Genomic DNA, 288,358 nt, shown 5'->3' with positions numbered 1-288,358 from the left:
CTAGGGACAGGACATTTCTGCCCTGGCACCAGAGGGCCTTAACCTAAGATATACAGGTGATTGTGTAAAACACACATAATTTTGTCTTCCAATGCATTGTTGTTCATTTCTCACTATAGACTTCTTAAACCAGCTATGTCAGTCTTCCTAATGGCAGGAGTAGCCACGTCCCTAGTTCACAATGCAATATTTGGACTTACCTATAATGCCCATCAAAAACAATATAATCAATTTAGGAATAATCATGAACAGGTCAGTCAATATCCTTATGATTTTCAATCATATAGTATGTTATATTATGCAATCGTTTTCATTGTGTCCACTCCCAAAATGGTGCCTGTTTCCAGGAGGGCACGCCATGGCCTTAGTGTAAGAAGACTGTGTGGCAGATCAGCTGCTTCCCAGAGGATGTACAGAAAAGTGGATCGAGTTGTGATTGGGGCGGCGGGAGGTGTGGGACCCAGCAGGGCAGGATGGGAGCAAAAGCATTGCTGCAGTTGGTCATAAGGGTGATTGTATTGCCAAGCACCCTAATTTTATTCACATGACTGCAGCCATACCTTTGGGCAAGGGTGTAAGTCCCTTTGTTCAGTAATTTCAAATGGTTGCTGAAGAAGCAATCATAAGACAAGGACTACTTGTACAATCTTCCTCCTAACTGATTCTATTGTCCATAAAATTGTACAAGCTCTAAGCACTGAGTGATGACAGGTCTACTGTCTGTACAATTCGGTACTCCAATGGCATTTCATAATAGTAGTCAGTACTTCTCAATCAGATGTCCTTCAGATGATTTTTAGATATTATTCCATGAAGCACAGCCATATTAGGAATTCTGAACACTATAGTACAACTACTTTGTAAGACCCTAAATTGGGGGAAGCTGATATAAAAGTAGGTAGTGACAGATGTGTGCTGCCTTGTGCTAGAAATCTAGAACTGTACCCAGAGTGAAAACAACTTGAGATAAATCTAGAGGTAATCTCATTATATTATTTATTTATTCAAGTGATGGGGAGCTATTTCAGTCCTTAAGGATGTATTTCATTGTAGCAGAATTGTGCTAATATGAAGGCACCATAACACTTCAGGGAAACACTAAGCAGCATTGAAGGATCTCAAATTCAATCTCTGGCGTCTCAAGAATCAAGAGGGAGTGATGGTGACTTTGGCCAGAAACTCTGCAGTGTCTCTGCCATTCTGAGCATACATTAGTAACTAAGCTAGATTAAACAAAAGTATTCTTTGCAGAGCTTTGCATGCATAGGAATGGAAACAGCGGAAACAGCACGATACTAGACACTTACTTTAGTATGCTTGAGAATGAGGATTTTGCTTATGGAAACTTAACATACTGAAGCAGACTAAAGGAATAATAAAAAAAGAAATGTTTTGGACATATGGAATCCATTTGTGCGGAATATTTAAAAATGTCTCTTTCTTAACCCCTGGATTTCTTCTATTTGCTATGTACTTTTCCTTTTTCATCATCTAACTTAAATATTTATTAAAATTGCAAACAGCAACTTATCTACCCTGAAACTTAGATAACTGTTAATAACAGAAAAGAAGCCTAACTTACAAGTTTGTTTAGTGACCATTCAAAGTTACAATGGCACTGAAAAAAGTGACACATTACTGATTTTCACACTCATGACCATTGCATCATCCCCAGGGTCATGTGATCAAAATTTGAATGCTTGGCCACTGGTTCATATTTATGACGGTTGCAGTGTCCTGGGATCATGTGATCACCTTTTGCGATCCTCTGACGAGCAAATCAATGGAGAAACCTGATTCACTTAACAACTTTGTTACTAACCTAACAACTGCAATGATTTACTTAACAACTGTGAAGGACGTAAAATGGGGCAAAACTCACTTAACAAATGTCTCAGTTAACTACAGAAATTTGGGGGTCAATTGTGGTCATAAGTTGAGGACTATCTGTACTATGTTTCTGTCGGTTACTTAACATATAAAATATGTTAACATTCAATAACAGTATTTTGGAAATGGAGAAGAAATTTGTCACATATAAATATGGAGTACTGCTAATCTGTCTTATTTCAGTAATAATAACAATAGTAGCTTGAACAGTCATAATTCCTTGCAGGCTAGCTCAAAAATTTTTCTTACTCCTTGTTACATTTACTCCTGCATATTTCAAAGAGCCTGGTGGTAAAACTTCTATTTTGTAATGTGAACATCTTACATTGCTGTAAGTGTAAACCTTATCACTTTTATGATTGCAAATAGTACTAATTAATTATTGGCCAAACCATCAGGATGAACTTACAGGTATCTGGGCATTTCACAACTGGATAACATCAAGAACTGATAAGTTAAAAAATATTATTAGTAAAGTGAAAGAAAATTGCTAAAGACAAAATTGAATAGTGGCAACCTCATCAAAGCCATGACCATGCCTTTGATATGATCCATTGCTGGAATTATTAATTGGACAGAAGCTGAATTTTAGTTTGGACCAGAAAACAAGAAAATTGATGACTATTCACTGTGCATTACTTCCCCGAAGTGATATTCATAGATTATACCTGTCCCACAAAAATGTACACAGAAGTTTACTTCAGGTCAAGCAAACTGTAAAAGAAAACTATGCATTGAATAATTATGTAAAAGACAGCCAAGAACAAGCATTGATGCAAGGTAAAAATTGGAACATCTGAAAAATATCATGTGCCAGTACTTAAAATTGTGGGAATATATATTTGAAAACCCCTTCATGGATTACTGCCTTGTCGTGGCGAAGGGGCTTGCGTAATTCAATGAAGCTATGAGCTATGCCGTGCAGGGCCACCCAAGATGGAAAGGTCATAGCAGAGAGTTCTGAAAAATGTGATCCACTGGAGAAGGAAATGGCAAACCACTCCAGTATCTTTGCCATGAAAACCCTATGGACAGTACCAAAAGGCAAGACGATATGACGCTGGAAGATGAGCCCCTCAGGTCGGAAGGCGTCCAATATGCTACTGGGGAAGAGCAGAGGGCTAGTACTAGTAGCGCCAGAAAGAATGAAGCGACTGGGCCAAAGCCGAAAGGACGCTCAGCTGTGGATATGTCTGGTGGTGAAAGGAAAGTCCGATGCTGTAAAGATTTTTTCTCCATAGGAACCTGGAATGTAAGATCCATGAATCAAGGAAAGCTGGACGTGGTCAAACAAGAGATGACAAGACTAAACATCGACATCTTAGGTATCAGCGAACTAAAATGGACAGGAATGGGTGAATTTAATTCAGATGACCATCAGGTATACTACTGCGGGCAAGAATCCCTCAGAGGAAATGGAGTAGCCTTCATAGTCAATAAAAAAGTAGGAAAAGCAATACTGGGATACAATCCTCAAAATGACAGAATGATCTCAGTTCGAATCCAAGGCAAACCATTCAATATCACAGTAGTCCAAGTCTATGCCCCAACCACTGGTGCTGAAGAGAATGAAATTGACCGGTTCTATGAAGCCCTACAGCACCTTATAGAACTAACACCCCAAAATGATGTCCTTATCATCATGGGGGATTGGAATGCTAAAGTAGGAAGCCAAAAGATAACTGGAATAACAGGCAAGTTTGGCCTTGGAGTACAAAATGAAGCAGGGCACAGGCTGATAGAATTTTGTCAAGAGAATACGATGGTCATAGCAAACACTCTTTTCCAACAACCCAAGAGACGGCTTTACACATGGACATCACCAGACGGTCAACACAGAAATCAGATTGACTATATGCTCTGCAGCCAAAGATGGAGAAGCTCTATACAGTCAGTAAAAACAAGACCAGGAGCTGACTGTGGCTCAGACCATGAGCTTCTTGTTGCAAAGTTTAGGCTTAAATTAAAGAAAGTAGGGAAAAGCGCTAGGCCAGTCAGGTATGAATTAAATCATATCCCTGTTGAATATACAGTAGAGGTGACAAATAGATTTAAGGAATTAGATCTGATTGACAGAGTGCCTGAAGAACTATGGACAGAGGTTCACAACATTGTACAAGAGGTAGCAAGTAAAACTATCCCAAACAAAAAGAAATGCAAGAAACCAAAATGGCTGTCTGAGGAAGCTTTGCAAATAGCTGAGGAAAGGAGGGAAGTGAAAGGCAAGGGAGAAAAAGAAAGATACGCCCAATTGAATGCAGAATTCCAGAGAATAGCTAGAAGAGATAAGAATGCCTTCTTAAATGAACAGTGCAAAGAAATAGAAGAAAACAATAGAATAGGGAGGACCAGAGATCTTTTCAAGAAAATTGGAGAGATGAAAGGAACGTTTCATGCAAAAATGGGCATGATAAAAAATGGCAGGGACCTAACAGAGGCAAAAGAGATAAAGAAGAGGTGGCAAAATTACACAGAAGAACTATACAAGAATGAGCTTAACGTCCCTGATAATCACAATGAGGTGGTCACTGACCTCGAGCCAGACATCCTAGAATGTGAAGTGAAGTGGGCCTTAGAAAAGCTGAGCAACAACAAAGCTAGTGGAGGTGACAGTATTCCAGCTGAGCTATTCAAAATCTTAACAGACGATGCAGTAAAAGTGCTACACTCAATTTGCCAGCAAATTTGGAAAACTCAACAGTGGCCACAGGATTGGAAAAGATCAGTTTACATTCCAATTCCAAAGAAAGGCAGTGCCAAAGAATGTTCAAACTATCGCACCATTGCACTCATTTTTCATGCTAGTAAAGTTATGCTTAAAATTCTACAAGCTAGACTCCAGCAGTATGTGGATCGAGAACTACCAGAAGTACAGGCAGGATTTCGAAGAGGCAGAGGAACTAGAGATCAAATTGCTAACATACGCTGGATCATGGAGAAAGCTAGAGAGTTCCAGAAAAACATCTACTTCTGCTTCATTGACTATGCTAAAGCCTTTGATTGTGTGGATCATAACAAACTGTGGCAAGTCCTTAAAGAGATGGGCATACCAGACCATCTTATTTGTCTCTTGAGAAACCTATATGCGGGCCAAGAAGCAACAGTGAGAACTGGACACGGAACCACTGATTGGTTCAAAATTGAGACAGGAGTCCGGCAAGGCTGTATACTGTCGCCTTGCCTATTTAACTTATATGCCGAGCACATCATGAGAAAGGCAGGGCTAGATGGGGTTTTAATATATCTTAACTAATATATCTTAACTATTGTTTTAACCTTGGGCATTTATTTAATTCGCTTTTAACTTTTGTATACTGTTTTTGTATTTATTGCCCTGTACACCGCCCTGAGTCCTTCGGGAGAAGGGCGGTATAAAAATGTAATAAAATAAAATAAAATAAAAGTTGGAATTAAGATTGCCGGAAGAAACATCAACAACCTAAGATATGCAGATGATACCACTCTAATGGCAGAAAGTGAAGAGGAACTAAAGAGCCTCTTGTTGCGAGTGAAGAAGGAGAGTGCAAAACTTGGGTTGAAACTAAACATTAAGAAAACCAAGATCATGGCATCCGGCCCTCTCAATTCCTGGCAAATAGATGGGGAAGAAATGGAGGTAGTGACAGATTTTATTTTCCTGGGCTCCAAGATCACTGCAGATGGGGACTGTAGCCAAGAAATTAAAAGATGCTTGCTCCTTGGGAGGAAAGCCATGGCAAATCTAGACAGCACACTAAAAAGCAGAGACATCACCCTGTCAACAAAAGTACGTATAGTCAAGGCTATGGTCTTCCCAGTTGCAATGTATGGCTGTGAAAGTTGGACCATAAGAAAGGCTGAGCGCCAAAGAATTGAGGCCTTTGAACTATGGTGCTGGAGAAGACTCCTGCGAGTCCCTTGGACTGCAAGGCGATCAAACCGGTCAGTCCTAGAGGAGATCAACCCTGACTGCTCTTTAGAAGGCCAGATCCTGAAACTAAAACTCAAATATTTTGGCCACCTAATGAGAAGGAAGGACTCACTGGAGAAGAGCCTAATGCTGGGAAAGATTGAGGGCAATAGAAGAAGGGGACGACAGAGAATGAGGTGGCTGGATGGAGTCACTGAAGCAGTAGGCGTGAGCTTAAATGGACTCCAGAAGATGGTAGAGGACAGGAAGGCCTGGAGGAACATTGTCCATAGGGTCGCGATGGGTCGGACACGACTTCGCAACTAACAACAACAAATATTTGAAAAAGTAGTAGAAAAGGAGGTTAAAATATTGTGGGATTTCCAAATACAAACTGATAAAATCTTGGTTCATAACACATCAGATTGAACTTTGGTTGAAAAGAAGAAAATGTGGATAATTGTTGTGGCAATACCAGGAGATAGTAGAATAGAAGACAAAGAATTGGAGAAGATAACAAAGTACCAAGATCTGAAAACTAAAGTTAAAAGATTATGGCACAAATCAGCCATGATGGCCCCAATGGTTATTGGCACACTGGGTACCTGGAAAATCTTGGATGGCACTTAGAAAATCTGCACATTGACAAAAATCTGCACATATATTTCACTGATTCATTATACGGTCCTAGGTTCCCAGAAAGAACTTGATGTGTATGAAGGCCAACACCAGATAAATAACTGGTAGCTGTGATTTCATATTGTGAGGTACGTAATAATAATATTAGATTGAAACAAGTTTATTACTAAGGGAAAACGTCTTTGATCAAATTGTTAATACACTGAGTTTGATTGCATTAACAAATAACATGGTTGATTTATATTTTAGTATTTTATATAAATCTAACTATGGCGGTTAAGTCATGGCTTACAACTATTATGTGAACATATCACATATAATAAATCATGTTTAAGCAAACTATGGTTTAGGATGATGGGTAAAGCAAGTCAGTGTGATAATGTTTGGCCTTGCCAGTCCAGGGGACAAGAAGGAAACAAAACACACACGCTATATATTGTGATTTCTGTATTGTGATATACATAACAATGGTCCCTTTAACTCAATGGGATTTATTTACAGCTAAGACTGGGACTATAAAGTATATGTCATGTTATTACGCTGTCCATGGGGTCACGATGGGTTGGACACGACTTCGCAACTAATAACAACGTTATTGTAACTCTTGGTGTATATTGCAACTCTATATATCTGTTCAGAAACAAGTCTCTAATGGGATTTGCTCCCAGTTAAGTCCCAAATTATATTCATAGCAAGGCAATACATGGGTACATAGAAGTACTATTGTAAAACAACAGACCATGATGTACAATCTTCAGCATAATTTTATCCCCTTAATTTATGAGATCAAAGGTTCTGTTGAAGAGACTCTTTAAAGCAAAGAACAAAAAATTACCATTTTGCCTGATGGCTTAACTGAAGTCAGTTGAAGAAATATAAATGTAGGAGGTGGGGTGGACATGTGATTCATGTCTCAAATTGTGCTGCAAATATACAGTATATGGTGAAGTAGAAGCCATATGAAGTGACCAGAACCAAGATTTTTATGTGGGTTTTGAGGTTTGGAGAATTGAAAAAAGGAGACACTACATCTCTCCGAAATAGTTACTTTTAGGTTTTGTGTAATAAAGCTATACTTTTATTATGGCAAGCTTTTTGATAATTCTACAATGTGTTCATAACATTTCCCACCGAATAACTGAAGAGAGATAATTAACAAATGTTTTTTCTTAATTTGAGAATAAAAGGTAGCAATTACAGCTACCTGAGACCTAGGAGGTAATATCATCACAGTAAGAACTATGCCAAATGGCATTTATACTGCCCCAATCAATAGACACACAAGGACACACAGTTTTCTTGCTCAAAAATTAGAATTCAAAAGGGCCTAAATACAAAACATTATTTTTCTGAAATCAAGCATGCTTCACATGCTCATTGGCATCTAATGGCCTGAAATTCTGTGTAAAGTGACACTATATATTATAGTTCTGTATGAGTTTGCCAGGAGATTCAATAGCAAACACAAAGCATATTGATTTCCATTCCTTTGAAATGGAATTGACTACACTATTTTAGGCAATGGACTCCTAATGCTTCCAAGACACTTTACAGCTATTCCATCTGGCTCCTGAACAGACTGTCTACTAAAAAAAGCTAAGGAAGAACCTGAGGCAATATAGAGATCTTGTAGATTCTTGTAACATTCTGCGAAATTGAGTGTGCAGCAGTTTTTACATTGCATTAACATTAGATGCAGATTAAGCCAGTTTTATCTGAACGTCTAACGTAAGAAACATATGAAATTGGGAAACAAACATGATTCATTGGAGTTATAAAATATTTCTTAAAAAATCTATATATTCCTAAATTAGAAGTTGCCCAATAAAATATTTTTCCTGTTTATTTTGTGGAACTAGCAATACAACCTGACTAATCTGAAAATTCCCACTAGGCAAAATATGGTTTGGTTAAGATTCTTCTCAAATGTATTTCAATTTGGGGAAAAATGAAAAACTGATAACATATATTTCTGAACTGAGATTTCCAACACTATACTTGTAGAACAATAACTGTATATTGAAAAAAGGCTCTCAATTAACTAGAATAAAAATAAAGGATTTAAATTATTAAAATGATTAAATTATTAACTATAATAAATCCAATTGTTCTTAATATAATTTAGCTTCATTCACCTTCATATGGATTCTCTTTTGACCTCAAATGATAATAGTAATACTAACATTATTGCACCTGTAAAGTTTTGGAAAAAACCCAGGTGCAATAGTTACAAATAAATATCATTGAATTGGCCTTTGTTAAATATGCATGTCTAGATGTGTCCTTCCTCCATCACAATCATGTATATCAGACATGTCAAACTCAAGATGTCATGTGACGTTGCGCGACGTATCGGGACTGTTTTGCCATTGCCAGCAATGGGGTGGGCGCAGCTTCCACGTGACATGTCTGGCCCGCGGGCTGGCAGTTTGACACCCTTGATGTATATGATAACAATACAGACAGGGATATAAAATATTCCTTCTGTCCTTTAGAAGCCCCCCAAAAGACTAGTATGTAACCCAAATATCATTACTATTATGCAAAAGCAGGGGTGTTCTAGTGAAAGAAATGAGATAATGGATTCCATTTGAATGAAACTATTTTCAAAGTCTAAGTACTTCTGCCTAATGTTGATCTACTGCACTGCATAATAAATGTAATTCTTGGTGACTGTTATTTAATACAGGAGAAAATAATCAGAGTATTGGAGAACAAGCTGTTACAATACCTTGCTGATTTTTCCCCCCACATAGGAACCTATAGTTGGAGGACTGCCAACAAAGGAATGCAGGAAACTAAACTGTGTCACAAAATCTGATTCTTGTTTCATACATTTTATGTTCAGAAAATTTTGTGTAAGTGAACGGTGGCAGGACAATTGGTTTTTAATGATCAGAAACTTGAGGCAAAAATCACAAGATATCATAATGTTACATTTTTAAAAGGTAACAGTTACCTTAGTTAGGGAGTGTTCAAAATTAAACTGGAACTTTGAGAGTTACCCAGATCTATTTGTTTTTTTCCAGTAATTCCTCTTTTCTCAACTATCTGAAACCCTGATAGAAAAACCTTGACATCAGTGAATGGATGTTAGTTGAATTATTTTACTTTAACTACATTCCAAGAGAACAGGATGGGTAACTATTCATTTAGAATTAAGTAGCACAGCTTTTCTATGGGTGGATCATAACAATAAGATCACAGACTCTTAGGGTGTTCTAGATATTTCAAAATGCAATTGCCTCAATTCCAGGCTGCAGCTGTATGTTGGTTCCTTGAAGAAAATCCCTTTGGATTTAATGAAAATTACTTTTTACTAGGCATGCATAGCATTAGATTTTTGTTTATATTTGTGTGGTCATTTCATTGTATTCTCTGAGGGCCAAATGAAGTATGAAGTATGCTTGTAGCAGCTATAGCCATGTCAAATAGAAACAAAGATCAATATTCTACAAAGCAAAGTAAAACAAAAACCCAACAAAATTTTGTCACATTGAATTGTCTCCCAAATAATCCAGTCTCAAAGAGAACTACAGTAGTACTTTGGGCTGATCAGTATATCATAGTAACTCCTGTTGTTTCATTTCGGTTTAGTAGTGAAAAGGGTTTGACACATTTTATAGCTTGGTGTTATATATGAACCAAATTATTATGGCTAAAAATCACGGTCTAGTTCAGGGGTAGGCAACCTCGGCTCTTTTATGACTCATGGACTTCAACTCTCAGAATTCCTGAGCCAGCCAAGCTGGCTCAGGAATTCTGGGAGTTGAGGTCCATGAGTCATAAAAGAGCCGAGGTTGCCTACCCCTGGTCTAGTTCAATAGGCCAATCTATAGTCTATTATCAATATTTGTATTAATTTATAGAAACATAGTGAATTCAAGTTTTAAAGTTGTCTCTCTCCTCCTAGTTTCAAAGGAGAGGCTGGACAAAATATAAGAGAATCTCCTGAAGACTGCACCTTTTAGGTCTTGCACTCCAATATCAGAAAAAGGTGGATACATTTAAGAAACACTGCTTCTTGATTACCACTTGATTTTGAGAACTGAAGTTATTTGAACAAATCTAAACCAAAGGATATTTAGAAGCTAAAGGTTTCTAACAAAAAAATACATATCTGAAATAAGCTGACAGATAAGAATTTGATAATTTTAACAGACTGATAACAGAACTCTTTAAAGCTACTATTCAACCCAATTAATGTGCTTAAATAAAATTGTTCAGGAGGCTTAAATGCACAATATTACGTTACATTATAATTTTGAGAGCACTTCTCCCTAAACTGCAACTGTGGAAAGTTAAGGCTAACATTGAGAACCATGTAAATATTTTAGAAACAAATCAATAATTAAAAAGAAATAATCCAACACTGCATTATCATCATGCTGCTTTCACACAATTTTTTTAAAGAACAGTTCACTGAATAAAACTAATTGTCATGGTTTGCACATAATGCTATACCATAATGAGTGGATTCACCTATCATTATAAGTTAAAAATAAACAAACTACAACACTGAATGTTTAGGGGGAGAAGAAACTCAGTATGGAAAGTTGATCATTTCCCATGAAAAGAAACAAGAAGTTCCAGACAAGGTTTAACTTGTGATTACTGGTATTTTAAAGAATTCCACTGAAAGTAGCACAATTGAGAAATGCAGTTATATATCTTCCTATTCCAAAACTAAGAAAATATCCTGCATATGTATTCCCATTTGCCTCCTTATAAATTCTAAATGCATATAACATCCAGAGGAAAAAAAATCCAGTGACAAAGATTATTTAATATATTAACAGCAACATATCAGATCAGTACTTCCAAACAATTGTGGAAGTATTTTAAATTATTTCTTAAGTTACACAAATGTTTAACTTAAAGTGTCATTTGAAATACTTGAGCAATAGTTACCAAACTATTACAATAAAATTCAAGGGAAGTTTTGTTTTTTTTACTCATGTGCTCCATTGTCTTCTAACCTGTTCTTCATGGTTATCTCGCTGTCATTTCAGATCTTCAGATCAGGGATGCCTTTCTTTCATCTGAATGGACTGATGTAGTTCTCAGATAGCATCAAGATGGGATTTTAAACCATCATTTCTAGAATATAAATGTATTTATCTTAGTAGCATTATGTTTACTGATGGAAGTACAGATAAGGACATTAACCATTGAATTGGAATGGCAGCAGTCGTGTTTCAATGCATGCACCCAATTTGGTCTACAGCAGCCATAAATATTACCACAAAGATAAAACTCTTCAAGAGTGTTTTTATACCAACTGCAATATATGCTTGTGAAACATGAAAGTATACAACTAAGATGATTAAATGGTTAAATGTTTTCCAACAATGCCACTTGAGATCAATTCTCTGTGTCTCATATCATGACCATATCACTAATGAAGAGGTACTACAAAGGTTAAATTTAGAAATATGTATGAACATCGTGTGCGGCTTGTTGGCAATATCTTACACATGCCTAAAATCCAGCATCCAAAAATTATACTATGTTGGGATACCTCCTGCAGGAAAGAGAAAACAAGGCTGGCCTTGGAAAACTTGGTGCCAAATACATAAGATCTTAAAATTATTGTCCCTTGGGACGATGCCAAAGATACCGTGAATAATCAAAACTTCTGGAAAACACTTGTGTTCTCTGATTTGTAGAACAATTCAGAATCACCTAATTCACACACATAATCCTATTCTAATAATGAGTAAGGCCATATATCATACTAAAACAAAACAATACAGTTTAAAGTTGTGCTAATATGATTCCTACTTCATACATTCCATATTCATATTACTTTATTGAGGGAAATTAAAAACAAGGCAGAATCTTTCCCCATTATCTGACTGCCCCTCCTTGAAGAACTTTTTTAATTCAATGTTTTAAAAATACATTTCAGCAAATAAAGACAACGGAAACAGAAGAGCAGCAGAAATGTTTGAGAAAGTACCTCAATACCTCACTGCTGAAAAGTATTTAATAAAGTATTTCTGAATGTGATTAAAAAAGGAATGTCGCAAACCCCCATTTCCTTTCAAAGACACCAACTGTGGTTTGAGCAAAGTGACTTGCCCCATCTCCCAGAACTCTAAGCCTGACCACTGTGTTACGATCTCCTCGCAAAGAACAACTGTTTGGAGCCTTTGTGACTAATCCCAAGTCCTCTCCTTGTCCACAGAGGAATTACAAATAGCCAGTCTATTCACTGGCTCTTCATTCCACTCCAGTCGTTGGTTCCACTTTTTCGCAGAGCCATTTTCAGTTGGCTATTTCTTTCTCTGGAAATGAAGATCATCTGAAAAATTCAGAGCAGTTGGCCAGGTATAGATGTAAACAAAACAAACAAAATGAAAAAAGTGATGCAATGGCACTCTGTTAACAAACTTCATAGATTCAATGAACAGGAGTCAAGCTTAACTTAAGAAAGTCTTTAACATTTTTTATGATCAACATAAAATTACATGTTTTAGTCAACATGCAGAAAGTCAAAGTTATCTTGATTCTGCATAATTAGCTAGGTATTTTTCTAGAATTTTACCAATTATATTTTAAAATGCTGGAATAAAAATATAAAGGCTTACTCTCCTTAAAAAAGTTTTAAAATAAAAAGATATATATTTGGCCCCAGACCACCAATCTCCATGCTTGTATACTGTTACGTTGGTACTGAAACTTCAAGCAGGAAGACTGGACAACTTCAATGTATGGTGTGAATTTTTTTCTCCAACTATATGCAGATGTACATCTGGACAGGATCAATCCAGCAGAATATCGTTTTTCTAAATTTACAACCAATTTAAATAGCCATAGCTACGCAGTAGGGAAATAACTAGATGCTATTCTTCAAGTGAGTTGAATTGGATATACTATTCAGTAAATTCTTTTTAAAAAAATTTTTATATAGCAGTAGATTAACAGACTAGTATAAACAAACTTGTAGGGCTCTAATTAGATTGATTTACTAAAATCTGGTGAATGTATCAGGTTCCAGAACACATTCAGAAAGCATTCTAACAATACAGAAATAGGTTGATTCTAAAAGCTTCTCTCAGCTACTATTAAAATGAGAAGTAAAGTGATAGAAGGCATGAAAGTTATAGGTTTGAGAAAATGAAGTTAAGTAAAACACCTTTTCTCATTGTGTCAAGGCCTCAATTAACATTTTCACACAGTGGGTTTTTAACCCTCTAAAGAACAGGAATCATGAGCCCAAAATACGTTCATATACATGTATTTTCTTCTACAACAAATAACTTCACCAAACAGTAATGATTCCTGGCAATGTGGGCCCATGTTTAGAATCAAACAAATCAACAGCCAGAAAAATCTTCCAAACCAGACACATGCATGCAATCATTACTCACTGAACCTCTAGTCATATCCCACTGATATAATTCAGTATCCTTTTATTAGATAAATGGTCCAGGTTTCTATCCAAAGATGTATTACATGGAAAGATCGTATGCTGACATATTAAGAGAGAAAATACAGCAATGCTGCATTGTTGCTTGTGTACTTAATATTCTGGTAAAAATAATAAATAGTGTTTTTAATCAAAACAGAATCTAAAATGATTTTAAATTTTGTTGTTGTTTTACCAACATTTATCATAGTATCTAGTGTGCAAGTTACAGAACTAGTTATTTTTGAGTCACTATGAGGTTTGAAATCAAGTCCTGTCAGAGGTGCCAACCCTTCATTCAATCATAAAAATGTCATTTACTAGGGAAAAAAATGAAAAATGCTAAAGGCACAAAATCGCATAGCTGCTCTAATAGAAATTTGTAAACAGAGAATTGGCTGAATTTAAGAAATTCAAACCAAAGAGAATTTTTAAAAGGCATATGAAGTGGGCATTAGCATTAGCCCACTTCCTTAAAGACCCCGACATTTTGATGTCTATAGCATATGCACTAAAATACCATATTTCAAAAAAGCAATAAGGCAAATAGTATAATTATTATTTCAGAAGACATTATGATGGTAGTGTAGGCATTTTGGGTATAATTTAGTTACAATGTACAGTATAGTCTCTGCTATGTATGCATAATTATTTTCTCCTTATGCAATTATTAAGTTCTGGAATTCAGAACAATTACAAAAAGAGCTTTGCAAAACACCCTGAGAGGTGCCAATAGTCATTAGAGCAGCATTTGCCTCTGTTGTTGATTTCATCTGCAATTCAAAAAATAGCCACCATGTAAAGTTTATTAAGCAACATTAAACGCTGTCATATTTGTGAAGAGCTTCTTCTAACTTTTGGGTCACTTTTTGAAAAAAAAGGATTTGCTGTTGTAAGAAATGCTGCATTTGTGATTTGAAGTCCCTGACTCGAATTCTATGGAAATGGTGAATCTCCGCCAAAGTGGCAAATGAAATAATGTTACAACGATCCTGAATCCCATCAGCCTTCTGGATTTCCATTTTTCCTTCTTCTACATGCCGCTTACTTTCCTTCACTTTGGTAAGGGCTCCTGCACATTGGACAAAAAATAACAAAAACAAAACATTTATTGAAAAATGAAATATGAAAAATAGATTAAAAGATATTACTAATTTCTACAGAAATTATGAATGGTTCTAATGCTATATGAAATAGATATATACTGCTCAAAAAATAAAGGAAACACTTAAACAACACAATGTACTATAGTAGGATGTCTTATTTTGTGTTCCGTTTATTTTTTTGAGCAGTATACACACACACACACACACATATATCAGTCTTGTTATCTTACATATTATAACCTATGTCTGATTTGATTAAAACTAGAAAAATTCAGCAATTCAAACATCTGTTTTGCCTTGAATTTACGATATGCTTGAACTGGAATAGCTTTCCTCTTTCAAAATAGTAGGTAAATATTATAGTTGTCAATCTAAGATATTCTCTCTCCACATACTGTAATGTTTTATCTGTATTTAAGAATAAGGAACAAAAATTAAGTAAAAGCGAACAAAATATCATCCAAGCTTGTTTATTAACCAAATAAGAATTCTTTTTTCACTGAGAACATTTGCTATGGCTAGAGATATTTTGGACCACTCCCTGGAATTCTCGTTTGCTTAAACAGACTTCAAGCCAACAACCTTTGTATTCATGGACTCATTTGAAATAAATAATATCAAATTTGAATAACCACAGGGGTTTCCAACCTTGGCAACTTTAAGATTTGTGGACTTCAACTCCCAGAATTCCCTACCCAGCTGATTTAAAATCACATTGTAGTTGCACAATAACCTGAAACATATATCCATGCTTTGGATATGTTCTCACAGTTCAATTTATTTTGTAAATCTTTCAGATAAGCCATTAAAAATGTTAAGTGCCACACACGTTTTAGTATATCTAAGTGTGCAGCTAAATTTGTACATTTCCAAATTCGGAAAAAAACATGCAGATCAAACATCTGTCCCAGCTTCCCTCAAATCTTTTTTTTTAAAAAAAAACAGTGGCCATAAACATCCCAAGGTAAATCAATGGTGCCCCAGAAGTCTCCATCCCTCTCTCTGGAGTCTGTGTCAGAAATTAAGGCATGCTGGGACTGCAGGAAAGGCAACTCTGAAAGGTAATTCTGGAATTAATGTCTCCTCAAACCAGCCTTATGTTAAAACTATTTTAACATTAATTAGCCATCGTAGGATTTTAATTACTAGCTCCAAGCAGGGCCATCTTACCTTCTGGATTAAAAAAAGATGCAGCTGCCACAAAACTAAGCTAAAGGCTTCCTGAATCCTACAAGTAGAATATATGAGGATTGTAGCAAGTCAGCTTGCTGGAGCAGTTGCTTTAAACCTTTTAAAACTTTCCAAAAGAATTTGCTGAATAAGCTCTTTCAGATTGCTGCGGAATCTCTTTCACAGAGTCAGTTCATAAGAGTACTGTGAGATACAGTGGTTGCCAAAGTTTCTAAATAGCAACAGATTTCCAAGGCTCTTAGAACTCAATTGGAAAATCGTTGTCTTGCACTAGACTGGGTGATACTATAAAACTAAATATTGAGTGAGCTGGTTGACTTTGGAAGTGCCCTAAGTTTGTAAAATATTCACTACAAGTGCTGATAAAGAAATGATTAGACATTATTTTCACATTCTCTATATAGATAGTCCTTGATTTACCACTGTTCATTTAAGGATTATTCAAAGCTATGATGGCCTTGAAAAAGTGACTCACAATTACAACCATCACATTACCACCATAGTCACGTGATCACAGTTTGGGTGTTTGGCAACTAGCTAGTTGCAGCCTCTTGTGATCATGTGATTGCAATTTGTGACCTCCCAGCTGGCATCTGGCAAGCAAAATCAATTGGAGAAGCGGATTCACTTAATGATTGTGCAATGACCACATAGCTTAAGGACAACAGAAGTTAGTTTAATGATGGTGGTAAACATGGTTGTAAAATTGGATCCAGTCACGTGACTTGTTTAAGCTGCATCACTTAGTGACTGAAATATCTGTACATTGTTTTTAAAAGGTATAGATCAGGGGTCCTCAACCTTGGCAACTTTAAGACTTGTGGACTTCAACTCACAGAATTCCTCAGCCAACTTTGCTTTGCTGGCTGAGGAATTTTGGGAGTTGAAGTCCACAAGTCTTAAAGTTGCCACGTTTGAGGACCCCTGGTATAAATCATATCTTCAAAAATGGCTATCATAAAGAATCCTATCTCTAAAGGAGTATTGGGAGAAGATTCCACAATGCAAGCACCACAACTCCCTAGACAACAGAGCTCCCTAGACAACAGAAACTGTAACAGGCCCACTGCTGGAACTAGGTGGACTTAAGACTGTTGTCCAATTTACCACAGAAAATCTACTTTCAAAATATGAATCTACAGCAGACATGTCAAACTCACGACATCACGTGACGTCGTGAGACGTATCAGGACTGTTTTGCCATTGCTGGCAATGGGGTGGGTACAGCTTCCGGATGATGCATCCGGCCCGTGGGCCGGCAGTTTGACACCCTGACATCTACAGGAACCATGCAGAGACCAACTATTCTAAGTTGAAAATCACAGAAGAGTGCAACTGACTAAAAAAAAACTTTACCTGTCCTTTCTTAATGACATTCAATGAATTATGCATTTATTTAAATTTATATGCCATTCATCTCCCCAATAAGGTGACTCTCTACAGATCATAAAAAGATAAATAAAAATAATTAAGATATTAAGACTATGCAAATTTAAATTTTAAAAGAGACAGATGCCATGGAAATTAGGTCTTCTTACTCTGTCAACCACCTCCAGCAGTGAGTGCCCCTCCTCAGGGCATCAAACCAACTGGCAAAACTAAATTGTAATATCCTTCGAGAAGGCCAAAAGGGTGGGAGTAGTTCTCATCTACAGTGGTAGAGTAATCTCCAGGGCTTTTCTCCTTGATTCCACCCACTGAAATTTCTTAGCAGATGGGATCCATAGCTGGCCTCTTCCGCTGGCCTAGTCCCATTGGGGTGAGATGGTTCCTCAGATAACCTGGACCCATACTTTCCCCTTCCTTGTTGCAAATAATGTTCCATCTTGACTAATTCAGTAAATGTTATTCTTTACAGCATTTCTCTTCCCAGGAAAGTAAAGCTAACGTCTTGATTTATCAGTGTGTAGCTGATAAAGGTTTTCAGACTCAGATAAGGTTAGCACTGCTTTGCTATGGGATCTTAATAAAATTCTTAGTGTTATGACAAATTTAAAATATAATCATTTTTTGAACTACTTTCTTTTCTTAGGAAGAATGCTTACATTAAACTTCTAGTATGGTTTGAGATGGTGTGCAACAGTTTCAACTATTATAGCTTGGAAAGTCCAACTTTTTGTTCTACAGTACAAATTCTCCACAATCCCTTCAAAAATGTACTGCACCATTCAAGAACAGAAACCGATACAGATCAGTATCTAGTTCACATATTTGGTTTTGACAGTTACAGTAATACTGAGACAAATCACCAGGTCCAAATCACAAAGCTGTTAGATACTATAAGTGGATTCATGCAGTTATTGTTCTTTTTCTGCATTCAGACGCCAAAATTATTGAATATTAATGTCCTGAAAAAACACTTTCCCTAAATTTCAGTTCAATGAAAAACAAGGAATAGTACATATGCGCAGAGGGCACCAAGATATGACTTCATTTTAATCTAAATGTCTTTGCTGGAAGCAATAGCTTAAAAATTCTGTACCATAGAATAGATGTGATGAAAGTGTGCAAAACTTATGTTTTACAATTAAAAACATGTGCTTCAGTGTTTTTTTAAATAACAAAATTTCTGTTATAATAATTTTTCATCTGTTCATTATTAAAGAAATAAAACCAAATCAGGAAGACTGCTAAGATGGTAAAAAGACTAAAAACCAAGTTGTACGAGAAACAGTTACAGAAAGGATGGTTAGCCTGCAGAAGAAATTATTGAGAGAGGATACCATAGCAGTTAACTCCAAAAGTCTGCCATTGGAGGAAGCAGTTAGGCTTTCTGTTGCTCTTGTAGGCAGAAATGGAGCCAGTGAAATGAAAAAAGCAGATTCAGGCTAGCTGTTAGCCATATTTTTCTTGGATGCTAACACTGATAACATTTTTTTACATTTCAGCTCTCTGACACACTGCTGTTATTCTGGAACCAATCTTCAGAATACTATTTTCCAGCATTCTTGCTTCAGTTTCAATCCAAATAATTTCATTCCTTTACCATGTGTATGCATAAGTAAACATATGCTTGATCAAAACAAAGATACCTTTTCAAAAGTAGATACTCATCAAGGAATCACGACTCTCATTCATCTTTGGATTTCCAAATGGCCAGATCCCTTTTTTGCACTCTCTAATTCTGTCCCACCCATTCATTCATGTTGCCTAGCAAAACATTTTTCTCCCCTTGGATTGCACTTATTTGGAATGTTTTGCAAAAACATCTCCACTTTTTCCAGGTGACAGTTGCCTGTTATGCTCCAATAAGCATAACATAAGCTGGTGATAATGGAACCATGCATATAGGAAGGAAGGGGTCAAAATCTGCAAAATAGTTGGTGCAGAACTGTGATCCAAGTGCATCTCTCTGGGTACATATTTGCAACTTCAATTCAGCCAAAGAAGAGACAGCGTTAGATTTTATTTGGTAAATATATGGCCTCACATCTATGACTCTGATAAAAGTCTAGAATGCCATATTCACCATCTTCACCCCACCTCACTATGTGGGTATTGCTGAATGGGGCACTCTTCATCTGACACCTCCAAAAATGTTAAGACAAAACTAGTGTTTCTCAACTGTGGCAACTTGAAGATGTGTGGACTTCAGCTTCCAGAATGTTGGCTATGGAGCACCTTCAAGTTGCCAAGGTTGAGAAACGTTGGGTCAAAGAGCTAAAGAATGCCCTTTTTGTTAGATGAATTTAGTTGCAATAATCAGAATGAGATTTCCTGAATTTTTTTTCATACAGTAAACTTCAACATGTGCATAAGATTTTTTTTGCAAGATATTCAAGACAAGGTACAATTCATGGTGATTTGTGCCTTTAATCAGCACAAACAATAGATACATCCGCTACACAATTTAGAATTACATACCGTATATACTTGAGTATAAGCCGAATTTTTCAGCCCACTTTTTGGGCTGAAAAACTCCACTTCGGCTTATACTCCAGTCAACAAAAAAATTTTTACCGAGGACTTGCGCGCGGCCGAAGCTTCGGTGCTTCCCTCCAGAGGAAGAAGGCGCTGGATGCGGCCGGCTCTGCGGAGAAGGGGGAGCGGTGGCGGGGGCGACGGAAAAGCCGCAAAAACGGTAGGAGAGATGCTGACTGGCGGCGGCCTCGGAGGAGGCGGAGGGGGAGGAGGGAGGGAAGGGTGACCGGGCGGGGGAGGGGGGGTGAGCCAGAAGGAAAAGGGAAAGTCATCCCGCAGAGCGGTTGCGAAAAGAGGGAGGAGATAAGCCAGCCCGGTACCTGGATCCGCTTCCTGTGTCTCCTCCGCTCTGCCATGATGTCCCCGTTTTGGTCTCCTAGTGACGTGGGGCTGAGCCGGAAAAGGGGGAGGGGGAGACCGAGGGAGGGAGGAAAGAAGAGAGAGAGAGAGACGAGCCAGCATCAGCCAGCGGGCTCACGCGGGGCAGCAAGCCATTAGGAGCCCTTGGGGAGGCAGGGCGGGAGCGCAGTCTGGCCGCTGGGCTTCCTTTCCCTCTTGTCCGCATCGCTGCAAGGAATTGCATTGTTTGGGGACGGCGACGCTCGCCCATTCACACGCTGTCCAAACGCTGGTCATTTGCTGCGGGGCTCCCGCTTGGAAGGGAAGGGAAGGGAAGATTTGTGAGGGGAAGATGCCCTATTGGGGTGGACATAAGGATCCTCCTCCTGAAAAATGTTACCCCAAGTATTCAAGCCAGTCTGTCCCAATAACCTGGGAAGCCTTTCCAAATCCCAGGCTGGTTGTAGTCAGGGTGACCTTCGCGCATCTGGAAGGCACCGAGAGAGCGTTTTTTGTTGAATTGGAGCCATGGGCTAGTCGTGGTTAAGGCACTTGTAGGCGAAGCAAATCACAAAAGCCCCCAAATCCTTCTAAATGCAGCCCACGGGCGAGCTTCCCAAGTTGTTTTAATTTAGTTTGCACGTGGCAATAGAAATAAGCTTTTTTCCTCCTCAGCGGATCGGTGCGGTGAAGAGGCTGGGCTTCCTTCGGGGGGCCTTTCATTCCTGTACAAGGGGGAAGGGGAACTCTCTGCTTTTGTGTGTGCGTGTGTGTGTGTGTGTGTGGCCCATCTGCAAAGCTGCCGAGGAAGGAGAAGCGGGATACTGGTTGGGTGGGGGAGCGGCAAAGGCGGGGGGGGGAGAGAGAAATGGCTCCGCCTTTGGTTCCCCCTCCTAAAGCACAGGGGCGCTAGAGAAAGTTTGGAGTTGGGTAAGGAAGCGCAAAATTCAGGAAGAAAAGCGGGGCGGCGGGCAAACGGGAGACCTGTACAAGGGGGAAGGGGAACTCTCTGCTTTTGTGTGTGCGTGTGTGTGTGTGTGTGTGGCCCATCTCCAAAGCTGCCAAGGAAGGAGAAGCGGGATACTGGTTGGGTGGGGGAGCGGCAAAAGCGGGGGGGGGGGGAGAGAGAAATGGCTCCGTCTTTGGTTCCCCCTCCTAAAGCACAGGGGCGCTAGAGAAAGTTTGGAGTTTGGTAAGGAAGCGCAAAATTCAGGAAGAAAAGCGGGGCGGCGGGCAAACGGGAGACCTGTACAAGGGGGAAGGGGAACTCTCTGCTTTTTGTGTGTGTGTGTGTGTGTGTGTGTGTGTGTGTGTGTGTGTGTGTGGCCCATCTGCAAAGCTGCCGAGGAAGGAGAAGCGGGATACTGGTTGGGTGGAGGAGGCAGTGGCGGCGGCGGAGGCGGCCGCAGCACCGGCAGCCTTCCGCTTTTGCCGCTTTTGTGTGTGTGTGTGTGTGTGTGGCCCATCTGCAAAGCTGCCGAGGAAGGAGAAGTGGAGGAGGCAGTGGCGGCGGCGGAGGCGGCCGCAGCAGCGGCAGCCTTCCGCTTTTGCCGCTTTTGTGTGTGCGTGTGTGTGTGTGTCCCATCTGCAAAGCTGCCGAGGAAGGAGACACACAAAGACACACAAAAGCGGCAAAAGCGGAAGGCTGCCGGTGCTGCGGCCGCCTCCGCCGCCGCCACTGCCTCCTCCACCCAACCAGTATCCCGCTTCTCCTTCCTCGGCAGCTTTGCAGATGGGACACACACACACACACGCACGCACGCACGCACAAAAGCAGAGAGTTCCCCTTCCCCCTTGTACAGGTCTCCCGTTCGCCCGCCGCCCCGCTTTTCTTCCTGAATTTTGCCCTTCCTTACCCAACTCCAAACTTTCTCTAGCGCCCCTGTGCTTTAGGAGGGGGAACCAAAGGCGGAGCCGTTTCTCTCTCCCCCCCCCCCGCTTTTGCCGCTCCCCCACCCAACCAGTATCCCGCTTCTCCTTCCTCGGCAGCTTTGCAGATGGGCCACACACACACACACACACACACACACGCACACACAAAAGCGGCAAAAGCGGGGGGGGGAGAAAGAAACGCCTTGTTCTCTCGTCTCAGCGGAGACTTGTTTCGGGGGATCCAGCCTCTGTCACCCCCTTCTCTCAGCTGGGCAGCTGACAGAAAGGGGCGGCAGAAGCTGCATCCCCCGAAAGAAGTCTTCGCCGAGAAAATGGGCGCTGAGATTTTCTCGGCGAAGACTCACCTTCTCCCGTTCATCACATTCTTCGGTAAAGAGATTCACTCGATCCATGGTTTCAAGGTTGGGGTAGAGAAATCCCGGTTTGTTTCAAGAAACCGGGGTGGTTTATGAGCCTATAGATTTTAGACTTTGCATCTTGTTTTGCTTCCTCGGTTCCCACAAAGCCCGAAACTCTTTTTTTCCCCCCTCTGGTTTCTGCCCAACTGTCAACTCGTGGTAAAACAAACAAACAAACAGAAAGCACTTGCCTCTGGTTCCTGAGGAAAGAAAAAGTTGAGGCGAGAAGTGGAGAACATTCCCTTCTTCATTGAAAGCTGAAAGCAAACGCGCTGCAAAATTCGTTCATCCTCATCCTCATCTTCATCCTCTCACTCTCTCACTCTCTCTCTCTCTCTCTCTCTCTCTCTCTCTCTCTCTCTGTGTGTGTGTGTGTGTGTGGTGTGTTATCTCGAACCAGATGGGATGGCAAAGTCAAATGCAAATGGGGATCTTGCAGATCTTGCCCTGCCTTTCCCCCCACGGTTACCTTCTGTTCTTGATGAGCTCACGAGTGCTGAAGGACAAAATAGGGCAGGGCAGAGCCGGCAGTTAAAAATAGGATGCAGATAAAAGGAAAGGTAAGGAGGGGTTCAGGTTGAGAGGAGAGGCTGCGTAGCCTTAGTGTAACTCCTGTTTGGGCTCACTGGGTTGCCTCCGATGGGCTCTGACAGTGGAACAGAATGGAATAGAAAATATGGAATGGAATGGAACAGAACGTAGAACAGAACAGAACAGAACAGAATAGAATAGAATAGAATAGAAATATAGAAAGTGAATAGAATAGAATAGAATAGAATAGAATAGAATAGAATAGAATAGAATAGAATAGAATAGAAATATAGAAAGTGAATGGAATAGAATAGAATAGAATAGAATAGAATAGAATAGAATAGAATAGAATAGAATAGAATAGAATAGAATAGAATAGAATAGAATAGAAATATAGAAAGTGAATGGAATAGAATAGAATAGAAATATAGAAAGTGAATAGAATAGAATAGAATAGAATAGAATAGAATAGAATAGAAATATAGAAAGTGAATGGAATAGAATAGAATAGAATAGAATAGAAATATAGAAAGTGAATAGAATAGAATAGAATAGAATAGAATAGAATAGAATAGAATAGAATAGAATAGAATAGAATAGAATAGAATAGAATAGAGCTGGAAGGGACCTTGGAGGTCTTCTAGTCCAGCCCCTTGCTCAACCAGGAGGACCTATACCAGTGGTGGTGAACCTATGGCACGCCTGCCAGAGGTGGCACTCAGAGCCCTCTCTGTTGGCACGTGCGCCACCACCGCTGCCAGCAGCAGGTCCTTGTCGGTTGGTGGACTGGAAGAAAAGGGAGGGGGAAGCATTTTACATGCGTGCATGCATGCACGGGGCCACGAGCAGGCACATGCTGCAAAGGGGGCGGGGCTAGTGCCTGCGTGATACTCACTAGCCCAGCCCCGTTCTCACGTGGTGCGGTGCCTTGTATCTGCACCCTGCGGCGCGGCGGTTGGCGTTTTTGTGCCTTGCGGTACGGTGGCCCATTTTTTGCTCCCCCTTTTTTTTCGTGCCAGAGGCGGCACTCAGAGGCGCCTCCCTGTCCCCTCCCCCGAGGGCACCAGAATGCCGATGCTGCCTTGGCACTTTGTGATAAACAAGTGGGTTTTGGCTTGCGGTTTGGGCACTCGGTCTCTAAAAGTTTCGCCACCACTGACCGATACCATCTCAGACAGGTGAATGTCCAGTCTCTTCTTAAAAACCTCCAGTGATGGAGCACTCTTGATTTCTGGTGGCAAGCTGTTCCACTGGGCAGCTGAGAGAAAGGGGCGGCAGAAGCTGCATCCCCCGAAAGAAGTCTTCGCCGAGAAAATGGGCGCTGAGACGCCTCATTCTCTCGCTCAGCGGAGACTTCTTTCGCGAGATCCAGCCTCTGCCGTGCTGCACCGAGAGAACAGCAAGCCGCCCCATTCGGCAGAGCACTCCACCGCCCCATTCTCTCGGCGGCTTGCCACCCCGTTCTCTCATCTCAGCAGAGACGTCTTTCGGGGGATCCAGCCTCCAGCTGCTGCATTTCCCAGCCTCGGCTTATACTCGAGTCAATAACTTTTACCAGTTTTGGGGGGTAAAATTGGGGGTCTCGGCTTATACTCGAGTCGGCTTATACTCAAGTATATACGGTATATAGCTGAAGATGCTTATAAAGTAACTTTGGAGGATGTTTTTAAGAATTATAAATTGAATGTGAAATAATTTGCTGAACAGGGAGCACAATGACTTATCAGGAAATTTATGCTGAAAAATTTAGGCTTAATAAATTAACCAGAAGGGAATAGCTGCTAATGACATCTTCTTTTCCCAAATCCTTTGAATCTGTCAAAGAACTTGGAACACATAAAATTATGTCCTATATTTATGAGAATCATATTTATAAGCTTTTCACCTATTACAAAACTTAATGCAAAATGAAAAATCCACTGTTTAAAACTGATAAAAAAGAAGAGTAGGTTTGTCATGTTACACTAAGAACTTATTGCTGAGTGCATTTTGTAGATAAATATTCACATCTGAAATGTAGCTTAGGGGAAAATATTGTGCCAGTCAGTAATATAGACATATAATACCTCATTTCTGAACAGGTTTCAATTAGTCTGAATATTATTTCACATTTTTATTAGTATAAACAATATGCTAAAATCAGATTTTAACCAAATTGAGAATTGTTATGTACAAGTATAAGCCACCAAAATAAAATAAATCAGGGGAAGCATTATAAATTCATCTTAATTGCTCCTACTGCTTTTCCATTTTATATATATAAAAAATCAAGACATGAAAAATAAATTCTAGACTTAGATATTTACCATACTGTTTTTCTTTTTTGGTAGGCATACAAAATACCTTTAACTGACATTAAAAACTTTTTTTAAAAAAATCTTAGCTTACTTCTATTGTGATCACAGTCAAGGATATTGTGAATCAACTATTGGCAGCATGAAACTGTCAGGTAGTTTGTGCAATTTCCTTTAATGCTTCTGGAATGCAGTCTGGTCCTGGCTGGCTTTTTAAGCTGACTAAGAGAATGCTCCAATTTATACTTTCCTCTAATCATGTCCCACCCACCTCTGCAAATGTACAAGACTCATTCTCATCTGCCTTGGTAAACTTTGAGAATAAAAGCCCCACAAATGGCTCTTCTTCTGTCTCTGTACAGGTGGTCTTCGACTTACATTTTACTTAGTGACTGTTCAAAGTTACAACGGCACTAGGAAAAAAATGACTTATGACTGTTTTTCACACTTATGACCGTTGCAACATCCACACGCTCATGTGATCAAAATTCAGATGCTTGGCACCTGGCTCAGATTTATGATAATTGCAGTGTCCTGGAGTCACCTTTTGTGACCTTCTGACAAGGAAAGGCAATGGGGAGGCCAGATTCACTTAACAACCATGTTACTAATTTAACGACTGTAGTGATTCACTTAGTAACTGTGGCAAGAAAGGTCATACAATGGGGCAAAATTCACTTAACAATTGTCTTGCTTAGCAACACAAAATTTTGGGCTCAATTGTGGCAGTAAGTCAAGGACTACCTGTACTCTATTCCCCGGTGGACATAGGATGCTTGGATAGTGCAGAGGTTAGAATCCAATATTGCAAGTTAACTGCCCATAGCCAAGAGTTTGAGTCTTACCAACTCAAGGCTGACTCAGCCTTCCATCCATCCATCCGAGGTCAGTAAAATGAGGATCCAGATTGTTGGGGGCAATATGCTGACTCTGTAAACTGCTTAGAGAGGGCTGTAAAGCACTGTGAAGTGGTATATAAGTCTAAGTGCTATTGTTGTTGCTATCAACTGAACTGAACACAAAGCTTTGCAAAATGCTTTGTTCTTGTCTCTCTTTGTTCCTGTGGAAAGCTAGAATTTTTGATTGATTCTCTGCATCAAATAAGGCAGATACATAAGATTTCATTTAAAGACGAGGTCTACTGGCATAGAATAATTTATTACTTTATCTAGAGTTAGGTAGAACACTCTTCCAGTATAAGATTTCATTTACTTTATCATTATACTTGGATTCTTTCTTCATTGTTCTGTTTATATTTTCTTCAATAAATCCTTATTTTTTTATTGAGGTGGATTTTGTTGGAACTCAAGGGAATGTGTCTTGTTCTATGGCTAAGCTGTTTGTTTACCTGCAGCCAAATTAATCTAAAAGGAGTTATTTCTTCTCTCAGACAGCCGACTATTCTGCTTCAGAATTTCCTAACAATCAAAGTTTCAAATTTCATGATATTGTATCTGAAGAAGGTTTAATGTGAAACGTCTGAATTCTGGCAATGAAAAGTCTGAGTGGTTTTGGATTGCCACTGAATGAACCTAAAGCAAAGTGGGAGGTAAACCACAGCTCCCAGTTCTCTCCTCATATTTCTTGGCACTGGTTACATCAACAACACAAATTCAATACAGATAGTAAACACCAGTTAGATCTCCAACAGATATCTATTACTTTATATCATATAAAGGTGGTCAAAATCTGAGGGAAACCTAGTAAAAATTCTCCTAAAATTACCTGGGTCACCCAGAATGGCTGACTTTTGAAGGAGCAAATGTGCTACTGCATCCTCCCAACTGTACTCACTTGTATTCAGAAAAGAGTTGTTAAGCAAATCGGCATGTTTATAAATGAGAGTTAAGATTTGAATTAGGATCTCTAGCTTGATCTTTCCTAACAAGCCAACATTAATCTGGACTTCGTTTTTCTCTTAAGATTCTGACATTTGGGGAAGTAAAAAATAAAAAAATGTGGATATAAATAGTCAATGGATGGTAGTCAACATTTGTTCAGCTGTTCCCATTGGCAAAAAACCCCAAACTCTACATGAAAAAAAACTGGGAAGTATATAAAAGTACACTTGTTTGCCAGAATCTTCAGCAAAAACAGTATGTCAAGTTTGGGGATGGCAACTATTCCATCCTATCTTTATTGTTCTAAAATGGAAGTTCTCAAGTTTTCTCAAGACCTAATTATTTATAAGTTATACAGAATAACTTAATTAATTCTATGACCTTGCACAGATAGCTTATTTAATATCAGCTTCATTTCCAAGTTTTTTGATAAACAATGGTGCTAGATAACCCTGAGTAGTGGATAGCTTTGGTACCCTTTAACATCCGAGTCAAAGTGCTGATCTATCTTTCTGCCTTTCTAAGCACAGCAGATTCCTGCTTTGCAACTCATTAAGCTTTGAATTAAAGCAGACAGACAAAGGGGAGGAAAAAGTATAGCCAATAGTATAGATGGAGATGAGGCAAGACGTATTGCTTAGAACAAGAATATCATCTCATCATGAAAGCTTCAGGCGTCCAAACTTTCATATTTGGACAGGAATGGAAAACATATCTACCATCTTATGTATATGATTCTTCCATTGTTATTGCTTCAGAACAATTACTTTGTTCAATCACAATTTTCCCTTTACTTCTTTCCAGCATTCAAAGATTTTCCAGAAAGACTGCAAGGGAGGGAAGGCAGAAAAGAAAGGGAGAGAGAAAGAGAGAGGGAGGGAGAGAAGGAAGAAATACAAAATTTAGCTGTTGCTAGAAATAGCTAAGCAATAATAGTTTTATTTACATATATATGTCTTTTGAATCACAATCTCATGTTAAAATTAAAATCTAAAAACAACAATAATAAAGTATTGTTCTAATCAACAAAAAATAACATTAACTTAAAATTAGAGAACTTACATTACATCATCAATAAAAGTTGTTACAGTGTAGAACAGAGAGAAAGTGTGTTAACTGAACTCTTAAGAATTTTCAAGGCTAATGTGCTACTAAACAACTATATATTCTTTTTGATAGCCCACTTCCCTCATATGAGATGGCAAACAAGACACCCTTCATAAAAAGTTCTGATTTTGAGGACTGGCGCGGTGGCTCAGCGGGTTAGAACGCTGAGCTTGTTGAACAGAAGGTCGGCAGTTTGGCGGTTCGAATCCCGAGTGCCGCGTAACAGAGTGAGCGCCTGTTACTCGTCCCAGCTTCTGCCAACCTAGCAGTTCAAAAGCACGTAAAAATGCAAGTAGAAAAATAAGGACCACTACGGTGGGAAGGTAACAGCATTCCGTGCACTTGGCAACTAGTCATGCCGGCCACATGACCACGGAGACGTCCTCAGACAAGCACTGGCTCTTCAGCTTTGAAACGGAGATGAGCACTGGCCCCTACAGTTGGAAACGACTAGCACGCATGTGTGGGGGAACCTTTACCTTTATATGGAAAACAAGCAGTTATTCAAGAACCACTGATAGTCAAGTAGTAACATAGCAGTCCCCAACTTTTTTAGCTTGGCGGACCAGCGGTGGCAGGGGGCAGATGGGATGATTCTGGGCTCCAATGCGAGTGTGTGCAGCTCCAATTGCGCAAGTGGCAGGTGCACATACCTGCCACTTGCACAAATGGAACCTTGCACACGCACCGCTCACCCGAGTGGAGCTGCACGTGCAAGCATGTTTGCCCGCCACTTACACGAACCAGTTCGAAACGGGCCGCAGCCCTGCAGTTGGGGACCCGTGGTAGTAACATCACTTTTAACTGAATTGGAAAGAACAGCAAATACAACAAAACAAAACAAAACCTCATTAGTAATCTACGTGCAGACCTTTGTGAAAGGGAATCTTACATTAGAATAAAGTGGTGAAAGCATGAGTAACTGAGGCTGGGGAATCTCTGAATAGATACAAATTGCCTTAGCTGGTAAAAGATACTCCATCTGAAAGCTGATGAACAGCACTGGTGATGACTGATTGGATTTGTCACATCCAAGATAAAGTAGAGATAAATAACTTTATCTTTATAATACTTTGTAAACATGTCTGACCTTTGTTTATAAGATAAGCTCTTAAACTTGCTGGATAGCCCAATGAGATACAAATAGGCACACTGAAAATATGCTGACCTTACTGGCTATGAATAGGCTCAATTATGAATTGTTACTTCAATTAGATTTTCCTGTCATTTGTGCTCTTCAATATTACTACTTACTTCATTCCTTACAACTCATCAAAATTAGGGATTGACTGAGCTCTGCTTAGACAGCAGTACTAGCATTAATAAAAGTAAATACTCTGCCCTAACTTTACATTATCCTTTTTAAATTGCTTTTATTAAACTTGTGTAATGCTTGTATCATGCTTGGACATATCATTATGTTGAAATAAATAATTATGAAAAGTTGAAGGAAAAAAAGAGAATGACCAGTGACAAGTGATGGATTCAATTATGATAGCAGTGAATATATCATGAAAGGGTTAAAAGGCCAGACTGAAGGCAAATTATTCTGGAAACTATCTAGGTAGTTAATACTGACTTGACAGTATTCATTCACTCATTCAGTGATCCATCTTTTCCTGGGTAGCACAACTGTCCTCTGTCCTTGCCATACAATCCCACTAAAGGATGTTCTTGCTTTATGGTTACAAATACTAAGGAGCACATTGAAATTTGAATTAAAAGAATTACAACTGCATTTTTACAAGATTTACAAACTGCACTATCTTTTCTCCCAGAAAGCGTAGCTTAATATACCAATACAGGCAGTTTTTTAGCCCTTAATTTTACTAAAGGCAAGTCAGCAGTCTTTACGTCTAAATAGTAATATGAATTCTGATGTCCTGTCTTCAGGCCTAGCACTTTATTGATTATAACATCACTGCAGAAATTATAAATACTGCAGATTTTACAATATAATTAACAAAATACAAAATCTGGAATATCTCAGACCCTTAAGAGTCTCAGTGCAGGTAGTCTTCATTTAGTGACTGCCTCTGATATTGACAAATTCCAGTTATGACAGTGATGAAAAAGTAACTTTGTCACTGATACCCACATTTACAACCTTTGCAAAGGAAAGCTGAAATAAAATTGTAAAATTGAGATGTTTTATGTTGTGACGGTATCATATAACAACCAAATTGCTGGTGCCAATTGTGGCCACTAGATGAGGAGTACATGTACCGACAAACTCTTTTGGAAGCACATGCTATGTGCCGATTTGAGCAAAACACTGAAACGTTCTTCAGCATTTAGATCTTATCAGCTTAGTTTGCCATTAAGAGGCAAAACTCTGTACCCAATCATGATTATCCATGGACGAAACAAGATGATGCAGTCATGCAAATGCCACAACGTATGTAGTTGTAGCAGACGTCCTGATGCAACTATATAAGGGCAGCATTTGTATATTTACATCACTGTACACTTATCACTTTGGTATCATATTTCATTGCAGAAACTCCTGTCCCCAGTGCATACTAGTCCACCACCAACTCACCACATATGGCTTGTTCTCGTTTTTGCTAATCTGCTTGAGACTGCAAAGTAGGAACAGAATGTGGATTGCAGACTGTCTCTTTAGCTCTACAAGATACAATTTGTGAAGGTCTAAGCCAGGGCTTTTCAACCAGTGGTATAGATACCACCTGTGGTACATTGGCACCTGGGCAGGTGGTACGCGACCATCCTAGAAAAGTGGTAGTGGGGGAGGGGAATGAGCTGAACTGGTGGCAGCACTGCACAAGCCTCAGCGAGAGATGGCTGGAGCTACAGGGCTGTCAGGGCTCAGCAGAAGCACCAGCATCAGCGCCAGGCTCCAGCTGGAGCTCAGCGCTGATCCTGGCGCTTCTGCTGAGCCCAGAAGAAGTGCCAATCAGCTGGAATGTTGCAGCATCTCCAGGGTCTTGTGATTTACATTCAGATGCTTGGCAACCGATTCATATTTATGATGGTCACAGTGTCCCAGATCATGTGAAGTGACCAAAACCTGCTGCAACCATCCAGCAGAGGGGGGGGGAGAAATAAAAAACAAACATACCACCCCCACCCCACGCCCACTGCCAATCCTCAACAGAAATGCTCACAACAATGAAAACGAGGAAGATCGCCGCTGTGCAGGCAGGCAGGCGTTTTGCTCGGCTGTGACTAGGGGGGCACTTTTTTCAGTGCCATTGTAACTTCGAGTAGTCACTAAGCGAACTGTTGTAAGTCGAGGACTACCTATATTTCATCACTTTTTTCTTTTTTTTGGTCATCAAGTTTTTGTCACCTTGCTAGGCAACTGGTGGTACTCAGATGTTGCCATATCCTAAAAGTGGTACAGTGGGTGAAAAGGTTGAAAGCAAGTGACCTGTCTAGAGATGTCAGGGGTGGGGTTGTTTTTTGTGGGTTTTATCCTCACTCATTGAGGGTGAGTTGAGCAATCTTATATAAATATAAATTTTCTTAAAAATAAAATAATAAATATATTCTGCAAAGCATTTTATATAGACATAGTATTTATATGCTATGGTCAAAGAGCCTTGGTGGAGCAGTGGGCTAATGCCTCCTTAAGTAACACCAGCTGCCTGCAATTAGTGCAGGTTCGCATCCCACCAGGCTCAAGGCTGACTCAGCCTTCCATCCTTCCGAGGTAGGTAAAATGAGGACCCAGATTGTTGGGGGCAATTAAGCTGACTTTGTAATAATGCCGCTTGGGGTGTGTGTGTGAAAGCCCTAACAAGCAGGCATATACATAGAATGAAGGCTACTGCTAAGCTTGTAAGCCGCCCTGAGTCTTTGGAGAAGGGCGGGATATAAATGGAATTAAAATAAAATAAATAAAAATAAAGAGTGGTCAAAGACCCCCTTGACAACATTTCAGCAACAATTTCTAAATATTAACAGAACTAGTCCTGAGTAATATGACTGTCCCAACGTAGATTTACAAAGCAAGTTTTCTAATAGTTGGAAACATCCATTATTGTTTTTTCTTTCAAGGTAATACTCATACCTCATTTGATGTGACATGTTTATTTATTGAAGAAAATCTATAAGGCTGCCCAGCTGACTCTTAGTGATTCCAGGCTGCTTACAAAGATAAAAACCCCATATAAAAATAGCAATAAACCTCTACCCCACTGGTGACAGCACTCACTCAATCAATCCCCAGGCCCATTGGCAAAATCAGGGCTTCAGGGTTTGGGGGCTGTCTGACCTGGGTCATTTTCTTGCAGCGCACTGATGATGCTACCTAGTAATGAAGTGTCTGGAAGAACACAAGAAAACAAAGCAACCAAACTCAGAGAATACCAAGGACCCCTCATTGCAACTCTGAGCTACAAATATCCTCCTTTGTGGGTTAATGTTCCTCCATCAAAGGTACTGACATCCCATATACTCCAGTCCCAACTAGCAATTTAATCAATTATCAAGTGATTGGCAATGCCAGATTACACAATACTGAAATCTGTAGTTTGTACTTGTAATTTGAAGTTGGCTCACGTGAAAACACTGGGTTGACGATTAGCAAGCCCACATTTGAGACCAAAGTGCTGCTGCGTGACGGGGTCAGCTTCCGTCATTTGCTCCAGCTCCTTCCAACCTAGCAGTTTGAAAGAGTAGATGGATAGGTACCACTTTGGTGGGCACATTAATAAGGGCATAAAAGGAGCTCCAACTGGGCGTCCCCTGGGCAACAGTGATGTTACCAGCTAATCCTTTCAACCCGGAAATGCCTTGGTGCTTCTGACACAAATGCAAGTGACTTGTAATTTTAAAAAAAATCTTTTAAAAATTATTTTAGGTATACGCACCTATGTATGCACATACACACATTACTGAAAATGCAAATATATATCAAAAATGCAAATATATACTAAAAATGCAAATATATCCATATTTTGATGTTTTTCAAATATGAAGTGGTTGAATGAACAGCATCAAGTTATTTTGTGCTAGACTGCTGTAATGTAATAGTATTTAAACACTAATCACACTGGCACTGGTTGTCCAGGCCTTAACTTAAATGATTCTGAAGAATAGCACTGAAATGTAATAGAGATCACATTACTTGAATAAAACAAGTATCCTCCAGTTGGCTTATTCTGAAAATTCTTCAAGAAAGAAAAACCAAGGAAAGCAATTCAATTGCTTTTCCTGTTCTCTTGTCACGATGCCACAAAAAACATGAGAACATCCAAAACTAATATATAGGACAGTGGTCTTTTATCAGTTTTATATTACAGAAATCAAATAATTTGTCCTTGAAAAATCTATATTGATTCCAATTTTAAATTAGGACGATAATGATAGCACTCTCAACATTTATTCATTCATCCATCCATCCAATCACAGTAGTCTTGCTATAGTTATACATGAATAAGTTTCTAATGCTGAAATACTGTATTAATAATTACAATATATATTTTGCATTTAAACCTGAATCACTCAAGTGTTTAAACTATTATAAATGTTTCTTCACATTCCTCAGAGATTTTATTTCAACAGTCTGAGTATCTCCTTTCTCTTCCTTGTCAATGTTTTGTTACAACAAATATTTCCATCTGCATGACAAAAAAAAATCCCTTAAATCAAACCCAATACCAGCCACAGATGAAGGATTTTTCCCTTATCCTTTCCTACTTATTTAGAAGAATACATTAACAGATTAAAACTAAAAAGGAAATCATATACAAGTGTGACAAACATACCATTATAAATAAAAATCATCTTTACAAATTTATCTGAACAAGGTTCTCATAAAAGAATTCTTAATGACAAAACATTAGAATTCATGTAATTTTTCACTATCACAACTTCCTAGAAACTAAACACAGAAATTGATCCTTGGGAAGAAGAATACACAGGAACAGAAATACAGTGAGCCAAGAAATATGACTCAAATCCAAATTAAATCTCCCACACTGACCAATTTAGATCAATGGAACTTACTACTTACAATCATAACCGAATTATAATATACATAACTCTGGATTATATCCCAAAGATAGTTACCCAGCTAATAAAAAATAAATAATAGATGAGGAAATCAAGTCATATGTGAACTGAAATTGATTAAGATATTTGTGGCTTATTTTTCCTTCATAAAAACATATGAAGATGCTCCTCAATTGCTGCAAAGAGTATCAGGCCTTCATGGTAAATCAAACAAAATATTTTAAAATAACAATAAGGTATTTGAGCTTCAAGCTGTACATTAATTCAATTAATAGACATCTGCAGCAGTATTTTGTTTAAAAAAATATAACATTTTTAAAATACCCTTACAAATTTTTCTTCTGAATTTTAGTCTTTTCTCGGAAAAGAAGCCAAAGTATATATACTATTGTAGAAAAACATTTTTTATCGCTAAGGGAGGAACCTTCTCTCCAAACCTAGAGCTCTCCCCTTCTATGCTGCCTCTTCTGAATCTAAGCCAGCAAACAGTAAATCTACTCTTAGTCTCTTGCTATCATTCACATGTGATTTAATCTGGGAATGTTATTGTTTTGCCGTGGTAGCAGACTCTTAACGATAGGCACACAGGCAGAGTACATAAAAGGACAGTACTGTTTATTTTCCAAATATGATTTCTGATGCACTTTTGTATTTCCCCAAAGCCAATCTGATCACTCTGTTGTTGTAAACTGAGCATCCATGCTTGATGCTCAGAGCCCGTGACTGCCTCAGATTACACACACACACACACACAAATTGGCATTTGCCCAGAATGGCTCAACAGCCTTGTTCTCAGTCTTGTACTTGAACAGAATAAAAACAGGAAGAATCTGTGATTTGTGTCAGATACAGGGTAGCAGCAGCCATACTACGAGAATGAAGCCAGAGAAAGTGTGATTGAGTTTTCGTGCATGAGTTGCAACTATTATTTAAATTTAAAACAAAGAAATCATTTTTAAATTGGTTGTGAAAGCTAAATAATTTTAGGAAGATAACTATCTTACATATAGGCCTGGGGTTAATGTTTGTGTGTATGGTGCTGGCATGTCTGTATTACTGTGGTTGTTTTTAGTTAGGCCTCTGTTTTTGTTTATGTTTTTAACTGTTTTTAATAGGTATCATGTTTTGTAAACTGCCCAAAATTTACTGAAGAGTGGGGGGTACAATGAACTTAATGAAATAAGGAAAGTAAGTGAAATGCAGGTAGATGAAGGATGGATCTCACATGTCCATGTAAACACACAACTATTTCTCTTCTCTGTTCCCTAACTCCCTTCTTTTCAAGGGATTTCACATTCAAAATATATCTGCCAGCATTAACAAATATGCAGCTTCACATTTAAATGAAAATAACAAAGAAAAGGAGCCAATAATTATCTCTAGTCGAGTATATGCCTAGTTAGTTGTGTTGTGATTGTTGCTGGCCATTAATTTCTGAGTGATTCATTAGGAGTTTCCTGAATTAAAGGATCCAAAATTTTGGTCAAGAGCTCCCCACCTAGTATAAGAGGTCATCTCACTCCTAGCTAAAATCTGTAAGATAAAAGACAAAGGTTCTGCATGCCTTAAGCATCCGAACCAGAGAAATACATACTGGGGGAAGGACGGCGGGGGTCAGAGAATTCCCCCTCCCCAATACACACATGCATGCACACACAGACACAAAATATTGTACCAGAACATTCAAAATAACTAAGATGGTATAAATACTTCTAAATTTTTGCAAGTGAAAAATGAGTATGTAGTTGGCTCTAGTTATGATAACCCCATCCTCCATCCCATCACTGGAAATCTCATGGTTCTGAAAAAATCATCTGATTGTTAATAAAGTATATACTTTAATGGATTTAATGGAAGCTACTATGTTTAGTGGAGTTCAGGTCTACTTAAATATATGTAGGATTGCAATCTAAAATGTACATCATCTGAGACAAAGATGAAGAAACTTATTCTCAGTTTACAATTTTTTTCTTTCTTTCTGTGTGCCCATGTACATATAAACAGTGGAATCAAAAGATCAGAAAATCTAAAAAACACAGCCTGTGTCACAGCTATGCAAGAAGCAAATGGGCAGAAATCTAGGCAATAATACTGTACAGTTCAAAACACTTTTGTGTTTAACAGATTGATGTGAATCACTCATTTGGGATGTTTTTATCAATAAGTAAAAAAAAGAACAGGAAAGATTTGTGTCCATCAAATCTCTACATCAGTTTTTTTTAAAAAGGTATCTTTATACAATTAAAGCTTTACGTTACCTTTCTGGACATGGATTATGTCTGGGAAGTTGGCCAGATGTCCCTGATACAGAGCTAATAAATCCATCACTGGGTCCAGGTCCTGTCTGGGTTGGTCTGCAAAGAGTTCACCAATAGCATCATAAGCTTCCCCAGTGAAGGAAATGGCCTGATTGAGGCCAACTGAAAAAGCCTGTTGGTCCATTTCAAAGGCTTGGCTGAGGCCCCTGAAGGAGTGCCCCACTTTCTGGTACTCCTTCTTGAACCCAGCAACCTGCTTGCGGGCAAACTCACTGATAGTCTGGTTCAACTGAATGGTGCTCTCATCCATCTTTTTGGTGAAGCTTTTGAAGCCATCTACTTTACTTTCTACCTCCTGCAGGTCCAGAGCAGCAGGGCCACCAGCAGGGACGCTAATGGTCAGGAAGAAGTTAGCACCCACCATCTCATCCTTCTCAGCTTTGCGCTTGCCTTGCTTCCAGGCCTTCTCATCAGTGCTCGGACAAGTGAGGAAATGCTGGAAGGCATCACACTGGGCCAACACCGGATGGCTACACATATGGTCCATCCACCACGCTAAGCCTTTGCGGCGCTTGGAGATAAAGTCCTCCTCAAAACGTCCCGTGGCTTGTTTCTCTGGCAAGTGGGGTACTGAGATGACCGGGAACTTCTCGACAAGCCGGCCGTAAAGCCAATCAAAGTGCTTGTAGCGCCGATGCACCTGCTGTCCTGTGTGGCTCGGCACCAGCTTGTAGGCAATGTAGCTCTTCATGCCCTTGAATTTGGTCTGCTTGGTGGGGTCTTCGATAGAGCACTGGAAAGGGTAAGGGTTCTCCTGCCACTCGGGCCCGTAGGAGCCCAGCACCACGCAGAGCTTGTCCCCGTCCTTCACGAAACCCGAGGCTTCACCCAGCACAAAAGCTTCGCCTCCGGATTTCACGAAGGTGGAGAAGCGGTTCAAGTTGCGGCTCACGGTGGCCGAGCTCTTGGCGCCCCCGGCCGGGTGATGCAAGGGGCCCCCAGGCTGGCTGCTCCGGGAACTCAGCGACAGATCGGACCGGGTGGAAAGGGAATACCTGCTGGCAGAGCCGCCCGCCCCGCCGCCTCCCATCGCCGCATTCTCGTAGTCCGGGTAGGAACAGCCCAGGACGCCCGGCTCGTCCGCCACGGTAGAGCTGTCGTCCCAGTCGTCGTCCCAGTCGTCGTCGCTGCCTTGGCTGGCTTGGTAAGAAGAGCCGCCGTAAGAGCGCACCGTCTGGAAGGAAGAGAAGCCCGACGAGGCGGGCGGCGGAGGCAGCTGGAAGGGCTCGGCTGCCGGCGGAGGCAGCTGGTGAGGCTGGACGGGCGGGGGGTTGAAGGCGGTGGCCGGCGCCGCCAGGGGCTCAAAGCCGCCGGACGGCACGTTCGCGTAGCGGGCCGGAACGGGCGCGGGTAGCGGGAGCGCCGGCTCGGCCGCCGGAGCTCGGATGACCTGCACGTAAGAGGCCGGGAAGAGGCCGCGATCGCCGCGGCTGTTCACCCCCTCGAACCAGCCCTCGATCTCCTGGTCGCTGCACAGGCTCAGCACCTCGTGTTCCCGCAGCGAGATCTCGCCCGGGTTCTCCGACCTGAAGTCGTACAGCGCGCGGGCCCGCAGCAAAGCCATGGCCCCGCCGCCGCCGCCGCCCGCTCTGGTCGCCGCCCAGGCAGGGATGGAAGCCGAAGGGCCGCCTCACAGCGCCGCCAAACAGGCGCAGCTCGCGCCCCGGGCCGGCCGGCTGCGCTGCCCGCCCCTCCGGCGGGCCAACGGCCGGTCCGCCTTCCTCTCCCGGCGCGCCTCCTCCGCCTCACCCCGCGCGCCCCTTCCTCTCTGCTGCTCCTCAGGGAAGACGCCCGGAGGGGGGAGGCGGGAAAAGCAGCCCTCTCCTTCGGCAGCCGCACTCCCCAACCGAGCACCGGAGTCCCGCTTGGAAGCGCCCAGGGAAGGGGCCGGGCCGGGGGACTGTCCCACGTCGCCAGTTTCACTAATCCAGAGCCGAGAGAAAGGGCCGGGAAGCCGAGCCCAGAGCTGCCGCCCCCATCGATGGGGCCAGAGCGCCGGGCCGATGCTTTGGGTTGGCTTCGCAGTGCGCCGCCTGCCCTCTGGCGTTCGGCGTGGGAGGAACGCCGCCTCGGAGCGAGGGAGAAGCCGGGTGAAACGGCCTCAGGCGCTGTAAAAGGGGCTCTGATTCCGGGGACACGTAAGCTGAGGTTGAGTCAGGACCCTTCGACGGGAAGCCTTCGATAGCGCTTCAACTCCAGTCGGGCGCACTAGAGTTTTCTTGCCAATCATCTTGTATAAATCCGGGATGTTTTTTGATCAGTCTAGAGCAGGGGTCTTCAAACTTGGCCCTTTTATGACTTGTGGACTTCAACTCCCAGAATTCCTCAGCCAGGCTGAGGAATTCTGGGAGCTGAAGTCCACAAGTCATAAAAGGGCCAAGTTTGAAGACCCCTGCTCTAGAGCCCTGATATTATCTGGTGGTCTCCCATCCAAATGTTAAGCTGAGCTTTTTCAAATGCGGAAGATTTATCAGAGCACTATTGTTGGTGGCATCAAAGGCATCTCTCCCTGTTTGTTTTCTTGGCAACATAAGGCAGTTTTCTTTGCATTCTGGAATGTTTTGCACAATCTTGATTAAGGATCCCTCTTAAAATGCTAATTGGGCCCAATCCTGTTTAGCTTTTTAAGATCATCCAAGTCTGGATGGTTGCTGCTTATCTAGAGACAGATTATACACAAAAGACTAAACAATAGTCCTGGGAGCGAAAGCAAGTAGGGAAATCAGAGGAGAAACCAAATGGGATAAAGAAAGAAATTAAACCCATCATATACTTCAACATATAATGATTTAAATCAAGATTTATGATTTAAACTATAAAACATTTAAAAGTTAGCTGGGATAAAGAAAGAAATTAAACCCATCATATACTTCAACATATAATGATTTAAATCAAGATTTATGATTTAAACTATAAAACATTTAAAAGTTAGCTTAAATTGTACATTAATTTAAATTGACATATATTTTAATAATTTATGGATATACCCTCCCTTCTTCAATTTGATTTGGGTGAAATGCTTTTAATGGAATGGTTTTTTAACATTAATTCCCTTTTGCCTTTTGCCCAACGTATAAGTATACATGGAAATACTGATGATCAACTTTAAATATATTTTATATTTTAGAAGGTATAGATTAGATAAGTGGTGAATTGAATTAATTTCCTTCTGTCCTTAGACAGAAATGAATATGAGGCATTCACATTTAATTCTTCAGTTGAAAGTTGCTCTTTTAGGATTGGCCTAACATAATACACAAGTACTCATAATCAGCTACCTAGTTTTAGGTAACACTATCCTAGTTTCAGGTAAGATATGATGACAAATCACCATCACATTTTTTCTGGCCCTTGTATAAAGTTGGTGTAGGACCTGAAACCTGGTTGGGCAAATTTCTGAGAGGGCAACTTTCCTTCAACTGGGTCTCAGGATACACACCTTAAACCAGACATGTCAAACACAAGGCCCAGGGGCTGGATCCGGCCCGCAAAGTGGTTTCATGTGGCCCGCAAAGCCATCCTGGAAACAGTGAGGGAACGGCCCCCACTGCCTTGGCCCTGGCCCAGAGACCCTCCTTCTGCCAGAGACCCTCAGATCTGTCCCACTCCTGCCCAGGTCCCCATAGGCACCCTTGATGCGAGCGATGTAGAGCTGGCCACGCCCACCCAGTAGGCCATACGCACTCTAGCCATGCCCACCCAGTAGGCCACGGCCACCCTGGCCATACTCACCCGGCCCCTTGAGGGCAACCGCAATGCTGATGCGGCCCTCAATGAAATTGAGTTTGACACCCCTGCCTTAAACAGATGGACATAGTCTTATTATAGACAGCCAGACAGGCATTAAGTAGCTTTAATTGAGGGGCAATACCCCAGTGGTCTGGATTGGGTCAGAAAAATGAGTCACAACCAATTGGAATCTTCTCTTTCTCTTAGAATAGCCACTTCCTTGGCTCAATAAAACAAGGATATTGCAGCCGTGTTCCTCTCCAATCCACTCCTGAACCCAACCCCACCTAATGTGGGTAGTGGAGACCCATGACTTGCCTGCCCCAAGCTTCTGTCTCTACTCAGCCATGTAGAGGCTACTCATACTCATAGAGTGAAAGAATGTCCCCATCTCTCTCAAACCAGATCCACGAAAACCAAACTATTTAAATTACCACACCATGCAGGATCTATACCAAGGAAGATATAATGCTCATAAACATTCTCACTATCCATGAACACTGCATCTCCTCCTTATCCAACATTCCCACTATTGGCCAGCCCATCCTAAATTATATAAAGATAGCATTCCAAAATATTATGTAATGATTTTCTTCAACACCATAATTTAAGACCATTGATTTTTCTCCATTCAGCCTTTATGGGGGTTCATCTTCCATAGCTATGTATTACAATTAGAAGAATTACAGTGTTAATAATTTGTTGTCAGCATAATCTCTCTATCTATTAAGATTTTGCCTGGCTTTGTCATACTGTTTATCCCAAGAAGTAGATATTTCTCTATTTCACAGTTTTAGTCACATATCTGCCTTTTTCAGCCCAGGAAGATAAAGATCAATTATTACTTCCATTATTTCTTCGTCTATTTGCATCAGGTTGCATTACAATTGACATAATTTTAGTTTCTTTTAATGTTAAACATCAGACCAATCATCAAGATTCTTTAATCTTCCTTCATTATGGTTTTATTAACCTGAGATTAATATTTTTCCAGGATTTGTAATTCTTATTTCTGTTTATTTTAGTCCAGCATTTCTCAAGATATGTTCTGCATATAGACTAAACAGAAAGGGTAACCATACTGTATATAACTTTGGCATTCTTCCTATTTTTGAACCAATGAGTCACTCCATATGCTGTTCTGACTATTGCTTCCTACTTAATATAGATTCCTTAGGATGCAGATGAGGGGGCCACAATTTGATTTATTTCTCTCTCACCAACATCCTTAATATGTTCAATAATGCAAAAACAAATGTATTTCTGGAACTTACATTTTCCATTATCCACCAGATGTTTTGTGCCTCTGCTGCTTCTGAAATCAGCTTAAACTTGTGCTAGGTTCTCATTCCATTTGTTCTTGAAATCTGGATTGGAAAATCTTAACCAAGTTCTTACTAACATGAGATAAGCACAACTGTTCAATAGTTTGAGCAATGTTTAGTACTGTCTTTTTTGTATTGGAATATAGCCTTCTCTTTTCCAGTTATTTAGCCACTGATGTATTTTCTGTGCCTGCTTAAAAACTGTGAGTGGCATGTCAACAGCATCATGTAGTATGGTTTCCAACAGTTCTGCTATGGTACCAATGCCTGCAGCATTGTTATTAGCAAAATTTTAGGGCCCGTTAAATTTAATTTTCCAAGAAATGCCATGTTCCAGCTTGCTGATTCTATCTCTGCATGTAGAAATGATGCAAGGGTCCTTTTTGTATAGTTCTCCCATCCATGCCATCTTGTCTTTATATCTCCTTTATTGACTGGATCTTGGCCTTTGTTTGGCCTCAAGTATCCTCTGCCTCATTATCACACAATAAGAAATACATCCTTAATTTGAGCATGGATTATATATGCCCCTTCCTATCAATATGTATCTTTTACACACATTTCTAAGATTCACTAAATTAAGTCATTTTCTTGAATATAAGATTTTTACACAGATTTCAAAGACTTTACAGAATTTGAAAAAAGTAATGTTAAAGGAAAACTTGTTTTGACTCAAATATTGCTTTGAAAAATGCAAACAATATTGTTTCTAATTTAGCAATAAATGTACACATGTATGATTTGCAGTATTGAATTAATATCTTTTAACCTCTTATTTGACTGACTTATGGCCTGATAGTTGTAAAGATTTGATTAATTGATTGTCTAATTTTAGCACAATTTTTTCCTCAAGGTAATGGAAGTTTGTAGCTTGGCTGGAGAGTTTCTGGACCTTTGCAAAAATATTTGTTTCTACTCTGCTTTGCAGCAATTCTCTTTTCTTCAGAACTGTTGCCAGTTTTGTTGAATCCCTTGCTTTCACCACTTATAGTTCCTTTGGTAATTACTTTAAATGTTTTTGTCACTATGCTGCAAAAACTTTTCATTTATTTTTAAATTACTTTTTATCTAGTTCCTAGCCTATTTATTTTTAAATTACTTTTTATCTAGTTCCTACCTATCAGTGTGCCTTGTCACTTTAGCAACTCATGTAATGCCACTAGGCGGCGTCAAAAGGTTTCATAAAATCAGGAAATCAGGGTACAGCATAAAGTTAAATCCGTAGAGAATCTTGCTACGTAAGACAGTTGTTAAGTAGGTTTTGCCCCATTTTATGACCTTTCTTGTCATAGTTGTTAAATGAATCACTGTTAAGTTAGTAAATGTTGTTAAAAAGTTGTTAAGTTAGTAAATGGTTGTTAAATAAATCTGGCTTCCCCGTTGACTTTGCTTGCCAGGTTGCAAGAGGTAATCACATGACCCCAGGACACTGCAACCATCATAAATACATGCCAGTTGCCAAGCACCATATGCTGCAATGGTCATAAGTGTGAAAAACATTCATAAGCCACTTTTTTTGAATACTGTTATACCTTCAAACAGTCACTAAACGAATGTTTGTAAGTCAAGGACTACCTGTGACATTATACTGCATTGGAAGCAGAATCAACAACCAAGGGGAAATAAAATTTGTTGCTCAGGAAGTTAATAAATGGTATGTTTTCAAATCAAAACCAGCTTGGGGATCAGGGAAACATGGAAGACTTGATTATGTAGGATGAAGTTAAACTTTCTCATAAAGTTTATAAAGTTTCTCTTTTTTTTCTATGTATTGTATGTTGCCTGTTTAAGAGATTAGAGGCAGCTCTATTCCAATTAATAAAAACCATAAAAGCATATCAGAACACTGAGTATACGTTACATGATCATCTAATTTTAATTCTCCTTAATTGAATGGTTTGAATAAGATAACAAATAAGGAACAAACAGGAATTTAAGAAATCAGATACAACAATATTAGTATAGTTATATAAACATTTCTACAATACAGTTTTTGAACAATGTAATATAATGGACACTATTCAAGAACCAGTTCAAAGGCTGAGAGTTGGCACATTTTTTTTATTGAAAAGTTTTATAAAAAGTTACAATATTATCCCCTTCGCAACCCCCCCCCAGACACCCCCTCCCCCACTTCCCAAAGCTGATTACAGGGTTACAAATATATAATAATCATAATCTAACTAACATTAATCAACTATATAAAAAACCAAATACATAATACACTTTAACCCGCCTTTAACATAATTGCCAACACTCTAAAATACCCAACTTCTAGAAAAAATTTAAATTATAACAATAACAATCTAAAATTTACTCATAAGCTAAATGGAACTTTTTAGTCCCATATTTTTTCTGAATATAATCTATCCATCTTCTCCAAACCGAAATGTATCTCTCTTGTGAATGATCTTTCAAGTAAGCAGAAATCTTAGCCATTTCTGCAAGTTTGACACTTTAAGCGTCCATTCCTCTATAGTAGGCAGACAATCCTTCTTCCAATATTGCCCTACCAGTAACCTCGCAGCTGTTATCAAATTCAGCATCAAATTAATTTCTTTAGTGTCACAGTCTGTAATAACACCCAATAAAAATAATTGTGGAGTAAACTTTATCTTTCTCTTAAAAATCTTGAATGTTCCACCAAATTTTAATCCAAAAAGCTTTTATATTTCTACAAGTCCACCAAATATGAAAATAGGTAGCATCCAAACTACCACATCTCCAACATTTGGGCTGTAAATTAGAATACATACAAGACAGCTTTTTAGGATCCAAATGCCATCTATAAAACATTTTATAAAAATTTTCTCTTAAGTTTTGAGCTTGAGTAAATTTTACATTTCTAACCCAAATTACCTCCCACACATCCAATGGAATCGGTTCTTGAATATTTTGAGCCCACTTTACCATACAATCTTTTACCAATTCCGTTTCCGAGTCCAATTCTATTAAAGCATTATAAATTCTCTTTATATGCGCTCGAGTTTGATCTTTGATCTGTTTTACCAAATTTTCATCCATCAGCGTCAAACCAACCTTCTGGTCTAACTTCCACCTAACTTGCAATTGAGTATAATGAAACCAAGACTGTACAATATTTTCTTGTTTTAGCTCGGCTACTGACCTTAATTGCCAGTCACTCCCTTCCAATCTAAGTAATTGCTTATAAGAAATCATATCCAAATTCACACCCATAGATACCCCCTCTATTGCGTGTCCAAGAATCCCCCAAATTGGTATTTTATAATTTAACTTATAATAATACTTTTTCCAAACACGCAATAAAGCACTTCTTAAAATGTGAGATTTAAAGGCCTTATCAACTTTTTTTATCATAAATCAAATATGCATGCCACCCATATAATAAGTCCCATCCCTCAATATAAAGTATACTTTTATTGGTCAAATTAAGCCAATCACTAACCAGTGTTAAAACCACTGCATCATAATATAATTTCAAATTAGGCACTTTAAGTCCTCCTCTTTCCTGAGCGTCTTGTAAAATCTTAACTTTAACTCTCGGGTTTTTCCCCGCCCAGATAAATTTATTAATACCCTTCTGCCATTCATCCAAATTGGCATCTTTTTTCAAAATAGGTATCATTTGAAACAAAAAGAGAAACTTTGGTAAAACATTCATTTTAACAGCTGCAATTTTTCCCAACAAAGATAATTGTAATCTTTTCCAATCATTTAAATCCTTTTGTACTTTTAACCATAACATCTCATAATTATTCTTATATAATTTCACATTAGAAGCTGTAATATATACCCCCAAATATTTAACCTTTTTCACAATTTCATAACCTGTCAATTTTACTAACATATCCTTCTCATTCATAGTCATATTTTTAGATAAAATTTTAGTCTTATTATTATTCACCTTAAAACCCGAAACTTTCCCATATTGTATTATAATTTCCATCAAATCTACAACCGATTGAATCGGTTGAGATAGTGTAACAACCAAGTCATCTGCAAATGCTCTTAACCTATAATCATTCTGTTTTATTTTTAGTCCCTTTATTTTAGTTGATTCCCGAATTTTAATCAATAAAATCTCCAATGTTAAAATAAACAATAATGGTGACAGGGGACACCCTTGTCTTGTACCTTTTTCAATTTTAAATGCATCTGTTAATCCCCCATTAATTATAATTTGTGCCGAGAGTTGGCACATTTTTAAGCCAATGTTTGACATCTAGTATGCTACCATTTTTCCAAGAACACATGATGACCGTTTTGGGAATAGTCTAAGCACATTAAATAGAAAGTTCAGATAGACAAATTACAAATTTGTGGAATATAATTTACTAACATATCAACATCTTTAAATCAGAACTTCCTACCAAGTACCTAATTTACAATAGTAGGAATATTCAGCTGAAAAATAACTATCAAAAGTATGAATATTAATGCAAAAATCTATTGCATCTCCAGCATAAGAAGATGGGCAATCAATGTTTTAACAAACTGTTGAATTCCTTAGAACTGAACATTTTTGGTGAATTCATTCTAATATGGTAAGATGCATTTACCTTTTTTTGAATCTTCAGACCATTGCATTTGTAAAATAAGGAATTGCAATTCACTGTTCAGTTTTTGTTGCATGCAGTATTATCCATATATATATATTTAATAACATTTTGCAATTGTGAATAAAACTGAATTATCATTTAAATGAATTGTAGCAATTCCTGGCAAATTATTTGTATATCCTTTCAAAAGTTTTAAATGTATCACCAATCAGCTTTTTAGAGTTTATTATCCCATTTTTACCCCTCCTCCTTTGCTTTTTTTCTAAGGTTTCCATTTTTAAATAAGGGTTAGTATTTTGTGAAAGGAATCAGATTTTAATTGTATCTTATCTGATATCATCAAATATGCCTAACCAGCTGCAGTGTTATAAATACAATAGGGTTCTGACTACAAGTACTTTCCAAGATTTCAAAAGGGTCAAATAAAAGCTTGTCTAATTGGATCTATGACAGTATATAATAACTATATTTTCTTTTCCAATACAAAAAAAGACCAGAAATATATTCCGAATAATATAATTTAAAATCAATAAAATTAAAGCCTGCATTTTCATGTAGAAGTTGGTTACTTTGAAAGAAAGAAGTTTAGAATTTAATTATTTCACCATTAAGCAGGGTTGTACAATTTGCAATATTCAAAATGTAAAGAAAATTATCCTTGTAAGAGTAATTATCCCTAAATACACATTTAATAATATCTGAACAAATCCCATGTTTGCTCAATTTCAAGGAAAATCTGTTCTCGGTTGGCAAGATCTGAGAAGTTATTCCAAATTATTGTATGGCCAGAATATTTAACTGCTGATAGATCTGCACAAGTCTAAAAAGAGAGCTTTGATAACTGTTCAGAAGGCTCCAGATACAATCTTGCCAACTTTTAACAAGGGTGACATGCCAAAATGCAGTTTATTTCCCTCAGCATTTTCAGCTGTGAAAACAATACTTGCGGGCTGTTTTTGAAGAATGCTAGTAAGTAGAAATACTAATTATATTGTTCTCTGTTGATTCTGATATTTTGGGGAGATGTCTGAAAACTTTAGAAGCAGTCTCTTTCTTCTTCCCTTTCTGTTTCTTCATCCATGGCAAAGTGACCCCCGGGGCAGCTCCTTCTCCTCTTGTGGTTCTGAAGAAACCATAATTATATTTGAACTGAAGGCCATACCAGTTGAAAGAGAGAGAAAGAGACAGCCAAGTAAGCAAGCATATTAGGCTTTATTTATTTAGCATATGAAGGGACGCGATGGCTCAGTGGGTTAGGACACTGAGCTTGTCGATCAGAAGGTCAGCAGTTTGGCGGGTCGAATCCCAAGTGCCGCATAGCAGAGTGAGCGCCTGTTACTTGTCTCAGCTTCTGCCAACCTAGCAGTTCGAGAGCACGTAAAAATGCAAGTAGAAAAATAGGGACCACTACGGTGGGAAGGTAACAGCGTTCCGTGTGCCTTTGGCGTCTACTCATGCCGGCCACATGACCACGGAGATGTCCTCGGACAAGCACTGGCTCTTCGGCTTTGAAACGGAGATGAGCACTGGCCCCTAGAGTTGGAAACAACTAGCACGCATGAACCTTTACCTTTACCTTTATTTAGCATATGGCCATGGTACATTAGCATGATTGGCATGGGTATCGGATTTCAAATGAGGGGGTAGAGATGGACCCTGCCAGTTAAATCAGTATTGGAATGGCAACCCCCCATGCACCCGCAAGCAGCTTCAAAGGTTTCTGGGGTTTGCCAACTTTTATCATCAATTTATTCCCTCTTTCACAAAGATGCCAATCACCAATTTACTCAAAACAGGCAAAGAAGGGGAAGAACCCCGACCTTGTCAGCCATTGCAGTGTTCGAAAAACTAAAGAGACTCTTTTGCAGCAGGTGGCTGATCCCTCTTAACCCTGACCATGGATTTTTTAGTGGAATTACCTGAGAGCAAGGGAAACACTGTAATATGGACCGTGATTGATCTATTTTCCAAACAGGCACATTCAGGGCTTTTTTTCTCATAGAACGCTCAGAATGGCGTTCCGTCACCTTTTTTTTTTTTGCAAAAAAAAAAAGCTCCCTCTGAAAGCCTATTGCAGGGCTAGGCAATCTTGGCCCTTTTTTATGACTTCAACTCCCAGAAATCCTGAGCCAGCCATGCTGAGGGGAAAGGGAGAAGTTTCCAAGCTGCGCCATGCTGGCTCAGGAATTCTGGGAGTTGAAGTCCTTGAGTCATAAAAGAGCCAAGGTTGCCTACCCCTGCACTAGACGAGGACATTAAAATTATTTACAGGGTTACTTCTTTAGGAACTAAACTTTTAGAATCTAAAACAGCTAATTCAAAAAAGCCAACAGGAAAGAACCTCACATTTTTCATCTGCTTCTGTCTTTCTTTTGGAAGGTAAAATTAGATAACAAAATAATCTATTTCCTGTGTTAATATCTCTGCAATGAAATCAATAAAGGCAACAGCAAAGAAATGAGAAACATTTTTCTCAATGTAATATGTCTAATTTAGCTGATGCTAGAAAAAAAATTTTTTGTATATACTCTTGAAAACTATTTTGAATCTAACCATCTATTACAACTAAACCACTTTAAATTAAACAATTCTTAAGAATGAAATATTCTTAATTTGGACTTTACTTTTACTGTTTGGACTGTTGTGTGTTTTGAAAAATAGATTATTTAGAATCTAGTTATGTTGCACTTCAGTCTTTAAATAATTAACCTAGTATATAGGTAAAGGTAAAGGTTCCCCTGCACATGCGTGCTAGTCGTTTCCAACTTTAGCGGCCGGTGCTCATCTCCGTTTCAAAGCCGAAGAGCCAGCGCTTGTCTGAGGACGTCTCTGTGGTCATGTGGCCGGCATGACTAGATGCCAAAGGCGCACGGAACGCTATTACCTTCCCACCGTAGTGGTCCCTATTTTTCTACTTGCATTTTTACATGCTTTCGAACTGCTAGGTTGGCAGAAGCTGGGATGAATAACAGACACTCACTCTGTTACGCGGCACTCGGGATTCGACCCGCCAAACTGCCGACCTTCTGATCGACAAGCTCAGCGTCCTAACCCACTGAGCCACCGTCCCTTTTAACCTAGTATATACATAACAATATATGATGTTTTCCATGGTGAGCTTAACATCAATAACATTTATTAAAAAGGCTAAAATAATTTCTGGTGGTATTATCTGTACATTAAAATTTTGTTTAGTCACAATCTTTCACTTTTCACATTCTGAAAAAGCAGTGGTCATGTATCCTAGCAAAAGATGTTACATATGTGCATAAGCGTAGTCAGTAGCATATGCCTTTTTTAAAATTATCAAACATGCAAAGAAACAAAAATAAGTCCAAAATATCTGTATTACATCCAGAAATGCCAACTTTGCAACCAATATTTCTCATCCATAACTATGGCACCCTAAGGATACCTGCATAAATGCAAATGCTTCTCTGGGATCAGTAACGCAGCAGGGATTGCTTTTTCCTTCCAGTAACAGATTGCTGGGAAATACCAAACATGGCCTTAAGAATTTCAATGTTTGTTACAAATTTTTCTGGATGTGGTTGGAAAGAGGCCTAGAAATGCCAGCACAAATACATCACACTTGCTGAACATGCACAAGCAACTAATTAGAAACTTCAATTATATGTGATATATCCAGGGCTTTTCTTCCCATAGAATGCTTAGAATGGTGTTCCGGCACTTTTTTTTGCACCCAAAAAAAAAAAAAGCTGAAGGAAACTGTTCTGGAGAGCCAAATTCTCCTCAGGCAGCCAGGTTGCAGAGCAGCAGAATGCATCGCAGCGACAGGCCTTCAGATGGCTCAAATCGAAGGAAATGCGATCCGTACAGGCTAATTTAAAAGTGGGAGGTTAAGAAGGGCCTAGTGTGAACAGGTTGCTTAGCAACCTGCTTAAATAGTCTCTGTAACTTTCAGCTCCCAGTGCCTTGCATTTTTTAAGCTGGGAAGTTGAAAAAAGGCTAAAAAGAAGGCAATAGAGTGCTATCAAGGAAAATGTATAGATATAGCCAGCAGATGTTTAGGGAACCTTTATTTTTCATACACTGTTCAAATTTTGTTTTAATGCCATGGTAATACACAATCAAATGTAGTCAGTCTTTTTTTTTAATCCCAAAGCATCTGTTCATTAAATACAGTATAACAAAGTTTTGGACGATGGAATTATTTTTTATAACTAATGATAACAGCTCTTAAATCTGTTATTTAGTTTTGTTTTTGCACAAAAAAGTGTATAATTTGCATTCATTTAGAAATAAAATATGTTGTTAAAATGTATTGGTGTTGAAATAATTAGTGCACACATATACCTAAAACCAGTTTATTGCATTTGGCAATTGTATTAAAAAAAAATCTCATTGTCAACCAATATAATTCATTTAATTTGAAATCAAGTGAAAAATTGTTTTAAATTATTTTATTAAAACAAATTAATGGCAATTCTTTTATAAGAAGTTGCCTCAAACAAAATGAGTTTGACATGCCTGCTCTAGATAGTTGAATGCTCCAAAATAAATTCTAGACCAGGCCTGTACATGCAGCCTACCAAGCACCCTTGGATAGAGCACAGACTTAAAAAAAAGTAATAAAATCACCACCACTGCCCTGAAAGTCATGATGCCTAGTGCCTCCATGGCTTACCATGACCATGAACTCCAACACTGTAGATGCTCCTCTAGTCACCAAATCATTGATTAGCCCACCAGCATTCCTTTGCAGACCACAAAGATTTTTAATTTATCAGTGTGGGCCTTTCCCTTCTACAAGTTGCACAGACCTCTTCTAGATTTTCCTCTTGTCTTTCCGAGTTAACTCCTTGGTCTGTCATTGAGCAAGAATTGACTTGGTAGGGAAGCATATTATCATTTGATGTATATTTAACATATGTTCTACCTTTATTTACCAGTTATATAATATTTGTATGCAATCCACATGGCAAGGTTTGGGGCAACTTACAATATTTTTAAAATCATAAGATTAAAACATAAAAGCAGGGCTTTTTTATCATAGAACACTCAGAATGGCATTCCGGCACCCTTTTTTGCACACACACAAAAAAAGCTTTTGCACAAGCTATGCTACTCCCTCTATTGGCTTTCAAAAGCCAATAGGAATTGCTGCTGAGCATGCCAAAAGACCTGGCCGGCAAATGTTGCACCGGCAAGATGTCTGCAGCGAAGGCGAGTTGGCAGGAACTTTGCATCCCTCCCTGCTGCCCAATTACACCATCTCAACTAGGTAAGTAAGAGAGGACAAGGAGTGGGAGGTGAGTTCTGTGGAGTCCATGTGCACTCCTTCCTTGTGCTCACCCGTGTCAGCCAGGCTGGTGGCCTACCCAGTGGTGGACCTGTGCAACCGTCGCCTCGCCCTGCATGCCTAAGTGGCCACCCTGCATTGCCTGGCCCGCACTGCCTCCGCCGCCCACACCGCGCAGCCCCGCCATATAGAGCAGGCCCCGCTGCTGCCACAACACCACCAGCGCCGGCTCTGGCCCCAGGGGGCAGCCCGCCACCACCCCTCACACCCGTGACTGCAGCAGCACCGCCCCCCCCGCCTCCTGCGCCCGCCAAGATGAGAGTTCTGGCACCTTTTTTAAAGAAAAAAAGTACTGGGCACATTTCATCACTTGCTCGGGACTTCCCTCTGCTCAGACTACAGTGTTAATACAGAGTAGTTGTTTGACTGCCTAAGACTGCTAGTCTGTTCAGTTCACACTCATGCTCTATCTGGAAGGGCACCACAGGAGTGAACTAGCTCAGTGCTCAGAATGGCTAACAGCATTCTGCAGCGTCATCCAGGGCTTTTTTTTCCCCCTCCAGCAATGTCACCTCGCGTTCAGGGGTTGCATTCAGCCAGGCCCGACAGCGGCTAGGTTCGTACTTCCACGGGAAGCCCTGTTATTTTTCCAATCACAATGATTCTTATTTATGTACTTTCATGTAGCATGCTTTTGAACTGCTAGGTTAGCAAAAGCCAAGGTATCTGATGGGAGCTCATCCCATTACATGGTTCTAGAATTCAAATTGCTGGAGCACAGATCTTCTCCAGTGTCTTTAAGTCACTGAGCCACTGTGCCTCTTTTAGCATAGTTGGAAGAAAGTTACAAGTGTTGTGATTCAGGGTCAGCCTGTGGGTTCGGCAGTTGGGTTGGACGATTCAGAGGAGGAGGAGGGGGGTGTTGGAGAGCCTGCAGAGGACAGCCCTGAGGCTTCGCAGAGCCCTCAGCCAGGCCCCTCTCATCTGGTCACTATGCAGACCCAGCTGTGTGAGCCTGACAGCGTGGATGAAGATGACCCACAGCTGGCCCTGTTCAAGGACGCCCGATGCAGGAGGCAGTCAATCAGGAGTAAACAGAGGAAGGCAATGGGGCACCTTGGAAGGATGCAGAGAGAAGCCACGCCTTGAACTGTTTAAAAGGGGAATGTGTGGGAGGGCTGGTTTGCTGAAGGCAACCGTTTGAATAGCTCCTGTTTCATGGTTCGTGTTTTTGTTTTGCTCTGTTTGCTCTGTTTTGTGTCAATAAATTTGGCAGGCTTAGTTCCAGCCTCTTGCCTTTTTGTAAAGGGATTGTCCCTGCCTTTTCTGCAGGGCCGGTAGTAGGCTGGTACAGAACAACAAGGGACAACATTCTCCACTCTCTCTTCTCAGGTCTGGACTCTGGTTTAAACTCCAACAGAGTATATAGAAATCTCCTAAATCCCACTGAATGTTTTTTGTTTAAGACATAACCAATTCTGAGATGGTGGTGAAGTTACAAGCAATAAGTCACCACTTCTCAGAGTTTATTGACCATGTAGATCAGGGCCAAAGAGAACCTTGGTCTATGGGCCAAATCTGTGCTGCTGCTTTATTTTGTACAGTCTGAAAGCAAGAATGGCTGGGCAGATAGATGGCAAATCACCATGTCTGAACCTCAGTCAAGCTCAGGGTAAGAGGCAGGGGTGGTGGTGGTGGGACAAGCAGCTGTCACCTATCACCAACCTGCATACGTGCCAGGGGCACTCAGAGAAAAGGAAGAGGGCTTTTCATAGAAAATGTTTGCCGACCGCTGTGTAGATTGGGAGGGGGGGAAAAAGGAAATATAACATTAAGAAAAATTGAAAGAGAAAGAAGCTAAGAATGGGGCAAATAAAATTTTTGTTAATCGCTCAAGACTAAACAAGATAGGAAGAGCTGGTGCCTGCCAAGATGCTCTGGACCAAATTCAAATCATGTATGTGGGGGAAGAGAACTTACATTGCCAATTTCCTTATTTGGAATATAAACAAGCTTTAGCAGATGTCATAGAAAAATGCTTTCAGGGATTGTTTCAATTAAACAGTATACACTGGAATGATGTAGTCTATGAGATGCTTCAAGACAGAAATCTTAACAGTTTTCCAAATCTCTTGTTTAATTTCTTTTTGCAAGTCTGATCATGACACAGCATTACAAGCAAAGAGGAATGCAAATTTTTATTTGGCATATGAGGCAAATCTTAACCTATTTCCAGATTTGTCCTCAGGGTTATAAAAATGCGAAAGTTTCACCAAGCATGCCTCATAACTAGGTGTACTTTTCGCCTAGTCGCGCAGCGGCAGCCCTGCCTGAGCTACTCGATGTCCTCTCTGGGTTGGTGATTGAGTTCCCCAAACTCATAGTTTTGGGTGACTTCAATCTACCATCCCTAGGAGGTTCATCTGAGTTAGCTCGGGAGTTCATGGCTTCCATGACGGCCATGGACCTGACGCAAGTAATTTCTGAACCAACTCATGAGGGAGGCCACACCCTTGACCTGGTTTTCTTATCTGGATGGTGGTTTGATGATCTTGGTGGGGGCTCTCCATTTATTATGCCCCTGTCATGGACCGATCATTACCTCCTGCGGCTGGTCTTCCGTTTTGCCACCCCCCGCCGTGGGGGTACGGAGCCAACTAGATGGTACCGCCCCAGGCGCTTAATGGACCCTGACAGGTTCCAGGCAGTGCTGGGGTCCCCACCTGCCTCCGTTGCTCACAACTCGGTGGATGCCCTAGTGGAAGCCTGGGAAAGGGCGGCCACTGAGGCACTTGACCGAGTTGTACCCTTGCGGCCCCTGACCCGGTGCAGATCCCAACGAGCTCCATGGTTCTCTACAGAGCTCCGGGAGATGAAGCGTCGGAAACGGGGCCTAGAGAGCTGTTGGAGGTCCAGCCGATCCGAATCCGACCGGTTGCGGCTAAGAACCTTTATTAGGTCTTATCTCGCAGCGATGAGGGCGGCGAGGTGTAATTACTTCTCTGCCCTCATCGCGTCCGCAGATAATCGCCCGGCCGCCCTGTTTAGGGTGACCCGCTCCCTCCTTAATCAGGAGGTGAGGGAGGAACCCTTGCAGGGCCGTGCCGAGGAGTTTGGTCAACATCTGTTGGATAAAATCGCTCGGATTCGGACCGGTCTGGACTCCAACTGGGCAGAGTCCGACGATCAGGACACGGGCGGTCTTGTCGATGTTATCTGGGAGGAGTTTGATTCTGTGACCCCTGAGGAAGTGGACAGGATTATGGGGAGGTTGAGCTCCACCACATGTTTATTGGACCCGTGCCCTTCTTGGCTGGTTTATGCAGCTCGGGAGAGGACACGAAGCTGGTTCCAGGCAGTTATATCTGCTTCTTTGAGTGAGGGTAATTTCCCCGCCGTCTTGAAGGAGGCGGTGGTGAGACCTCTCCTCAAGAAGCCTGCCCTGGACCCAGCTGTGTTGAATAACTTTCGTCCGGTCTCCAACCTTCGCTTTCTTGCGAAGGTTGTTAAGAGTGTGGTGGCGCATCAGCTCCCCCTGGTTCTGGATGAAGCGGATTATCTAGACCCGTCCCAATTGGGTTTCAGGCCCGGGTACAGCACGGAGACGGCATTGGTCGCTCTGGTGAATGATCTCTGGAGGGCCCGGGACAGAGGACATTCCTCTGTCCTAGTCCTATTAGACCTCTCGGCGGCTTTCGATACCATCGACCATGGTATCCTGCTGCGGCGTCTCAGGGGATTGGGAGTGGGAGGCACAGTTCTTCAGTGGTTCTCCTCCTATCTCCTGGGACGCTTGCAGTCGGTGTTGGCAGGGGGGCAGAGGTCGACCGCGAGGTCTCTCGTTTGTGGAGTCCCTCAGGGGTCGGTCCTCTCGCCTCTCCTGTTCAACATCTACATGAAACCGCTGGGTGAGATCATTCATGGTTTTGGAGTTGGGTATCATCAGTACGCCGATGATACCCAACTTTTCATTTCGACCCCAAACCACCCCAGTGATGCCCTCGATGTGATGTCCCGTTGCCTGGAGGCGGTTCGGGTCTGGATGGGGAGGAACAGACTTCAGCTCAACCCTGACAAGACTGAGTGGCTGTGCATTCCGGCATCCCGGGACATTCAAAATATTCCACCTCTTTCTATGGAGGTTTTTTACCCCCCGTGGATAGGGCTCGCAACTTGGGAGTCCTCCTAGATTCACGGCTTACCTTGGAAGAGCATATAGTAGCCGTGACTAGGGGGGCTTTCGCCCAGGTTCGCCTGGTGCACCAGTTGCGGCCCTATCTGGACCGGGATGCCCTGTGTACGGTCACTCATGCGCTCGTGACCTCTCGCCTGGACTACTGCAATGCTCTTTACATGGGGCTCCCCTTGAAGACCACTCAGAGTCTCCAACTGGTACAGAATGCGGCCGCGAGAGTTGTCTTGGGAGTTTCCCGGTACTCCCATGTTACACCTTTGCTCCGCGAGCTGCATTGGTTACCAGTTGTCTTCCGGGTAAGATTCAAGGTTTTGGTTATGGTCTTTAAGTCCTTACATGGCATGGGTCCGGAGTACCTCGGGGACCACCTGCTGCCGGCGTCAACCTCCCTCCGCCCTGTGCGTTCCCACAGAGAGGGCCTCCTCAGGGTGCCTCCAGTCAGAGAATGTCGGCTGGTGGCCCCCAGGGGGAGGGCCTTCTCTGTGGGCGCTCCGGCTCTATGGAACCAACTGCCGGTTGAGCTCCGGATGGCACCGGACCTTTGCTCCTTCCGGCACGGTCTGAAGACCCATTTATTTGAACAAGCTGGCCTGGCCTGATGGGGGACGTTAGGGTTTTAATGGGTTTTTATAATTTTTGAATCAAATTGACCTTCTGAATCAATTTGGAGACTTATTTAATTTTCTGAACTGAGATAAGTGGTTGAGTAGGACTGAATTGACTGCTGATATGGAAATAATTTTTTGAAGTGATAATATATATAAAAAATACCTACTGTATTTGAATAGGATTGGAGCCGATTTCCTTATTCATAATAAACATGTTTTTTGCTGGATGGTTTGAACTGGTATTTCACTGTACATAAAGTCTGCATTTTTAACGAAGGTAATAATAGATGCAAAGTGAGCTTTCCCAAAAGAGAATATTAACATTTCAGATCAAGAAATAATCTTGTATTTGTAGAGTGGTTTTTGTGAATTCTTTAACAAATCTGCTTTTAATTTATTTAATGAAATATGGATTTTATTTATGCCCAAAGCAGTTGAAGAAATTTAACATGGGGTTTCAAAAGTATATTTCTGTGTCACATTATACCATACGGCAGCTGTGATGTTTCTGATCTAGAAGGACTCAGGGCAGTTACTCATGCTTTGGTTACTTCTTGTATGGACTATTGGAATGCAATTTACTTGGGGCTCTCCCTGAAAACTAAACGGAAGCTGCAGCTAGTTCAAAATGGGCAATTATGGGCAAACCATCATAACATTTGTGTTCTGCTGCTTCTGAATGCAAATGAGGGTACTGATTATTACTCTGAGGTCCCTGGTTTCCGAAGTACCATGCATCACTGTGGAGAAGGGGATCTTTATAAATTTGGTAAAGAAATGCATATCATGCAGTGACATGGTACTATAACATAATCTCACTTCTGTTCATAAACAGTATTAGTAGCTTTTTGCATGTCTCTTATATCTCTGTATCTTAACAAATTACTACTTATCACAGGTAGTAGTTATGCTTTCAAATATTCTTTTAAAATATTTTGAGATCAGTCCTATAATAGTTATTTTATGAGGTTGTAACAAATTATAGAAATAATCACAATGTATAGCAAACAGAATACAGAAATATCAGCAAAACTTTAGACATAATAAAAGCAGAAGAAAAACTTAACTATAAATAATACAATATGTTTCTTGTTTTGTCAATATCTTGTTACCACTCAGAATCTTAGAAGCTGGACATCCTTGTAAACAAATACATCATTTAATTACAAAAGCATTGCTGACTGTGTAGAAGTTTTGCCCTTGACAGAATTCAGAAATATAAGCCTAATATTTCTAAACATAAATTCTGCATCATTTTCCCAACAATATTATATCTGTTATAATAAATAATATTTATTAGTAGATTATATGTCTATGTGTGTCCAAGTAGGCATATATTATTTTTAAAAGCAGTTTTAGAAACAAGGCATTTAAAAATGCTATTAATATAAGGGAGGTGATGGTGATGAGCTATTTTCCACTTTGTCTTGGTTCAACCTACCAGTGTGATTTCTTTTCTTATGTGGAATCCTACAATCTAAATACATAGCTGTCATCCTAAGTGCACATCTAGAACATCATCTGTAAATGTGTAAGTAAAGTGGAGAAGGTATACAAAATGGTTCTTAAGCAAAATGAAATTCTACTTTCTTTTGGCCAAGCCCAACCAATGATACTCATCTGGTAAAAGATATACCTATTTGAACATCTTTCCATTGAAATATAAACCATGGAAGTACCTAATAGAAACTGTGGGAGGCCTTCAATGAAGAATCAGCCAGCCCCTTATCCATACTGATCATCCCTAAGAGAAGGAACTGTGGATTTCATGACTCAAGTTTTTTTTTCCTTTTCACTCTCCCAAGAGATAGATACTGATACTAGATCTGGTCTTTTAAAAATATTTTAAAACATAGATAAATCAACAGCAACTTTGTTCTTTCTTTCAGAGTCTCCAAATATGCCACTAATAAAAGCCTGTATTTAGCTTGGATCTTTTTCTGAATTCTTTGACTATACTTAGAATGGCAATCATACTGGTACTTATCATAACTATGCTTGAAAAAAGGCAGTCAGATTTAAACAGCTATTATCTACCAAAATCAGAATAGTCAAGTATTCAAAGAAACACATACCAAAAATATTTTGGGGAAACAATAATTCTTTGAAGTTGAATTGTTACATGCAATATATAATGTATTTGCATATATTTAGACTATTTAACATTATTTAGATTGGTAGCCCTGTCTCATCAGTAATATGAACTGCTTTGCAGTAAAACTTATACAGCAGATCATTTAATTAAAGCCTTTGTAACTTTTTCCTTCAATATAAAGCTTTGAGGCCTTAAATGTAGCCCTCCATTTTCATTCTCTGTTGTAGATCCTATATGTTATTTTATATCTGCCGTGTTTCCTTTTAAGCTCTATTCTGTCAAATTGTTAAGAATGTCTCCATGCAGTTGTAAGGAGAAAAATATTGTCTCTCACGTCATGCAAACAAGCTCATCAAATGGGTTTTTTTCAACAAACTGAATAAAAGTATGTGAAAGCTTGCTTTAAGTCCAAATATGCATGCTCAACATCAGAAGGAGGAATAAGATTGTCTCACCAGTAACAAAACGGTCAAGAATTTATTTACTGCCAAATGTCTTAGTTTCAATGACTAAAATGCCATCGTGACAGAAGAGAGCATTCAGATCTTTCATTTCAACGCCATCTGGCAATTTATATTGCCTAGTGAAGCTTCTTGCTATAAAGCCCTGTTCATCCATCCTGGGTCCATGCTGAGCTTTGATTAGGAGCCACCCTTCGAAGATTTGTATTATGACATCTTCAGGACGAAACTGCACTACATCTAGTAAGACTTGAAAATTGGGGGTTGCTTCATCTGTGCTTTTCTGCTCCGTTTCAGCCGCACTCTTGGATGCTTGTATGTTCCTTATCTGTGCGGGCCCTGCTGGACTTGGCAATGCAAACAAGGAGTGGTTTAATTTCCAGGCTTCCAAATCTTGATCAGGAAAGTGCTCCTGATAGCGTATTGGAGTTTCCACCCGATGACGTATAACGACTTTTTCCATTGATGAGATAGTGCTGATAATCTCTTTGAACACAACAGAATCCTGAGATAATACCTTCTTTCTAGCTGTTTCTCCTCTTGCCTACTAGTTGGTCAGCTGAAGCAGCTTCATATTTTTAGCTCTGTCAGAGCTTATCATTTGCTGGGTGTGACTAAAAACCCTGCCATACACTACATCTTTGGAAATGTTGACAATTGAGTGCTAATTATAGAAGCTGTAGCTGTTGCAGAGGTTTTTATTTTCAGTTGATATCATTCATGTTAAATTACTGTTGTTACAGAGATACATAATTATACTTATACTACCTTTTTTTCTAGACATTCCATGTAAATAGAGCCAATTTGGTCTAGTGGTTAAGGCAGCAGGTAGAAACCAGGAGACTGGGAGTTCTAGTTCCACCTTAGACATGAAAGCTGACTGGATGATTTTGGGCCACTGTCTCTCAGCCCAACCCATATCATAAGTTTATTGTTTTAGGGGAAATGGTAGGAAGAAGGAGTATTAGCTATTTGCTGTCTTGATTTATTTATAAAACTAATAAAGACAGGATGAAAAAAATCTTTTAAAAATTTCCTCCCCCCCAATTCCTTTTTGTGGGTAGTTTGGACTTAGGGATAATGACTGGCCAAAAATCAACCAGAAACTTTTACATTTTTGTATTGACTTGAGGTTGTTTCTGCTCAGACATAATATAAGATTTTTACTGCTTCTGGTATGTTGCATAATATAGTAAATTCAAAAAGAAAATTTTGTTGAGTGGTCATGATAAAATTATTGCTTAGTGTAGCTGAACTTGCTAGAGCCTCTGAAAGATGGCGAAGTAACTTGTAAAGAATAATATAATGAAGTTGAGCAGACTTAAAAAAACATTCATAAAATCATAGGGTTGAAAGCACCTTGGAGGTTTCTTGTTCAACTTCTTATTCAAAAAAGGAATCTCCAGTTCAACCGAGACAAGTAGCTGTCCAACCTTTGTTTAAAAATCTCCAATGATGAAACACTCAAGACTCTAGGACAGGGGTAGGCAACCTCGGCTCTGACTCATGGACTTCAACTCTCAGAATAATAATAATAATAATAATAATAATAATAATAATAATAATAATAATAATAATAATAATAATAATAATAATAATAATAACAACAACAACAACAACAACAACAACAATAATAATAATAATAATAATAATAATAATTAGTTGGAAGGGACCTTGGAGGTCATCTAGTCCAACCCCCTGCTCAGGCAGGAAACCCTATACCATTTCAGACAAATGGCTGGCCAGTCTCTTCTTAAAAACTTCCAGTGTTGGAGCATTCACCACTTCTGGAGGCAGGTTGTTCCACTGGTAAGTTGTTCTGTCAGGAAGTTTCTCCTTAGTTCTAGGTTGCTTCTCTCCTTGACTAGTTTCCATCCGTTGCTTCTTGTCCTGCTTTCAGGTGCTTTGGAGAATAGCTTGACTCCCTCTTCTTTGGGGCAGCCCCTGAGATATTGGAACACTGCTATCATGTCACCCCTCACCCTTCTCTTCATTAAACTACACATACCCAATTCCAGCAACCGTTCCCTAATTCTGGGAGTTGAAGTCCATGAGTCATAAAGAGCCGAGGTTGCCTACCCCTGCTCTAGGAGGTGGGCTGTTCCACTCTTTAGTAGTGTTCATGGTCAAAAAAAGCACTCATTTTGAATTTTGATCTCTCTCTGTAAAGCTTCACCCTATTAATTCTTAGACTACCCGAGGCACGGTGAATAAATCCATACTCCTCTCTGCGACAACTCCTCAAGTATTAGAAGATAACGATGATGTTTCCCTTTGTCTTCTTTGGCTTAACATACATAATGATCCTTTTAACCACTCTTCATAAAATTTAGCTTCCAAGGCTCTCATCATCTTTGCTGCTCTTCTCTGTTCCTCTCTTCCAATTCCTCAAGTATCCTTGTATTTTGTATTATTCATAAGAAACACTTCAGGCATTATGCAAATAAAAATGCAGTACTACTCTGCTACTTGTTTACGTAGCTTCATTTCTTGGTGGCTTGTATGAGAACCCAAAAGAAATGTGCTTAGGCTTTACAGAACCTATGAATGCTACTGTTAAAGCATTGGTACCATTCTCCCAGATAATTATGGAAGCCTATCAAAAGCTAGGTTAATGCATAGCAGAGACCTGCTGCTCTTGTGTGAGGTATGTAGCACTTCTAAGTCATTTCTGAAATCTCCACAACCATAACAAAGAATGTTTGGGATATTTATTTGAATTTACAATGTATACATTAGGATGTACTGCATATATCAGGCTTCGCAAGAAGCTCAGCTCTTAATCTCAATTTTCCAAACATAATCCTTTTTTCAGAAATTGGCTTATTCAGGAGAAGGCTCTCAGGCACAACTGGATAAGATTAGCTTCTTTACTGCCAACAAGAATGAAGCCATATACACCCCAAAATCTACCATACCTACAGCGGTATGTAGAAATTAAAACACACACACACGCACACACACACACACACAAGATCTTACAGTCTAGGCTTTTTTCTCCCTTTTTTCTGAATCAACAAATTCTTGCCATTTTCTTGAGAATCTTGAAAACCACCTGGTTTTTGTTGACATTAGAGAACAGTTGTCTGTAGCTCGGAACAGAATTGCCTTGTCAGCTTCATTCCTTATAACAGGGCTGCTGAGCTGGGCTCCATTCCATGTCTGTTATCCAGCTCTGTTTATACAACATTCTCTAATGTAGAATAGTTAATACTTCTACATTGTTTTAGAGAAAGGGGAGTTTAAGATGGCAATAATTTTTTGAAGGAATAATAAATGTTACCTATTCTAATTCCATTCATAAATTGTTGATGTCAACAATTTTTTTGTTTGAGTATTGTATTCAAGAATCTTGCTGTGTTCCGCAAGGGCTACTTCCTGGTAAGACAGTTGAAAATTTCTGCATCCTTGATGAAAATACTTGGTTTTGGTAACATGGTTATAAATATTCTATTCCTTATAGGTAAGTCACATTTATTCCTCCCTATCACTGGAAATACAATAGACCTTCCTTGTGCAACACACCAGGATTGCAACTGATTGCAGTCGAAGTGGTAAACCTTTTCTGAATATAGGACAGAAGAAATAGTCTCCTAAACATAAAAATATACAAATAATTAGCTTTTACTCTCTATATTACTAGCACTGGGTATGCCCCATAGGATTTTTCTTTTTGGAGTTTCATGGTTGTCAACATATTTTATTTTAGTTTGAAAATGAAAATAACGGCTCTAATGATATCATTTTTCAGAAACCCTGGAGAGCAGTTGACATAGCAGTAAAATTTAGCTTGCATAGAATGGGAAGTGAGGCACTAAATCCTGAAAAAAATGACCAGGTGTTAATTTGCTTTTGCTTTCTTTACAATACATAAGTCATTGTATATTTAATTGTAATTATTTGTGCAAAATACTGACAATACTAGATACCAGGTACAGACTAAACGAAATAAAATGTAACAGTGTCTGTACAGGACCTTTGGAAAGGCAGGCTTTGTAAATCATGCTAGCTAGCACCTCTTCTTCCAGTTTAAAGAACTGTACATTTGGAAGACTCCTACCACTCTTTAGAAAGCTGCCCTCAGCTGTCTCTTCTGTGTGTAAGCATTCAGCCCCTTCACTTCATTGATGATCCTGGCAGAAGAGTTGTTTGTGCATGCTCATGTATGCACAGACAGCTGTGAAGCAGCTGAGAAAGCATTCTAGAGAATCAAGCTATTTTAACCCTTGGAGGACAGAAGCTTTGCTTATGCTCACCAGCCACATGAATTAACCCATTTCATGTTAACCCAAATGTTAAGTGATTCCTGCCTCAGATGTAATTGAACTTTCTTGAATGAACTATCATTATCAATGTCTTCATTTCTCTGCATCACAATTTCAGCAGTCAATGACCTGGGCAAAAAGATCTAGTAGCATAACTCATAATGTTACATCCACTGGGGAAGATATTTTCAGCCACATTTTTATGGTGATGGAAACACATGCTCTAACCTTTCATTGGTAAAGTACAGAACGTATTTTTAAGTAGTTAGCCAGTTGTATAAGAATATCATGTTTCCCACTGATTGTCTTGAATTTCCAATACGAGGACCAATTTGTGTTGCTTGAAAACTGTGCATTCCACCTTTAAATCACTGAATGTATGTAAGTTCTTCTCCTACATGGGTTTAATGCATCCCTCAGGAATTCAATTTCATTCTGAAGAAAATGTACTCTACTGACATCTTGTGGTGTGAAAAGAAATAATAGAATATATCAAGTAAGCTCCGTTTGGACATGTTAATTCTAATTTTGTAGATTCTGTAACAGAGAAGCCTATTTCCCTGTAAAAAGATAGCAAAAAAGAGTTCCTTGGTTTTACCTAACAGAAAATACAACCAGATAAATTAATTCTACTTTATTGCAAACTACAAGTCTGCAAGTCTGAAAATACTCTTTCCCCCCACTCCCCATTCCCTTTACAGAAACCAGGGGGAGACCCTTCAGAACTTTTGTCCCGCCCACTATCCATCTGCAGCATCCATCTGTCTCCTATCTTACAGTTCCCTATGATCATCTCTTTGCCCGTCTCCAAGATCTTCCTCACATATCATTACAGAGCCTAAGTAACCCAAGGAGGTTTTCACTTTGCAGTTAGTATGGCCAGTGGGGGAGAAATGATTGCACACACATGTATTACTGGAGCAGTAATATCATCTTCACCATCAGGGGAATGTGTGTGTGTGTGTGTGTGTGTGTGTGTGTGTGTAAATTTTCAAGCAGACAAACTCTAAGCAATTTTTTAAAAAAGCAACCCAAATTAAAAATGGAAGACTGTAAAACTGGCAGGATTAGTTTAATTCCCTAAAGTTTAATTTGGGTGTTCTAATTACTCTTTTTGACAGCAGTGATCTTTTTTTTAAAAAAAAAATGGGGATCATTTTGTGACTGTTATGTTTATTTAGTTGTTAAATTTAGTCTTATTTAAGGTCTCTTTGGAGGAACATCTATTTTTAGGTATTGCTCACCTGAGTAGTGTCAATTACATATTGATTATTATAAGCTATTTTTGAAAAGCAGTGTATTTTGACAGCTGCCTAAAACCCATTAGCATAATATGAACCTGGCTATGAAGTGATACATGAAAGCATGATTTTCATTTTTCTCTATTACACAATCTTTAAAAAACCAGTTGTGAATCTCTCTGTCTTCACTTTTTGTCTATTATCCATTCCCAGTATGTATATTTTTTTCATTTCAGTCTCCACCATAGTTTTCTTTTTTCTGTAGTCAGTTTTATCTGTCACTGTGCAGCTGACTGTAGGGAGATTTTGGGATATCATCCCTTTTTTTGCTGTGTAAACTATTAAGGAATTGCATTGTCAGCATTTGGTAACAATGTGTGGCTATATTATTTTTTAAAGACAGACAGTCCTATCTTTAGAATTAGATCATCTAGTTCATTTGGGGAAATGAAGGAAAATGCGCCGCCAAAAGAGTTCGGACCTTCGGGGAGTAAAGTGAACTTTTAATTTTGCGAGGAGGTCGGCATAGGGCACGCTGGAGACTGGTTGTGGCTGGCACAGCCCGACAGCAACTCTGTAGACCGGTGTGCCGCAGATTGTCAAAAGTGCCGCCGCTTTTTTCCGGTCGTCGGTGATTCCGTTCACTAACAGGAATCCTTCGACCTGACCGATGTATTCTTCCCAATCTTCGGGGAAGTTAGGGTCGAATTCCTTCAGTGACCCGATTTGCGCCATTCGGAGAATTTTTTTCCTATTCTGCCGCGGCCGCTCGGTTGACTGTGACTCGCTCTGAATTTGCCGCTTTCACGACAATTCTTCCTATCTCTGGTCTTCTGTCAATCCCACCCTCGTCGCCAGTTGTTTGGTTCGAATTGACGAGGACTCAGAGTGGTAAACGCTGAACGAGTTTATTGAATACACAAAGTCAACTGTCAACTGTCAAATGTTGCAACCCTTTTATAGAGAAAGCGTTTGAACTGTAACCAATACAAACAGTCTCTTTTCCCGCTCCTTGGTTGTGGCGTCCAATGATTGCACCTTATTTTCCCGCTTTAAACCTTGCAAAGCTGCACTGTGTTTGCAATCTCTTCCATGGCTTATTGCTAACTATTTACATACATAACACCCCTTACCCCCCAGTTGGTGTCATTTCTTTACAAAATCCATTAGGTATTTTGGTGGCCTATGTATTCTGGACGGGTATCTGTTACTTTGGCTATTAGGGACCCTTCTTTCTGGTTGACTGCTTGGCTGCTGGTTACTATGCTGGTTACTACTGGACCTGGGCTCTGGGTTACTGGCTTCAGATGTACTGTCTTGTGTATTAGGTTGTGTTTGGGATTCAGTGGTCACTGGCCTACTACGCAGGGGTATTTCCCAATCAATTGGACTGAATTGTTGTTGTTGGGCATCAGGGAATGTGTCATCTTGCCCAACCTCTACATCGCTTTCAGGCCTAATGTTGTCTGTACTGTTTCCCCTTACTGAGCTTTGGTCCCCCTCAGCAGGCACACACCCACTAGATCTTTTCCTCAGCTGGTCTATGTGTCTTTTACAGATCCTATTCCCTTCCCCCTCAATGATGTATGATAGGGGACCTAAGATTTCAGTTACCACCCCTGGAATCCATTTGTCCCCATGGGCGTAGTTCCTGGCCCAAATCAAGTCCCCCACTTCAAATGTTCTGTTAGGAATGTCTAATTCAATGTTTGGTTGGAGTCTGTCAGGGTGTAATCTGTCCAACTTGGTCAATATTTTCCTGCCCCACCTCATTTCAGCTGGACTTTTCCCTGTAGCCGAACAAGGGGTTGTGTGCTGAGCCAACAAGAACTCAGCTAGTCTCTGATGCCAGTCTCCTCGAATGATTCTCTTAAGCGCGTCCTTCGTGGTCCTCACATTCCTTTCAGCCAATCCGTTGGAGGAGGGGTGGAAGGGTGCAGACGTCTTATGCTTAATCGAGTTGGCCTTGAGGAAATCCTGAAATTCAATAGATGTGAATTGTGGCCCGTTATCAGACACTATTAAATCCGGCAACCCATGAGTGGCAAAGAGGCCCCTTAATGCCTGTATTGTTCTGCCTGCCGTTACTGAACTGACCGGTACTACTTCTAGCCATCTAGAGTAGCTGTCGACCACTACAAGGAACGTTAACCCCTGGAAAGGTCCAGCGAAGTCAATGTGAATCCTGGACCAAGGATTCCTAGCTAGCTCCCATTTATGTGTGCGGATGTGTTGTTGTTCGGGCCTGGAACGTTGGCACAGATAGCAATTGGCAACGCATTCCTCAATGTCGTGGTCCAAACCTGGCCACCACAAGTGACTCCTAGCCAGGGCCTTCATCCTTACTATTCCAGGGTGTCCCTCATGCAATTCAAATAGAATAGCTGATTTGTGGATTTCTGGAATTACTACACGAGTTCCCCAGAGTAAGCAACCCATATGAACTGATAGTTCATCTTTCCTTCTGAAAAATGGACTGTATTTTACGTCCGGGTTGGCGTTGGGCCAACCGCTCATGACCCAAGCCATTACTCTCCTTAAGATGGGGTCCTTATTGGTTGCCTCAGCTATGTCTTTAGCAGTTAGGGGCAAATCAGGAATATCTTGTAGGGACATTACCTGTCCCACTGGGGCAGGGTCCTCCTCTGTTGTGCTAAGGGGCAATCTGCTAAGAGCGTCTGCGTGACCCATGTCCTTACCTGGTCGGTATTGGAGGGAAAATGAATATGCTGAGAGGAAAATGGACCATCTCAGCATCCTGGGAGACATAATTTGGGGAGTCTGTTTATCTGTGGTAAACAGTCCCAGCAGGGGTTTGTGGTCTGTCAGTATTGTAAAGTTCCTGCCATACAGGTAGTCATGGAACTTTTTAACTCCTGCCACTATGGCTAAAGCTTCCCTGTCTATTTGAGCATAGTTCCGCTCTGCCTTGGTTAGTGTGCGGGAGTAGTAAGCAATGGGTCTTTGCATTCCCTGGGTGTCTAAATGGCTGATTACTGCCCCAACGCCATAAGGCGAAGCATCGCACGCCAGGTAGATTGGTCTGTTTTCTATAAAGTGGGTTACAGTTGAACTACTGGAAAGGATGTCTTTTAAGGTCTGGAAACTCGCTTTGTGCTTGTCTTGCCAATGCCAAGGGGTCTTCTTATCTAAAAGCCTGTGCAGTGGTTCTGCAATGGCAGCCTTATGTGGCACAAAAGTGTGATAAAAATTTACCAAGCCTAGGAAGGCCTGTAGCTCAGCCTTGTTCCTTGGTTCAGGAGCCCCTTTTATTGCTTTAATTTTTTCAGGGGTAGGGTGGACTCCGCTTTTGTCAATCCTGAACCCCAAAAAATCAGTGGATTTAACCCCTATACTACATTTTTCCTTTTTTAATTTTAATCCAGCCTTTCTAAATCTACCCAGTACCTGTTCCAGCCGCTCTACTAACATTCCTTCATCTTTTCCAGCTATTAGGACATCATCAAAGTAAGGGCATACTCCAGGTATGCCCTTTAAGGTCCTCTCCATCACTTCTTGGAAGATGCCTGGAGCTGCTGCAATTCCAAATTGCAGTCTGTGGACTCGGAACGCCCCCTTGTGGGTAACAATTGTCTGTGCCTCTGCAGCCTCTTTGGAAACAGTCAACTGTAAGTACGCATGCGCCAAGTCGAGCTTGGCGAAGATGGCGGCGTCCTGGATCGTGGCGAGGACCTGCTTCACCGTCGGGACCGGGTAAGCATGCTTTTTCATTCCAATGTTGAGGGTGGCTTTGTAGTCGGCGCAGATTCTCACATCCCCATTGGGTTTGAGGGGTGTGACAATCGGCGTCTCCCACAAACCGCCCTCAACAGGTTCTAAAACTCCGAGGCCTACAAGCCGGTCGAGCTCGGCCTCGATTTTTCCTTTTAAGGCAAAAGGTACCCTCCGGGCCTTTAGCCTGATTGGATTTATTGAGGGGTCTAGGTTAAAATTAATGGGGGGCCCTTTGTACTTGCCTAGAGACCCATCGAATACGTCTGCAAATTCTTTGCAGACGGATTCGAGGGTCTTATTTCTAATTACTGAATTTATTCCCCCTATCCAAATTCCCAGGGCAGGAAACCAATTAAGCCCTATTAAGCTGGTCCTATTCCCCTCCGTAACTATCAAATCTAAGACCCCCTTAAACCCCTTAAAGTTTACTCTAAGGCTGGTCTTTCCTTTTACGATTATTGGACTTTTTTGGAAGTCCATTAATTGAATATTTGTTGGGCTAAGTGGAAGTCTTTTACCGCTTAGTCGTTCAATTTTCTCAAGGGTTTCAGTGGAAATTATCGACACTGAAGCCCCTGAGTCGATTTCCATTCTGCAAGGGACCCCTTGCAGAAGGACTGTGATTTTTAATTTTCCGTCCGGAAAATTGTGCCCCTTTCCCCGCCGTCTTCGAATGACGCGGGCCACCTCCCTTAGGGTTGGAAATTTCACCCGGGTTTTAGGGGTCTCCTTGCCACTAGCATTGGGGGTTACCTTACCCTCTGGCCACACATCCACTTCGTTCAGACGGGTGTCCCGAACGCGGTTTCTGCAGATGGCCTGGATGTGGCCGGTCTTGCCGCAAGCCCTGCACTTGGCGGTACGAAATCGGCAGGAAGCGCGGGGATGGTTGCCGCCGCAGCTGCCGCATCGGTTCTGGGTTTCGTTGTCGCGTGGTCTAGTTGCGGTGTCCCGCCACGGTCGTTGTGCCCCGGTCGGTGGTCTTTGCGGTGTTGCGGGTTGTTGCCGGCGGCCAGGTTCAGGCCCCTCGCTTCTGAGTTGTCTTGGTGCCATCTTTCCGAATCGCCTGGAGACTTCGGCGATCTCTTCCTCCCACTGCTGATCCACCTCCCCACAGTCCACATAGCCCTCTTGGTTAATTTCGGGTGCTGCCGCCATGCTACTGCGGGGGGGGTCGCGATAGCCGGTTGACTCATACGTTAGGAGTTCGTCGAGCACTTCCTGTAAATCGCCGGTAGGTTTGGCGATTATTCTATTTTGTAATTGTTCATCACGTAAGCCCAGCACGACTCTGTCCCGGATTCTAATTTCTAAATTATCGCATTTGCAACGTACTGCGGCTTCCCTGACGGCAGCGACGAATTTCTGTATGGACTCCCCCGGTCTCTGATTTCTCTTCTCGAAGATGCGCCGCCAAAAGAGTTCGGACCTTCGGGGAGTAAAGTGAACTTTTAATTTTGCGAGGAGGTCGGCATAGGGCACGCTGGAGACTGGTTGTGGCTGGCACAGCCCGACAGCAACTCTGTAGACCGGTGTGCCGCAGATTGTCAAAAGTGCCGCCGCTTTTTTCCGGTCGTCGGTGATTCCGTTCACTAACAGGAATCCTTCGACCTGACCGATGTATTCTTCCCAATCTTCGGGGAAGTTAGGGTCGAATTCCTTCAGTGACCCGATTTGCGCCATTCGGAGAATTTTTTTCCTATTCTGCCGCGGCCGCTCGGTTGACTGTGACTCGCTCTGAATTTGCCGCTTTCACGACAATTCTTCCTATCTCTGGTCTTCTGTCAATCCCACCCTCGTCGCCAGTTGTTTGGTTCGAATTGACGAGGACTCAGAGTGGTAAACGCTGAACGAGTTTATTGAATACACAAAGTCAACTGTCAACTGTCAAATGTTGCAACCCTTTTATAGAGAAAGCGTTTGAACTGTAACCAATACAAACAGTCTCTTTTCCCGCTCCTTGGTTGTGGCGTCCAATGATTGCACCTTATTTTCCCGCTTTAAACCTTGCAAAGCTGCACTGTGTTTGCAATCTCTTCCATGGCTTATTGCTAACTATTTACATACATAACACCAAATATACATTAATGGAAGCAGCATTGGAAAAAAGATGAGCATGGTTTTAAAATCAGAGGAACATCAATAACCTGCACTATATTTTCATTCTATGTAAGCAAAAGTTGGACTTTTGAAGCAGGAGGACAGGAAGAATATGGATTCTTATATTGTTAGAACATTATAAACTATCCTTTTGTATATTTTGATTATTGAAAAATAATGGCATGATTAAACTGGGTGAATACATACTAAAATGGCATTTTCTTTAGAGCCATATGTTCTTCACCAAGGCTGGTTTAGTCAGTAAGATATTCACTTTATGTAATGTATCATGATTTGTTTTTATATGAGGAAAAAACCACAGCTAATCTATATTTGCTGGAGCATAAAATTGAAATGATGATTTATAGTACACATTCCATTTTCTAACTTTTATCAAGAAGACCCAATATAAAATAAATGAGGTAAAATGCCGCACAGCGTAAGAAATAATTCTTATTCCAATAAATAGCTGTGGGAATTTATTTCTTACACTTAGAAAGGCTGTGGAAATAAGAGGCAAACCAAATAACCAACATCTCTGGGAGTCTCCTAACCTTGAATTTTATTCAGTATATTTTAGGAGTACGTTATCTATTATAGCAGAAACATTCTGCTAAGCATGATATTCTCCTCAACAGTGTACAATGCAGGAAAAGATACAGGTATCAACCTATGCCAACCATTTCCTCTAAGCTTTTTGTGTTTTTGTGCTATTCAGACAAAGCAAAAGGGCAAATCCCCTTCAAATACTATGCAAATAATAAACAGAAAACTGCTACCTTTTAATGCATGTGCTGCTCCTTCTTTTACATGCACAATAAAGAAGGCATTTTAGCAGCTTTGACATATTGTGTCTCCTGTAAGCCAGTTTCAAGCCTCTTGCTCTAGAAAACAAATCCATAGTTCAAGCTGTATATTTTTTGAGTACAGTAAACAGGTTAGAAATTATAGCTCTTTACTATGTGCATATCTCCAGATCCTTGAGGTTAAGTTGGTTAACTTAAGTATTATATATAGGATATGATTTCTGATCATCATCTTCTGAAGATGTTCATGTTTAGAAGTACAAAGGAGGTGTGGTAAAGTCTTGGATGCATTTTGCATTCATGAGGAGGCTTTCCCCCCCCCTCCCTGAAGTGCAAAAATGGCAACGGTAAAGACTACAAACATCCCTTACTCTTTCTTAAGACCAAGATGAAAATAAGTTTCTTCTAAGCAATGATTCTCCCATGGCACAACGGGTTATAACCGACTTTCTGTTTACTTGAACTGGGCCCTTGTTACATTTTGGTATCTGCTCACTGAACCCTGTTTTGTTTTTATATTTCCTGCTGTTATCCTGTTGGTAAAGGTCAAACAATCACTTCAGGAAATGGGAACAGGGAGGAGAATGGTTGGAAAATAAAATGTTTTCCAGCTTCCTCTTTTCCACTGTTTTCTGTATTTTGACACACCCATCCCACCCTTTCACCAAAGGATGGTGTACAAATTCAGCCAATTTAATTTTTGGAAGGGTTTTTTAAAATTGAGGCAGCATCCATGAAGTATATCTCCCAGGTATGCTACTCAATTTAAATACTCAGTACCGGAATGGACATGCTGCTTTGAATTTGTACCCACCATTGAGTCCTATCTATCTGGGTTAAAGATTCCCCAAGCAATTAAAACAAATTCATTCCAGTCATGACTCCTAATTTAGAACAAAGCACTCCCACTGAAAACCAGTGAAAATTGAAATGACCTGTGGGATAATCTGCTCCCAGTATTTTTATATATTGAAAGATCAGTGTTAGTTATTTACACGTATTTCTAACAGATTTCAATTCCTTTAAGTAAGAGTTGTATACCTGTCAAATTGCTTCTGTAGATACATTAAAGATTTAAGTACAATGCTATAGCAAGTTTCATTGATGAGACTATTACCGTAATTTGACATTTTTACATTTTCCTTCAAACTCTGACATTATAATGCAGCAAGATGTTGCAAATCTAGTAACTCATATATTACTGTGCGACTGTATTATTTTCTATTTTTATCCTTCAATCAAGTTCCCAAGTCTGCTTACCAAAGCAAAAGCATTATTAATGATATTTATGTAACATGTTTGCATAAAAGTACAGAAACTCAATGATAGCAAATAAAAACCATAAAACCTCAATAAAATATTAAAACATTTGAGCTGCAATTACATAATAGGCCAAATTAAAAAGCCAAGAGAAATGTGTATTTATATTGAGAGCATTCTATAAGATTGGTACAAAAGAAAATTCTTTCCTATATGCATGGCAAATGCCCCCTTTGATTAGACAGCTCCTGTAAAATCTACCAGGTTTTAACAATTGCTCAGATCCATTATTGGTAATCTGCCAGAGAATGAGGCCCTAAGTGAAGAAAACATTTTCACATCTGGGCTACGCAGTAGATAGGAGTTGATTGAAGTGTGGATATGGATGCCTAAACTGAGCAGGAGAGAAATGAAAGGTGGATGGAATTAAATTTAAAAAAATGGGTAGAATTCCCACAAAAATCCAAGAAATAATTGCTGGAAGGAGTGTTTTAGAGAAATGTATGGGAATGATAGTAGTGTGCTGAAGATTGGAACTAAAATGAATTCTGTAAATGTTAATTGTTCCACTACCTAGAAAAAAAGATGAAAAAATAAATTATAAAGTGAATGTTGAAAAATTGTAAAGCTACAGGTGCAGGTGGTAGAACCAAAAAATATGGCTGTGATTGTCTATTGAGTCACAGTGCACGAAAATGTCTACACTGTACGTGTATCTCTGCTTGAGGGCTGAAATAGTGTTGTTACTATTCCCCTACTACACAAAGGGGAAAGGTAGCATTGATGAATACCACACTAGAGGGAGATAAATTTGTTAAGTGTGCCTGAAAAGCTTTGGGGAACAATTATTATTGAAAGGACAAAAGAGGTGAGAAAAAAAACATGGGAAGTGTAGTAAAACTTTATATAACGCAAAGGTAGGAAGACCAGATTTTCTACTTCAGCAAGTCACAAAGAAATATATGAATATAAAGGTTTATTTATGTCAAATTTTATCTATCTACCTATCTAGCTATCTGTCGTGAGATTCCATACCACATAAAGCATATAGAAAAAAAGGAGGTCAAAGAACATGAGACAGACCCAGAAGAAAATGGAGAGACAACATCAAAGACACAATGCAACAACATCAATTAACAATGGTTGAGGGAAACAGAAGAGCAAGAGCCAGAACTTTGTATTTCCCTTGACACCGGAAGCAGTAAAAGAGGAAGTAAAGGCAAAGAAGATCTGTCTGTCTACCAAATTTTTAAATTGCCCATCACCTCATAGAAATCTTATATGGACTTGAGTTATGGAATGTTTTTTCCAAATCTAGAGTTGTTTGTGTGTAAGTGAACAGCAGTGGATGCCCTTTTGAGCACTTTGGCTAGGAAGAGAATATACAAATGTAATAAATATGTATCTAAATACTGTATGTTCAGAGATTATTTTTAAATTTCTGAAACAAAATGCAGAAAATTAGTAAATAGGTTTCTGTTATGAACTGCAAACAAAAATAATGTTACAATACAAAATTTGGAGGGGGATGTGGATTTCAGTATAATTCATGCAACATTAGGAGTATTTGAAGGACACAAAATTATAACATATGACGAATGTGTTATAATTTTAATAGTATGCAATTCACATCAAACATTTGGTTTGATTGTTGAACACAATAAGAGTGATAGGTGATGAGTGTAAAACAGATGTGAAAAGAAGGGGTATGCTTAGGAAATGATTCAATATTAAGCAGAGTACGACAAGGATGTTTAATGTCTCCTTGGTTGCTTCATGTATTTATGGATAAAGTGTATAAGAAATTTTTATGGAGATTTAAGAAGAATATTGTTTGGGAACATGAAAGTATAGGTTCATTCGTACACAATTCATGCAACCCTTTTGGCCAAGAATTGAAATCATTTGAGCCAATGTTATATTCTACAATTGTTGTTGTTGTTGTTAGTTGTGAAGTCGTATCCGACCCATCATGACCCCATGGACAACGTTCCTCCAGGCCTTCCTGTCCTCTACCATCTTCTGGAGTCCATTTAGGCTCATACCTACTGCATCCAGCCACCTCATTCTCTGTCTTCCCCTTCTTCTCTTGCCCTCAATCTTTCCCAGCATTGGGCTCTTCTCCAGTGAGTCTATCCTTCTCATTAGGTGGCCAAAGTATTGGAGTTTCAACTTCAGGATCTGGCCTTCTAAAGAGCAGTCAGGGTTGATCTCCTCTAGGACTGACTGGTTTGATCGCCTTGCAGTCCAGGGGACTCACAGGAGTCTTCTCCAGCACCATAGTTCAAAGGCCTCAATTCTTTGGCGCTCAGCCTTTCTTATGGTCCAACTTTCACAGCCATACATTGCAACTGGGAAGACCACAGCCTTGACTATACGCACTTTTGTTGACAGGGTGATGTCTCTGCTTTTCAGTGTGCTGTCTAGATTTGCCATGGTTTTCCTCCCCAGGAACAAGCGTCTTTTAATTTCTTGGCTGCAGTCCCCATCTGCAGTGATCTTGGAGCCCAGGAAAATAAAATCTGTCACTACAGATAGTTCTTCTGTGTAATTTTGCCACCTCTTCTTAATCTCTTCTGCCTCTGTTAGTTCCCTGCCAATTTGGTCCTTTATCATGCCCATTTTTGCATGAAAAGTTTCCTTCATCTATCCAATTTTCTTGAAAAGATCTCTAGTCCTCCCTATTCTATTGTTTTCTTCTATTTCTTTGCACTGTTCATTTAATAAGGCATTCTTATCTCTTCTAGCTATTCTCTGGAATTCTGCATTCAGTTCGGTGTATCTTTCTTTTTCTCCTTTGCCTTTCACTTCCCTCCTGTCCTCAGGTATTTGCAAAGCTTCCTCAGATAGCCATTTTGCTTTCTTGCATTTCTTTTTCTTTGGGATGGTTTTAGTTGCTACTTCTTGTACAATGTTACGAACCTCCGTCTGTAGTTCTTCAGGCACTCTGTCTATCAGATCTAATTCCTTAAATCTATTTGTCACCTCTACTGTATATTCGTCAGGGATATGATTTAGTTCATACCTGAGTGGCCTAGTGCTTTTTCCTACTTTCTTCAGTTTAAGCCTAAATTTTGCAACAAGAAGCTCATGGTCTGAGCCACAGTCAGCTCCTGGTCTTATTTTTACTGACTGTATAGAGCTTCTCCATCTTTGGCTGCAGAGCACATAGCCAATCTGATTTCTGTGTTGACCATCTGGTGATGTCCATGAGTAGAGCCGTCTCTTGGATTGTTGGAAAAGAGTGCTTGCTATGACCATCGTATTCTCTTGACAAAATTCTATCAGCCTGTGCCCTGCTTCATTTTGTACTCCAAGGCCAAACTTGCCTGTTATTCCAGTTATCTTTTGGCTTTCTACTTTAGCATTCCAAACACCCATGATGATAAGGACATCATTTTTTGGTGTTAGTTCTATAAGGTGCTGTAGGGCTTCATAGAACTGGTCAATTTCATTCTCTTCAGCACCAGTGGTTGGGGCATAGACTTGGACTACTGTGATATTGAATGGTTTGCCTTGGATTCGAGATCATTTTGGGGATTGTATCCCAGTATTGCTTTTCCTACTCTTTTATTGTCTATGAAGGCTACTCCATTTCTTTTGAGGGATTCTTGCCTGCAGCAGTATACCTGATGGGCATCTGAATTAAATCCACCCATTCCTGTCCACTTTAGTTCACTGATTCCTAAGATGTCGATGTTCAGTCTTGTCATCTCTTGTTTGACCACGTCCAGCTTGCCTTGATTCATGGATCTTACATTCCAGGTTCCTATGGAGAAAACTTTTTTACAGCATCGAACTTTCATTTCACCATCAGATACATCCACAGCTGAGCGTCCTTTCGGCTTTGGCCCAGTTGCTTCATTCTTTCTGGCGCTACTAGTACTAGCCCTCTGCTCTTCCCCAGTAGCATATTGGACACCGTCCGACCTGAGGGGCTCATCTTCCAGCGTTATATCTTTTTTCCTTTTGGTACTGTCCATGGGGTTTTCATGGCAAAGATACTGGAGTGAGTTGCCATTTCCTTCTCCAGTGGATCACGTTTTGTCAGAACTCCCTCCTATGACCTGTCCGTCTTGGGTGGCCCTGAACAGCATAGCTCATAGCTTCATTGAATTACGCAAGCCCCTTCGCCACGACAAGGCAGTAATCCATGAAGGGGATATTCTACAATATGAATTTCAAAATTAATTAATGACCAAGGTAGTTGGATTGGAGAGAGAAAATGGAACCAATAGGTTTTGTCATACATGGCAAAAGAAGAGCAAGTTAATGGATTTGTGTGCCTAAAAACAGAGAAATAGTTGAAAAGATGTACAAAAGTTGGTAGAAAGATAGGGTACAAAATATACTCTGTTGCAAGGAACATTTGTTGAATATGAAAAAACAGCTGTTAAATGAAAATAAGAATTGGGTCTTCTTGAAAAAACAAAAAAGTAGGTAGAAAACAATGGGAATGGGAGATTTAAGATATCTATGTAATAAATCAGGAAGAAATGGGGTCCTAAATGGAGGGGTACCATAAGTAAAGACAAGAATAATTACTGGGTATGCTAAAAGCTATTTGCATCAATGAGGCATTAACCATGAAATTAAAAGTCTTTGGGCTTACTGAAATTTAAGAATGTAGAACTTTTTATAAATTGTAGTTCAGTTATTTCACCATGAACTCTTTCAATTAACCATGGATAATTATGTCATTGCAAACCGAGTCTCAAAATATAGTAAGCTATTGTTCACAAATGGTAGGATATATCAAATTACAAAATGAGTCCATACAGGAATTTCTGCAATAGCAGATAACATTTGCTGTGAGTACACATCATTTTTAAAAAAAATAAATCATTATTTATTTAATCAATTTATTTGGACTTGCAATGATATGTTGTTGAGCCATAAACTGATCACACAGTGCTTAGTTCACAAGTAAGCTAGGTTAAATATGCCCATTTCAGGGTTTTGTTACTATATCTTGTACATTAATAATAGAATTGCTATGGATAAGAAATAGCTGTTTTAGATTGGATGTCTATCTGCAACAACCCAGAACCTGCATATTACATGTTGATCTACTAGTCAAAGCTTGAGTAAAGGAAATGCCATTGTCCAGGATATATATTTTCCATTATTTTTAGCATTATATTCTTTCCATGATGTTTGAGAAATTGTGGAGGAGGGGCATAGTGCTGGAGAATTGGAAAAGGGCAAATATGTTTCTATTATCAAAAATGTGGGAAGGGAGAGAGAACCTGGGTAACTACACTGTGGTAAACATCATACAAATACAAGACAAAGTTCTGGAACAGATTATTAAGAAGTTGGTTTGTAAGCATGTAGAAATGAACATATGGCTTGAATAAATCAGGTCAAACCAATCTGATCTTCTTTTTGATAGAATGTTCAACTTAATCTTGATGCACATTGATTTCAGCCAAACATTCTTCTACAAAATTCTATTATTTGCTGGACTACATTATCATTAGAAGGCAACAGAGCTAATTGAACAGACATACCAAATAAATATATATTTATGTTTATATTTATTTATATTTATATTATTTATATTTATTTATGTTCTAATCTAGGTTCTTTCTTCTACATCTGGACACTAAAGCAGTATAGCCTAATAATCCCAATCTGTATTCATGGGTCTTATTTCAGACCAAATTCATATATCCCTTCTATAGGAGTACAAGGAGAAAATTAGCTTGCATGCTTAAAGAGGATAACATCAAGAGCATACAGCATTGGTGCCAAGTTAATATCAATACTAGTGTTGATACCAACTTGGCATCAATGCTGTGCTCTCATGATGTTGTTCTCTTTAAGCATGCAAAATGATTTTCTCCTGTTTTGCTACAAAACTGAAGTTCCACAAGAAGCACTCTCTTCTCTTACCTTGTTTTTGACTTTGTATATAGGCAATTGCATAGGCAGCCTTACAAGCGAACTTGACCATGGCAATTGTTTTGGGAAAAATGTCTGACTTCGGATGGGTTTCAAATTATTTGTATGATTGCTTTTTATGGCTGGCAACCCACTATCAGTGTAGACAGTAAGGAAAATGATCTTGGCAGAAAGAAGAAGTATGTTACCAAAGCAAGAAGGAAGCAAAGGTGGCTGAAGCCCAAGAAGAATGTAAGTGAAACCCTAATTCATATAGGGTGAGAGAAGGAGGTAAAGCATAATCAGACTTGCAAGATTCTAACACATAGCTCATTTTAATAAAAGTAGTTCTAGTCTTCCATGGAGTTTATTCCTTGCTCTTGTCTACATTATGGGGCTGACAGTAGGATCTTTTGCTTAATTAGCAGCTATAAGTATTTTAAACACGGGTTGTTTTTTAAAAAATCCCACCCTGAAAACTTTACACGAGTATTTATATCAGGGGTCTTCAAACTTGGCCCTTTTATGACTTGTGGACTTCAATTCCCAGAATTCCTCAGCCAGCAAAGCTGGCTGAGGAATTCTGGGAGTTGAAGTCCACAAGTCATAAAAGGGCCAAGTTTGAAGACCCCTGATTTATATGAAGGAAGATATCACGATGGCCAAAAACATTTCATCTCATAAAGGCAGATCTTGCAAATACTGAGGGAAGGTCCTACCACTTTATTGTCCTCCTCCTTGTATGGATCAGGACGAGGGCATTGCTTATAGTTCACGGTTAGTGAACTATAGTTTGAAGGAGCCTCGATTAGTGCCTTTTCTGCCTACTCTCCGCTTTCTGACTAGAAGAGGGTCTCCCGGTCGTTTTCCAACCCCCTTGGAGTACGTAGCGCTGCACGGGAGCGCCCGGAAGGCCCTCGTCCGTGTGCTTCAAAGATGCTCATCCTGGAAACCGGAGTCAAGTGCAGATCGAAAGCGTCACTTTCCAAAAAGCTGAGCCCCGCCAGGCCACGGAGGAGCCCACACTTATGTACGGATCGCCTTGCAGGTCCGCCGACTGCCGAAGGACACCCTGACTTGGCGACAGACGCCTCTACCCTGACGCTGCTCCCGTCTCCTTAAGACAGACATGTCAAACACAAGGCCCGGGGGCCGGATCAGGCCCGCGAAGTGGTTTCATGTGGCCCGCAAAGCCATCCTGGAAACAGTGAGGGAACAGCCCCCACTACCTTGGCCCTGGCCCAGAGACCCTCCTTCCACCAAAGACCCTCAGATCTGTCCCACTCCTGCCCAGCCCCCCATAGGCACCCTTGATGCGAACATGTAGAGCTGGCCACGCCCACCCAATAGGCCATATGCACTCTAGCCACGCCCACCCAGTAGACCACGCCTACCCAGGCCATACCCACCCGGCCCCTTGAGGGCAACCGCAATGCTGATGCGGCCCTCAGTGAAATTGAGTTTGACACCCCTGCCTTAAGAGTCCATTCATTTCCTCCTCCCGCGCTGCACCTTGCAAAGTTTCGCCTGCTGGCGCGAGCCCCGGCTTACGCCTCCGTGCCTCGATTCCCCCCAACACACACACACACACACACACACACACACCGCCCGGCCTCCCGGGCTTTCGCCCGTAACGTAACGCGCGGGGAAAGAGAAAGTGCGCCTTGCCCCTTTAAGAGCCTTCGCTCACCCTCTCACGTGGGCGATCAGCTGACAGTGACGTTGGGGGGGAAAAAAGATCCCTGTTCCTGAAAGCTGGGGCGCTGCAGCGGGTGGCGAGCGTCTCTGTCCCTGCCGCTTAGCCGCCTCTTCCGTCTGGCTGCGGGAGAGCGCTTGGCGGCGGTGGCAGCGCCAGCAGCTCCGGCGGGCAGAGGCAGCGCGAGGCGACAACCCCGCTAACCCTTCGCGCGTCCAGCCAGCGAGGTAGAGCCTGACGCCCGAGGCTAGCCAGCAACCCAGCAGAGACCAGCTGCCTAGCTCGGAAGCGCTCGGGGATTTGCGATTCCTACCATCCTTGCAGGCGGTGAGACGGCAGGGCTCGCTAACCCGGGGGCCGTGGGCCGGTCTACAGACGTTGGCAGCCTGGGTGTGAAGCAGGCTGCTCTTGTCAACCTCCGGTGCCCAAATCTAGTTACCCCAGTTCATGGATTATCTGGTAAGTCCCCGGTGCAAAATGAATGCAAAATCTTCCTTCTGCTCCCAATTTAGGGCGAACCCGTTTTCAACCCTGCATGCTCCCAAATCCCATTGTTTACCCCTATCTATTTTCTGCTTGTTTGTGTGTCTGTCCGTCTGTCCGTTCAGAAATCCTCAGGTTCCCTAATATATACGGTAGGCTCGCTTGCTTGTTCTTTCAGACGAGATAGAACTTGGTTGTTGATTTTTAGAAGTCGGAAATCATCTTTTTTCCCTCTGTGATGCTGACAAGGGTAATGGAGAAGAAAGTTTCCCAGTTGTGCTTATGTAGTAAACTCCTGGCTAGAAATGGAATGCGCCAGGCTCTGAATCTGGAGACTTTCAGAACAATTAAAACCTTAAATGGACTATACAATCTCACTCATTGGGTGATTAGGCTTCTAAAGTCCTGATCCAGGTCACCTAGCTTGGTTCTAAATGCTTACATTGAGAGGATGCTTGAATGCATTACACTGAAATGAGTGTGAACAATTCTGTACTTAAATAATTGGGTGTTTAGCAGCGAACATTTAGCAGCATTTAATGAGTTGGCTTATTTGTTAAAAGAGAGAGATTGTATCACAGTTGTTTGCTTCAAGGTTAGAGGACTTTGGGGTTTGTGAAAGGCCTGGCAGCTACTAATCTCAATTGCCTTCATGGATGGAGCGAGATCTTGACGCTAATCTATTCCTTAATTAACATTTTAAACACATAAAACAAAGCACAATCTACCTGATTAGTGTTAAGAGAAGCACTGTGCTTCATATTAGCTTTTCCCCTTGCTTTTTAACTCACTCTCCTTTTTGCCTTTCAAAATGTACACTCTAATGATTGGGGGTTGTTTGTACAGTCATAAATTACATACCATGAAAAATCATAAAATCTTTTGATGCACAGTACAGGAAGAGATACAGACTAAAGATGCTTTCAGATGAGGCTTTCATTGTGCAATTAGCTTGTCTTCTTCATGGGTTTTAGAGGGCTGTAAATGTACCAATTCATTCATAATCTTCCTGAGATTTCCCCCCCTTTTTTCTTAATATAGAAAATGGTCAAGCTGGGTCTAAAATAATGCATTGATTTGTGGCATTCTCAAGAGCTGTGTGTGTGTGTGTGTGTGTGTGTGTGTATATATATATATATATATATATATATATATATATATATATATATATATGTATGTATGTATATGTATGTATATGTATATGTATGTATATAATGATAAAATATGAAATGTAGTTTATAAAAAAAAATCTTTTAATATGACATACACATGTGTAGCCTACATGTATTAAACTCAGTATGGTAATTAGTTAATTCATGGTTTCATTTCTTAGATTGTCTGAATCTTATGTAGAATGATTTAATGTGAATGAATGTGTCAAATTACATTTTCCTGCAGTTCTGTTGAGATGAAATATGCACTTATTAGCAGGAAGAAAGTGTTTCATTGATCTATCAGTAAAGATGCTTTTTAGAATAAATGTGGCATTAACACTGGGAACAGTATATTACCTAAAATATTTATTTCTAACTAAATTACTTTAAAAAGCAAGACTGCTTTTACAAAAAAGCACAACACTTTTAGAAAAGCACAGATTATGTTTTTATTTTGTTTCAAATGTTTATGGGGTAAATTGTATTTAGCCTGTGTATTGATGGGGGAAATGTTTGCTGTGTTAAGACTGTGTGACGCTTTTCTTTTTAATAGCTTAAAGGACAGCTAGTAATTAACTGGAATATCCTGAGAACAGGTATTACTATAACTACATGGGAGCCTGGAGGTTTCTAAAGTAATATTTTTGAAATTTGTATCTGGGTGAAGGTAGCCTTTTATGTACTTGGAGCAAATATTAAACCTTTTAACTGCTGCAGAACGTAATGGAAAGGTATTCTAGTATGCAGAATGTGTTTAATTGACTTTGAAATATGTTCTTGTACATGACAAATTTACAAAACACCCTTTGCTAAGTCTAGCTTGACCTGTTGTCCTTATTTTTGTTCTTTGTTGCATGCAACTTGAAGCAAATTGTATGCACTTTTGACATTAATGCAGGGTTGCTTGTTTCATGAAAAAGTATTTCAGTTGTAGCTGCTTTCATATTATCCTCTATTCCTGATTTTTATGCAATTAACTATTTATTACATTTGTAGCAATAAAGGAGAGATTGGAATATGAAGTCTGTTCTTTGAAGGGCCTGGATATTTACAAGCAAGCCAAGTTATAGAAGAACAGAGTTTAGAACTTCATTATGAATTTTTGTTGTGTTTCCCCTAGCAAATGGCTTTAGGCTAAGAAAAAGATGAATTTATATTCTGAACTCTTGTTGACGATATTGGCAGTGCTTTCTCTAAAAGGACCTCTCAGAATTTACTGAATACGTTCTACTTGTATCATTACATAACAGACAAGAGCTAAAGGGCAATAACATTAAGGCAGATGCTGGATATATTGTTAATATTCAGCCAAAAACAACACTTGGAAAATAATGTAATTGACATTCTTATTTTCAGTATTTGCACCATTTAGGAGTCAAGAAGTCTGTGTAATTTATATGATGCATTGATGATTGTAACAATCTCATGCCCATGCAGAGTTCCATATGTTTGTGCTTATAAGACCAAGGAACAACATAAAAGATTAGAAGCATATTTGTTTGTATAGCACCCTTCTAATACATACTCAAGGAAATTACTTTAAAAACAAAACAAAACAACATGCTAGAATTAATATTAAATTCCAGTAATATTAAAATCCTGGCAAAAGAACATGTTTATTTTTTACACATTGGGAGAGCCAAATGAGAGCCAGTGCAGATCTCATGAAGGTTCATTCCATAGTGAAAGAGCAATGGAATACAAGAACCTATCTGGTGAACCACGAAAAAAGGCCTTGGATAGTTCCTATGGGCCTCCTTTTGCAGATCTTAAGCAGTCAGACAAGTTCATAAAAGGACCTGGGTTACAACTCACACAAATGCTAAGGGCATTTTTTCTCTGTTCCAATTGCCCATCACTCCTTCCTGCTTCTTGGTATATATGTATAGATGTGGGTAACTATTTACATTTTTATTATAGTAACTGTAGGACAGATACCAATGACAATCACCCAAACCTGTGCTAAACTTCAGCCATAGCTTGCATTGTTGGATACAGCAAATGACAGCACAAAGTTGGGCAACCTGGAAATATATGCGAGGGTTCTGGTCAGGTAGAAGCAGTGACAGGCAGACACTGTGTTCTCTACCAGGGTAATTCTTTAAAATAGGATAAATATATATCTTCCTTGGTTCCCTATAGGGAGAGAAACAAAGAAGAATGTGGCTCAGGGATTCCAGAGGCATCTCCACTGCTGAAAAGGGGTGTTTTTATACTGTCCCCACAGAACTGCAGAGGGTAGTGCATCCAAGTTGCTAAGGTGAAAGGCCGATGAAATTTCAGAATTAGAATTTGAGACAGATAAGATGATGGCACATGCCATGGAGAAGAATCCATAAATTGTAAATGCTAAGTATCAACTGCTTAAACTACTTGAAGATCAATATCCCACATCGTCATCATCCTCATCATCCTCATCCTCATCTTCCTAGTGTTTTTCCTGCAGATACAGGGTCCGCTTTTGGGACTTACAAACATCATCTTGTATGGTCAAACACAACATAAGGGTCCAACTGGGCAATTTTCATGTCTGTATTTATTGTGTCTTGCCATATTTGCTTTGGCCTTCCATGCAGGCGGTAGCCATCTGTGTTAAAGTGGAAGGTGATGAAAGCAGTGATTGATGATGCTGATTGAATATCAATACCCAGATAACATTGTTTAAAATGATTCCTTGCATTTTCAAGTCCTTTGTAAAATTTTCTTCTCTTGTGGATCTGGCTCCACTGGTTCTTGGAAACCATTTAAATTCAACCTAACTAACAGAAACCTTAATACAGATAGTCCTTGATTTATGGCCACAATTGAGCCCAAAATTTCTGTTGCTAAGCAAGAGAGTTGTTAAGAGAGTTTTGTCCCATGTTACGACCTTTCTTGCCACAGTTGTGAAATGAATCATTGCAGTTTTTACTAATATGGTTGTTAAATGAATCTGCCTTCCCATTATATTTGTTTGTCAGAAGGTCACAAAGAGTGATTGCATAATCCAGGACACTGCAACCATCATAAATACATGCCAGTTGCCAAGTATTTGAAATTTGATTGCATGATTGCTGGGATGCTGCAACAGTTGTAAGAGTGAAAGCCATAAGTCATTTTTTTCAGGGCCTTTGTAACTCTGAATGGTCACTAAACGGTTGCAAGTCAGGGACTGCTATAGCAAACTCTAGTCCTAAGGATTTTCTTTGGAAAATCTCTGTTCACTTTAGCACAACAAGATTGCAGGCAAGTAGTGAAGGCTAGGCAGAATAGCTCAGTCTTCATTACCTTTGGAAAGTCTATTCATTGGTGGCTAAGTTAGTAGAACATGTATCTACCTTTGGAATACTTTGGGGCAAATCAAAATGAAGTTAGGTCTTGCCATACACTTCTGATTTTACAGGCTTTTTTCACAATCTTTTAAAACATGTTTACCATTTTTTCCCTTGTGTAGTGGAAATGTGTTCATTTTAAAGACTAATATCCATACAGATAACTTTCCTTGCACTTTGCAATCATTTCTCTTAATGGACTCGGTCAGTTCATTTCTTGTAGCATTTTAATTAATTTGTTTTGCATCAGAATTCCTTTTTTCTTCCATTAACGAAAATGCAGTTTTTCTTGTATTCCACCATTAGTGCTGTGACTCCCATCAGCATTTTCATGGGGATAGAGTTTAATACAAACCACATTTGTTCTTCCATTTTTCAGCTAAAAACTTCTAAAGGTACAAAATTAAAGATATCTTGGCTGTTTTCCAGTCAGCAATTATGCATCCACAAGCCAACATGTCTTACAAACTTGCATCCCTTCCATTATTTCTTCCGCAGTAGTGCTAAGATAGTCTTAGTAGGTGGCAGTACCTGATAATCTTGACTTGGCTTAATACTTGAATGGGAGACTTTGAGGGAATACCAAGTTTGTAGTATATAGACTGTGAATAAAAATCAGAAAAATCCTGGAAAAAGGCAGTGGCAAATCACTTCTATGTTGTAGCTTTGAAAACTATATGGATATATCCATAATGTCTTGAAAGATGAGCTCAATTCAACTCAAGACAGTATTGTGTAGATAATGATTTGATGTTAACTTACCTGTTTTATGGCTGATTTGGAAGCAAATACTACCAATAACTTTATAGATCCTGGTGCTGACTTTGATTGAGACTGCATTCATGCAACACACTAAATTATACTTGGCTTTAACCATAGTTAATTTAGGGTTAATTTGACAGTTGATCTTTAAATTATCAATATAAATATTTTCGCAAGAACCTCTGCTTCTCTGTTCCTCAAAATCATTCACTGGTTGATACTTTAGGTTTTTTATTTAGTTTAAGGCCAAAAAGGAGGATCATATTTATTGGTTTATTTTAACAATACAGGTAGTCATGAACTTATGACCACAATTGAGCCCAATCTTTATGTTGTTAAGTGAGAAATTTGTTAAGTGAGTTTTGCCCCATTTTACAATTTTTCTTGCCACATTTGTTAAGTGAATCACTGCAGTTGTTAAATTAGTAACCCTGTTGTTAAGTGAATTTGGTTTCCCCATTGATTTTGCTTGTCACAATGTTGCAAAAGGTGATCACATGACCCCGGGACACTGCAAATATCTTAAATGTGAGTCAGTTGTCAAGCATCTGAATGCAAATCATGTGACCATAGGGATGCTTCAACAGTCATAAATGTGAAAAATGGTCATAAGTTATTTTTTTCAGTGCCATTGTACCGGTAACTTCAAATGGTCACTAAAATGAACTGCTGTAAGTCAAGGGCTACCTGTATATATAGCCACCCATCTCCCATCAGTGACTCTGGGTAATGCACAGATGTTTAAAACCAAGAAAAGAAACAATATCAAATACACCAGGCATCCAAACCAATCATTTGCCTAGTTGAAATCCTAATCTTCATGTTCATTAACATTTGCTCTTGCCAAAATAGTTACCTTGTTTAGAGATCCACTGGCAACCATAGATTAACTGTGGTTAATGCCAAGTATAGTTTGATCCTTCTAATATTTCATTTGTTTCTAAAAAGAAGTCTATGTGTATGTGTATAAAAAAGAAGCTGTTGCAGGAGCAACTTCTTTATTGATCAGTCTTGCATATTTCCTCATTTTTTCTGGGGAACCAATGGATACTTAAACCCAAATTAATTGTGAATCTAGGTTCAGACACACCAAACTGTTCTTGAGGTAGGCTAAAGTACAATGGGTAATGTTGGCAGCTTAACCAATATTTTCAATAAAGCTCCAGATTTAGATGATGTGATGTTAAAACATTGTCTGAATGCATTCTCGTAGACCTCTTTTCCTGAAAAATCAGCTTCTCCATTGCAGTAAAAATGGTACAGTCATCGTGATCATTAATACTTAGCATTGCATGTTAGTGATGTTCTTTTGCTCCTCTTCTAAATAGTGGAATCAGGAATAGTGGCCTCAGAGAACTGAGTTCCGCTCATGTTAATAAAACAGCTAGCAATGAAATACAATCTATTTTAAGTATTGGTTGCCTAGACTGTGTTCAATTGTCCAAAAGCTGTTTCAAAATCTCTTGGCGAAGTCTTCTTAGTCTGGAAAAAGATTAAGTTAAAAGAATTCTGATATGTGCTTCAATGATTCACAGCTCTTGCCATAAGTTTGCCTATGAAACCATATGTAGTTATATTAGGATCAAGGAGATCAAGCAGCAGTTCCAAATGCATTTTGGGTTTCCTTAGAAACATATCAGGTATTCTTCAATTGAAACAAAAAGGAGCCACTGCAGGGAGCCAAGTTTCCCTGAGAGATGCTTTTTGTTTGCTGCTAATTTTCTCTTGAAAAGCCCAGTTGGAAAACCTTGAATATATTTTGTACTGCAATTTCGGTTTAAGATAAACTATAACTGGGGCCAAGAATTTAAAATGATTGCTCGTTTTAGAGTGGGGTACACCGCCTGAAAGACGTGGATTTTTAGTGGATTGCTAGTAGGAGAATCGTAGGAGATATGGAAGGCATTGGCTTCGTTCTGCAGGCAAGTGATGGATCATCCCTACTGTGCTTGTTGGCAGGTACTACATGAAAAAAACATAGCTCCTTTATGCCGACATCAGTACTTCTCACAAGAGATGTCCTTGTGAGAAGGGAAGCAGACACAGAGATAGGAAGGCCAGGAATTAACAGGGTGGAGAAAGTAAAAAAAGGAAGAATTGTAGAGCTCCTAAAGGAGCTTTTAGGAGGAGGAGCAATCACAGTTTTTTCACCTTAATTTGTTTTCTCATGTGTGTGTAGTTTTTTTCATTAGAAATAAAATGCCTTGAAACAAAATCCTATTTCTCTCTCTCTCTTTTTTTTTTAAAAAATATACACATTGCTCTTTTTTAAACATAAGTTCACAGACAGTACACATTTCATATTCATGCAAGTATTTTTAAAGTCACAACTGAAACCTAAGCAGACAGAGAACCACACTCTGTGAGAACCCCCCCCAAAACTTACAATATATTTGAAAAATGTAAAAGTAGGTGTTTGATAACTTGTAAGCTATTGTAGATATTTTTTCAAGACCGGTATCCATCCTGTGGTAAATGGGAGGGGAGGGGGAGAAGATTTTTTTGCCTTATTTTGAAATTCTGCTCTTTTGATGTTAACTAAAGGAGTTGCATGGTGTACCATCACCTTTCTCTGACCTTAGAATGATATTGTCCTCTTTCAGATTTTATTTATTTATTCAACTTCTATAGCAACTCAACTCAACCAAGTGACTCTGAGTAGCTTACAATGCTAAAATTCTAAAATAATTTTAAACAGTAAAACAGTAAAAACATTTATAAAATAAACAGCAGAATTGCTGTTCTGAGAGATTTTAGAAAGAGGCTACCTGATTTCATAGCCTACATAGCAATCATTGCTTTGTCCAATTGGTATCTAACTCCATTCATTTAGCTTAACGATACTAGTTTCCGATGGTTGGATGAAGTAATCAGGAGTATAGTATAGAAAAACTTTTCATTTTAATCCAATGGACTTGAATGATTTTCTGGTACTTTGGTGTGTAATTCTGATGAAGCCTTCCTGACCTCTGAAAAACTGAGGTCTGAAGGGTTGACAATTTGTCCCTGAAAAATGTAATATTATTTGTATTAGATAAGTCAGAAGATGATGATAAGAACGAACTGCATTATATGCTTCAAAATCCAGAGATAAACATTTCACTATTTTTAACATGGATCAGCCATCAAGACAGTTGCTTGTTCAGTACAAATGCTTAGTACACCAAGAGCATGTGTGTTTCTAATTACGTGCAATGGTGGGAAAAATTAGCATTGGTGATATAGGTATATTTGTAGTATGCAGGATCTATGAAGGTTAGGTGAACAAATTCTTCATTGCATCTTTCTAAAGGGAGAAAAGATACCTTTAAATGCCATCATAAAGCCTGCCTGTGTGTTTTTAACTTAGGGGCAGTTTGCTATTAGTTTAATCTTATAAATAAATCTTTAACTCTCTTATAGTAAATATTCTGCCCTGGTTTCTCAAGAATGGGGAAAAAACAGGCTCATTCTCATTCCAAAAAAGACAGAGTAGTTGTTAATTCAGAAACCTATTAATTTCAGGACAATATCAACAGGACAATAGCAATTTTGTGCTTCCAAAGGAAGAGCAGGTTCATAATCTAAATTCTTCTGGACTCATGACTTCTAGAAAAATAGGTGGAACATAAGACCAGGAGAGTTTTACCTGACTCTAGCTTGGAGAACCAGTGTGGCTTTACCATGAACAAGTTGGATGGAGAACAATCATGTCTGTCATCTCACACTTGGGTTACTGCTTTGCACTTAAAGTGTCTGTCCTTGAAGACCACCTGGAAACTGAAGCTGGTTAAAAATACAGCAGTCTATGTGCTTGCTAGCAAGTCTTCTGACTCACATAAAAAGAAAGGTAGTTGGTAGTTCAAGTTTTTTTTTCTTCCTTTGTTATAAAATGGAAAGTTGGGATATCAGGAGAAATATAAAAAAACAAGTTGAATGCAGTGACAACAAGATGGTCCCTTAAGAAGCATGTGCTTAAGACAAGATTAAAAGCAAATGATGATTGAATACAAAAATGAATAGGGAGAGGTTCTTTGGTCCTAGAGAGAATGAATAAAAATCAAATTGCTAAACAAGTATGAATGGGTTGAGAGGAAGAAGACATGAAAATTGTGATTGAGAAGAGTTGTGAGAATCCCAATCACAAAGGTACAGACGTTTGAGATACATTGGTATGGAAACAAACATGGTTTGCAAGGAGAAAATGTATGGAGAAGACTTGGTGCTTGTGGAAACTAGAGTTAACTGTATTTCCTTTTTTTCTTATTTCCCATCTTTTTAATTTCTTTTTTTTTATTGAAAAGTTTTACAATACATTTTTAAATACAAAAAACTCCCGCCTCCCCCTCCCCTCTCCCCAACCCTCCCCTCCCCTCCCCCCTCCCCGACTTCCCAGAGCTGAATACAGGGTATAATAATACAAACATAAACTAAAATATGCTAACAACAAGAATAACACATTAAGTTCTATCGGACTTTAACTCTCCATAGTCATAATATTAATAAAATAACAAATGACTAATCATACATCATAAAAATCCACTACTTATTCAAATGCTAAATGAAACTTTTTAGTCCCATATTTATTCTGAATATATTCAATCCATCTTCCCCATTCCACAATATATCTCTGTTGCGATTGATCTTTCAAATATGCCGAAATCTTTGCCATTTCCGCCAAATTGGAAACTTTCAAAGTCCACTCTTCTATAGTCGGCAATTCCTCCTTCTTCCAGTATTGCGCAACTAAAAGTCTTGCCGCTGTAATTAGATTCAACATCAACTTAGTGTCTATTACAGTAGTATCTGTAATAATACCCAATAAAAACAATTGCGGGGAAAACTTTATCCTTTTCTTAAATATCTTTTGCATATTCCACCAAATTTTAATCCAAAAAGCTTTAACCTTTTTACAAGTCCACCATATATGAAAATATGTTGCATCCTCACAACCACACCTCCAACATTTGGGCTGGCAGTTCGGATACATACTTGCTAATTTTTTAGGGTCTAAGTGCCACCTATAAAGCATTTTATAAAAATTCTCTCTTAAGTTTTGGGCCTGCGTAAATTTTACATTTCTAACCCAGATCTTTTCCCAAGTGTCCATTGTTATAACTTCTTGAAAATTCTGGGCCCACTTTATCATGCAATCTTTAACAAGTTCCGTTTCTGAGTCAATTTCTATCAATGCATTATATATCCTTTTAATATGTGCTTGACCTTGATCTCTAATTTGTTTTACCAAATTTTCATCAGTCATCGAAAAGCCAGTTTTCTGGTCCTCTTTCCATCTTGCCTGTAATTGCCCATACTGAAACCAAGTTTGTACAGTCTTTTCTTCTTTTAAAATATTATATGGCTTTAATTGCCATACATTCCTTTCTAGACTTAAAATTGCCTTATATGTAGTCTCATCCTGTTTGAATCCCACATTTATATTTTCTATTGCATGTTTAGGTATTGCCCAAATGGGTATCTTATAATTTAACTTATGTCTATACTTTTTCCAAACTCACAACAGAGCATACCTTAAAATATGTATCTTAAACACATTATCCACCTTCTTATCATACAATAAATATGCATGCCAACCAAATAACAAATCATGACCCTCAAGATTTAATAATCTCCCTTGTGTTAAATTAAACGAGTCACTTATCGATGACAAAGCAGCAGCCTCATAATATAATTTAAAATTAGGCATTTTAAGACCACCTCTTTCACGCGTATCTTGCATTATCTTAAATTTAACTTGTGGCTTTTTTCCTGCCCAAACAAATTTATTAATTCCTTTTTGCCATTCCTCCAGATTTAAATCCTTTTAAAGTATAGGTATCATTTGAAACAAAAACAAAAATTTTGGCAAAACATTCATCTTCACTGCTGCAATTCTTCCCAATAAAGACAATTGTAATTTTTTCCAACTACCGTATATACTTGAGTATAAGCCGAATTTTTCAGCCCACTTTTTGGGCTGAAAAATTCCACTTCGGCTTATACTCCAGTCAACAAAAAAAACTTACCGAGGACTTGTGCGCGGCCGAGGCTTTGGTGCTTCCGGGATCACGCGCACCTCTCCCAAGCCACCGCCGTCCGGAGACCTGCCGAAGTTTGGGGAGGTTTGGGGAGGTGCGCGCGCACCTCCCCAAACCTCCCCAAACTTCGGCAGGTCTCCGGACGGCGGCGGCTTGGGAGAGGTGCGCGCGATCCTGGAAGCACTGAAGCAAGTCCTCGGTAAGCTCCGGGCGGTCACTTGCTTCGCGTCTCCTGAGGGAAGGGGGGGCGACTGGAGCGGGCGTGTTTCCTCGCCTGCTGGGCGCCGCGATTTGCCTGGGGAACGCGCAGGCCCCGAATGGCAGCGTGGAGCGAGGAAGCAGACAGCCAGGGCTTCCCCGAGAGCCGCGGCCACACAGGGTATTCCTGTGTATTCAGGCTTGCAAAATGGCGGATCGAGCCTCTGCTGGCGGCAGAGGCTTGCAGAACGGCGGATCGGCTTATACTCGAGTCAACAACTTTTTCCAGTTTTTGGGGGTGAAATTGGGGGTCTCGGCTTATACTCGAGTCGGCTTATACTCAAGTATATACGGTATCTAATTCTTTTTGTATTTTTCCCCATAACATTTCATAATTATTTTTATATAACTTCACATTTGAGGCTGACAGATATATCCCCAAATATTTAATCTTTTTAACTATTTCAAATCCCGTTAGCTCTTCTAAAGCAGCCTTTTGTGGTACAGTCATATTCTTAGACAATATTTTAGTTTTTTGTATGTTTATCTTAAATCCAGAAACTTTCTCATATAACATTATTATCTCAATCAATTCTACAACTGAGTAATCCGGCTGAGTTACTGTAATAACCAGGTCTTACGCAAACGCCCTCAATCTGTAATCCTGATCTCTTATTTGAACTCCCCTAATTTTATTTGAATCTCGTATTTTAATCAGTAATATTTCCAATGTTAAAACAAACAATAAAGGTGACAGCGGACACCCCTGTCTTGTCATCTTTTTAATTTCTTTGACTCTCTATTTCTTACTGATTTCTTTTGTACTTTTCCTAATATTGCTTATCATTAGAGGATATAATAGGTAGTCCTTAATTTATGATCATATTTGGGACTAGAATTTCTGTCATAAGTTAGTACAGTCATAAAATGAGATGTCATATGACTACTGACCTACAACGGCATTCCTGGTGTTCCCTGTTGTTGTCTTAACTTGTACCCACCCCAGTCCAAGCCATTCTAGGGTTGGTCCCACCCACCCCGAGCCTCAGTTAGGTAAGCGACTGCCTCCAACTTCCTCACCTGCCTATCTGCCCCCACCATCTATGCCCATTTTGTCGTCCTGCATCTTGCATTGTGGTGTGGCAAGCAACCCCAGAACTGTGTTGCTGTCTTGTCCTGCCCCAGCCACAAAGGTAAAACCTCTGGTTCCAGTGTCTGACAGGATTGGATCCTGCAATCCTTATATCTTTACTGAGAAGGTTTTCAAACAGAACTAATACAAAATGTTTGAACAAACAAGACAGCAACTACAGTGAGGTAAAATGAGAGTTGTCACCACCATCTGTGAGGTCCATGGCTCTCCTTATATAGGAGTAGTGAGACCGGAATTTATTCCATTGAAAGGTCAGGGTTCTTTCTGGCCAATAGTCTTGCTAAGCACCTTTGTTCAGCCCTCCTCTCAGGGTGTGCCCTTGCATGGGGAGGAGGTGTTAGCTCCTCCTCTTTGTCTTCTGAGGCCAGTAATGACTGCCTCTCCTGGTTGCTAGGCAACTCTTCCAGCTGATGGTCTTCTGCATCTTCTCAGTCTAAGCTGTCCATGTGGCTCTGGGGCAGCTTGTCATGCCTTGGGAATTCTCAGCCTGCCCCAGAAAGTGCCAGCAAACATTCATTCCCCCAGCTGCTGCCTTTTCCAGTTTCTCACACCAAACCTTCGTCCTTTGTGGTTGGCGGCTGTGGTTGAGGGAGAAGCGCCTTGCTGTCTTTGCATTTCCTTTTTGGACCCAGCTTCCCCGCAAATGTTTCCTAAACATGGCTAATGCTGTGCTATCTTTGGAAAGCTTCTCAAAGTCAGTGCAGTTTTAGCACATGGAGCTAATGTTCACGGAAGAAGCTGGGTCTGAAAATGAAGCAGTAAAAGATATCTGAAAAGGAGGAGCAAAGGCAACTCTCCTTTGCCCAAGATGGCTGGGCGCAAAACACAAAAGATTGGTGTGGGAAATTGAAAGAGAAGGTGGGGCTGATTGCCACCCCATCAGGGTGGGTGCAGGGCAGAGTTGGAGAAAATAGGCAGGTGGGGAGATTGAAGCAGTCGTAAGTGTGGACAGCCTGCCAAGGGCCTGAATTTTGATCATATGACTGCAGGACCATTGCAACACCATAATTTTGGGCAAGGGTCCTTAGTCCATTTTTTCCACACTGTTTCGAAAGGTCACTGAATGAATGGTCATAACCATCTGTAGAGAGATGGGTATATATATTGTTTAGTCCAGATATACACCCAGTAACTCAGAATAACTGAGACAGGCATGCTGTTTTCTCCCTGGGAAGAATGAGATTTGAAACCTTGGTGTCTGAGCTTCTTGATAATTCACTAATCATTGGCATGCAAGAGATGCTTAAATTGTATATAGAAATATTCATCCATGAATGAGAAATATTGGTTTTAGACCTTTCTTATAAAACAATTTAGTCACAAATCAGTACTCAATGTAATTAGGACCACCACATTAGGATTATGATTATTATTTTCAAATCCTTTTCTTAGTTGGGAATGTATCTCCTCCAAGCAGCCAGTTTGTAAAGTACCGTATATTAGATTCAGAGATTGTGATTGACTCAAAATCACTTGTGGATTTTGCACGGGTGGGTGGAATCGGTTCTGCAATTTTCCATACTTAGATAAAATAGAAAAGCATGGTCAGATACTTTGACCCCCGTCATATTATTACCTGTGTCAGTTGCAGAAATCCAATTGAAGAGAATGAAAAGCCAGACCAAAAATGTCTACAACCAGGTAAGACTGTGAAAGAGTTTTCTGTCATATGTCAATGGTAGTACAGTATTTCTGCAATATCATGTCCACTTCCTTTTTAGAGTACACTGTAGAAATAATGACCTTTGTCTTGGAGAAATTGATTAAAGTATTTTTTTTCTCCTGATCCTACATGATATTAGCTAAATAGTGAAGTTTGGCAATGACCATCCAATAACAGTTACAGTGTTTCCTGTAGGCATGTTCATTATCCATTTGATCATCTAAAACCTTTTTCTTTAAAACAGTGGCGACAGGAAAAGGACTGTCCCTTTGAGTTTCTTCTGATGTCTCCAAGATTCTAGTTTACATATTAAAAAATGTTTCTGCAAATTAACTGAGTCCTTGATGCTCTCTGAGCTTGGTTATTTGATTGCAGATATTTCATTACCCACCTATGTAACGACATCAGTGCTAAGGAGTGTGGGGCTTGTTCCCTGTTTAAATACAATATCTTGCCCATGGAGTGTGATTTTCTCCTTAGTAGTTCTTGATTAGGGCATTGTTTTCTGCTTGATTGTGTAGTGTTAATCTCTCCTTATCTGGGTTTAGGCTGCTGGAGAGAAGTATTCTGGTCTTTTTGTTTCCTTCTTAGTTTTCTTATCTCTTTGGAATGGAGTATAAATTTTAATTCATTAATGCTTATGTTAATTAATTTAATGTTGATTAGCTGATTAATGGATGTTGATGTTTAATTAGTCAATTAAATTAATTAAATGTAATTAATTATAATAGTTACCTACATGTAATTTAATAAATTTGGAGTGTTTCTATGCCAGGCTTCTGTACTTTCTTCTTTTCCTTCAGTAAAGGAAAAGCAAAGTTCCAGTAGTTCTAGACCAGGGGTCTTCAAACTTGGCCCTTTTATGACTTGTGGACTTCAACTCCCAGAATTCCTCAGCCAGGCACGCCTGTGGGATAGCAGATATCCATTAAAAAAAAATGCCGAAGGTGTATAAGCAAATTACCCCTGGCAAAATTGACTGATACTCTTTTAGTAAGAAATAAAGTAGGCTTTCATCTATATTTTCAAAATGTGATGACATTTGAGGCTTTTTTGGTAGTCTTTTGATGTAAGGTCTCATAAAATATAGATATTATCCTAGAATTATGGAATTTTACAATTGTGGAATTTTATGGAGGAGGTTTCAGATTACCTCCTCCATTTGGAACCTCTCAGGGGTCTTTGAACATGACAATATTTTCAGGAGGATCCCTTCCCATTATTCTGAAGATATTACCAGGAAATGCTAGAGGGTAAGGGGAGTTTGCAAAGAGAAAACACACACAGCAGTTGCCCTTCTTCAGGCATATGTTATGGAATCTTATGCCAAAAGACCTGTGTGAGTTGGATGTCCAATTACTGTAAAAAGCTGTGCCTCTAACGCAGGAAAATTTGTTGTAGATCATTTTTTAACACATCAGCATGCAGTAGAAGTCTTGAAGAGAGGGCCCTTGGAATCAATAATGCTGCTACTCATTTAATGTTGTTGCATGTTCTAGCTTTAGGTCTATAAAGTGTTAACTTCAAACTTGCAAGAATAAATAGCCACATGCCAGCTCCCTGTGTTTATTGCTTATTGACTCTCACTTGTAAACTACAGGATTCCAGAACCTGGGGTGACAATAGAGTATGATTCTCTCCATGTTGCTTGTTTGAAAGTTTTGCCATTGGGGCCTGGTAGTCTTGAATGTTTAACTTGAATCAGTTTATGAATGCAAATATTTTTTTCTCTTTCATGCTTACCATATAAACACCTTGCAGAAAACTGCAGTAAACTGTAAGTAAATGAAACTTGGAAATGATCCAGCATTGAAAATCTTAGCTGGTTATTGACCTTTTTCCTCTTACAAAATCTTAGCTAAAATCTCTATCTGCAAACAAAACCCTATAATTTAGTCTCATGTTTCAGTACTTTTTAAAGTTTGTGTTTATAATACCTGGGTTTGATATTTATTTGTTTTGTGCTACTTGGCTAGGACTGTGCTTGGTTATTATGGGAATTGCAGTTCAGTACATTAAAAGGCATCAGGCTTGGAAATTTTTTTGCTGTGAAGGATTCTTATATTTATAGGTTCAGGAAAAGCTATAAATGTAAATGGTGTGTCCCAAATCAGAGATCACATAAAGTATAACTATTTTACTATTCAGAAACATAAATTGGGCCATTATGGTGCAGAGAATTTATTGGTGATTTCACTGGTATTGGTTACTCTAGGGACAGGATCTCCATTTTATCCAAGCATCTGTTTAAATACACGGGGGTGGGGAAAGTGGGGGGTGGAATGGTCCAAGGAAACAAAGTAGAAAAGTAGAGCTTAGCTAAATTTCTTTTGCTCTACATGGAAAACCAACTTCAAATCTAATGTTCTAGACTTCTAAAATGGTCACTGTTAATAATCCGAACCATAGCACATTGAACAACTATATGGTCTAAATAAGGAAATATCCATTTTACCAAGAGGAGATTAAAGCTCTTACTCAAGGCAAGCTGCAGTCTTTTGATTTTCATGATGCCGGGTCAGATCTGGTGCCGTTCATTCCTCTAGGAAGAATTGCCTCTAAGAAGAGGCAATGAGCCTTAATTTCTTGCTCGGAAAAAAAGTATTTTGTGCTGTTCGGGGGCGAGGGGAGATCCAAACCTGAAATAAAAAGGAAATGTTTGATGTAAGCATATTAGACATCTTGCCTCCTGGAGTTGTGGACAGCCATTAGTCTGGGTCGTATAAGGGTGTCGGGTCCATCCCAACTCAGTCATTTAGAAAAGAAGAGCCTTTAACTGCATTATTAGTGAAAGGAATAACTTTGCTAAAAACAAGTGGTTACAAAGCCAAGTCTGGGATTTGTGTACGAAATCTGCCCATTTCCTTTTCCCTTTTTCAGTTTCCCTCCCTCCTGTTGTCTGTTTACTGTCCAATGGAATTCAAACAAATTGTTTTGTTGACTGTCCTATTTCTTGGCGGACTGGGTGATGCTCCACATTCCATTTCCACACAGCTGATTTTTCTGCCAGCATTCGGTGTAGTTTCACTTTCTGACTTTTCTCCCTCGGTGTGTTAGTTCCCTTCCCTCTGGGGCGTATGGCAGTCTGGCATCGTGGGTTCATATTCTAGGCAAGAAGTAGAAAGTTAAAGACCTCAAGGTCCTTTCCATCCATATATTTCTAGGATTTACCCCAGGGTCCTACTTTTTCTTCTCCAACAAAGATAAGCTGACCAATGCAGGATGGAACAGGGACACTCTGATAGGAGTAGCAGAATTACAGTTGTGATAGCAAGTGCTCCAGATGGATTGCCTTCTCTCTTTTACTTGAGGTTTTCCCCATTGCCTTATATAGGCAGAACAGACCAGTACTGGTAAGTGCTCCAGTCTATACAGCATTGAGGATGTCTAGTTTCTTTTCTTTCAAATAATTTTGGATAATTCAAAGAAAACTGATTAGAGGTGTTCCAGTTAGAATGCCTGCAAGATCACTCTTGCTGTAGACGAATGGCGAGTGTGAAGAAATAGAGATCCTCACCTTTATTACTGGCTAGGAGTCATGAGAGTTGAAGTTTGGCACATCAAGAGTTTTCCAGGTAGGGACAATTGATAAATGGAATTCTTAGTTGAATGTTTGTGATGTACCTTTGATTTTTCTGAGATGTGAAAAAAAATGGAAGATACTTTGGTAATTTCTCTATGACTGTTAATTTGGTTTTTAGCCCTTATTTGTCAAGATCAGGACCACACATGAAGTTCCAATTACCGTAAATGGATTTATTACTAATCATGCCTATACACAGGAATCTATTCAACTAACGGTTAGCACTTTCTTGGTGTTAAATAAATGTTAATGGAATTCAAGAGGGATTGGACTTAGTCACTTTGTGGCTACATAGAGACTCTATGCTTATGAAATAATAGAAAATACTTGTAGTTTGGGTTTTAGATTTTGGCTGTGGTTTGTTCTCCAAGCTTGCTTCAATATAATTTCTGAACATTTCATTACCAAATTAGGTAACATCATCAGCAGGATTTTCTTGCCCTAATCTCCTTAGCTTATAAATAGCTTGTGTGCCAGTGTGGTCAGTTAGTCGTGCAAGTGGTTGTTTGTTTGGAGCTATATTTGAATTCTGAGCAGCTGACCAACTGACCACACTGTCACACAAGACATTTATAATCTAAGAAGACTAAGACAAGAAAATCCTGCTGATGATGTTATCTAGTTTGGTAATGAAACGTTCATAAATTATGTTGAAACAAGCTTGGAGAACAAACCATAGTCAACTCTATGCTTATTCCTGTTTTAATACTGCCCCTAGGTTCACTCCTTCTCTTACATCATCTTTATCTAATATAGCAGAAAGAATGTGTATGACGAAAGTTAAGATAATGCCTAGGAAGTTGAATTTAATTCACAAAAGCTTTAATAATTTCATTTGCAGGGGCAAGAGGAACAAAACAAAACTTTTACTTGTTTATTTTTTCCCTTAGAAAATTAGGGAAATTTGTATGCATTATTATCTTTTTAAAAGATGTACAGTATACACTTTTTCCATTAATGAAGTTACCACCCTGTTTGCAGTTGGAAAATATAATTCTTGTAACAATTGCCAAAGGTCAGAAACTGCCAACAGGGTGAATACACTTGGGTATTGAATAAGAATTGAAAGTAAAGTTATATAATCATTTTCTGTTGGCTTCCCTGTTAAAATAATAAACCTGAACTTCTTATGCTAGATTTTGTTGTGCTGCACTTGGAAAATGTGGGGAATACTTTAGCATTGTATGCATATTTTTTAAAAATGATGGAGGACTTTCAAATGAGATAAGTTGTAAAATGCAAATCAAGTTTGAATTAAGGAAATGCTTTATGCTCATTAGGCTTTTAGTTTTAAAAAATAAGTTTTAAAATCTTGCATATAAAATATGTTTTTAAATATAAAGAACCAGAACACTGCTGTAGAATTATTCCCTGGCCAATTTTTAATTTAATTGACAAAATTAATCAAAGTTAGGCTGTTGGCATTTCTGGAGAAATATCTTTATTATTTAACTTTAAAGTCATCAATGTTCTGGAACAGAAGAAATGGCTCCTGCTCAATGGTGATCCAAGAAACAAATATGTCTATAAATTTAGAATCACAAATTCCTTATTTAATTTACTGCATGAAGATAATTTAAATTACATTTCCAATTGTTTCTAACAGACATTGCCGATATTTAGTGTGTAGCAGTATTTAGTGTGTAGTAGGACGCGGTGGCTCAGTGGGTTAGAACGCTGAGCCTGTCGATCAGAAGGTTGGCAGTTTGGCGGGTTGAATCCCAAGTGCCGCATAGCAGAGTGAGCGCCTGTTACTCATCCCAGCTTCTGCCAACCTAGCAGTTCGAAAGCACGTAAAAATGCAAGTAGAAAAATAGGGACCACTACGGTGGGAAGGTAACAGCGTTCCGTGCGCCTTTGGCGTCTAGTCATGCCGGCCACATGACCACGGAGACGTCCTTGGACAAGCGCTGGCTCTTAGGCTTTGAAACGGAGATGAGCACCGGCCCCTAGAGTCGGAAACGACTAGCACGCATGTGTGGGGGAACCTTTACCTTTACCTTTTTTAGTACTGTTAACCATCTAATGTACACCATTATGTAATGAAACGTAATGCAATGTCATGGAATTAATTTCCAGGGTATGAAAAGGAAGTTTACTTTATTATGAAAACTATTTTTCATCTCCTTCTGTTTTTTGAAGTGTTTGGAGATTAGTTCATGCTACTACTTTTTCAGTGTCATTTATATATATCAGCAAAAAGAATTATTTACAATAAAGCCCTTTCTCTGCTTTGTTAAGTACTTAATCCACCAACAAAACCCCTGGTGTATCTGCACTAACAATATCTGGAATTTGGCCATGGTTTGTTTCCTTGCTTTACATTTTTAGCTCATTTGGAGATTAAACTAAGACAAGGATAATGGTCAGGTAAGGGAGACTGAAAAGATGGCACTAATTTTGTCCCTCAAATGTATTAAGCCAGATATCTTGCTATTTTATAATATACGTGATAGATTAATCCATGTTCCTCAGAAGCACTTTTGGTCAAGTTCATAAGGATTTTGGAAAGAGATTTATAACAGGTATGGAAAGTGAAACTTTTACTTCATTGTGTTGTTTTTTTTCCTGCCTCTTATTTGATGGAAGGTGTTACCTATATTTACAGGTAGGAAAGAATAATTAAATGTGAAATACATTCACATAACATATTATTTTACAATGTGATGGCTAGAGATTGTTGTTACATAAATATGAGAGACTTCCAAATTAAAAGACTGAGATAACATTTTATAAGAGTTCTTATTTTGGGAATTTATTGTGCCAAAAATTATATGGATAATACATTTTAATGAAGTATTCCAGAATAAAGCGCTCAGAGGTAAAAAGTAATATTCTTCATCACACTGATTTTTTAAATAATGATTCTTGATACTTATATTGTCCTCAAGATATACTGCCGCAGAAAGGAGAACTGGAACCTCTATTCTAGCTAGTCTTTTGAATTTCATCATTAAATTTGTTAATTTCTCAAGTTTAAACATGAACAGCAGAATCCAGTTCTGCTGGAGATGGTGGGAGAACCCATCAAATATATTTGTGAGTTTTTTTTTGAGGAATCCTTTCCCATTTCCAACATTAATAATACTTGGTAATGCTTATTTCAATTTTTTTAGAAAATGTCTGAATGTATCCAGCTTTCATTTGCTGTTTGTAGAATTGGCATTTACACGGTAAGCATTATGCTGCATTTTTAATGCAATGTAGTTCTTGCTTGCAACGTAATTATTAGAATGTTAGTTATAGCTACCCTGTGTTTAATAATGAAAGAAATTTAGCATAAGAAAAGATCTGTATTTTTGAAATTATGGTTTTATCATGTCTACTAAAAGCAATTCTTAAATATTCAACAAATTTTAGAGATCCATGCTTGGTTCTTAAAACAAAAGAAATATTAAAAGAGAGTATTGAAATAAAATGTGTTTTAATATTTATTTTCAATTATATTAATGCATTGTTTTTTCAGCCTTGGCAACTTTAAAATTTCTGGACTTCAACTGCCAAAATTCTCCAATTGGGAAATGTAGCAAATGCATTTTTGCTTAAACATTCATATTCTTCATGAATTTACATTCATTGCTTCAGTTGCTTCAATACCATGTGTTTGAATAGATCTTCAAGCATCTCTTCATAATTATTTAATTAGTGGAATTCAATGAATCCAGACAGTACACTCATAGAAATTCTCTAGAATCTTGGGATCAACTTATGGAATTGACTGTTTTGTAACTGTAGATAGAGGCTCAAGGGTATATCCGCATATTTCACAGATTTGCCTTGTTTACTACTGAGAATGGGACAGCAGTGCACTGTGTGAATTTAAATCCTTGGGAGTAACAAAAATAAGACTAACCAATATTTTACCATGGGGACAATTATTATGCTCCTGGATTTTGTGGTGGGGCTAGTGTTAGAACCTGCTGAACAAGTGATGCTAGGGCAGCGGTCCCCAACCTTTCCAGGTCTGCAGACTGATAGCAGCGGTGGCGACAGGCAGTGGCAATGACAGGGGAAAGAGGATGGTTTCACCTGCACAACCGCGTGTGCAAATGGATCTTCACATTCTTGCCTGCCACTTGCGCTGCCTGGTTCAACGGCCAGTGGACTGGTAGCAGTCTGGGGATTGGGGAGCCCTTTGCTAGGGGATTACAATCCTTATATTATGTGGAGGGGGGAGAGTCTAGGAGAGCCCAGCATTTCATGGCATCCTGATCACCTGGTAATCTCTGGCCCAATTCATACATTCGGTGCTTTTATTGCTAAGAATCTATTCTAGCTTGTGATCTGAGGATGGAGGATGTTGTTATTCTCTGCCATGATCAGATCGCTTCCTGTTTCCTGTTGCCTTCTGCAAAACTAACTAAGAAATTTCAACTCAAATGCCTTATGGATTCAGATAGAGTTGGGGCTGGTGGCATATGGTTTGTGCCATTTCTGCCTACGTAAACAGAAGAGAGTTTAGCCTGGTGGCAGCTAGTTTTCATGGTGATGCAAGGCTTGGCTTTGTCTCCCCTGCTGTTTAACATTTACACAAAACTGCTGGGAGGAAACATCTGAAGGCATCTGTTAGTTGGGGATGAAGTATCAATATACTAAGGGTAAATCAAGTATAGCTTTCCAACTTTGGTTAACTCACAGTTGGGAAAGATAATACCTAGAGACTAGATAACTGGATGGAAAAGAAAAACCTGAAATTAAGACTTTTCAAAGAGGTGCTGTTTGTCTGGCTTTGCTGGTGCACTAGTTGTGACCTTGTTTAAAGTGGATGGTCCTGGTAACAGCACCTCATGTACTTACCACTGGACAATGGGTTACTGTGATTTGTTTTACATGGGGCTGCCTTAGAAACTGCGATTAGATAAAAAAATAGTTGCTCACCTGCTGGAATGTAAGAGCCATTGCAATCATATAATGCTAATTTTATAGGAACTGTGTGAGTTCCAAAAGGTTTCCAAGTACAGTTTAAAGTGCTCTTTTAACCTATAAAACTCCTTGTCGGTTACTTCCTGGTATCTTCAACTAGAACCATTCTGTCTTGTATGCTTATCTTGGGAAGGCATGCTGAAAGTCTTGCCATTTAAGAAGTGAGGGTTGAGATTTCTATTTGCAATCCTTAGTCTTTGGAATATACTTCCAAATATTCCCTTCCCCCAGATTCACTGATATCATTTAGGAAATGAAGTAAAGAATGATATGGCATTGTTCTTCATAAATCTTCCCCATTTACTCAATCTGCTCGACATGCAACTCAGGTCAGCACATATAATTAAAAACAAAAATAATAAAGAATAATATATAAAAAGCATAGTGTGCCAGAAGCAATTCAAACAGGCCAAAGCAACCTAGTGCCGAGATTAAAAAACAGGCATTCAAAACCTTTTGGGAAGTGGCCAGCTGCCTTTCCATACTTCACATTTCCCAAATTAAGAAAAAGCTTTTTATACACTTGGTATCATATTTCGCTCTTTATTATTATAGGGAAAATATTCTAAAATATCATATGAGAAGTGCACTTGTTCATAGGAAAGTAGGGAATCAAAACAGTCCAACAAGTGTTGTTTTACAGTGGGGACATTAGTAATACTGTATCTTTATTTTATCCCTGCTTTGACAGTACTCTGGAAAACAGACAATTTGATTTTTCCATATTTCAAATTCTACTACTTGGATTGTAGTAAAATATTGTGCACTAAAAGAGAAAGTGAGGCACTAACTGATGCAAAATCTTCCTTGCTTATAATTCCATTTATTTACTGACCAGCTTGATACTATTCAGTGCCTTCTTTTATTTTATTGCCTTTAGTAGTATTTTCTCTTCTGGCTTTTAGCTACTATGTATATATTATGTATATACATACATATTATTATGTATGGATTTAAGTATTCATAAGAGATAATGAAACATGAATGACTATAAATAGGACCATCCAGTCCAGGAATGGATGTAATTGACGAACAGGGTAGATTTCTGCAAAGTCCCTCTTTGCCATGGTTACCACTTGCTCTTCAGGCAGGAGGAAGGTGTGTTGAATATGTGTCCCAGCCTTGAGTTTTTTCTAAAAGTAATAAAAGTGGTAAATTCATTCATTCATTCTTTCATTCTTTCATTCATTCATACATACATACATACATACATACATACATAGTATATAATTAGTATGCTGGGGATACCTAACCCCATTCTGATGGATCAGTTCAGTCAGAAATGTCTTGTAAGTATTAAGCATATGTAGGACAGCATAAATTCTTGAGGCACAAAGCAAGGGCCAAGGGCTAGATGTCTTGACTCCCTTCCATTAAGACTGACTGGAACCATTCTAGGAAGGACATAGATGTAATGAACAGGTAGCCTCACTGGGGATACTGTTGGTCTCTCACCACCAACAAGCCCCAGACCCATATATTAAAATGGGAATTTAAAAAAAAATTCTGGGAAAACACTTCACATTTTTGCAAAAAAAATCTTCATAAATTTTCTATGAGGCCAGCAATCCTTATTTGCCAAAATTGTTACACATAAAATGCTATAAATTATTTTTGTTTGCCTTTTCTTTTACTAATGCAGTACAGCAGGGGTCTCCAGTGGGGACTGGAGATCCCTGCTGTACTGCATTAGTAAAAGAAAAGGCTGAAGTGGCATGTGAGCGCACAAAGCTTCATTTGCCCAGGATTTAGGTTACATACACAAAACCATTCCCCTCTCCATCAACAAAGCTGCTGCTGGCAGTCTGCAAAACCAAAAAAGGTTGGGACCCCTGAGGTACAGGACAATTTTATGAATGTATTCTAATTCAAAATACTCTCCTCCTGAGTTGACTCTGGGGAAGGAAACATAAAATATTCCTTCTGGCAACACTAAGCACAAATCTGGTTTTTTCTTTAGAGGAACCACAGTTTGTAATATGGAAACTAAATCCTCTGTCTTGTCAGCATTTAACTTTCTTGTTCTGTTTTCTAATTCAATGAAATGTCAGAAAAAAAGTTTGGAATGTGTCATCTACATAACTCTATGAACACCGAGTTTGTACAGATAATTACAGACATATCTGTATGAAATATGTCTTCATTTCTTTTCAATCGGTCTTAAGATCCCTTTACTAATATAATTTAAAATCAATGCATCTGATTTCCATTTCTCTCCATGTTTTAGCACTATTTATGTGCGTTATGTATTTAAGTGATACGCAACAACTCATTTGGCTTGAATTATGGGCCCAAAATAGGGAAAGGGGACTAGCATGTATGTAGAGAATTTGGGATAGGTTTAAACAGCAGCATTCTGCAGGATGTGGGAACAAGAGATACTTTCATTACCTCTCCTTTGAATATGCCTATCCCAATTCTGAGGCCATTTAGTGAGGGTATGTCATGACTCTAGGAAGTAACAAGGATTCTAAGAGTAGGCTTTAGAAGGAACAAGAAACTAGTAGAATAGTTCTCAACTTAAGATCGTAATTGGGGTCATAATTTCTATTGCTAAGTGAAGTGTGGTCAATAAGTGCCCATTGACTTTGCTTGTCATAAGTCAGTTAAGAAGGTCGCAAATGGCAATCACATGACTCTGGGACTCTGCAACTGTTGTAAATAGATGGTTGGTTGTAAAATGCTCGATTTTCAACATGTGGCTGTATAGGAATGCTGTAACCATTGTAAGCGCAAGGACTGTTGTAAGTCACTTTTTTCAATGCTGTTGTAACTTTGAATGGTAACTAAACAAATGGTTTAAAGTCCAGGACTACCTGTTACATTTCTCACAGTTGTGATGTCAATTGAGCCACGAATCCTTAAGCTAGATTTACAAGTAAATGAATATTACTTACATTAGGAGACTCCATTATTTTCCAAGTGTCTGCTTATTACTGCTAGTGCACAAAAAATAGGAGCTAGCCAAAATTTAACAAAACTTCTAAACTACATTGTAAAGACCTGTCCCTTTAATTTTCTCTGTTCTTCAAAGGGGGTGGGAGGAAGGGTAAAGAAGGATATCTGGCACAAGGAATAAACATTTTTAGCGAACTAATGTTTCTTGAAATAAGCAGGGAAGGGTTTGGTTGATATTTAAGGGATCACCAGGACATCTCTGTAAATCTGGGAGGTTGAAATACCTCATGGGAGAAGGTAGTGGTGAGCCACTTCATAAATATGTTCTTGAAATCACCAGTATTCCAACTTAACTCCAGGGCATCTTTACTTTTATTCCTGCAGGAGCAGGTTTCTTGTATAGAGCTGTCCAAGGTCCTGCAACTCCTGACTGATTGATTCACTTGTGGAGCTCCCAGGAGGTGGCCTTCATATTCTCTGGGCCCTCTTTTAATTAAGAAAAACAAGTCTATACAGCATTTCAAGAATAATATTTAGAGTTGAATAAGTGTTCAGATTTTATCTTGAGTTCCCAATTTTTCTGCTCAGGATTATTTCTGTATAGGCTGTTAGAATGGGACATAAGCAGTTAGAGTTGTAATAACTCTTATGTACTCTTTCACATCTACTAGGGGAGAATATTAAGTAAACAAGGTCTTTTCTGCTTCTCAAATTAAGATGGTACAGAATGAAATCAGAAAACTTACTTTCCTGCTTTACTTTCCTGCTTTGAAGATTTGTCATCTCTTTTACAAATAATTACTGGCTTTTGGGTGGCCAAGCCATGTTCCTGCTCAGTTAAGCAGTTATGATTTATTCTGCTTATATTGAGATAGTTTGCATTGTCTTATATCATAGGACAAAGAAATTGCATGGCCAATGTGGCAGATCAGGTAACTTCTTTCTTTATTTAATTTATGAGTACATTTTAATAACATTTACTTAAGCTGCCTGTATCACCTTCACATAATACTTTTGCCAAATAAAAGTGGTAAATTCAGGTGAGTAACTGTGGGAATGGAACATATACTACCTATATACTATGCAGGGCAGCTTGCCTTTTGCTATAGTGTCCTGCAGTATATAGACAATAATGTCCCACCACAATTTCTAAAGTAAGACAACAACCTCTGTGTTTGGAATGGCAATATTAGTTGTCCTGATTTTGATTATGTGCCATCTAGTTGGTATCCTAGGGAGTTTTAAAAAAATGTCTGGGCCCTTGGGCCATCTACACTGAAGACTGGTAATAATTCAGATTCATTTTGAGTAGAGAATTAAACTTGGAAGTAGAATGATTTTCTCAAAGTTACCTGGTGAACAGATGGCAAAACAAAAATTGCATTATTCTTAGAATCCCAAGGCAATATTTCATCATCTGGACCATACATAATAAGAGGCTCAGCTTAGAAGCTTTGATGTTTCATATTCTAGCAAATCCTTAGTGAATACCAAATTATAATTGAACTTCTGCTCTGGGACCCATTTTTTTTTCTTACGAAAGTTACAGTTATGAAAAGATGAGTGAAACTAAAACTTGTTTCTCCTACCTAACTTAGAAGGGACAAAACAAATAAACTGACTTTTCTAAGGTTGTAATATTATTCTGTGCTACCAAAGAAAAAAATGGTTGACTTTCAATGAAATTCGTCCTCAGTATGTTGCATTACCACTGTTGATATGTTCCCTAAATACGCATAAAGTATTTTCACCCAATTATTTTTGTAGTACAATAGAGAAGACTGCAATGTTAGTTGTCTAAGAATATTGAGCCATCTGTTTCATATTTGTTACATTGATAGTTAAGCTACATCAATACTAAGATAAAGCATTTTAGATATAGAAGATCTAGTGGAAATTTTTGCTTTTTCTGAAAATATAATTGCAAATAATCAAATGTTAATGCTTAAACCAGCTTCATATTTATTGTATCTCATAGTTCCCAAATTTAGGAGCATCTTATCTTCAGCTTGATTCTCAGCTTCCCCACAGTTTGTCCTGGATGGGAAATATAGGAAAACTCCATGTTAAATTCGATACTGGCCCTGTGATAGAGTACCATAGAAACCACAGCTCATGTTCTTACCCCTCTTTTATTTAAATTTCCAGGGCACTCTGATAACTTTTACTTGTACTATCTGTTAAACAATCAAGATAAATTAATTTTGCTACATTATGTGTTAGTTTCACCCACAAATGATTGCTAATAGTTCTTGTTGTTGGAGAATAGTTTTGTTAATTTTATTGAATATACTTTTATTGGTCAATGCCTGAAAGAAAGTTTCTGGCTGTCACTGATAAGCAGTGGCTCTAGGGCTTCAGGCTATGGGTTTTCCCATTCCAGGTGGAGGTGTCAAGAATTTGATAAAGTATTTGCATATAAAATATTCTACCTCTGAATTGTTGACTACTCCCAAGTTTCTCACTGTAAAGAAAATGTGGGATATATGCTTTAAGAAAATTTGTATGTTTAATATTCAGTTCCATCCTTTTGTGTTGCTTTTGCCCAGTCTGGGAAGAACATAATGACATTACTGTGAGATCTTTTCCATTTGAGACTGAAAGGAGCTACCAGAATCCCCTTAAGTAGTGAGATTGATTTTTCATATTTTAAGAATTCTGTGATTGGAATAGTTCTTTTGGCTATACATAAATAACTTACATAAACTAGGAAACAAAATTAATGTATATACTTGTACCAGTAGCTATGATGCTTGTAAATTTTTATATATATATATATATATATATATATATATATATATATATATATATATATATATATATATATATATATATATATATATATATATATATATATATATATATATATATATATATATATATATATATATATATATATATAGGGACGCGGTGGCTCAGTGGGTTAGGACGCTGAGCTTGTCGATCGGAAGGTCGGCAGTTTGGCGGGTCGAATCCCGAGTGCCGCGTAGCAGAGTGAGCGCCTGTTACTCGTCCCAGCTTCTGCCCACCTAGCAGTTCGAAAGCATGTAAAAATGCAAGTAGAAAAATAGGGACCACTACGGTGGGAAGGTAACAGCGTTCCGTGCGCCTTTGGCGTCTAGTCATGCCGGCCACATGACCACGGAGATGTCCTCGGACAAGCGCTGGCTCTTCGGCTATGAAACGGAGATGAGCACCGGCCCCTAGAGTCGGAAACGACTAGCACACATGTGCGGGGGAACCTTTACCTTTATATATATATATATATATATATATATATATATATATATATATATATATATATATATATATATATATATATATATAATCCCATTTATATCCCGCCCTTTTCCGAAGACTCAGGGCGGCTTACAATTTAAGCACAAACCAATGTGCTTAGCAATAGCCTTCATTCTATGTATATGCCTGCTTATTAGGGCTTTCGCCCCCCCAAGCAGCATTATTACAAAGTCAGCTTATTGCCCCCAACAATCTGGGTCCTCATTTTACCTACCTCGGAAGGATGGAAGGCTGAGTCAACCTTGAGCCTGGTGGGATGCGAACCTGCACTAATTGCAGGCAGCTGGTGTTACTTAAGGAGGCATTAGCCCACTGCTCCACCAAGGCTCTTTAATGAATTTAATGAATTGCTGGTATACAGTACTGATTTTAATTATAACTTTGGATTATACTGGGTGAAATCAGAGGTGAGTGAAACCTTTATCTTGTAAAAAAAAGTTTTCAAAGTTCAGTCCATTAATTTAGAGTGATGCATTTTTGCTTAATGATCAGTATGACTATTCTGACATGCAAATCACAAATCAAGGTGTTTAATTTATTTATCTTATTTAAGAACTACCCATCTCCCTCACAGAGGAACTCTGTTTATTCAACTTTGCTACAGAGGTAGTTTATGAACACTCATTTAGACAATATATTATATCATTAGAAATACTACAAACTTTCCTAAAATCCTCCAGAAGTATTAGATTTTGGTTATTTTACTCATTTAGACAGTATTGTATTTCATTAGAACTAACAAATTCTACGATAAGCTTTCCTAATATATTTTCCAGGAGTATTATATTTTAGTTACTATAAATTTAAACCGCTATAGCTATTTATTGTATTTAGAATGTATGAGTCATTAAGTGGGGACTTGGAGAACCTATAATACAGTCCAGAGATTGAAGTATGAGAGAGAAACTCAAAATAACTCACCATGATATTATTTAATATAAAATGGGACAGAAAAAAATGGAGAGGTTTTCAGTATTCTGTTATTATACTGTCATTTCGGGAATACTCATGATGTCTGTTCCTTTCCCTGACTTACCTCACAAGACTGAGAAGAATTGTTATCTGGACCTAAATCTGTATTGTCCAGCTCAATCATCCATACTGCATACTAACAGATCTCCAAGTCCTACCCTCAGATACACTTTGTTCTGTCGAGTTCACCTTTGGTACATGAGTATTGAGTATGGAGGAACATAATGCAAGGCATAAAAGTGACAGAGATTTCAGCATTGTGAACCTTGAGTGACTCTTTAATTTACATTTTAAACTTTGAACTCATATCCTCAATTTGCATGCCATGGAGTAGATGTTGTGTTAAAGAAGTGGGCTGCTGCTTCTTCTTCTTCTACCAATTGCAATATAAACATAACATTGTAATGTTGGATAAAGGAGCAAAGGACCCCTTAGAATGTTTAAAAATGTATGAAATACAATTGAATTCTTTTTTCTTTTTTTGTCTGGTAGAATGAATGACAGGAAGCAAGTGCTGACTGGAATCTCCCCTTCAGTAAGAAGAAATTGTTGTAAAAAAATATTCCCACAAAGTGTACACATGTTCAATTCATTCCCTAAACAGGATGTAGATATAAATAATTCAGTACAAACAAGAGTGTGACAGAATTTTCTCACATTTTTTGTAAGCTGTTCCTTGATGTCCAGCTTCAATAGCTTCTTGATGTTGTCTGATAAGAGTGCTTATAATGTACTGATGTATTTGAACAAGATTGAACAAAACCTAACAACAAATATTGGCTGAAATCTGGTTCACAACTTCTTAGAAGTTTTCTTCTATGAAAGGAATTTTATTTTCTGTTCTTGTGCTCAAAGAATAAAGAGTTCACTAAATTCAAAGCAGTTATAAGTAAGGATTTCTTGGCAGTAGAAACTAATGGGTAAGATATTAAAATCACAAAAGTTAGTGTGGTTTTATGAAAAAATATACATGTAGAAAGTATGCATTTTAGGAATTTCTGTTCCATCTTGCTGAGCTTGGTCTTCTTGTTGTAGACATGTAGAAAGAGAGCTGTATTAATCTGTGGTGACCAAAATCAGATAATTCCTTTTCCAAGTAACAGATTTTATTTATTAGGTTAGGCCAGTGCTTTTTTTGTAAAAGAAAAAGGTGCCGGAACTCACACATGTCATACAACCCGCCTTGCCTACCCTACAAGGTTCCATCCAAAAAAGGTGCCGGAACTCCGTTCTGGGCGTTCTATGACAAAAAAAGCCCTGGGCTAGGCACATATTCATATATTTTTGCAAAAAAGTGGACAACAAATGAAGTCCTGGACTAGAGGAGAATACACAAAAGACTGTAGATCAGATTGCAGAGAGAATAGTATCTAAGCACTTTGAAAACAATGTGGTTATTTCAGGAACTTGCAAAAGATTTTTCAAGAACAAGTCTTGCCAGAATAAACTTATAATCTTAACAATTTTTTGAACCACTGAGTTCTATAATACACTGTGGAAATGTAATAGGATAGGATAGGATAGGATAGGATAGGATAGGATAGGATAGGATAGGATGGGATAGGATAGGATAGGATAGGATAGGATAGGATGGGATGGGATGGGATAGAACAGACCTTAGAGGTCTTTTATCCAATCCCCTGCTCAGGCAGGAAATCCTATACTGTTTCAGAGAAATGGTTGTCCAATCTCATGATGAATGTATCAAGATGAATGTATTTGATTTCAGGAAAGAATTTGACAAAGATAATAATAATAATAATAATAATAATAATAATAATAATAATAATAATAATAATAATAATAATAGTAGTAGTAGTAGTAGTAGTAGTAGTAGTAGCAGCAGCAGCAGCCCCCAGTGAGGCACTACCTTGACGTTGTGGGCTTGTGTGCTCTGAGGAAGACGAGAGCTATGCCAGAGGTTCAACCATACTGGACAGGTCTCATCAGAGAAGTCAGACAAAGAGTGTCTCTCCCATAAAAAAATATGGTGAGACGTAAAGTTCAGAAAGTCATACTGGCTCAGATGTCACCTAGGTTAACAAGGTCCATGCTAGATGTTGGAGTGCTGGTGAAAAATGGGCTACAGGACTCAGGACTGTTGGCTGAGCAACCAGGTCCAGCAGCTGCAGAACTACTGGAAGAAAAGGTGTTTACCCGTCACAAATACACAGTGATTGAAAACAAAGAAATAATAATCTGTTATTACAGATCAAGTCCAACAAGAAGAGGATATCTGAAACGAATGCACTAGTTCTGGAAAGAACAAGATCCAGAATCAGAAATAACAGAACAGAGACTAGCAGATCAACGCTGATTTATAATATGAAATAAGTATTCACAGAAACAGAATTGGATGAACTGCAAAGGTTTACCCAGGGCAAAGAAATCAAAGCCTTGCCAGAAGTAACTCAGAAGGTAGAAGCAAACTAGGGAGAGTTGGCAGTGAAGGAATCCAGTAGAGATATACAACTGTTCTTTTTTGGAAACCAGGCACCTCTTCCTCAGGAAGAACAAAGCCCTCTAACTAAAGAAATAAAAGAAACAAAGAATAACTGAGCGTCTAGAACAGGACAAAAACAAGAGAAAAAGGCTGCCTGCATTGAAGCTTGTTACAAAGAAACAGCTAGCACAAGTATTAAAAGATGCAAATACTGCAATACCAAGCATAAGCACTAATTCATTGCAAGAAACAAACCAACTAATGTACAGCAGAGTTGCAGTTATAACTGAATACCTGGGATGCAAAATCAACAAAGAAGGAAAAAAAATATCAATAGTACACCACAAAAATGGAAGGTTAGACTGGAAAATAAGATCAGCAAGTTAAGATCAGATGCAAGCAAGCTAGAACAGATGAAAGAAAAGAAGCTGAAGTACAAGAAAACCAAAGAATACTTAATCAAAAAATACCACTTGGAAACAAGGAAGATCAAGGAAGCACTGGAAATAATAAAGCTATCAGCAGATATGAAGCTTGAATTGCAGATTATAGGCAGAACCTCCAATTTCAATCCAATCAGAAACATTTCTACCAATACATCAATGGAGAAACTGCAATGAATCAGTCAGTGCCTAACAAGGAAGAAACAGTGCAGTTCTGGATATAGATATGGGATAACCCAAAGAAATACAACTAGGACGCAGCTTGGTTAAAAGAGGTGGATGCAAATAAAAAAGAAGTTGAAATGAAAGAACTAATAATAACAGCAGAAATGGTAGAGAAAAGAGCAAGGAAAATCAAGAATTGGTCAGCACCAGGTGAAGATGAACTGCATGGTTTTTGGTTGAAACATCTAACTGTTCTATACCCACTCATTGCCAAGCAGTTCAACAACATACTACAAGGAGGAGAAATTAAAAAGTGGCTAACAACTGGGGAAACCTACCTGATAATGAAAGATCCAGCAAAAGGGGCAGCACCAGGCAACTACAGGCCAATTACCTGCTTACCAACAACTTTTCAAATTGCTAACTGGTGTGGTAGCTGATGCAGTACAACAGCATCTAATTGAAAACAATCTCTCTCCACCTGAGCAGAAAGGAAACCACCCCAATAGCAGAGGAACAAAAGATCAACTCCTAATAGAAAAAATGATCTTGGAAAACTGTAAGAGAAGGAAGACCAACCTGAACGTGGCATGGATTGACTACAAAAAGGCATTTGACTCTCTGCCACGTGACTGGATAATCAAGTGCCTAGAAATAACAGGAGTCAGTAGAAGCATCAGAAGGTTTGTGCAAAGATTGATGGCACAATGGAAGACACAGTTGCAGGTCAATGGTTAAAGACTGGGAGAAGCTAATATCAAAAGAGGAATATTTCAAAGAGATTCACCATCGCCACTACTGTTTGTTATTGCACTGTTTCCTCTGTCAACAATACTGTATAACTCAGGACATGGCTATCAAGCATCAAAAACATCTGCCAGACTATCCCACCTCCTTTACATGGATGATCTGAAGCTGTATGGATAAAAACATTATCTGAAATAAAATCACTGCTTAGCACTGTCTGTGCAATCAAATCTTGGGTGAGAACCTCCTTCCTTCAGCCAGGGCATTGAAAATGGGTAATGGATGGGTATTCCAGCATATGAGTGACCCAAAACACACGGGCAAGGCAACAAAGGAGTGGCTCAGGAAGAAGGTCAGTCTCCAGACCTTAATCCCATAGAAAATCTGTGGAGGGAGCTGAAGCTTCGAGCTGCCAACGTCAGCCTCAAAACTTTAATGACTTGGAGAGGATCTGCAAAGAGGAGAAAATCCCTCCTGAGATGTGGCCAACTACAAGAAATGTCTGACTTCTGTGATTGCCACCAAGGGTTTTGCCACCAAGTACTAAGTCATGTTTTGCGAAAGGGTCAAATACTTATTTCACTCATTAAAATGCAAATCAATTTATAGCTTTTTTGAAATGTATTTTTCCTGATTTTTTTATTGTTATTGTGTGTCTCACTGTTAAAATAAACCTACCATTAGAATTATAGACTGATCATTTCTTTCTCAATGGGCAAATGTACAAAATCAGCAGGGGATCAAATAATTTTTTCCCCTCATTGTATGCAGCCAGTTTTTATCACTAGAAGTTTGCCTCTTGCTCAGGACTCTCAATTAAAAAAAAAACCTAACGGGTTCTATGACACAGAAATGCAGAAGGGGTGGATGGGATGCAAATCAGCCTAAAGGATGGAAACTGGAATGCAAACAGTTATCCCAATCATTATTTTGGAGCACCTCTGGGATATTTCACACAGGTCTCGTGATGGAGGTTTTGTGTCCTTAGTGTACATTTCTTGAGTCCTATTAATACATCAGAATAATGATTCTCCAGCAGAAGGCCCATTTTCTCTTAGATTTAGTTATGCTCTATAATTCATGTGTAATTCAGAACAAATTGAGCATATTTGTGAGAAATAATTCTACATGAAGCATTTTTCTTAAACATGTAATAATATCTTAAAATTGCTGCTTTATAGTGTTATTCTCTCTTTTCCAATAAATGTAACACTTGAGGTCACCATGCTGTAATATTCACCCCATTCCATTGTCAAAATTTCTAGAGGAGAGTGGAAAAAGAACGGTAGGCTATAACTTTTTCCTGCCTTAGTTCAGCAGGAAGGGCAGGATTCCAATAGAACTATTTTTGGGAGTTGGACATAGACTTTCTCAGCATATCCTGAATATAAAATGGTAAAGTAATCTGCTTTCCAAAAATTCAAACCTTGTAAACTCTTTGCACGTGGCACAGGGCTCAGTAATGTCTAAGAATAGGTAGGATACCTAAGATACCTGGCAAACATAAGATGTAATATGTTTACATTTTCTTATCTGATTGACCAATGATGTAGTAAAGATTAAATAAGTTTTTTAAAAGTTATTATAAAAAAAGAAAGGAAGGAAATAGATATTTCCTGGGTTGTGTCCTGTTCAGTTTAATGTGTGTGTGTGTGAGAGAGAGAGAGAGAGAGAAAGAGAGAGAATGTATGTATGTATGTATGTATGTATGTATGTATGTAGTTATTTTAAAGGCTAATATATTTGTGACTCCATTTATTTAATTGGTTAAAAGCTTTCATAATACTAGATCAGGGCTTTTCAACCAGTGGTATGAATACCACCTGTGGTACATTGGCACCTGGCAGGTGGTACACGACCATCCTAGAAAAGTGGTAGCGGGGGAGGGGAATGAGCTGAACCGATGGCAGCACCGCACAAGCCTGAACGAGAGATGGTTGGAGCTGCAGGGCTCAGCGGAAGCGCCAGGATCAGTGCCGCTTTCCAGCTGATGAGTGCTACTTGGGGCTGTCAGGGCTCATAGGAAATGCCAGGGTCAGTGCCAGGCTCCAGCTGGAGCTCCGTGCTGATCCTGGAGCTTCTGAGCCCAGAAGAAGCACCAATCAGCTGGTATGTTGCAGCATCTCCAGGGTCTTGTGATTTACATTCAGATGCTTGGCAACTGATTCATATTTATGACGGTCACAGTGTCCCAGGGTCATGTAAAGTGACCAAAACCTGCTGCAACCACCCAGCAGACGGGCGGAATAAAAATAAAACGCCCTCCAACCCCACCCCTGCTGCCAATCCTCAACAGAAATGCTCATAACAATGAAAACCTCAGACAGGAGGAAGAACGCCACTGGGCGGGCAGGCAGGTGTCTTGCTTGGCTATGGTTTTTGGGGCACTTTTTCAGTGCCATTGTAACTTCAAACAGTTAGTAAGCAAACTGTTGTAAGTCGAGGACTTCCTTTTTTTCTTCATCAAGTTTTTGACACCTTTCTAGACGACTGGTGGTACTCAGATGTTGCCATATCCTAAAAGTGGTACAATGGGTGAAAAGGTTGAAAAGCCCTGTACTAGATAGTATTACTAGACATTTATTGACCATGGTAGTACAGGGTTATGTGTCATTGTTTTATTTGTGATATTGGAAGGGCTTATGAACTTTTTAGAAAATGTCTGGCATATAGTCTGGACTAAATACAGATGTAAGTACTGGAAGGACAGAATGTATATTGTCTGTCTGTCTGTCTGTACCTGCCTATCTGCCTACCTATTCTTAGACATCACATAGGTAGTTATTCTCCAGGTTATTCTGAAACCAAATTGCTCCTTTATATCTTCCAATGGTGCACCCAGCATCACTGTAATCAAGTCCACCCATAATCTTCTCCTTGCTACCATGTTTCCCAGAATTATGGACTTCTTCAGGAACCTGGCTTTGATTGTAATAAAAATCTGGTTTCCTAGTAAGTGTAATGCAAACAAAATAAATAAAACATTCAGGGAAGCATTATTTATCATAAGTGATAGAAAAAAAACTAATGGAGATGTGGGAGTAAAGCTATTGTTTTTATAACAGTATGATGCCTGATTTAATATCCTGCATACTCTTGACAAAATGTTGGACCCAGATTTAGACAGACTTAGAATAAATCCATTTAAATCAATACATTATTAATATTTAGCCTTACTGTAAATGTAGTACAGTAGTAAAAGACATTATATTCAAAGCTTACTTCGAAAACATCTGGAGCACCAGCTGAGTACCTTTGACAAACTCACCATCAATCAATAGGAAAAGGCAGCTTTACCTGGAAAGTTTTACATCCTGTAATCATACCTTTAATATTATTGAACAACAACATCTGCCTGTGCGGGTTCCTTGAAAAGGACTCAATACATGGACAAAAATGCCAAATCCAGACTAAACGTTTGTCTGGCTATCTGACCAATAACAACCAATTGATAGTCAAATATTTTTTTGGTGAATTAGGAACAGGTAAGGTTTGAATATTTGTGTATTCTCAGTTGAAGTGTGCCTTTAATAATAATATATTATTTTGTGAACATCTATACCTCGAGCAGATAAGCTTAAACTGTTAAGCTGCTATTCTTATCATTTCATTTTAATAAAAGCATAGCATGAAAAAATATCTTTTGAGGATAAAAGGAAAGGAAACCACTATCCCCCCCCCCAGAAACCTTAAAATGTTCTTTAAAATATCAGCTGTTTCATGGAAGTTTTGAACAATACAAAGTTCAGGATGCTATATTTAGAATGCCTATTCCACCACACTATGTGATCTTTCTGATCTCTTCCTCATCACTCTCACTGTGTTGCACTTTAAAAACCCTTGACTTTTTCATCTGGCAAGGTCTCAGCAGCTTAAAATTATACTATTTTAAATAAAGAACTGTTTAACATATAGCTTACAAACAACAGCTACACAGCATCATCTATTGGACCACTAGAGGGTGCAATTTATTTTTAATTGAGCAAGTACCATGAGCTGGAAGATCTCCAGAGGATATGAGTTAATATAATGCAGGCAGTTCAAAATGCTTTAAAATGTGATATGTGAAAATACAGACACAGACTGTTTACATATTATTGAGTTTGAATAATTTCCCTTCATTACTCATTAAAATTGTTAAAGGGAACATGTGGCAGGTATAAGGCTCTGGAAAGGAGGTGTCTTCATAAGAGAGAGAGATGGAAATAGGGAGTAAGCAGACTGAAAGTAAAAAGGTGATGGCAATTACTCCCCCCCTTCTGTTTCTTTGTGTATACAGAGCAGGAGGCTTATTGCAAAGAAAAATGTGAAATCTCCATGCATCCATAGTAGTTTTCATCTTAGGTTTAGGACTTCTTAACCAGTAAACAACAGTTACTTTCATATGTGTACTAAAGATGTCACTTAGTTTGGTAACAAAACATTTGCAAGCAAACACCCAAGCTCAAAGAGTACCAAGGATTCCATAGTTACTTTATAGACCAAATGTATATATTCGCTGCTTATTAATATGTATACAGGATCCAATCTGGCTCAGCCACTGGGACCAGAGGTTTAGTCTTCTAAGCTTTTAGTCTTTTACAGCCCATCCTCAGAGAACTTCTCTCTCACCAAAATGGGAGGCTGGGAATCCTAGGTTGATATAACGGGTTATGATGAAGAGACATTGCCAAATATTTTTAGTTCTGTTTTTTTTCATCCTCTATTCTTTTCATGTCATATGTAATTTGAATTCATGATTGTAAGCTGTCTAGAGTTGCCTCTAGGTGAGATGGGTAACATATAAATGTATGTATGTATCTATGTGTGTATGTATGCATTCTTTTAGAGTGGGGGATTATCCAGTCATCTGAAAGCAGGTATCAACTGACTAATAACTGTTTTAAGTGAAAAGAATAAATTTTTGGGAACTGTATTATAATACACAGTAGCTATTCTTTCTGGATGATAATTTGGAGACTCCTTGATGACAGGATCCTAGACTTTGCACTAAAATCCAGCTCTTACAAGAAGCACTGGCTTTAAGTTTGAATGTTTTAGTTTCTTAGCATCCATGGAGAGTTACCGGTAAATAATAAAAAGGCAGCTCTTCCATCATGATACACAATGCATGTTTCGTCATTTTGGCATTATCGTGATTAACTACAGATGCTTCTGTAAGCAAGAATAAGCAAATTAAAATGTAAAGCAGTATTTCTCAACTTCAGAAACTTTAAAATGTGTGGATTCCAGGTCCTTGAATTCCCCAGTTGATATGGTTGGGAAACACTGTTGTAGAGCATTATACATGGAATTGTACTTAAATACAATTTGGAAACTTGTTATTGCACAATTTAGTTGGCAGTTTGGAGTGGGGCAACTAAAGTTCATCTTGTATCTATTCTGACAAAATTATATTGGCTGCTTGTACTAAACTGAAACCAGCTTAAGAAATTAAAGTACCGGTACTTTTAAACACTAAGCAGATTGGAATCCAACTCCTCCAAGAAGCACCTCTTGTCATATGATTCTGCAAGATATGTCAGATTGTATTTTTCCCAAAGGCATTTTTTCTCCTTACAGACTCTTGAATGTCTTCATAAAAAGATTTGGCTAATAACAGCACTAAAAAATTTTCTTAGCACCAGATCAGGAGTTCCTGGTGCTCATGCAGTTTTAAAAAATCTTGCTCTTTTTGTCTTTATTCATTTGTGGTTTTTGTTTGTTTATCAATTACTTTATTCTGTTATGTTAATTTCTATATTTTAAGTTGATTTTAATAGCTCTGTCCACAGTGTTGTAAATCTCTGAGGAAAGTTTTAAGTAAGAGCAAGTAAGAAATACTCTATTTAAATAAATTAGACATGGCTTTTCGCTATTCAGGTTGCACGGAAGAAAAGCAGCACCTGCTGGATATTCTCCTTCTTCAAGGTTTGTCAGTGAGACTGACCTTTTGTCCAGAGACTAAACAAGATTTGAACTCTCACTAAACAAACAAACTGCTAATAAAGGCTTAGTCTGAAGCAGGCTTTGAGATAAAAAGACAAGAAAAGAAAAGGCAAGATGTGCCCCATTTTTAGAAATACTTTTTTTAGATTTGCTTGCTCAGTTGGATTTCTTCCAAGAACTATTTTGTTATTTAAAAATGCTAGCCAATTGTTTGAGCATATTTTTGTTGTCTGTGTTATTTATCTGAACTTGCAAACAGGTAACAAAACTGTAATTGTAAAGCAAAAAAAGTATGGCCATTCTACAGCAGATATGATAGCTGAAGAACCATGAAAAGGAAAATCTTCCATGGTGGGTCAGTTGGCTGTATTTTTAATTGTATAAGAAATTACACTTAAAAGCCAGCTAATTAATTTTGATATCTCTTCATTTGCTTTAAATTATTTTCAAAGTGAGAGTAATTGGTTAGACAAACTGAGATACATGAAAATGGCAACACAATTGCATTTATTAAAAAGTAAGGCTAAACTTTAGGCATTGTGCTTTGCTGTTAGCTGACAAATGCTATATGTGCACTGTGTTGTCAGGTCAGTGACTTTTTAAAAGGAAAAAAAAACCCTCATTCCTAACAATATGAAGCATATTTGGCCTTTTTTCCCTATAGTTTAGCATTATTTGAGAAAAAAAATGGAGATATATTTAGCTGGTGATGAGTGTTTCTGGATGAGATGCTTATTTTCATATAATTGGGTGCAATTACTGGAAAAAACGAGTAATTTATATTGTTAGTTGGCAAGTAAAAAAAACTTACTTGCCCATTTGCACCTACTTCTGTTTTAAATTTGATTGATCATGTTTGACATTTTTATTTTGAATTATTCTTGTGTTTGTAAAGAGACTAAGTGGGTGACAACAAGTAGTCATAAGTTTTTATCTGTGACCATGAATAATAAACTATGGCTATATCTATTTCATTATTTTATTTACAATATTAGCTTTATCAATAACATTTCTTTCTTTGTCACTCAATGATATCTTCATAATTGTAATTCTCAAAGAAGTTAGATCTCTCTCTCTCTCTCTCTCTCTCTCTCTCTCTCTCTCTCTCTCTCTCTCTCTCTCTGTGTGTGTGTGTGTGTGTGTGTATGCTTGAGCTCCTATAATATTGAGAAGACAGTAAAAAAGAGAGAGATTGCCAAAAGATAAGTATAATTTCCAGTTTATCCCAGTCTGCTCTTCTACTGCAAGTATTATATATTGAGTTGAGGTTTACTTATCACATTTGAAAAAAGATTCAGATACATTGGAAAGTTTGAGAAATCTGAATACTAAGAGGGACATTGAATTGATATGTTTATCTGAGAAGAAATTAAAGAACAATATAACAGCATTCATAAATTATTTAGAAAAGATCATGCCATGTTCTTTATCATTCAATAATGCCCAAGGTATTTGGGTTTCTGATATTATATTTTCAGATTTTTTTTCATAAACATTTTTTTGTGAAAAGATTTTAAAGAGAATTGATTACAAACTAAATATGAGTCAGTAGTGTGATGTCTTTGCTGAAATGCAAATATATTTTAGGTTCTATGAATAGAAATAATTTCCAAATCTTGAGTAACAGTTTCATTTTATTCTCATTGATCAGTCCCCTTGTTGAGTACTATGTCCCATTTGTGAATATTGCACTCTAAGTATGATTCATATAAACTACAAAGGTTCGGAGAAGAGCCAGTTTGGCCTAGTGGTTAATGCACCAGCCTAGAAATCATGTGAGTTCAAATCCTGCCTTAGCCATGAAACCAGCTGGATGACCTTTGGCCAGTCACTTTCTCTCAGTCCAACCCACCTTACAGAACTGTTGTGGAGAAAATAGGAGGCAGAAGGAATACCGCTTATGTTTTCTGCCTTGAGCTATTTTTAAAAACAATAAAGGTGGAATATAAATAAATAAAATAAAATGGATGATCAGGACAGGAATTCCTACAAAGAGAGAATGTAGAAATTGCTATGTTTAGCCTTGAAGACAAAATTCAAGAAGTCTATGATTGCATTTTTAAAATTTCCAAAAGGATGTTACATAGAAGAAGGTCAAGACCTGTTCTCTGTCATCCTGAACACAGGACACAAAATAATGGATTTAAGTTACATGAAGGCAAATTCCAACTGAACGTTAGAAAAACTTCCTAACAGTTTGAACAATTTAACAGTGGAACCAGTGACCCAGAGAGGTCATAGACCTCCCTTCAGTGGATGTGTTCAAGTGGAAGCTGGACCACCATCTGCCAGGGATGCTTTAATGTGAATTCCTGCACTGAGCAAGGAGCTGTGCTCTGTGGTCTAAATGGCTTCTTCTAACTATGATTCTAAAACAGAAATTTTTCTAGATGTTCAAAATAATGTAGTTAAGTGTTCCAGTAGTGAAAACACTAACTTGGAAGGTTGTTAAACTTTCTGCCCCTCAATATATTCATGCAGAAGCTGGAGAATCACTAGTTATAGATTTCATTTTTTATTTAACTTACCTATCCTTTTGTTGTTTGTTTTAATAGATATTTGAAAGTACCTATGAGGGGAAAAGGTACAATGAATTGAAAGAAGAAAGAATACAGTAGAAAAGAGATTCAAAGTAGTATAAAACTGAATAAGAACTTTTGAAGTAGCATTAGAATAGTCATTTCTTACCCTTCTAATGTTTGCATACCATTCAGTGATGCTCAGATGTTCATTATGAGAAGTCTTCAAGTAGCAATAGGTTGGCCCATTGGATTGAGTGACTTTTCCAGTTCTGCTGTTCTGAATCTGCTGGGGCCAATATATTTTCCATTAGAATGAAATAAGCTAACTTTTCTAAATCTTCTAGTACATGTGTTTTCATAGGGAAGGGGGGATGTGGAGTCTTTACCTTTATGCAGGGATATTGGCTAAAATAAAGAGCGGGAGAAATACTTGCAAATTAGATTACAGGAATCTCAGGGCAAGCAAAGTCATCAGCTTTAATTCATTTCCTCTTGAGAATACAGACAGAATGCAGGTGCAAGAAAGATGAAACTCTTCTATGGTGCAATATTCTAAACAGATTTTCTTTAATAGACACAGAATAAAGCAGGGGTGGGCAATTGAGTTTCCCAAGGGGCCACATGGGAAACTGGGACTGTTGTGGAGGGCTGAACCAATTAAGGGTGTGAAGGTGTATAGGCATGCATGCATGCGCATACATAAATCAAAAGAAAAATAGTCAACTTCAAATTAAAACCAATGCAGTTGTATTGTGTTCATGGTATACACTTATTTACATTTGATTTGTAATTTCTGATTGACCTCATGCGGGATAGGCAGAATCAAGCCAAAGGGCTGAATTGGCCCAGGGACTGCAAAATGCCCAGGTCTGGAATAAGGGGAGGCGGAAAGATGGAATAACTAATATTGATACAAAAGTATGATTTATATTTTCAGATATTAAGAAAAAATGTTTCCCTCTTTTATTGTCTTCACCCCTTTTAATTGCAGGATTTTAAAGCTGATATCAAAGTTCACTTTGTGCCAGGCTATTATTTTGAGGCTAAAAATCAGGCTGAGGAAAAACATGTGCACCACCACAAGCAGAGGATAACTAAATGCCATCCATACCATCAGTTGACCTAAAGATATACCATGATGACAAAAAGAATGGCAAATTTTATGATGGCTAGCAGTTGTTCAACTATACATCTGGTGGTAGAAAAATGCACAATAGAAACCTATTTCTGAACATCAGGTGAAATTCACCCTTTTTTTCTTTGGATGTTAAAAATATTTTCTGAGTCATTTGTGCATTATTTATTAAAATGGGGAATTAAAATACATTCCTTAGAAGTAGAATGTGCAGCTACTGTTGAAGTAGTTCTGTTGAAAAGTAGCTTAATCACTTGGCAACATATCACGACATGTAGTCCTTGGTTTTCTAGAAGGGAGAGAATGTGCTACTGGATATTGGGATCAGATGGTTGATTTCGGCAATCTTATATAGTAGGAAGGAAGACTTAATGTGTCAATTTCTCAGCTGTCTTTGTAATGCTTGTTTTGAAGGCAACTGGTGAACAAGTGTTTCCTTTCTCACAGACCTCTGGGTACTAATATGATTGTTGGATTTGGATTTATTAGAATATGCATCCATTAAGATTACTATTCTCTATGAAGGGTGCACTATTTATTTATTTCATTTATATCCTGCATGTATTATTTTTATAAAGAATTCAAGGCAGCGAATCTATCTAATATATTTCAGATGCAGTTCTTTTTTATTATTGTTGTGTATAGCTGAACATGTGATATGTATAGAATAGCTTTACAAGTTTTGAATACTTTAAAACTTTTTCACCTATGACACATGACAGCAATATTAAAGAGATAAATATCCTCATATTCCATTCTCTTCCTTGTACTTACATTGACACATTCTTGAAGTTTCTTAGAAATATACAGCTAATTTTAGCAGCTTGTTTTGGAGTGACATGAATGCCTTGCTCCAAAAAAGGTTGCAATGATCTTGAATGATGACTGGAATGTAGTATGTTTCCTTTTACATTGCCAATGTTTCACCAATTTTGTTATTTGTAAAAATTCTCCCTGATTTAGCATATAACTCTTTAATTCCAAAAAAGTATCATGATATTGAACAGTAGATGGCAGTATTGTTCTGTTTGGTCAAAGCTCTCTCTCTCTCTCTCTCTCTCTCTCTCTCTCTCTCTCTCTCTCTCTCTCTCTCTCTCTGTGTGTGTGTGTGTCTCATATATATTTATAATTATAATAAAGTCCATATGGTTTTCCTTCTGTAGCTGGTATTTCCCATGGGAAAATCTTTATGCTTAATATCATTGGTAATAGTGAATGGGATATTTAAAAGAACAGGCCCATTGACAAACTGAATAGTGTTATGTTTGTTATGAAAATAATGAACAATTTGATTGTGCTTACCCGTACTCAGAAATGACTCAATGCATTATGAATACATTATGTTGCTAACACATTACCACCAAACAGAAGAATCTATTGTTTTAATAGTTGACAAAAATTGCAGATATTTCATTCAATTAATATTTATCTGGGATTTGCAAAGCAGTGAACTAAAACAGAACAGCGGATACTAGTAATATTTTACTGGACTACTGTATTTGCTTTTCAGTACATAGATAAAATTATACAATGTAAAGTCAGCTGAAGTGAGTCAGATGTATGTAATTGTGATATCTTAACACTATATCTGTTGCTTCTGAAATATTCAAGAGTGTACTCTAAATTAGCTCATTATAAAATAAATTTTGCTTTTCAAAAATACCATGGGAAAACATGCCTACATATTAATTGAATATAAAGTTGATAATTGTATGTAAAAAATTGTGAAACTTGTAATTGAAATTATTACCTTCATGTTGATAAATGATTAATTGGCTTTGAAATATTATTTGAAAGTTAACCTATGTCTCTTGTCTAAATAATAATAATCAATGTAGAACTGGTTTGGTTAAGACTGAACCTCTACCTGTAGTCATAGTGATACATTATTCTACAGCACAAAGATTGTGGGTTCTAAAATGGAATATAAGTTTGATACTTTCGGTAATCCAAGCCAGAACCCAAAGTAGTGCAAATTATACAGAGAATCCAATATTACCTGAAAAGCACATTTGGTATCTAAGAGATGGAAAGGAATTTGAAAAGCCCCATTTGATCCAGTGAGATGGAAGGATCAGATATGCCCACAAAAACCATAAATTACTCTTGATTATTGAAAGCTCATTTCATGAGCTCATCTTGCTTGTCAGATCTTGGTCTGAGTATTTAAAAGCAGAACTGCCCATTTGCAACCACAGGGAAATATCAATACTGGCATTTTTGCTAGCATTGAAGAAACATCCCTTCTTCCTAATATGTACAAGAAATCAAAGTTGTCTAACATTCTGCTCTTTTTTACAAGAAAAAGAACAAGTTCGACGCAATAGGAAACAGCCTACAAATGTTAAAAAGTACGCCTGTAAGCTTATTGCTAATGTGAAATGTTCAAGGCAGAAGCTGCCTAATGGTGTTTGGGAAAGGTTTTTGGTGGGGAGAGTATCTTGTAACACACACACACACACACACACACACACACACACACACACACAGAGAGAGAGAGAGAGAGGGAGAGAGAGAGAGAGAGAGAGAGAGAGAGAGAGAGAGAGAGAGAGAGAGAGAGAGAGATTGCAATTTTTCAGATTTAAATCCAAGTTTTATTTGCGAGAGAGAACTAAATTTTCTCTTCAGCCAGACTGCTCTTTACATTTGTAATACTTAATGTGATTCAATGGGGGGCCCTTAATTCTTTGATCTAATGCCACAGTACACTTTTTAATGAGGGAGATTTGGAATATTGTCTTAATGCAGAACAGCCTAACAGCTTATTGTAATAAACTGAAGCATTATACCTAGGAGACCTTTCTGTTCTTTTGGGCTTGTCTATTTGAAACAGGTAATTACCAAGGCCTTGGATCAGTTTTGAAAAGGCGGCAACCCTGATGGATGTGCAGACTGAAGTGTGACATGAGCCTTTTCCAATACAATAGATGGCCTAACATTCCTCTGGAGGGCCAAGCTCATTAAATAGTCTGTGCTTTTCTCCACAGCCCCCTCATCCTGTTCATGCCCTTCGCTGGAGTCTAGCGAAGTTGGAGGTTTCTCCACTGAGGACTTAGCAAAATTGCTTAGAGTTCTCAGATTGAATTTTTTATGTGTATGACTTCATGATGGCATTAGCATGCGCTTTGATCCATGTGTGAATGGCTCTGGGTCGGCTCTTATTGCCAGATCCAGATGGTGTTACGGGGAACAAACACTTGTGTTTTAGGATTTCTCAATAGACTGTCTAGACTGGCTTTGTAGCAGACAGATACAGCCACCCATCAAATTAGCGTTTGTCAGATTTATGGTAATGGTTCAGCAAAGCCTTCCTGTCACTGACATTAAGATTTACGCTGCCAAGTTATTTTGTTTTCTACAAGATATAGGCAGCCTAATTTATTTACAAAGCTCCCAGTCCTTCTCAATCTCAAATTCAATAGAAACAATTTTGAAATAGATGGTTCAGGTTTGAGAGATGATTAAAAATAAGTGACTTGCTTCACGATGGATTCCTCCTTCAGATTATAAGATGTTAGGTGTATTCTTCTGGACGGTGTGCTCCATATGCTGCTTTTAGAAAGAAAAACATGTATGTGGATTACTGTGGCTAGAGTTTGAACTTTCATGTTACACTAAAGTAACATGAGCTGCTCCCTGCACACAGTGGGAATAACCTTTTGACAGGCACTATGTCCATTCTCAGTGAAAATGTTTTTCCAAGTCTGGCCAAAGTGCCTTTGATCATACTACCTCAAATGGAAGGGGCAGAGCTTCTATGCAAGGCAAGAACGATTCAGAGCAAACGATGAATTGGAGGGTTGGGATCTTTTGGTTTGTGAGGGCATTTAAACAAAATCAGCATTTGTTGGACTTTCATTGTTTTCTTTTAGAAAATTGATAATGTCTGATTACTTTGCTATAGTGTTTGGATTGGGATTTGATAATATATTCTCTTGAGACTGAAGATTGGTTGATTTGTTTCTTATGTGTGTGTGTGTGTGTGTGTTCTGATTTATGTATTTATGTATGCGCATGCACAGGTATAATAGCATATGATATTTTATCGCTTATGAGAGCTACAACTTCAGTAATGTGTTATAAGTAATGAATTTATTTTTACCCATTTCCCAAGTTTAAATTGAAAAAAGGAAAGAATATTTTGGATTTGAGACTGAGAAAAAAGACTCCTTATTTTTCCATGTAATACACCTGAATATTTACATGTATTGCCAATTCATATGTTGCTACAAATATACCCATATTAGCATAAACTGCTGTCAGTGGCTGCTGATCCTGCAAAACTATTGTACATTCATGAGTGAGCAGAGTCTATTGAGAAAAATCAATTGTACAAGAGTGGATATTAATATACCTATGTTTCAGTATCATCATTGGTTTTATTTCCACTCTCCATGTGCAGCACCATGAATTCAGGATAAGGAGTACATGATAAAAGAGCAGCTAAATAAATAAATAAATTTTGAAAGTTGAGAAAGGAGGGTTCAAAAGGCTGACTGCTACCCCATTGGATACTTGCTGACGAGATGGATATTTGACAGCTCTGATTTTAACCATATAATGCTTCATTGAACAGGATTCAAGATGTTCTTTTAGGAGGGTAAGTTTCCCCCTTGCTATTAATAAGATGGCACGGCGCGGTCTGAAGACCCACTTATTTGAACTAGCTGGCCTGGCCTGATGGGGAACGTTAGGGTTTTTAATGGGTCTTTTATTGTTATTGTAATTTTTAATTGGGCATTTGTTTAATTCCTTTTTAATTTTTGTATTGTTATTTATATACGCCCTGTTAACCACCCTGAGTCCTTCGGGAGAAGGGCGGTATACAAATTTAATAAAAGTAAAGTAAAGTAAAGATAATCCCTGATCCTGATTGAAATTATTGGGCATGAATTTATTAATACAAATTTGCTTTGAGATCTGATGGACCTCTTCCATTTATTTTCAGCAGTCTTACAGGACAAATATGATAAAATACCACTATTTCCATCAACACCTGAAATGATAAAAGGGGAGGTAAAGAAGAAGATACCACTATTGCAGAGGCTATGTTCATAAGCATCAGGAGGAACTGAGTGTTTAGAACATGTTATTTACAATATAACTTTATTTACATCTGTATTCTTCATCTTTTATTTTTATTTTGTCTGACCAAATAGATGATTTTTATACTTGGTTATATTCTTAATGGACAAAAGCTCTGGAGTTATCTATTTAATTGTGAAGTTTTGCTTTAGTAATTAGGGTACGCAGCATTAATATTAATCTTACTAGATAAGAAGGATCTAGACCTTTTGGCAGTAACCCATTGAAAGATCTAGATTTTTTGGCAATAACCCGTTGGTTAGTAAGGATTATTTTTGACTAGCACTTGGTAGAGTTGACATGAAGGCCTTGGAAAAATTATTCAAATGCTGTAATATGATTATATCTCCAAAAATCAAAATAGTGCAGGCATGTCTATTCCCTGTAACACTCTAAGGAAGTGAAAGTTGGACTTTTGAGAATCAGGATAGTAAGAGAATTGATGCATTTAAAAATTGGCTTTGGAGAAAACTGCTGAGAATATCACGGAGCGCCATGAAAACAAAACCGATGTATCATTGAACAAATCAACTCAGATTTTTTACTCAACTTAGGGGAAAAAAACCCTGGCTCAAATTATCTTACTTCAGACACTTCATGTTAAGGCTTAGCTCTTTGGAGAAAATTCTAAAGGTGGAAGACAAAAAAAAAGTTAACTAGTGGCAAGATGGGGGGATTGTTATATTGGTGATGGGTGCATTGGGGGAATGAACAAGTTGTCCTGAAGGATCAGGTTGGGGACAAATTGTCATAGAGAAAAAAATCTGTCTTTGTAGTTGCTAAGAATCAACACTGACGATGGTAAATAACAACAACAACAACAACGATAATAATAGAGTTGGAAGGGACCTTGGAGATCTTCTAGTCCTACCCCCTGCTCAGGCAGGAAACCTTATACCATTTCAGACATAATAAGGATTGTTTTACTGTTCTGTGATTCAGTTACTTTTTTCTGAATTTGGATCTCTGATAATAATGAAATGTTGGTGGAGATAGAAAAAGAAGAATGTGTATAGTAGCCATTTGTACTATAGAAAAAGTCACACCTTTGTATTTTTCATGGGATAACTGAAATATTTAACAGAAATAAAATGCCACAAGTTACACAAACTAAAGTATTTAGAGTGTATTTTCAAAAGTTATTGTTCATAATGCATAATGGAATCTTCATGTTAACCAGCAGTAAGCTATGGAACAGAAGTTGCTGGGGGACAAAATACCGTCAAGTTTATTATTTATTATTTTAATCAGAGATTATTATTTTATACATGACTTTATTCTTTGTATGCTTCCTAAAAGCATTTAGCAATTCAGTATTTGAAACAGAAAGATAATTCAAATAAACCATAAGCATATTTCTATATTGAGTCGCCATATACAAATAGATGGCAATATACATTTTCTAAATGAATAAATGTTTTAACTATAATTTAGACTTAATTATAACTTTATAATGTTCAATTGTTTACAGATTTATTTATTGAATTTATATGTTGCTCATCTCACTATCAAGCAACTTTGGCCTGAATATTACAGACATCATATTCTAATTCTAATAATACTAATAGCCATGATGGCACAGTGGTTAGAATGCAGTATTGCAGACTGACTGCCCACTTACAGGAGTTCAGTTCTGACTGGCTCATGGTTGACTCAGCCTTCCATCTTTCCAAGGTTGGTAAAATAAGAACTCAGATTGTTGGGGTAATATGCTGACTCTGTAAGTGCTCTAAAGCACTATGAAGCGGTACAGTATATAAATCCAAGTGCCATTTTGGCAGGGAATTGGTAAAAGCTTTTGTACTTTGTAAAACATTTTCTTTCCATCTACTGTAAATATTATACCATCTTGTTCTGGGATAGGTTTTGGTTTTGGTGTAATTCTTGAGATTCTATTCATAATGATAGGCATAATGATATTTATTATCTAATTAATATTTAAGATTATTTAGTGGTTGGATTAATATTTTGGACCTTATACTAGATAACATTTGAAATATGGTGTATTATGTGCTGCTGTAAATAAAACATGGAAATTATATGTAAATAGTTTCCATAAAAAAACTTAGATGCTAGTTTCTACCAAATGTTTCCAAACTTTATCTAGCTGGGAATGAATTTGTTCAGTATTTTTTCCCCAGCCTATTTTGTGACTTTAAATTTATACAAAATGTCAGATGAGCATATCAATAGCGTACATTTTTTTAAAGGTTTAGCTCTTCAAGATTGGGTCAGAAGGAAAAGAAGAAATATCTCATCTTTACCATCCAATTAGCATAACACTGAGTACCCTACAGAGCAGAAAATTAGTTGTAGGCAATGAGTTCTAATGTTTGTTTGTTTTTTACACAGAATTCATCCCAAACTGCATATGACATTTTGAAATCATTGTTAGACAAACAATTCTAGATTTCATTATATATCTTGCTTGATAATTAAAAAAATGATTTATTTACAGAGTTTATAACGCTCAAATTTCATTTATTCTGTTAATAGTTCCATTTCTGATGAATTTTCAGTATTGCCTCACTTTGCTTTCTGTATAATTCTGGTTCACAGTGTTTAATCTTACATATTGGCATCCTCAAGCCAAGAAAATAGTAGAAAGCTAAATAAAAATACTGATTCGAAAAGAATGGAAAAAATGTACACATATTAATATTCTTATAATATTTCCAAGAACAAGCTGTGTAGTTTCCTATTACAGCACAAGCTAAGTTGTGTTAGATCTGGTATTAGATAACAAGTGAAAGAACTGTGCCCTTTAGAAAATGACGTCCTCTTTTCATTTGCTTCTCCTAGACATCCTGGAGTTTTTTTACCGTTGGACAGCTCTTACCAGCGGCAAAGGCTGTTTTCAGCAGTCAGCCCACAAGACAAGAATAATCTGAGTATTCAGCACCGTATCTGAATAAGCAAATATTAAAAAAATAGAAATCAAGACAGTGTGAATACTGTGTTTTCCAAAATCCAAAACATTAGAAATGGTAGTAGCTATAAAAGATCAGAAAACTGGGGTGTCCTTGAAGAAGACAGTGCTTCTGGTATGTGGGTAATCCTCACTTACCAACAATAATAGGGACCAGGAACTCTGTTGCTAAATGATGCAGCTGTAAGGTGCGATGTCATATGACTGTGCTTATTTATGACAGTAATTCTGACAATTCTAATCTCAGACATCCTTAATTAATAGGATCCTTGCTGCTAATATTTGAAATTATTTTCCAATGCTCACATCTCTTGCACAGGCACTGCTACAAATCATTATTAAAATACCAGGCTCTGTTTTCTAGGTAAAAAATTATATTTTAATGTTTACATTTTATTGCATTTATGGTAAACACCTCCCCCTTCTGTGAGTAAATGTTGATCTTGACCAAGCTTGGGGTTTTGGCATTTGAGCTATTATAAATGTGACAAGCATATGCCTTGGTTTTGGCAAAGTAAGTTTTAAAAAGAGTATTCTAGTAGGACTTTTTTCTGAGATAATTCTTTCTATGAGATTGTGTTGTAGCTTATTATTCAGCAAGTTCTTCTTGAGAGCTCCTTAATAAGGAGCTATAATGGATATAATTAGTAATGGGTATCATCTATATTTTTTAAATTTTCTTTCATTTTAAACTTTTAAAGTTTTTAACTTGCCTTTGTATTCAGGAAAATTCTACACCTGTATCTGCAGAAATGGCTACACTTGTATATAACCTCTTTAAAGAACCTCCCAAGCATGAAGGATCTATCTTGTGTCAATATTTCCATTAGTTTCCCTAAAGATTAGGGCTGCCTTTTGCTGATGATATTTCCTTGGAGCTGGCAAAGCCACTAGAACTTATTACTACTTTTGCAATATATCATGAGGACATCAGAAAAAAAGCATGATAGAAAAGCTTTATTTTCACAGATAGCAGCAATGAATTGAATCTCCAAATGCAAGAGTCCATCAATCAGGTCCCCTATAGGCTTTTTCTGAGCTTGTAGTTTCCAATATAATTATAACAATTTCCATCCACTGGTTGATTTGTCAAGAAAGTATACTGCAGAGTAAAATACATCAGCATATGTATTGATACCTAATTAACAGAATTAGTGCATTTTTTAAAAAAAATCCATATGTGGAAAACACTTTGTTCTAAATAATGTAGTTTTTGATTTGCTGTTAAGCTGTTCTCCAGATTTTGCAAGTAATAGTAGCACAGACAGCACAGAATATGTTTGCTCATCTGACATTTGTATTGTTGGATTGACACATGCAGCATAAACTGCTCGGACTATTCTATTAGCATTAATTGATTCTTTATATTCTGCTGTATTATAAAGCCAAACGTCATGCAAAATAACTCTAATTAATAGTCTTTTAATAGTATAGCTTTCATCTATATTTCTCTCTCAGACCAACAGCAAATCATTGATCATGCTATTTACAGCTGTAATTTCTCTTGGCTATAAATATGTTAATATTAATAGGTTCTGTGATTGAATCTATATATTTTATTCAATTTTTCATTTTTGAGATTTAAGTCTATTCTGTTCCATTGTAACATCACACTGTATTTTTAAGGTGTATATGAAATTGTGTAGACATTTTTGTGTGTTTTTTCACAATATTGGTCAAGTGATTTCTTTAATACATTGCATTTGTATGCATATTTTCCTTCAGTTCACACATGTACATATAGATATATGTAATCACTCTAAATATCCGAGTCCTGGGTGTATTCATTTAGAAGATTATAAGAGACTGTTAAAATGTTGATCTCTGGGATGAAAAAAATCTTTTATTTAACACTGAGCTTTCATCAGCAACTGCTGATGTTTTCAAACTACGAGCCAGCATCTGTAGGTGCTTGTCTCCATAACTCTCTAGATGTCAATGATCCGGCCGTTGGGCGTGCGACAGATCTATCCATCCTTGCTCTCCCGTGATGAAATGTATCAATCTCGATTCGGCCTCATTGATCGATGTCCGCTTTAGTTCCGCTGTTGTCTCCGCTTGTTTTGCCTGGCGACCTTCTCCATCTCACGATGCGCAGCTGTCATGCAAAGTATGGCTGTTAAGTGTTGCCGCAGGATCTTTCCTTCCATTGTCATGTCTGGATATGCCGTCAGTATGTGGTGTGATTACATCTGTTGGTGGTTTATCTGTCATATTTATCGCATTGACGGTGTTCGTCTGCCGTCTCCTCTTTGATCTTGTGATGGGCTCAATTTGCACTTCCGTGTTTTTATTCCTTGCGGTCCCCTGCCATGTAGATGTTTCTGTATGTTTCTGTGGTTAAGATCTTTCATTTTCTTGTTTGGTTCGGAGAGAGGTGGTCGATGGTTTATCTGTTTTAGTCCCCTGCATGACTATCCTACAACGAGATGCTGGCTTTAATCTGATGGATGCCAAATCCATTGATTTCGCCGCAGCCCTGGAGTCAACTGTTTTCCGCATTAAAACCAATGAGGAGACCAAAAACTCTGTCAGACGGCATCTTACTGGGCTCCTCACTAACCATAGAAGAAACCATTTCCTATTGAAGTCAGAAGAGGTAGCCCTTAAAAAAACTATGCAGGGACAGGTCAATTATCATCTTACCTGCCAATAAAGGCAAAGCGACAGTAGTCATGGATAAACTTGAATATAACCGGAAGATCTACACCCCTACTTAAAGACAAGAACGCATATCGAATCTTAGATAAGGATCCAATGACAGTGCTTAGAAACCAAATTAACAAAGTGATTGACTGACTCTAGAGATAGAAGAACATCCGTGAGGAAGATTTAAATACAATCCGTCCTAAAGACTCAGCCATGGCAAGATTCTATGGACTAGCAAAGATCCACAAAGCAGACATCCCATTATGACCAATTGTTTCATTCAGAGGCACCCCAACCTTTGGGCTAGCAAAGTGGCTGAGCAGACATTTTCAACATCTGATAGAAGATACTCCAACCACAGTAAAATCCTCAGAGGATTTTCTAAAAAGATTGCAAGCATTAACGATAAAGGATGATGAAATAATGATATCCTTTGATGTGACATCATTATTTACTTCTATCCCTCAGGGGTTAGCTATATCGCTTGTGAGGGAACTGCTACAGGAGAAGGAGCCACAAAACCCTAACCTGCTCAACTCAGAAGACTCTATCCAATTACTGAGTTTTTGCTTAAAAATTTATTTTACATTCGATGGCTCCATGTATGAACAAATAAAAGGCACACCCATGGGATCTCCCATCTCAGGAATTATTGCCGAGGCAGTCCTACAGATATTAGAACACAAGACAGAGAAGATGAGCAGGCAGAGCAAGTGGGGAGAGCAGCAGCAAATATAACAGATAAACAATCAACAGATGCAATCACACCACATACTGACGGCATATCTGGATATGGCAGTGGAAGGCAGGCAGAGCAAGTTGGGGGAGCAGCGGCAAATATGACAAATATACCACCAACAGATGCAATCACACCAGATACTGACGGCATATCGAGATATGACAATGGCAGGAGAGGTCCTGCGGCAACACTTAACCATACTTTGCATAACAGCTGCACTTCGCAAGACAGAGAAGATCGGTGGGTGGAGCAAGTGGGGAGAGCAGTGGTAAATATGACAGATAAACCACCAACAGATATAATCACACCACGTACTGATGACATATCCAGATATGGCAATGGAAAGAAAGGTCCTACAGCAACACTTAACAGCCATGCTTTGCATGACAGTCGTGCTTCGCGAGATGGAGAAGATCGCCAGGCGGAGCAAGCAGAGAGAATAGCGGAACTAAAGTGGACATCGACCAGCGAGGCTGAGTCGAGATTGATACATTCCATCACGGGAGAGGAAGGATGGATAGATCTGTCGCGTGCCCAACAGCCGGATCATTGACATCTAGAGAGCCGTGGGGACGAACACCTACAGACGCTGGCTCATACTTTGAAAATGTCAGCAGTTGGTGACAAAAACTCAGTGTTAAATAAAATATTTTTTCATCCTGGAGATCAACATTTTAACAGTCTCTTATAATCGTATGTATGTATGTATGTATGTATAAATATATAAAACTTGATTGTATTTCATGGCAGGGTTGAAAGCTGCTAATATCACCATATAAATCTTGATACTGACTTAGGGATCCCTTTTCTTTTCTATCTTCTTCACGTCATGTCTGTTGTATATAGCGAGCAGAGGATTTGACTGTACCTTTGTCATTATTCTGGCCTTTGCTGAACAATCAATTCACATCCTGTGAAATGTGTCATTGTTCAGTTAATCTCATATATATTTTATTCCCTGCCCAGGATTTGTATAACTAGTAAAGGAATATTGTGGATTACTAAATAGCCCTTGGTGCAACATTCAACACCTGTATTGTTCTTATGTGAATTGCCCAAATTACAAAGGTTTTTTATTAAAAGGTTTTTTTAAAAAAGAATTTAAAAACTAATACAAAGTAATATAAAGTAAGAAAGAGAAAAGAAATGAAACAGAAAGCTAAAACTATAAGAAAGGAAATAAAAGAAAAGAAAATCAGAAAAGAAATAAAAAGATACAAAAAATAGCTTCTGATCTTTACAGCAGTTGTAAATACAGTTATAAATATACCACTTTAGGTTAAAATTAAGTTTCAAAATAGCTCTCTTCTTTCTATAATCTATCCTAGCTAATCATCGAGAAACCAAGCAAAACACTGGGAATCTGTAGCTCAGCCTTGATTAGAGGAACAACAACAACAACAACAACAACAACAACAACAACAACAACAACAATAACAATAATAATAATAATAATAATAATAATAATAATAATAATAATAATAATAATAATAATAATAATAATAATAATAGAGTTGGAAGGGACATTGGAGGTCTTCTAGTCCAACCCCCTGCTCAGGCAGGAAACCCTATACCATTTCAGACAAATGGTCATCCAGTCTCTTCTTAAAAACTTACAGTGTTGGAGCATTCACAACTTCTGGAGGCAAGTTGTTCCACTGATTAATTGTTCTAACTGTCAGGAAATTTCTCCTTAGTTCTAGGTTGCTTCTGTCCTTGATTAGTTTCCATCCATTGTTTCTTGTTCTGCCTTCAGGTGCTTTGGAGAACAGCTTGACTCCCTCTTCTTTGTGGCAACCCCTGAGATATTGGAACACTGCTATCATGTCACCCCTAGTCCTTCTGTTCATTAAAGTAGACATAAAGTAGCAACCTCCAGTCCCCTGATCATGTTTGTTGCTCTTCTCTGTACTCTTTCTAGAATCTCAACAACTTTTTTACATTGTGGTGACCAAAACTGGTCATGTATAAGGTACCATTTGTACCTCTTTGTTCCGAACACTTAAGGGAAAATAGACAACATCCCACCAGCTTACAGAACAGAAGAACATCATCTGTTCTTCCAAGGAAGATGTTTTGTATTCTGACAATGCTCTAGGGATCTACCTGTGTCACCAATGCTAAAATGTTCTGCAGATTGCCTCTGCAGAAGACCTGTTGGCTGACAGTATAAGTTAGGGATAATGGCAGTGTGATGTTGTTGCTTGTCACCAAATAAAATAAATATTGAAAATAAAAAAAAGATTTAAAATCATATATTTAAAGAAAAGTATTGCTCTGTTTAGATTTGTATGTTTCCTGAAATCTAACCTGTGGTTTGCTTAGACAAGCCATAAAGCCAAGAGGGTTGACAGAGTATCTGCAAGCAAATTTGAGAAGGATCAAAATACACAATACAACAACTCCTGAATTATTAATCACAGTCTCTTTTGTGTGGAACTGGATATCTCATAATTATATTATTTTGACCAATTTAGTTCTGATGCAGCAATTTTAAATCTTTTGTAAGACTTAAGTTTGATTTTAAAAGAATTTTTGGCAATTTATTCAATTCAGCATTTGTTATTTGGATTATTGTTGATACTATTGTGGTCTCTGAAGTTCCACATCTGGTAGAGGTTTTGGAGGAAACAGTTAAGGCTCCTAAGCCAGCAAAACTTTTTGTAAAAGTTGAAGGAATTTGATGAAATTGATATTAATTATTAAGACAATTTTTGGAATAATAACCTGGAACATCCTTCTTTTGGAAAATCAATAATAGGTTGCTTAAAATAATTTATACTATCTGTTTTTGATCTTAGGATGGGGTTAGTGCTGCATAAACTTTTATTCTGCAAATATTGGATATTGCAAAGTATGTTTAATATGAGTTAGCTGCAGTAGCCTTCCTTTGGAGATAGATTTCAGAAAATGGAACTGCAAAAACTAGGTCTGTTCTTTTATTGTCACATTTTGGATTGAAATCCACTTGGGTTTTTAACATGATTTTAGATTGCTTGTTGAATGTCAAGGAGATGCACATGTCCTTGTTGGCTCTTGTCTCAGTATTTGGAATCTATTAGTTATCAAGAATTGTGAACTTATTGTGCATGGGGGATAGCCAAAAGAATTATTATATGACACTGGAAGGATAAATCTACAGTGATCTGCAGTAATTAATTTTTGATATGTATTATTTTAATGATTTAAGTGAATATTTTTCTTAATAAAATGGCATGGAAGAGAACTTCCAAGGAATTTGGTCAATTTTGGGGGAATTGTTTTTGATGTTAATCGATAGACCATGTTTATTTAATTCAATATTATCACACTGTTACCAATTATATGTTTCTGCAAGTATATGTGTGGACGTATTTTTACATGTATGCATTTCTATGTGTTCTGTGTTTAAATAAGTAGACAAAGAGAGAGAGAGAAAATGAGCAAACCATGGTATATGGGTTCACTATGTTAAACACCTCCCCCCACACACATTTTTTCCTTGTTACCACATAAATTTATTCAGCGGTACCTACAGTAAGCAAAAGAAGTCTGACATAGTATTTTTGTACACATTTGAAAAGTGCAGATCCATTTGCTTGCCTGACATGAATGACGTACATGTCAATATTAAACCAATGATTCTTGCAATAATGTTTGCATCATAGAAATGTTTGGTAATCTATAAACAGTTTGAAGTCATGTTGTTTATCACAGGCAAGAAGAAGGTTAAAAGCATCACAAGACAAAAACAAATGACTAAATAAAATATAAAAAGCAATTTTTTTAAAAAAAAACATGCAGTCAACATAAACATACGCATGAGGGGAATAAACAAACCTGAAACACATTGCGGCTTTTCTGGAATAGAAGTGATGGCTGCACTTCTATTCTATGAAGTGGACTACTCCAACACATTCTGCATGGGGCTGCCCGTGAAAATCTCCTGCAATCTGCAATTAGTGCAAAATATTAATGTTAAGCAGGGCAAGCCAGTAGTGTATTCCATGTCACATCAGTATTCCAGGAGTGCCCTGGTGATTGGCTTGTTTCGGATTGTACTTCAGGGTGCAGGTGATAGCTTATAAAGTCTGCATGACTTAGGGCCTGTGTTTCCCTAAGGTGTGCCGCAAAAGAAATGCTTACTGATAACACCCTTCCCTACAACAAGCCAGCATTCTTTACAGAACTCCTCTCCTATGGAACACCTTCCCATCGAAGATAAGGATCATGCCCTCACTTTTAATAATCAGGATGTATTGAAAAGCATGCATGGATATGGGTAACTCTGTATGGGATGAATTTTTATGTTTTCTCATATGCGGGGTCACGGATTTTATGTCTAAGAATATAATCATGGTTGATGGCATTTATATTTGATATATATTTTTATAATTGTATTGTTATATATTTGTTGCTGCTCAGGATAGATTACTTAGAAACTAATAACTAAAAGTGGCATAAAGGTGTTTCAATTAAATAAAAAATTAAAGGCCTTTAGTCAAACATATTTGCTCCCAAAGCCCTCTAAAGCAGGGGTCCTCAAACTTGGCAACTTTAAGACTTGTGGACTTCAATGCAGCAAAGCTGGCTGAGGAATTCTGGGAGTTGAAGTCCACAAGTCTTAAAGTTGCCAAGGTTGAGGACCCCAGCTCTAAAGGAGCCAAGGTTTAATGAGTTTCCTGCTCAAATTTTAGAAGAATGCTAGTTTAGTTGTAGGCACATTGTTTCATGTTGCATAACATTTCTTTCACAAAAATGGCTGATAACTATATGTTAATAAGTGACAACAGCAGACTTGAAATTATTCGAAAATTCAACATGTTGAGTTGTTCCCTTTAAAAGGCTTGCTGAAATAATCCCTTAAGATATTTCTGTTAAATATTTCATGCTTTCCCCCAAGCTTTTGGTTATGTAACAGTGGTATAGAGATCTATTATTGGTGTCTTTGGTTTGAGTCTGAACATACTGTGTTGGAAGCTGGTAGATAGTTATTCTCATGTAGAACTTTGACATGAAAAGATTAAAATAAGGGAGAACTAGGCAATGCAGATCTGATGTGTGACCTATAGAAGAAGTGCTTTCCTCATTGATTGATGATTCATTGGAAAGTCATATCTATCTTTCAATAATTAGTGGAATCCTTTTAGTGAGTACCACAACTATTGATTGTGAAGGAAATGAATTAGTTGCTTTCATGGTTTAATAAAAAAATATATAGACTGGGCCATGGGAAACTTTTTGCATTTCCATGAATAGTATCCATTTCTCTTTCAAGACAGTGGCATACTAAGCCTTTTGAAACATTAACAAAGCAATCCTAAGGTAATGCATTTGGGATAGAGATTGCAGAACTGAATTACCCTTTCTGTCTAATAGTGTAGCAAAACCAGGATGCTCTTCTCCTTTAACCATAGACATTTTGATTCTGGGTAATCAAATATACTGTCTTGCAAATATTATTTCCTCCTTTTCTTGTTACTTATAAAAAGGTGAACAATCTTTCTTGATGTTTTCTCAACAGTGTTTTCGAGCCCTTTGCTGCAAAGGACCTCCACCTCCACGACCAGAATATGACTTGGTTTGCATAGGTCTCAGTGGCTCTGGCAAGACAAGCCTGTTGTCCCAGCTCTGCAGTGAAAATAGAGAAAATATAGTGTCCACTACAGGTGAACTGATGTTTTGTTTTGCTTTTTCAATTATAGGCATTAAATGCAAGAGATCAATTAACAACTGCAACCCGGAGTGCCAGGATTGCACTCATTGAATGAATCAATGACATGAGGTCTTGATTAGTAACTGCTTCGCTCAGTAGCCAAAATTCCAGTCTCATTTATAGTTGCAAGTCAAAAACTGTTTATATATATAAGGAAGAAAATCCCACACTTCCTAGCACTGATGTTACTATTTGGGTACTGATATATCTGCAAGTAAACAACCAAGGACTTTTGAATTAAAATAATGCAAAATGCATTTGCGTACTTTTATTTTTTTATCTAACAGTTATATAACTCATGGTAACAATTATTAGCAATTTGAATTTATTAACTTAAGCTGACAAAATGGTAATAGGTTAAACTAAGGAAAATAATGTTACAGTGAACAAATGTACTGCTTTGGATAATCTGTCAACTGGAAAAAAAGTTATTTTTTATTTATTTCTATTTTCAGGTTTTAGCATAAAAGCAGTGCCGTTCCAGAATGCAATCTTGAATGTAAAAGAACTTGGAGGTAAAGAACAGTACATATAATATGCATAACTGATGGTAGCATTTGATTCCTTTGTGACTTGATTTATGACAATAAGTAATAGTTTTAATATTTATCAAATACCTTTTCACCACTAGGTGTAGTCACTGCCTGGTACAATCTAAAGTAAATTCATCTCAGGCAGAAAGTGAGGAAAATGTTTAAATAGTGAAAGGTTGAAGCAGGCAAATTGACTTTTAAAAAAGAGATAAGGAATTGTTGTTGATGGTGGCTAGATATAATAGTGTGAGTTTCCAAGAGAGGTATTACTATCAAAATAAAGTACAAGAAATAATAGTTTTAATCAAAGCCATGTATAAGATTTGGCAGAGATGACACTATAACAGCTTAACAGAAAAAAGACATTAAAAAGGAGGCTTTATGTTACATGATAGGATGAAATTTATATTTCTTGAAATAATTAGATAAGTGTCATGTAAAAATTCCAGACAATAGAAGGTCTATTAGAAGGGGAACTCTTCAGGTGCTTGGAGAACTGCAAGACATTCTTCTATCTGATAATTCATTCATAATTATCAGAAAGAGAAAATTCTTCTTAGAGCTGCTTACGTTCAAAACGGGGACTGGAATCTTTGTCATTGAGCAAAGCGGTCATTAAATCAGTTGCCCATGTAACACTTCACCCAACAACCACAATCCCAATTCTGCCACTTGTGGTTGTTAAGTGATCGTGCAATTTGTTATACTGAGTGCTGGGGAGAGGCCCCTCTCTTTACCCCATCATGTCCAGGTTCACTTATCTTCACCTTTTTCTGCAGCTGCAGGTAACTTCAGCTAATATCAGTAACTATATCACAAAAAAATATGTTGAGAGTTTGGAAAAAATTCAGAGAAGAGCAACCAAGATGATCAAAGGCCTGGAGACTAAAACATACGAGGAACGGCTGCGGGACTTGGATTTGGCTAGTCTAAAGAAAAGAAGAAATAGGGGAGACATGATAGCAGTATTCCAGTATTTGAGGGGCTGCCACAAAGAAGAGGGGGTCATGTTATTCACCAAAGCACCAGAGGGCAGGACAAGAAACAATAGTTGGAAACCGATCAAAGAGAGAAGCAACCTAGAATTAAGGAGAAACTTCTTGACAGTGAGGACAATTAACCAGTGAAACAGCTTGCCTCCAGAAATTGTGGACGCTCCATCACTGGAGATTTTTAAGAAGAGGCTAGACAGTCACTTGTCTGAGGTGGTATAGGTTCTCTTGCTTGAGCAGGGGACTGGACTAGAAGACCTCCAAGGTCCCTTCCAGCTCTATTCTATTCTAATGTGAGACATACCCTTTCTATCAAAACTGCCTTGTGCCATCCTGCAAATGGGTCCTGTTCTCACAATCATTGAAAGGCTCCTTTCCAAATCATGTGATTTGGAGAAAGGGCCTTCCTAGGACTGGAAAGCTAGTGATCGCCATTCCTTCTGAAGAATAGAAATCTTTTTTCTAGCTCCATTATTCTAGAAGGGTAGAAGAGTATGCCTCAGGCAGGCTACAGAAGTGGAACCTAGAGGTTCAGGATGTGAGCCCCACTTCTGCAGCTGAGTGGAGGAGTTGGGCCAGAGTGCAAAAACAGAGCTTGGATTTTCAGGCTACAAGCCCCATTTTCTGCAGCCTGATGGAGTAGCCAAGCTTCCCTCCATGCATGGAAGAGAATACCTCCAGTGTGCTGCAAAAATGAAGCTTACAGCTCCTGGATGCAATCCCCATTTCTGCAGTCCATTGGAGGGTCTGAGCTTCACTCAGGAGGCAGTTCTTTCAGCCAGCCCCCAGAGAGGAGAGGGAATCCTTTCAACAGGCTTCCCCATTGACTTTTTGGGAAGAAAGCAGAAAATATTGCAGATAGCGTTCACATGATCATGGAGCACTTGGGAACTGGTTATAAATGTGAACAGGTTGCCAATTACAAAATCTGGTCATATGACTATAGAGGGTGGCCAAAATTTTACAAAGGCCATAAACAGCAATAGTACGGGCCATAAACAGCAGTGGCACTTAGACTTATATACTTTATAGCCCTCTCTAAGCAGTTTACAGAGTCAGCATATTGCCCCTGAATAATCTGGGTCCTCATTTTACCAACCTTGGAAGGATGCTAAATATCATAACTAGACGTCTACCTGTAAAGTGCTTTATTCTGGATATTCAACTATGTTTTATGAAGACTGTCATGGTTCTGACAAATGCAGTACTTCAAAGAACTTCAAGGCATTGTTTACCTTAAAGAATCTTTTATACTCACATAGCTTTTATACTCACATAGCTTCACATATTAGAAGCCAAGATCTGAATTCTCCTCCCCTGAACACATCTTATCAAACACAATTCCCTCCCTTAATTTAACATCATAAATCACATTCTCCAATTAGTTTAAAATTCAAACTTTCCCTCCTGTTTAACAACCCGCCAAATTCTTATCTTCTCTTATTACAGTCTTGAGATACATTCTCCCTACTCCACCCAGCGTCCACTAATTCTAGCTGTAAAAATAATATATGAGTTAAAGGAAGGCTACATCTCCCTTTGTCCCAATTTAGTGCTGAGAAGTTCCATAAAAACAAAATTTCTTTGCTGGATAATGCAAATTGATTAAATAACGCATAGAAGAGGAGTCAGCATAAGTTTCAGAGAGAAGTAAAGGAATTGAGATCAAAAAAAGCAAGATTGTGAATTTTAATTTTGTTTTTTCAAAGATGAAAAAGCTATAGCTGAAAAATATAATCACTGAAAAAAATTGGCAGAAATAAATATTTTTAGAGATATGGGTAGTAAGGGAGAGCCAGTTTGATATGTTTAAACAAGATGTATGTAATTCTGTGCTGTATGTCATCTGATTAATATTTTTTGTTTGGTAATTGCCAAAGGGGCTGACAATATCAGAAAATACTGGAGTCGTTACTATCAAGGATCTCAAGGAGTAATATTTGTATTAGACAGTGCTTCTTCAGAAGATGATTTAGAAATTGCTAGGAATGAACTGCATTCTGCGCTGCAGCATCCACAATTATGCACTTTGCCATTTTTAATATTGGCCAATCATCAAGACAAGCCAGCTGCTCGATCAGCACAAGAGGTATGTTTAGTACTGTAAGAACTTTTGTGTTACTAATTGTTTGAATGCAATAATGGGAAAGTCATGACTGTATGTATATCTTATGCATATATAGAATCTATAAATTTTGGATGAACATAGTTATTAATGAATGAAGAAAAGATACTTTTAAATCCACACCAAAGATTGCCTATGTGTATTGGGGTTTTTTTAAAAAAAAATATGTGTGGAGTTTCTCTACTTTTATCTTACTGCCTTCTTTTCCAACATCCTTAACATTTCTAACAAGATGGTTATTAAAATTTATTTAAAAGTATTATATTTTTACTTGTTAAAGCTTCCATTTAGCACATCTCTAGATTTGGTTAGCTCTTACCTCAAACTGTCCATTTCTGATACCAATTTAAGGAGGATTAAAAGCAGTTGTAACAAATTCAGAGAAGGGCAAAGAAAATGATCAGGGCAATAGAAATTATGAAGAAAGAGTAAAACAACTGTTTACCCTAGAAAAAAAACAATTAATGGAGAAATATGATTACACAGTTCAACTCCTGAAGGCTTGTCACACAGAAGATCAAGAACTCTTCTTTTTTTATTTCAGAGGCAGGACATAGAACAATGGATTTAAGTTACAGAAAAATAGCCTGATAGTGGAATGAATTACCAGGATAGGTGAGGGTTTGCTCTTAGTTCTATGTGTTCTTGCAGAACCTGGACAGCCATCTGCTGGCAAGATTTTATTTGGATTCATACACTGAGCAGGGAGTTGGCCTCAGTGACCCAAATTACCCATTCCAACTTTATGATTTTGCGAAATTTCTTACCATTGAGGAAATTAGTTGTAGTTAAGCTTATTAAAAAAATAGGATGCTTTATTTTCTAAATAATAATTTATTAAATTCTGGATTTTCTTTGTTAAAAATGTGACATTTTTGGATCAAAATTGCCAAATGTAATGTGGCTTTATATCCCTCAAGTATTTCCTTTTTTAGTGATCAAGATTGTATTACTGAGGTATGACTTACCTGACACATACCATCTTTACATTTCTTTACATTTTGTCTCCCAGATGCAAAAATTTGACATACAGTATGCAACCAAAAAAATGGTTATAGATATTAAATGCATGATATTTTAATTTACTCTTACATTAACTTAACAGTCTATATACATTCAATGATAGCCAATATTCACTTCTTGAAAATTCAAACCTCAGTAAACCTGACATTGAATTTTTAATGATATTACTTCATATGAAAAGTTGACAATCACTAACATTCCAGTATAGGACTGGGAAAAATCTGTTTGAATCTATTGAGAATTGCTATAAATCACTGTTGAATATACTGAACAAATGTACAAAGTGTAGAAATATAACAACTAGATAAATGTGACAGCTTTTCATATCCAAGGACATTAAAAAATTTAAACCATAGATTCAGTCTGATTTTACAGCAGGATCAAAAATGATTCCACTCATAAGAGGTAAAGAAGTATCTTTAATTAAGTATACAGATTATATGAAGATATGTATTAATTCCTAATTAGTTGTAATATTCTCTGTGGTTAATGCACAAAGCAAATTATGGGTAGAAAATAACCCTTTTATTGAAACAATGGGTTCTATCTGAGCAAAGATTTTGGTCTTATTAGTCACATTTCTGTTTTTTTTTGTTTTTCATGGTATGAAAAGCAAAAAGTGAAACAAAATGTAGTATATAAAAAGAGTGAAAACCTCTGAATCTGTTTTCAGATGTGCTTCTGATTCTTTGTCTTTTCCCCTGGTAACAGCAACTCTGAACGTGTTTTTCTGAAAACCAGGGAGCAACTTGTTTGAATGGCAAACAATGCATTGAGAGGCCATGTCTTTGCATGCATCTGAATGTATTTCCTTGGTAATGCTGATACTAGTATTTGGGCAGATTCATATTAGATGAAGTCATTCTTATCTTGCTTCTAGGAGGTATAGTACTTTAAAATTCAGCCTTATTTGTTAATTTTATATAGGCACAATACTGAGTAGTTACTTGTCATCAATGGATTCAAGGTTTTACTATTGGCATAATTGTGATTTATTTCAAAAATAATGATTACCGAAGCATTTTCAATCTGACAAGCTGTATAAATGTTGAGTAATAGTTATAGAATTTCTTGCCTCAAATGTTGTAAGAGCCAAGAAGATTCCACAAACAGCTGTTTGTGATGTTCACTTGTGGGAGTTATATGCAGGGTTTCCAAACTGTGTGGGGCACTGTTAAAATTGTATGATGTAAATTATTTATCCAAGCCATCAGGAAAAGAACTACATGTAACTATTTGAAACTTACGCAAAATCACAACACTGTTCGCTTATCTGAAAAAATGGTCTGATTTCCTTTTCAGTCATACTAGTTTTACAGTGTACTTAAGAATAAGCTTATAATTGCATTATTCAGTTGTTTCCATTTATCTTTAAAATCTGACTTTTTTATTGTAACAAAATAAACTAAATTTTGGAAATACACTGATTTGCATTATAGACATCTCACAAGAGAAAAGCTTACTTTGGGAAGAAATTTAACATATTTAATTATTAAACAAAATGATTCAGACATCAAAGAAATGAATACTCAGGAAATATAGTTTATTTTCTATATGTGCTTATAAAATGTCATCCAAATAAAGGAATTATCATATGTATGTTTAAAGTTCTGGAATTATCACAATTATCTCCTTGCAATGAGACTTCTTCGATGTTAAATTAGACTTTAGAAATATGCTTCTGAAAAATTATCTTCTTATTCTAGTGTTCCCATTTGTCCCCACACAGGTTTATCATATGTGGATATCTTTATTGTTACAAACCAAGTGGGAGCAACTTAAATCTACTTTAAGCTTCAAAAAAAGGCTTTGTTTACACAATGCCCTGTTGTTCATCTGTGCATATTATTTCTTTAGTACATTAAATTCCAAATTTTCAGTTGTGATATATTAGGGAAGAAGCTAGATTTTTAGATTAGATTGGAAGCCCCAGTCCTTATTATGGGTGGCTTAGGAGCAATGACTTTTTGGATCAAATCAATTTGGCTTTGGTTTATTAATTTGGGGGAAAAAATCTTTGCAGTCTTAGAGCCAAGACTTTAGCTGTTTTCTTGGCATCCAAATAGATCAATTGATGGGGCTGTATGATGAGCAAAGTGTAGGCTTTTTCCCAGTTAATTAAGCATTCCATTTTCTGCTAATTACTATAATGCAGACTTTGTTTTGAATGGCATCCAAGAACCTTTGTCTGAATGGTTCTATAATGCTGTCTAGGAAGCTCTTATAGATACCCATTGAAAATATACTCCATTGAAAACCCATCTGGGCTGTGTGCTCCCCCCTTTTAATTGCCTGTTCAGAGGGGTTTTTTTCCCTTGTCAGTTCACAGATTTGTGTATGTCGCAAACTTGTCCATTCTGGGTAGCTTGATTTTTATCTAGGTATTCATTCTCCCATCAGTACTAAGTTTGTATTTAACCATTTTTTATTTTGTTTGGGGGTTTTGATTTTTCTTCTTCTTTTGTGTCTACAGAGTACCATTGCACATGATTCACTGGGATATGATTCTGTTTATTAATTATTTACCTTTTTGTTATCCATTATATAACTTTTGAGATATTGATAGCATGTTGTGGTTAAAAATATAAATGATTTCTGTTTTACTATCTTATTGATTAAGTATAACTGATATTATGAAAATATCCTAATAAGCTATATAGAACTAAGTTGATTAAGATTATCTGGACTGGAACTCCTCACTGCTGCAAGGTTTTCAATTTCCTTGGCCAAGATAGTAATTTATACATCTTACCCAGCCCTGCAGTTTCTACCTTCTTTATTATTATTATTCCTTGATTGATCTATTTACTAAGTCATGTCAGGCTCATGTAAATCAACAGACCACTGATCTAAATAAGCCATTGAGCTTCTATGACATATATTAGTATCCGGTATGCATTTTGAGCTAGGCTACCTCAGATGCTAATGACTTGTGTGGCTATCTATATTCAGTACAGTATTAATGAAGCTGTCACCTTGAGAATGAATAAGGGTTGTTTTAAAAACAAAGTAAATGCCAGTTGTCATTTGTCATATCCTGGAGTTTTTTTTAAAGACTTTGGATGCAATCAGAAGTGGACATTCTGAATTCAATATTATTTCTTCTGAGAAATAATTCATCTGAGGAGAATAAATCAAGAGTGATATACGTTGAACATTTTTTCTTGCTTATATTCATTTAGATTGCATGGCCATCTAAAGGTTGGCATGCTCTATTTGATAGAATAGAGTCACCCAATAAAATCTGATCTATAGTAGGAATGAGCAGCCTTTTAGAAGTAATTTGGAAAAGGTGCCTCCTAGGGTGTGAGACCATCTGTCTGTCTACAGCTGCCCCACGTTCCTGGGAAAACCCACAGCTTCTTTAGAGTTGCAGACAGGTGCAGGTGCTCCAAAGACCTTTGTAGAATCTACTCTATAGCATGTTACATTTTGACCTGTTCATTTGAACAGCTTAAAGAAGTTGAGGTGATGGGAAGTTTATAAGCTCCTGCTAAAACAATTATTTTAGGATGCTCATATTTCAGTTTTTTGTAGATAAGACTTGCAACAGTACATGTATTTTCTGTGAAGCATGTGATGAAAGACACAGAGGGATCTGAGGAAACAGTATGTGATGGAAATGATGTCTGGGCTAAAATATAGCAGAGGAAAACTATGGAATTGAAAAAACAATAAAATGGGTGGACAGCATGGTGACATTAACAGTTTTGAGACAACATCACTGGACCTAAAATGATAGAATATATTTAATATGAGTCTGAGAATAAGTAAAGGCAAGATTTGTGGAAATGATAATAGGGATATATAGCTAGATAAATGATACCAGAAAAAGTGGATTTATGTTTTTCTAAACATAGCGTGTAACCATGTAAATAGTTAAGGTACCAGGTTATAAATCAGGAGACTGTAAGATTGGTCCTACTTTAGGCACATAGTCAGCTGTGTGACTTTGACTCACTCTTTCTCTCTCTGCCTTAGGATGAAGGCAATGGTAAATCACTTCTGAAAATCTTACCAAGAAAATTAAAAGGACTAGTCCAAACCAGGAGCCAATACTGATTTGAAGACAAAAAACAGTAACAGTCTATGGAGTAAAAGGAGAGAAATGGATATGAATAGGAAGTAGAGGTTTTAGGGGCTGCTTCAGGTTTCACTGATATTTGGAATCTTTATGTGTTGTTTCACATAAAGAAACATGTAAGAAAGATATGAAATGATATTGGCATTTATATTGAAGATCAAATGTTCAAATACATTCACAGACATAAGAATTAACAAAATAGTATATTTATATTTATTGTTGAGAAATAAACTATGCCACAATACCAAATTGTGTATTTATCGGGCATAGTAAACTATAATAAAGCTAATTAAAGTATTAAAATGATGTGAATTCACAATAATTAAACATCTCTTAAGAAATTGAAGAAGAATCTATGATTTAGTGAACCCATTAGGTGCTTTCCTTATTAATTAATTCATTAAATTTTCCTCCCCTACAAAGGGACTCTGGACTTTCCTTGTAGTGCAGCCATGTTAACAATTAACAGTTGACAATGGTTGAGGCCACCAGAAGAGCAAGTAACAGAACTTTTTATCTCCATTGACACCAAAAGAGAAAGTAAAGGACCAAAGGACTTTATTTCAAAAAGCAGACAAATTGGAATATTTGAAAACTAAACAGCATTTATATTATCTTTGTGTATCTTTATGTTTAAGTAATGTTTTGTTCTGTTCTCTATGTTATATTCTCTAAATCAGTTATCATTGTTTACTAGCCACCATAGAGAACCAATAACTAATGGTATTTTTTTGCAGAGTGTTGTATTTCATTACAGTAGACTACTATTTACTTTCAAGATAGACATTTATAAAATTTAAAAGGATAAACTTCCAGCAGGAGATTAGTGATGTCTTAATTGTGGTTATTTTCATAGTTAGTGTGAATATAAGAGAAAGTTTGGTAAAGTTATCCAATTTCTTTATGACACAAGAGCCTGTAGGATATTATGCATCATGGTAAGCAGGGTCATGATTTTATGAAACTGTAAGAGTTTGATTATCTATTTGACAATGTTGATTAACAAGTAGCAAAGCTTGACTGGGTTTTTTTGTTTTGTTTTTAAAAAGTGTGGCTTATCATGAGCTGATCAACAGTTCCAGAACCCTCTTATTTTGGTTCCTTGAATACCCTTTGACTATCATTGAAAATAACAGAATCAGCATGGTCTCCTGAAATTTTGAGATGGAGAATGACCAATGGTTATAGTATAAAATAAATGTAACAAATTAAAGGTAATGGATTGGGAAAACACCTCCCAAATGTGTCTAAATATTTGAGATATCCATTTGAAACATCCATCTACATCCAGGAGGAGGCACGCTGGCTGAGGAATTCTGGGTGATGAAGTCCACAAGTCATAAAAGGGCCAAGTTTGAAGACCCCTGCCTTAGCTTCTAAAAATTGGGCAGTAAAGTTATGGCACATTGTTTGCATTCATCTTGTGAGATTTGAATCTTGAGTTATTTTGCTTTACATTTCAACCCATTACATTTTGCTGTAAACTAATAGAACTGCAGAACACATTTGATAATCTAGCTTTGATAACCTAGCTTCAGTTTTGGTGCTGAATCTGGATAGCTATGAAGAACTTTTATTTACTGGGGTTGCTTTTGCTTAAAACGTTTTCAATAAAAAACAGGACTTGTAAAAAAAAATAGTGGAAAAAGTACCACAATCATAGTTCTATAATCTAAGTAATTGGTAGATTCACCTCAAGATCCTCCATGACATTGACTTATCCTGGAAATGTGCATGAATGCAGCTGTGCAAATTCAGCATTGATACATATATTTGACCTGCAATTTTTGATAGTACAATGTGCACATGTACTATAACTAATTCATTGTGGAACAGGGCGGTCCAACAATAAAATGAAATATGACAGGGTTCTGTTCAAATTTGTAAGGCTGTCATTCTGTGTTTTTATAAATTCAGAACAATAGAATTGCTACTTATTTGGCTTCATTAAACATTTAAGGTAAAGGTAAAGGTTCCCCCGCACATGCATGCTAGTCGTTTCTGACTCTAGGGGGCGGTGCTCATCTCTGTTTCAAAGCCGAAGAGCCAGCGCTTGTCCGAGGACATCTCCGTGGTCATGTGGCTGGCATGACTAGGTGCCAAAGGCACACGGAACGCTGTTACCTTCCCACCGTAGTGGTCCCTATTTTTCTACTTGCATTTTTACGTGCTTTCGAACTGCTAGGTTGGCAGAAGCTGGGACGAGTAACAGGCGCTCAATCTGTTACGCGGCACTCGGGATTCGACCTGCCAAACTGCCAACCTTCTGATCGACAAGCTCAGCGTCCTAACCCACTGAGCCACTGTGTCCCTATTTAAACATTAAACATTTAGATCAGGGCTTTTCAACCAGTGGTATGTGTACCACCTGTGGTACTTTGGCACATGGCAGGTGGTACATGACCTTCCTAGAGAAGTGTAGCGGGGGAGGGAAATGAGCCAAAGCGACCCAAGCCTGAGAGAGAGGCAGCTGGAGCTGCAGGACTGTCGGGGCTCAGCAGAAACCCCAGGAGCTCTGGCAGGGCTCCAGCTGATTGGCACTTCCAGAAGCAGCGCGGAGCTGGAGGTGAGCTGAAGAAAAAGGTGGGGGGAGGAGAGGAGAGTATATAAAAGGAGGTGGTTTTGGTGGGAAAGGGGAAAAAAGACCACAGGGAAAGAAGGGGACGGAGAAGAAGCTGTGGAAGGAGAGCTCAGCAGGCAGGGAGGAAAAAGAGACAGGGAAGAAGCAGCAGCTGTTGCTGGAAGAAAAGGTCCCCTGGTTCGTTTTCTCTAGCCAGGAGAATGCAATTAGCACTGATGAAAAGCCGGGAGATGAGCATGTCGGAAAGGAGTGGGTTTATTTCAGAAGCCAGTGGGTTCCTGGTCAACTGGCAGCTTGAATGGATAACCATAAGGATTTTTATACAGTTTTGTAATTTAGAGGCTTGGTTTGTGTGCTTTGGTTATTGGAATATTTTAGTCTGTTTCACAAAGGCTTGCAATGAGTCTGAAGTGTTGCCTTCTGTAGGTTTAATCCCTTTAAAAGGTAAAGGTAAAGGTTCCCCCGCACATGCGTGCTAGTCATTTCCAACTCTAGGGGCCGGTGCTCATCTCCGTTTCAAAGCCGAAGAGCCAGCGCTTGTCCGAGGACGTCTCCGTGGTCATGTGGCCGTCATGACTAGACGCCAAAGGCGCCTGGAACGCTGTTACCTTCCCACCGTAGTGGTCCCTATTTTTCTACTTGCATTTTTACGTGCTTTCAAACTGCTAGGTTGGCAGAAGCTGGGACGAGTAACAGGCACTCACTCTGTTACGCGGCACTTGGGATTCGACCCACCAAACTGCCGACCTTCTGATCGACAAGCTCAGCATCCTAACCCACTGAGCCACCGCATCCCTTTTAATCCCTTTAAACAAATGTAATTAGTTTTACCCCCGTATCTTGAGTCTGTCTATGGCTTTTAGCAAGTTTTCTTTGTAAGTAAACAAGCTTAATTTAAAGTTATCGCTTTTTGCAATTGCTACATTGTTTAAACTGAGACACGCCTGAGGCAGTTTAAAGAGAAAAAAAATATAGTCAGTGTTTCTTTGTTCTGGGAGGCTTTTGTGAGCCTTTCTTGCTTTGTGCTTGATTCCTATGTCTTTAAGGGTACAGTGAAGGGACTGAGGGGGATGGGTGCATTCTTACTACACTGTGGAAGGAGAGCTCAGAAGGCAGGGAGGAAGAAGAGGAGAGGGAGAGAGGAAGAAGGGCCGACCAGCTAGCTCAGGGGTCTACAAACTTAGCAACTTTAAGACCTGTGGACTTCAACTCCCAGAATTCCTCAACCAGCAGTAGAAGGAAGCATTAACATTGAAGCTCAACATTTTACTTTTTCATAACTAGCCATTTCTATAGCAACAAATGAATCTAATCAGTAAAACCCAAAATCCCCCACCCCTTTTTTTAGTCATCAAGTTTTTGACACCTCGCTAAGCACTGGCGGTATTCAAATATTGTCATGTGTTAAAAGTGGTATAATTTGTGAAAAGGTTGAAAAGCCCTGATTTAGATCCCAGTATAAAAATAATTTACTATATTATGTTTACTTAAAAAAACATAAAAGATGAGCATGTGTTTATTTCCATATTTTAACCTGCAAAACCCCCCTCTCAAACTCTATTAATTGGTAAGTGCTACTGTCAAGTGGGCAGTATTGAATTTTTGAATTAAACATAATGCTAGGGGCAATGTCTGTCCCATTATTCTGAAATGAAGTCTGTCTAGTGTATAATGGCACTTTGTTAGAGGAATAACAAATCACTCTTCTCTCTCAGTGATTCAGTGGCAGACAAACATACACCCTTTGAGAAATGTGATGTACTTCCTATCTGCCATCTGGGAACAATCTTTGCAAGACTACAATGTAGTAATGCATATAATTAAATTCTTGAAATGGTTTTGCTAATACTGTATTGAATGCTATTTCAGCATTAAGTTGGAGATATTTTTTTTACATAGTTGAAATGTTTAGAAAATCTTGGGCAACATGTGGCCCTTTGCCTAATTTCAAAAGCTCCGAGGAAGGGATTTCTGAGAGGCAGGACTGATCTTTTGGCCTTGTTTAGCTTCTTACTAAAATGGAGAAGATGCTGTGAGAAAAGGAAAAAAGCCAAAGAGTTAGAAAAAGATAATAAGGTTTCCTACCGACTACAGGTAATGAATCCTTTAATTGATTAACTCTGTAAGAGGACCATCATCCGGGAAAACAAATCTATTCCTGGTAATATTTTTTTATGCAGAGAAATTGGATCAGAAACTTGAAATCTAGGCAAATCAGCAATGTAATATTTAAAAGATATGGAAAAGATTTCATATCTGTTTAACAGTACATTTGCCTCTATAATCTGAATGGTCTTTGCCAGTGCAAGCAATATTTTCAATCCTCTGTTCTCTCTTAATTGTAGGAATCTTTTTTTCCCCCCCAGAGAATGACAAATTTAGTTTTGTGGTGAGGGTTGGCAGATTCAGTTAACTCTTATGTCTCCAGTTGTAACTCCGCCTTGTCATCCTATGCTGTGATAAAGCTTTATCAGAAGCTTTTGCAACGCCAAATCAATAAATGGGAGACAGAATTTTTATGTGAGCATGATTAATGCTCCAGTCCAAGATTGTACTTCTTCTCCAAGATCATTCCCTTCATTCACTTAGGCTTTGAAAAAACTTCCACTTGCACCTAAGCTGCAGAGAACTTGAACTGATGAGACTCTGGAGAACCCCAAATCTGTTGGATTGATGAACCTAATAGAAATCTATTACCATGCCTTGAAATTTTGCAGTTTGTTTTCTATGTATAAAGGTAAAGGTTCCCCCGCACATGCGTGCTAGTCGTTTCCAACTCTAGGGGCTGGTGCTCATCTCCGTTTCAAAGCCGAAGAGCCAGCGCTTGTCATGTGGCCAGCATGACTAGACGCCAAAGGCGCACGGAACACTGTTACCTTCCCACCGTAATGGTCCCAATTTTTCTACTTGCATTTTTACGTGCTTTCAAACTGCTAGGTTGGCAGAAGCTGGGACGAGTAACAGGCGCTCACTCTGCTACGCGGCACTCGGGATTCGACCCGCCAAACTGCCAACCTTCTGATCAACAAGCTCAGCGTCTTAACCCACTGAGCCACCGCGTCCCTTTTCTATGTATACCCACTGCTAAATCAATATCTCTGAAATTTACAGGAATTTAGTGGGACTGCCTTAATACTCTATTCAGTTGCAATTTTTAGCCATGTTGAGAGAATGTAATAAATAATCTGAAATTTTGCTTTTCTGGAAAACCTTTTCTTATTCTTCAGTCAACAAATGCATTTCTTGGACTGTTAATTTTCAGCAGCCTTTCCTATCCTGGTCCTCAGACGTGTTGAGTCACAAATGTCAACATTCCCCATTAGCCTGGTTGTTCCTTATTTTTTTTCCTTAGATGTGGGAAGATTTAGTTTAAGATTGTTGTTTCTGGATAAAACAAGTACAGAATCCATTTTTCATTCAGAAATAAATAAAGAGTTAATGTGGTAATATCAGAAAATCTTTAAATTTCAGCAGGTGGGAATTTTCTTATAATAATTTGTTTTAAAAGAATCCTGGGGCATGTTTATGGAAGTGAATAAGATGTTTACTGAGCATTTTGACTGAAAAATATGATTCAGAAATTTCTTTGTCAAAAAAGCAATCTGCTCTTTTATTTTCATACAGGCATGTGTCTTCAGCAGTAGGAAACTTACAGATACTAAAGCAGAAATAAAGCAGTAACTGTGCATAGTTTTCTGCTCTGCAGTTGAAAGGCAATAAGACGAAATAATTTGCATATAGCTTTGTTTTGCTTTATTGTTAAATATGCAGATGCCTGATATACAGTAATCCCTGATGACTTTGGGTGCATCATAACCTGGGCTTTTTTCTCATTTTTTTTTTCAAAAAAAGAGCTCTCTCTATTGGCTTTAGGAGTAGGCAATCTTGGCTCTTTTTTATGACTCATGGACTTCAACTCTCAGAAATCCTGAGCCAGCCACGCTGAGGGGAAAGAGAGAGGTTTCCAAGCTGAGCCATGCTGGCTCAGGAATTCTGGGAGTTGAAGTCCTTGAGTCATAAAAGAGCCAAGATTGCCTACCCTGCACTAGAGGAGGACATTAAAATTATTTACAAGGTTTCTTCTTTAGGAACTAAACTTTTAGAATCTAAAACAGCTAATTCAAAAAAGCCAACAGGAAGGAACCTCACATTTTTCATCTGCTTCTGTCTTTTGGAAGGTAAAATTAGATAACAAAATAATCTATTTCCTATGTTAACATCTCTGCAATGAAATCAATAAAGGTAACCGGAAAGAAATGAGAAACATTTTTCTCAATGTAATATGTCTAATTTAGCTGATGCTAGCAAAAAATAGTATCTTTTGTACCTACTCTATTACAACTAAACCACTTTAAATTAAACAATTCTTAAGGATGAAATATTCTTAATTTGGACTTCACTTTTACTGTTTGGACTGTTGTGTGTTTTGAAAAATAGATTATTTAGAATCTAGTTATGTTGCACTTTAGTCTTTAAATAATTAACCTAGTATATACATAACAATATAAGTTGATTTCCATGGTGAGTTTAACATCAGTAACAACATTTATTAAAAAGGCTAAAATAATTTCTGGTGGTATTATCTGTACATTAAAATTTTGTTTAGTCACAATCTTTCACTGTGCAATGTTGCACAGGCAAGTTGTCTGCAGCAAAGGCAGGAACTTTGCACCCCTCCCTGCTGCCCAACTACACCATCTCAACTAGGTAAGTAAGATATTATTTGCAAATAGGATGGCAATAAACAATTTAGGCTGCATTTACATCAGGGCTTTTCAACCTTTTCAGAAATTGTACCACTTTTAGGACATGACAATATTCAAGCACCAACAGTGCTTAACAAGGTGTCAAAAACTTGATGACTAAAAAAAAAGGGGAGGGTATTTTGGGTTTCATTGGTTAGATTCATTTATTGTTATAGAAATGGCTAGTTTATAACATTATAGAAAAGCAAAAAGTTGAGGTTCAATGTTAATGCTTCCTTCTACTCCTGTAACAGAAGAAGTCAGAAGTCAGTGCCTTTTCTTTTTCCCTTCTCCCCCTCACTTTTCCCTTTTTCTCTCACCCTTTGCTCGCAAAAGCCCCCCCCACTCACTCACACTTTGCTCACAAAAGCCTCTAGTCGCTTTCAAAGGCACCTCGTTCAGTCTCTCCCCCACTCACTCCATCTCTTTCAAAGGCCTCTTGCTCACTCGCTCACTTACTGCCCCGTCGCTTCCAAACGCCATTTGCTTGTTCACTCACTCACTTATTGCCCTGTCGCTTCCAAACGCTTCCATACGCCACTTGCTCACTCACTCATTGCATTTGAAAGCGACGGGGCAGTAAGTGAGTGAGTGCCGGTGCCGGAGGCCATCAGCTGTTTGGCGCCGGAGACCACTGCCATGAGGAACATAGCTCTGGGTCGGGGTTCTGAGCAGCTCCGGGTGGGGGCTCAGCATGGGCCGTGGCGTGGCAACTGCGGGGAGGGGAATCCCCACAGCAGCTGTGGGGAGGGGAATCTCTGCGGCATATGGCTCCAAGCCGCAGGGGCAGGGGTGCAAAGAACGGGCGGCGACGCCATAGCAAGACACCAGCATTGCTCCCAGTGACAGCACCTCTGAGTTCCGGCACCTTTTTTTTTTTTTTTAGAAAAAAAGCACTGATCATAACATCATCTTGCAAATGGTGGCAATTACATACTTGCTGTCACTTGTTTCACCTGGGATGCCCATGAAGTTTTTACATTGCGTGCTCTTACTCAGCCAATTTACGTCTAGAGTTTTTGGACAATTATTTCCATTACCTTCCCTCCATCTAGCCAGTAGTCGTACTGATTAGTGATTATATGAATCATCATCAAACCTGAAAGCACCAAGTTGCAAATCTTAATTTAAAATAAAATAATTTAGTTCAATATTGGGAATAGGTTCCATCTGATGTTCTTGAAACCATGTTAAATGTAGCAGTAGCTCTAAGTACAGTATCTTAGTCTGAGGTTTCAGAAACTCCACAGATTTTATAGAATGCTACTCAATTGCCTGTGATTTCATTTGCTGAAGTTTTACATTTTGTTATGTATTCTCCCAAGAAGGTGAATTTCTTTATTGAAGAAAAACTTTGACTTGCTAGAAACCACATGTAACTAATAATTATGCATTATAATTTGGGCTTAAGAAATGTTTGATTACTGAGCTCTGCGATTCTACAGCTGAAACAGAATATAAATCATAACAGGAGTACTTTATAAGGCCTTGGTTTCTGTGAGACCACCTCTAAGATTCCTGGTGAGTAGAGGGCAGTGCCAGAGGCCAAGATATGTTTTCATAAAAAAAAAAGTCTGAAAACGCTAACACGTCATTTTCCATATTTGGAAGAAGTCCATCAGTTCTGTATGGTTGCATATTAAATAAGAAAAATATACTATAATTGATTTTGATTCACGATTTAGAAAATTTTGAAAGAAAAAGCTTTTTCCCTTTCTTCCTTTTGATCATTGATCTGCATGACCCCGTGCTTAGGCCTTTTTTCCCCCTTCATTTGGCATGGGTGTGTTTTTTTTTTAAGTGTAGCTCTCATTTGAGAACCTTCGGCAGTTCCACTTCACTAATCTGTGATCTAATGAGCAATAATGTGGAGTTACAGTGAACATTTTGTTTGCTTTGATGGGAGGATGGCTAGACAGAGTGGGAGAGAAAATGTGTCTGTGAGGAGGAGGAGGAGGAGGAGAAGAGTGATTGAACAGTGTGAAAAAAGACTTGTTAGATCATGATAGCCTGATTTATTTCGCAATGGGTCAGAAAAGACTGAAACAAACTACAATTTGTTTGCCAGGTTTAAAATCCTGTTGTCCAAAGCATGTTGATTTCTGAGAGTATAAACCTGGCAATTCTGCTTGTGAAAAAAACCCTAAACTGTTCTGAGTCTGCAGTTCCTTAAAGTTTTATAAAATATTGGGTCTAATGGAAAGTTTTATTTTAATTACAAAAATAGCATTTGCATATTAGGTTCATGCTTGACTGATTTTAAGTCCATTTGAATGAAAAGGAAAATCAAGGATTAAAACGCTATTCTGCTTTGAGGTCAATCACCATGTACTCATGTTACTGATTTTCATATATAAAGAAAGAATACCAATAGCGAGCTATCATAATGTAGCTGCCTTATTGCTGCCTACTGACTACATTGGAAGTAGGCTTGAAAACTTTGGCAGGAGAGATAATGCACTAATATGTATATATTTAATATAAATTTAATATGTTACACAGATAGTCTTTGATTTGTATCATACTGAGGTCATTATTTCTGAACTGACATAGAAATTAAAATGCGGTCCCTTCAGATATATTATTGTAGTTCGTTGAGATATAGGTAGCAACACAAATAGGTGTGCCTGAAAAATGAGGTATAGTTTGTTTTTCTACTGTCCTATATGTTGAGATAATTCCTACAGACCTCAAAGCCATATCTCCTACTGTCTTAAGTATTAACTGCTATATTGATGAAGGTTTGTTTAAAAATTGATATGGCTGACCATCTTAGAGCCCAGTTTTGGGTGGCTTACCATAACAAACCACAAAACCAATAAAATATATAACATCAATTAAAAATAAAGACTAAAACCCAGCGCATCAGGTTTGAACTGAACCGCATATAAATGTGGGTGGAATTGGTGTGCTGATTTATCTGACAAGTATGGTAGTTTTAAATTGCCTAATTTTTCTCTGTAGTCCAACACAACTACAAGGGAGCTAAAGAAATTACCCTTAGTGTGGAACAGTATAAAAAGAGCACTTTGCTTAACGGAGAAGCCTTCAGAAATGAAGGAGGAAAGGTACAGTGCATGATGCAGAAGATAAAATGAGCAATGCTAGAGTTTCAAACTGGTGAGGAACAAGTGTGCAATGGTGAGAGGGATGGAAAGGATTTGAGAAATTTACAGGAGTTGAAAGAAAAGCAGGAGGTGACAAAAGTACCAGGAGATAGTAAGGGCTTTCATTGTGAAAGATCTGGGTTTTGACCCCTGGTGGCTAAAGGTCTGCAAAGGTCCCTGAGAAGACAATAGGCTACAGATCTGATGCAAAAGGAGCTTTGCTGATTGTAGTTTTTTAGAGGGAGAAAGAAGTTTGTTGTCAAATTCCATGCATTCTTATTCCTTTCATAGTCTATGCTTTTATATCCAAGTATTGTAGGTTTAAGAGAACTTCAATTCGTTTTCCATAGTACAGAATGTTCTTTAAATTTCCAGGGAGGACAACATTTGATATCTATTAGAATTTCTACTTAATACTCTCTATGTTTTGTTCCTTCATTTCTTAAAAATCTATTTAAAATATTTTAAAAGATGCCAATTTACATTAACTCCTTTCATATTATTTAGGTATTCCTTCTAGGTTCTTGATACTATAGACCTTTTTTATTAATTAGAAACATATTTGTGCTGCCCTTCAAAGCTAATTTTCCCTCTGTAGAATTTTATTTGTTTGCAAATAATTTATGGGAATATTTATTTAGATTACACAAAGAGCTATTTGTACAGGGTTCTTTAGATACTATATGTCAGAAACAGCCCCTTTTGATTACATTTACCACGTTACTATAGAATCCTGTAATAATTGTTTTTAGCATTGCAGCCTTAATTTTAGTGGCAACTGACATTGTTAATAGCAATTAATAAATCTAATTTTAATTGGTTAGTTGGTACTTGGGCATCCTCCTGGATTCATGGCTCAATTTTGAAGATCACATAGGATCCGTGACCAGAGGGGCTTTTGCCCAGGTTCGCCTGGTGCGCCAGTTGCGACCCTATCTGGACCGAGATTCCCTACGCACAGTCACCCATGCACTCGTGACCTCCTGGTTGGACTACTGCAACACTCTCTATATGGGGCTGCCCTTGAGGACCACTCGGAGGCTTCAGCTGGTGCAGAATGCTGCTGCGCGAGTTGTGATGGGGGTTTCCCAATACTCCCATGTAACACCTCTACTCCGCGAGCTACATTGGTTTCCAGTTGCCCTCTGGGTGAGATTCAAGGTGCTGGTGATGACCTATAAAGCCCTAAATGGCTTGGGTCCGGGATATTTGAGGGAACACCTACTGCCGACATCAAGTTCCCTTCGTCCTGTGCGCTCCCACTTGGAGGGCCTTCTCAGTGTGCCGCCTGTAAAAGACTGCCGGCAGATAACACCCAGGGGGAGGGCCTTCTCAGTGGGTGCGCCTGCCCTTTGGAACCAGCTGCCCATGGAGCTTAGGACTGCCCCCGACCTTCGGTCATTCCGCCGGGACCTGAAGACCTGGCTCTTTGAGCTTTCCGGCCCAGGCTGAGAGTTTTTTTTTCCCCTCAGGGATCAAATTTAATTATTTTAACTGTTTTTAACTCTTGTATTGTATTGATGTTTTTAAATACTTTGTAAACCGCCCTGAGTCCTACGGGAAAAGGGCGGTATATAAATTCAATAAACTTAAACTTAACTTAAACTGTGTCAGAGTCACCCTGTTCTGCTCTGTATAATACAGAGATCTTAATTCTGCTTTAACTTTGTCTCTTTTATTAAATCCAAGTTCCAGTATGTAATATTTATTGATGGGAGGAACGATTTATTGATCAAGTGTCTAGGCTTCTAATCTCAAAACAACTTTACAGCTTTAAACAGTTAAAACAAATGGGAAACTCTAACTTAAAAGAAAAGGAAAGAACTTGTCTAGAGAAGCAAATTAAAAAGATCACTTTTCCCATCCCCTGAATTCAAGGGACCCAAATCACAATAAAAGTCTTATTTTTAAGACTCATAGGTGGGGGCCATATGAATCTTGCTTGCTACTTTAGTCCTGCTGGATGACACCACTTAATCAATAGATCGCGAAGAACTCTAACTTCATTGCTTCATATAGGCAAGGGGTCCCACAGATAGTAGTCCTTATGCCATGTAGGCTTTTAAAAGCAATAACTAGGACCTTGAATTGCACCTGGTACCTTACTGGTAGCAGAACAGCTCATGGAACAGACACTTGCAGGATAACCAAGACATGGGTAACTATAAGGAGGGCTGTCCAGTCCAGGAATGGGTGCAACTAGCCATTGCCATTGGTAATCAACAAGTTCATGCCATCTCAGGATTTGTCCTAAATCCCAACTGACAAGCTCCAGATACTCTTTATTTATTTTTTTATGGGATCTTCTCTAATTGCAACCTGACCACCTTCTCAAGGACCTTTCCCCAAAAAGGAAGGTTGGAGACTGGATGGAAATTGTCTAGGATGTTTGGTTCCAGATATGGCAGAAATACGTCATTCAAGGAAATAGACAACCCCACTTGGGCCCAACCACATACCAACTTCCAAGCAGCCCCCAATAGCAGGAGAGATAAAATCTAATAAAAGATCCTGTCCAATTCTGGAACAGTAACAGGATCAAATTCTTCCCAGCCACCCAAACAAGGTCATGCCTTTGCACTTAGACCAGCCCAATCAGAATCTAATTCTAAGAATGTCCAAGCATATATTTAAAATATTCATAGCAGCCAGCTAGATCCCATTCTTACCAATAATGAAGCCTTTATATATTTATTTAGTTAAATATTTATATAGCCACCTACCTTTATTAAACTGGTCAGTTCCCAATCAGCATTTCTAGAAGGGACTTAACAAGAAAGAAGACATTTCCAGCAGGTACAAGTCCCATATTACAGTGTGATAGCACAGTGGTTAGAATGCAGTAATACTGTATAGTCCAATTCTGCTAACTGCCAGAGTTAGAGTCTCACCAGCACAAGGTTGACTCAGCCTTCCATCCTTCCGAGATCGATAAAATGAAGAACCAGATTGTTGGGGACAATATGCTGACTCTGTAAAACTGCTTAGAGAGGGCTGTAAAGCTCTATGAAGTGGCATATAAGTCTAAGTGCTGTTGTTATTTCTATTGTCATTTCAATGTTAAGTGATAGGGTTTCTGTGGTTGGGTTGCTTCATCCTTTGAAATCTTTTACAAGTAACCTATTTGGAGCAGCTGTTGACTCAGTTTTTCAGCTAATGGTAAATTTTGTCAGCTGGCTGGCTTAGGCAAAAGTTTGCCAAAAGGGACTTTTAATAAGGATTACACTAATTCTCCTAGGCTAGTTGCAGCTGCAGCCCTGAAATACTCGAGGGAAAATGTTAAGGTCTTTTGACAAAGAATGTGTCTTCCCTGCCCAGCATCTATGGATCTCTTTTGTGTTGACAGTCTATGTAAAGTACCACATCTGACTAACTGCCTATTTTGTCTTTCCTGTAGTTTTGTGAGCTTTAAAACTTCACCAACTTGAAGTAGTTCTGCTTCTTTGCTTCCTTCTGCCCCTCACTTGCTTCTCTCTGAGCAGTCCTTTGGGAAGCACACCTGAGGCTGAGCACTGCTGAGGCTAAGCACTGAACAAATCTAGATTAAGTTTGATTGCCAGACCCAATCTTCTTGGCAAACTCTTCTAGTCTTTTCTATGGAAGAAGACAGCTTGCAGACTGAACTACTGCACATCCTGAGAAGTGGCCATTAACTGGCATTTTAAATGCATTCCAAAGCAGAGAATGAATTTTGTGATCAAGTAATAGACAATCCATTTTGGGCAGCATAATGGTTCATTAGTTAAAAATGCTGTGCTTGGGTTTGAGACCTGAGCGCCATGTGATGGGATGAGTTCCCATTACTCACCCTAGTTTCTGCCAGTCAGTTTGAAAGCATGCAAATGCAAGTGAGTAAATAGGTACCTCTTCATGAGGAAGGTTACTGTGTTCTGTACTTTCATGCTGGCCACATGATGACAGAAGCATGGATCCCTCCACTGAGAATCGGAGATGAGCACCGCCCCCTTGAGTAGGTCACAACTGGACAGGGGAAACCTTAAATCTTTAAATGGACAATCCAAGCAAAATTTTGAGAACAGTTGGATAAGAGAAATTTCCTGAGTTGGGGTTATAATCATTCACTGAAAATTGTTGCAGAATTTGGAAAGATTAATTTTGGATGCCTATTTTAACTTTGGGTGTCTCACAATAGTTTTATTGTGATGTTTATATCCAATATTTTGTCTCAAGAACTCAAGGTGATAGAATATATAGCATTTCCCTCTCCAATTTTGTCCCTACAAAAGTTCTCTGAGAAGGTCTGTGACAAGTCACCATGGTCAACTCACCATAGCCGACTGACCACGGCCAACTTACTATGGCCAACTTGCTGTGGGACAACTCACCACAGGCAACTTGCCATAGGACAAGTTGTTGCTGGACAAAAGTTACACTAATAACAAAAGAATGGTGGAATAGAATCATTAAAAAAGGATGCAAAAGGAGGGACAGTATGAAATGTGATCAACAAAAATTAAAATAACTTTATTTATTTTAAATAATTAAATAGAACTGTTAAATTGTTCCACAGTAAATTGTCCCATGGCTAGTTGGCTGTGTCGAGTTGTCCCGCAGCAAGTTGGCCATGGTGAGTTGGTTGTGGTGAGTTGGCCATGGCAAGGTGGCCGCAATAAGTTGGCTGTGGCAAGTTGTCCCATTCCCTTCTGAGAAAGGTTAGTTAATGAGATTAGCCCAAAATCACTGAGTGAGATTTGATGGCTGAGTCCAATGCTTGAACATTGCTGTCTCAAACAACATGATAAAAGAGCAATTGTGTTTCTTATAACATGCTACACCACAAAATATCTGGTCCTGTTTTAGCCTAATCCATTGTGTTGGTTGGATCCAGATCAATTCACTGGTTGTAGAGAAACTAAGAGCCAATACTGAATTCCTTAACTTGTAGTAGTGGACAGCAGCCTTCTGGAGAACTTTCTTTTGATGAAAATTTGCTCCTTCCTAACACCTCTGCATTGGTCAAATGCATTTGGAGAACTGTTTAAATGCCCAGTTATCTAACTAACTGACTGACTGATTGACCGACTGACTTTATTTCACAAATTTATAAGGCTAGTCAAGTCAATGTAACTCTGTTCAGTCTTCATGGTAATATGGGGTGTATGATCCTGTTTTTTGGAGTGCCCTTGGCTGCTTGTAATTCTTCATAGCCTTAATCTATTAATTTCTGAATTAATTAAACATAAAATAAAACTTTTGGTCTGAGAAAATAAGCTACTCTTTTAAAAAGGTATTATTTATGAGTATTTGCACACTTTAGAGACCTACATACTTTTCCTTATTTGTTCAGAAATATTTTTATATCAGCGCTAAGTAAGAACTGCTAAAAAAGAAAACAAAGGTAAGAACTATAAAACCTGCAGTCCAAGTAGAAAGTTTTATACAGTACTAGGTACTGTATGGTTTTTTTTAATGTTTTAAAGTCAGTTAATACTAGCAGTTCACCTGTTTTATTGTGCCATGAAAGAGTGCTTTAGAAAACAATTAATAGCATGCAGAAATCTAGTACCATACAAATGAAGATACAAAGATGGCAACAGTTTTTTGTTCAGCATGTATTAGCAACCATGTTATAAAAAAACAATATAAACTTAATGTGAGGACTACCATAGCAGCAATAAAAGCAAGCTAAGTATTGCTTAAAGTGTTAGCAGAGTTGTCCTTCAGATGCTGAAGCCTTGCAATTACAATGTGCTTTATTTACTATAGAAGTCTGCTTTCCTGAAATAACGTTTGTTGGGATACTGACTGCAGAAAATACATTTATTTTTCCACTAAACAAAGTTATGTTGGCAATTAAAGTAAAGGACATGTCAAATTTAGTTCATATATAAATACACATTATATACTCTACAAAGTAAGCAGTATAAAAAAATTGCAGCAAAACTGATATCAAGAAATTACAGTAGAAGAACTGATTACTAAACTGATATCTGATTTTTAGTTCTTACTCTGAGTAGGGCAGAAATCATGGATTATGAAATTTGTAGTTCAACAACATAGGTAAGATCACAGTTTCTCTAGCCTCTCCTAAACAGTAGGCAATGTCAAAAAATACTCCACATGACTATTTCCCCTACTCTCTATATATGTACATTTAAAATGGAATAATATTGGATTGTTGCTGTCTGTTGAAAAAATAGAGTTACACTGGATCACCCTGTTCCATTTCTGATAGATTTATTATTAGGATCCTCTATATCTAGGCCTCATATTTGTAATGAGGGTTTTGTATGAGTATTTTATGTGAAAAAAGTAAGATTCTACATTTAGGCAAGAAAAACCAAATTGTTGTGATTCAGCGTCAGCCTGTGGTTCCGGCAGCTGAGTTGGATGATTCTGAAGAGGAGGAGGAGGAGGGGTTTGGAGAGCCTTTGGTGTCAGAGGAAGGTTCTGATGCACTGCAGGACTCTCAGCCTGGCCCCTCCCATCTTGTTCTTCATCAGACTCAGCCATGTGAGCACGAGGGATTGGAAGAGGACGATCCACAGCTGGCTCTGTTCAGGGATACTAGGAGCAGGAGGCAATCTAGCAGAGCAGAACAGAGGAAGGCAATGAGGCAACTCGAGAGAAGGCAATGAGAAGCCACACCTTGGGACTGCTGATAAAAGGGGAAGGTGTGGGAGGTGCTGGTTGCTGAAGGCAACTGTTTGAAGATCTTCTGCTAGAGTCCTGGTCTGTTATTCTTGTTTAAATCTTGTTTGAACTTTTGGTTTAACTCTTGAACTTTTCGTTTAACTTTTGTTTGAACTCTTTGTAAATAAATTTGGTTGGGTTTTTTCCAGCCTGTTGACTATAAAAAGGGGTTGTCCCTGACATTCAAAAAGGGCCAGTCGTAGGCTGGAACAGAACACAAATGCACAGGTATAGTATAGGTGGTACCTTGCTCAATAGTAGAAACTGTGATCTCGGAGTCCTAGTGGACAATCACTTAAATATGAGCCAGCAGTTGCTGCAGATGTCAAAAAAGCCAACAGAGTGCTAGGCTGCATTAACAGTGGGATAGAATCAAGATCACGTAAAGTATTAATACCACTTTATAACGCCTTGGTTAGGCCACACTTGGAATACTGCATTCAGTTTTAGTCACCACGATGTAAAAAGATGTTGAGACTCTAGAAAGAGTACAGAGAAGAGCAACAAAGATGATTAGGGGACTGGAGGCTAAAACATATAAAGAATGGTTGCTGGATTTGGGTATGTCTAGTTTAATGAAGAAAAGGACTAGGGGGTGACATGATAGCAGTGTTCCAATATCTCAGGGGTTGCCACAAAAAAGAGGGAGTCAAGCTATTCTCCAAAGGACCTGAAGGCAGAACAAAAAGCAGTGGATGCAAACTAATCAAAGAGAGAAGCAACCTAGAATTAAGGAGAGATTTACTGACAGTTAGAACAATTAATCAGTGGAACAACTTGCCTCCAGAAGTTGTGAATGCTCCAACACTGGAAGTTTTTAAGATGAGAAGAGACTGGACTGCCATTTGTCTGAAATGGTATAGGGTTTCCTGCATGATCAGGAAGATGACCTCCAAGGTCCCTTCCATCACCATTATCATCATCATCATCATCATCATGGTTCCTCTAATCAAGGTATGTCAGCTTGGCTGAGCTACAGATTCCCAATGTTTTGCTTGATTTCTCTTTCTGTTTTTAACCAGACTATGAAAAGGGTGACCCGTCAGGCCTTTCCTAGTTCTCCAGAGAGCTAGTGGGGAAGGCAGAACTTGGTTATAACAAAATGGTAGTAGTTACAAAGGAACCTAGTTTTCCATGTATAGTTCACCTCCAAGCGCAGGTTTTCTCAGTCCCAAAGTATCAAGGGCACTGTTATTTATCACAGCACCTATTATTTCATCTTTTATATACCTATGGTTATCATAGAGAAAATCAATCTGTGTGGTTACCAAGAATCATTGGCAATAGCATTTAGGCTTATATACTGCCCCATAGTGCTTTACAGGACTCTTTGGGTGGTTTACAATGTTTTGCATATTGCCCCCAACAATCTGGGTCCTCATTTTACTGACCTAAGGATGGAAAAGTGAGTCAACCTTGAGCTCTGTCAGGATTGAACTTCAGGCTGTGGGCAGAGTTTTGTAACCACATTGTAACCACTGTGCCACCAGAGCTCTTATATGTATTCCATCAATATATCCGTGGAATCCCTCTCTATGGCAGTGTTTTTCAACCTTTTTTGGGCAAAGGCACACTTGTTTCATGAAAAAAATCACGAGGCACTCCACCATTAGAAAATGTTAAAAAATTTAACTCTGTGCCTATATTGACTATATATAAAGTAATTCTCTTGAATAGGAATCAATAAACACAAAGAAAGTATTTTATAATTACTTTATTATGAAATAGTAAGTAAACAGAAATATGAAAAATTATAAAATGTCCGTCTCCTCCTGCTCCGGTCCTCCTGGTGACTCGAGTCGCGACGTCTTCTTCTCTCCGCTGCTGCGCACGTTGTGCTCGGGCGGGAAGGAAGTCGAAAGAAGATGTCCTACTGTGATAGGTCCAGGCTGGAGTCTGGACCAATCACAGCCCGGACATCAGAAAAGTGGAGGGTGTCCCCCTGAGGAGCGCCAATCGGCGCCCCTGCTGGCCGAGGGCGGAGTCAAAACCACACACCCCCCATACCCAGGACACAGTCTGGCGCCCGCCTAGTGGGCAAAAATTTGACATTTTTTTTAAAAAATCTTTCGAATTTTTCAATTTTTCCCACGGCACACCAGGCAACATCTCGCGGCACACTAGTGTGCCGCGGAACAGTGGTTGAAAAACACTGCTCTATGGTATGAATATTAGATAAATAACCATTTTTACTTGTGTTTCTTTTCCTCCATCCATTTTACTATATATGCTTTTATAGTGTTTTGGTAGTTTTGTATTTTGAATATAATATGCTTCTGTATAGGAGGTGGTACAAAACCATATTTAAATGAATCTTCATTTGGGAGATGGGTTGAATGCAAATGAAAGAAAAGTTACTGAATAATTTACATTAAATCAACAACGTTTTCTCATTCCAAGTCAACAACAATAAAAAGCCCTTCCCAGCCTCCAATTAGACATGTTGAGATAATGAAAAGTATTTGGGTAAATAAATAACCTCAGTTTATCATTTATAATAATTAGTAAACAATTTCTTAACTGATGGTACATTAGATTGCACCTGATTATATAGTATTTTCTATCCCCGTCCCACATATCCAAATCTACTGTTTTGTATTCAGGAGACCTTAAAATTTTGATAAAATGAGAAAATAATTCTTGCTGATTTAGATGTTTAAACACATCTAAATTTGCTTTCAGCGCTTTAAAATCTTGAAGGAACATTAATTTTTTAAAATGTGATTTGTTTTTTGTATTTATTCTTGATTTTTTCTTGACCTTACAACAAATGCAATTGAATTTTAATTTTAAATTTTAAATAAAGCTAAATAAAATGCATTATCAATAATGATTTTACAAATTAGAGTTCAATTATTTAACCAAAATTGTAAGATCATTTTCTCAAGATATTTCACATGGTGGCATTTATGTTTTTACTTATTTTTAATCTTCATTTTTGTGGAGGATTTATTTTTAATCAGCCATTTTATATTATTTTTGAATGATTGGTCTTAGAAGAATGTAGCTGTCTGCTAAGATAGGTTTGTACATGTGCCTGGCAAGTACATTTGTCTAGCAATTGGTTTTCAGATCTTTGTACTGCTTTCAGATTTCAGCAAACATGTTTTATTGAAGCAAAGAATGAGTTTGTTTCATGGGCTGGATCAACGATGGGATTACCCAAAGGAACACAGTAATACAAACAAAACTTGAAATATCGCTTTACATTCTTTTGAAATAATAAAAGGGGTGTTAACAAGATTGATGCAAGCTGTAGCTGACATAAGTTACCCATGGCTATTTTACAATTTGATAGCTGTATTCTCATAGTAAAGGTTATTACTATAGCTCATCAAAATGTTAGTTTATATTGTACACTTTTATCTCTCTTTTGTTGAGTCAGCTGCTTTAAAAAATTAGCTCCAAATTCTTTGGGGAACTTTTGAAAGGAAGTAAGTATTTAGGGGCATTGATATCTAATTTAGGCTATATAAAAGAGGATTGTTAAATAAGAGTATAACTGTTCCTGATGGTCCAGGAAATCTATATAATACCAGTTTATACTACAGTGGAAGCTACATTATAGGATAATTTCAGAATTATAGTTCCTCCTTGTCCGAGCAGTTTTTGACTTGTGCTAAGGGTCTGAATTATTGGATTCAGATTACCAGAGACTAAAAAAAGAAGCCTGAGAATTTAAACTAGTTTTCTATGGTTTGAAGGAGAAACTAAAAGGCCTTCATTCATTGGAATATAGAGTCCAAAACGCCTCCAAACAAGTAAATATATTATTAACAAATTATAACCATTCTGCTCCTCTGATTACTATGCTGGATCAGCAGTTTTATAAATTGATTCAATAAATACATAAATTTCCAAAAGGAAGGCATCCTTACTGAACCACCAGGTCCACCAAATCATAATTTATATATTTTCTTAACTCCAGTAATTTGAACGTCAAGGATCAAATTGCCTAAAGGGTTGCTTCTTTGCATATTAACCTATATATGCTTTAAAACAGAGAGGCTCGTGACCTCTCGTTTGGACTACTGCAACTCTGTCTACATGGGGCTGCCCTTGAGGACCACTCGGAGGCTTCAGCTGGTGCAGAATGCAGCCGCGTGAGTAGTGTTGGGGGTCTCCCGATACTCCCATGTTACACCTCTGCTCCGCGAGCTGCATTGGCTGCCAGTTGCCCTCCGGGTGAGATTCAAGGTGCTGGTAATGACCTATAAAGCCCTACATGGCATGGGTCCAGATTACCTACGGCAGCACCTGCTGCCGGCGTCAACCTCCCTCCGTCCAGTGCGCTCCCACAGAGTGGGCCTCCTCAGGGTGCCTCCAATCAGAGAATGTCGACTGGTGGCCCCCAGGGGGAGGGCGTTCTCTGTGAGCGCGCCAGACCTATGGAACCGCTTACCGGTTGAGCTCCGGACGGCCCCCGACCTTCGCTCCTTCCGACGCGATCTAAAAACCTATCTATTTGAACAATCCGGCCTGGTCTGATGGGTTTGGGGTTTGGATTTGGTTTTAACATTGTTTTAATTATTGTATTATATTGGGCATAATTATTTAATCTTTTTTAACTTTTGTATGTATATTTCGATATTTATTGCCCTGTACACCGCCCTGAGTCCTTCGGGAGAAGGGCGGTATAAAAATTTAATAAATATAAATATAAAATATATATCTTAGTCATTGTTTTGAACAAGGGAAGAGACATACTGGGGTGCATTTCAACTATGGATCATGTTCTTGTGGGGGGGGGAGGAGGCTGGTGTGGAGTAGCATGAAGCTGAATGCCCAGATACTAGTGTGTTCATGTGTAATTGTTTGTCTTCAGCTTCCTTTTAGTGTGAGCAGAACAGTTGCTGATGCTGTCTTGTAAATCATCAGATAAAGTCTTCTTAAAGTTAATCTTTTTATTGTAATATTTGCTGACTGTTATATTATTTTACTAGCAATGCTGCTACTCTAAATTGACCAAACCCTCAGATTCTGTTTGGATTACCAGTTAGTCATAAAAATGTATTTTGATCCTAGGTTTCGGCATACATCAGTGAAGCATTAGAGCTGCTTTTAAATTATGAATGCTGTTGTGTCTGTCGAGAGAGAGTCAAAATTTTTTCCTGTTTATATAGCTCTGGGCAATTTGAGCAATATGTTTTGTCACCTGTTTGTTCTTTTAAGGAGATCTGAAAAGCTGATGAATAAATATATTCTAAAAATCACTTTGAGGCCTTAGCATCTTCAAAAATGAACATACATATTGTTAGTGACAGATTGCTAAATTTGGCTGTAGACTCTTAACTTTATTTCTTGCCAAAAGTGATCCAGATGTCCATAATTCATCTTGCTGCCATATGTGTACTGACATGTTTTTTTATAATTAAGTGTCTGTTTTAGTATTGTTAAACAGTTAAATGTTTATTTTAAAATGCTTTGGAGAGGTATTTTATTTAATAACATGCAAAAAGGCAGACATTCTAAATTGAACAGGAGAAAAATGTCTTGGTGAGCAATTTACAGGAAGCAAAAACACTAAATACTACTAAGCAAGCCAGAAGTTTATGTTTTAACTCTTACAAAGCAATTATGTGTTCCTATGTGGCACATGTTTTATATGTGCTAATTAGTTTTGAACATCCTGTGAATATAAATGTGTTTATTTCCACTATATATAAAAATATTGGCTAACAGATGAAAAAAGTGACATGACCATTTTTCACAGTTACAACCTTTGCAGCATCCCCAAGATCATGTGATCAAAATTCAGGATGCTTGGCAACTGGTCCCAAGGTCATGTGTTAACCTTTTGCAACCTTCTTTTCAGTAAAGTCAATGGGGAAGGCAGATTCACTTAACAACCAGGTTACTACCTTGCCAACTGCAATGATTCACTTAACAACTGTGGCAAGAAAGGTCATAAAATGGAGCAAAACTCACTTAACAAATGTCTCACTTAACAACAGAAATTTTGGGCTCAATTGTGGTAAGTTGAGGACAATTTGTATTGAACAAATTACGATCTGGTTTTCATTGATTGTGTCACATTTATTAAATATTTAAACTCAAGAATTTATTCCCATGATCTAATGTTGGCACAACGCTTTTGGAAATAAATTAGAATCTTGTCAACCAGCTCCAGATATCTAAATCAATAAATGTAGCATATACAAATATTGTGAAGTATTATTGGGTTGTGGGGGATTAATAAAGGTAATTGTTATGAAAAAGTGAGATATTTTGCTAATTGCGATTTGGGTATTATAGAAGTTGAGGTTCTAATATGGGTATTGCTAGTTTAGTTTAACAAACTGAGATAAATTACAATTCAGATTGTCTAGTGAAATGCAGTGCCCTTTAAAAAATATATTATTATTGCCTTGTAGCTTATTTTCATTTTAATTACTTACTAGACAATTCTGACTTTCTGAAATGATGAGGGCAGAATGAGCTTATGGTCTCTGAAAGTAAATCAGTGAGCTTCTGTGTGATTGGTGTCTCCAATAACACTTTGTCATAGGCATCATGATATCATGACGCAAATGAAAGGACTGTGTAATTTGTATCAGTCGTCTTATGACTTCTGATGAAAATCAGAGTTTCATCATTTATGCCATGTTCTGCAAGCAGATTTTATCAGAAATTTAATGAGTTTAATGGAATTAATTATCTTCCCCAGAAAAACAGACAATAATTTTTTTTTTGTGAAAGACCTATATTAAGGCTTTAGCTATAAGAACATGTTATTGTAACATTGCTTCAGTTGACGTGATTCCACAAATGTAGTTTTAAGTTAGCATTAACAATCTTCTTTTTAAGGAAACTAGCCTGGGTATAAAATCTTAGGAAGCAGCAAGGCTCTAAATATGTCTATTTTAGGAAGAATTGTATCTTAAAAGCGTTATAAACAAAAATTGGAATGAAATGGGCTAAGTATATTTTATCTATTCTTTAGAAGCCCATAACTCATAATACAGTGTTTAAATTACTAAATCCTTATGGTGGGGGATGAGAATGGGCAATAAATATCAAAATGATGCACAAAATTTTTATTTATCCCTAACCTTTATCTCTGGTTAGTCAGAATCCTAGTGGGATAGTTAATAAAGGGAATGGTTCGGTATGGATGCAGTTTTGCCAAATTGCAGTAGTAAATGCCAGTTTTCAAAACTGTCATAAAACAGGGTCATGTGCCTGTGGGACAGTGAAAACAGACATAAATGCGGTCCAGTTGCTGAGTGCCCGAAGTACAGTCATGTGACTGTCAGAGGGGGACCAACCATCGGGACTTCACATTCAGGTAAGTCCGTTGGAATTTCTAATGGTCATAAGTCAAGGATTATCTTTAGATTGAATCTAAATTTAATATTGCTTACATATGCGCTACAGATTTTCTCTCAGAATTAAGAGCCAACGTAGTCAAAGGCATTCAACTTTTAAAAATCTCATATTGCTTTTGTAGTTAGGCTACAATTTCTTTTTTATATAACCATATTTTATTAATTTTTTATAATCACCAATCCTTAATATTTTATCAGCAACATGTTGTCTGGGTTCCAATATTTAGCTTACTAATACATGTTAAACTCCTTTCTCTCTATCTCATTTTTCTAGCCATTGATAAAATGTATCCCATGTTCTAAAGTATTCTGAATCTTCTTTCTCCTTCATTTTCAATGTAAGTCTGTCCATTTCTGCACAGTCCAAAATTTTCCTGATTATCTCTTCCTCTGCTGATAATTCTTCATCTTTCCAATGTTGAGCAAATACAATTCTCGCTGCCATTAATACATGTAATATTAAATATACACATTCTTTCTCATAATTTCCTGCAATTATATCTAACAGAAATAATTCTGGCTTAAAATCTATGTGTTTTTTATCATTTTCTCTAACCATGTATGTATTCTTGACCAAAATCTTTTAGCCTTAGGGCATGTCCACCAAAGATGATAATATGTGCCTGGTTTTTGTTTACATTTCCAATAATTGCTAGACATATTTTTAAACATTTTTGTTAACCTCACAGGTGGTAAGTGTCATCTATAAAACATTTTATGTAGGTTTTCTTTGTAAGCCACCATCTTTATTATTTTAGAGTTTCTTTCCCAAAGTCTTTGCCAGTTTTCTAGCTATATGTAATGAATGCCCAAAGTTTTTTGTCCATGTTTTCATTGTTTCTTTAACTTGTTCCTCTTCCATCTTTAAACTTAGCATGTGCTTATACAGTTTCTTAATCAATCCTTCATCTGATGGCAATAGTATCTGGTTAAATTCTGTCTGTTCATTATAGAATCCCTATGTTCTAGCATCTTTTTCATATGCAAATATGCAAATTCATTTTTTGAATTTGCAGGTGTGGCCACCATGATAGATCAATATCCTGTTCTTCTAGTTCTTGTCTAGATTTTAGATTTCCTTCAATATTCAAAATGTCTTTATAAGTCACAATTTGCTCATAGTTAATTAGGTTTGGGTGAACAAATGCTTCCATTGTTGAAAGCCATCCAGGTATTTTCATGTAAATTTTCACTTTTACCTTTTCCTATTCTAGAAGTGCATTTCTTATATAGTGGTTTTGAAAGTATCTTTGTATTATTCTTCTCATACCATAGGAAGGCATGCCATCCAAGTTGTAGGTCATGACCTTCTAGATACAGTAATCTTTTATATCTAAGGTTAACCATTCTTTTATCCATAATTTCTTGATTCCAAAAGAGTACCAATAAAAGAATAACATTGCTCTTCAATTTTAGTTTCCTTAAATTTGGTGCATTCAAAAATATTAATCTAAATAATGTTAATCAGTAGAGGTCAGTCCTCAAGAAAGTTTTGAAGTGTTCAATTGATGCTGGCAAAAGTGAACAATTTGTTAAGGTGTATGGCTTGTAAGTATTGACAGACCAATAAACCCAAATCAGGAAAGTTTAACAAGGCAATCCCAGTAGAGCTTTGATTATTTTTTTAATTACTGTTTTTTTCCCCTCTATCTAAATGATAACCATCTGCAGGCACATTAACATAGAGATGTCGCCATAATCTACACACTTACGTGTAGATTGCCAGTTTTCTAGCTATATGTAATGAATGCCCATTGATTGCTGTGAGATTTAGATATGCTTAACTTTTTCTGGGTTACATGATTTGTTCTGCAGGTTTGCTTAGAATTAGAATTATACTTACTCAAGTATTTCAGGCTCCAATATTTATTTACATGTATAAATATATGAGGCTCTGCTACTTTGTTTGATCAGGATAAAGCTTTGTCAATTTGCTGCTAAAAGGTGCATTAAATGCTTGATATGGGTAGTAGCAAGATTAGATTTGTAAGACAGAGTTCAAGAGGTCATTCTTATGTGACAACAAAATTCCATAAATCACAGTGTAGCATCTGTCTTTAAAATGCTTTAAATCTATCTCATTAGTAACCATAACAAGCTATACCCTTTTGGAGCAATCATGTTTTGAAGAAACTCACACCAATAGGTAGCTGTTAAAGTGACAGAACAAATGTACAATCCCATTTTAATTAAGTTGTTTTTTCCTAGCTTAAGTCCACTTAGTTTCATCCTCATGCCAGCAACAAAAGTTTTAAGACTGAAAACCACAGTTTTTATCTTTTAGCCATTAGATGGATACTAATTAAGTCTTGTTGAATAAGGAAGGAGCATTTCAGACAGCTGCCTCAGAGATGATGTGTCTCATGAGCAGTTTCTGGAGCCAATTGACTTAAATTATTTGAGTCATATGCAAAAGAAACCAAGATCTTTTCAAGAAAACTATGTACTTCATAAAATATCAGTAATATTTTTTTTCAAATAGGATTTTTAAATTTATATTTTAAAATATTCCAAGCACATTTGTTTAACCTTATATTCTGATTGAATAATGACATAGTAATCCTAAAATGTATTTCTAAGCTAAATTAATACCTCTACCATATAAACTGTGTTTAAATTTCTTAATGTCTCTATTTAAACTCTGTCTACCAAATAAATAATTTATAACTCCAATTAATAGGGGCAGTATCGTTTAAGAAATGATCATTGTCCAGGCCGACTGAAGGTGATGGGAATTATGATGTTAGGTCTGAAGAGTATCCATTTGGCAATGGCTGTTAAATGGGAATATTTTTAAACTCATTTGAAATGGAAAAAAATGAAGCAAAATAAAAATGAGATCTAAACATGTTTCCAGGCATGTTAGTCTGGGAACTTACATAATTTGATGATCAAATTTACACCACTATTGAGGTAATATTTGATGAACACATTAGAATTTTTTATTTAAATTTGTGCTTAAATTGGCTTTCTTCTTGCTGATTAAAAATATAAATTTTTAAGTTACCATGATTTTCAAACTGTTTATTTTTATTTTCTTATATAATTATTTAGAAATATTTATAATTTGCTTAATATTTACTGAAATCTTGTAGAGAGTTAAAAATAGAATTATAATAAAACTTTTTTAAAAAAATCAATCTCTCTTTATGTATATTCATTGGTAATAACAGTATTAAATCATGGTAAAATCAGTGGAAAAACATTTATGCTTCCTTAAAAAAATCAATTCAGAATTTAATGGAGAAATGAATGACATTCCATAATTAAGACAACTTCCTATACAAGTAGTCCTCAACTTACAATCACAAAAGAAATCAGAAGGCGATGCATCACAAGACCACATGCAATCTTATGACATTTTTTGCTGTAGTTGTTAAATCATCCTGGTCATTAAGTGAGACTTCATGCAACTGCAACTTGAAACCTTCCTTGCCAGCTTCTTCATTGACTTTGCTTGTCAGAATGAAACCTGATCATAAGTTACTTTTTTAATGCAGTTGTAACTTTGAACAGTTATTAAACAAATGGTTATAAGTTGATAACTACCTGTAAGTTATATCTATTTTCCAGTTACATTCTGTAAAGAAAGAATTTTCCAGCCTGGAAGCACTTTGTATAGGCAGTCCTTCAGGTTTAAACATACAATCTGAAAAGTTTGAAATACTGTTAAAGTCATACTTCTTCGTTAATTAAAATAGCTTTATTCTAATGCAGTAGTTGTTACCAGCTCCTGTACACTATTTTTATTAATTATAATTTTGTTTTTCACAGATTAGCAACATGGCAGATTTTTACTTAAAAATCAAAGAAATGGAGAGATAAATGCTATTTAGTAGCCTGATAATTTATTTCTTCTGCTCTCTGTAACAGTAGGCTTTGGTTCAGTCATGATAATAGCTTAATGATTAAGACTTTGAGCCATACCCTTAAAACATGGACTATACTTAGAAAATGAAGGAGAGCAGGCATATTAAGATATGATCTAGAGAAGATAACAACCAGAGTATAAGGTCAGTTATAAGGAAGAGATACAGTGTGCCTAACATATTTCCAGGGGAGTTTGAGGAGCTGCAGGAAGAGATAAGAGACATTGTAAAAACTGAAGTGGAATAAAATAGAGGATCCATGAGAACCAGCCAGTATACTAGTCATACAATGTTGAAGTATTGGTCAACTTCCAGCATCAGACAAAGATAGAGAAATACCTTAATCAAGAATATCAACCAATACAGGAATATAATGAAAATAAAAATGATCAGAGAAATCATAGGAAAATTTGCAGCTAAAGTAGAAATATTCAAGTGGAATGACAAATCAGACAGAGTGAACCAGGATAAAGAAATAAGGAATTTCTGTTCTGAAATTCTTACAAATGGGACTACAGAATGACGTATTTGTTGGTAGGTTAAGATGCCTGGTGACCATGTGTGTGGGGTGGGGGTGGGAGGTTGCAATAATATGTAAGAAAATTGCCTTCTTCCAGGGCATGTTTTGATTTTGCAGTCTAAATACAGCCCTGGAATTCCCTTGTGTCTCCCAACCATGTCTTAACCAGGTCTGAGCCTGTTTATCTTCAGATATCTGATAGAGGCAAATTAGTCTAAAGGAAGATGGGAAGACTGTACTGAAAGCCTTTACAAATAGGATTACAGATGACAGAAGAATAAATTGCCAGAAACCAACTCCACTAGAAAGTGAGGTACAGCAGTCAAAAGATGAGCTGACAAAAAAGAAAGTAGGTACAGATGAAATACTCATGAACTCTTTAAAGCTGCAGGAGAAGCAGCAGTTAAAATTAACAGGGGAAATAAGGAGAAAGGCATGTATGGCATAGAGATTGTCAAACATCACTCTGCGTATCTATATTGAAGAACTGAGGATGTGGGAAGAACTAAATAACTGTATTCTTCACTGAATAAAGGTTAGCTTAAATTTTCATACAGAAGAATAGATACAGGCATGGAGAGACAAACATGAAAGAAACAGGCAAATTTCCCAGAAATCAGGGAGACATGAGCAAAGATAGCTACCATGGTGCAAGTAGAAGAATATGAGCAGATTAACTTTGGCTTCATTTATTCTAATAAGGCCCTAGACAGTGCAGATTATGTCAGAATGTGGAACATAATAAAGTTGAAAAGAAGATCAGAAGATATTTTTGAGGAACCTCACAGTGAACAAGAAAATGCTACAGGAACCGTGAGCTTGGAAAAATAGTGTTGGTCAGAATCGGGAAAGGAATGAGACAAGGATGAATACTGTCCTATCTTTGTTTACCATATATAGTGAATATAAGAATGGCAGAACTGTAAAATATCACAGTTGTAATTAAATTTGGTCAAAACATAAACAAGCTGAGATATGAATATGGTACAGTTTTGCTGGGTAAAAGTGAAGACTCAGAAGGGATCATTAGGAATTAATGCCAGAAACCATCCCCCACAATAGCAATCCTGTGATATAGATTAGGCTGAGAGAGTAATTGGCCCTAAGTCATTTGGCTGATTTTCTTGTCTAAAAGGGAGCACTAGAATTCACGATCTCCCAGTTTCTAGTTCTGTGCCTTCACCACTACACCAAACTAGCCCTTGTCTTGTAATTACTAGGGTATTGTATAGTTTTACCTATGTATTTATTTTTGAAGTTGTAGCAGTTCATTTCTGAAAATGTATAAGAAGGCAAAAAGCAACTAGGCTGACTTATCAAGACATAAACATATTTTCTGCTCAAACCTGTTTCTTGTTTCCATGCATGTCTTTGCTACCTAGTATAACTGTAATATTATGAATCAGTTTAGTATATATAAGTAGTATGAAGAGCCTTTGTACAAGCAAATGTGCATGCTATCCATTATTTGCTAATAGTTTATAAAAGAGAAGACAGGCATATTATCTGATGCACATTACATTTACAAGGATTTTTTTTTCTTTTTTTCTCATTTATTGACAGAATTTATATGCTCTTCTTTCATTGAAAAAAATTTACAGGATCGCTTCCCAGAACAAACTGGTCAAATCATAAAGTGTAGGTTAAAACTTACAGATAACATATTTTATTCTGCAGAAAGAAAAGGTGTATCAACTGAAAGTTGCTGATGTTGATAACAATAATAAGTTATAGGAAGGAAAAAGCTAAAGTTCAGTACTAAAACATTTCATGGCTGAGCAAGATGGGAATTGTCATCAAGCATTTGGGCAGCACTAGGAAGTTGACTGGTGACTAGAATTATTGTATCTATTACTGAAAGTGGAATCTACTGTTCCTAAAAGTGGAACAGGGATAATATGGAATGTGGAATAAAGATATAAAATGGCGAAAGGAATATTTCAATGAGCTTCAAACATTTGACCTAGGACAGTGGTGGCGAACGTATGGCACGGGTGCCACAGGTGGCACACAGAGCCCTCTCTGTGGGCACGCACGCCATCGCCCCAGTCCTAGGCCTTCAGCTGGGTTTTATAAAACCTTTTCGCTTTAGGCCTCCGCTGCTGTGTGCAAAAAAAAAGGTTCAATCAATCAATCAATTTCAACTTCTCACAGGGAAAAAAAATCACACAAACTTGGAATTGATTGATTGAACTTTTTAGTCCCACCCAGTCTGCCGTTACCACCGCAGCCACACCCAACCGGCACCCTACAATACATAAGTGGGTTTTGGGTTGCAGTTTGGTCACTCGGTCTCTAAAAGGTTTGCCATCACTGGCCTAGGAATAAGAATGACAAAAAGTAATACTTCTGTAAAGGTGAAATTGATGGAGAATTTGCTATAGCAGAAAGATGAGAGGGACATAATTAAAATCCTACTTTAGATCATCCTCATTGATTATAAGAACTGAAAATATCTGTTATTCTCACCTAAATTTTAAATATACTGGCAGGAGTTACTGCACATAGTGTTCAAGTTTAGGAGTCTTTCTTCAAACATATATCAGGAAGAGTTAAATCTTTTTGATATCAACGGCAGCATCAGTTGGAAGTAAACAGACAATATTTTAGTGCTAGACAGTGCCTTAAGGCAAAAGAAATTACACTGTCAGGAGGAGGATATGTAGCTGCTGCTATTTTGGTGCTTCATGTCTTTGTAGTCACATAGTTGAAACTGATCCAGAAGAGGAAGAAGAGAGAACTAACAAAAGATGATTACCTACATGTGAGTGGTTACTTTCAGTCCCTGCCTCCTTCCATATGTGTATTCTTTTTAGTTTAATGCTTAAAAGAATCTGTCTTTTGATTATACATTGCATATTATAGTGTATGCCCATTTTATTAGGGTGTATTTATTTGCCTTTTCCTCACTAGAGTAGGCCAGGTGAAAAAGTAAAAGAAAATATGTGAAATACAGGAACATTTGTAAGGAGGAGTTTCCTAAATACAGAATAACCCATGAACATTTATTTATTATATTGGTAATGATCACTATTTGCTATAAAATAATATCTTCCTGCTTCACTTGAGGAAATAAGCAAAGTTATAAAATCCAGGCTACCAGCATTTAAAGTACATTCAAATCAAATAGCATAAGATTTTCTGAAGCAAGTTTTTTATTCTGGATTCTTCTGTTGTAAAACACATACTATAGAGATCTTTTGTTGTTTAATTCTGGCTTTGTTAAGCATATTTAATCTTCTTATGTATAAAGAAATATACATGAAATATTGTAACCCAAAGCAAGGAACAAATAAATATAACATGATTTGGCTATTTAGAATTTCTTTATAGGTAAAATTAATTATTTCTGACAATTTATTGTATATGTTGGATTTCTGTATGTCATGTATTGCTCTATAGAGGATTTTATACTTTACTAAAGGAAGAAAAAATTATGCCATGGTAATCAAATGCCAGGTCTAAAAATATGACTATTCCAGGGATTCAAAATTCTAGGTATAAGTCAATTAACCACGGGAACAAGGCTATGCCTACTCCACCGAAGGCCCCCCATCATGGGCATTTATTCTTGGCTGGCCCTCTGCCAGAACTCTTTCCCCGCCAATGGTCCACTGGTGCTCTTCCATCGCAACCACCTCCTGGACTATTTGCCAAAGGATACTTGTCCCCCGCCAATTCACAGTGCAGGACAAGTAACCCTGCATCCCCGGTTTGCATAACAATGCCCCCATGGAATAGGCATTATAAATGCGAAGGACCCCTCCCACAAAAGGAACTGTCAACTGCGAACCAAAAGCATCTCTGAGCATGTTCTCTGTAATTGTAGTCAGTGAAATAAAATGAAAACATTAAAGAAAGTCATTCTCTCAGAGAGAGAAAGAAAAAGAAAGAGGGAGAGAAGAGGGGAAAAAATCTCAACCCCACCCCCACCCTACACAAGTAGAACTGGATGAAATGACATTATGCATATGAAAATGTCCAGAAAGATGTTTGCCACAAATGTTGCAATCCCAAAAAGGGAATCCATTAGCTTCTTTAAAAGAAAGATGGAGCACAATTTTTTTTTAAATCCCATTTATATCCCGCCCTTCTCCGAAGACTCAGGGTGGCTTACAATCTAAGCACAAATCAATGTGCTTAGCAATTCTATGTATATGCCTGCTTATTAGGGCTTTCGCCCCCCCCCCCAAGTGGCATTATTACAAAGTCAGTGTTGTGATTCAGGGTCAGCCTGTGGGTTCGGCAGTTGGGTCGGACGACTCAGAGGAGGAGGGGGGTGTTGAAGACCTTGCTGAGGGGGTTGAAGATCTTGCTGATGATAGCCCTCAGGCAGGCCCCTCCCACATGGTCACCATGGAGACCCAGCTGTGTGAGCCTGACAGTGTGGATGAAGATGACCCACAGCTGGCCCTGTTCAAGGACGCCCGACGCAGGAGGCAGTCAAGTAGGAGTAAACAGAGGAAGGCAGTGGGGCTTCTCGGAAGGAGGCAGAGAGAAGCCACGCCCTGAACTCTTTATAAAGGGAATGTGTGGGGAGGGCTGGTTTGCTGAAAGCAACCGCTCAGATAGTGTTTCAAAGCTCCTGTATCTTGGTTCGTGTCTTGTTTGTTTTAGTAATAAATTTGGCAGACGTTAATCCAGCCTCCTGCCGTTTGTAAAGGGGTTGCCTTTTTTGCAGGGCCGGTAGCAGGCTGGTACAGAACAGTCAGCTTATTGCCCCCAACAATCTGGGTCCTCATTTTACCTACCTCGGAAGGATGGAAGGCTGAGTCAACCTTGAGCCTGGTGGGATGCGAACCTGCACTAATTGCAGGCAGCTGTGTGAGTACGAGGTGTCGGACTCAGAAGAGTCACAGCTGAATCTGTTCAGAGACACTAGAAGCAGAGGGCAATCCAGCAGAGCAGAGCAGAGAAAATCAATGAGGCAACTCAGTGAGAGGAGGAGAAGGCAGTGAGAAGCCACGCCTTGGGACTGATAATAAAAGGGGAAGGTGTGGGCAGGGCTGGTTGCTGAAGGCAACCATTTGGAGACATTCTAAGAGAATCCTGGTCTGTTCTTGCTACTTCTGTTTAATTCTTGTTTGTTGACTCTTGTTTGATATTTTGATTCATTTATTGAAGGAAATATTCTGTTGCTTTTTTGTTTGAACTGTAATAAATTTGAGTTGGGTTTTTCCAGCATATTGACTGTAAAAAGAAAAAAGGGTTTGTCCCTGACACACAAACAGGGCCGGTCGTAGGCTGGAACAAAACATTGTGATTTACATTCAGATGCTTGGCAACTGATTCCTATTTGTGACGGTCACAGTGTCCCAGGGTCATGTGAAGTGACCAAAACCTGCTGCAACCACCCAGCAGCAAACTGTTGTAAGTCAAGGACTACCTGTAATTCATCACTTCCCCCCCCCCTTTTTTTTGGTCATCAAGTTTTTGACACCTTGCTAGGCGACTGGTGGTACTCGGATGTTGCCATATCCTAAAAGTGGTACAATGGGTGAAAAGGTTGAAAAGACCTGCTATAGATAGATAGATAGATAGATAGATAGATAGATAGATAGATAGATAGATAGATAGATAGATAGATAGATGATAGATAGATAGATAGATAGATAGATAGATAGATAGATAGATAGATAGATAACCTTTATTGTCATTTGCTACTGTGGGCACAATGGCACACATTAAAAATGAAATTTAGTATTATATTTGTATTATATCATAGAATCAAGCCCAAGATCACATCCTTGTTAATTTTGGATCCCTTGTAATTGGCTTGCATAATCCAGAATTAACAGGAGCCCACTAATTAAAATCTCATTTGAAATATTCCTGTGTGATGGTGAAAAGAATGAAGAACCTGCTCAGTAATATAGAAATCATTCAAAGATTGACAAATCTGATGCTAGATATATTGTAAAATCACTATTAGATTATGATTTTCTGACCGTGGGTTCTGGTTTTACTAAGCTTTTAAATCTGTCACTGAGTTAAGCATAATCTGTAATTATTATTGTAATCAATAATACATGCTTGTGACAGTTTGGGAACAGAAACTTAAGAAAGGTTACTGCAGCAGCTCCTAAGATGGGAGAAAATATTAATAACACCCTATGATTTCAATGAAGCTGACCTTTATGCATGGATTTGATCCATTATTTATAAGGACACCTGCATTTACATAATGTATTATTTACCTTTCATATCTATGATTATTTAAACAGGAAATAAAAGGGGAGCCCCAAAAGCCTTTGGTGTGGCCCCTAATGACCTCCAAACATTGTTAACAAACTGCAAACTTTCAGTGTATCGGTAGTGGGGGCATTACTAAATATATGACTGGATGATGTATATTCACCTTCATTGGTGAATCTAGCTTCCCTATTGACTTAGCTTGTCAGAAGGTTACAAAACATGATCACATGACCCTAGGACACAGCAACGGCATAAATATGGGGCAGTTGCCAAATGTCTGAATTTTGATCATGTGACCACAGAGATGCTGCAACAGTTGTAAGTGTGAAAAACTTTTTTTCAGTGATGTTATAACTTTGAATGGTCACTAAATGAACTGTTGTAAGTTGAGGACTGCTGTATAAGCAAGAAGACTGTATAACTGAACAGAGCAATATTGACATTGCTAATGCAGATATATAAAGGGCTTACCCTATTTGGCAATTGGTTCTGAATATTCTGGGCAACTGTTGTATGTAGGCCTCCCCACACTTGCATCAGCTTCAAGGAGCAAAGAGGGAAAATCCCAATGACCCTCCTCCATATGTCTGTCAGTGTCAGACTTTGCTATTTACAAGCAAATGAAAATACCTATGACAGATCTAGTGACTACTGGATGGTGTGTTTTATTATGTCCAAATTAATTTGCCCTTGAGAAGCTCTGCAAGGACAGGACAAAGCACACACTTTCCATTTCTCTTTCTCTTTCTCTCTTTGTGCCTAAACTCAAAATATTTCTTAAATATTGACCACTGTTAATATAGTTTTGTTCTGTGTTATTGCAGACACTTGACTCTTGCACTTTGAATATCTCTGTTTCGGAGCCTAAGATGGGAAAAAATAGTGCTAAGGCTATTTTGAATTATAAAGGTAGAAGAAGATACAAATAGGCTAGGTATTTGATTGATGTCATAGAACCAGGGTGCTCTAGCTGCATCCAGCTAGTTAGCCTCTTTTGAAGTGTTGTGATGCCACACAAGAATCAATATGATAGTATTTCAGTTGTTGTTCTGATGTATATTTATAGTGCTGAAGCTATTTTTTATATGTTGGCAGAAGAATTTTAGTATGCTTTAAAGTTATGTTATTAAAATGCTGTGAAATATTATAGAAGCATAACCAAATTTGGCGTAGTAGAGTTTACAAGAAAATTATTCTTCTTTCAACTTTTTTTTATATATTTATTTTCACTTGGCCTCAGTAATAAGGGTGGAGTAACTTGAAATCAAGGGACGCGGTGGCTCAGTGGGTTAGGACGCTGAGCTTGTCGATCAGAAGGTCGGCAGTTTGGCGGGTCGAATCCCGAGTGCCGCGTAACAGTGCCTGTTACTCGTCCCAGCTTCTGCCCACCTAGCAGTTCGAAAGCACGTAAAAATGCAAGTAGAAAAATAGGGACCACTACGGTGGGAAGGTAACAGCGTTCCGTGCGCCTTTGGCGTCTAGTCATGCCGGCCACATGACCACGGAGACGTCCTCGGACAAACGCTGGCTCTTCGGCTATGAAACGGAGATGAGCACCGGCCCCTAGAGTCGGAAACGACTAGCACGCATGTGCGGGGGAACCTTTACCTTTTTAACTTGAAATCAGTCAATTATTGTCTTTGGAATTTCAAGATTCTGAAACAGTACAGATCTTTAGAGTAAACTATACTGATTTCTTACAGTGCTTAATTTAGAGATTAAATAGAGAATCTATATATAAAATGAATTAAATATTGTATTCAAAATGAATTAAAATATATATTAATAGTTATTTTATTGATTCTGTAGTAATGCATTTATACATCTTTGGTATATTTTTATGCCATATTTTGCCCAGAAATGATGCTACCTGTCATTTTTTAAACTATATTTTATGTTTGTCAGCTGAAAAATATTACTTGAAAAGATTTATATAAGTATAATCAATAAATACAGTTAAAGTCAGAGAATGCTTGTACTGAATTATTTGCTGAAGTTGAAATGCATACTCTAAACACATTATACATATGTGATATGAATACAGATAGAGTGCCTGACTTGTGAACATTTCAAAATATAAATTGCTTAGCAGCATAAATTCATTGCTTGTGTTTATCAAGAATAAATAATTCCAAACCAATCTAATCTGATCTCCCTTTTTTGATATATCATCAAGTTTAGTGACAAGGATAGTGAAGGAACATGGTATATCTTAGGAAAGATACTGCAAAGAACATTACAAAGATTTTCTTATGATATTTTAGTAGAAAACTACACTTGCAAGGCTAATTAGCAAGGTTAATTCCTTGTCCTCTATGCTGACAAGGCATTTTTGTATTTCCTCAAGGTCCATAATTGAGTCAATTGCTGACATTTTACATTATTAACCCCTCTATGATAGTTAGCATGTACAGGTAGTCTTTGACTTACAGCCACATTTGGGACCAGAACTGTCACTTAAGCAATGCAGTCTTTAGTGAGTTGCATCTGCTTTTGTGACTTTTTGTTGCAGTCATTAAATTAATGGTCGTTAAGTGAATCCAGCTTTCACTATTGACTTTGTTTGTTGGAAGCCAGCTGGAAAGGTCAAAAATGGCAGTCACATGTTCCTGGGACACTGCAACCATCGTAAATACATTGCCAAGCATCCAGATTTCAAATTAATGTTTTCATTGCCATTGTAACTTCAAACAGTTGTTAAACAAATGGTTGTAAGTCAAGGATCTATTTCTTACTATGTGCACTGGATGACCAGAAGTTGAAATTGTTCACTTCTTGGATTCAGATTTTTAACAGAAGCTTTCCAGAAATATTGCAAAATTCTACTCAGTTGCTTTTGCCATTAGAAGGTTTTAGACTTAGCATTTCACTTACATGATTGCATAGATAATCTCAACTCTACTGCATATTTTCTTTACTTTTCCTTTCTAATATTCTTCTTTCATTTTGTATCACATTGTCTTTAAATCAGTAAAGAAAGAGAAGGTAAAAATGTGTTGGCTGAATTATTAGATATATATTCAAGCTGAATTAACTCAATATCCAATGTTTGTACATCTGTGGTTTTGTGTCAAGTTGGAAGGAAATTTAGAGTGGAGCACACAGAACTCCATTGTAGGTTCTGTACTGTTCAATGTCTAGTTATCAATGACTTGGATTTGGGTTTAGAAAAGATTATTTGATTTGCAGATGCCCAAGATAGAGGGAATAACAATTCTTTAGTGGATTGTATAAAGATTCAGGAGGCTGGTGGAGTAGGAAGAATGCATAGGGATAGAAAAAAAATCAAAGACATGAGTGAGAAGAATTATACTGGTTAGTAGAACATTAAGTGTGCAAGAAGGATCTGGGTATTTTGGAATGTGTATTTAAATGGAAGGTGTTTTTTTTGCTCCTGTAAAGAAGTAACTAGGGACTTTTTCCTGCAAAATATAACTCAAGAGCTCTGAAATTGTTTATTGAAAGCTGAGTGTCTAAAGCTTACATCTTCTTCTCTGTAAAACCTTTAATTTCATATACATTTCAGCAGCAACTATGCGAACTCTAGTATAATATAGTTGGTAAAACTTTAGTAGATAATTTAAAACGCAAGTATTTCTCAGAACAGATTTCAAAAATAATAAGAGTAAAATAACCTTTATATTGCAAATGAAAACTGAATAAACAGGTTCCAGAATAATGCCTTTTTATGCAATACTTATTAAAAGTTGGAGGTAGAGCTTCAGTCATAGGGAATAAGATGGTGATTGTGCAACTAGTAAACATGATTTCCTTGGAAAAGGGCTTGATGGCTGACTTGACCTGACATGTCATAGTCATGTTGTACTTACAAACCAATTTATGCTATTTTTATTAAAATTGCCATAAATAAAATCTCATTATCACTGCTGAAAATAAAAATCACATTCTTTGAAATGTAGTACCATAGGCTCTAGAAAGTAAAAGGTATTCACAATTCCAGTTCTTCCATGCAGAAGATGGGAGTTGTGAAAATCATCAATTCCTAGCATAAAGCTTTTGCTGGGGTATTTTAACCTTTAACCAAAGCATACCTAGATTAAGGATGAGTCAGAAAAGTATTCATTGTCCCTATTGCTTGCTTGCTTGCTTGTTGCTAGCTTGCTTATTGATTTATTAATTATATTTTATATTTCTTGATGGCCCATCTCCCTCAAAATCAATATTTTATTTATTTATGTAATTTATAGTGAATACTTTTAAACTTCAGTTGTATTACTTTAATGTAAAGACCACTCATACATGCAAAATGCATATCAACTTTCATCTTTACCCTATTACAAATTTGGCAATGTAGTTACCCTATACAAATGCATGCACTAAACATCAATGTAAAATATACAAACTGCATTTATGTACTGTGTTAATGAAAACTACTTGAAAATTGGTTTGTTGAGGATTTTTCTCAGAAATACACAATGTGCCAATTGGATGAAATGCAGATGTTGGGAAAACTGAAAAACTAATACAACCAAAATAAAAGAATTCCTTAGGAGATAAAATGTAGGCTATATCTGTCCATAAAGTGTTATAGTCAATATCAATTGAACTAAGAAAATTCATTCAGCAGTTGAGGATGCCTATATTTAGAGCTTTCAATTAGATTTTGTCTCTTCTCTGTGTGTGTGTTTGTGTGTCTGTGTGTGTTTGTGTGTCTGTGTGTGTATTTGGCTGAGGAATTAAATCACATAATTCATTTCTGTATTACTGCAATATTTAAACATATATATTGTTGCATTCTTTGGGAAGATGCTTTGGGTGCTCCACTACAGGTAGTCCTCAATTATGATAATTTGTTTAATGACTATTCAAAAATATGATGGTGCTGAAAAAAGCTACTTACAACCAGTCCTCACAGGACCATAACAGTCCTGCAGTCATATGATCAGAATGGCAACCAATTTGTGCTTATGATGTTGCAACACCCAAGGGTCAAATTATTACCATTTATGACCTTCTCAAGGAGTTTCTGACAAGCAAGGTCAATGGAAGTCACATTCGTTTAACGACCGTGGCAAAAAAAGTCATAAAATCAGTTGGAACTAACATAATAATTAGCAACAGAAGTTCTGGTCTTTATTCGGGTTATAAGTCGACGTAGAGTTAAAAACCTCAGTGGATTGCTTTGGGGAAGCGAAATATTCTGAGTAACATAATCCTGAGTAATATAATTAGAATTTAATAGAGTAAAAATTTAGCAATAGTCGAAATAGGTAATAACTAGGTAACAGTGGTAAATTATACATTCTGGTAGGTGATTGGTTATTTATTGAAACTTGATATAATTCCAGAAATACTTTCTTTGTTTTTTCCTACAGGAATTGAGAAGGCATTTCTAAATAATACGCCTTCTATGGATTTGCAATCTGCTTCATGTTCAGAGCCGTGAATATGGGTCATTGTAGAAAGAGACCAAAGCAAAACTGTGTAAAAAACTTTATCTTGTCCTGAGCTAACCCACTGGTATGATGGGTGTGGTTGGAATAATGTGAATTTTCCCAATCAGTTATAACCTGAATTCATGCCAATTATCACTGATGAAAATCAGCCAGAAGAAGCTGGGATAATATATAAAAGACAGAATTACTCCTGTAAATTATATAATACAAGATTTTGCTTATATTTTGTGATTGACTGCCTGGAGAATTACAGATGTACTTTGATGATCTTTCATTAAATATAGAACTTTAATACATTAATATAATAAATGTTTTTAATGTTCTTAATCTTGAGATCTTGCAAAAGCAGACAGTTGTTAAAACAATAATTATAATTTCTGTTATTTGTTCACAGCATTTCTGAATCCACTGACCACAATAGAAACAAGAGAATAAACATTTTTTTTAAAAAAAGACTATAAAGGTGTCTATTAATGATGTGACATTAATTGTTACATTACATAGATGATAGGGCGAGTCTATAGAATGCCAGTTTGTACAGATTATAGAATATATATGTGTGTGTGTTTGTTTGTGTATTACCTCAAAAAGACACCAAATATTTGCCTTAGTGGAGTGAATGCCTAGTTACATTTCATGATACATTTGCATGAATTTATAAAAGCTTTAATATGGAGGTAGTCATTATCATAATCTGGGTGCTTGGCAACTGGCTTGCATTCAGGATAATTGCAGTGTCAAGTCATCGTGGTTTATGACCTTCCCTGGTGGCTTCCTATAAGCAAAGTCATTGGGAGAGCTAGGAAGAAAGGTTGGAAGTTGCTGAGGTAAGTGTCCCCATCTGTGTACCCTTCTCCAACCCATCTGAGGTCACTCTGTGCCAGAAATCCAACATATCTTCATCCATTGAGCCTCCCCAGTTACTTGTGTACTCCTACCTGACAGCAGCTATCCCAAGCCCCACCATACATTGCATCCCTTGTGAGCCACCTGAAACTTGTAATTTCCTGCAGGCTTCCCCACTGACTTTGGTTGCTGGAAGTCAGCAGGAAGTTACAATGAGGTGCTTACATAATGACCTACAATCCTGGCTTAACAACAGCAGTGGGGACTGCAGGAATTTTCATTGCTAAGTAATGTGGTCACCTGCACCACACTTTATGAACACAACAGAAATTCAACAGCAACAGAAATTCAAGTCCCAGTTCTTAGAACTACCTGTATTTAGACTTCTGGGGGACTTCCTCCACTCTGCAAAAGTGGAGCTAATGATTGTGGCAAAGACCAATGAACCAGTGGGTAGATCAGTTCTTTGGAACTTCTCTGGACAAGAAACAGGTGGGAGATTGCAGTCTTCTGCAATTTGAGTGCTGGGAAATGAAGAGATTAGCCATCAGTTTAAAAAATTTCTGGGTGAGTTTTAACTTCAGTGATGAACAAGAGAAAAATTAAGCTTAGAAGCTTAAAAGGTTAGAATTTTGAAATAAACAGTAAAAAAAGCTAAATAAGATTTTGTTATAAGAAACTTATAAATGAATTAAGGATCCAGTTAAATTTGGTTTATTAGAATAAATAAAATAAATATTGACTCTTATACTACAAAAATTTGGATTCAGCAATAAAAAATAAATAGCTTCTCATGGGAACCAGATTTATTTTGGCTATCTTGGGTTATTGTAAATCAGAACAAAAACAAGTGACTTAACATTTTAGAAACTGCACACTAGAGGGGGGAATAAAGATTCCAAGTAGAAGGGGAAAAAATCCAAGTTTGCTTTTAGGGGTGACTTAATCCTGAGACCTAAAAAATGACACAAAACTTCATGACATTGGAAATATTAATAGATAATAATGTTACTGAGGGAGTGACAGATGTGGATTGAATTTTGTTTGACAAAACAGAAAGTACAGAAAGTGGAACTATAAATAACAGGCCAATTCAATCATTTGAAATAGGAAGCTTTATTGGATATATAAAAGAAATTAAAATTAAAAGGGAAATTCAAGTGACTAACCAAGAGGATAACCTAGAACAGAGTTCTCCAATCTGGGTGCTTGGCAACTGATTTTGCGAACTAGTGGGAGGGGAGAGACAGGATGGTTCTTCATGAGTGGTGGGCATGCATCTCCATTTGCAGGAGTAGCAGGCACATGCGCCCACTGCTTGTGCAAAGGGAGTGTGCCCGCATGTGCTTGCCCACTGCTCACATAAGTGGAGATTTGCACACACGCTTGCCAACCACTTCCGTGTCCTGGTTCTGAATGACTCAAGGCCTAGTAGTGGGCCACAGCTTGGGAGTTGGGGACTTCTGACCTAGAAAATATTTTCTTATTGGGTCTACAAAAATGTCTTGTTAAAACCTGAAGTCAGGGTGATGAAATCCTATGACAATACTTGAATAGACTAAATATTAACACTGTTAAAAATATAAGAAAGAAATGTAAAGTTGGTTTACTTGATCAAAGTTAAGCCTTTTTTTTTGCAAAGTTGTGGTAGCCATTACAGACTTTATGCTGACCCCGGCATTGAAAAGTTGATGTTTTATGGATTTGCTTATAGATAAGGGATAGGTTATGGGTTAAAGAGAGCTCTGTTTGTAACCTTAGAGGGGATTAGGATTTATTAAATTTGACTATACTTATATTTAAGATTGGCGGTTACTTCTTTATTTCTTTTTATTATTTTTCTTGAATAGTTATTTTTTCTTTCTGCTCTATTTTCTTTGCATTTATTTTGTATGAGTTTTTACTATTTCAATCAAAATATATTTATCCATACTCAGTGCATGTGGAGATTTGGGAATTTTTCCTGATAGAGAATCAGGAAAAAAATATTCATCTCATTAATATGTTATTAACCATTTGTGTAGTTAAGAATATTAAGGTTGCTGTTAAGAAAAATCAAGCTTTAGATAATGTGTGCCATACTATGTGCACTAATCAAGCAGGTGATAAAGAAGAAGGGGGACTCAGACACAAAACAGGTTGTGTAGAAAAAATAACATAGAGTCAGTCAAAAAGGACTCAAATGTCTGTACACCAATGCACAAAGTATGAGGAATAAACAGGGTGAACTAGAAATCCAAGTACATGAGGGCAGATATGATATTGTTGCTATTATGGAAATTTGATGGGATGGAACCCATGAATGGAATATATAATTAGAGGGATTTAAATTGTTTAAAAGAAACAGACCAAATAAAAAATAACTATATCTCTAGAGAAATACAGCAGAACAATGATAAAAACTGTCTTGAATGCATTTGGGTCAATATGAAAGGAAAAAAGAATTGACATTGCCATAGGTGTATACTATAGGCTACCCAACCAGTGGAAGTAGATGAACTTTTTGCTGGTCAGTTAACTAAGATATATAGGAAGCACACCACAATAATGGAGGATTTTAACTACCTTGACATCACTCTGCACCTAGTGGAAGATCAAACAGATTCCTGACAAATTTAGCAGTCAACTTTGTCTCCCAAAAGGTAAAGGAAACTAGAGGGTTTAATTCTCACTTCACAGAGATGAAGTGATAGAAGGTGTTGAAGTTACAGGAACCTTGGGAGTGATCATGCAGTATTGGAATTCAATATTATGCAAGCACAAACAATAGAACAAATTCAAACTAGAGTCTTGGACTTTAAGGGAGGTGATTTCAATAAAGAGAAGTTGTAAAGAATTCTATGGATGAGAATTCTCAAGGGGAAAACAATCTTGGGTTAGATTGGATGTTACAAAGCCTCCAAGAGAAGATAATGGCAATTACTTTTATATTGTCACCAAGTTAATTTCATGGATGCTGTCATGTAATCATCTAGAGTTCAGGGTGATTTTAGAGCATCTTTACCTTTTTTGTATGGTGTACCATAATATACACAATGTTGCTAATGAAAGGAAAATAATAAAAAAATGTAATTGGTTTATAGAAGTTCATTAATTAGTTGTACATGCCAAAAACCTTTCAAGGTTTAATTCTTTGTCTAGCATATTGTGCTACAGCAATTGAGGAGTGAATGGTATTTATAATCATCTTAGCTAAATATAATTAAGTACTCCTTGACAAATAACGATGTTCTATAGTTGAGCTAAGTGCATTTTGTTTATAAAGCCTTAGGGATTACACACCTGAATTTCAAGAGAGAAGTTTAAGTAATAACTAAATGAATCTGGTTTTTAGAATAGCTTTAAGACATGGTGAGATGCATTTTTTTTAATAAAGACATTTTGTATTACTATTTTTCTTCTATGTAGTATTAAGCAGTGGTAATAAGTACTTGGAATAAAAGAAAACAAGTGCTAAACTTTTTTCTTCTAATAAACCACATTGGTGAAAATTTTATTCAAAAAGGAACAATTAGAAATGAAAAAGTCAATTGTTCAATATTTTAGTATTAGTGAATGGTTTTCGTTGTCATATAGGATTCTGTATCTATACATATCCAGTTCTGTAATGGATTGGATTGTATTTCTTTCTAACAAGTTCTATACACTCATTCTGGGTAGATATCTATCCATATCTACAGTATACATCTATTGCATTTGTGTGTCTGTGTGTGTGTGTGTGTGTTTATATGACAGCCCATTTCTCCCTTAAATCCTCCTTTGATATTTACCATTTAGAAAGCTTGGAAAATGAAATTTTTAGTAGGGCCTTTGAGAGTTAATTGTCATCATATTAAAATAGCGTTGGTGTCTATAGTTCTTTATTAAGTTTTTGTAATTTTATTGTATTTTATTTGTAGACAAACTACCTTGTATATCCTAAATGTTCTAATTGCTGTACCCTAAAAATGTCCCAATATTCTGTATCTTAAAAATCCTAATTTCAACTTTACTCTTCCCTGTCTTTTTATTTTTATAATTTTAACTTTTTAAATTGGTTTTAATGATTGAATTATGTGATTGTTAGTTTGTGTTTTAATTGTGTATGCTGGACAAAATAAGATGCACATGAAATGGATGATTATATAAATTCAATAAATAAAATAAACAAACTGAAAACCACTGCTGCAAATAGTTTAACTTAAAAATGTGCAACCAGATTTTTAATGCAGTCTGTTTTAGTTAGACCAGGGGTTCCTAACTGGCAGTGCTTGCACCCCCTGGGGGTGTGAGATGATATTCCAGAGGGTGCGAAAACTTGGGTTTTCAAAATTATAGTGTATATGCATAATTCATTGCTGTTATTTCAAACTTTTGTAAGCGGTGCGAGAATATATCAAGTGCGGGGTATAGAAAAGGTTGTGAACCACTGAGTTAGACAAAATACAGGGGCTATATCTACAAGGGCATAGTTATTCTATTATCTTCCTATTGTTATATGCTCCAAAGTTTATTCATACATCTGGTTCCGATAGGATTCAGCATAACTGGCTTTATTCTTATCAAATGGCAAAGAATTCCAAAGACATATTGCAAAAATATAAAGCACATTTTTTTAATTCAGTGCATCATTATTTTTAAGTGGAAATATTTATCATGCAGATTTTACTACTGAAATTGTGGGCTGTTTCTAAACACTTTTCTCCATTGCCCTGCTAGTCATGGAAAATAGATACTTCCTCTTTCTTTCCATCAGAGTAGTTACAGAGAAACCGTCTTCCTTCTTCTAGAACCGTCTTCAAGATTGCTGCACTCGTCACCATAAAGGAGACAAATTCTTGTTTTCTTCTCTTTCCTAGCAACTCTGTTAAGATAGGTGACTCCCCACTGATGTTAGTAAGGTAGGAATAAAAGAATTGGAGAAAGATGTCTTAGATTATCTGAAGAACTAAGCCTCACTAGTGAGGTGAACCTTTTGGGCTCTGTATGTCAAATATTTGAAAAATGTCTAACTCGACTCTGCTGGTGTTGTACTCCCTCCTCCAAACAAAAGAGAAACAATTCTTTACATATTCATTTGTTTTTAAAAAAATCATGTCCAATCGTGTAGTGCTTTGCATTATATAAAGAAATGTCAAATAACATACATACATACATACGTGTGTGTGTGTGTATGTGTGTATATGTGTATAAAGGTAAAAGTAAAGGTTCCCCTGCACATGTGTGCTAGTCATTTCCAACTCTAGGGGCCAGTGCTCATCTTCGTTTCAAAGCCGAAGAGCCAGCGTTTGTCCGAGGACGTCTCCATGGTCATGTGGCTGGCATGACTAGACGCCAAAGGTGCATGGAACGCTGTTACCTTCCCACCGTGGCGGTCCCTACTTTTCTACTTGCATTTTTATGTGCTTTCAAACTGCTAGGTTGGCAGAAGCTGGGACAAGTAACAGGCGCTTACTCTGTTACGCGGCACTCAGGATTCGACCTGCCAAACTGCCCAGCGTCCTAACCCACTGAGCCACCACGTCTATATATGTGTGTGTGTGTGTGTGTGTAAATTTTTTGGGGGATTGCTAACAAAGAATTAAAGGGAGACAGATATTAATTCTTTGTTAGCAATCCAAAAAAGTTTTTTTACACAAATATGAGCTGTCACTGCTGTGACTTCTGCCTGTGGATGGCCTTGGGGTAGGCTGAAACAGGAAATAAGATTTGTCCCATGTATGTATGTATGTGTGTGTGTGTGTGTGTGTGTGTGTGTGTATACACACACACACACACACACACACACACACACATATACATACATATGAGTAAATCAAACTCCTGTGTTTTGTGTTCTCTACATCCTCCAAAAATTGCGTGAGTACAGGGCATACCTTTGAGAATAGCTGTTGAATGTTGCTGAATGCTGGCATGTCACCCAAAACATCATTTGAAGCATATATTGACAGAGGGGGGAGCAGAGGGGGGAGATCATAGGTGTGCCATCACTGGCCTACATATTGCTAGGCATCAAGAACGTTATTTACAAAAGAACTCACACTCTTTGTGATTGAAGAGGTTGATTGTTCATACACTACATTAATAAAAGCTTGGAAATGTGGGTGCTACTGAAGTATTAAAAGGAAATTGGTAGAGAGAGATATACATTATTCTACAATATATAATAGATTTCTACTGTGTTTTCTAGGAAGCCTATGAAAACTTGTATTGAGTTTTAGGACTGTATGTGAATCTCTCATTGCATGAGGCTAAAATAAAGTAATCTGTTTTGACATAATACAGAAAGAATCATTAATTTTAATAGATCATATCTAGACAGATATGAGAGCTGTCTTAGTCTATGATGGCAAAAATCAAGAGGAATCTGGAAGTCCCCTTTTATTTATTTATTACATTTTTATTCCACCTTTCAGGTAACAAAGTTTATGCATGTTAGTTAGAAAAGGAATTCTAGACTCCTAATTTTCAGATCACATCTATTGCATAGGTATAAATTCCTGTGAGCTGGAATTTTTGTATTAGTAAGTGTAAAGATGTCCTCAGGCAGGCAGAAGATCGGGTAATTGTACAGAATTACATTTGAAAAATCTATACAAAATTATTTTTTTAATATTTTACCTACCTTTATAGTAAGAGCCTTGAAAAATACACCATAAAGTTGTTGATCCAGTTATTTATATTACTTCTAAGTAGCTTTTGGTTCATCACTGTAACAATCCTGCCTTACATTTTGGATTCATATATCTTTCCTTTGGAACTTTATCTAGAGAATCCCATTGTATTTTGACGATCTTTCAATCTCATTGTGGAGAAAGTGATCAAATATAAACTGAAAATCAATGTTTTTGAAGAGGTGAGGCAGCAATGTCTCCCTTGGCTTACATTAGTATATGTGTTCTACTGGGTCAGTGGTGTAAGTAATAACAACCAAAGGGTTTTTTTTTCCCCTAACCTTTTTTGAGGAACATTTTGCTTAAGTTAGTTACACATTGCTCCACAAACATCAGGTTAGACTTTACGGTTTGTTTAGCTCTGAAGGGATGAGAGGGTTGGGGGAATTGGAGAGAGGTTTAGTAAAGGGAACTTTGGAATGTAAATACATGTAGGACTTGTCTGCTTTTGTTTAGCACCTCCTTAAACTAAGACAGAAAAATCAAATCAATAGCAGCGTGGTGAAATACATAAATGTTTGAGTTAAAATTTTTGGATGTTTGAAATCCTATTTGGATCCTTTTCCCAGATCTTGGGGCATTCATATTCACTCAGCAGGAAACTTCATGGAGATACACTTGAGCAGAAAGTCTTTGGCGGTGCCTTTTTCTTAACTTGTGCCTTTTCTTCTTTTGAAGAAAGTAATGGCTTAAGTCTGACTGAAGAACAATCTCTCTCTCTCTCTCTCTCCCTGTCTCTTTCTCTTTTTCCTTTTTGTATCTTCTTATAAGACTTTACTTATGGTTCATGGGTTTTACCCGCCATCTATGTTTAGAATCCTTTAGATTTTAAAGTATATCCTACTGCAGATACACCAAATTAAAGACTTAATGACACATTGCTCAAAGAATACAAAACCTGACAAATTATAAAGCACAGTTAAAATGTGCAAGTTTTTTTTAGAAAAAATAGATTTCAGCAACTTAAATGTGTCTGAAAAATATAGAAAAAGAAGTAATTAGCAGTGATTCTAAATAGTAATATTAACCTTAGTACTTGTCATTAAGAGATGTATAGATAAAATGTTCATGTTATTGTTCTGACATCTCACCATGAGTCATATTACAAATAAAATTTCCAAATAATTGATGATAAAATATTTTATTTCACTGCTATTAGAGAACAAAATAAATCATTTGGTTTGAAGCAGCAACAGACAACTCTGTTATTTGTGGCTTCAGCTGCAGTATCTGATCTATGATTTTAGGGATAAATCCATGTAGTATTGTTTGATGACTTTCACTATAATATGGATAAGAAATATTTTTTAACAAATAGGAAGGTTTTTGTAGCATCCAGAAATTAATATGCTGAACAGGAATCTATACAGTGTTTTAATGCTTTGAATCTAGTTTTATGCATGTTATCTGTCCCCCATTAATGCATGAAAGCTTTGACACAAATCAGGACTCTAGAGAATCTCCAGGGATAGGAGATTCTCATGAGGGGAATTTTAAAAAATGAGGCTACTACTTTGGTTGAATAAGAGCCATTAAACACATTACACAGTAGCCGTGCATGTATTGCACTTTCAGGCTAGCACAAAGCTCTCTTATAATCAAAGCAGGCTACCTTTTTTCAGGTTTCTACAAGCTTGGAGATAAGCTGCAACTTCTTTAAGAATTGGGCTAGTCAACTTTGTAAAGCAGAGGCAGGCTGATAACTTTAGTAAATTCTTTTGTAGCTTCCAGAGAAAGTAACTTGTATTTTAATTTTTCACCAATACTAATAAAAATTGAAGACAGTTTCAGTTTCTCAATGCACAAAATCCTTATCCCCATTTGATAATGAAATAATCTTTACCATGCATTTTCCATCCTGTAAATCCATAGTGGATTCAGTTGAATGTAAGCTCTTCTCAAGGAATAGGAGCATTTTCAACATAAAGAAAATGGGATTTTTTAATGGGCTAGAAGTGGCTCAAGAATGAGCTTAGTTTGATAGTATTGAACTGGATTCATAAAACAAAGAATACAGAACAAATAATGGAGCTTCATTGATAATCGGTTCTTCATAGAGTCTTAATTAGCAATAAGTATTGGCAACAACATTTCAAGCAAAAAATAATTTAGGGTTGAATTATTCACACTTGTACTTTAGAAATAGAATCAGCAAGCAAATGCATGGTTGAGTAACAGTCCTGTATTCAAGCTATACCAGCTGATTACAAGGGTCACGTTTTGGACTTGAGTTATAACTTTTCATACAAAAAATATCATGGTCCATACCCAAGTCAAAATCAGGATGCAAATCAACTCTGGAAGATCTCCTGGCTCCTGATTAGATGAGTATACCCATGGCACCATTTCTTGAAGGCTTCCTCTGCCTCACCATTCTTTGACTTTCAACCTGCCATTGTTTTCATTAGCTTGAGGGCATGCAACTTTACCAGGCTGATAATCCAGAACAGAGTTGGACAGGTGGGAATTGGTTCTGCCAGGTGTTCTGTGATGGGATTTCACTGAACAAGAATCTCATCCCCTCCGCTTCTCTTATATAAATGCCTAGATGAGGATTGTTCCAGGCAGTTCATGACATATGCAAACTGTTTATATTGCCTGTGTTATTATGAAATGTACAACTGCTGACAATGATAAGCATTATACAGATTTATTCTAAGCTGCTTGAAGAATATTTCACAATTTTTGTCTATGCAGTAACGAATCTTTGAGACAGCAGAGAAACTGTAGAGTGCTTTCCAACAATTATATTTACTTTTTGTGACATCCAACTTATAAGGAACTCTTAACAGGATTGCCACAGTTTGCCAAAATGAAAAAGAATCTTCTTAAATTTAAGAATGAATAACCATGAGTGCCAACTGAAATTAACCTTTATGCATCCATGAAAATAGGCTTTTGTCTGCTAAATCTTACAGTAGAATTTTTTAAAAAAGATGGTAACTTTAACATTTCAAAACTTTTTAGAGGGATGAATATTTACAATTTGTCTTGATTTTTATCTGATAATTTGATTTAATTTAGAAAATGTATAGGTAGCATTGAGGCAGGTTTAGCAAAATACTCTGTACTTGTGTTACTCGTGAGATTTTCTAGCTTTCTAATCACCATTATTATTTGGATTCCCTACCTCACAATTATAAATACTTCTGGAAAATAAGCATAACATTTGTCAGGATCCCTAAGACTTAATTAATAATTTGATCTACTTTCTTAAAACACTTTTGATAATAAATTCTTTCTTACAACTGTGAAATAGACTGTGTTGGTTGTGCTGTAGTGGTTTGAGTGGTCAGGCAACTTTTGATAAAATTGTGTAGCTATCCATTTTGTTGAAAAATGTGTAGGCAGTCTATTTTCCTTTTCTGGTGTACTGGGTTGCTGCAGTACATTTTTTCTCATCTGAATAATGTTCTTACAATCCTCCTTTTGTGGAAGATTGGTTTGTTACTCTGGTAATAGAGCACTTGGTTAGTGTGGGTTGTTTTTTGATAGACTTGTATTTCCAATTTGCCCTTGTTTCTTTTGTGGTGATAAGGATATCCAGGAAGGATAGTGTGTTGTTGTTTTCTTCCTCCCTTTTAAATTTTATTCCTTTGAAGATGTTGTTGATTGTTTCATGTGTCTTCTCTAAAGTTGTTCCTTCTTTATTATGACAAAAATGTCATCTACATTCTGGATGACATCTACATTCCGGATCCATATTTTTGTATGGATGGGAGTGCTATAGTTTCTAGATGCTACATTAGTCTTAGTCTCTGTTCTGAGTCTTGAGAATAGTGATCCCGGGTGTGTTCCCCTGATTGTTTTTTGTTTGTTTATGATAATTTATAAAATGATAGACATTTACATATTTTGAAATGTTTAATTAAAGGTGTGTTTCTATATTATTGAAACTATCCATACATATTACTTGAAATATTCTACAAATAAAGGAAAATATTCTACCAATAAGAACAATGTAGTCATGTGTGTCATCTTTTTATGTATTTCTACAAATGCTTAAAACAGATTAATTCTTCATGACACTTTTCTGCATTCCAAATCTCCTATCTCTTGGTTGCCATTCTCTGTTAATGACTGGCTGAACCTTTTAGGGCATAAAGTAAGAGCTTTGAACGTTACATAAAACTGCTGTATTAGCTGACACTCAGATTTTTCAGAAAACATCTAGTTCCTACTTGAGTTTCAGAATATCTTAATAAAAAACATTCAAAATTGTTTTTGCATAATGCACCTGCTTGTACTTAATTTCAATGACACAATATCTCTATTTTTTATTTTATTCTTCCTTAAGTTGTGTCACTTTGCCAGGCATTGCTCAGTTGTTTTCAAATGTTGTATTATTAGAAGTATGTTCCATGGCATTGGGTAAATACAAAATTGTATCTTCTTAATATAATGCAATTTCAAGAAATAATACATGTAATATTGAAAGCATTCAATCAGCTAAAATATTACAGATGTGAAAGACAATTTTACAGAGATGTTACCTTTCCTTTGGGGAGTTTTCCATAGTTTGGGCATCACACAAAAATAGCCCTCATTGGATAGTGATGTATTGACAGTCTGGTACTCCTACATAAATAAGAGTCCAAAATGTTTAAGAACTCATCAAGCATCTGCTCCTGATACTACTGATACTGGTATATTATTCCTTCTCAGTTAGTTTGAACTGTACTTATAATGCTGCTATGTTCCTGCCATCGGAAATTGCTTCCAAAGTAAACTCTACCAGAAAATGTCATTAAAGGTGTAGTAGAAAATTAACTCTGTATAGTCCATCTCTCTTTCTCTCTCTTTCTCTCTCTCTTTTAGCCTTTCTTCCTGTTTAAACAGATTTTCCATCTACAAATCCTGCTTGAACATTGAAGAAGATTCAGATCTTCATAAAAGGTTGGTGGGCAGGAAATTATGATTTTCTCCTATTGGCTAGATTCTTTGTCAGTTGTTCTCCATTTATAATTTTCTTTCAAACCATATTTAGCATGACACAATTTATTTGCCTTTATAAATGCTGCATGATTTAGATACTGTTGTTTCATATGCTTCACGATAAACCATACAGATTCAAGAAATGCTCTAAAGTGAATCCATAATTTCCACTAATTTGCTGTATTCAGATTGGCCTACTCTGCACAGTTAATAAGTTAATTAACCTAAGGTGCTACAATAGCTTTGATCCCTTGAGATAATAATAATTTCAGATCTGAAAACACCCTGAAGAGGATAAAAACATTCCTAGATGGATAATTCCATCTAGGAATCACTTACATGCTATCCAGTTTGTGCCTTTAAGCATAGTTGAAATGTTTGCAAGTGGTTTGCACATGATATATTCCTCGAAAGAATTGCCACAGTAAGTGCCAGTTGCCAAACTAGTTAAGACTTCTGTCTTGGAGCCATTGTCAATTAAACATATCACCTATGTTACAGCACTATTAGTTTGATCACTGTAGTAAGGAGTCATTATAAAAAAGGAGTATTTTCGGATTGGAATGAATAATTAATAGAGTTACAAGTTAGAAAAAATGACTAGGTAAGCAGAAAAAACAACTATCTCATGATAGCTGCAACAGGAAATATCATTGGTTGAATCATTGACACAAAGTTTTGTAAATAAAGACATCATGCTCCCACTTGGTTGATAAAAAGAGATAACAATACCTATCAGTTTACCCATCTTCTCTTTGCTTCAAAGAAATTATTGATAAAAATTGTGCTTTATGCAGGGCACAGTGTTTCCTGGATATTTTTGGGAAAATAATTCTCAGCATTTCCACCCACCATGGCAATTTAGAGAGTTGAAGTCTCAAAACATCTGGAGGATAAGTTGGAAAAAGTGATATATTATGATAATTAGATAGTTAAATAATTGATCTCAGCATCTCATTTTATTTCCATAAATCCTTCCTGATTTTCCCCCTGTTTTTGCAATATACACTAGGTCCAACCTTTTAACATAGTGATAGCCTTCATGGATCAGTACTGTTGCGCCTCCAATTTAAATGGAGAAAATACACACACACCCCAAGTGCATGTACATATGAATTAATTCAATGCTCAAAAGAAAGTCTTAGTACTTGGACAAACATTAATTTAAAACATTGTTTTTACTTTGCCCATTGTGCAACTCTTTGCTTGGTAGCCTTCCCATGAAAAAGTTTTTTGTTACGAAATATTAAGTTTTCCACAAATATTTAAAAATGTTTTTCAAAATAGGTTTATCTGAGGATATTGGATCAGTATGGTCACCACAAAGCAACATTCCTACATGACAGCCCAATGTTATTGTGTACACTTTGTTTGCATTATACTATCACTTTCCAAAGTCAACAGTAAAGTATCTGAATTAAACAACTATCTACTATTGCCGTTTGGAGAATTTCATATTTCTCTCAAGGTGGTTTAATGTTTCAAGCTGTTTTCCCTTCCCACTAGAAAGCAAGAAGTTCCATGAAATTGTTGTAAGCAACCACATTTTTAAAATTGAAATAAACGTTTTTGATACTTGTTTTTATGAAGCCTTGGAGAACAGTGTGCAGACAAGATGGAGCAGTTATTCTGAAATATTTACTATTTTTCTAAAGTTTGCAGACTTTTTCCTGGAAATGCAAAAACAGAATGCTAAAAATAAAGAAGCACCTTTTCAATGATTTGAGTAAAAGAGAAAAACTTTTCGAGTTTTGGATAAAATAAACTAATACAACTCAGCTCCTAAAATGTTTGAAAGTGTAATTTTATGTGAATATAACTTCACATGAACATATATTCTTGAGGTAGATGTGAAGTGGTTCTGCCAGGTGTGACCTGTAGAAAAAATGCAAAATACCAAACATTTTTCCCCCTAAGGAATAACGTAAATAAATTTAACGTGCTCCCAAATCAAAGACAATGCATATTTTAAGGCAATTAGAAAGATAGGGTTGTATAGCTTTACTTTACATGAGAAATAAATCTAAAAATTAATAAATACTTAGATTAAATAAGATAACTTCATTTTATCTGTACTGATGAGAAAAAAAAAATGCAAAAATAGACAAAATGACCACAGAAAATAAGACTGCAGAGGGATGTGCACAGGACAAGAACTACCTTGCTACTACCATGTGACCCTTTGTTTTGGCTGGAACGGGTAGCATGTCTTAAGGCAATTGACACCAACAAGTTGTAACTTGTGTGTCAAATACTAAACAACGAGTACTGGGACAAATTGTTTTGTCAGAATGCATCAAGTACCAAATTCGATGAGTTTCAAAGCAGTCAAGTTCCAAGATGTTTTCATGCATCTTGCACAGTAAGACTCGGCAGTGTTTCATGCATCAACCTATAAATGGATTCTGATCCCCAATTCATTGGATGAAAAATGACTTTTCCCCCATAGGCTCTTATTAATGTCAAAGAAGTCAATAGGACATGTGAGAATGGAAACTTGTAAACAATTCAAGTTGAAGGCAACTTGGATTACTTATGAATGCAGAATAATACCTAGTAGATCTATGTTAAACAGTAGAGACATTCTTGTACTAATATGGGCTTCTCTTACCCACATTAGTTTAATTTCTTGTTCCAAGACATCAGATTTCCTGTTGCTTCAGTTTTGATAGTTCAGCCAACTGGACTTTGGTATTACTTATATACTTGTGCCAAATCTTTGCAGGCACGAAGGTAGAAAAATAAACGCTTTCACAGATAATTAGAATATCTATAATTGTATAAATGTTTATTTTTCCTGTATCCTCAAAATAACTACTGTATTTGTGAAACTTAAGTCTGCAATGAAAATGGTGATACAGCGGAACTAGTTATATGATGCCTTGTGGTTTCTGATTATGTTCAAAGAAGAAATTGTGCTCATGCTTAAGAATTAAACACATAATATTTTCCACATATTTTTATAAAATTAGTCAATAGATGTATATACTGATCCCAGTTTGGAAAATAGCCTGCTTCACATTGTATTGATTCAGAGATCTCCTGATTCAACTCTGGACCCAAATTTGAATCTCAGACTCGAAATCTGATTAAAGACCAAAGTTAGCACCTGAAACATTCTAAATGTTAGATAAATACATGTAGTACTCCCTTTCTTTTTGGCAGGTTTAAATTGTGATTGTTTAAAATATAGAAATTATCATGATGGAATTGGATGAAATTTGTAGATAACATTGCTTCTTGTGGAAGGATTAGGAGGCCAGGAGTTCGTATACGTTTATAATTCCAAGGATGCTTATATTGTCCTGATTTTGCTACAATTTTCTAGGCAATTTTTATAAAAATTAAATATAGCAGAAATGTGGCGTTGACTATAAAAATCTGTAGAATTTCAAAGGGTTAGCTAAAGTATTGCTTTTCTTCTGATTATTTCATTTTTACATTCATTATTTATTTTCCTCTTTTGGGGAGGGGAGAATAAGGGAGACAAATTGTTAATAGAATACTGTACTACTTTTATCTCCTAAAATTGGAATACTGAGTTTCTTGCTTGCCAAGATAAAGTTGCTATACACTTGAGAAGGGTTTATGCAAATAGTATGCCTATCATAATACAATGTTTCCTTGATTTTCTTAGTTTCATTGTCAATTTTTCAGCATGCTCTGACCTTTTTCTAAATAGAGCCCAATTTACAGCACAGTAATTATAATGAATTTTTTGGAGTTTTCTGCTTTATAAGTTTTATGTTTAATTAAATACTGGACTTTAGTGCTTAAATTCTTCGGATTGATTAGGAACTTCCTTTAGATTTCTTTATTGGCTTTTGTTTCTTGACTGGATGGGAGTTACCTGATTAACTGTTATCTACTAAACTATGATAGCTTCATTTTAATTGGTCTGTCAAAACTATAGGTAAAATTGCTCATTAACATTTGTGATTTGTAGATAATAATCCGGCATGGGTCCGGATTATCTTAGGGAGCACCTGTTGCCAGCATCAACTTCCCATCGTCCTGTGCGCTCCCATAGAGAGGACCTCCTTAGGGTGCCGCCGTTTAGGGAGTGCCGGCGGGTGATCCCCAGAGGGAGGGCATTCTCTGTGGGCGCGCCTGCCCTTTGGAATGATTTACCTGTGGAACTCCGGACCGCCCCCGATCTGCGTTCATTTCGCCGGGACCTGAAAACCTGGCTTTTCGATTTATCAGGCCTGGACTGAAGGGGTTTTAGCTTTTTAAATATTGTTTTAATTGTTGGGCTTAATTAATTTAATTTATTTTAATTTTATATTATCTTTTATATTGTATTTTATGCTGCCCTGTAAACCGCCCTGAGTCCTTCGCGAATAGGGCGGTATAGAAATCTAATAAAATAAATAAATAAATAAATAAGTATTTAGCGTAATGTTTGTAAAGTCTAAGGCTATTGTAATATTTATGTAAAGCTTCCTGTCATCATAGGCAGTTGATTCAACCATAATTGTCGACTGTACCTACCACTGGGTCTACAGCAGGGGTCTTCAAACTTGGCTCTTTTATGACTTGTGGACTTCAACTCCCATGGCTGAGGAATTCTGGGAGTTGAAGTCCACAAGTCATAAAAGGGCCAAGTTTGAAGACCCCTTGTCTACAGCATCAGGGCCCTGAGATGGGTATGATAGTGTATTGTTCTGAGTTTCTATGTATTTGCACTGTCAATGAACAATTGCTTTATCTTTCTATGAGCAGAGGCCCACTATGCAAGGAAACTTTGCTGTATCTTTGAGCCTAAAGACTAAAATGATTCCAATTTATTTGTTGCATTACTGAACATTCCTATACATTGTCACATGGGGCTTCTTGAGTCAACAGATATATATTACTGTTCTATCTTCTAGTCCAGGGTAGGGAACCTTGGCTCTTTTATGACTTGTGGACTTCAATATCCAGAATTACTGAACCAGCCATGCTGACTCAGGAATTCTGGGAGTTGAAGTCCACAAGTCATAAAAGAGCCAAGGTTCCCTACCCCTGTTCTAGTCACTGGCTTATAGCAATGTGAGAGAAAATTGTGGCTCTGTTTCGTAAGGAAAGGAGGTCTGTCAATGATCTTGGTTCTGAATTATGAGAGCCTTGATTATAAAAAATTAATATTGCACCTCATTCACCTATTTTTGTTTGCTTCAACTGAGGTGTAATGTGTGATAGTTCAAATATTCTACTCAGAAATCTCCAGACCAAGGGCAATAGTAATCCAATATAGAATACATTTCTGTAATCTAGAAATAGTATATCTTTGTAGCTCGAACCTGTTGAATTTAATTTTTAAAAAGATATCCTAAATCTGTGAAATCTTGAGTATGATAATATAACAAGCTCTTAACGTAAAAAAATAAATCAATAGTTCATCCCTTGTTTTTAAAATATAATCTTTCTTCAATTGTGTTTTAATTAGGGAAAACTCAAATAACTCCCCTTTCCAGATAAGTTGGTAATTTTTTGGCACTTACAAAAAAACATGAGTCAAATGTATTATAAATTTCCCTCAGAGAACAACATTTTTTCCAGCTGTTTGGATGGTCTGTCTAAAATCTTAACATATCTATTCTCTAAATTTTCTTTGGGGCTCAAACTTGGATTTGCAGAGTGTTTCTTAATGTATTTTTATTTTTCCTTACAGTTCCTCATTCTTATAGAACATAAAATCTATCTGCAAAAAGATTTTACGATTTATATCCATTAACAAATAAACCTTATATCTGTGTTTTCATTTTAAACAGTCTTTTTAGAACAAACATCTTTTAAACTCATCCCAAGCCAATTTTGAATGTTATTTATGTAATAACATCTTTGAAATATGATTGTGAATAGATCTGAACTTGTTTTGATCAGTTTTACCAAACAACATAAAAGGTTCTTTAAAAACTCCTGAGTTTCTATTTTGAATCTAGTTTTGGCCAGCAAAGAGGTTATAATTTATGAGGAAGAATGCATTTGCAATAACTACAATTAATACTTCTATTTTCCCTGGCACTTGCCTGTGTACCTAGTTGTAACAGCTTTAAACATTGGCAAGCAGTGTAGCATATAATCTAAAGCTCCCTAGAAACATTTGTATACACTCTTTATTAAATCTTAATTGACTCTGTGGAAACAATCTTCAGTCATTAGATTCATTTGGAGCTAGTCATCAATTGTACCTGGAAAAATATCTAATGTTGTTTTGAGTTTGTACATCAGAGGGGGAAAAAATTGAATGCATTTATAAAGGCTGTAAGGCTTGGGAAGTGTTCTCTTTACATGAAACAAAATTCCTCTTTTACAACTAATTGTGCTTATATAGTTGAATAATATACTGACAGTTGTTCTGGAAGACATACACAACAAATGTATGATACACATATTTCTCCCTCACAAACAGGAAACTTGGTAGCAGTAAGAACTCATTTTTAAGGTCTGGAGCTGGATGCTGTTTTCTTTCTCAATAAGGCAGAAGCTCCTCAGGTTTCCCTTCACAAGTGGGAGAAAGTTTTTGGAGTATAATGTAAACAAACAGAAATGAGCAGTACTATAATAGGACTGGCAGTAAATGTAAATTTAAGCACAATTGAAGACTTGCCTTGCCATACAAGTAGTCACTATGAGATTTGACCCTCCAATTGAAGACTTGTCTTGCCATACAAGTAGCCTCTAAGGCAGGGGTGTCAAACTGCTGGCCCGTGGGCTGGTTGCATCATATGGAGGCCGCACCCACCACAGGTCCAGCAATGCAAAAAAAGTCGTAATACGTTGCAACACATCATGTGATATGGTGAGTTTGACACCCGTGCTCTAAGGGATTTGACCTCCAACTTTACCTACAACAAGGGCTGGGGGAACATCAGTTACTTGCAATGAAGCTTGTCATGGTATAAAGAAGAAGATTATAAAGCAGCAGTAGCAGCGATTTACATTAATTTTCTCCCCAAGTAAGCCTGATTGTTGATAAATTTTGAAACTCAGAACAGAAACACTTAAGAAATTGTAGATTTTTTACATCTGTGCTAACTATGAATCTTGATTTACTGTAGATAAACCAATGAAATGTTATTAGAAACCTCAGTTTACCAGCTTGAGGTTTTTTTTCCTAGCAGCTGAATAATGTGTAGAGCTGGAACTAAAATAAGTTGACTTACTTCAGTGGGCCTCTTTATTTGTGACAATGTGTAAGAGTTAGAAGTTGAGCCAGGAATCTCTGTCCAGTGATGAATTGTTGCCTGTATGTCTATATAAGCTTCAGTCATACAGAGTTATTTTAATTCTTCTTTTATCCTCCTGAGATTCATCTCTCTTTTTTTTTGCTCCTTACTTTGTTGTTTAATTGAGATGGGTTTCATTTTCCCCCATTCTGGTCTTCGAAACCAATGCTTCAGAGATAGAAAACATTTAATGTTTTTGACTACCAGGAGCTCCTATGCCTCTTCAAAATTAAAATATAATTGTGCTCTCCCAAAGTAGGGCAGAAGAATCTTCTACAGGACGCAGAGCATAAAAATGTTCCTCAAGGTTTGGATGGGAATAATTTGCAGCTGTCTTGCCTTTCTGCATAGGGAATTTCCTCTTTAATGTGGGGTGAAATTATTATTATTATTTTCTCCTCTCATTCTCACAGGTGTTCAGATCTTTGCCTGAAGATCTGGCTCCTTTGTTGAGTATATTATGTATTATTACTATTCCACATTTGCTTTTATGAAATACTTGCCAAGGTGTTAACAATTGAAGAGATTGCCAAGGTGTTAACTCTTCTTTTGCTAACTTATATTGCAAAAGTGAGACTATAGCAGTTCTATAAGTTTATATATAATAAATTAATATAATAAAATTTGAGCAAATTTACACCTATTAAATTTGTCTGCTGCTTTGTTAGGGACATAAAATCTGTTATACCACAAGTAAAAATTATATATAAATAAGGCACAAAAGTGCTTTTCCAAAAGGCAACTGGACTTTCTTGGTTTTTATCTTTGAAACATTTCACTTCTCATTCAAGAAGCTTCTTCAGTTACCTTTTGGAAAAAGCACCTTTGGGACAACCATGACTTGGATGATTGATAATCTCCATAGACGTATATAAGTAAGAATTAAATTCTAACTCTAACAGTTATAAGCACTGTTGTAAAGCTGAGATTGGTGGAGGACTGCAGTGATGGTTGTCCTGGAACTCTGTCAAATCTCCACACAGGATCTCTGAAGCTCAGTCAGAGTGACCATTGGGTTCTTGGTCACCTTTCTTATTAAGGCCCTTACTGCTCAGTTTGATCTGCTCTTGGAAGATTCCTGGTTGTGCCAAACGTCTTCCATTTGAGAATTATGGAGGCCACTATGCTCTTAGGAACCTTCAGGACAGAAAATTTTTTATGTAGCCTTCCCCAGATCTGTTCCTTGCAATAATCCTGTTTCTGAACTCTGCAGACAGTTCTTTTGACCTTATGGTTTTTACTCTGCCACAGTATGCATTGTCATTTGTTAGGCCTTCTATAGAGAGGTATGTGCCTTTCCAAATCATGTCCAATTTAATTTAGTGCAGATCGACTCCAGTCAAGATGTAGAAATGTGTCAGCAACAATCAAGAGAAATGGGGGACACTGGAGCTAAATTTCAAGTGTGGTTGCCAAGGGTCTGAATCTGAATACTGATGCCAATGTAATATTTCAGTTCTTTCTTTTTAATATATTTACAGACATTTCTAAAATTCTGTTTTCACTTTGTCATTATGGGGTATTGAGTGTAGATTAAAGAGAAAAAATGAATTTCAACAACTGTAGAATCAGCATAACAAAATTGACAAAAGTGAAGAGAGTCTGAATACTTTCTGAATGCACTATACATCAATTTAGAATATGGTTTTGTAAAGATAATAGGATTAAAATTATAATCTGAATGTCAACAATTTACCTGTTCACATAATACTGCTAAGCTTGTAAGCCGCCCTGAGTCTTCGGAGAAGGGCGGGATATAAATGGAATTAAAATAAAAATAAAAATAAATAAAATAATATGTCTGGCATGAACTCCTTTAGCCAAGCCAGTATCTCTTGGTCCTCTTTTTCCTTCCTCATTCATATTGTATGCAGTAATATTAGCATTGTTATACTCTACAAGTTGTCTGTTAAGATGGCTGAATATTATTTATGAAGTTTAAAAGGTTATTTTAAAAGCCCTCAAAAACTGTTTAGTATTTGACATAGCAGCATCTGTTGTCAAGCTAACACCAAGATGTTTATTTCAAATTGTAAAATCAATGTTTTGAATGAATTTATATCTTGAAATGATCTTTCCTGTCTCATCATTGTTCCTAATATTTTGTAATTGGTATTAATATATTCTGTGCAGAATAACAGAGTTGGAAGGGACCTTGGTGATCTTCTAGTCCAACCACCTACTCAAGCAGGAGACCCTATACCAGACATGTCAAACAAAAGGCCCGGAGGCCGGATCTGGCCCACAAAGTGGTTTCATGTGGCCCGCGAAGCCATCCTGGAAACAGTGAGGGAATGGCCCCCACTGCCTTGGCCCTGGCCCAGAGACCCTCCTTCTGCCAGAGACCCTCAGATCTGTCCCACTCCTGCCCAGGCCCCCATAGGCACCCTTGATGCGAACAATGTAGAGCTGGCCATGCCCACCCAGTAGGCCATACACAGTCTAGCCATGCCCACCCAGTAGGCCACACCCTCCCAGGCCACACCCACACGGCCCCTTGAGGGCAACCGCAATGCTGATGCGGCCCTCAATGAAATTGAGTTTGACACCCCTGCCCTATACCATTCCAGACAAGTGGCCATCCAGTCTCTTCTTAAAAACCTCCAGCGATGGAGCACCCACAACTTATTAAGAATAGAATCATGCTCCCACATAAACTGATTGAATATACTGTGTGTCACTTTTTAAATGCTCAACAAGGGTTGAAAATATGTTAAAGAGTCTATAGACATTTGAAGAAAGAAATCTTAAAAATGCAAATAAAAAAAAAGTAAGTTGATACTAGCTTATGAGACTAAGACCTTCCAGCAAAACATAGTTAGAACAATTAATCAGTGGAACAACCTGCCTCCAGAATCTGTGAATGCTCCAACACTGGTATTTTTTAAGAAGAGACTGGACAGCCATTTGTCTGAAATGGTATAGGGTTTCCTGCCTGAGCAGGGGGTTGGACTAGATGACCTCCAAGGTCCCTTCCAACATCATCATCATCATCATTACAAAAAACCCTTAAAAGCATTCTGAGTGCAAATGGCAGGTATATTCATAACTGAAAATGTGAAGGAAGGAAAAAGAGCCAGTTTTCTTGGTGTGTTTTGCACATATTGTAAAGAATTTGAGGAATTGCTTTTACTTTGAGAGTTAACTTCTATTCTAACTTGCAGCTTTTGCGATTTTTTTTATTATTTGCCCTCTCATTTTCATTTAGCATTTAAAGAATGAAATATCACAACTATTAAAAAGCTCACTTTCATTGCAGTTATTTAGTATTGCAGTTGTTTACTGTTCTGAGCTATTTCTAGGAAATTGTATTGAAGTGCAAAATGGATAATACATTGTGTAATGAGTTTTTACTTTAATGAATAACTGACAATTTTTTTAAAGTAATTGTGCTTAAATATTCTGTCTGAACCAGTATACATTGCAATTACTTTAACTGTAATTTAGCATGTGTTAACTAACTGCACTTAATACTATGAGATGTAAGATGCCAAAGAGAAATGCCCAAAGTCCAGATTCATGAACAAAGTAAACTAAGTCTGTTTGTTTATAACTTTTGTATGGCTGCCCATCTTAAAATTCATCTTATTTATTATTACCCTCAATAAGAGCAACTATGATTAAAGATTTAATATCCCGTTGCATTTTTAAAATCAAGAAAACTATACAAGGAAATTCTAAAAACAAACTTTATTGAGTATCACTCCTTAAGTGCCTGCAAGGTTATATCATCAGGCAACTGATTGCAAATTACATTATTTGTGTGGTCTTAGCAGACACATAGGCCATGGCTCTTTCATGATGAAGTCATGATGCAAGCGCCATCATCAGAACTTCTGCTGGATGCCAGAGTGCCCCCTCTTTTTGAGCTATCTTCCCTGAGCTATAGGTACTGAAATTATGCCACAAGAGGAGTGATAGCTTCAAACAAATGTTCCCAACCTGATAAAAGGGATATATATGCAGGAGAGTAATTATTTATGTCATTAATAGATGTTTTTAACTTGTTAAAGAAGCACTTAACCACACCGCCTTCCTTTCATTTTCTGATGAAAAGCAATGGGCAGTTGCACTAAATAAAATATTTTGTTGCTGTGTTTTCGTGATGCAGTTTTCCCTTGGCTGAGGTAGATAAAATCAGTGGTTACAAGAAGGAATTTTTTCCCCCTGTAGTAATCACAGGGCATTAGAGTGAGGTTCCTGAGTCCACTTTTAAACCTAACATTTGGAGGAATAATATCCTTTCTGATGCCTGTTTTGAAATGGCTTCCTTATGATTGATGGGTTGTTAACTGTTTAATTAAGAAGATATTGAAATTTCAGCTTTGTGGTAAACTGACTCAAGGTGGATTTTTAAAAAAATTCAAAGGCAGCATTGAGCCTGTGGCATTATCATCAACCAAACAGCAATAGGGAAATAAAGTTGGGTCAAGATCTCAGAATGGAAGTAAGTAATACTAGCATGTATACTCACTTCAAAGGAGTTGTTGCAGAACTGGGATTTATTATTATTTTTATTATTATTGGAAACAGGATTATTGGGGAAATAATCCTTTTCTGTATAATAGGAGACAGGAGCAGGGAGAAAAGGGTGTACAGTCTTTTAATACTGACATCAAAGTGCTCTTGATTTTGAAGGGAAAAAAGAAAGACATAAACAATCCTAGATCAAAATTAGTTTTGGCTTTCATTTGTTCTGCTGCTGTGTTTAAACTTCTGAATATATATTTTTTTTCTTCAGAATGCCAGGGTACAGTTTTCATATAATGAATGGTATGAATGAATCTTTCTACAGTTTCCATTTAGTTTAGTTTTGTTTTTCATTATGAAGGATGTTGCTTGCTTGATCAAGTCTTCTGTTTTTGATGATTATGGTCTGTGTTTTGCAGAAATGAGATGAATTTAAAGACTTACATAATATAAAGGGAAGTAGGGTCACTAATTCAATAGGGTGTATAAACCTTTAGAAAATCAGAAAGCAAATTGACTTATACTTCTCACTAGTGATACCCTAATTCTTAAGTATGGGGAAAAAACAAGATGGCTTATGAGAAAGAAAAGAAATATTATTTAATTAATAATATGGAGAGATTTACTCAAAAGGAAGAATGGCAATAGAAAAAGTTCTGGATTCTATTTCTATTCAGAAATCCAAGTGAATCAGTTTGGTAACTCTGTAAAAGAATATTTGAAATGAAGAAAATAATAAAAGCAGTGGTGTTTACAATGAGCTGCCCAACCTAGGAAGACATATTAGAATATTGATCTAAGAACAGGGAGACTTCAGTTCATGCCTTCCTCTCATTCATATATTCATGGGACACTTTGGGTCAGTCACTTGCTCTCAGCTTAATCTACATAGAGATGCTGTGAAGCTCTTATAAGCAGGAGGAAGAGAACCTTAAGCAATTTGAAAGCAAAACAATATGTTTATATAATAGAGATGAATCAGTAATTGCCAATCAATCATTTTCAGGGCCCATATAAAATACAATTCTTTACTCAAGCTTTAGTTTCTTACAATGTATTTGAGGCTCACTGCTATAGAAGGCTATATTGTCCTGCTTTATTGTTCTGTTGGCAGTATTTTATTGTTACTGCTGTAAATATAGTAACTGATAACTTTCACGATCTGGATCTTTGTGTAATGAAGCAGAAATCTTCATGAGGAAAATGTTTTTGCCATTTTTTATGCTATGAATTTGGATTGAAATCAGCTTTCTTATTCTGATACCCTCCAGATATTTGGAGACTTCATTTTCTAACATTTTAAATCATGTGGTTCATTCCAAACTTCTGTTTTAGATTAGTAGTATTAAGGGCATGCTATTCTTTGTAAAAAAAAGGGACGCAGTGGCTCAGTGGGTTAGGACACTGAGCTTGTCGATCAGAAGGTCGGCAGTTTGGCGGGTCGAATCCCGAGTGCCGCGTAACAGAGTGAGCACCTGTTACTCGTCCCAGCTTCTGCCAACCTAGCAGTTCAAAAGCACGTAAAAAATGCAAGTATAAAAATAGGGACCACTATGGTGGGAAGGTAACAGCGTTCTGGGCACCTTTGGCGTCTAGTCATGCTGGCCACATGACCACGGAGACGTCCTCAGACAAGCACTGGCTCTTAGGCTTTGAAACAGAGATGAGCACCGGCCCCTAGAGTTGGAAACGACTAGCACGCATGTGTGGGGGAACCTTTACCTTTACCTTTTATTCTTTGTAAACTTAAAAGTTATTTAGTGGTCTGGATGTTAGTGTGGTTTGTGATTGTGTTATCCAACTGTCCATTCTATGTGACAAGATATGACTCCAATCCTGGCAGAGTAAAATATATTTCATCCTTAAAGGTATTGCTCTTTCAGGATTGGCCATTAAATAAATTGGAGTGGCTGCTTTAGGCTGCGAATGCTGGAAGTTGGGGAGTGCAGTGAAAGTGTTTGAGAAATATGAATTGTATTTGTAACATTAAGCTACTTCACTATTTTTAGATGTGATGCAATATTGTATCCCCATCATCAATGTTTCCCCAGACATTAAATTATTTATTTTCTATCAATACAATATTCATCTTGGAATAGTTGATAAGGGATGCAAACCAAAAATATTTTGTCCTTGTGAAGTGCACCTTTATTCTTACTATCAGGTCAAACATTCATTTTAAGGAGAAAACTGCATAATTTAATATTATCCATATAGTTCTTCTACAGTATATGCACATTTTACCTCAAAGAAAAACTATGTTCGTTCCTCAAATAATGGATCGATTTTATCAGTTCCTATAGGTAATGCTGAACACAAATGTCTTAAACACTGAAATCTCATTTTACTTCCAGATATTATTTACATGTTAGTAAATAATAGGGACGCGGTGGCTCAGTGGGTTAGGACGCTGAGCTTGTCGATCAGAAGGTCGGCAGTTTGGCAGGTCGAATCCCGAGTGCCGCGTAACAGAGTGAGCACCTGTTACTCGTCCCAGCTTCTGCCAACCTAGCAGTTCGAAAGCATGTAAAAATGCAAGTAGAAAAATAGGGACCACTACGGTGGGAAGGTAACAGTGTTCCGTGCGCCTTTGGCGTCTAGTCATGCTGGCCACATGACCACGGAGACGTCCTAGGACAAGTGCTGGCTCTTCGGCTTTGAAATAGAGATGAGCACCGGCCCCTAGAGTTGGCAACAACTAGCACGCATGTGCGGGGGAACCTTTACCTTTAATACATTCCTATGTACATATTTCAAAGGTGTCAAAGAATCTTTTGAGTAAGAAATCAGAGGTCATTGGTATAAAGGGATTGTTTATACTGCAAAGAGAATAAATAGTTCATTTCTCAGAGAATCCAGATTGGTCTTCATGCTACTTCCTTGTGTGATATTAGTCCTTATTCATTGTTTCTAGTTTAGCACTGTGAGAAGCACTCCAGTAAATAAATGATTCAGAGCTTACAATGTATTATTTAGTTCTTTAGATTACAAAAGAGGCCATTTTGCATTCATCTACTAGAACATTCCATCTATATCAAAAGCAAAAGTAAGTGTCCTTTTTCATAAGGATGCTTAAGTCTGAATCTCCATTTTTTAAATATACTGTATATATTTTATAGCCACTACAGCAACGTGTGTCTGTTTGCCTGTGTGTACATATATACTTATACACATCCAGACACCTTGTGTGAGGATTGTAATCCCCAAAATTCCAACAACATTGAATTGGGTCTCCTGACACATTTGGAAGCACCAGTTTGGAAAAGGCTCTATTAGCAAGTTAGTTTATAGTAGAAGAGTTAAGGGCATGGCAATCTTCCAAGTTCCCAGAAAGAGGTGAACCCAGATGTTACCTGTCAAGATGCTCATACTTTAACCAATCTGTCACAAGGTCAGACAAATACAACTTCCCCATTACTTGGCTTGGCTTAGTTTCTTAAATCTTCAATTAAGAACAGTGGAAGAGTTCATTCACAGTCATTGACCTTTTGTATTTAGTTCTGCTGCTGAACTCTGATGTTTTTAAAAATTCTGACATAGATTGGCATTAAACTACAAAAGTAGTATAAGATAAATCTTATTGCGGATAGGGACTACTAATTTCAGTCTATTTTGCAGTTGGTTTGTCAATAGGACTAGTACATTTTAATAGTTTCTAGGGTATACATTTCATTTATCGTTCAAGTTGCACATAACTGATAATTTCCAAATCATTTGTTTAAAAATTAGCTGAAGAAGGAAGAAAATAGAGACCTTGATATTGTAGGCTTTCCCCCCAAAAAAAACCCCCCCACAAAGAAATAAAAATTGCTAGCAGCCCTGTTGGAATAAATATGCAAACTACAGGCAGTCCTTGACTTATGACCACAATTGAGCCCAGTATTTGTGTTGCTGAGAAATTTGTTAAGTGTGTTTTGCCCCATTTTTTGACTTTTTTTGCTACATTTGTTAAATGAATCACTGCGGTTGTTAAATTAGTAATACAGTGGTTAAGTGAATCTGGCTTCCCCATTGAGTTTGCTTGTCAGAAGGTCGCAAAAGATGATCACATGACCCCGGGACACTGCGACTGTCATAAATATGAATCAGTTGTCAAACATCCAAATGTAAATCATGTAAGCATGGGTATGCTGCAATGGTCATAAGTGTGAAAAATGGTCACAATTCACTTTTATCAGTGCCGTTGTAACTTCAAATGGTCACTAAATAAACTGTTGTAAGTTGAGGACTACCTGTATTACTGATATGATTTAGCAAATACCAAAATAATTATTTTTAATTTCAGCGTCACATGTATGCGGTACTACTAATGAATTTAGCAGAAATTTAAACTCCATGTAACAATTTTAGGAAGCTAAAATATGTAGTAAGACTTGTTTTAAAGAACTGTATGTTTTGGGCATTTTTCTTCTTATTATTTTTAAATGTAGACATAGATCTGAACCTGAATAAAAACTGCAATTAATGAAGCATCCTTAAATATATCGTTTATAATATAGCTTTTTTACGTTAATGTAAGACGATAATAGATAACACAATAAATTGAAGCTTTTAAGGGATTAATTTGAGCCCCCATCTCACTCCTCAGGTTGTGGACAGAGCTTTCTGTGCTGTCAGCTTGACCACCTGTTTGCTGGGTCCTGGCTAGGGAGTTGACTGTAGTTTGATCAATGCTATAATATTGACTTTTTTGATGGAGGGGTAGTTTTCCCAGTTTTGAAAGAGGTGACGTGGTGCACCCCCCTCCTCAAGTGGACATCCTTGGACTCAACAGTCTTTGATAACAACAGTCTCCCGCCTTCCTTTTTTGAGGAAGATTATTGAGAAGGTAGTCAGTCTGCAGCTGTTGAGAACCCTGAAGAAAACAGATTCTCTGGACTCATTTCAGTCAGGTTTCAGGCTGGGATTTAGTTCTGAGACAGCTTTGGTCATGCTTGTTGATGGTCTGTGGCTGAGTTGAGATGGCCTTAGTGCATGCATTCCTGTGCTCCTTGATCCCTCAACCACAGAATGCTTCCGAGCTGGTTCCATTGGTTGTGTGCAACATTTTATGGTGGTTCTCTTATTTTTCTGTGTCTGGTTCCAAACAGTGTTGGTTGGCAGGGGAGATTATCTCCTAAGCCCCATATTTGTGGGCTGATGCAGGATTGCATTGTTTCGCCACTCCTTTACAACATGTATGTGAAACTACTAAATAAAGTAATCCATTGGTTTGGAATTTAGTATCTTTCAGGTCCAGGCTGTCCAATTAATCCTTATGATAGATTATTAAAATCCAAATTAGTGGAGATGTATTGGAACCTTGAGAAACTTGTTCTTTTTCATTTATTTATGTAATAAATGTATATGGCTATTCGTGTCATATGCATGATTCTGGGTGGCTAATATATAAAAAGAGAATAAAAAAATAATAAAAAGCAACCAAGTTTAAAAATAACAGATAACATTAATTTTATTAATGTGTTTTAACCTACTTTTTTAATATGTTTTAACTTATTGTAAGAGTTGTGGGCATTTTGTTTAATCTTTTTTAATTTTTGTATTTTGTCTTTTAACATGTACTGCCCTGTTCACCGCCCTGAGTCCTTCGGGAGAAGGGCGGTATACAAATAAAATTAATAATAAATAAATAAATAAATAAATAAATAAATAAATAAATAAATAAATAAATAAATAAATAAATAAATAAATAAATAAATAAATAAATAAATAAATAAATATAACAAAAATAGCCGAGAATGCTCAGTTAAGACAACGAAGACAAAGAAGTGGGCTCACCCATATAATCAGGGCCCCAGGCGTGAAGGCAAAGGTTTTCAGTGCCTTGCAAAAGGCCAGCAAGATTGGGGCAACACTAATTTCTGGAAGGTGGTCACCAGAGCAGAAAAGGCTTTCTTCCTAAGCCCTGCCAGTTGGCAATCTCTTGTGAACAGGACCTACGTGATGCCTCTCTTGCTGGATCTAGGGATGAGTAGACCCCACTGCAGAAAGACAATTCCATAAGTAACCTGGCCCCAAGCTATGAAGGACCTTTGTGACACCTGGAAGCATCCTGATAGCCAATGCAGCTTACAGAACAGAAGCATCATATGTGTTGAATGACCAGCACCCATAATTGCTTACACCATTGCATTTTGCATGAGCTGAAGCTTTCAAAGAACGGATGAAATGTTTCCAGAACTAGTAGGTCATAAAACCAAAGCCATTCAGGGTTGATCCGAAGTGTGTTGTTTCAATCCAGCGCCTCCCCACTTCCTCTAGATACTAAAGACCTTCACAGTGTTGTGACATCCTTTTCGAGACCTATGCATAACTTCCTATAGAGCTCTCAGGATTCTTTGTATTTTCTGTATTCTTTCCTGTATTCTGTTTTCTTTCCCCCTATTGTCTCTTAATAGATTTACATATCTGAGGTAGTGTTGCCTGCCACCCCAAATAATAAGTAGACCCAAAGAAATCCTCTTTTTGAGCAAGGAAAGGTGGTGGTATCTTGACTTTAACTACTTTGTTAAAAAAAGCAAAAAAAAAACTACTTCATTTGGGTTTAAATTTAAATGAATGGAAGCATGAAATGGTCTTGACTACCACAATGAATGATCTTTTACAAAAAAAAGTGAGAATTGCAACCTTTCTGCTTCTTAGTGGCCTTTCATACAAGTGTCTTACTGAATGCTCTGGTGGCACTGACCAGTAATCTGGTAATTTCCGAAATTGCTGGAAGATTAGAACTACACAATAACAAAGAAGTTATTAAGTTGGGCAGAACGAAACTGCCAGGTTTATAATTACTATATCTACGTATTACGTATATGATATTAATTCTAAAGCAGCGACTGCTTACTGTTTATAAAATCAGTCTTTTTTTAAATCTTTTTTTTAATTTGTCCAAACATTTCAGGTACAATTATGCTTATCAGACTGTTTACTTATTTTCTTTTCAGCTGCTTCATTATGAAAATTCTGTTATTTTGATGTTCTTATCCATGCTTTGTTTTCATGTCTGCACAAAAGAAGGGCAGTTGAAAAATATTTCAAATAATAAATAAATGCAGCACGTAATAGAAAAATCTAGTCAGGCTAATTTGTGTTTGCTATAAATATTGAGCTGTCTAGAATTGCCTATTGCGTGGAAGAACTTGTATATCATTGTTCAAATTTGAATATTCTATTACTAGTCTGCTGTGAGACAGTAATAAAAGCGTATAACCTTTGTGATCAAATTTTATGATCTCTCTCATTTGCTCTCTAGACAGTTTATTGTTCCACATTATTCTTTAATTTCTCCATTGTTAATAGGTTTTAGTTTCGTCTCACATTGACTCTGTGCCAAGCATGGGTCCCCTGCTATCTTTTTTGAACATCTGTTCAGGCTATTAATAGCCTTACTATTAATTAACTATTAACTATTTTTTAGACAGTTGTGAATATGAAGCAATGGTACAAACCTGCCTCATAGTTTTTAGTACTTAATATTAAGTAGGTTGCTCTCATCGAGAAAACACTTGAGTTCTTTTATATGTAGCCTCCTCTGTTAAAAACCTTACCCAAATCTGACCTTACAAGAAACAGTCCAGTCCATAGATGGATTCTGCATGTTATCCATTGGTCATCTGTATTTTCCTGGACTCTTCAATTATCATCTTGGTCCTAAATCCATTTCAGTTTTAATAGCAACAGTATCTACCTATTGTCATAAACCTGTTTGAGATTATCTATGCACATATAGGAAAGCAAGAAGATTCACTCTATGATTTCATTGCAGCAAAGTAATTTCTTTTCTAGGGGATGCCCTGTTATTAATTCTGTTCCAATCGCCATGTAAGATCAGTATCTTTTTTTATCTTTAATCATTTTTTGAGTTGTATTTATGTTCCTTTTATTCTGATAATAGATTATTGTTGCGGTACTGTTTTTTTTAATGAAATATTTGTTAGACTATTCTGATTTGGAAGGCCACTACTTTATTGCTCTTCCACCGTTCTGTGTTTTTTTAAAAACTTTTGAGTGGCTTTTGGAGAAAGGGTATAACTGTGAAAATATGTAAGTCTATACCCTTTCCTGACTAAGCTTAGCAATCACCATTTTCTCTCTCTTAGGTAATTGTCCATTCACAAAGTACACTGATATACTATCACTATCAGGTTTGAGACCAAGTGTGTAGTGCAGATTATAAACTAAAACAACAAAATTTAGTAGTTTTGTTGTTTAGTTGTAAACTCTGATTGGACCAGAGTTCAGATTTTGAATGTATTTGCAATTTGCAGGCAAGTATATGTATTTATATATGTTTATAAAACTGACAACATCATGCATCGTTAAAAATTCTTGATTCTACTTCATTTTTAGTAATGAAAATTTCCGCCTCTTCAAATATATTTAAAGTTCCTACTGTTTGAAGATCCTGAAAAATATCCCTAACAATTCAATTACTTACATATCTGTTCACTTCAACAATATTCTACATCTCCTGTCTGTCTGTCTGTCTGTCTGTCTGTCTCTCTCTGTGTGTGTTTGTGTGTGTTTCTTTGTTTCTAGAGAATAGTTCTCCTTTATCCTAAAACCTTGGCACCCTATTAAACAAAAATATTTTATTGTTTGTTTTATTTGGGGGGAGGTCTTTTCTCTCCAGTCTCCTGGTTGACCATGATGAGGCTTAGCTAATCTCAATGTACACATGTTGTACTTTGACAATAAAGGTTTATATATGAACCAAGGGATACCCCCAGATTACTGAGGAATAGAAGTTAGAGCTTTCCCTCAATATCACCCTCAGATGCATAAAATTATTGGTAGATTAGTTTTCCTTTTCCCCAACAATCTGCATGTAACTGATAGGAGGGAAACAGCAATATCAGTTACATACAGATTGCTGGTAACAGCAACCAGGGCACAGAGGTATATTGGAAACAAGGGTGGAGCCGCCAGAATGTCATCATGAGAGCAACAGATTGGCCTGTCTTAGATCAAAGATATCTTTTCAGAGGGTCCCTGTGCTCTTCACATAGTTCTTATGATTGAGATCCTTTAGCTTTATTGCAAAAGTATTTCCTGGCTTCAGACTCTGTCATATTCTGCCTTGTAATTGAATACATTTCCCCTCCTTTTAACCTTATGACAACTTAATTTAGATGCATCCCAGCACTAACACACATTAAAATGAATTTGTTTTCTCCTTCAACAAGTGTTTACAGCTGTAACACTAAAATAGGTTAGTTCTGTGCTTTACCAGGCCTGATTTAGTCAAATTCTGTGTTGCTTTTATATGAACTGCATACTTTTCTAAAAAAAAACAACCCTGCAAAACTGGGAGGGGGTTATATCTTCATTGTTCAAAAATGTAATACTGATGGTTAAGATTTGTAAGGACTTATACTCCTCTAACCTAAGATGATAGAAAATAGGAGAACAAGGTTCAACAAGTACAGTAGTTGATTTTAAAATTTAATACACCTTATCTTTTCCTTATATCATTGAGTATCGGAATTTTAGGCATAAATAAATGATTCGTCCTTATCTATTAGTCTATGCATACTCGTGTTTTATCCCAGTAGTTTTTCCAGGGTGTATGCAATGAAGTTAACTGTCACAGCAAAATTATAATATTTTGAAGTTAGTACCTTCAGGATGTAAGTCAGATTTGAGAATCTCCATAAGATTCAAATGATACAGATAGTCGAGTTTTTAAGGATTTCTTAATGTTGCCTAATTGTTTGTCTATCTTGCCTCGATACAGTCCGTAGATAGTGTGCTTGATGGACTTTTTGGCTGATGTTTCCTACTGTTTCATTTCCTAAGATCTTTAGTTCGACATGGGAGGCAGAATTCTTGTCACCTATGTTTATCCATAAACACTAGGTTAAATTATAAATCATTAATTGTTGGAATAGCCATGGTTCTTCTCCAGCTTCCAGAAATACATGAACTGCCATGAACATTCTTTAAGAATTATTGACAGTTGGTGATATTCATTTGGCCTTCAGCTAGAATTCTTTTTCCCCTGCCTTTTGAAATTATTGTTTCATCAAGAGCTTTATTTCTTCAATCAGAGAACTGCGCAAATTCATACATAAAGTACTGTGGAATGCAAAAGAATATTCTGCATTGCTATTATCTCTCAACATAGTTTCAATTTTTGTAATACTGTCTGTGAAACTGTGATTGTTCTTCTCTTTCAGGTTGATAGTTCTCCTTAATTTATGGCCAGTTCTTGGAATGACACTTTTTGTCAACTATCAGTTTAACAGTAGCATATTTGATCAATTTCCACATACTTTTATTACAAATATAGTGACAATTTTATAGGCTAGAATATGAATATAAAATTGATTGAATACAACATTTTTTTCATATGTATTCAGATAGTCCTCGCTTACCAGCCACAATTGACATCTCCATTGCTAAGCATCATGGTCACTAAGGAAAACATCATATGACTACACTGGACTTACATCCTCACTTCTTCTATTGTTAAGTGAAACACTGCAATTGTTAAATGAGACATCATGTAACCACAACTTGCAATTTCACCTCCACGTTTTTCATTAATTCTGCTTGTCAGAAGCTGGTTGTGAAGTTTGCAAATGAGGATCACATGACAGCATAATGCTGCAATGGCTATAAATACAAAGGTTGGAATAAAGCCGTTTTCCTCCCCAACTGTTCTAACTTCAAGTGGTCGCTAAAAAAGGCAATTGGCAAGCAAGGACTATATATAATGCCAATTTTTGCTGTGACCCTTCTCAAACAAGGAATTTTTTTATTCCATTACGTACTCTGAAGCTGTGTTTCTTACAGCTATCTTTTTTTAGTCTTCCTAGGTGACACACTGTATATGGTATAAAGGACAAGATTCATTCCTGCAATTTTGCAGCTGTAAAGTAAAAGAGTATGCTTAGACTTATGGAATAGACGCTAAACATCATGTGGCACAACGTCAAGCTTTTGGAGATCCAGAATTCAAGTCTTCTCTGTTTTGAAATCAGCTAACAAATGTGTTATTCCATTATATCCCACAAATCTTTGTGTTACACATATTTATTCTTCATTGTTACCCTCATTGCTTTCTATTCAATTTAGCATCTTGAATTTCCAAAGGCTACAGTTTGGATTAGGAGAAAAAAATTTAAATCACAAGTAAATAAATAAATGTAATGGGATGAATATAATATATGTACCTGATCCAGTCAATTGGCCAAATTATTTATTATTTATGTTAAGCCTTATCAATTTGAATGGGTGCATTATACGTCTGGATCCAATCTAATTCTAGAATGGCAATCGTTTTAAGATAAGGTCACTGTAGTACCATAAGTATTTTATACATGGATGTGCCCTAAATCGGTAGCAGTTGTACATAGTGTTTTCCAGTTATGTAGATTATTATTTTCTTTCAGACTTTTTTAGAAGGAAAGTATAATCCCCCCAAGTTCAAATAAGACATCAATTGTGATAAAGTAGTTCAAAGTTTGTTTCATAGCATTCAGTATTCGATGATATCTGTAGCATTAGCAGAGAGGAAGAACAACTTCTGTTTGTGAACATTCTTATGTTTTTATTTTAAAATATGTTTTAGATGCAATAATACTTGAAGATACCATTGAGGCATCTGCAGGATAAGGGTGGGAAGAATGGTAGATACAAGTAGAGGGCTGCTTTCTAAAATGATACATGTGAATACAGGTGTACATGTGAAAACATGTAAATATACTATGGTGAAACTCACAACAATTTTATGCTGAATGTGTTGAGTGGTAAACTTGGGTTGTCTATGTAACAAGTACTGTCATTAATGCAAAGACAATCAGTGTCTAGTTATGAAGGCAGTAAGTTATGTTTTGTAATACCAGTTGTTGGGAAACATGATCAGGGTGATGCTGATGTGATCTCTTAACCTCTTTGGGGTTCTCATTGGCATCTTATTAACTACTGTAAGAATAGAGTAATAGACTAGACATTTTAATTTGAAAGAGCTCTTATGTTCAGTGCATATACTAAAGGTATATACTCTCTTTGCAATAGAGGGTTTTTTTTCCTCAAATGCTGCATTAGCTACAATCAGGAGTTTAAAGAACAAAATCTGTTTTTTGCATCCATCTTTACAAAAAGAGAAAAAAACAGTCCAACCTATCAAAACAGTACCGTAAAAACAGATTAGAAACACAAGTTAAAATAGGCAATAAAATGGTAAGAGAGCACCTGTCCACCCTAGATGAGTTCAGATCACCTGGACCAGATGGATTACACCCCAAGGTTCTGAAGGAACTGGCAGATGTGATCTCAGAATCACTGAAGTATATCTTTCAAAGATCCTGGAGCACTGGGGAACTACCAGAGGCCTGGAAAAGAGCTGATGTAGTCCCCATCTTCAAAAAAGTGGGGGAAAGTGGATCTAGGAACCTATAGAACCTATAGTAAGAGCCTTGGTGGAGCAGTGGGCTAATGCCTCCTTAAGTAACACCAGCTGCCTGCAATTAGTGCAGGTTCGAGTCCCACCAGGCTCAAGGTTGACTCAGCCTTCCATCCTTCCGAGGTAGGTAAAATGAGGACCCAGATTGTTGGGGGCAATAAGCTGACTTTGTAATAATGCCGCTTGGGGGTGTGTGTGAAAGCCCTAATAAGCAGGCATATACATAGAATGAAGGCTACTGCTAAGCTTGTAAGCCGCCCTGAGTCTTCGGAGAAGGGCGGGATATAAATGGAATTAAAATAAAATAAAAAATATATATAGACTTATCAGTCTGACCTCAATACCTTGGAAAATTCTGGAAAAGATAATCAAGCAACAAATCGGCAAACACCTAGAGGCAAACACCTAGAGGCAAACACCTAGAGGCAAACAAAGTCATAATCAAACGCCAACATGGGTTTGTTAAAAGCAGATCATGCTAGACAAATTTTATTGCATTCTTTGACCAGGTGACAAAACTGGTGGACCAGAGGAATGCTGTGGATATAATTTATTTGAACTTCAGTAAGGGATTTGATAAGGTAGACCAGGGCTTTTCAACCTTTTCAGAGATTGTACCGCTTTTAGGATATGGCAATATTCGAGTAGCACCAGTCGCCTAGCAGGTGGGCGTGGCCTGCTCAACCCCACTCGCTGGACATAGCTGACTCAAGACAGCTGGGTCAGAATGGAACACATTGCACTGGCTAACTTGATGTAGGGACAACTTGGTGCCCCAGAAACTCCTCGCCTCCCCAGACTGCTAGCAGCCAAGCGCATGCACACACACATGCACAGACACAGCATTCTAGGTTTGGAGACTTTTATCCACAAAGGAAGGAGAGGGCCTTCTCCCCAAGCCCAGGCATGATTGGCAATTTGCTAGCTCAGATGTGGATACAAGTCTCCAAGCTTGGAATGTTTGTGTGTGTTTGTGTGTGTGTATAGCACTCTAAAGAGATGTTCTTTTCCCAATCCCAGACATCATTGGTGTTTCCCTGTCCAGTGACCCTTCCCAGTAAAGCAGGAGGTGGAGGACATTTGCAGGAAGCAGTTTCCTCCAAGTCCAACTTCTGTCTTGACAGTTCTCTGGAGAACAAGAGGAGGCAGCAGGGGAGCAGCGCTCCTGGGTCCTGCACAAGGGAGACTGGTCCTTATTGAAAGGGAATTCCCATTTCCAATCATGCGTGGTAACGATGCCAGCTTGTTGGTGCAGCCTTTGTTCACACAGCTCCCCTGCCACCCCCTCCTTCTCTCCAGAGATATGCAGGGGAGACAGAGATCTGGAGGGCAAGGTGTAGCCTCCATATTGGCCACTTCTCCTCTCCAAGCCCTCCTCAATTAAACATACATTATATATAAATTAAAACACAGCCAAAAAGAAAACATAGTTAAATCACTAATTATAGCTCTTCACATGTTTTCTGGAAAAACCACCTTTATTGATGTTAGGAAGGAAGAGCAAACCTTATTAAGGAACTCTTAACAGGAGGGGAATTGAAGACCCCAAAAGGTCTCATTCTGCCTTTCCTTTGAGCCTTTAGTTCTCATTATTTTATTATTATGTATTTAAGAAGAAGATCAAAGGCCTCCATAACTCAAGATACTCACCTTAAAATCAGAACCCAGAAAAATTTAGTTAATCCACAATACCGCCCTATGAAGAATGAAGATAATCTTTGGGCCCTGAGAGCATGCAGGTGTCCAGTCAGAATATTAGTGGCACACCTGTCAGCAACTGGAAGTGCATAAGTCCATATACTTCCCTTCCCTGTCTTACAACTCAATCCATACATCCTTTAATTTTCAGACACATCTTTTTCTCATAAGCTCCTTAAAAAACCCACAAGTATACTGTAATTAGCAGGAAAAATAAATCTAGCACTCCTGAATTCTTTCCTCAAGGGGGAAAGGAAAGTTCACAGCCTGCAGATTGATAGCAAAGTCGTCAAAGAACGACTTGCTGCTAAAGGCAAGAATAAGTCACAAATCAATTTTGCAGCTCTATCCTGTTACTACATCCTCTTACCTCCAGAATGAGGCCTGGGATTGCACAAGGGGCTAGGCTAAAATCCAGTCGAGTAGTTTGCAGCCAGTTCAGTACAGAGCTTGCCAATGTGATTTTAATAGCCCCGGAAGGGATGGGAAAACCCAAGGAAAACTTTGCAATCAATAAACCATGGTAGACTCCACCCTATTTTGATTCTCCTCCCCAGCAGCAGCCCATTGATTTCAGAACTGCATGGTCACAAAGATAGAGGCCTTCAAATTCCTGTTTAGAGAGGGATTTGCATTTTGGCTAGAGTCAAGCCATACTCTCCCAATCAAAGGAAACCCCTGAATAACAGTGGGCCCTCCGTTTCCTTCTCCTCCCCCCCCCCCGGCATAGACACAGTGGCTGCTCTTCACCATAGTTGGGGTGGAACTTGCAAGTACCTCCATCCTGCAAAGTGGCACTCCCCAGCCCTCCCACCTGCCGCCATGCCAGCAGTCCCAACTAAAGGCCATGCGCTCCACGCTCCCCCTGCCAAGGAAGTGGGCAGCAGTCGAGGCTACCTCAGATCTGCAGCTTGTCAGTGGCATTCAAATGCTGTCCAGGTTTACTCCAGCGGCACCTGCTGGAAAGCCTCCTGCTCCCCCCCTCCCCACAGCTACCTCCTTTGGAGCCTTCCTGATACTGACGGCCTGCTGGCATAGATCTGTTTGCTTCATTCTGCAAAACGCAGCTCACCCAGTGCTCTTGTCTGCTACCATGCCAGCAGGTGCATTGGAATCAGGACAGTCTGAAGGAGGGGGGGAGCAGGAAGCTTTCCAGCAGGTGCTGCTAGGCTGAAAAATGTGGGGTTGCCCCTCCACTTTCCAGCTGTCTCCAGGGTGGTGCCAGGCCAAATGTAAACACCCTGCAGGCATGTCTATCCCCTCCTCCTCCTGTTGTCTTCAGTGTAACTGCAACTGACTCCTTTCCCCAGGCTGTGCACAGCTTCCAGAAGCACCAGTCACCTGGAGTCTGGCGCAGATGATGGGTGCTCAGCAGAGCCCTGGCAACACTGCAGCTCCAGCTGGCTCTCCCACAGGCCTGTCCTGCGTTGTCGCCACTTCAGCTCATCCCCACACTACATGCGGTTGAAAAGCCCTGAGGTAGACCACAACCTACTTAATAAGATAGAAAAATGTGGGTTAGACAGCATCACCACCAGATGGATTCGTAACTTGCTGACCAGCTGTACTCAGCATGTGGTCCTCAATGGAACTGCATCTACATGGAGGGAAGTGTGTAGTGGGGTGCCCTAGAGCTCTGTTCTGGGCCCAGTGCTCTTCAACATCTTTATCAATGATATGGATGAGGGGATAGATGGGGAAACTCATCAAATTTGCAGACAATACCAAGCTGGCAGGAATAGCCAACATTCTAGAACAGGGGTGTCAAACTCGCAATGCCACATGATGTGTCACGACGTATTGCGACTTTTTTGCCATTGCCGGCAATGGGGTGAGCGTGGTTTCGCTATGATGCATCCAGCCCAGGGGCCGGCAGTTTGACACCCGTGCTCTAGAAGATAGGCTTAAGATACAGAAGGATCTTGACAGACTTGAACATTGGGCGCTATCATTGGGATCCATGGGATCACCCCTTTCACCTGTCATCGCAAACCTCTACATGGAACACTTTGAAACCCTCGCTCTAGAAAAATCCAACCACAAACCCAAACTCTGGCTCAGATACGTAGATGACACCTTCGTAATCTGGCCACATGGCAAAGAAAAACTGGATGACTTCCTCACACACCTCAATAGCCTACACCCCAAAATACAATTTACCATGGAAACAGAAGCTAACAATCAACTTCCCTTCCTTGATGTCTTAGTCTACAAGAAATCCAACGGCTCCCTAGGACACACTATCTACCATAAAAAACACACACAAACCGCTATCTAAACGCACTCTCACACCACCACCCAGCACAGATCAACTCCGTAGCCAAGACACTCATCTCCAGAACAAAACACCTAGCTGACGAACAACACCTAAAACCCGAACTACACACTCTCACTAATGTACTAACAGCCAATGGATTCCAAAGAAACACGATTACCAACTTAATCCAAAGAGAGACACCCACAAAAACCCAAGACAGAGAACAAGAAAATGGCAAAGCCCTCCTCCCATACTTAAAAGGGACCACAGACAGAATCAGCAAGGTCCTCCAAAAACACAACATCAAAACAGCATTCTACACAGACAGAAAAATATCCACCATCCTAAGAAACCCCAAGGACATAATTGGGTTAGAAAACCAAGGAGTATACGAAATCCCATGCACCACCTGCCCCACCACATACATCGGACAGACCAACAGAAGAATAAGTGCACGCATTGAAGAGCACAAAAACTCACTCAGAAAGGGAGAACAAACTTCATCCCTGGTCCAACACTTTGAAGCCACGGGACATGAAATTGATTTTAAAAAAACCAAAACTATCGCCAAAATTGAACATTTTAACAACAGAATAATCTGTTGTGATTCAGGGTCAGCCTGTGGGTCCGGCAGCCGGGTCGGATGACTCGGATGACTCAGACGAGGGGGAGGAGGAGGGTGTTGAAGACGAACTTGCTGATGATGGCTTGGAGGCTTCGCAGAGCCCCCAGCCAGGGCCCTCTTCTCAGCGGCGCGAGCCCGACAGTGCGGATGATGATGACCCACAGCTGGCCCTGTTCAAGGACGCCCGACGCAGGAGGCAGTCAAGCAGGAACAAGCAGAGAAAGGCTGTGGGACTCCTCGGAAGGAGGCACAGGGAGGCCACGCCCTGAACTCTAATAAAGGGAGTGTTTGGGGAAGGCCTGGTTGCTGAAAACAACCGCTCCGTTTGAGGATCAAAGTTCCGGTATCTTGTTTCTTGTTCTATTGTTTGTGTAATAAATCTTGGCAGACGCTTTCCAGCCTCAGACGCTCTCCAGCCTCTGCCGTTTGTACAGGGGTTGCCTTTCTGTAAGGCCGGTAGCAGGCTGGTACAGAACATAATCAGAGAAGCCATTGAGATAGAAAAACGCCCCCACAGCATTAACAAACGAGATGATACCTCTCGCTTACCAGCCATTTGGAAACCCGCCTTGATTGACAGACGAGTCCCAACCACCAAGAATGATACCAGACCCAAACTCATGATAACATCACATGACATCACCACCACACAACCATTCAAAAAGCAAATCCGAACCCACAATGATAACGAGGCACAACCACAAAACAAAAACCTAACTACAGCTGCAACATCAGCCACTTTAAACCCCTCCAAACCACACAATAAGCAAACTGACACCCACTATAAAAACATGGCACCACCACAAACATGAAGCCGAACAAAAGCAGCACAACTCACCAGCTCAGGTCTCAGAACACACCCCCACCCAATCAGAACACACCCACCATTCAAAACACACTCCCACCCAATCAGAACACACTTGGTCCCACACCCAATCAGAGCACACCTCCACCCACAGAACACACCCCCTCTGGCAGTTTAAAAAAGAGGAACAAACAGCCACATGCTTCTCCCAGAAGAAGGAAGCTAAAGCCACCAGCCTGATGATGACGGATGGGATTCCGTCGAAACGTTGCACCTACACCTTTAGTTCTACGCGGGAGGAAACCCGAATGACCGAAGATCCACATATAAACACCCACGAAAACCTCAGAAAACATATATATATATATATATATATATATATATATATATATATATATATATATATATATATATGGTAAGATAAGGGATTTGTGCAAGTTCCTCTTGCCATGTAATTTAAATGTATGCTTTTGTGATGGTTTAGAAAGGACAGTATTGTCCTTGAGATAGAAATAGCAGCATAACTTAATTGTATGCAGACTCCTTAGTTCCTGTGTGGGGCATGACCACAGTTGATGAGTTTCTCATTCAAGTAACCCTCGACCTCATAAAATTGGACTCATACCTAACCCACCCTTTATAATGCCAGATTTTTTTCTCATTTTCTGTCCATGCAGTTAATGTAAACATGGTTTTAAAATACTGTTTTAACAGAATCAATTTCATGGTGAATGCATCTAGTCAAACAAGCCATTTAAACAACATCTTACTCGTGTGTAGCAGACCATTTTACAATTACTTGATAGTTTTACAAGTCTGTGTTTCAGACAGGGTAATTGGTTGTCTCTGATATGTGAGTTTGGGAATTAAAACTCATTAACTTCATTCAGTGATCAGAATATTTCTTAGCAAACTGTTGTTCTGTATTGGTGCCATTTTTAATGGCAGTTATACAGTATTTTAATATATAGTAGTTAGAATGCAAGAAAAGAAATAAGGAGCTAATTATATATCAAGTCACAGTAAAAACTGGCAATTAAAGTTGTCTGTCTATCTATCTATCTATCTATCTATCTATCTATCTATCTATCTATCTATCTATCTATCTATCTATCTATCTACCTACCTACCTACATCTATCTATCTATCTATCTATCTATCTATCTATCTATCTATCTATCTATCTATCTATCTATCTATCTATCTATCATCTATCTATCTATCTATCTATCTATCTATCTATCTATCTATCTATTTGGCAAATATGGATCTCATCTCATTAATAACATTCTAGCTGTAGGTTATGTTCATCAGACTTGTTATGTTAAAATTAGGATTATGAAAATCTCTGTTCATTACTTTTAGTCAGCTAAGTATTAACTGGCTTTGTTATCAACTAAGTTAAAGGTGTTTTTTTTTGTTTTGTTTTCACCCTGAATATTGTTCACAGTTTGATTTGCCAAAATGAGCCACTGTGATCAGTTTTGCTGAAAAGTATGGTCAGAGTTTTAACATTCACATCCAGCTTCATTTTCAGGTATGTCAGACGTATATTTCACAATGCTATTAAGAACATTGCATTATAGAGCAATTCACATTCTTAAAGTAGAATAGGTAACAAATTTTATGAAATCATTATCCTAACTAGGTTGTATTTTAGTTATAATAAGGAGTCAGACTCAAGCTTTGATGGGACAAATTAAACATTACTTACTGAAATGTTACTATTTTCAGTGATCCATTGGCTAAATTAAATTAATCTGGATTTATCCTAGACAATATTGTAGGCATTTTGTTTGGTTTGGTTCTTTATTTTGTTTCTGGGGTACATTCCAGTCCCAGTGTTGCTCCTGTGGTTACTGTAAGTCACACTGACTGTAATTAAGTGAGGTATAGTACCGTGTTTCCCTGAAAGTAAGACCTACCCCGAAAATGAGCCTTACTTTTGGGGCAAGGTGCATGCCTAAAAATCAAGCTAGGGTTGGGGTGGAGCTTACAATTGCACCCAGGCCTCCCATGGATTGAGACTTGCCTCGTCGGCCCACTTCTTCTGCGGCCAAAGGAGGAGCTTCATTCTGCAGCTGAGAATGGAGCTCCGGCCTGCATTTCTCCAGAAGGCATCTGCACCCGAGAACCGAGCTCGGGGAATCACAGTACATGGCTTATTTCATCATTTTGCAAGAATTTCACTTCAAATATCTCTCAGATATTTGGGTACCGCCGGTCAAGGATTGCCGACAGGAGATCCACAGGGGGAGGGCGTTCTCTGTGGGCGCGCCTGCCCTATGGAATCAACTGCCAACGGAACTCCGGACTGCCCCCAACCTTCGTTCATTTCGCCGGGACCTAAAAACCTGGCTCTTTGAGCTATCTGGTCTGGACTGAGGGGTTTAATGTTTTTAAATTGTGATTTAATTTTTGCGGCTAGACTTAATTTAATTTTATTTTAATTTTATATTGGATTGTTTTTAAATTTTGCCTTGTAAACCGCCCTGAGTCCTTTGGGAATAGGGCGGTATATAAACCGAATAAATAAATAAATGAATAAATAAATATCTGACAGATATTCATAATCATAACCAACACAATTAATACATATTATTAAATTTACCAAGTGGTAAACTTCATACACAGAGTTTATCTTGAGTAGATATTAGGGCTGAGTAAATCTTTGGAAAAAAATGTTCTGCAACTGGAATGGAAACTGAAAATGTACAGAGCTGCATCATAGGCAAGACTTGTGCGGTTATTTCAGAAGATGCTACTGACTTTCTTTGCATCTGTGTGCATGTTCATCCATTTTGCTGAATATGCAAAAATAGCTGGAAATAGCTTCCAAACCAGATGTACAAGCTTTAGAAGTACCGCAGTTAGAAAGAGATGCAACACGTGCATTCCCATGTGTTGCAAAGCATCTCTTTCAAAGGATTTGTACAGCTCTATTAAACATGAATTTATTCTCCCCTACATTTGGAATTACATTTGGATAAAGTTCTCTTTGGAGCTTCTGAAGTACGTGGTAGCATCACAAAGGTTTGATGTAATAACCTGTTCTTAACATCATGCGCCTGATATAAAAAGGAAAGTGTTGGCATTGATTATCAAAATTAAGGAACTCTATTTAAGTGTTGTTTACTGTTCTATAAATTCTCCAGGTACCTTAACCATATATGTGCATTCTGTTGAGAAATCTCATGAACTGCTTTTAATAAAGGTAATGCTTGACTTACAACCATTTGTTTAGTGACTATTAGAAGTTACAATGGCACTGAAAAAAGTGACTTATATAAATGGTCCTCATACTTTCAACTATCACAGCATCCCCTCAGTCAGATGATCAAAATTCAGGCACTTGGCAATTGGCATCTATATATGACAGTTTGAGTGTCCCAGCGTCAGGTGATCACCATTTGTGACCTTTCCAGCCAAAGTCAATGTGGAAAGCTGGATGTTCTTAATGGCCATATGACTCATTTAATAACTGCAATTATTTTCTTAACAACCATGACAAAAAAGTTTATGAACTTGGGTACAACTCACCTAACAATCACTTTGCTTAGCAATGGAAATTCTGATTCCAGTTGTGGTAGTTTGTATAGCACTTTGGTTAAGATATGGTATCTGATGTTGTTGCTACTAGTATTGTTGTTTTACTGTTCAGTTGTGTCCTATTCTTGGTGACTTTATAGGCAAATGCTATCCATGTTTCCCTGTCAAGCACAGCTTCTTTCAGTTGTTTAATCTTCATCTTTGTATCAGATCAGATCAGAAAAGGCAGGCAAGATGGACAGTGATTACTATGTATATGTATTTATATAGTGTAGGTATAGATATGTATGTATATAGCATGTTTATATGTGTGTTGTGTATGTGTACACTTTTGAGAGCAGGCAACAGAATTTCATTTTTAATGTGTGCCAGTGTGCCCACAGTAAAAAAAGACAATAAAAGTTATCTATCATCTAACATTTGATGGTATCAAGCCAGTGTATTCTTTGCTTGTCCCTTCTTTTTGTTCCACTAACCCATGGGTGTCAAACTCTATTGTGTCACATGCCTTATCATGATGTGTCATGATGTTTTTTGCCTTTGCGGAGCCGGGGTGGGTGTGGTCTGTGCGTGACACATCCGGCCCGTGGGCCATCAGTTTGACACCCCTGCACTAACCACTTCTAGCATCATTGACTTCTTCAGTACATTTGCATTAGTATTAGTTTTTTTAATAGTATTAACTATTTAATACTAATTAAATTAAGTATTTTAATCGAATTCAATTAAATACTATTAATACTAATGCTTTAGTATTAGCTATTAGTAAGTTTCTTCTTAATATATTTCTACAATTTATTGGTATGCAAGAAGAAGAATTAAAGGGGCATATCTCTATTATACAGTAAAATGTACAGTATTTTTTAGATGGTAGAGTATACATTGAATCACCTTCTTCACAATTTAGTCTATATGCTATCTGTTAGGCATATGGTGTTAGCCTACAATGTTGGGTTGAAAATATATTAACCATAATGCTATGGCTTTAAGAAGTTAATTGGCCAATGGGTGTGTAAGTGTTCTCATGGCCATAAGAGGAAGCTAGGAACGTAGCTTCTCTCTCTCTCTGAATTCACTGATCTCTACTATTACTGTTTTTGCTATGCTGTTGGTTTACTACTGTTGTAAACCTGAACTGTGTATTGACCTCTGGACCGGTAAGAAGACTTTGTAGTTTGGATTACTCCTTGGACTGTTGCTATTGTGTATGACTTGGACTGTTTATTTTTGACTGTGCATTTTTGTTTTTACACCACCTCAAAGTAAAATACTTTTTGCTTTTAGAACTCAGTGTATTTCTGTGTGTGATTTTTACTGCTCTCAGTGCCCTTCCTTGTCTGTGCAACTCTTTGGTAGCACAAGGAGACCTCTGCACAATAAATTCCATAACACTGGTTATGGGCCCAGGCCTGTACTGAGAGTAAGTACACACAGTATTCCTAGCTGAGTTTGTATTTGGTGTAAAATGGCACAGGAACTGTTGTCAGGCATCTCCTGGATAACCCGGTTGGATGGGACAAACTATGTTTCCTGGTCCACAAAATGCTGCTTGCTTTTGCGCAAGGAAGGACTATGGGCTGTTGTAAATAACCCACCAGATACTACTGCTTGGGATCCAGATGACGAAGAGGATGCAAAGAAGTTAGACAACTTTAAACGTAGCAATGAGAAAGCTCTTTGCATTATTGGACTAACACTGAATGACCAGCAGCTTGTCCATATTCGTGGTGAGGAGTCTGCTGCTAGGTGTTGGGATGTTTTGCGAAGGCTTTATGTTCGTGACAGTGTGGGTGCACATATACACCTTACACGTAAGCTGTTTAGGGCTCGTCTGCAGACGAATGGAGATATGCTGACCCATTTAAATTACATGAAGGCAACTTTTCAAGAGCTTCATGAAAAGGAGCTGATTTTTTCAGAGTTGCATCAGGTCTACATTATTCTGTCATCTTTGGATGAGAGTTATGATGAGTATGTTTCTTCTTTGGAAGTCCTGACCAGAGAGGAACTGACATTGACTAACATTACTGGGAGACTGCTGGAAGAGTCCAGAAGAAGGCGTGACAGAGACCAGCTGAGAGAGACACAGCCACGAGAGAAGCAGCAATTTACCACTGCTTACAACGTCAAGAAATGTTATTCTTGTGGGGCTAGAGGGCATATAGCCAAATTCTGTAGAAAGGGAAGAAAACAGAATGTGAATAGCAGTGGGAAGGCTAAGAAGGGCATTGGTTTGGCTATTTCTGGTGAACCAACATCCAGAAACAATGAATTGTGGGTTGTTGATAGTGGGGCTTCACAATGCATTACTAAAGTGAAAAAGAGGTTTATTAATATGAAAAACAGCAACCAATATGTTTCACTGGCCAATGGTTGGAGGATGAAGGCCTCTGGTGAAGGTAATTCCTATTGTCCATGCATTGATGAACAGTTACCTATGTTATATATACCTAAACTAAGATTCAACCTGTTATCTGTAAGGGAATTGGTTAAAGTTGGGTTTGTGGTAACATTCAGAGGGGAGCAATGCACTATTGAGAGGAATGGAACCTGTGTAACTGCAAATTTGAAAAATGGTTTATTCGTTCTCACAAGTAACCAGGTTAGTACAGTTAAAGCTAACTCAATATGTGAGAACAAGAAGCCACATGATGAATGTATACATTTATTGCATAGGCGGTTAGGGCATGTAAACTTTAACTCACTACGTAAAACAGTGGAATTAGTAGAGGGAGTTAAACTGAAGCCATGTAGTAAGTATTTGAATTGCAATGCCTGTAATCAGGAAAAGAGCAAGGCAACTCCTGCAAACAGGATAAACGGCTTCAAAACAACTGTACCTTTGGAAGTTGTGTTTGCTGATTTAATTGGACCCATGAAACCAAGTTTAGGAGGGTCATGTTATATTTTAAGTATATTGGACCACTACTCTAGATATGGTTTTTGTTATCTGCTTAAGTCAAAGGCAGACACTTTCCAACAATTTGCAAACTGGCTGAAGTTCGTGGAGAGAAAAACAAAGAGAAAGGTTCAGTGTATAATTACTGATAATGGTACTGAATTTACAAACAAGCGTTTTGTTGATATGCTACAATCAGCTGGCATTGAGCATAAACGTTCAGCCCCTTATAGGCCTCAACATAATGCTTTTGTTGAGAGACGTGGGCAAACGTTACAAGCCATGATTAGAACTATGTTAAGAGATTCTGGCTTAACAGATAGACTGTGGGGGGAGGCAGCAAAATGTGCAAACCATGTTCTGAATATAGTTGTTAATACTTCTACTGGTAAAATACCATATACTATATGGCATGGTAGAAGACCAAACCTTGATTACCTGCACACGTTTGGCACCCCAGCTTGGGTCCACATTCCTGCACAACTCAGGAGTAAAGGCCAACATAGGGCTAGGCAATTATACTTCGTAGGTTATGAAGCTAACCATAGATCCTATCGTTTCTGGGAACGAGGCACAACTAATGTATATAACAGTGCTAGTGCAAAATTCCTTGAGCACGTTGGTTGGGATAGGTTAGAGCAAGTAACTGTTAATACTGATCCTCTAGTGTTTGAGGACTCCTCTGATAACGTAACTAGTAATGATAATACATCTCCTGTAAATATAAAAGATGAAGAGGAGATAGGGGAGATAATAGATGAATCAGAGGAAGGAAAGGAGACAGAAATTCAAAGCCCTGTAATTCCTTGGCGTTCAATGCGTATCAGACATCCACCTGATCGCTATGAAGCTAGTATAGTATGTCAAGTTAGTGTAGAGCCATCTAACTATGATGAGATCAGGATGTATCCTGAAAAGGAACAGGCATCATGGAAAGCTGCAATGAACAGGGAGTTGAAGTCTTTGCAGAATCTTAAGGTTTATGTGAAAGCAAAACTGCCACCTGGTGAGCAAGCTATAGGTTGTAAATGGATATATAAAATAAAGAAGGGTGTAGACGGAACTATAACCCATAAGGCACGTTTGGTTGCACAAGGTTTTGCCCAAACTACTGAGGATTATGACGAAGTGTTTGCACCCAGTCTAAGGGCAACTACTTTAAGAGCAGCTTTAGTATGGGCGGCTAAAAACCAATATATAGTTAACCATGTAGATGTTGAAACTGCATATTTACATGCTCCATTGCAACATACTATTTATTTAAGAATACCACCAGGATTGACCAGTGATAGAAACCATGATTGTTGGGAATTAAAGAAAAGCCTCTATGGATTGAAACAATCAGGCTATGAGTGGAACAAATGTATAGTAAATGAGTTAAGTGCATTAGGTTTTGTAGCCAGTAATGCTGATCCTTGTTTGTTTAGAAGAGAACACAACGGAGCATTATCTTTTATTTTATTATTCACAGATGATATTGCAATAATAACAAAAACTGAGTTAGAAGCACAAACTATCATTTCAAGATTGCAAAATAAATTCACAATTAGAAATCTTGGGAAAATAAGCCACTATTTGGGGTTAGATATTGTGAAAACAAATAGGGGTTTTAAGGTGTCGCAAGCCAGTAAGATATCTCAGTTATTAAAGAGATACAACATGGAAATGTGTAAACCAGCAAAAACTCCGATGGCTATGGATTTTAAGGACACTAATGTTGAGAGTCCTGTATTTGATAAGACTATGTACCAATCTTTGATAGGAAGTCTTATGTATCTGAGTAATTGGACTAGACCTGATATTTCTTACTGTGTAAATCAATTAGCTAGGTACAACAATAATCCAACTGTTAGACACTGGCAATCAGCTAAACGAGTATTAAGGTATTTGAAGCAAACTATTCACTACTCGTTATATCTAGAGCCAAATCGTGAGTTAATCCTTACTGCATATGCAGATGCGAGTTTTGCCTCTGATTCAAACAGTCGTAAATCTACCTCAGGGTTGGCTATAATGTTGGGTGATTCTTTGATTGGATGGAAGTCTATTAGACAAAAACACATAAGCTTATCTACAATGGAGGCTGAATTTTCATGTTTATCAGTGTTATGTACAGAACTGCTAGTGTACAAACAATTATTGTTAGATATGGGTTTAAATGTAAATGATCCATTTATTGTGTATGAGGACAATCAAGCTGCGATAAAGATGGCTAATAATGCTGCAGTAAGAACAAGATCTAAACATACTGATCTTCGTTATTTAAATGTCAGACAATGTGTCAAAGATAAATTAATACAGTTAGAGTATTGTCCATCTGATGTAAATATTGCAGACCATTTTACGAAGGTACAAAGTGCTGTGAAACACAATGCTAATTGTGAAAGAATGTGCATAAGATTGTAAGAGTTATATATTATTCTACCCAAAGGGGAGAATGTTAGGCATATGGTGTTAGCCTACAATGTTGGGTTGAAAATATATTAACCATAATGCTATGGCTTTAAGAAGTTAATTGGCCAATGGGTGTGTAAGTGTTCTCATGGCCATAAGAGGAAGCTAGGAACGTAGCTTCTCTCTCTCTCTGAATTCACTGATCTCTACTATTACTGTTTTTGCTATGCTGTTGGTTTACTACTGTTGTAAACCTGAACTGTGTATTGACCTCTGGACCGGTAAGAAGACTTTGTAGTTTGGATTACTCCTTGGACTGTTGCTATTGTGTATGACTTGGACTGTTTATTTTTGACTGTGCATTTTTGTTTTTACACCACCTCAAAGTAAAATACTTTTTGCTTTTAGAACTCAGTGTATTTCTGTGTGTGATTTTTACTGCTCTCAGTGCCCTTCCTTGTCTGTGCAACTCTTTGGTAGCACAAGGAGACCTCTGCACAATAAATTCCATAACACTATCTTCATCTAAACATTTAGGGAAAAATAAAGCCTCAGGATCAGTTGCCCCACTAAACAAAGTTAATGGGATAACTTAGACTGCAAATGCTGGGAAGGGAACTTAATAAAAATCCCTTAAGTCATTTGCTGTCCTCAGATGTGGTGGATATTATTTTATTATTGGATTTTATTATTAGTAGTAAGACTCAACTAATTTAAACCTGTTTACTCTGTGAGTGGAAGACTTCCACAAAATTCCAGGTCTATAGACTTTACTAAAAAGTTGAGAAAACATCCCAGGCAAAGGCAATCCACTTCTATATTATTGCCAAGAATACAACCTAAAGGTCTGCAGTAAGTCACCAGAACTCAAGCTTAAGTTGAGGAAAACTTCTATAGTTTGTGAGTGGAATGGAAGAAGAAGACCATTTTATACTTTGCATTGGGCTCTTTCTTTACTTTTCATATTTCATATTTGGGTGTAGAATTTGGAAAGAAGTCAGCTTTTGTCATACCATCACCTGTACTGAAATCTGAATGATTCTTATTTTATGACTCCTTTCTTAGTCTGGTGCTCTCAAGGTTAAATTCACACCCACAATTCCCATAAATGCTCGCCAATCAATTCATTTAAATGCAGAGAAATCCTTGGCATTGCATAATGTATATATGCTTTCAGAAACGCACATTGAATTGGTTTTGATAGCTGTTTATACTTGATTTGTAACTTTTAGGTTGTGTGGAATCCAGTGAATTAAATAATTTGCAATCTGCTGTCTGAGGGATATTGACATGCAACAAATTACAAAGAATAAATTACAAAATTGTCTTATTTACTAATAATCATTCTGAATATTTCCTGTCATATAACTTTAAGTGGAATTTAATGTTTGTCTATTTCATTAAAATTAGTTTTGGCTTTGTAAATATATCTTCTCTTGGGGAATTTGAACATACTTATTCATCCAAAGTATCTCTAGTGTCTCTAATTTAGAAATGTATTGTATAATGTATTGTATAAGAGAAAAGTAGCATTTAGACAAACTAGTTATCCATAACATAAACATATGCAGTGCACAACATCAATTTTGTGTCAAGAACAGCAGGAAATAACTTCCAAAATGAGCATCTAGCCATTTCTATTTTGTAAAGAATAAATTGTAAGCCAGCAAATAAATAGAACTAATTTTTTTAAAAAACTGCTTCTTTTTCTCTTTCTTAAATAGATCAAAAAGTATTTGGAACTTGAACCACTTGCACGAGGGAAACGTTGGATACTTAAACCCTGTTCCTTGGATGACATGGAGTCAGTAAAAGACAGCTTTGGCTTCCTGATAAATTTACTAGAAGACAGAGATCTTGAGCCTTCAAGGATGTGAAGAAAACAAGAATGGCTTTCAGAAAACATTGTACCTATTTGTCTCTCTTTCAGTGAACTGTGGTTTGGTATACAGAAGGATGTGTTAGAGCTTGTAATAAATATATTTTTGCATTAATTCAAGAAAGTCTGTTTATAAATTCTGTGAATCAGATTTATGATTATTTTCATTAATGGCACCTGTACTACTGAATCGTGAATTCTTCTTATTTACCAACAAATCAGTTCGCTGTATGAGAGTTTCCTGAACTGTAATAGCCATAATGCAGAATTTTGTTTTATGGGCAAAGTTTAAATCCAGCTGTAAATGGAAACCCAAAGTTTTTTTTTGAAAATGTAGTCACTGAGAACCAGACTACATTTTGAATCCAAGGAATTCATTTTGATGCAAAGAACACCAAACTTTTCAAAAAATGTATTCCACCTCCACTTTTTAACAATTACAAATTGATTTTTTTTTAAAAAAAATATATCCATTAATTTAGTAGGAGGTATGGCAAAAACATCATTCATCAAACAATGAAAATATCAGTATTTTGTTAGTATTTGGAAGCCTCAAGTGCTAATTGCCTTTGTAAATTAAAATTAAGTTGATAATTGTGTAAAATGATGAAATGGCGGCTACCTTGTAGTTAAAAACAAGAACAGTAAGCAAGATTAAATAATCACTGGATGTATTATTCTTCATGACTAGTGTTATGCTAGAGTTCCTAGCCTTTGGAATTATTAAAAAAATTCAGTGTCTCTGAATTATATTCGAAAGTCTACTGTCTATATTTTTTAAATACCCCTATTTTCAGGGGCTTAGATTTCTTTTAAATTTCATTCCAGATTAAATATTGTAGAAAAAAGCTTTTCTTCCTGAAAATAGAAAATTTTGTTGTTGTTTTTATACATGATAACACTCCAAGAATGTATCAATCTTCCAGTTTTGCTTATTTTGGAAGAATGCTTCAAAATTTAAAACTGCCTTGTTCCTAATACAGCACTGAATTGCTCTTAAGTTGAATTTGTATATTAGATATTAGAATCCTTGATCAAAACTAGAGTGGAACAGGTCTTGAGATAGTGCAAGATTTGGTTTTGTTTCCTCATTTTTTGCTTGATTTTTCTTTAATTTGAAAAGACAATTGAAGAAAGAAATCACTTTCAAATAATGCCATACTTACATAATTTACACCTGTACATGATTGAGAGGTAAAAGTTCTAGCATGTGATTTCTTCTATAAATCTGCTTGTTAAAAACATTTATACCCACCCCCGACAATCATTAGATATAGGGGAAACAGCCAGTTTTATTTTTCATTATTACTGATGCCACATGTTTATAATTATATGTATATACCAGTAGTGGTGAGATTATGTAGAAATTAAAGTAGATCAAAAACTAAGAATTGTAATGCTAATTGATTTTTGACATCACCACTTTTTCCATCCTGCAATGCCATTTCTATAGTGATAGGCATTTTGAATTATACAGAGTAATGCTTGTTTGGAAGGCATGTGGCGGTATACAAATTAAATAAATAGGTCCTTTCAGTTCATATTTTATAACTGTTTACACCCATCACCAGAGACAGGTGAAACTCCAAAAATTAGAATATCGTGCAAAAGTTCATTTATTTCAGTAATGCAACTTAAAAAGGGAAACTAATATATGAGATAAACTCATTACATGCAAAACAAGATAGTTCAAGCCATGATTTGTCATAATTGTGATGATTATGGCGTACAGCTCATGAAAACCCCAAATCCACAATCTCAGAAAATTAGAATATTGTGAAAAGGTGCAATATTCTAGGCTCAAAGTGTCCCACTCTAATCAGCTAATTAGGCCATAACACCTACAAAGGGTTCCTGAGCCTTTAAATGGTCTCTCAGTCTGGTTCAGTAGGAATCACAATCATGGGGAAGACTGCTGACCTGACAGTTGTGCAGAAAACCATCACTGACACCCTCCATAAGGAGGGAAAGCCTCAGAAGGTAATTGCAAAAGAAGTTGGATGTTCCCAAAGTGCTGTATCAAAGCACATTAATAGAAAGTTATGTGGAAGGGAAAAGTGTGGAAGAAAAAGGTGCACAAGCAGCAGGGATGACCGCAGCCTGGAGAGGATTGTCAGGAAAAGGCCATTCAAAAGTGATGGGGACTTTCACAGGAGAGGACTGAGGCTGGAGTCAGTGCATCAAGAGCTACCACACAGAGACAGATCCTGGACATGGGCTTCAGATGTCGTATTCCCCTTGTCAAGCTGCTCCTGAACAACAATGTCAGAAGCGTCTTACCTGGGCTAAAGAAAAACAGACCTGGTCTGTTGCTCAGTGGTCCAAAGTCCTCTTTTCTGATGAGAGCAACTTTTGCATCTCATTTGGAAACCAAGGACCCAGAGTCTGGAGGAAGAATGGAGAGGCACATACTGCAAGATGCTTGAAGTCCAGTGTGAAGTTTCCACAGTCTGTGTTGATTTGGGGAGCCATGTCATCTGCTGGTATTGGTCCACTGTGCTTCATTAAGTCCAGGGTCAATGCAGCCGTCTACCAGGAGATTTTGGAGCACTTCATGCTTCCTTCTGCAGACGAGCTTTATGGGGATGCTGACTTCATTTTCCAGCAGGACTTGGCACCTGCCCACACTGCCAAAAGCACCAAAACCTGGTTCAATGACCGTGGGATTACTGTGCTTGATTGGCCAGCAAACTCGCCTGACCTGAACCCCATAGAGAATCTATGGGGCATTGCCAAGAGAAAGATGAGAGACATGAGACCGAACAATGCAGAAGAGTTGAAGGCCGCTATTGAAGCATCCTGGTCTTCCATAATACCTCAGCAGTGCCACAGGCTGATAGCTTCCATGCCATGCCACATTGAGGCAGTAATTGCTGCAAAAGGGGCCCAAACCAAGTACTCAGTACATATGCATGCTTATACTTTTCAGAGGTCCGATATTGTTCTATGTACACTCCTTGTTTTATTAATTGCATGTAATATTCTAATTTTCTGAGATTGTCGATTTGGGGTTTTCATGAGCTGTACGCCATAATCATCACAATTATGACAAATCACGGCTTGAACTATCTTGTTTTGCATGTAATGAGTCTATCTCATATATTAGTTTCCCCTTTTAAGTTGCATTACTGAAATAAATGAACTTTTGCACAACATTCTAATTTTTCAAGTTTTACCTGTATATATGGATGTGATAATTTTCATTGACTCAAATCATTCTTCGTTTACATTGGCAAAAAAAATCTGTTTATATAATATGATTAAAACATTTTAAGAGGAAACAATGGGGCTAACTCTGTAACAGTAATTGGGGCCTATTTATGTCTTTAAAAGAATGCCATGACCAGCAGATGAGAGTCAAACAACTTTGCCACCTGTAGTCATGAATTTACCTCTGATCTAATTAAAAACTGATAAAAGAAACTTATTTAGGAGCAAAAAAAGTATCTAGATCCTTTGTAATATTATTTATAGACTAGGATTCTATTCCTAACTATAATTAGGAGTGAGCAATGTATTCTGTGGAGTTTTCTTATGATTAACATATATACAGTCCAGCTGCAGAACTTTTATGAAAATACATTTTACAAAAAATATTTCTCTTAAGAATTTTCATCAAAAATGTTTGACTTCTGTTCTACTTGATAAAAAAGATACTTAAAATCTGCTATGTGACTTCAGATCATCCCTTTCATTTTTTAATGTCTACTGGATTCCATTTTGGAGTTGCAATTAATGTCGTAACATTTTTGTATTCTTAAAACAGCTCACATTTCATATATATATATATATATATATATATATATATATATATATATATATATATATATATATATATATATATATATATATATATATATATATATATATATATATATATATATATATATATATATATATATATATATATATATATATATATATATATATATATATAAAAGCATGACCTACTTAAAGTATTCTTGAATGTATATTAATCAGTAAGCAGTTTTTACTCTGCTCTATTCCCCTCCCCACCTGATCTGGGACTCCATTATAAATGTCATAATTTTTCCCTTCCATATTCTAGCTCACACTGCTGAGAAAAATTCACCAGTACTGAATATTCCTGCTTTGCTTTAATTGAGGAAGTTGTGGTGCTGCACTCTTCCAGGCATCTGTTAAATTACTTTCTGGGTGCGCTTGTGAGGTTGACGGTGCCCGTGTTGGGCTTTTTCTCAGACTGATGACTGTCTGCAGCACTTGAGCAGTAAGAATGAAAACACGATCAATCAGTATCCCACTGCAGCTGTTTGGACAGGTTTCTGCCAGGTTCGAATGCTTTACAACGGTCAGTGGCTCCTTTTGTCTGCTCAGAGTGTTGCTTGATGTTTATATCATGTGCTCATATTCCCCCAAAGTGCTTACATTTTTAAACTTTTAATGTGTTCAGTGTTTTTGCCTGTCCCGTATAATGTGCCTCTGCCACATGTCTGCAATTACATATTCAAATACTGTAACCCAATGTATGTGTTGTATTATTGAGCTTCTTGCATTTCATTATTTATAGAGGGTAATAGATTTTTGTACTTATCTAGTTAACCCAGATGCCCTTTTTTTCTAACAGCAAATAATTTATATTATAAAGATTTGTATCTCACTGTACTTAAAAACAATGATAGCTAACTCTCCATATATCCCTGACTTTATACTAAAATACAGCATTGTTAATAAATTTCAGGCAGAAAACTGCCATGCAGAAAGAACTGTTTTGTGATTTATATAGTTTACACTAACCACAATGACAATAAATGCTGTGTAGAACATTTAAGTAGAGTATGTTATGTTTTAAATTGGGATTCATACTCAAGAATGTGTTTGGGATCATTATCCATATCCACAAATGTTTTGAAAGCACCCAGCCATTCCATGAAATGCAAAATACAGAAGCAAGTAGATATCATACAATAATTACCCAGTTAGAATACTCTAGGCATCAAATTAAAGGCAATGCTTAACACTAGCAAGAAAAAGAAATACTCTACCTTAGCCTTTCCCAAACCAGTGTCTCTAGATTAGAATCAGTATAGAGCTGGAAGGACCTTGGAGGTCTTCTAGTCCAGCCCCCTGCTCAAGCAGGAGACTGTATACATTTCAGACAAGTTGCTGTCCAACTTCTTAAAATCTCTAGTGTGAAGGCAAGCTGTTCCACTGGTTAATTGTCCTCACTGTTAGGAAGTTTCTCCTTAATTCCAAGTTGCTTCTCTCCTTGATTAGTTTCTACCCATTGTTTCTCGTCTTACCTTCAGGTGCTTTGGAAAATAAATTGACCCCTCTTCCTTGTGGCAGCCTCTCAAATACTGGTATACTGCTATCATGTCCCTCCTTGTCCTTCTTTTCTCTAGACTGGCCATACCCAAATCCTGCAACCTTTCTTCATATGTTTTAACCTCCAGGCCTTTAATCGTCTGAGTCGCTCTTCTTTTCCCTTTTTTCTAAAGTCTCAAACATCTTTTTTGTACTGTGGTGACCAAACCTGGATGCAGCATTCCAGGTGTGGCCTTACTAAGGCTTTATAAAGTGGTACCTCAAATGATTTTGATTCTATGCCTCTGTTTATACAACCAAGGAGTGTGCTGCCGCCGCACATTGCTGGCTCATGTTTAAGTGATTGTCCACTAGGATTCCAAAGTCCCTTTCACAATTATTGTTTTGAGCCAGGTTTTCCCTAATCTATACTTGTACCTTCAGCCTTCCATCCTTCTGAGGTAGGTAAAATGAGGACCCAGATTGTTGGGGGCAATTAAGCTGACTTGGTAATAATGCCGCTTGGGGGTGTGTGTGAAAGCCCTAATAAGCAGGCATATACATAGAATGAAGGCTACTGCTAAGCTTGTAAGCCGCCCTGAGTCTTCGGAGAAGGGCGGGATATAAATGGAATTAAAATAAAAAAAATAAATAAAAATCATTTTGTTGGATAGGACATTGTTCAAGTCCATCAAGATCTTTTTGGATCCTGAGCTTGTCTTCTGGGGTGTGGCTTTTCCTTCCAGCTTAGTGTCATCTGCAAATTTGATGAGTTCCCCTTCTATTCTCTTATCTAAGTCATTTATGAAGATATTGAAGGGTACTGGTCCTAAGACAGAACCTTGTGGTACACCACTGCTTACTTCCCTCCATGTAGTTGTAGTACCATTAAGGACTATGTAATTTGTCCAGCTCATCCACTGTCTGTAGCCATAAAAAACTGTTTACACTGTTACAGCCAATAAATCTTATAGAATGATAGAATCTCAAACAGAAATTATATTTGATCTTGCAGAATCCGCATGGATTGTCACTGTTCATGTTTAGCTGTTTGTATTTCCCCAATAAATAAAATGGTTTCTTCTCCCATGGAAAATAAATATGTCTCAGTGCTTAAGTTGCCTGACTTAAAAGTTTGTAGACTTTTTTCCTCAAAATATACAGTAAGTGTTGTCAAAATTGTTTTGAAATACAAAAGATGCCAAATTGCAACTTTCAGCATTACAGCCACCTGAGGAACATCAACAAGTTATCAATGGCCAGAATATAAAGAGCTTTTTTCCCCTTTTGAAATATCCCCACTGGAATATTTGATGCATTTTAAGGAGGTTCATTCAGGAAGGCTTTTTCAAATTTCCCTTCATAGAAAAAGCAATTTGCTATGTAACATAGGAAGTTACCCTATAAGGAAAAGATTGTTATTACTTATGAGCTTATGGAGTCTATGAAGACTGGCCGATGATATATTCAAAATCACTCACTATTTCCATATGCTAATATTTGTTTTATATACAGTAAATATAGGAACTTAAAAGGGGGCATATAGCAAAAGTGAAAGATAGTACATTTCACTAATATTTCCAAAGAAGAGAGGAGTAAGAGACATTTGTCATACTGTCTATATTGTAATTCTAAATGATACAGTTCTGGTGTGAGAAAGATTTCACTATGATTCAGTTTTGTAGGGTTTTTTTTGTTTTTTTGAATGAGGGGCCTGAAAACAGAATCTTAATGTATTCTCTAATATTAAATATTCCAGTAATGTTTTAGAAGGGATAAGTGTTCTGTACATGAAATCACAATCTGTATATATGTGCTGATTCCAAGTACTCTAAATGCATCCTTATATGCAAAATAGATGCACTTCAGAGTCTTACTCTAGAGATAAAATTTTGTGTATCTAGATTTTTGTGTTCTCTTTCCAATGACTGAATTTTATACCTCATCTGGCAAATATTTCTCACACTGAAAATTGCTTTCTCCTCAATAAAATGCCCAGCCATAGTCTACATGTATCTACATTGATCAGCTAATAACACTCCATCTGCAAATAAATATATTAAGAATTTATAGATGTTTCTTTTACAATTCATTTCATATAATGCTGAAGGTGTCGATGGTCCCCTCCACACTATTTTAACCTGATGGATTTGCTCACTAGGAATGCTTCACTGACTTGCTTCCCTATCTTTAAAAGTAATGAGTATGACCTTAATGACATGCATTAATGGTATAAAGAATGTTTACTCTGCATTCCTATCTTTTAGTGTCCACAATTAACCTGCTCCACAGCTGCAAAAATAATTCTGGCCAACAGTGATAAATTGACAACACTTCTCTCCATGGATGTGGCAACAATATTTATAGAAGTTACTACAAACAAATGTGTACTAAGACATAGTGACATGTTTTGCTAATTTTAGGAGTAGGGTTGTGCCATGAGTACAAGGTAACTATGCTCTTTTAGTCAAAAACAAATTCATTCCCATGTTATTAAAATTGGAAGATTCAGTAAGGTTGACTTGCTAAAAGTTTGCTTTTTCCCCCCTCTCCTCTTTGTGTTTCTGGTACTTGCCACTAACTTATCCAAATGTCTGATATGCCTAGGAGATATTCATATGCATAAGTCAGAGATGGGTATAATCCCAGACCCACTAGATTCCCATTCTTGATCCATGATAAGATTTGCCCCTTCCTCTTGGAGTATAGATTGTAAAGCAGGATTATGAACTCCTTGCTGATATTTTTCCTTTCCAACTTTCCCAATTTTTCATGATTAGGATCTGCACTCACTATTAAGACTAGCCCTGTGGTTTCCAGTAAAAAATGACCAATTTATGAGCACTTGGTGTAATAGATGATGAATAGGCTTTTTCCATTTTCTTTCTACACAATTTATCTCAGAATGAATGTTACATGATTCTTTTTGTATGTTGATGCATACTTTGGCTGTTAACATTTAAAAATATATGGTTTGAAAACCAAAACTTCCTTCTCGTCTTGTTTTTACAATTCTTTTTATAAAGCTTAAAATCAAACAAAAACTTCAGCAAGAACTGTCTTAGGATATAGCTGGACAGCTGTTGTTATGTTTTGTAGCTGCCATCTCAATATTCAAAATCCTGAATGGAAACGAGACAGAGACATTCATTCACATATGAATGGGCATATCCTATGAAGCTCAAATGCAAAATACATTAATGGACTCTACACTTATTTTCTGCTTCATGCTGAAAAAATACAGGATGTTATAAACCAAAATTGGGGGGGGGGGGCTTTAAATACATCCATAACTGGAAAATTGTATGGTTATGGGGTTTGTTAGCCTTGTCAATTAAAAGTAATAAAACAATAACACAAAAAGCCAGCAATAATGTGAAACTTATATTTTACTTTGCATCAACTTATAATTTTCTTCACAGGTAAGTCATTAAATCAAGATTAATAGGCAGTTTGGTGTAGTGGTTATGGTGCTGTCCTAGAAACCAGGAGACTGAGTTCTAGACTCACCATGAAAGCTGGCTGGATGACTTTGGGCCAGGCACTCTGGGGAAAATAGAAGAAGCTTTAGGTATGTTTGTTGCCTTGAGTTATTTATAAGAATAATAAAATCAGGATAAATAATATGTGGAATAGTGATGGAACAGTTGCACAGTGCAATCTAGCTTTTAAATTCTCAGACTATAATTAGGAATATATATATGTTTTCTGAGGTTTTCACGGGTGTTTGTATGTAGTTCTTTGGTCATTCAGGTTTTTCCCCACGTAGAATTTGAGGTATCAGGGCAACGTTTCGACGAAATCTCATCCGTCATCCTCAGGCTGGTGACTTCAGCTTCGTTCTTCTGGGAGAAGTGTGTGTTCTTCTCAGAAGGGTATGGTTGACTGATGAGAACAAATGAGTTTGAAATGGCCATATTAGTCTCCCTTTAATTCTTTGTTAACAATCCAAAAAAAATTACCATCGCGGCCCCATGGACAACTTTCCTTCAGGCCTTCCTGTCCTCTACCATCTTCTGGAGTCCATTTAAACTCACGCCTACTGCTTCAGTGACTCCATCCAGCCACCTCATTCTCTGTCATCCCCTTCTTCTCTTGCCCTTAATCTTTCCCAGCATTAGGCTCTTCTCCAGTGAATCCTTCCTTCTCATTAGGTGGCCAAAGTATTTGAGTTTCAACTTCAGGATCTGGCCTTCTAAAGAGCAGCCAGGGTTGATCTCCTCTAGGGCTGACCGGATTGATCACCCTGCAGTCCAAGGGACTCGCAGGAGTCTTCTCCAGTACCATAGTTCAAAGGCCTCAATTCTTTGTCACTCAGCCTTTCTTATGGTCCAACTTTCACAGCCATACATTGCACACACACATACACACACACACACACACATACATACACATACACACACACATACATACATATATACATGTATATACATACATATACATATATACATACATATATACAGTATATATATATACATATACTGTACATACATACATATATGTATATACATTATATATACATACACACACATACAGTTATATATACATACATATATACATGTATATACATACACACACACACTATACACACACACCGCACACTTATATATATGTACATATATACATGTATATGTCATAAAATTATAAAGTTTAAAGGGTCCATAGGCCTATCCCACCCATTTATTTATTGTAAAATAAAATCAAAGCATCATCTTGCCTGAACATATGAAGGGAGGTGAGGTTGCCATTCCTCTAAATCAGGGCTTTTCAACCTTTTCACCCATTGTACCACTTTTAGGATATGGCAACATCCGAGTACCACCAGTCGCCTAGCAAGGTGTCAAAAATTTGATGACCAAAAAAAAAAGGAAAAAAGTGATGATGTACAGGTAGTCCTCAACTTACAACATTTCACTTAGTTACTGTTTGACGTTACAATGGCACTGAAAAAAGTGCCCCCCCAAGCCACAGCCAAGCAAGACGCCTGCCTGCCCACCCGGCGGCGCTCTTCCTCCTGTCCGAGGTTTTCATTGTTGTGAGCATTTCTGTTGAGGATTGGCAGCGGGGGTGGGGGGTGTTTGGTTTTTATTCCTATCCCCTCTGGGTGGTTGCAGCAGGTTTTGGTCACTTCACATGACCCTGGGACACTCTGACTGTCATAAATATTATTTAGTTGCCAAGCATCTGAAGATCTGGAGATGCTGCAACATTCCAGCTGATCAGCACTTCTTCTGGGCTCAGAAGTGCCAGGATCAGCATCAAGCTCCAGCTGGAGCCTGGCACTGATCCTGGCACTTCTTCTGACCCCTGACAGCCCCAAAGAAGCGCTGATCCTGGCGCTTCCGCTGAGCCCTGACAGCCCTGCAGCTCCAGCTGTCTCTCGCTCAGGCCTGTGCAGTGCTGCCACCAGTTCAGCTCATTCCCCTCCCCCAGTACCATTTTTCTAGGATGGTCGCGTACCACCTGCCAGGTGCCAATGTACCACAGGTGGTACCCGTACCACTGGTTGAAAAGCCATGCTCTAAATAATTGGAAAGTTTTAGCATTAAAACATTTCATCTAACTTTTAATCAAATCTGCCTTCCTATAATTTGACCTTCTGTGTAGGGTCACGTTTCTGAAGAATGCTGTTTTATCCTGCCCATCCCACCACCAGTGTTATTTTTTTCCCCTCAAGGTTAAACATCAGTTCTTTCAATTTCCCTATATAGAACATAGCTTTGAGACTTCTGATCATTCTTTCTGCCTTTCTTTGACTCTGTTCTGTTTCTCTGAGGATTCAGTTCTTGTATATGGCAAATACAGAATAAAGTGGAAGAACTATTTTTGTTTCTTAGAAACTACACCTCTGTTGATGTTTATTATGGTCCACAAGTTGGGAAGATTTCTTGGGGAAATCGATTAATGCTATTCTTTTAGTAAAGAACATTGAAAATTGAAGCCCAGGGATCCTTCACACCATATTGTGTGCAAACATTTTCTCTAGGGAATCATGCCACTTGGATTTAAGTATTGGAAAAGATATGCTATATATCTTCAAATGGAACTAGCATGTATAGCAGCATTTCGATTTGATTTTTTCTCTTTCCCAGGAAAGAATAATTACAGTAACTCTATAGTATTATCATGTAGAATAAAGCAGAGCTGGAAGGGACCTTGGAGGTCTACTCCAAGCCCCTGCTCTAGCAGGAGAACATATACCATTTCAAATAAGTGACTGTCTAGCCTCTTCTTAAAAACCTCCAAACATGGAGCGCCCATCATTTCTGAAGGCAAACTGTTCCGCTGATTAATTGTCCTCACTGTTAGGAAGTTTCTTCTTAATTCCAGGTTGCATTTTCCCTTTTATTAGTTTCCAACCATTGTTTCTTGTCCTGCCCTGTGGTGCTTTGGAGGATAATTTGAGCCCCTCTTCTTTGTGGCAGCCCCTCAAATACTTTCTGAGTTATTGTATATAATGCGATTTATATTTACTTCCAAATTGTTGACTTACAATTTTCACTTAACTAATTAGAATATTTCATCTCCTGTTAAATCAGCTAATCAGACACACAAGGAGTCCTGATTCAACTGGCTCATAGGATTCTCAGAATATCAAGTCTGGGAGGATGGAAGTAGCTGATTTTTGGGAAATTTGCTGGGTTCAGGAAAAGAACAGAAGATGAAAGGCCCTAACTAAGAAGTAACTCAATGTGTACCTGGCTCTTTTAGCATGAGGAATGAATTATCCTCCATTACATCTGAAGGAACCTTAGGGTACTTTCTCACAATATCTCCCAATTCAGGGAAATGCCTCAATCTCTCTCACTAAAAAAGTAGCAACATTATGAAGAAGGGTTCGGAAATCTCCCATTTCATTCCATTGCTTCATGTCACAGGAATGTATATTAGTGAATAATGTGAATTGTTCTTGGAAAGCAGCAGCCCACCACAATCTATGACCACAAAATCATCCATAGAAGTGTCATCTTTGAGCTGTGGCATTTCCTCCATAGCCAGCAGAGGGCAGTTGAAATGCACATCTGATTTACCGTAGTAGTGGTGTCTTGCTATAACAGCTTGTACAACCACCTCTGCTACCTAACTATGGTCAGTTGAAACCACTTTGGAGATACCAAGACCTAACGATGAGGGTGTCTATTAAAGAAAGATTGTGGAGCATCCCAACTTCTTGTATATCAACGCAACTAAAATACAGCAACATATAAAAATTTTAAGGAGTTATTCTAGTATATATTTCCAGGATTATTTCTTACTATTTTCTACATGAAATAGTAAGGCTTGGTAAGAGTTGTCCTACTCTGAAACAAAAATGAACATTTTGCCTACAAGTAGTCTGTTTAATTTTCCCAGTAATTCTTCCACTAGGAACAGAAATATCCAGGCTGTCTTTGACTTTTCTTGTCCATCCTGTCTTGTCATGAAAGGTGATAAATAACCACTGTCAAAAAAAACCACATCATGTTCTCTTCGGTTTGGTTTGTGATGACTGTGACTCATGTTACTGTTCAAAGAATATTGAATTATGCCTTTTATATTGAATCACAATCCTTGCTGTGCAACTTAACTTTAAGAATCCTAGTAGTACTTGTTATGGTGACTAAATTTCTATTTAGTAAACCAGGCCAGAACAACAACAACAAAAACAACAACAATAATAAAGTTGGATCTTGGAGGTCATCTAGTCCAATCCCTTGCTCAGACAGGAAACCCTATACCATTTCAGACAAATGGCTGTCCAGTCTCTTCTTAATGAATAAACCCAGTTCATTCCAGAGGAAAAACATAATATAAAGCAATGAGTACTGTGAACAATTTTGATATGATGGCATTTATTATTAGAGAATCACCAACAGTGGCTATTACACCATATGAGACTTTAATTTTCTCAAATAAATAGTAAAATATACCATAATGAATAGGTCCATGCATGTGTGAGAACTATGCAATTTGTCACATTGACGTATATGCAAAAGAAATTTTATAATGTTTGAATGGAAGATATGCATACATACATATTCAAAAAGTTCAGGTGTAAATAAAGGAGTGTTTTAAAGGAATGTTTTGGAAATTGTTCCATTAAAAAGAATAGAATTGGTTTTTTCACAGGTTTTCTTAAGCTGCTTTTTTAAAAAAGATGTTGAAATGTATTCAGTCTATAATGGCTTTGCGGATTTAATCTTTTTTTTTTTAATCCCATTTATATCCCGCCCTTCTCCGAAGACTCAGGGCGGCTTACAATTTAAGCACAAACCAATGTGCTTAGCAAGGACTCAAAAAGAGTTTATATATTCTAAATATAACAAGCAAACATTTGAGTGCTGGACTACTTCTTCTTTGAGTAAGAAGATGTATATATAATGAATGAATATAAGATGCATGCCCGTACCATATAGTACTGAATTTTGGAACTTGTTTGTCATTTTATTCTAAAAGAGATAACACAAAACTTCCAAATTCTTTTTGAGAATCAAACATAATTCTGCCCAAAAGAAAGCCATTAAAAATGAAGTGCAATGGATTTCACAGAGACCTGCTAAATAACAGCATGGAACCAGTCTTGGCTGATCTCAAAAAGCTGTGCAGCATAGGCCTAATTAGTAGTTGAATAGTAGAATAGAATTAAATAGGATGGTTTTGAACTACACTGAGAAGTTGAAAACACATTTCAGACATTTGCAATGGCAGAGAATGTCCCTAGTGTTGCCAAAAAACCTATATGGTCATGAAGTCATTACGAAGCTGATGACTAGGAACTGAGCTTAGTTTGACTTGAAGGAGGATTTATCTTTGCTTTAAATTGAACCAAATCTGAATTTCATGATATTTATAAGTAATGATTCATATAAATGATATTAAATATTCATATAAATGATATTTAAGTATTTTATTCCATACCAAACAAACAAATGAATACCTGTAATGAGATTTGGTTAAACAAATATTTTGCATTGCTTAATTTTTTCCTTAATAGTTTAATAAAATTATTTTCCATTACTTTAGTTCAACTGGGTGCCAATAATTAGCAAAAATTATAGGAGTAAGGCTACCTAACCAAATCTAGACTACAAAGAGATAGACAAGCATCAGATTCATAAAATCATAGAAATGTGAATTTGAAAGACACCACATGGATCTTCTAGTTCTGGGGGTCTTCAAACTTGGCCCTTTTTTGACTTGTGGACTTCAACTCTCAGAATTCCTCAACCAGTGTGCCTAGCTGAGGAATTCTGGGAGTTGAAGACCACAAGTCATAAAAGGGCCAAGTTTGAAGACCCCTGTTCTAGTTCAACCCTCTGCAAGATCAATTAAAGGACCTCAAGAATACCAATTAAACTATCTTCAAACGTGCCCAGAGAAACCACATTCTTTGTGAGAAGACTTGTTCACTGTTGTATGGATCTTACTGTCAAAAAGTTTTTCTTAGTTTTTCAGCAGTGGAAAATAATTCTTCACCATCTTCACAATGGCATCCTTCCACATACTTGAATATGTCTCTTTCAATCTTCTGTTCTCCAGATTGAATATTGCAATTTCAACAGACTAAATATTACATTGAATCCCCAGAACTAGTTAAAATAACTAGAAATTCCTTTATAATAGTTTATAGACCTACAGCCTCTTCTGTTGTTTTAACTTCCCAATGTGTGCTATCTAGTTCTTTGCTTAAATATTGTAAGCCAGCTTACCTATGGTGTAGTCAAACCCTACAAATTTAGTTGAGGTAGTCCTCAGTTTATGACTGTAATTGGGACAGGATCTTCTGTTGCTAAGCAAGTAGTTGTTGAATGAGTCATACCCAATTTTATGTTTTTCCTATGGTTGTTAAGTGAAGCATGTGGTCATTAAGTGAATCCAGCTCACTTTGAGTGAGTGAGTGAGTCACAACACACATAATTGCTGGCTGTTTTACTGATTGGATAACAATGATTTTCTGTGGAGGGAATGAGAAGCATGAAGGAAGGTTGGACTCACCATATCCCATCCTACCAGCCTTTGACAGAGTAACTCTTTGATGGGATGGTAACATGAGTTTTCTTTTCTTGGCATGAAATACAGAATGGGACTAATCCTACAAGGCATCTATATGTGAGTTATACAGAGATCATGCTTGTTGGACACAGATGACAGATTTTCAAAATGTCCTTAGTAAAATAATAAGCATCACATCAGTTTTCTTCTTCAATCACATACCCTTCTTATTCTAATCCTTCCAGAGTATTGAATTTACTTGTGGAATTTTTCAGGAGATGCTTGTATGTGTGGGTATGTTGTGTGTGTGAGTATGCATTTGAGAAAGCTGAACAACATTTAGAAAGGCAAATTGAAGGAAAAAAATAGACACCCCCCCCTACACTTCCATTTAGGAAATTGCTATGCAAACCACTAAATGGTAAAGAGTTTCTGATTCTGGCTTTTAAACAACCCCAAATATTGTGTATGAAGGGAAAATGTGAAGACAGACTTCTTGGTTTTGCCATTAGTTATTAACTAGAGAGTCTAGATCTTATGCCAAAAATTCCAAAATTCTACTTGAAGGAATCATAGGTTCTGAGCCAAGAAATTTCAGTTTCAGCATTCAGAATAAATTAGGCACCAATATATGTGGTTGGTTTTTTGGCTTACGTACCAAATTTTGCATACTTTATTTCAACCTAAAACCATAGTTTTATGTACTTTTTTATCCAATGGAGAATTGCATTATTGTTGTGCAAATTGAGAAGTAAATTTGTATATGAAGATGACTGGCAGAAGGATTTTATTAATAAAATAATCTGGAAGATTAAGGGGAGATATATTTGAAAATTAACCATAACTAAAATTGATTTTAAATTGGTATTAATTTGTGAAAATAGTAAGAAGCAAACTTCACACAGTCCAAAATGGCCACAAAGGGTATCAGAAATAACAGGTTTTCTTTTGTATAAACTATTTATTTACTTATTTTATTATATCAATTTATATAGTTGTTCAAACCCCAAGTTAAATTTTCCTATAATGTATGGAAATAACAGCTTTATAAATAATATTTGGGAGTTGGCTTGTACATTAGCTGTAGTCAAAATTACTATTTAAAGTTCAGATAATATAATTAATCAGATCAGATAATCTATATTTGCTGAATCCAGCAGCAAATTGCTCCAATAACTGATTTTTTTCAATAAAAATATGGTCATAAATGTTTTGTCATTTAACAATGCTGTTTACCATTGAATGAAGGCATTATAACATTTGTTTATTTCTAGTTAGCATTTGTATGAGCTATCCATTGTGGTTTGTAAAGCCTGATTTACATTTTAATCCACAGTATGAAGTTGGCTAATTATTGCTTGCTAAACAGACCATGGCTTGGCAAGATGTATGAGCCTAGACAGAATCCTATAGGATTTCCACTTCACTGACCAGAAGCTACATTTCTCAGTCTGATAATGCTCAGCATGCATAGCTGTATTTCTATGGCTAAAGCAATGTAAGAATGTGTGAATGTACTATCTGCCTCATCTTCACAATAATTGGGCTTTAAGGGAACTGTTTTACAGAAGTTCTGGTCCTTCCTGTTAGATGTATAATTGAATCAACATTTTGATGCAGTTAGCAGACGCTCAAAGAATCCCCATGACAATAAACTTAAAGTTAAATAGTTTGGTAAGTCAATGTATGCATTTGTCAAAAATTATGTTAACTGAATCCTTATTTCCTTCTTCAATAAGTCTGATTATTCTGTGAGAATCTACTTCACTGGCAGCTGCTATGGGCATAACAGAGTGCTCTTCTCAACACTAGGTCTCTGACCTATGGTATACTTGAGAGATTTATCTTATCCCCCATTCTATTTGATATACATGTGAAATTTCTAGGAAACATTACTTGGAGCTTTTGAGTAGAGTGTCAACATCTAATGTTGGTTGGGGTTATTTTGTAACTCTTTCTATGCACAGGGTAGTTCAGGCAAAGTGACCAGAAGGCAAAATTCCAAAGACTTTTGTGTATTGCTTTCATGTTTTCTTCTTCTGGGTAAGGATTTCCATGCACTGCCAAGCTGCTTGGCTGTTTTGGTCTTTAGTGGCTGCCTTGAAACAATGATTTATTTGGCCTAGGATGTGATGAGGCAAGAGCCTTCTCCCTCCACCAACAGGAGAAAATAATTTATGATTCACTTTGCAAAACATTCGAGGCAACCCTCAAAGCAAACTTCAGAAAGCAACCCTCTTCAAAGGACTGAGACCAAGTCTTCTGGAGGGTTATACATGGCTCCCTTGATATGCTAGCATATCCTTGCATAAACAACAATAAACAGAGTGAAACAAAATTATTCTTCATGCAGACTTGCATAGAGACCACCTGACAAAGCCATCAAGCCGCTACATTGAGCCCTTCAAAGACCACTTAATACAGGTCCCTACATGTTGAATTATTCAAGGTGCTGGTAATGACCTACAAAGCCCTACATGGCATGGGTCCGGAATACCTTAGGGAGCACCTGCGGCCGGCATCAACTTCCCTCCGCCCAGTGCACTCCCACAGAGTGGGCCTCCTCAGGGTGCCACCGGTCAGAGAATGTCGACTGGTGGCCCCCAGGGGGAGGGCGTTCTCTGTGGGTGCGCCTGACTTGTGGAACCGTTTACCGGTTGAGCTCTGGATGGCTCCCGACCTTCGCTCTTTCCGGCGTGATCTAAAAACCTACTTGTTTGAACAAGCCGGCCTGGTCTGATGGGTTTGGGTTTTAAATTATTGTTTTAATGTAATTTATTTATTGTATCGGGCACCATGGTTTAATCTGTTCTTAATTTTTGTATTTCGGTATTTTGTTATTTATTGCCCTGTTCACCGCCCTGAGTCCTTTGGGAGAAGGGCGGTATACAAATTAAATTAAATAAATAAATACACTATTCCTCTGGATCACAGTCAGATCATTGCTTTGCCTGGTGAGATATATTCCATCAGAGTTTATGGAAGAGGCTCTTTAAGAGATATGATGTTCTGTACAGTGTACTGTAGGCAGTTTCTTAGATCAGAAGTCTATACCTGCTGGAGAAGATTTCAATGAAATTCTTCACACTGTAGCTGGTTATAGACAAGAAATAGAAATCCCATAAATGTTTTCTCAGTTTCTTGAAATCTGAGCATGGATACTTTTGTGAGTTATAGCCTATTCGTTCTTGAGGCACGATAGTTCTATGTGTTATCATATCCCTATTCTTTATTTATAACAATGTTTTGCTAATGTTATTCATCTGTTTCCCAGTCAATGGTTTAGTTACAAAAAAATACCATAAGGCAGGTTAATCTAAAGTATGGTGCTCCAAGATGGAGTGTAAATTTTAAACTGGGACTATCCTTCATTGATTCAACAAATGACTTCGCTGTACTGTAAATAGGTCTTATTTTGTATCATTGGAGACTGGTGTTTCATTCTGGAGAAAAATGTATTTTAAGTAATAAACTTCAATTTATCAAAATAATGTCTGGACACATAATACATATTTATACCACAAAGTCAAGCTACTATACAATCAAATGGATTTTGCTGAGACTGATCAAATGTAATTCACCTCATTGCTCACTAGATCTTTCAAGCGGTTTAAGTATGCATTTAACGCATTGAATGATGGAAATTTTAGAGCTACATATTGTAGAAAAGTGAGTTATGATTTTAAAACTGTTGAAAATCATCACTTGGTAGAAGCAATACTTCAAGTCTAGAACATGGCTTTTTTAATCACCTCAAGTTTAATTCACCATGTCTCCAGTTGTAGGGGAAAGACTTCAATTCACAAGATGGAGGAAAAAAGGAAACCTTTTGTTGAGTTTCTCATTTGCTCCTCTGCAGAATCCTTAGAAGTTGCACAAGTGGATAGAGCTGATGGTGGGAGTAATTTTATACCTTCTGCACATACACATATAAAATGAGTTTCAATTGTATTTATTTCAGCAATCACATCCAATGGATGGGAGGCTTCAGCTCCCCCATGTTCTCCAGCAATCCCAAAGGAAAGAAGATTAAGCAAGTTTAAAATTTCTTTATCTTCCAAAACTGTCATTAAGCTTTCACTTTTCCCACTTTCTAGTTGCTACAGGGCTATAAAAGAGGAGAAATTCTTGTATCCATCCATCCGTCTACCTGTTTGATGTTAAATTTCAGTTTTCATTTCTTTTCTATTTCTTTTCTATTTTTTTATTTCCTTCTATAAAACTTGCTAAATTCTTTCTTTCTTTATTTTTTTAAAAAACCTTTCATCCATCTTATACCCCAATGATCCTGACTAAGATGGTGGCAGGGCAGAGGATAAGTAAATACAATTATCTTTTCCTCAGTATAATTTTCATGGAAGGAAGTGATGGAAGAGGTGTGAAAAAGAGATTAAAGCAGAGATAGGGATGATCAACAGAATTTTCGCTGCTGTTGGATAACAGGCAAACTCTTTACCATGTAATTTGCCTTCTGAATTACTCATGGATACTGTAGACCAGTGTTTCTTTATCTTGGCAAGTTCTAGATATGTAGACTTCAACTTCTGCAATTCTCAGCAATAGCTGAATAATTTTGAGAGCGGAAGTCCACACAGCCACACAACAAATGTTATTTTTAATATTGGGAAATACTATAACATAAGTATGTTTGTTTGGTGTATACATGAGTTGATGGTATATTTTGACTATAGTCTGTCCACCTGCCTTGTAACAAGACAATCTCTTGCTGTAAATAAGCATCATATATGTTCCTATATGTTTCAAACTCAGATAAATGTACTTAGGAGTAAACTTCATTAAACATAGTAAAGGTTTGCCTTAGGAATTGGTTTATTTTGTAACAGTGCAGAAAAATGATATACTTGGAATAACTTCATTCTAATGTGAAATGGTTGTAGAAGAGGTATAATTTTTGATATAACTGAAGCTCGCTGAAGCTAATTTTTCAAACTTCTGGCTGTTAAAAAAAAACACCCTGATGTGGTCCAAAGGAGCAGAGCTAGACAAGACAGAGATTATGTAGGCCAACAGAAAAGAAAGAGGGAAGGAGGGAGGGAGGGAAGGGAATCTATGTAATTTGAGGAGTTTGGAAAAATCTTAAACTGTAAAATAAACATAATAAATTAGGAGAGCTTCTGCAGAGCTTCAGCTATCTCTTGATTATAAGAAGAAAACTGACCATTTATCATTTTGGAAGAACTTTATGAAGAACTACTGAACTGCCAGTGAAAAACCTACATGTGTGTCTCTGTGTTTTGGCATCTGCAGTTAGTAGGACCAGGATAAATTTCCAGATTTGCTAAATGTCCCTTAAACCATATATAGTCTATTATGTCAAGGCCTAATGTCAGGAGCTAAAATCAAACTTTTCAAATAAACATTTCCTTCAACTCAAGTTATTATGGGTTATTATGATGCCCTAACTGCTTGTTCTTCTGCATGGAAAGCCAAACATTTGCATCTAAAACAGGAAACAGGACAAAATATTAATGGGTGTGGGTGTGGGTGGGAGGATGGTTAGAACAGGAAAAAGTCTCAACCTGGCTGTAGACAGAGAAAAGCATTTGAAAATGGGGTCCAGAGGAAAAATTTGGAAGAAAAATAAAATATTATAGCTAAACATGACTGAAACCTTTACTTGACTTATTAATTGAACCAATTTGTTTTAGAAAACAAATAAAATGCTCCATAGATCTTCATACAGCAAGCATTATAATATTTTCCCCTCTTTTGCAACCAGGAAAATGTATTTGTATATCATGTAAAAATAAACAATGTATGTTCCTTATTTTGCTGTTATTGTTCTTATTGAGATGCACATTTGATCAGCTAAAACTCACGGTCTTGAATTAAAACTACTTTGATAAGAAGTCTTACAAATAAAAAAAATATGGAAGTTTCACACCAGTTCTGTAACAAGCATAAGAATTAAAGTGTTTGGGGAGTTGAATCCATGAAAAGAAGATCTAAGGATTAAGATCTGAGACTAAAATCTTAACAAGACAGCATTCATTCTGAGACTATTCATAAGCAGAGTTGTAAAACATTTAATGTTTGTTTATTGCATATTGCAATATTCCTTGACATTGTTTTATAAATGTACCAATGACAAACAAAACAGATTGTTTATATAGCACAGAGTAATTTATACCACTTGCAACCTCTTAGTTTTGTTATGGTGCAAGAGGTTAGTTTGCCCTAAAATGGTAATTTTCTTCCAAGCTGTATTAATATGCACGAATGAAGGTGAATCTACATGTCCCAGGATAATGTTGCAGGATCCATTCTGGGTTGGTTACTGGGATTGGAGGTTTTGTCTTCCGAGTTTTCAGATCCATGTTGGAGCCCATCCTCAGGGAACTTTTCTGTGCTCTGGGTTGCTCTGTGTGTGATACCACACAGTGTTCTGTACCACACATAGAACAGCCCAGAACACACAGAGAAATTCCCTGAGGATGGGTTCCAACATGAGTCTGAAAGCTTGGAAGACAAAACTCCTGGTCCTGATCGACCCAGACTGGATCCTGTGTTGATATTAGTAACCTATTGTCAGATTCACATTACTGGTTTTGTAATATGTTCAATGGGCACATGTGAATCTAGCTAGCTAGTATACTTAGTTGTTAGTGATAGTAGGCAGGCTTCTTTACCATGGATGTTATAAAGTGGTTGGGCTTTTTTACAACCTCCCCTGATGTGTACACCCCTGCTATTCTACTTTTTGTATTTAAAAAGGCATTGAAAAGATGTGAAGTATCTTTCCTGCCTCTCTTTGTACAGGAGCAGATGACTATGCATTTGACAAAATGGTACAATCTCCACAAAAGCACAAGTCTTGGGGGTCACTGGAATGGAGTCTCTGCACAGAATAAAATTAATATTCACCATGGACAAGGCCTTGGCTAGTAAGTATTTTGTTGAAAAAGGAAAGCTCCAAAGACATGGGGTAACTTAACAGGATTTCATCCAGTATGTTTGTATTTATGTATTGGAATCAAGAATAACTAATGTTTTTTTTATAACTTGTATTTCTACAACTGGGCTTCTGTGAATGCCGTTGTGTCCTCTGATAACATCTTTGGTGCTCAGAAAGCTTCAGTTGATTTCATTATATATTTTTTAAAATATATTTTTTAAAAAAAATAAATAAATAGGAGTACTATTAATTTTTGCCCTAAAGGTGCTTTTTCCAACTGTACTGTCTTGTGTTTTTTGTTGTTGTTGTTAAAAACATTGCAGTTCTTGTCCAAGAAGTTTCTTCAGTTTTAACTGACTGGTGGAGAATGGAACGATTTATATTCTTTGCAGTTTTCTGATTGTTAGCACTCTGAGAACCACTAAGGTCACTTGGGGGTTTATCTGTATCTTCAGAGTCGCCTGATTCAGAGTATAAATGGGTGTGGAACCTTCTTAGGACTGCTGAAAGGACTGTGTCATAAACAGAAGATAGATGGTATCGTGTCCTTGCCCCTCTGTTGAGGGAGGGCTGCTCAGTTTTAGCATAGATGGCTTTTTGACTCCTCTTTCAAACCAGAATGTCTTCCCTTTTCCAGAATGTGAACTTTCAAGAGAGTGACCTTTGTCTTTCAGATGCAGATGGACTGCTGAATCCTGTCCTTATGAAATGTTCTCCTGTGTTGTGCCATGCACTTGTGAAGTGGTTGTTTTGTTTCCCCAGTGAACAGGGCTGCACATGTCTCACTGCATTACACTACATATACCCTATTGCTCTGTTTGTGTCTGGGCGTGTTGGCTTTTGTTTTGATACAGATAAATGCCCAAGTGGTCTCAACAACTCTCAGAGAGCTAAAGACCAACCCTCAAAGTGCTAATGACCAGATGACTGCAAAGAGCATAAATCCTTCCATTCCCCAACTAAAGAAGCTTCTTGGGTGAGAAGTGAAACATTTTCAAAGAAAAGTCCAGTTGCCATTAGAAAAAGCACTTTGGAACAACCCTGACCTGGATGTTTGAGAACCTCCGTAGGAATTCCAGATATCTAGATGGAGAATCCTGCCTACAGCATTCAGACATTCCCCTTTAAAAGAGTCAAGAGGGCTTTTAAAAAAAATGTCCATGTATTTTCCATGCCTAAAAATCTCAAATAATATAGGACTTGCATGTTTGCATAATGATGATGTTACCTAATTTGGTAATGAAACATCTGCAAGAAAACCACCAAGCTCAGAGAGCACCAAGGACCCCACAGTTCAACCCTGAGCTACAAATATTTTCTTCTGACCAAACCTATAATATGCAAACAAAGCCTAAGTCAAGCTTATTTTCCCTCTCCCCTCAGCTGAATTGAAATAAAATAGTATTATCAATGGAAGGTTTATTTTAAAAAAGCGGGGGAAAAGAAAGCAAAACATTCCCATAGGTTATTTTAATTTGTTTTTTCCCCGGTGTTAAACTGATAATAGTTCACAACTACAAAACAATTGGCTGAAAGGGTACCCATTTCATGAATTATTCGCTACGGAATCCATTTCCTCATAAAAGAAAAATTCTATTATTGACCTCTGACATTTTTGTCACTGAAAAGAACATATTTCAGTTGTTTCAGTTTATTCTTATACTGACAATATTTTATTTCTAATTGGATACCTTGGTTTGGAATTTGGGAACATTTTTTTTTGCTTTCAGTTTTTTCTGGCTTGAATTTTTTGTTCTGTTTGTCTTCAACTTACAACTTTTATCTTGTAACTTGTTGAAATTTTGGGCCCTGGAAGAATCGTACACAGAAGATAACAGTCCAGTGTACTCTCCACAACCACAGTGAATTGATAGATCTAATTTTCTCTTGCTGGTGGCCTCAATGAAGAGCCACAGCTCTTCACAGCTCTTGCAAACAACAGCAGAGTGGTGGCCATTTTCTGTTCATTGACAAGATCCTGCTTACCATTGGCTGAAACTACGTTCTCTGCCACTTGCAGCACCAAGAACAAGATGGCTATTTTTTTCTTTGAAAGGAGCCCATGCCTCTTCTGTTGTCTTCTAACTCCAAAGAAGGAGGGATTAAAATAACCAGTTTTCAAAGGAAAAAAATACTGTGTTATGCAGATAACAACTTTACTATCCTATTCTACCAAACAGTCCAGGTAATATTTATTTATTGCTCTGCCTCATTAGCAAAATTCTACAGATAGCCATCTTATTACATGGAGGTATATACTTCATGACAAGGCTACAGCTTAGCTATGTAATTGTTTATAACCATCTTAATTAATTAAATGAAAATTGTAATTATGTGGTGTCTGCAATGTTGCATCAATTTATAAACACCTACTTAGCATATAAATTCAGAAATGTTTGTTTTCAGGGATTATACTTTTAAACAAAAGAGGTGCCCCAAATTCCAAAGTCTTTGAAGTTGCCCACCGAAAATGTATTCAAAACATCAGGGGTTGACTGCAGCTTTGCTGAAAGCGACACAGCTAGCTAGAAAAACAGCTGGTTGGTCAAAATTAGGAAGATGTCTAGAAATACTTCTTGCAGAAGACAGAGAAGAAAGAAACAGGTTTGTGATGCTAACATTGAGGTGATCTATCATTCAATTGACAGCTGTTCTCTTTCTACCCAAGATATACTGTATTTACTGTAAGAATGGAAATGGTAGGTATATATATATAAATCTTTGCTTCTAGAAAAAGTGTACACTAAGCTGAAATCTCCTTAGTGGATCCTTTTTGATTGAGATGTTTGACCACCTAAACCTTAGTATTGAATTAAAGCTGCTTCACTTCTGTGCCTTCATTTTAGGTTTCTTTCTGACTTTTTATCTTATTTTTTCCTGCAAAAATTAACATTGTTTTTTGCTGGTGACATGGATAACTAAAATATTGGATTTGGAATGAAGAGGTACAGGTTCAAATCCACCATTAGAAATAGCATATAGGCAGCTGGGCTGGGGAGGGGGGTGACAGGGGAACTGGGCTGCATGAGCAGCCAGCTGGTACACATGTGCACATGCATGCAACTTGACTTGTGTGAGCAGCACGCTGGTGCACATACTGTATGTGCGCAGTTCAACTTGCCCAAGTTGAACTGGGTGCTCATAGGAGTACGTGCCAGCCCGCTGTACACCTGGCCCAGTTGTGAATAGGCAACAGCCTGGTAGTGGGCCGTGGCCCAGAGATTGGGTACCCCTGTATTAGAGAACAGTCTGAGATGCTATAACTATTGCATAGAAAAGTTGACATAATTTGTTCAACATATGTATGTGTGTGTGAGAGAGAACATTTGTTTCATCCAAATTTTAATGTTTTTTATTTAGATAATACTGTGTTCATAGATTTAGAAATTCTATTTCTTTAGAAAAAGGAAGGAACAAAGATGGACTGCTGAATCCTCTGTGTAGTAACACTGGGTGACCTTGGTAGATGTTTCTCTGGTGAAAGGCACAAGCCATTTCTGCCTGATATGGGCCAAGAGCTTTAGAGACAAAATTCAGTAATTTATAGGTTAAGTCTTCTGGTTGTATCCAAATAATTGAAAGAGAAAGAAAAGTAGCTGTTAATGCTGGTTCAGTCATGTTTGTGCAAAAGTTCACAGTGTGTCAGTTAGGTAAAGTTCATGGACTTCTGCTTGTAGAAAAGAAATTGTGCAAGTTATTGCACAAATGAAATAACAACATTAGATTTAGAGTCCCTTGTCTTGTAAAGTTTCTAAGCAAATTCTGGCTCACAATAACACAAATTAGAAAGTTTAACTTTGTTATATGTTGCATATGTTTCCTACAGAAAGAGTTTTTTCCCCTTAGCCTAGGAAGACTTTTGATCCAAAAATGTTTTTTGCTGGTTAAATAAGGGGAAAGGCCAAGTTTGCAGTTTTCAATTTTCCAGTGACTGAAAAACCAATTGTAGGAGTGGGAGTGGGAGACCTAAGGACTGCAGAGGGAGGGAGAATTAGAAAAAGGAAAGAAAGAGAAAATGGATTTTGCATCCCTGACTGCCAATGGGGAATTTTGCTTGGGTAGTTTTTGACTGTGGGAACAAAACATTCTCTCTCTAGCTCATTGTCTTTTGCCCTGTTTCATCATAAACTTTTAGAGTTCATCTGTCAGCTTTAGTTTGGGAAAAACAGATCATATATGAGTAAATAATCAGTGAAATGGGGTTGTATGTTTGAGAGATGCTTTTAAGAAAAGATTAGGGAAATGTAATATTCACCCAGATGTTGTCATCTGATATGTCTTTTTTTAATAACATCCCACCAAAAAACAAAAAACTTCACAGTATCTGCCAAAAAGACCATTTTTATAAGTAGGGACTATTTTTATAAGTAGGGACTAATCATTTATAAGACAACCTGAGTTACTGTTATTTGCTAATCTCTTCATTTATAATCCTTATAAAGTTTATTCATCAGAGTTTTACAGATATTCCCAAGCTGCCGAGATATGAAATAATATTTATGCTATGCAAGAAAGTGTTAGAACTTTCTGGATTCAGGCTTTTTGGAAAACTGGGAAGGGGATGGAAAACATGCATTGCCTCCTACTACTCAAAGGGGCACATTCTAGATGTGATAGTTTCTTTGGTATGAGCTACTAATTATTTTGTTGTTAGAAATTACTCTATAAAAGGCATGCAAGGGCAATTCAGAGCTGTTTCCTTTTATCTGCCTTACCAATTGATGTCTATACAGAGCAAGTGAGGCTCCCCAAACACATCAGTCTGCCTCAAATACACAAGATTAAGTAGCAAGTGACATTCAGGACCAACCAGCCCACCCAGGAGAAGAGGAACCAGCGGAAAAGCTGTCAGATTCCCCCTTTTCTCCATTAATCTTGAAGCTTTTCAGTGCTGCCGGGTCTCATCTCCGTCAAACAGGCTAGAAAAAGTGTCGGGGTGTTTTCTTTCTGCTTGCTCTCTTTTCCTATCATACTCTTCCAGTAACCCCTTTTATGCTGGCCTCTGTTGTTAGAGCTCCCAGGCCTCCAAATTACCTTTATTAATGAAGGACAGAACATAATCAATGTGAACATTAAGGCATTAGAAAGTCAGCTCAGAAGAGATTCCATGGGGTTGTTTCTTTGCTACATACATATCTAGATGTGAAACAAAATGTGAGTCTCTACACCAAGTTTTTCAGATTGTTTAGTTTTCATTTCTAATTGTATAATCCTATTCCACTCTTTTTCCCCAAGGCTTATCATGATTAAAAACTCAGTTCCATGGTTGGTTTACCAGCATGAAAGAGAAAGTAAAGATTGATGTTCATTTAAAGAATGGTTTAAATACTAGCTTCCCTTTTTAAAAAAAGAAGGAAATGCTTCATTTGCACAAATATTTTAGTCTTTTGAAAGAAGGTCATTTATATTGCAAACTAATGATAGTTAAGGGAATATTATAGATATATGGCAATAGTAATTGTAGATGTTGTTTCTGGAAACTGAGATTCCAGTAAGATAAACACCTCCATTCATGATCCCATTACAAGTACAAACTGTCCCTAATTGGCTCTCATTAGATTTTATGTTCCACAGGCAATGAATGATGTGTGACTGAGGAGCCTGACATTGTGTGACACAGAAAGGGAAAGGACTGCTGTGTCTTCGACATGCATGGAAGGAAGCCTGTCACTGTGGTTATTTTACCCAGCAATAAAGAACAAAACATCAGGTTAATAGATCAGATCAAAGAGTCACCTAACCTAGTACAGAACTCCTGAAAAATTCCAAGTTAAACACGTTCTCATAGACTACCTCTCAATGCTTTCATTAGGCAAAGAAGCTCATATGGAAAGCAATAAGATTAGTTTCTAAGAAAGATGACTGGTCATCACACTCGAGCGATGGGATTAATGCCTTTCTGTCAAGGACCATTTCTGACTGCTACTATTGCATATAAGAAAATGAACATCAAACATAAAAAAATTCAAATCCAGACAGAATTTTAGAGATACAGGAAAAGAAAATGCATGATTGCAAAGATAATTGCCCTGGGAGTTCTGTGTTCCTGTATATAGGGAATATATAGAGGCTCATAGTATATATGCAATATATAGAGGCATGGCAACATTCTGAACTGGAAATATGGCAGATGCTTGAAAAGCTAGAGCAATGTTTCTCAACCTTGGTAACTTTAAGATATGTGGACTTTGACTCCCAGAATTTCTCCCAGAATTCCTGGGGAATTGAATTCCATGCATCTTAGAGTTGCCAAGGTTGAGAAACTCTGAGCTAGGAAATAGAGCACTGTTCTTTTGAAAGAGCCACCAGCCCAACTTAAATTGACAGGGTCATATGAAGGTAAAAAGATGACAGGGTTAGGTGACAATCTGATAATGACCCTTACTCTCATACGTACATCTCAGTCATAATAGGAAGTGCTGTAAGAACCTGGGTAGAATTGGTCCTGATAACATCAAGAGTTTCAAAAGGCATTCTGCATAGTGATGTTTAATACCAATTAATTTCCTAGATTTTGAACTTCGTTTGAAATCTCTATATCGAAAGCTCTCTCTATAGTGAGAACCAGTTTGGTGTAGTAGTTAAGATGCCAGGCTGGAAAGCCAGACACCATGAGTTCTAATCATCTCTTAGTCATGAAAACCAGCTGGTTGTCCTTGGGCCAGTCAAACTGTCTCAGTCCAATTCACCTCACAGGATTGTTGTTGTGGGGAAAATAGGAGGGAAAAGGTGTGTTGGATATGTTCACCATCTTGTTATTTGTAAAAATAATAAAGGCAGGATATAAACAAACAAATATTGACAGTTCTCTAGATACAAAAACTGAAACCAACTATAGATTGTACTGGGAAATATGCTACCACTTGTGGGCTATGGCTTGTTGCCAAGGCTTTCTGTACTCAGAGGAACTCAAGTTATCTAGACAGTCCTGAAGCACTGTCTGCTAAATAGAACTCCAAATACCACAGCTGAAATTTTATGTCAACACTTACCTGAAGTTACTCAATGCCAATCTTGATATCATTGCAAGAACTAAACTTTCATTAATGTCACAAGAATTTTCTTGTTTGAACCTCTTACAAGGTGAATAGGATACAGAGATTCAAGCCTGCCCATGCTCCATAAAGCCTGCTCAGGCACCCACATTCCGTAGTGCCTGCTCATGGTATTCATCTGCCCATGCTCCATAGCACCTGCCCATGTCACCCACCCACCTTTTTACACTCCATAATGCCTGCCCATGGTACTTACTCACTCTGCAGCTCTTACCCACAGTTCTTACCCAATGGCCTGCTTGCCTCAAATTCCTGCTTCTTCCCATGTTGTGGTCATGTGAGGTCCTTGGTTAGTTATCTGTGCCATTTTAGACTTATAACAGCAATCAGGACTGCCTGGATTGTTGTGGTTAAGTGATGTGGTCACATGATATCATGCTTTATGACCACATCACATAAGAACAGAAATTTCAGTCCCAATTGCTATTGCAACCCAACGACTACCTGTAAAGCAAACCTAGAATGAATGGGGTGCTTTCTTCAGAGCATTGAAATGGTTGGCAAAGAAAGGTTGCTTTGCATCCATTTTTAACAAGCATTCACAAAACAGTTCCAAAACAAAATGTCTATGTGACGTCTCCTCTGTCTGAAAGAGAACTACTAGAGTACATGATTGCATTTTATGGGTAACTGTTGCATTTTTAGTACCAGGTGTCTGGCATTTGGCGAATTTCATGGTTCTGTAATTTAGAAAAATTGGAAGTGATAGGGACTGCAGAACAGACAACCCACAAAGTTGGTGAGTAAATACTACTCTCAAGCCCATGACCTGATGGGTTGGGTGACAGAAGGTAATGTTAGTTTCTGATAGTGAATTGTAATTTGGAATTGGAAATTGGAATAGCTTGACATGTTAATACCCTAGTTGATGTTTTCTGATAGCACATCAGACATTTGAATGTGTACGTTCTTTCAAATCACTTGATATTTCCCGTTCCATTCATACTAAGGGTTAAGTTCAAAAACAACATTTTGTCCCCTGAGCTCCTTTAGTTGCTGTTTTTAACTCAACAGAACAAGGCTCAACCAAGGGAGTTTGGTAGCTTTTATACCCTCCTCATTTTACTATGGTCTGTTTCAGATGTGAAGATTCAAACTGCCTACAGGGCTTTCAAGAGTACATATGTGGAGCAGAACAGCAAGTTTATTCATCTTGAAGGGAATGTTTAACAATGGTGGGAGACTACATTACCAAATAAAACAGTTCTGCAAGAATGCCCCACCTTCATTAATTTTAATGTATTTTGTTTCATTCAAATAAGTCATGATGCTGCCAAGTGCATTTAAGTGATTGCTCAATCCACAATCAGAATAAACTTTAGAAAATTCTGAAGTAGTATTTCTTTTTTCTGGAAAGAGAGTGTAGCTTGTTTTATATATGATTCTCAGTTGTAACTGCACTTTCTTTGATGACACTTTCAAACATTATAAAAAACAGGAACAATCCCAATACAGGAATGTCTGCATTGAGGGCAGCTGTTGATGGTGGGAAGAATTAAAACAAAATCAAAATGGCAGCCATGACCACATGATCAAAGCTTCACCTCTTTTTTGCAACTGTTCAAAATATATTGTACACGATCTATAAAGCTTCAAGAGAGTTTTTTGTAGGCAACTAGCTGACAGCTTTACCATTGTCACCTGCTAAGCAGACCACAGGATGGTCATGAGAAAGAAAAGAAAGAAGTCTCCACTGTAATGTATTTAAGGATATAATATGTTGTTCCTAAACAGCCAATAGTTTAGTAGTTGGAATTTTGTAACTCCATTCCTTTCTTCTCCATAGATCTTGCTGAAGAGGTGTAAATTGTCTTTGCAAGAATCAATGAGTTTGAAAAGAAGTGACAGGCCTTTGTCAACTTTTGAGATTATTTTTTTTTAAATTTAATTTAATTTAATTTAATTTATTAATATTTCTATACCGCCCTTCTCCCGAAGGACTCAGGGCGGTGTACAGGGCAAGAATAAAACACAAAGCTACAAAAATTAAAAAGTAATTAAATACATGCCCATAAAAAAACAATAAATACATTAATAAAACCCCAATAAAATGATAGTAAAAACCCCACCAATCCCCCCTCAGGCCAGGCCGGCTTGTTCGAACAGGTATGTTTTCAGATCGCGGCGAAAGGAGCGAAGATCGGGCGCCGTCCGGAGCTCAACCGGTAACTGGTTCCATAGCTCCGGGGCGCCCACAGAGAAAGACCTCCCCCTGGGGGCCACCAATCTACATTCTCTGACCGGTGGCACCCTGAGGAGGCCCTCTCTGTGGGAACGCACAGGGCGGAGGGAAGTTGACGCCGGCAGCAGGTGTTCCCTGAGGTAAATTTCCTCTCTGTTCTACAAATTTAAAGATGGTTAAACAGGATGAACAAACAGCTTCTGGGCGGTAAATGATTCCAAAATATAGAAATCCTTTTTGGTACCAGATGATGGGTGATAGCATATTTTCAGCTGTTTTGGTAGCCCATATAATGTATTATATTATATTGTCGATCAGAAGGTCGGCAGTTTGGCGGGTCAAATCCCGAGTGCCGCGTAACAGAGTGAGCTCCTGTTACTCGTCCCAGCTTCTGCCAACCTAGCAGTTCGAAAGCACGTAAAAATGCAAGTAGAAAAATAGGGACCACTACGGTGGGAAGGTAACAGCGTTCCGTGCGCCTTTGGCGTCTAGTCATGCTGGCCACATGACCATGGAGACGTCCTCGGACAAGCGCTGGCTCTTCGGCTTTGAAACGGAGATGAGCACCGGCCCCTAGAGTCGGAAACGACTAGCACGCATGTGCGGGGGAACCTTTACCTTTTTTTATAATGTATTAAGTGTATCCTCCTGTCCCTTTGCATTGACTGGTACTTTAGTTTATCCTTGATTTCCTGAACATATTAGGTAATTCTTAGAGGCTTGGCAGTAATTGTTAAGGGGCTCTGAAAAAAGAGTCAGTTTTTCTGTTGATAGCAGAAAAAATAGGGCTTTTGTTTCAACATCTATATTACAGGAAACAACAAGTGCAAAATCTGAAGTAATTTCTTCCTAGAAAGTCCTTGTATGTGCTGAATGGTGAGAGTAACTTTTCAATAAGTTTTTTAAAGAAAGTATTGCTAGCAAATGAAGGGTAAGAAGCCACTATTCTTCCTTGTGGTCAGCTGTTAAAACGATAGGAGTTCAATGGAGCCCCCTCTTGCTGAGTGAGACCCTATTTGCATTCGCAAGCTTCTTCAAACTGGCAAGGCAGGGACAATCCGTTTGTGTTTCCTTTGTTTGTACAGTTGCAAATGATAGATATTCCTGCCACCTGTGGCCTGTGCTTCTGACAGATTGCTTCCCTTTCTCTTTCATCCATTGGGTTGGTAATTACACACAAATAATGGTCAGATTAGCAAGCTGTATTGAAATGCTTGGCACCATCTTTCAGCTGGATGGAATGTAAACAGTGCTGGCCTAGGTCTCACCAGGAGTACTTCTCATTCTCAGAAGATGGGGCGGAGACTGGGGAAGAAGCAGGATCTGCGGTTACCTTGACCATTTGCTCCAATCTGTGTTTCTAAAGAAACTTACAAGGATTCAAAGAAATATCTTCAAGGCTTTTCCTTGGTTCATGAGACTGCTTGGTTCAAGCAAAGATATGCACTCATTTTTGTGTGATACAGTAAATCTGTCGCTACCTTGACTGGTTACTGAAATTTGTATTTCCCAAGAAATTTACAAGGATTCAAAGAAATATCATCAAGGCTTTTCCTTGGTTAGTAAGGCTGCTTGGCTCAAGAGCACAAATATACATGTATTTTATGTGATATAGCAAATATATCACTAAGGTTGGAAGACTGAAATGTAAAAGGATGCCACCTAGCAAAAGTGGTTAAGATTAGAACACAAAGATTGAAACCCTTCTGGATTGGGATAAGGCCCATCAGAGATCATTCTCACCAGAGCCGCCAGCAGAATATACAGTAAATAAGCACAATTTTCTCTGGCATCTGATAATTGAAAGCATGTTGCACAAAATCTAAAGGTAAAACTGACTTTTCAAGAGGAGGAGTTCTCTTCTCCATGAGCCTATCCTCTCTTTTTAAAGCCATCAAAGTTAATGGTCATCATCATGACTTCTGGTAATGAATTTCACTGGTTAACATGCCATGTGCTAGGACAACCTGCCACTTTCCATCTGTTTTAAATTTTCTTCCAATCAACTTCACTGGGTGGCCTCAACCCAAATGTTTTGAGAGAGAGAAAGAAAAACTTGTGTACTTTTTTCATGCCACGTCTCACTTCATTCACCATTTCCCAAGAAATAGTTAATACTAGTGGGATGTGAATAAAGCTCCCCTCATCCGTGATTTGATCGAGGAGGAGGATGCAGACCTGGCATGCATTACGGAAACTTGGTTGGGCTCGGAGGGAGGGGTCCCTCTGATTGATTTATGCCCTCCAGGTTTCCGTGTGCTGCATCAGCCTTGGGCTCAGGGTAGGGGCGGTGGGGTGGCAGTCATTATTAGGGAGGCCCTCTGTCCGCGAGAGGCCACTGCCCCTCAGATAGGCGGATGTGAGTCCCTCCTCTTAAGGTGGGGCCCTGGTGGTCAGTTGGTCCTGTTGCTTATGTACCTCTCTCCCATCTGCGTAGCAACGGCTCTGCTCGGGCTACTCGACGCCCTCTCGGGGTTGGCGGTTGTGTTTCCCAGACTTATGGTTCTGGGAGATTTTAATCTGCCTTCCCTGGGAGGTGCGTCGGGGGTGGCCCGAGAGTTCATGGCTTTCATGATGGCCATGGACATGACCCAGATTATTCAGGGTCCGACTCATGAGGGGGGAAACACGCCCAACCTTATTTTTATCTCTGGGCAGTGGCTTAATGGTCTGGGGGGGTTTACTCCAACATCTCAACCCCTTTCATGGACAGACCATTATCTCCTGCAGTTGAGCCTCCATCATGCCACCCCCCGCTGCTGGGAGGCGGAACCGACCAGGTGGTTCCACCCCAGGCACCTGATGGACCCAGATTCCTACCTCCCTTTCCCACAGCCCGGTCAAGACCTTAGTTGATGCCTGGCAACGGGCTGCTTCGGAGGCTCTCGACCGCGTTGTGCCTTTGCGGCCTCTGACCCGGCGCAGAACCCGGTTCGCTCCTTGGTTTTCTGTGGACCTGCGGGAGATGAAGCGCCGGAGAAGGGGCCTAGAGAGCATTTGGAGATCCAGTTGGTCCGAGTCTGACTGAACACAGTTAAGATCCTTTTCTAGATCTTATCTTGTGGCAATGGAGTTGGCGAAGCGTGCTTACTTCGCCACCCTCATTGCGTCTGCAGATAACCGCCCGGCCGCCCTGTTTAGGGTGACCCGCTCCCTTTTAAATCAAGGGACGGGAGAGGAACCCTTGCGGGGACGGGCCGAGGAATTTAGTGAGTATCTGGTGGACAAAATCACTCAGATTCGGGCTGGTCTGGACTCTGACTGGGCAGTATCTGACGAGGGGGAAGCGATGGGTTTGGCCAAGAACATTTGGGAAGAGTTTGACCCTGTGACTCTGGATGAAGTGGACAGGATCATGGGGAAATTAAGTGTCGCCACTTGTCTGTTGGACCCGTGTCCCTCCTGGCTCGTTTATGCGGCTCGGGAGGTTACACGAGGCTGGCTCCTAGCAGTTATCAATGCTTCCTTGAGTGAGGGGTGCTTCCCTGCTGCCTTGAAAGAGGCGGTGGTAAGGCCCCTCCTCAAGAAACCTGCCTTGGATCCAGCTATTTTAAATAACTTTCGTCCTGTCTCCAACCTTCGCTTTCTTGCGAAGGTTGTTGAGAGCGTGGTGGCACGGCAGCTCCCTTTGGTCCTGGAGGAAACTGAGTATCTGGATCCGTACCAATCGGGTTTCAGGCCCGGGTACAGCACGGAGACGGCATTGGTCACGCTGGTGGATGATCTCTGGCGGGCCCGAGATAGGGGTTATTCCTCTGTCCTGGTCCTATTAGATCTCTCAGCAGCTTTTGATACCATCGACCATGGTATCTTTCTGCGACATCTTGAGGGGTTGGGAGTGGGAGGCACCGTTTTACGGTGGTTCTCCTCCTACCTCTCGGGCTGTTTCCAGATGGTGTTGGCAGGGGGGCAGAGGTCAGCCCCTAGGCCCCTTAGTTGTGGGGTGCCTCAGGGGTCAGTACTCTCGCCCCTCCTGTTCAACATCTATATGAAGCCACTGGGTGAGATCATCTGTGGTTTTGGGGTGAGGTATCATCAATATGCTGATGATACCCAGCTTTTCATCTCCACCTCGTACCAACCCAGTGATGCCCTTGATGTGATGTCCCGTTGCCTGGAAGCGGTACAGATTTGGATGGGGAAGAACAGGCTCTGGCTCAACCCAGCCAAGACTGAGTGGCTTTACGTACCGGCATCTCGTTTAGTCCAAGAGGTTCCATCTTTGGTTATAGGAGGAGAGGTGTTACCTCCCGTTGATAGGGCATGCAATTTAGGCGTCCTCCTGGATTCACGACTCAGTTTTGAAGATCATATTGGAGTCGTGACCAGGGGGGCATTTGCCCAGGTTCGCCTGGTGCACCAGTTGCGCCCCTATCTGGGCCGAGATACCCTACATACAGTCACTCACGCACTTGTTACCTCCCGTATAGATTATTGCAATGCTCTCTACATGGGGCTGCCCTTGAAGACCACCCGGAGGCTTCAACTGGTGCAGAATGCGGCCGCGTAGGTAGTGATGGGAGCATCCCGATACTCCCATATTACACCCCTCCTGCGTGAGCTGCATTGGTTACCGGTTGTCCTCCGGGTGAGATTTAAGGTGCTGGTACTTACCTTTAAAGCCCTACATGGCTTAGGCCCGGGATACTTGCAGGACCATCTGCTGCCGGGAACGACTTCCCATCACCCAGTGCACTCACACAGAGAGGACCTCCTCAGGGTGCCGTTGGCTAGACAATGTCGGCTGGCGACCCCCAGGGGGAGGGCCTTCTCTGTGGGAGCGCCAGCCCTATGGAACCAACTCCCCCTTGAGCTTCGGATGGCCCTGGATCTCCGGTCCTTTCGGCGCAGCCTCAAAACACTCCTTTTCCATCAGGCTGACCTGGACTGACAGGGATTTTAATTATGTTTTTAATTTTTAATTTAATTTTAATTTTAATTTATTCTACTGGGGCCATTAATTTAATTTCTTTTTAACTTTTGTATTATTGTACTTTATTGTTGTTAGCCGCCCTGAGTCCTTCGGGAGATAGGGCGGCATATAAGTCCCAATAATAAATAAATAAATAAATGTAAATGTCAACTTAAGTCCATTTATTTATTCCAGTAAAATATCTGATACAGGTAAGCCACATCTCAACCCCAAATAACATAGAATGAAAATTTAAACTAGATTTATGATCAAAATTAAACACTGCCTTAACAGGAAAGGTGAAAGTGCTACTATGACCTCCATTCTTGCATTTTCTGCTACTATTTAAATGTATAGCACCTTTGTACTTACTGTTTCTATTCCCACATGATTGTATTGCTTTTCATCAAGTGATAGCCATACTTCGTTGTGTGAAGTAATTAAAGTGGGTAAACGGTTACTCCTTCTATAGCAAGAATGGACAAAATGTGATCTCAGGAAAAATGTTGAATTGCTATCATAGCAGTCATAGTACCCCAGCATGCCTGGTGGAAATAGATTTTGACTGTTCAGATAGCTGCCCATCACATTTCCACATTGGGTATATAAACCCTATATATATGTGTGTGTGTTTCATTCTCTGTAATTTTATGAATATAACATTTATTTGAAACAATTTGGAAGTGGTTCGCAACTGCTTATGACCTGTATTTGCACTTATAACCATTGCATCACTCCCACAGTGATGTGATCGCAATTTGGTGCGTGGCAATTGCTTTGCACTTATGACTGGTTGCAGCTTCCTGTGATCACACATGATCATAATTTGAAACCTTTTTTTGCCAATTTCTGGCAAAAATGCCCATTAGGGAAGCTGGATTCACTTAATGACCACATGATTCATTTAATGACCATATGATTTGCTTAACCATTGTAGTGATTGCTTAATGGCTGCGGTAAAAATTGTTGAAAAATTGGGTCTAACTCAATTTATGATGGTAATAATTTTAGATGGAAATTCCAGTCCCAATTGTGGTTATAAATTGAGAATTACCTGTAGAGGTTCTTTCATTACAGTTTCTTGCTCATCTCAACTAAATATTATTGATAGAAGAGTTCCAAAATGGTATCATATTATTTATTTAAAAGAGTACCAACACTAAAACAAATCTAATCTGGGCACATGTCTATATCAATATTTGTTTTTCCATTTTAATACTAACCATGTCTGAATCTGCTCAGCTGTTGGATATCAACTAAGGTCATCTAAGTGGATTTGATCAGATACCCATTTGCTTATCTTATATTCCGCACAATATTTAAGAAAAATAAATACAATGAAATTTCAGCTCTGCAATTGCAAAATAACAGTAAAAGATAATTCAGCAGTTACTTCTGTATTTGTACTATTAATCATACTTTCCTGATAGATGGTACCCTGAGAAGTATCCTATTCCCATTCTCATGCTTAATTTTTTTTCATTCAGAACCCCAAAAATAATAATAATCCAAATATATGCCTTTGATGACAGCTCCATGGCACCGGATGGCCTTCTATGGCAAAGGCCTGAACGTTGGATCCTTAGGAAACAGGCACATTCCAGGTGAACTTGACCAAGGTTTTTCAAACTCTGCTCTGTGGAACTCTAGCATTCCATGGGAACTTGATGGGGTTTCATGAATAACTCAAATTTTCCATCACCAGAGCTTTGTCTCTTGATCAGAGGTTGTAGGAACTGTTTTGAAAACAAATGGGTGGAAACTAATCAAGGAGAGAAGCAACCAAGAATTATGAAGAAATTTCCTGACAGAAGAATTAATCAGTGGAATAACTTGACTCCAGAAATTGTGAATGCTCCAACACTGGAAGTTTTAAAGAAGAGACTGGACAACCATTTCTCTGAAATGGTATTGGCCAGGGTTTCCTGCCTGAGCAGGGAGTTGGACTAGAAGACTCCAAAGTCCCTTCCAACTCTTCTCTTCTCTTCTCTTCTCTTCTCTTCTCTCCTCTCCTCTCCTCTCCTCTCCCCTCCTCTCCTCTCCTCTCCTCTCCTCTCCTCTCCTCTTCTCTTATTTTTGCATCTAGAAAATATTTGAAAGACTTCAATTCCTAGATTGGTTGATTGCTCACATTGACTGAACTTTTAACAGCCAGAAAGCACCAGGAGGAAGCCTGTAGATTAACTGAGGCAATTTTAAGAATATTAAATTAATTTTTCAGAGCAAAAGATACTTAAGAGAAATTACAAGTGTGTTTGTTACTTCATCACTATTATCATAGTGTGGCCAGTGTCCCAAATGAGTTATCCTTTAAATTTCTTATATATTAACCAGTTACCTGCACCTTTTACCCTTTTTTAGTATTCAGAATAATAGCTGATCATAAGAGCTCTGCTGAATCCGAGTAATAAGCCTGCATCAGATTCTCAGTAATGGCCAAGGTAATGGCCAGATTCAAGGTGCTGGTGATGACCTATAAAGCCCTAAATGGCATGGGTCCGGATTATCTTAGGGAGCACCTGCTGCCAGCATCAACTTCCCATCATCCTGTGCGCTCCCACAGGGAGGGCCTCCTCAGGGTCCCGCTGGTCAGGGAGTGCCGGCGGGCGATCCCCAGGGGGAGAGCATTCTCGGTGGGCGCGCCTGCCCTATGGAATCAACTGCCTGTGGAACTCCGGATCGCCCCCGACCTTCGCTCGTTTCGCCGGGACCTAAAAACCTGGCTATTTGAGTTAGCCGGCCTGGATTGAGGGGTTTTGAGGTTTTAAATTTTAAATTTTAAACTCTTTTGGGGCTATTAATTTTATTTTATTTTAATTTGTACATTGCACTGTTTTAATTTGCCCTGTAAACCACCCTGAGTCCCTCGGGAAAAGGGCGGTATATAGATCGAAACAAATAAATAAACAAAATAAATAAATCAGAAGCCCCTGAGAGGCGTTCATCAGGAATCATCTATGGTGTTTGTGTGTTTCTCTCCCTATTGTCCCTTAGCAGATATTCTGCAAAAGAATGGTAACTGTGAACCTGGAGGTTGCATATCTTTATTATGGCTAGCCTTTGCTGATGGATTTATCCTTAATAAACTTGATTAATCCCTCTAAATCTATCAAAACTGCTAGCCATTACCACATCTTCTGACTGCAAATGGTGAAATTTAATGTTACAGCCTGACCGCAAAATGATTTAGTTACCCCCTCAAAAGGGAAGAAAAGCTTCTCCACTCTCTCAGTATTGAAGTGGTTGTGTTGTTTTGCTTCCAGCCTCATCTGACAATTCCAGTAGCCAAAGAAGGCTTTTGTGACTGCTTCCAGATGGGCTTGAACAGATTACATGATAGCCCAAAGCAACCTAAGCCATGGGAATTGCAGTGCCTCCTCTACTCTGCAAGTAGAATTTCTTACTTTTCTGTCATGAAACCTCTTGTTGACTTGGCCTTAAGATGTATTATTTCCTTAGGAACTGGATCTAAAACTCAGAAATTCTCTAAAATTTAAGCTTGTATGATGCTGTGCAGTTTGTACAAAAGTATCTAAACAATCCTGTTTCTTATTGTGCAGTATGTGTAAAAGACTTTGTGACACTGACTTTTCTTTTAGACTATTACCAAATGCTCAGATATTCTCTTTATATCTATTTTTAAAGTGAACAATTGACCAGTCTGGGAATTTCTAAAATAGAGGCCCGGTTGCAATAATTTATAAATTCTTGTAGCGAAACATTGGATTTATCGCTTGTTCTTTTACTTCATAATGAAATAATTGAAAGAAGTAGCTATGATTCACTTATATGAAGGTATTTAATTTCAGTGAGATGTATTTGGCCTTACACATATAAATATTGTAACAGGAAATGAGGAATGTGCAGCCTTAAGGGTATCAACAACCATACAACTTTACGCAACTTTGGATTACTAAAATATTGTATTTGTAAATTTAGAAGCACCACATCCAACATTTGTTTTCTTCTTAAAATGATAGAAATCTTTTACTTCTTCTAGGAAATACCTAGAAATTAAATTTTTGCAAATTTGTCAGTGTCACCTATAGATGAATGTCCTATATCCACAACATTCCTTTCTTTCTTCTCTAAGGCTACAATCTTACAACCTTATGGATATATCACAAGGGCATAAAGTATTTTTGGATCTATCCTCTTGAGCTTCCTCATCCCCAGTTAATACTTCTCCAACATTTACAAGCCAGAAATACTTTGGATGGGTTTTGGATCAGTACTAGGATCCAAATCCCTCCTGTACTTGCAATATGCTGTAGAAGAGTGTTTTTCTAGCTTGGGAACTTTACAAAGTTATTTGAAGGATAACATCAGTTTGTGAACCATGTTTCTTCACTGGCATCCCTGCCAGCTGATGGGAAGGTGGTAGTTAAATAACATGATTGGTGGAAGAAAGATTATCGAGGGAAGGTGCTTTTCTCTTCACTTGTTGCACTATTGCCTCTGCTGTTTATCAAAGGTAACATTGTACTTCTAATCTATACAATTTATACATTGTGCATTAGATTTTCTGTAGCATTCATTCATGCAGGCAAGAGAACAAGAGATGTTTTTTAATAACTGCACTTCATACTTGTCTTCTAGCTGATTTCCAGCATTTCTTAAACCTCGCACATTGCAATCCACACGTAAATTTTAATCTACCTAAATAAATATACATTATATTTTATCCCCCCTCCTTTTCTCTAACATTAGGCTTCACTGAAAAACTAACCAGCTTACATCGATATTTGGTTGTGATTTCTAAAGATGTTTAGATTAAAAGTGCTTTTCTGTATTTTAATTAGGAAGGGATGTGTAAATCTATTAATTCAGTTTATTTTAATAAACAATGAGATAACATACTGCTTTAGATTAATGTAGACAGTTCTCTGTAAGGCATGTCAGATTTTGGCTTCATTAGATTTCAGTGACAAGAAGTCTAAATAATTTATTAAATGACTCAAAAGTTTAGAAACATTTGAAACATGGAAGTGGAACAACAGATGGAGCCACACATTTATTGTATTCCAAAACGAGATTCAAAAGGAAATAATTTCAAAAATCCCAAAATTAGTAGTTAATAATTTTAATGACACCTCTATGAGAATCAAGACCTTTATCATCCTTGGTTTCTTCAAACTAAGCTACTCTGCTTAGTTTGGAGAAGTGCTTTGTTTTATATTTCAAATAGGTTGTCTGATAATTTTTAGCCAACAGCAAATTTTGGTAGGTTGACATGCAACCCATACCTCATTTCTAATAATGCAACATAGTTCTACAAATAATCAACTCATAAAAGAAATTAAAGGAAAAAAATTGATATGAGGGATCTAGCATGTGCTAGTGATGTTGTTACCTACAGTTGCAAGAAAAAGTATGTGAACCCTTTGGGATTACGTGGAGTTTTGCATGAATTGGCCATAAAATGTGCTCTAAACGTCATGTAAGTCACAACAATAGAAAAACATAGTCTGCTTAAAATAATATTACACAAACATTAGCTGTTGTCATGTTTTAATTGAACATAAGATGTAAACATTCACAGTGCAGGGTGGAAAAAGTATGTGAACCTTTGGACTTAATAACTGGTTGACCCTCCTTTGGCAGCAATAGCCTCAACCAAACGTTTCCTGTAGTTGCAGATCAGACCTGCACAACGATCTGGAGTAATTTTGGACCACTCCTCTTCACAAAACTGTTTCAGTGTAGCAATATTCTTGGGATGTCTGGTGTGAATCACTCTCTTAAGGTCATGCCACAGCATTTCAATTGGGTTGAGGTCAGGACTCTGACTGGGCCACTCCAGAAGGCGTATTCTGTTCTGTTGAAGCCATTGTTTTGTTGAATTACTTGTATGCTTTGGGTCATTGTCCTGTTGCATCACCCATCCTCTGCGGAGCTTCAGTTGGCGGACAGATGGTTGTATGTTTTCCTGCAAAATGTCCTGATAAACTCTGGAATTCATTTTCCCATCAATGACAACAATCCATCCAGGCCCTGAGGCAGCAAAGCAGCCCCAAACCATGATGCTCCCTCCACCATGTTTTACAGTGGGGATGAGGTTTTGATGTTGGGGTGGTGTGCCTTTTTTTCTCCACACATAGTGTTGTGTGTTTTTCCCAAACAACTCAATTTTGGTTTCATCTGTCCACAGTATATTTTGCCAGTAGTGCTGTGGAACATCCAGGTGCTCTTTTGCAAACTTCAAACGTGCTGCAATATTTTTTTTGGACAGCAATGGCTTCCTCCGTGGTGTCCTCCCATGTACTCCATTCTTGTTTAATGTTTTCCTTATTGTAGATGTGTCAACAAAAATGTTAGCATGTGCCAGAGATTTCTGTAGGTCTTTAGCTGACATTCTAGGATTCTTCTTTACCTCATTAAGCATTATGCGCTGTGCTCTTGCAGTCATTTTTACAGGACGACTACGCCTAGGGAAAGTAGCAACAGTGCTAAACTTTCTCCATTTGTAGACAGTCTGTCTTACCGTGGACACATGAACATCAAGGCTTTTGGAGATACTTTTGTAACCCTTTCCAGCTTCATGCAAGTCAACAATTCTTGATTGTAGGTCTTCTGAGAGCTCTTTTCTGCGAGGCATGGTTCACATCAGACAGTGCTTCTTGAGACCAGTAAACCCAAAACAGGTGTGTGTTTTTAAAGGGCAGGACAGCTGTCAGCAACACATCCAATATCATCACACTGATTGGAGTCAAGGTTGGCTCACTCCTGGCTCCAATTAGCTCTTGGAGAAGTCATTAGGCTAGGGGTTCACATACTTTTTCCACCCTGCACTGTGAATGTTTACATCTTATGTTCAATTAAAACATGACAACAGCTAATGTTTGTGTAGTAGTATTTTAAGCAGACTGTGTTTTTCTATTGTTGTGACTTACATGACGTTTAGAGCACATTTTATGGCCAATTCATGCAAAACTCCACGTAATCCCAAAGGGTTCACATACTTTTTCTTGCAACTGTATCACTTAGGATGTTACCTACCGTAGTTTGGGTAATGAAACATTTGCAAGAAAACAATCAAGCTCAGAGAGCACCAAGGACCCACCCCCCCCGTTTCAACCCTGAGCTATAAATATTCTCTTTTATTAGAACTTGATGTTGCTCTAAATTTGGATTTCCCCCCCTCTCCATATGAATACTTTGAAGGGCTTCCATTTGCAATTTCACTTAGAGGATAGAGTTGTCTAAAATTGCCCATTAACATTAGACATTGTAGTCATAATGACATATAGCTGCAAACACTCAGATGATATGATTTAAATAGCTTTCAAAACTCAGAACCTTAAAAAAACGAAATCTTTTTCACTAGGTTTGTCTACAGCAGGACCTTTCAACCTTTTCACCCACTGTACCACTTTTAGGGTATGGCAAAATCTGAGTACCACCAGTTACCTAGCAAGGTGTCAAAAACTTGATGACTAAAAAAAAAGGAAAAAAGTGATGAAGTACAGGTAGTCCTCGACTTACAACAGTTCGCTTGGTGACTGTTCGAAGTTACAATGGTACTGAAAAAAAGTGCCCCCCAAGCCACAGCCAAGCAAGACACCTGCCTGCCTGCCCGGCAGTGCTCTTCCTCCTGTTCCGAGGTTTGCATTGTTCTGAGCATTTCTGTTGAGGATTGGCAGTGGTGGGTGGTGGGAGGTGTTTGGTTTTTATTCTCCCCGTCTGCTGGGTGGTTGCAGCAGGTTTTGGTCACTTCACATGGCCCTGGGACACTGTGACCATCATGAATATGAATCAGTTGCCAAGCATCTGAATGTAAATCACAAGACCCTGGAGATGCTGCAACATTCCAACTGATCGGCCCTTCTTCTGGGCTCAGCAGATATGCCGGAATCAGCGCCGAGCTCCAGCTGATGCCTGGCGCTGATCCTGGCGCTTCCACGGAGCCCTGACAGCCCCGAAGCGCTGATCCTGGCACTTCCGCTGAGCCCTGACAGCCCTGCAGCTCCAGCCATCTCTCGCTCAGGCTTGTGTGGTACTGCCACCAGTTCAGCTCATTCCCCTCCCCCGCTACCATTTTTCTAGGATGGTTGCATACCACCTGCCAGGTGCCAATGTACCACAGGTGGTACCCGTACTACTGGTTGAAAAGCCCTGGTCTATAGCACACAAGGAGTGTTATGGGAATTTTTTTTCTTCTTGCAAATCAATAGTATGTTTTAATCTTTAACATAACAAGTATACCTGCTGTGTGATTCTTTCCACTTTGAGATTGATGTAGGTCCGGTAGGAGATATAGGAATATAGCCAGCCGTACCAACAGGCTGAAAAATAGCTTTTATCCGTGGGCTGTTAGGCTTTTAAATGGGACATAATCTTATGCAGAATTGACTTGGGAGGCCGGTGTGTGGTGTAGTTGGTTCACAGTGTGGTGGGATGGAGGGTTTGTTGTCACTGTGTGTTGGGGGGAGAGAGCACGGGGGGGAGGCTCAGCTAATCTCAATGTACACATGTTGTACTTTGACAATAAAGGTTTATTATTATTATTAAATGAACTATTTAGGTGTTTAATATTTGTAAATATGCAGCTGAATTTATAATTCCATTAGTCTTGCAAGTAGGTTGGCTGCCTTTGTATTACAAAAGTCTTTATTACAGATATGATTTGATTTTAGGGATTACAAGAGGCACTCCCTTCTTCCTGGTGTTCACTATGGTGACAAATGCTTTGGCTCCAGTTTTGAGTAGCAGCAAGAACAGTCATAACTAACTTTCCCCAAATTCCTTCTTCCAGATTTGAAGTGCAGAAGGCTGCAGTGACACTTATTCCTTGAGAAAGAAGCTGCTTACTTTTACTGTAGCCATCCCAGGAAAGTCATTTGTTGCAATTCTGTAAACATCATGGTCTTGTATTTTGGGGCCTGTCTTGATGCTACACTGAGAAGCAACACTGGAATTGGTCACTGCCTCTCTGAGAAGAGCTGGAATAAAGCTGTGATATTTTTATCTTTGTTGCAGAGAACTTTCCAAAACACCCTAGCAATTCTTGACTGGAAAAGATATCCCAATATCCACAACAGGATGGTAGGATGTGTCCTTTCCTCTTGCACTAATGGAGCACAGAGTTTTACTTGGATCCTGATAGGTTTTCAGTTATATATGAACAAGCAATGACAGGATTTATCTGATAGGGTTTAAGCATGTTCTAAATATGCCCTGAAGTTCTCAAAATATAAAATTTTTAAGGTAGAATGGCACTGAGTCAGAAGAATGTAAATTTAACGTTCCAGAGGGAGCTGTTATTGATTCGAGAAATCTTGTTTTAATAAAATAGTACATTCTTGTACTGTATATCAGGGCTTTTCAACCAGTGGTACAGGTACCACCTGTGGTACATTGGCACCTGGCAGGTGGT

General features: G+C 38.0%; 3 protein-coding genes and 1 long non-coding RNA gene across 9 annotated transcripts; 2 read left to right on the top strand and 2 right to left on the bottom strand.

Moving 5' to 3' along the window:
- Positions 1 to 11,184: 11,184 nt before the first annotated feature.
- On the bottom strand, positions 11,185 to 38,611 carry SNX18 (sorting nexin 18). Of its 3 annotated transcripts, none has more exons than XM_081315701.1 (2): positions 36,694 to 38,611; positions 11,185 to 14,904 (listed from the first exon to the last, which is right to left on the bottom strand). In XM_081315701.1, exons 1-2 carry the CDS (start codon positions 38,315 to 38,317, stop codon positions 14,651 to 14,653), a joined length of 1,878 nt encoding a protein of 625 aa, XP_081171827.1. In that variant the 5' UTR covers positions 38,318 to 38,611; the 3' UTR covers positions 11,185 to 14,650. The 3 variants fall into 3 exon arrangements, with proteins under 3 accessions (XP_081171827.1, XP_081171829.1, XP_081171828.1); XM_081315703.1 differs by having other exon boundaries at positions 36,967 to 38,611; XM_081315702.1 differs by lacking the exon at positions 11,185 to 14,904 and adding an exon at positions 28,127 to 28,173.
- A 20,375-nt stretch (positions 38,612 to 58,986) lies between these two features.
- Positions 58,987 to 59,433, bottom strand: HSPB3 (heat shock protein family B (small) member 3; the record flags this gene model as incomplete). Its single annotated transcript, XM_081316390.1, has 1 exon — positions 58,987 to 59,433. The coding sequence occupies one exon, from the start codon at positions 59,431 to 59,433 to the stop codon at positions 58,987 to 58,989; it is 447 nt and encodes a 148-aa protein (XP_081172516.1).
- Positions 59,434 to 80,002: 20,569 nt separating this feature from the next.
- Positions 80,003 to 243,495, top strand: ARL15 (ARF like GTPase 15). 4 transcript variants are annotated; one of them, XM_081321905.1, is made up of 5 exons: positions 80,003 to 80,418; positions 140,665 to 140,809; positions 141,312 to 141,371; positions 144,262 to 144,470; positions 242,505 to 243,495. In XM_081321905.1, the coding sequence occupies exons 1-5, from the start codon at positions 80,407 to 80,409 to the stop codon at positions 242,655 to 242,657; spliced, it is 579 nt and encodes a 192-aa protein (XP_081178031.1). In that variant the 5' UTR covers positions 80,003 to 80,406; the 3' UTR covers positions 242,658 to 243,495. The 4 variants fall into 4 exon arrangements, with proteins under 4 accessions (XP_081178031.1, XP_081178029.1, XP_081178030.1 ...); XM_081321903.1 differs by lacking the exon at positions 80,003 to 80,418 and adding an exon at positions 101,393 to 101,456; XM_081321904.1 differs by lacking the exons at positions 80,003 to 80,418; positions 242,505 to 243,495 and adding exons at positions 101,393 to 101,456; positions 166,511 to 167,029.
- Positions 128,315 to 130,353, top strand: LOC308661531. Its single transcript, XR_014024962.1, has 3 exons — positions 128,315 to 128,359; positions 128,708 to 128,775; positions 130,316 to 130,353. It is a non-coding gene; the product is annotated as an uncharacterized lncRNA (long non-coding RNA).
- Positions 243,496 to 288,358: the final 44,863 nt, after the last annotated feature.

The sequence above is a fragment of the Vipera berus genome, assembly GCF_964194415.1.
Source record: "Vipera berus genome assembly, chromosome: 2".
Taxonomy (NCBI): domain Eukaryota; kingdom Metazoa; phylum Chordata; class Lepidosauria; order Squamata; family Viperidae; genus Vipera; species Vipera berus.
This window is presented reverse-complemented; position numbering and strand designations above follow the sequence as displayed.

What these genes read in the sequence shown, in the direction of transcription:
- SNX18 (XM_081315701.1), bottom strand. Translation starts at nt 38,317, where the DNA reads ATGGCTTTGCTGCGGGCCCGCGCGCTGTACGACTTCAGGTCGGAGAAC. An exon ending in CATAATCCATGTCCAGAAAG is followed by an intron (nt 14,905 to 36,693) that starts GTAACGTAAAGC and finishes TCCAATGTGCAG; the next exon opens with GAGCCCTTACCAAAGTGAAG.
- ARL15 (XM_081321903.1), top strand. Translation starts at nt 101,403, where the DNA reads ATGTCTGAATGTATCCAGCTTTCATTTGCTGTTTGTAGAATTGGCATT. An exon ending in GAATGTAAAAGAACTTGGAG is followed by an intron (nt 141,372 to 144,261) that starts GTAAAGAACAGT and finishes TAATTGCCAAAG; the next exon opens with GGGCTGACAATATCAGAAAA. An exon ending in CTGCTCGATCAGCACAAGAG is followed by an intron (nt 144,471 to 242,504) that starts GTATGTTTAGTA and finishes TTTCTTAAATAG; the next exon opens with ATCAAAAAGTATTTGGAACT.